Consider the following 288,358-nt stretch of genomic DNA (forward strand, 5'->3'; position numbering starts at 1 on the left):
ATAACAGAACTTGCCCTTATATGTGCTTATATGTGTAGCGTATGCCCCAAGGGCACTGTAGGTTACACACAGATTGATGTTATTGTGAGTTTGCTTTTTTAAGCCGTGCTTTTGAGCTGTGTGCTGCCCCGTCTTTAACATCTGGTCAGTGCAAACAGTGCAGTTAACCCAGGGCTATCCGCTTAGAGAATTTATTTAACTTTTTCTGTGTGGAGGTTTTGAAGACTCTTCAGGCAGGTTGGTTTTGTTCTGGAATCCCTGATTGAAAGTGTGAAGCTCTTACATGCAACCAGCCAGTCAGTTTAGCCTGTGGTCTGTATTAAAAATACCCACATTGTTGTCTACAAGAATCAGCTATCACTTACAATCTTTTAGCAATACAGTATCTTTTTCTGACTGGTCACCATGTATTGCAGGTATAGAACAAATTTTCCTCAAAACACATTGCTGTTTTAATATCTTTCCAGTTGAAAAGCATTTCTGTTTCTGGGATTATCCTAGCCTCAGCGGTTATATCCTCTGTGTTTTCAGTGAAATTGTAGAGAAACTCATTCGCAAGACGGTTGTGCAGCAGCATTTTGGCCCTGTTGTTTGTTCCATTTCCGAGCCCTTCGGCGGAGGCTTGGGGAGAGGCAGTCTTTGTTGGTCTGCGGCTGTTTCCCTGCCTTGAAAAAGAACAAAAACTGTCAGGAAGAAAGATATTCATCCTAAGGGTAGACTCCAGTTACATTGAAGAGAATAGCAGCCACTTGGAGATGGGACTGGAAGGCAGCCAAAAGGACACTGTGAAATTTTTCAATAGTCTGTCCCTATGCCCGTCTTCCAGTGATCGACAGAGAATGTAATTTCAACCTCCAAACTATTCACTGCAACCAAAGGGAACTGAATGCTGTTCCGGCTCTATTTTAAAAAGCCTTGTAACCTAGATGAGAAGATACTCTTCTCTCAAATGTGTGTGATGTTCTACTATTGCAGTAAATCATTGCAGATATTACTACTTACTGGTTTAAGTAAATTGTCCTTTTGACTGTCTTATATGTGTTTCATAGGGAAAAATACTGGCCTTGACCAGCAGATATAATTTCAGTCAGTGTTTTGATTGAGGATTTCTTAGATGGTCCTTGTTGCTTGTGACGTTAGCTGGAGGTGGTCAGCCTGGAGTTGCCAAGCAAAGTCGTGTTTTGAGGCTTTAGTGACTCGAGGAGATCAACTGGCGTTCCTTGTAATGTCTGCAAAAGGGTTTAATCATATGCTGTAACTTCTTTATGAAAATCTCTCAGATTTAGGTATGTAAAGGCAGATGGCTCGTGACTTACAGCAAGATTACAGCCTCATGAATCTCCAGCAATTTCAGGCGTGTATATTTTCAGTAATATTTATTCCTTCCTTGTGCGAGATCTCTGTAGCCTCATGTCATTGTATGTGAGGTGTAACCCATTGAACCTAGCGGTTCATCTCAGCTGAAGCGAGATCAGAACCAGGTCTGCTATCACTTGGTTTCAGGCACTTCTATTCCCTCCCCAGTGGGATCTCTACCTATGTCTTCTGAGGGAGAGGAGGAGCTGAGCCCTTTTTAATTTTAAAACCTTGCGTTTTAGTGAAAGCGGTAATATAAGGATATATGAAAAATAAAAAGTTGCATTACCTAGATGAGTCCTTAATACAAGTCTTACTCCTACTGTCAAATATTTGGGATCTTCTCTGTTAAATTATATGTATTCTAATATTTGTGCAGTGCGGTGTTTGTATTTTCTGCTGAAATGTAGAGTTGTATTTGTAACGCCATTTAAAAAAAGGCAACAGCCTAGCCCTTCTTTCTACACATAATGGTAGTGAAATAGTTGCTTCAGTAAATGGAAAGCAAAGAGGTGGGAGGTGCCTTCTGTGAATACGCTTTGGATGTAAAGAAGTAAAGACGACATTCACCTTAAGAAAGATGAGCGGTAGGATTCAGGAATTGAAAATCCTAGGTACAATAGGTATACACATGGGTTCAGTTACCATTGAATAGTGATTTCTCAAAGCTTGTAATGTACTTTATTCTCAGCTTCCCACAGAGTAACCTCTGTGTTTCAGGTAGGTTTCAAAGTTCAGGGGAGGTAAATGATCTGCCCAAAGTGCTGTAGTCCCACCCAGGCTGTGGACAATCCCTGAAAGTGCCACTGAGTATGGCATATAAGTATACATAAGATATATGTATATAAGTGTATATGAGAATATATGGGGTCTTGCACAAATGTAGAGTGTTGTCTAAAGTCCCCAGCAACCACAGCTAGTCATTATGAAGAGCAGCAGTTACTGCTGTGAGTAGTCCATCAGCTTCAACAGAACCTGTGTTGGTGCGTTCAAGAATAACACAATGTCCTTCTATTTTTTTGTTAAATGTAGGTAGGGATGCATTCTGCGGTGCTAAAAATCTGGATTTATGACATGTTGGCAGCTAAAGTGCTCTTCAGGCCAGATAGTTTTACCCAATAAAATTTTTCAATTGTTCAGCAGATGGAGGAGAAAAAGCTGCTTAATAGCCACCTTTAAATTTGGTTTTTGGTAAATGCACTAGAATCTAGCGCTCTGGCTCAGATTTCTGTCTCTCACTGTGCATGTGCAGAGTCTGTTGCTTCTAAAGGCCATGATCTATGAGGTGAAAATAATGACAGATGTTTTCTGTAATGTGGATGGCTTGGCTGGCTGGCACAGGGCTGCCGGACTTAAAATGGGCACTGCTGTTTGCCATGTCCATCCCAGGGTCCTTCGGGAAAACAGGGCATTATTCAGCCAGAGCTGCATCTTACATCTCAGTGTTACACAGGCCTGCAAGTGCTGATTTCTTCCCGATTTGTTTGTCATGAAATGTCCATAAAATTTTCTATTGTAACTCCTTTCTGAAAACATCTAGTTGGTTTTAAGTACTCTGCTTTCCTTTTTTTTTTCCCCACTCTCTGTGCAAATTATGATAAACGATGGCTGAGAAGAAAATGAATAAAAAGAGACAAACAAAAGAGAGGTAGAAGGAACAGGGGGAGTATTAGAAAGTGAATGAAAACAAAAGACGAGAAAAAAAATGAAGTTACATATGTATAAGTGTTTTGATGGCTCTAGGAAATTGAAAAGATTCAGGATTATAAACTAAGGAAAGAGGTATCACAACAGAAATTAAAGTATTTTAAATATGGAGGAAATGTTCCAAGTGTCCTACATCATAGTTAGGAGTTTTAGTTTATTCCGAAGTATTTAAGTATAGAAAATCAAATTGAAGCAAAACCAGAAAAAGTAAAACTCAACAGTGGACTGCAGAACGAAGGAGAAGGCGATCAAAGAAAGAAGAAGAGCTGAGAGGTAAGGCTGATTAATTTCACTTTGCTCAAGTCCATTTTCTGCTCCAGTTCAATACTTAGGGCCCTGGACATTTTCAGACTGCCTTTCCTGCTACTGTTTTTTAAATTTTTTTTAAAGAACACAAATGCTATCTTAAATGATTCTGGTTTTCATTCTTTTTGAGGTATGATTCAAAATATGGTAGTTAAAAAATGTATTTTGTATACATTGCTGCTGTCTTTCCTCGTTTCTTTCTCCCTTTGCTGAAACTATGCAGTTTTTTTCTAAAGAATGAGAAGTAAGACTTTTTCCTTTAAAAAGTGGGGCAGCAATTAGCATACCATAGGAAGGATGGACTAGCTGAACCTTGAAAGTTTCAGTAGCTAATTTTGCAGGTTTTTTTCAGGCACAGTGTACCATATTCAATTCTGGAGTCCTTAGTACAAGAGAGACACGGACCTGTTGGAGCAGGTCCAGAGGAGGGCCACAAAAAATGATCAGAGGGCTGGAACACCTCTCCTATGAGAAAGCCTGAGAAAGTTTGGGTTGTTCAGCCTGGAGAAGCGAAGGCTCCAGGGAGACCTTATTGCAGCCCTTCAATATATGAGGGGGGTTTACAAGAAAGATGGAGAGAGTCATTTTACCGAGGCCTGTAGTGACAGAACAAGGGCTAATGGTTTTAAACTGAAAGATGTTAGATTTAGACTGGACGTAATGAAGAACTTTTTTACGATGAAGGTGATGAGGCACTGGACCAGGTTGCCCAGAGAAGCAACCATCATTGGAAACGTTGCAGGACAGTTTGGATCGGACTTGATCTACTGAAAGATGTCTCTGCTTATGGGAGAGGATTTGGTCTAGATGATCTTTAAAGGCTCCTTCCGACCCAAATAATTCTGTGATTCTATGGTTCTATATTCCTTGTAGCCCACAGCTTCTGTCCTCTTGAACATCAAAATATTTTCTCTCTTTATTAGCGTATTAATTTATAAAACTTCACCAGTTCTATTGATATTTGATTAATCTGAATAATTTGAAAGTAATTTCTCCACTTAGAAAATTCTAAAACTGCCCTTAATATCTCTTCCATAAAGGTTATACTAGAAACGTCATTGTTACCGTTTTACCACCAGATATTGGTGCAATACAAAACCCGTTGATAGAGGAACACAAAAAATACCCGTAACAGAACTCCTGTAGCATTTCTGTTATTGTGGAGCCAGAATAATGCTCTTTGTAGGTGATTCTCTCAGGCTTGATTTTTCTAAGAAACTTTCTGTTTTTCAATTCTACATTTAACGTTACTACATTTATAACACCCTGTCGAAGATGACAGAACAATTGAAAGAAACCAGCTCTCAAGTTCTTTGTGTATCATGCTTGTTGGTTTTGACCAATAAACGCACCTGAGCATTGATCTACTTGAGTATAAAGGCAGCCCAGCTCAGGGTGATACTGCTGATCGTGAAGAAAATGATTTTGTAATTTGCCTTACAAGGAAGTTTCTTGATTGATGTTTGCGCTTTGTTTTGTTATAGGCAATAATAAGTGGATGCAATGCTTCCAAGGGTTAGAATTGCAAAGCCCGTGTCTGGGATGATGCTTACGGAGTCATCCTGCTAGATGTTTCTTCATACTGTATTATCTGATTATTATCAGGAGTTAAGGAACATCCAGAGTTGCTTAGCACTTAACAGGATAAGGCTCTCTAAAATTTCTTCTTTCTATTCCCATCTTCTGAATCCATTTCCACTGACAATTTGAATAATTTTCTACCATGGTACCTAGATAATGCTTGTCCTTGATTCAGTGAGAATGTGCTTTCCTAAAGTGAAACTTTTAAATGTATATTCTCAAAACTGTATCTGTTTTTCCTATGAACATGAGATTAATCTTCCTATTAGGTTTCTCCTGTTCTTAAATTTATCTCCTATCTGTAGCCATTTTTGCATTAAATCATAGAATCATAGAATGGTTTGGGTTGGAAGGGACCTCAAAGATCATCTAGTTCCAACCCCCCTGCCATGGGCAGGGACACCTTCGACTACACCACGTTGCTCAAAGCCTCATCGAACCTGGCCTTGAACACTTCCAGGGATGGGACATCCATAATTTCTCTGGGCAACCTGTTCCAGTGCCTGGATCTACTAATTAATATCAGCTTTACACGTTTTATGGTTCAAAGTAAGTGGTATTTTGGGTGGAATGGAACAAAAGTCCAGTGTGAATGAGCTGATTTGATAATATGCCAAAAAATAACCAGTTATTTATTAGAAGCATGTTTTCCCTATTCCTAGAGGCTGTATAATTTCAATCAGTAGTGTTAAGAGCAGAAGATAGAATTATTGTAGGTCACTTATTAGGGAAGATTTAATTTCCTATACTGAAATGGAATTAGGTAGTGTAATCTAAGTGATATTGTCTGTCATGTGATGTGGGAACATATTCTCATTAGCATATATGCTGTCTCCATGTATAGTATTCCCTTCACAGTAATTCTTTAATTTGGAGGTTTCTTACGTAGTGTTCGGGTTTTCAAAACAGTGTATCTGTCTAATCTTCCTGATCAGACTTACCTGTCTGATCAGCTCTGTGAATATCTAAAAATGCCCATCTGGTTAATAAGTGGCCTGGTTCTCGATGTCAGTTGGAGATAGCTGTCCTGTGTCTGTACAGGGAAAGTAAAGTTGTGCTGATTCTTGATGTTCACAATGTAGAAGAGGTCGATGGGAAATACAGACAATGATAAGTTTGTTTGAATCTCTAGGAAGTGGAAGAGCAGCAAAAGGATAAGGTACACAAAACAATGGATGGCAGTAGAAACGATAATTTGATGCTCATGCTACTTTTTGTATTGTAAGGCAAAACATTCATTTAGAAGAATTAAAAAGGTGATGGTTTTATGCCTACCAAAAATGTATGTATTTTTTTACCATAAAAAGTAATTAACCTGTGGAACTGATGCCAGAAGGTCTAAGGAGTTCCAGAAGGCCTCACAGTCACTCAGAAGTAAAGAAACACACAGGATGTTGTTAAGACAGGGTGATATTTTTTCTAAGGAATACCAGAAAAATCCTCAATGCTCAGGGAATGAAACTTCTGGCTGATTACAGTCTGGAGGAAGCTTTTGTTGGGTTCTGCTCATTGGTGCTGGCTGCTTGGCAATAACAGGAGCCTGTTCTCACTATGGATTTCTACACTGTTTTTTTGTGGTGTTTTAATTCTCTTTATGTGATGGGGCTAACTCAAGCTAGAAAAAATTAGGCATAAAGTGAAATATCATTCTAAAAGTGTTGTCTTCTGCCAAGGTTGCTTCTAAGGTCATGGCCAAACACAGAGGAGACTGCGGACACCACAGCTAGAGTCCACCACTCAATCCACTTCCCATTTCCGCAGTGAAGGAAAAGCTTATTAGATGAAGGTCTAATGAGTCGCATCAACTGGCATTTCATCTGCCAGAATAATGGGCCACAGTCAAAACATAATAATTAATATTTCTGTGTGCAGTGTTTCTGTACAACTGAATGAAAATTTACTCACAAAATTACGACATGTATTGCTGTTATTGTCTCTTTGTTCTAGTTTCTCTCGGGTCATAAAGAGAGTGTGCCTTTTTATTTCAGCATAGAACTACTTTGTCTAATAGAATGGTTTTTGGGTTTTTCCCTGATTATTTTGGTTTTGCCTTTATACAATAGTTACATTTGCTCCATTGTGCTGACGGAAGGCGTGAGTTCAGGTTTTCAGTGCTGAAGTGCTGCTTTATTACTGCCTACTGCATATCCATCTCCGTCATCTGTTTGTTCTTAAACTTGCCAGTTCCTTTTAATGTGTTGCTTTTACGTGTCTGAATGGATCAGTGATACCATGAGGCTGAGTGGGATTGTCCCACTCTTTCTTTCATAAAAATTACTGACTTGTACACTCTCTTTCAGAGTTTAATAATAGCCACTTTTGATACAATAGAAAAAGAGAGCCTAGACTTTTAAGAATATTCCAGAGAGGCTATAAAACAGACTATCAGACAACTGTGCATAGTGATAGAGAGTTGAAAAGAAAATTTGCATAACTTTTCAAACAGGAAGAGAAAAAAGACAAGATGGATATCATTATATCAAATGTTATGCTGAAGGGTCTTGCATTTATTTTCTTACAGTTCTCTTTGGCCTACTGGGTTAGTGGAGGATGGTAAGTCATACTGGACTCACTTCTTCCTCTAGGTTCCAATTTTCTTTTCTCATGTTGAACTTTTAAGCATAAATCATTTTCAGCTGGAGAAAGGATACATGAATCAGTCTGATTATTTGATGGTTGCAAACAATGATTTTTTGAGACTATGACTGACAGCAAAGAATTGTAATGGCACTAAATATAAGCAGTCAGAAAATTCCTGAATTAAATATAAAGATAACGTCCCATTGAAAGAGTTTAATTCCTGAAGCACTCTCGAGTCTTAAATTCACTGTGTAACAGAAAAAATTGTAACTGAGAATAGAAGGAGAAAGAAACCACTACATTTTCTCCTGTGAGCCAGCTACCAGAGAAGCTCTACAGCCTTCCTCACATTTTATAACTAAAGTATTCACGTACAAAATGTAGAAGTCATCAAATATTCCATATACAAATGTCCTGGTTTTGTCTGGGACAGAGTTAGTTTTCTTTTTAGCAGCTAGAATAGCGCTGTATTTTGGATTTAGTATGGGATTTATTATAAAAAGAGTGTTGATAATATCCTGATGTTTGTAGTTGGCACTGAGACATGAAGGACTTTTCAGCTTCCTACGTTTTGCCAATGTGCAGAAGCACAACAGGCTGGGGGGGAGCATGGCTGGGACAGAGGGTCCGCAACTCCCCTTGTGATTTGAATTTAGACTTAGGATTGAGGGCCAAATTGGACAATGGAGTGTTGCGTATCATGCAGCGTCATGCACATTATATAGGTGAGGGCTGACTGGGAAGTTCAGATTCTTGAGGTCTCTCTCTCTCTCTCTCTCTGTGTTTCTGGATCTCTTTTGGGGGCTCTCACTCTTCTGGGATTGTGAGTTTGGGACTTTTCTGTTTTGGGATCACTTGCCTGGATGCGACGAGTGTTGGTCAGTGGATGGTGAGCAATTACACTATGCAGCATTTGTTTGTATATATTATTTTATATATTATCGTATATTTTTATTTTTTGTTGTTATCATTATTACTTTTATTATTAAATTGTTTTTATCTCAACCCACAAGTCTCCTTCCCTTTTCCTCTTTGATTCTCTTCCCTCTGCCCTGGGGGTGGTGGAATGTGAGCAAGCAGCTGCCTGGTGTGTAGTTGCTGGCCAGATTAAACCATGACGAGATGATGGAATTCATATGTCTGATTTTTTTCTGAGGGACATTGCTCTTTCTATAGACCTTTAATTATGTAGAGTAATTCTCTAGAAGATACAGGAAAGAATGTGAAAAACTAATAAACTGAAGAGAATTCAAAAAAGGGATGTGAAGATGATGGATTGACAAATTACGGAGGTGATTTTGGTCCATGAGACTATAGTAACGCTTCTGAGTGGTTATACCCTGAGGAGATCAAATATATCTTTATTCCTGTTTCTCATACCTGCCCTCCCTTCACGTGCATCACCCAGTGAGTTAACAGTGGGCTTTCTGGTCATAATATTAGACTCTCGTTTATAAGTTACGTGAGCTTACTGCTAAGTTCCAGCTCTGTATGTTTTTCTGTAATACAGGACAGGGAACTCCATTCTCTGTGTAGGTGAAAGTTCATTTGAAAATTGTTTAAAATAGGAATGACTTGAGAAAAAAAAAAGCCTAATTCCCAGAAGAAGTTACTGAGACATCTAGTTTGATAAAGGAACTTTTAATTTTTCTGCATTGGATGTCGTCTTACAAAATTGCTGAGAATTTTGCTGCTGATGTTAGCAGAAGCAGATTCAATGCCTGGATGATTTCTTTATTAATTGATGTTAGTGTTAGGATTTATCTTCTTATTTTAGCTTGACTACATTCTTTCTCTTGTGTTCTTTAGCACAATTTATGATAGCAAAAAGGCTTGGAAGGGATTAAGTCTGTTCCTCTACCACTTAAAACTTGTTACCCGTGTTCCATCTTTATAATGATTGCTTAAATACCCCTTTTTGTCATGCTCATTTTCTAAAACTTTATTTCTGTATGGACATATAAAATAGTTATAGGGGAATGTACAAACATGCTTTTTTTCCTCCTCCATATCTCGCAGAAGCCAGCCCCACTTTTGGAGCAGGAGCACTATGATAATATATCACTGGCTTGTTATATTAATTACTGTACAATATATCACAAGCAACTAAGGTCTTGTTGTACAATAAGGCTACCAGTTGTAACTGCACCATGAGGAGATGTAATAGCATTCATGCAGAACTGACTTTGTCACCGCTTTATAGTATGTGAGATAACAGTTCAATAAATATTCTAGGCCAGCCTAGATGAACTGAACGTTTAATATGAAATTTCAAATACTACTTTGGTCTCTTGCCAAAGGTATTGGACACATACTGTGCGTTTGCAACTTCTGCACTATCAGAGTTTGGGTTTTGTTCCTCAGACAAATGATCGTGTTGCTACATTAATTGCAAGTTGACTTCAAATTTTTTTTGCATAATTATTGCTTTTGTTGGAGGCAGGTTTTAGACCAATGAACACATGACTCATAGAATACGATTAGAATCTTTATTAGAATCTCTGGAACATGTTACAAACTAAGCATTACAACTTCAAAAGGAATTGCACATTTAGACAATTCCATAGTATTTTCTTAAAGCCAAGCTAAGATGATTCCACATGACAGTGGTCTTAATGAGGCTCAATAAACAGTACAGTTTGTAACCTCAGGCCAGCTGCTGAGCAGAGGCGGAGTGCCCTGCTACAGCTTTAGTGAACCCATTACTGTGAAAGACGCTGGATCCTAGAGCAGCCTGAGTCACTCGTTGCACAGGAGATGAAGCTCCAATAAATACAAATGAATATCCAAGGAGACGGGTGACAACTTTGTGCATATGTGATTTTCTCTGATTTGACAGTGCCTTGATATGGTCTTAAGGCATGTGCCTTACTAGCAACCATTTACATTTTTAGCTGTTGAAACTTCTGGTTTACTTGCAGACATTAACATTTGGTGTTTAGGGTTTCATCTAAGTATGAAAAATTTCCTTTGTGTACTTTTTGGGCTTAATTCTCAGAGCTACTCAAAATGTAGAACCACCCCTATAAACCGTTAGGATAATCAACTATGCCGAAATGGGTCGTTTTTTTATGCCAAGTTATGCTTATTTTTGTTAAATTCTTCTGAACGTGAATTGATACAAGAGCTTGCATGGGTGTGAAATGTCTTCAGTCACTTGATGACTAGAAAGTAGTCTTGAGCAAACCCTGTTGCAGGCCCATTCATTCCCGTAAGTTGAAAACAAAAAGCAAACTACTCTGTCTTGATTTTTGGTTTTGCTGGTCTTAATTTTTCCTATCCATGTTTTAAAAACAATTGTTTTCAATAAATAACCCTGCATTTGTTCTTTCATGTGGACACTTTGGTACATCTGCAAGGAAACATTATAATCAGTTGCTGGAGTCAGATATAATATTACCACATGTTAAAAGAAGCTCTCCTCTAGCATTAATGTGATATGAACGGGTTAACATTCTGCAGTATTTCTGCTTTTGCAGTGTTGTGGATAGAAATTGGTAGCAATACTGAATTATCGTAAATTTACCATACAGCTGTCTATTGAGGTATGGGATAGGATTATCAAATCCTTACATTTCTTGTTTTGTCCAGATTAAAAGTTGAGTACGTTGAAACTCCCAGCCTTAAGCTACCTTGTATTTTCCAGTGAGGGAGAAAGTATTCTAGGATTTTGAGCCCAGCACAACTCGAGGCCAGTTTAAATTGCACAGTCACCTCCTGAGTCACAAGCTTCCCACAACTGTGGTTTATTTCCTACCCTTGGGGCTGATCTCAGGCTGTCTGCCCCCAGCAGCACATCTACTGGCTTGGACCCCATGAGAGTCTTCCAGAAACAAGTCTACGTCCCCCATGAACAAGGTCAGGAAATAGTGGTTTAAAGACCACTAGAGGCAATGTAACTCCTGTTCTAAGGTGATATGGCTCTCCTACCCTTTATGAAAATATTCCTAAAGGGTCTCTGGAAATACAGAATAAATGATTTAGGGACTGAAAAGAATAGGAGAGAGCAGAGCTGTGTTATTTAAGCTCGAAGTGAACCAACTTTATGGCTGGTTCTATGCATCAGAGGTATAGACCAAATGAAAACAGAAGAGAGAGTGGCACAGGATAAAAAAATCTGTATTGTACAAGAAAATAGGCAGACATTTGTTTACATTGGTGGCAACAGTACGTAACGTGCTGGACTGCTTATTCATATTTCCCTGCGATCATCTTGTCAAAACTCCTTAAATCTGAGCAGTTAACCGTGTGTGCCAAATTTGTGATTCTTAAATAAGCTTTACCTGTCAGCTTTGCAGAGTTGCTGAATCACGGTTTAAGTGGTTAACACTGAGGTACAGGCTGATAACAGGTTTACCATTTACGCTTTTGATCTTCAACCTAGTAAGATGGCAGCAAAAGATGTTAAAATAACACGGAGCTAGTGCAAAAAGATTATGCAATCAGAGGCTGTTCCCTATTTAGTGCAGTTAAATTACTGAATGGCAACAACAAAGCATAAGTTGTCATCTGCTGACATTTAATTCAGTGGAAAACAGGAAGAATGCACTGTTAGAAAGCGATACCAGACTCACTAGGGATTTGCAGAGATATAAACACAAGAAAAATCAATATGGTTAGTGTCCTGGGCTCTGTCACCACTTCACAAAATTATATAGTTTGTATTTACAGTTGGGAATGATGTCCTCAAATAGTGGTGAATTTGCAAGAAATGGTCTAGTGACCACTTAACATCATCACTCAGGCTGTGAAGGGATAAACCACAGTTTTTTTTAAAAAATCACTGGAGGAGGGGAAACGAATGATACTAGTACACTATTTTTCCTTGGAAGCTGTCAGACATGGTATGGCGCAGACTGGGATGTCTGAAACAAGTCACAAAATGCAAAATGAACTTCTCCTGACTTGGGTCAAACATTTGGAGTTCCAGTTGGCAGTGTCCATAATCTGAGATTACGCAGTGTTGCTAGTTCAGTTTTGCAAGCAGATTGATAGTTGTTATTTGAATGGTTCTGTAAGTGGCTATTGTTCATGGTTATCTTCATAGTAACGTAGTAAATGTTTCCTTCCAAAGGAGACTGGCATGAAAATAATTATTGTGTTACGCAGAAGTAGTTTTATAGTGTCGTTGCCCTTTGAGTGTCCCTGCTAGGTTAAATAAAATACACATATAGAAGGAAGGTAGTCATGGTCATCTTCCTTGCCTGTGGTAAGCCAGAGGTTTTTTTTTTTTTCTAAAGCTATTTTAAAAAAAAGAATACGTAACTAACTGATCCTAACATATTATTCAGGCAAATTTTTTCTTGGTGTAAGGCTTCATGGTTGAGGTCTCATGGTTGCTATACCATGAGTGACTTAGTAAAAATGTGTACCAGTATTGCCATGACTTTCGAAATGTCTGTGGGCATCTCTGTCACACGAATGCAATGCCATGGCTTCGTGCAGCTTGTTGCAGTGTGGCATCTGGACTAGTGCTGGGCCTGAGCTTTAAATGATCTTGTATTCTAAAGAAATTGGCACCTGACGCCTTTTCCAGTGTTGCTGTTTCTGCGCTCAGGAGTGTGTGATCGCTGACTCGGAGAAACGAACAGGGCACCTGTGCGAAACTCCAGAATTTCAGTTGTTCCACGTTACAAGTCACTGGCTTATTTGTTGAATCAGAACTTGTTGCTGTTCCCCATCCCTGTAGAAGTTTAAAAGGATAAAAAGCTTAAATGGACTATAAAATCAACATAATCTCTTAAAATGCGTACGTCTGTAGGCCCTCAGGCCAGTTTTCCTGAAGGAATCCCATGGGAAGCCAAGAATCACTCCAATTTGCCTGTTGTACGTTGTGATGTATTCCTGCCACTGTGATAATAAATCAGGAGATGAAGGAATTTGACTTTGAGTGGAGATGGACGAGGCATGTATAATAGTCCATACCAGGCCTCAGGCGTTTTCCTGTAGTGGAAGGAGAACCTTCTCTCCTCTCCATTAGTATCACCTATGTTTGTGGTGCCTGGGGCGGATTTTGGGTGGCTGAGGAAATTGTACTGGCTGGGGTCTCATCACGTTTCACATGTGACTGTGGCCACCCATGTGTGATCCCCGCTACCCTCAGCCAAACAAGGGGTGAGCCACCCTTGCTGCACTCTTTCTTGTGCAAACACGGCAGTGCAGGAGAAGACATCTCAGTAACCCAGCTGGGGCACATGGGCAGGAATGAAGGGCGAGGAGTAGGGGCTGTTGATATCCTTACTGATTCATTCTCCCTTTGCCTTGAGAGTCTCAAGCTCACTTCTGTGTACTTCAGTTATTAAAAATAATGTTCTAAGTTCCTAACTGCAGGTGAGTTTTTGTGGGTGAGTGGTGTAATTCTTGTGATCAAAGCGTGAGCTTTGTTTTTTACAAAAAATATACAAGCATCAATGAATTGTTCCCATGTCTGTTGAAGCTTCCCTCTCATTCTGAATATCTGAGAAATGATTCTCTTTCTTTTTTCTTCTCAAGTTAGATTTGCTGTTTGATATTCCTTTTGGAAGGAAATTCAGATATGAAAGCCTGGGGACAGTGATAATCTGGAAAAAGATACTTGCTATCAGTTTGTGTTGACTTTATTGTTCTGGCTAGGAGGACTTCATTTGGCCTGAATAGCCATCCTGGACTACTGCAAACTGGTAACTGGGTCAAAAATGAATAGTATTTTGTTAAATTGACACCTGAGTCATTATTGTCATCATAATTATTTTGATGACATGCTCAAAACAACTGATTGTTACGTAGTACAGCTATTGTTCTGCTGCTGTCATGATGATTTTCTAAAATAAGGTTTATTCATTTAGATCTTGATATATAAATGCAATAAATGACAGCTTTCACTCACTAGGTAAAGACAGAACTTCAGAATGAAGTCAGATACTTTAAAGTATTTTTAATGTTAGAGGTTCCTTTTTAACCATAAGGTAGGAGATGCTCACAAGGAAGGTTAGACTGCCGGAGACCTCAACTCAGAACATCATACCCAGGAGGTATAAGGCCAGAAGTGCCCAAGTAGGTCAGCAGCACCTCGTTACAAACAAGCACAACTTCAGTTTGAGCTCACTGAGAATCTTTTCTGTAGGGTTTTTGCCTTAATTTAAATTTACTTTTAGGGCACTGATGGAAAGCCTGTTTTATTCATGGATAGTAATGGCTTCATCAGAGACATTGAGTCTGATCATCAATTGTTAATTAAATTTCTAATTATTTCTAATAAGAATATAAAAAAGAAAAATGTCATAGTAAAACCCCCTGTCATATTTTATTAAGCAAGTTGACCCTCTAATTTTCGTGTTTCTGCAAGAACTGTAAAAATGTCGCTTTAAATTAGATTGCAGCTACTTGATGGAGTGCTAAGGAAAGTAACCATTCCATCCTTCTTGTTTTAGTGCCGCAATCTCAAGCTATATCGCAGCGTCTTGATGAGCATTTCTGCCGCAGCTAAAGCAACCCCTTCAGTGCTGCTCTCTGCACTGAGAGCTCCTGGATTTAGAATCCCTTACACATGAAAATTCATGACTAAATCAGTATGAGATCGATTAGCCCAAATGCTTATGTATGATGTTTCATGCCCGAAAATTTCTGGCGTGGAGCTTTGACGCGGCACTTGCTTGTTCCACCCGGGAGCTGCGATGGGAGAGGGGCTCGACAGCAGCTGAGGCGGTTGCTGCTCCTACCTCTACAAGAGGAAAAAGGTCTTTTTACCCTGCCTTGGTGAGGCAGCCCCTGCAAGGAGAGGAGAAGGAGCTGGTGCCAGAGGACGGAGGTGTGACTAGCACTGCTGGCCTGTGGGTCTGCAGGCAAAACAGTTTGTAATTGCTTTGCAGAGCTTCACCTGAGGAGTGTTGTAAGAGATGATGTTCCACAAAACTATGAAATAAAGAGCAGGGAACAAGTATGATGGTTCCTCCTTTTCTCTTCCCATCTCTTCTGAATGCGAGGTGGTTGCCAGCTAGAGGATCTGAAGAAAAAGGAAAGGAGAAAATGGCACAAAATAGCATAGCAGTTACCGTTGTCTATCCTAAAACATGTAGAACTGGACAATCCTCTGAGGTGCTTCAGTGAAGAGTTGAATTCGTTTATTTTTGAAGGAGAACTGAAGTTTTTGATACTTCTATTTGAGTTTTTACAATTAAAGTGTGGTTTATCTGAGTCCTTGCCACTGACAGGCAGCAGAGGAGAGGGCATTGTAGTGTACGGTGCGTTTGCTGCTGCTCCCGTCTCTGCCCGAGTCCACGACGCTACCGTTCGTCACGCGGAAGGGAGGGCGGGAATGCTCTGCCGATGGCGTAGCTCAGCCTCTGACATCAAGCGGCGTGGCGCAGAAAATGGCATCGAAATGACGTCGGCGTTACCTGAAGAGGTGTACACTGACATTAAAACAATGAAAGGAAATGAAGGAGTATTTATGGGTGAGGGTAGAGGTACCAATATTACTAACAGTTCTAGAGCTCTCGAGATGTGCGTCCGTTTGACGGAAGGTGGAAGGGGAAGAGGTAAGGGCAGAGGCAGAGCTGGCCCTGCAAACCCAGAAACAAGGGGGGTTACAAGGGCATCGGGTAACGAGCAGTAGCAGCCAACAGAAGTGAAGTGTAAATGGTGTGGCAGGTTTGCAGCTACAGTGCTGGTTTTGTTGCTGCCGTTTCCAAGCAGTCAGAGGCACAGTGGGTAGCTGTTCCCTTCTCCTCCCCCGGCCAAACACCAGCATCCTCCGAATTAGCAGAAGCCCAGGCTGCCTCGTTCCTGCGTGAGCATCGCTTTGACAGAAATGGGCTGAGAGGGGAAAAGCAAAACCAACTAGCTGGTAAGGTGAAACAGCGTCACTAGTAACATAAATGTAGGACATCAGCTGTCCTCAGAGCTTCTGAGTCAGATACCTGCACCGGCTCCCGTTATTAAAAACGTTGTTAGTCATATATGCAGATTTGGATTTTAGAAGATAAAAACAAGCAGTGATATAGGAGCAGCTGCAGCTGTGGCAAGAAATACAAGTAATTTCATGAATACAATATATGGTTTATGTTTTTAATAGTGTCTCTTGGTAACAGGAAGGAAAAGAGAGTTTGTGGCATTGAAGACAGTGCAGCTTAGTGTCTCCAGACACTTTTGTAAAGGATATTGGATATTCTGTTAGAGCGGATACACTTAAATATGTTACGTATAGCTATTCCATGGATATATGAAAGGACAGAGGAACTTTTCTTGGAATGGGCTCCTTTTAGTGCTTTCACTGTCAGGTTGTTTTGTTGTTGTTGTTGTTTGTTTGTTTGTTTGTTTGTTTCCCCAGCAGTACCCTAAAAATAGTTTGAACTATTTTGGGGGGCTTCAAAACGGAACACAGGAATATAATTTGAGGAGAAGCTCTGCATGTGTTCTGGCACGAATGTGTTAAGGTACTTAATGACTGTCTTTGCACACTGCTAATTTGGACTGGTATTTTTAGTTGTACTCCCAGTAGGAATGACACTGAGTTTTTGACAGCATCTCACAGACGGCTTTGATAGCTGACCCTCAGGAGAAACGGGTACCATGGAGCTGTGGTAGCCATCCCATCGTTAACGGAGATGCCTGCTTTACTCTGATAAACCCAATTTTCAATGAAATAAAATTTTCGGAAACAAAACAACCTTCTAAAACTGCACATCCTGTTCTTTCCAGTGAGACATTTGATTTTTTCCTGGCAGTTTAGGGGAAGGGATTCTGGACGTATGTTAATACTGTATTTATACAACTTCTCGTGTGTCCTACCAAGCTTAACCTGCAAATTCTTGATGGCTGTTATCTTGTTAGTTGTGTTTGAAGATCGTTTCTCCATCTCTTCTCTTCTGTTATTGAGAGAGAAGTACTTTACAGAGCTTGTAATAGACTATGTAATAGACTTTATTGAAAACCTGCAGAGATGATCAACCAAGAGTTCTTCAGATAAATTTTACAAAGAAGAAAGGGACTTAAAAGGATGATTTTTTTTTTTTATTTTTCTAGTTTATTTTACTTACTAGGACTGCACTGTGATAAGCTGCATATTTAAATACATCCCATATGGAATAATTCTGCAGACTAATAGTGAAACCAGTAATATGGGATAAAAAAATAATTTGTGACACTAGAAGTCATAACTTTGTGACACATTATGTCTGCAGGACTAAAATACCCCTATTTTTGATTTCTCTAATATTTGTAATCAGAACTACTGTTCTGTGAAGGGCTTTTAAGTGGTCCTATTGGGCATGCAATGATTCCTTGTGAGCAGTTCTCAGAGTTTCTGAGGACTGACTTTGCTCTTTTACTAGTGTTTGAGTTTTAGAGGACCAGAGCCCTTGTGATTAGTGCTGACCGGAGGTGGCAGAGAGCCTGGCTGGTACGCTGGGGAGAGGAGGACTGCTCTGATGTATTGGTAGCGGATTGCGAGTGACGTGCGAGTAGATGCCTGAATTGTTTTGAAAAGTACATGTTTTTTTTTACTGTGATTTTGTTTTTCAAGCAACCAATTTGTATTGGTAGCCCTGGAGGATACTCAATCTTTAACCATGATTTCAGGAGTAGTTTTTGCTATTGCTAGGACTTCTTTGTAATTGCATTGTTTGAGTGGGAGTGTTTAGGGAACTAAAATACCCCCAAAATTGAGCACTATATTGATTTTTCTCCAGTAGTCTTTGCCATAAAAAAACTCTTATACTACATCTCTGCTGGACACTGTGGTTTGCATACTACCCTGTTTTCAGTGTCTACTGCATCTCATGGCTTTTATTTCCAAAAAGTGCCAGCATTCGAAAGCAGGTGTGGGGTACAAAGTACCCACAGCAACATGAAATAAGGCATTCTGTGGGCTGCGGAGAGGCAGAGGGCAGAAGAAAAAGCAGCTGGATGGTGACAAATCCAAGAAAGTCAAACTCTCCCTTAGTATATAGAAGACCTGGGAGGCTTTGAGCTAGATCACAGGTAGGTCCTGAATTTCTCCATATTGCTCTTGGCTGTCCTCTAACTAAAAATATTTCTTGGAACAGAGAGTGCAGGCATCTTGCTTTGAACTTTCCAAACTCCTGCTGTGTTCAGTGCATCTTTCTGTTGTTGGAAGCAGAGCAGGTACCACTTGGTGCACAAACCAGGCTCTTTTGTGCAGGAGAACATGGAGGCACTCTTGAGTGTCAGGTGAATGTGCTGGGCAAAATGTGGGGAGCTGCTCAGATAGCGCATGTAGACTGTCACCAGAGATTGGTTATTCTCAAAGAACATGGGAGGTAAGAGGAGGGCAGCAGAGAGGGGGACTCTCCTGGGGGCTGTGTGACAGCAACGTGTGTACATTGTCTATGAAGCAAAGAATTTCCTCACTGTGAGCGCCCTTTGTCCAGATTGGTTTTTGCTTTCATTTTACATGAAGGCCAGTTTGTATCAATGCTGTGGATAATGAGAGTCACCAGACTTGGCTACACCTTTCTAATTTATTTTTCCCATCTCTAGTATAGGCAGATGTATAACAATAACACATAGCAATGCTTGATCTTAGAATAATAGAATCATAGAATGGTTTGGGTTCGAAGGGACCTTAAAGATTATCTAGTTCCAACCCCCCTGCCATGGGCAGGGACGCCTTCCACTAGACCAGGTTGCTCAAAGCCTCATCCAGCCTGGCCATGAACACTTCCAGGAATGGGGCATCCACAGCTCTTCTGGGCAACCTGTTCCAGTGTTTCACGACTCTCATTGTAAAAAATTTACTGCTTATATCTAATTGAAATCTACGCTCTTTCAGTTAAAAGCCATTGCCCCATGTCTTATCACTATATACCCTTGTAAAAAGTCCCTCTCCAGCTTTCCTGTAGGCCCCCTTTAGGTACTGGAAAGCTGCTATAAGATCATCCCGGAGCCTTCTCTTCTCCAGGCTGAACAGCCCCAACTCTCTCAGCTTGTCTTCATAGCAGAGGTGCTCCAGCCCTCGGATCATCTTCGTGGCCCTCCTCTGGACTCACTCCAGCAGCTCCATGTCCTTCTTGTGCTGGGGACTCCAGAGCTGAACACAGTATTCTAGGTGGGGTCTCACGAGAGCTGAGTAGAGGGGCAGAATCACCTCCCTCGACCTGCTGGCCACACTTCTTTTGATGCAGCCCAGGATACATTTGGCTTTCTGGGCTGCAAATGCACATTGCTGGTTCATGTTGAGCTTCTCATCCACCAGCACTCCCAAGTCCTTTTCCTCAGGGCTGCTCTCAAGCCATTCTCCGCCCAGCCTGTACTTGTGCTTGGGATTGCCTTGACACATGTGCAGGACCTTGCACTTGGCCTTGTTGAACTTCATGAGGTTCTCACAGGCCCACCTCTCCAGCCTGTCAAGGTCCGTCTGGATGGCATCCCTTCCCATCCAGTGGAATAACTGAGCACAAATCCTGTACTACCAGAGGGCACTTTGCTGGAGGGGAGAAAGGACAGGCTGTTCATGGGGACGCAGCATGGGAGCCATTTCTATGTGAGCAGGGTGGACAGGGCTGGTGATGGTAGCCAGCGTCAGCCCCGAGTCCAGCAGTCACCCCACGAGCTGATGGTGGTGGGGCTGGTCTGAGGGCAGGCTGGGAGGTTGGCTCGCAGGATGGGGTCTGGATCAGTGGGTGCAGAGGCAGGCACGGGCACAGCAGCAGTGCTGCTGCAACACTGCTCGCCCATACTGGATTTTCCTCCAATAAATTATTCCGAAGTTTGATTTTTCTTACTGTCAGGAAATATCATCTTTTTAAGGTTTTGTTCATCTAAGCTCCGTTTACAGCTATTGAATCTTATGCCTTTGTTTGCAAGACCGGAAAGTAATTTTCCTCTAAGCGTTTTTCATATGTAATCATATAAATTCAGTGAGAATTCACCTTTCATCCTTTCTCTATGAGCTGAGGAGATGGAACTTCTCTAACGTAGCATTGCAAGGCCTTTTTTTCAGCTGCAGGGTTACTTTTGTGCTCCTTCAAAGTTTCCAGGAAGTAGCTGGAAATAATAAACTTTATCATCAGAAATGTCATTCTAATCTGGTAGTGTTTTAATTCAATCATATATGAAAAGAGAAAGATTTAACTTTTTTTACCCCAGCGTTGGACCCAGACCTTCATGAGAAGGCAGGCACAGCTTTAGATAACCAAGTCTGTCTTTGAAGTGTTTCTTTCCAAGTCAAGATCTTTCATCCTTACTTGGAAACACAATATCTTAGAGAGCAAAAAAAGAACACTGAAGTGACAAAACCTTTTTCAAAAAAACATCTTGGCTGGCATTAATTAGTTTTCTTGCATCTAATTATTGATAAGTCACTATGATGACAACAGTGAAGAAAAACCTTAGAGGCCTTGAATTTTTCTGTAGGTGGTAAGGGTGCCTTTAGATAACAGTAAATACTATCAAATTTTAATGAGGAGAAAAGATTCGAACTAGCTTTTTGATCTAAATATCAAGATTTATAGTTAGTTTTAGAGTGTGCGTGGGAGAGGAGAGTGGGCCTTTTACCCTGTGTCTCTCTAAAGCAAGGTTTTGTGTTGCTGCATTGGTCGTTGGAGAAAAATGCTGGATTGGGCCTGATTGAATTCTTTTATTAGAATTACTTTACAAAAAAAGATGAGTTGTTGACTTTGACAGACTGACACAATAAAACCTACTATAAACAAGAAATCAGATTTTCTTAACACACGATGCCATTCAGTGATACATCTTCCCAGATTTGGTTTGCAGGGTGGTCCTGGGGCGCACGTCCTGCCACGTGGACCGCGAGCCGTCTTGCGGGCTGTCAGCAGACAAGGCTGATCGTCTCTGCAGGGAGCTGGTGCGAGGCCGGGTGCCGCAGGGCCATTAATTCCAAATTCTTCCACCATCTGCTTTCAGGAAGCACTGAGGGGAACGTCGCTGACCTTCGGGGTGTTTTTGCCTGTGGCTATTAGACAGTCTTCAATAGTACTGAGCCCTGGCTCTGAGCTCTGCCTGCAGTCCCTGCTCCTCACTCCAGCTCCTGCAGTGAGCCCAAAAGACCCTGACTCATTAGAAACTTTATAACACGTTTCTTCTGCGCATTACAAAACTAGTTAGAAAACCATAGAAATGCTAAATCAACTTTTTCATACCCAGTGGGTAAGGATTCAAAAACTAAGCAGAGAACTGAACCAGGTGTTTCTTGGAGCGAGCAGGTGTCCCTGCTGCCCAGCGGCTCCTGCAGACTTGGGTGGTGGTGCTTCCTTTGCTGCGGCGGCACGTCTTGCTCCGTGTTGTGAGGTAGGTCTGTGCTAAGTACAAACTCACATGGAGCTAGACAATGATGAGGAGCCCTCGCTTCTTGTCTCCTTTGTCTCAGTAGCCCTTACTCCCTGTGTGTGGGGCTGAGCTGGAGCAGTTGTCCTGCTCGCTTTGTGTCCCAAGGAGCGGTGACAGTCACTGCTAGCTCGGGCATCTGAAATTTTTATATCAGAGCCTGGTTTCTGTAGTCTGTGAGGTTGAAGACTGGGAGGAATAGCTAAAGCACTGGCACAAGAAACAATATGGAATAAACCTTAAGCTGGAAATTAGGAGGATTTGCAACTCGCAGGTTTGCAGTTTCATGAGAGTCTTTTGAACCCCCAATATCCATGCTGGAGGGGCTGATCTGCTTCGAGGTGTGGGTGGCCAACCATTTCTGCTTTCTGCCCAGACCTCCCGGCCACGCGAGTGAATTGCGATGAAAATAAAATAGCTGCATGATGTAAACCTGAATGCCCTTCCAGCTGGAGAAAAGGATGAGGCTTAATGTGATCGTTGCGGTGATCTTGGTGGCCTTTTTTTATTGGACACATAAGACTGTCAGCATGGGAAATGAAATGCATTTGAGACTCATGCACATCTGTGCTGGCCTCTTGCACTTGTAGGATTTATTTTTGACTTCTTCCATTGTGCTTGGAGTGCTTAAAGTGTCATTTGCAAAATTAATCCTTGAAATGGAGGAAGAATACTCATTGCGTTTGCAGAAATAGAGTGGGGACTAAAAGCCTCGTTCAGCAAATATTGCAGATGTCATATTGTGCTAAAAAAATTGGCAAAAATGTTAAGAATGGTTTTAGTCTAATTTTAGAGCCACATGAAAGTTAATGGCCAGTGGACATCTGAAACTTTTGAATATTTTGAAAACGAGAAGCCTTGAATTGCCCATAGTCAATTTGAATAGTAAAATAGTTTTCAATAGAAATATCATAAAGAATATTTAATGAATTTTTTTTTTCTTTTAAAGGAGAGATTAAGCAAGTAGCAGTCACATTTGAGTATTAGTTTGGTAGCATTTCCACCTAAAAAGCAGAAGAAAAGAAAAATCTGTCTGTATTTAGAGTAAATTTTCATGAAAAGTTTAGAAACCGCTAAACACAAATCTTTGTGTTTTTTAATGAAAAATTGGGAGATTTTTAAGGACATTCTAAAAAATACTTCAATCTATGAAGTTTTTTTTCTGGAAAACATATTTTTTTCATTTTCAGGTGATGTAAATTTTTTGTTGATGGTTTAGGGAACTGTTCTGTGGAGCTGTTTTGTTAGCACTGATAGCTAAATAAGACCCAAGCAAGCAGTGGCAAAAGTTAAAGCCAAACACCTTCCTATATTATTTATGACTTTTTTACTTTATATATTTATTTCCTTTTTTTTAAGTCAGATTTTTATTATGTCAGGTGATGTTCAGCATCCAAATAGTCACTGTGCTGCCATAAAACTTCTATTCAAAACTGGAAACATATTGTTATTAAAATACATAATTTCTGCTAGAATCTGCCATTAAATGATGCATTGGAAACAGTTCAGTATTTGCTGTACAATAATATTATGGAAGGGAAGTAACAAGACAGCATCCTTTTTTAGTGGACAAGTTATGAGCCTTAGAGCACATGTCTCTGTGAAGCAGTAGTTTAGTGTGGGATTTTTCTGTTGTCTTTTGTGAGGAGTGTAAGGAATAGCAAAGAAGTTGCTTGTTGCATTAGTCTTTTAACTAGTCTGTTCTGGAACAAAAAGTGCTTTCTACACGTCACACATTTATGAGTCTGATGTAAAAATACTAAGAAGAAGAACTCTCTTTAAGTCTTCTTTCAACACTTTTGTCCTCAGAGGAGTGTCAATGTGTGCAAATAAATTTACTGAGTTTCTGATCCCCCTGCCTTCTCGCAGAGGCAGACCCGCAGGAGCTGGGGCATCTGCTGCTGCTCTGCAGAAGGACAGAGCTAATCAGTATATTGGCATTCAGTCACTCCCTTGTGTAATCCTTGTCCCTTCCTGTCTTTCCATATTCCTTTTGTAAATATTAACGTGTTGTTTGAATTTTATGACTTCAGACTAATCTTCTGTAATTATTTATGCTATTAGCTATTTCTGAAAGATTTGCTTAAAAGCTATAAAATCATTTTGGGGATAGAAAACAAAATACTTTTTCTTCCTTGGCAGTGAAGACTAAGGCAAGTGAGAAATGATTGTTTATTAAAATATTCAAACTTATTTAGAATTCAGATGGCAATTCCTGTCTGTTCAGACAAACATTTGTTCCTCCTGTGAGGGCAGCTCCCAGTGCAATCTGATAGACTGGGTACTCATGCCGCTCTCACTTCATCAGTGATTTAAAAAGCAACAAAAGTGAATATTTCCAAGATCATCTTGCAAGTGAGAAGGAATCTGGAGAATACCTGAAAACTTCCACTGTTGTGGTGCTCTCCTCATGAACACCTTCAGAGAGTTGGGGATCATCATTTCTCTCCTTTCAGCCCTCATCGCAGGCAAAAGACTTCCACCCCACAAATCTCCCTTCGGTGCACTGAGAAGCCAAATACTCGAGCAGCACGCTGGCCTTGTGTGAAGCATTTAGTCTCTTCCTTCCCTGCTGGACACTGCCACAGAGCAAAGCAGGGGTCCTTTCCCCAGCTTCTCTTCCTCTCTTCTTTCTCCTCCTCCTCCTCAGCTCTTCAGGTTGCACGGCACTCGGGCTGCGTGTGCGAAATCTACTGATGTTTTAGTATTTATTCATCTTATTTCAGTCTGAGCTGTCTGGAGGCAGATGATGTAAGAACAACTCTTGCGTCCTTAGTTAAGATACTGATAATTTGGAGCAGATGCAGCACTGCCGTAACTCTTACCAGGGAATCTCAGATGTCTGCTTCTCTCAATAGGCAGATGTCTACTTTTGTCTAAAATAATGCATGATCTCTAGAAAAGATTATACAGTAATCAAACAGAATATTTATATTTTCTTTTGTTTTCACAGTATCCTTAGGGGTAAAATAGGTTGTAAATTACATTAGCTGTTTTTCTGAGTTTTGGGTTTATTTTTGTGTTTGTTGATTTTTTTTATATTTTTTCTCTGTGTTGTACTAAAAATCTCTAGGCTGTTATTAGTAAGGCACTATTTTCTGAGTGAAAAAATAAATACCACTTTACAGTTCACAAACTAGCAGAATATGCTTTTAAACAGAAGAAGCTGTTACTGCGGTAATGGGTGATGGCAGACTGGATGCTCCGGATGTAGCGTGCCCAACTTTCACATGCAAAGTGTTGGTCCAGCTGTCGTGGTTTCTTCTGTTGGTGATGGCTGGGGTCTAGCAACAGCAACATGAGCGTGAAACCCTTGTATTCAGGAGGCCCATATATCTTCTGCCTTTATGGCGTTTAAGTTCTTGCCAGGGAAAACAAAGGAAGGCCTGTTTGGAGAAGAAGAGAGTTAGAGACGAACTGGTTTCCAGTCCATTCTGCATGTGAATTGTATGACACTGCAGCAACAATAGCATGAATGGGAAATTTGTTTATTTTAAGCTGTGTTACAGCAATTCCCCGTTTGTTCATTATTTTGAATGTAAGCTTGCTAGCCTCAGGCTTCTGTATCTGCGTGGGCAGTAGGAATGCACGTAGAAAGAAAATGTGCATTAGGAGCAGAGCTAGAGAGGTTTTTAGCAAGACTGGGGAAAACTAGGGAAACTTACTTCCATGCACCGATTATATATTTCTTTGAATCTTTTCATTATTAGCCCTAATAGAGTCATCCCTGTTTGGGATGACGACAGTTGTCACCTTAGTAACTCCTTCCAATTTACATTGCTGCTGCAAGCAATTTTCTGTTGTGCTGAGGAATAAATCTCCTTATGCATCAGGTGCACTACAAATTCAGTAAGAAACAGTTATGTCATGTTCTTTCTATCTGTTGTGCTTCTCAAACCTGTAACTACATGGGAGGAACATGGAAAGCACAAATTACAGCTTCTATGATTCCTGGCAAAACTATTAGCAAAATATTACTGCATTGGGGGTGGATATTTCTGAAATTGCTACTGCTGTGGCTGGTTCTCACCAGAAAGATTCTTTCTTTTTGAAGAGTCCAATATAAGAAAAGAATATATGCAAACTTGAAATGAGTGGTGCGATGGAAATCTATTCAAAGGACATTTGCTACCAACTAGATGTCCTACTTCTTTGGACTAGCTGGATTTCTGTGATGTGCAAAACAGGGTGCCTGAGCAATGCGTTGCTCTAGAAGCCAGCTGCAGAACCTCTGCTGCTGGGCTTGGGTTTCTTTCTTTTTTTTTTTCCCCTTCTTGTCGCTGATTCTTTATGCTGGCCAAGGACACTTTGTCCAACTTTATACATGAATTCTCAGATTTGGGTGAAGTCTAACAGCTTTTTATCGCTTTGTAATTAAACTGTTTTTATGTACTGCGTCACGTGGTAGGCTTGTGACAGAAGGCTGTAACCAGCAAGAATGTTTAATTTTTTCTCTTGGGGAGACCCTTCCAACGTGAAATGCTTGCAGGAGACACATGGTAACCAGCTCTGCACGGCATCACAGCCTCCCCTGTTCTCCAGGGACATGATGGTTGGGCAAGGCAGTGAGGTACGTGTGAAATGTGGGGTTTTGTAGGAGGAGAGACACTGCCTTAGTGCAATAAAATGCATGAATCATCAGTGTCAGAGAAATGAAAGGGGAGGGCAGCAATAGAGGTTAGTTTCCTATACCTCCAATCTAACAGATCTATGTAGCACAGACATATGGTCTGGATATAGATCTCAAGATGGAAAAGAGTCCACATCCACTGCTCGATAGTGAAATGTGGAAATACAGCCTGCATTCCTACAGCATCGCTCTTAACTGTTGCCTGGGCCACATGGAAATTGTCAGAACAGCTAGAGCCTTTTAACTGACAGCCTCTGAAGGAAGGTCTACATATGTTTGCTTCTAAATTAATATGGTTTAAAAGAAGACCAAGAATCTGCTATGGTGCATGCAAATAAAGAGGTGCTTATGTCGATGTCTATATGCTTCTAGCCACACAAGTGCCACGCCAACACACATCTAGGATTTCCAAGTTGAGCTTTCTGAACAATGGCAATTTCATTTTGCAATGTGTTTCTGCTCTATGCTGGAATAGATCCAAAACCTTCAAAGCAGCATCACAAAATGAAATTGTGTGAAAGTATCCGTTTTCAAATTGGAAAGATTAATTTTTTTATTTGGCGTCTCCCTTTGGAAGTGACAAAAATGTACCATGAACTACAGAAACCTTTCCATTGAAATCGATACATCTCTGTGAAACATTTAAGCCTTGAAGAACAAGCATAATTCTGTGGAAAGAAAACCCAACACCCAAAACATTTTGTCAAGTTTTGACAAGATCTAGTCTCTTTTCAGAGAAGTCTCAGAGTAATGGATTAATTCAAGCTGTTTGCGTCTCTTTTTTTTTTCTTAATAGGACTATATTGCCATGAATATATTTTTTTGAAAATATACTGCAGCTTCCAGCCTTCTGACACAAGTGTGCAGCTAGCACTGCCTGACATAAAAAATGTCAGGCCTGGAACCAAATGTCTCATTGAAAACTAACACGAACAAAAGACGTCAGTCAGGATTACAAGTGATAGCTAGAGAAGCTGAAGGTCTCCCTAGGTGCCCTTAACATTTGTCTTTTTCTAATTGGCTATGGATGCTAGCAAAATCTGCTTCCTCATGTTCCTCAGACTACAGACCTATGTATGAAAGAATAAATTGACAAAACTGTGCTTAGTTCCAATGCACGCTGGAAAGTGATACATAACTCTTAGGTACCAGTGCTAGTGCTGATCAGCCCCCGGACCAGCGGTTTGGCACATGAAGAGTTGCAGGCAGGCTCACTTTCGAAGATGAAGAGCACAAGGAAAAAGAATTACCTGAGATGCTGTTAGTCCCTCCCACTGCAGAGGATTTTTCTCTTACATGCTTATGAGGTTTGCATCAAATTTTGAATGGCCTTGTAATCTGGAAACGTGGGTTTGAAAGTAATTATATCTGCAGTAAGTAAAGCCTGTATTTAGTATTGACCAAGAGGAAGACATTTTCAGAGTTTCAAAATCGATAGGAGTAATACGTTACTTGACGTAAGATTGCAGGTACTCGATGTAACGACGGGCCAAGGAGCCTACTCCTATGCCACATGCCTGTGAGGTTCCCCAGATGACAGAGCTGTCACCTGCCTTTGTTCAAGAGCTCCTAGAAGATTCCATTTCACTCTTCAGCAAGCGTGGGCAGCAGCAAGGATTAGGTGAAATAGTTATTGAGACTGAGAATCATCACTGGAGAATTACAATTACTGAAGAAGGAGGCACGTCCCAGTCCTACCCCTGGACATTGCCTGTGCATGAAGTGAGGAAGGCCTGGGGGCGAAGGCCCATCATCCTGTCCCTCCCAGCTATTAGGCTGTTGCATCCGAGCTCTTCCTCACTGCACACCAGTGTGACCATCCTGTAGGCCGATTACTTTTCTCATCCCTGCTGATTGACATCTCCTGCCATCAGCATGAGAGCTTGAAGGGATGCCTGAGAACATTAATCTGCAGGTCCCTGAGAAATCTGGCTGGTTTTCATTTTAAAATGCCACCATTTATTTATGGTGGAAAGATTTCAGCTTTTAAAAAATAATTATTATCATCGAATGTCATCTTTGCAAATTTCAACAGCACACTGTATCTTCACTATATACTGTTAAGGTTTCTCGCTTCATGGGATCCTGTCAAAACCATGTAAGACTTTCACTGGTGTGGAAGCAGTATCAAGTGTGATACTGCAGAAGGGACCTGGCTAGCAGAGGTGGCTTCTGAGGAACAGAAGCAAATAATCTCTGTGTGTGCAATTTTATTAGCTCTCTACCTGCAGGTAGAGGAATTTGTGATAGTCTGAACTGAATGAAGCATCTGCACACTCTTTCTCTTAGGATTTGCTTGAACGGAGCTACTTTGAGAGTTTCTAGCCATAGGTCTTAACATAGTCTGAACAAGCAGACATAGGTCAGATAAACCGAAGCCTGTGTTAGCGTGTGGATGTAATTGTATTTTCTTTATTCACTTACAGATGTTTCTGTTACAGTCTTTCTCCTACAAGAAATACATGTGAGTGGATGTTTCTAGATCCTTCTTGGGGATTCGACTTCCTTTCAGGAGTGCGCACATGAGGAGACACTGAGTGCTTGGTGATGTTTTGGGGGATCAGGTGCATTGGCATGTGCAGTCTGCTGCACGTGTTACCGTCAAAATTCTGTCACTGCCAACATGCCTTGTGTACTCACAGGAGTACTGCGTGGTGCACACGGGTCCAGCTGGTTAGGGCTTGTCAGCTGAAAAATGAACTGCTGCTGTAACGACGTTGTAGTGCCTTATTTCACACTGCTGCTTTGAAAGCACCAGGTGATGCATGCATGAAAAATAGCCACTGGAGCAGGTTGTCCAGAGAAGTTGTGGGTGCCCCATCCCTGGAAGTGTTCAGGGCCAGGCTGGATGAGGCTTTGAGCAACATGATGTAGTGGAAGGTGTCCCTGTGCAAGGCAGGGGGGTTGGAACTAGATGGTCTTTGAGGTCACCATTCTGTGATTATATTTTCTGCATTGATCACCTTATTTAAAAGAAAGAAGAAAACATTACATGGATAAACTCCAGCAAGCTGACTTGCCAAAAGCAAACAAGCAAAAATCTGGAAGGCCTATGTGTGAAAATAAAAACTTATTCCGGCTTTCATGCATAAACCCACCTCAGAGTGAAGTCCAGCTTACTATAGAGGAAAATTTGGCAGTGCTGCGCAGCGCACAGACGAGCCCGCACGCCGGGGCTCTGCTTTCCTTCGGCTGATCCTGCGCGCAGTGTCGGTGCTGCGTCACCGGCTCCTGAACACCCCCGCACCCGCCGCCGGCAGGAAAACCCGGCCGGGCGGCCGGGGCCGGGGCCGTGCCGGCCGGCAGGTGGCAGCCCCGCACCGCTGCGCGGCGGCGCCCGGCGGGCAGCGGGCCCCGCTCCCCGGCCACCCTCCCGGAGCCCCTCCGCGCCTCGGCCTTACAGCGAAAGGGTGCGGCGAGCTGGGAGAACGTTTGTGCCTCAGCTGCGGTTACCTTCCGCTTTTTTCCGGCCGCACGAAATGCTTTAAAAGCCGCACGTAGCGGTGTTCGAACAAAACCGACCCCGCAGCAGAAGCCGGCGCCCCCCGCCGCGGCGGTGCGGTCGGTGCCCCTGCCGGCCGTGCCGCGCTGCAGGCGGGCACCCGCTTCTGCTGGCAAGGCGGTGAGGGAAGGGCGCCGGTGCGGAGGCACAGAGGGAGTCCTGTCACAGGGTTATGGGAGCGTTGGCAGTGAAGCAGCACGTAAATGGCTCCTCTGGGCAGGAGCTGCGATTTGCTCCCTTGGTGCTGCCCCGGACCGCAGGCTGAGCCAAGCCCTGCCCTGGCCGCGGTCCCTGGCCACCACGTTCCTGGCTTTGGGGTAACAGATGCTCTACTGCAGCTGGGAGCAGCTCTTGTAGTGCCACGGAGGACATAATCACAGAATCACAGAATGTTAGGGATTTGAAAGGGACCTCAAAGGATCATCTAGTCCAATCCCCCTGCCAGAGCAGGACCACCTAGATCAGATCACACAAGAACGTGTCCAGGCGGGTTTTGAACATCTCCAGAGAAGGAGACTCCACAACCTCTCTGGGCAGCCTGTTCCAGTGTTCTGTTACCCTTACTGGGAAGAAGTTCTTCCTCATGTTTCAGCGGAAGCTCCTGTGTTCCAGCTTATATCCATTTCCCCTTGTCCTGTCATTGGATGCCACTGAGAAGAGCCTGGCTCCATCCTCATGACAGTCACCCTTTCCATATTTATAACCATTAATGAGGTCCCGCCTCAGTCTCCTCCTCTCCATGCTAAAGAGACCCAGCTCCCTCGGCCTTTCCTCATAAGGGAGATGCTCCACACCCTTAATCATCTTTGTGGCCTTACGCTGGACTCTCTCAAGCAGTTCCCTGCCCTTCTTGAACTGAGAGGCCCAGAACTGGACACAATATTCCAGATGCAGCCTCACCAGGGCAGAGAAGAGGGGGAGGAGAACCTCTCTCGACTTACTAACCACACCCCTTCTAATAAAGCCCAGGATGCCATTGGCCTTCTTGGCCACAAGGGCACATTGCTGGCTTATGGTCATCCTGCTGTCCACCAGGACCCCCAGGTCCCTTTCCTCTGTGCTGTTCCCCAACAGTTCAGTCCCCAACTTGTACTGGTACATGGTACATAATGATAGCATAGACAAGGGACTGGTCTGGGTGGTTCAACTTCTTGACTCTTTAGTGCTTCGGAGGCTACTGAACTGTCTACGAGTTTGCATAAATGCTGGAAAGACGAGGGGAAAGTCTGCCTTGGAACTGGAAAAAGAAGTATCTTTACTTTTGGATATGTAGCATGGATATCACAAAGGAATGTTTAATTATCACAGGCCTCTTGATAAGAAATAGTATTTCCATAGGTTACAATTAATTGAGCATATTTGTAGTTGTGTGAAAATCTTGCACATTCTCCTTTCTTAAAGCACAAATATATGCATTTGCTGAAACTGTTCTGTATATAGAAGGTGATTAACTTTTTATTAAAGTTGAAGTAGACTATTACGTATGCCCAGAGAGGTGGTGATGCCCTATCCCTAGAAACGTTCAAGGCCAGGTTGGACAGGGCTCTGAGCAACCTGATCTAGTTGAAGATCTTTGTCCCTGCTCACTGCAGAGGGTTTGGACTAGGTGGCCTTTAAAGATCCCTTCCAACCTAAGCTATTCTATGATTCTGTGACCATACTCCTAGCTTGCATGTGTGTGGAAGGGTATCTGCACCTGCAGTAGACTTTGAGAGCTTAATGAAAGGTGAATATCCTGGAGGGATCATCAGATGCTTTGACTGGGGAGTGACTTGCAGAGGGCAATTTGTCCTGTGAAACCACAGTACTTTTAATAAACCTCACAAAGTGGGTAGGACCATCCAAACCCAGACGGTGAACCGTGACAGCCCTGCAAACCTCTGCTCTCTGAAGAGCTCCTGGTTTAAACAACTGTCCAAGATGTGCTTGCTCCGCCTGGCCTGAACAGAAAAAAGAATGTTAGTAAAGGAAAAATGTTTCCCCTTCTCCTTCTGAGGTACCGTTTTTCCCATTTCTCCCTCCAAACCTCCACTTTGTGTCACAGACATCCTGTGGGGCTTTGCTCTGCTCTGGAAAATGCAGCTTTTTGCATCAAGAGAAACTATAAGGGCCTCTTGTCAGTAAAATCTCTGTCCAGTTTAGGTGCTGTGGGTGTGCCAGGTCCGTGGTTATAACTCCCGACAGTTTTCTGTCTCACAGACCTCTCTGAAGGACACATCTGAAGTCTTCAAGTAACTAAAAAGAGATGTAAATTACGTGGTTTTACAATTCTTCCATAAAGTTGTAAATAAGGTTAAGAAAACCCAGGTTTCCATGTGTTTTAAACCAAGCACTGTGCATTGGGTGTCTGTGCCCAGGCACTGGCAGGGGGCTGCAGGGGCAGAGGCTGGGGCTGTCCAGTGCCAGGCATAGCCCGTTCCAGCCAGCTCCAGCAGACCCACCGCAGCTGGAGCAACTGAGCCTTTTAGCCAAAGTGGTGGCACCTCTGTGATAACATATTTAAGGAAGGGCAGAAAACACTGGAGTAGGTTAAAGAGTCAGGAGTGAAGTTGAGCCTGGGAAGGAGGAGGGGCTGAGGAAGGTGTTTTTAGTTTTGTTTTTATTTCTCACTATCTTACTTTGTTATTAATTAGCAATAAAATTACATTAATTTCCCCAAGTGGAGCCTGTTTTGCCCGTGACGGTAATTGGTGAGTGATCTCCCTGTCCTTATTGAACCATGAGCTTTTCCATCGTATTTTTAATCCCGTCCTGCTGGGGAGGGAAAGTGAGAGCGGCTGGGTGGGCACCTTGCAGCCAGCCAAGTTCAACCCACCACACACAAACATTGCTTTACTACAGGTGCCATTAAGAAGACCAGATTTTAAACCAAAAGTTTTTGGAAGGGATCTCTGAGATTTAAATTAAACAAAAACCCATGTCTAGCATCCCTTTTTGTATCTAGACTCAACACTAAGGTTTTAACTCTTGTTTGTATAGAAAGCATTAAAGAAGTTTAATTTTCAGAATGAAGAAAAAAAGAAACAAAACCACTGTTTGCTTCATGGTGCTTGTTCTGTTTATTTTGGTAGTCCATTTAGGGCCAGCTTTAGCAACTTTTTTGTGACATTAGCTCATGGGTTGTAAGTAAGCATGGTGTTTCATGGTCCATTGCTTAACTTGCCTGAAGCACTGATAAATACATCACTAAAACCTGGCACCATGTCCAATGCAAATACAGCTTGTCAGGCCGGTGCACCAGAGCTGATCTTCGTATCAGACAATGAGAATGCACAGTCACTTTCGAGAAACAATGTTTCCATGCAGTTTGACTTGGTGTAAAATATTTGCTTTAATGAGACAGAGACTCTAATGTATCTTATACTTCCATCTTTACACAAAGAAAAATTGTGAGAAATTTCCAAGTCACTAATAATATGTTGTTGCTTTGTTTTCTCTGGCTTTAGTGTTCAGAAATTTCCCATACACCCCTTGCAGGAACTTACATAATGATTTAGTGACTGGGATGAATAAAATAAGTATCTACTCTGGTTACTTAACTAAGCATTTAGAAGAAATTATGCTGTTTAGAAAATTGCTTGTAACATCAGAGTCAGTATTTGTTTCCGCAAAAATCCTATTACATTCGAGGCATGAAAAAAAAAAAAAAAGCGCATTCATTGTTCTCCATGTGATTTTTGATTTTTTGTTGTTGTTGGTATGTGCTCTATATACAATCAGTGGAGGCATTAGGAAAACAACACATCAGCATACAGATGCACAGAGCATATGTATGCACATTAGCTCTAGACTGTTACTTTTATTAAAGGAGTTCATGCTTTGTTTCATTATGACTGCTTTCTTTTCCTGTCTGCCTTCCTCTACCCACCTTCCCTCTCCCAGAAAGCTAACTTTGACTCAGTGTTTCATTCTGGAAAAGGAAAATTGGTCGAATATATTACACTGAAAATCGAGAAGAATACAAACAGTATCATAAGCTATTTCTTCAGATACAGATGTTTGATCTTCTCACATGTCCTAATTTTAATTTTGTTGCCATTTGAGGAAAGTTTTGATTTATGAATGTTACTACAAAAGCAACTTAATCCTCAATGCACAGCATCCGCTTATATGATCTCTGTGCCTGGATCCAGAGAATAGCACAGTGCTTGGCACACAGAGTTGGGTTCATTCATGTGACATGATTTTGGGACCTCTGCTGTCAAATTTCCCTTGCCCCCTCACTCCATCAATAGAGAGATTAAATCACCTTCAGTCAGGTAAAGTCAAATTAATCAGTAGGCAGGTCCTGTGACTGTCTCTTCTTCCGTATCCCAATATTTAAACAAATTCACAGAGGATGAGCTATATACTGATGTGCTTTATAGGATATAAAAATATACATACATGACTTGATAACAAAACCCAGTTACCTCTAGAAGGATGTGAATTCCTGAAGTACATACTTGGTGCTTGGGCAGTGGAAAGTAATATGCTTTTTACAGGGAGTGAGGGGCTTTCCAACATATGTTTGCTGCAGGAATATACTAACTTGTACCCTTTTAAGACATTGAGATGAAGAATGAAAGCAAATCACTTTAGTAACAGCCTGACCCAAATTTTTCAATGATTCCTGAAGCAAAATTATTTATCTGAACCTATTTCTAAACAGAAATTAAGGTCGTTTTCCCTAAGTGACTTAAAATCGTTTCTAATCCCCTAACAACCTTAATCAACAAGTTTAAAATGTTGTTAAAAATCTATTTAAGGCTTATTACTTTGATCTTACTGCTGCTAATCCAATGGCACAAGTCTTAGTTAAATCAATGCAAAAGAACTTTTTTCACGTACTGTCACATAGGAGCATGCAAGCAGTATGAAAATGCATTGCAAGGAGTATGTATCTGTTGTCTTGTTATACGGTGTTGTATTTTTTTACACAGGAGGCCCTTTAATGCCAGCTTGAAATTCATCAGAAGAGTCCGTGCTGTAGCAGCATCCTTGAAAGGATACCCAGCCTAGAAGGTGCCCACAGGGGCCCTTCTGCATGTCCTGACCCGGATTTCGAGGAGCTGCGTGTCCCCTAGGCCATGCTGTCCTGTGCAAGCGCCTCTGAGCATTCTGCCTTTCTGCAGGCACTCTCCTGTGATTGCCCCAGCAATCTGTAACTTGTGCTGTGAGTTAGGAAGGGTGAGAGGGAGCGTTAGCTGCAGTGGGGGAAGGCAAAGGCACTGCCGTGCATCCTGCTGCCACCAGCATTAGGCAGCCCTGAACCCCGCAGAGATGCGGCTGCTGTCTAACAGGGCTTGCCATCCTCAGCCTTCTTCAAGGAACGTGAACGTGTTTCTCTTGAACGTCTTCATGATCATGCCATTCCTAGTGGCCACTTTGGTCAGAGGGCTCCCACTTGGTCAGAAGCGGTGGATGCTGGTTCTATCCCTGCAGATCTCTGCTGAGGATCTTCTCTTGGAGATGCTGTCAATAGGTAGAAGAGCACAGGTGAAGCTTCCCATGCCAAAATTGCTGTCTTCCTAGCAGATGCAGGTGGCTGTCATGCCTGATCGGGCATGATGCTGTGTTACATATGTAAGAGCAATGTGCCCTGCTGGTTTCACTGACTTCTGTTGTGGTACGCAATGTGAGAGCACCAGGGAACACAGCGTGATCACGCAAGCTGAGCTCTCTGGATGCACTTTGGCAGACTGGAAGCGATTTATACAGAGATATTATGGTTCTTGCAGCTTCTTGATGGCAGCAGCCTGAAGGGCCCTCTTTTCTTGTTTCCCTTGGGCTGTTCTGAGCAAGTCCCAGAGGCCACTACAAAAGTTAGACATGGAAGGGTGAAAGGATTAGGTCTCAGTGACACTTGGGGAGACACAGCAACAGGTTGACAACGATGTGAAACTGGTGGGCTCTCTGCTTCCAAGATCTTCCTGACGTATGTTGGTGCTTAATATTGTACTTTCCTTAGCAACTAAGTGTGATTCATGCAAACTCATCTGCAATAACAAGTGCCTGATAGATTCTGTGCACTCCTCAGAACTCCTGCCCTTTGGAAATGAATGGGTTGTTATTCCAATTTACAGTGGTCTCAGCATATTTCTAAGTTATTCCTCTTTTATTCTGGGTTCGTTTGTTTGTACTTTTTGCATACTTATTTTAAAAGGATGGGGATGAAACCACAGTGTAGCTCTATATTCCCTGTTCCCTCCTGCCTTCCCTCCAAAGATCAAAAGAGGAATGAATCTGAGGTTCCTAAGCCTCTTTATATTAACAGAATTAAATTCTCAATGTGACTGCAATTTTAGGCTGAGGCTAAATGTTGGAAGAAGTATTTGTAGAAAGATTTTATGTTGCTGAGGTGTTGATTCAAGTTTTATTTCTTTGCATTTGTGCTGTTAAAATGGCAGTTCTGACCTCTTAATATCTTGCGTCTTCCAGATCTTTTACCTGAGGACCTAGTGGTTCCCTTGCTGAGTTCATCAGGGCATTTTTAATCTCATTAATTCTCTGATAGCAGAGGTGCCTCAGGCACTGGTAGTGTCTTGCTCATTCCTGTTGTCTGTTTACCTTTTCAATTTTCTTGTTAGTATCTTACCAGGAATATTTCAATTAAGTAATATGAAGCTTAGAAGTGGAGAATTTTGATGAAAGAAAGAGGAACTTGGTCTAAATGGTCTACTAGCCTTTTGTCTAGTCACCAAAGTCTGAGCTTTCTTCCTATGAAGACAAATAATTTTGAAGGAAGAGAGGACCTTTTCTGCATGCAAGACATATTCTGCATATCTTACTTTTCTCTAAAACATGTGGATGATATTTTAAAGGCTGATTTCGTCAATTCATATCACGTTGCATCTCTTTTTGAGATCTGAGAAACTGACACTTCTCAAATGGCCAAGAATGTAAACTGACCCCAGAGATGCCTGGATGGAAGCATTGTCTATGCAGCAAAATGGAGCCTGTCCCAGGGTTTGAGTTCCTTTTTCACATTGTATTGAAATATGGGGCAATGTGTCCTTCCTACATGTGAACAGAGCTGTTTAACTGATTCTTGTCCAGAAGTGCTCAGTTTGTTTGAAAATTGATTTTTTAAACTCATGTCTGGGTCATGTATTCCTTTTGGGTAGAGTGGTGGGAAAGTCTGGCAGTGAACCTACAGAGTTCACTGAGCCCTGCATTACAAATTTTAGCCTTTATTGGCAAACTTCACGCTATGACAGCTTCTTCTAGATTGAGTGGTGCCTGTGTTCCCTTTCTGAGCTCCTCATTGTCTCAAAAGAGGACTCGAGATATACCACTATTCCTTCTTACACACATGGCTTTGTATCCTTCTCAAATAACCGAGGTCTGAGTGAGGTCATTGCTATATAGAATCATAGAATCATTTAGTTTGGAATAGACCTTTGAGATCATCAAGTCAAATTGTTAAGCTAGCACTGCAAAGTCCATCACTAAACCCTGTGCCAAAGTGCCACATCTACAGGTCTCCAGGGATGGTGACTCAACCACTCTCCTGGGCAGCCTGTTCCAATGCTCGACAACGCTTTCAGTGAAGAAATTTTACCTAATATCCAATCTAAACCTGCCCTGGCACAACTTAACATCATTTCCTCTTGTCCTGTCACTTGTTACTTGGGAGGAGAGACCAACTCCCACCTCACTACAACCTCCTTTCAGGTAGTTGTAGAGAGCGATAAGGTCTCCTCTCAGCCTCCTTTTCTCCAGGCTAAACAACCCCAGTTCCCTCAGCTGCTCCTTATAAGACTTGTGCTCTGGACCCTTCACCGGCTTCATTACCCTTCTCTGGACACGCTCCAGCACCTCAATGTCTGTCTTGTCGTGAGGGGCCCAAAACTGAACACAGTATTCGAGGTGCAGCCTCAGCAGTGCCCAGTACAGGGAGACAATCACTTCCTTAGTCCTGCTGGTCACACTATTTCTGATACAAGCCACGATGGTATTTGCCTGCTTGGCCACCTGGGCACACTGCTGGCTCATATTCAGCTGGCTGTCGACCAACACTCCCAGGTCCTTTTCCACTAGGGAGTTTTCCAGCCACTCTTCTCAAAGCCTGTAGCATTGCATGGGTTGTTGTGACCCAAGTGCAGGACCCAGCACTTAAGCTTGTTAAATCTCATACAATTGATCTTGGCTGTCAATCCAGCCTGTCTAGATCCCTCTGTAGAATTTTCCTACTGTCAAGCAGATCAACCTGATTTTGTCTCTAAACTTACTGAAGATGCACTCAATCCCCTCATCCAGATCATTGATTAAAATATTAAACAGAACTGGCCCCAACACTGAGCCCTGGGGGATACCACTTGTGAGCGGCCACCAGCTGGATTTAACTCCATTCACCACCACTCTCTGGGCCTGGCCATCCAGCCAGTTTTTTACCCAGTGAAGAGTACGCCCGTCCAAGCCATGAGCAGCCAGTTTGTCCAGAAGAATGCTGTGGGAAATGGCGTCAAAGGCTTTACTAATGTCTAGGTAGACAACATCCACAGCCTTTCCTTCATCCACTAAGTGGCTCGCCTTGTCATAGGAGATCTGGTTAGTCAAGTAGGACTTGCCTTTCATAAACCCATGCTGACTGGACCTGATCACCTGGTTGTCCTGTACACGCCATGGGATGAGACTCAAGATGATCTGCTCCATGACGTTCCCTGGCACCGAGGTCAGACTGAGAGGCTTGTAGTTCCCTGGGTTCTCCTTCTGGCCTTTCTTATAGATGAGTGTCACATTTGCTAACCTCCAGTCAACTGAGATCTCCCCAGTTAGGCAAGACTGCTGATGAATGATGGAAGGTGGCTTGGTGAGCACCTCTGCCAGTTCCCACAATACCCTTGGGTGGATCCTATCCAGCCCCATAGACTTGTGTATGTCTAAGCCTGGCACGGTCTCCAACTAGAGAGCACCATAGAGCTTCAAAGTTCTCCTTGGCTCACCTGCTTAGATGTAGTGGCAAGCTGTGTGTTAATTAGACTTCAAAAAAAGAGAGGTGCATGTTTCTTAGTGGTCTCAGAAGGGAAAGGTGGTGATGGAACTACCTTAGAGTTCACTAAAGACTTTTTCTAGTTTGCGGTGTGTTGATGGCTTGTCATACATCTCTCTGGGAGTTGTTATTTCCCTTTGTTATGCCCAGAAACACTGGGAAAAATAAGATGACTGTCTGTCAATCTACCTATACTTGGAAAATGAACAATTTAGAGAACCATTTAGCAGCTGAAGGGAAAGCAGTATACTGTGTCCTGGAAGGGACAATTCATGTGTTCTGTGGTGGAAATGGCTCTTTCAAGCAAAGAACATAAGCCTTTGGGCGCTACTACGCTGTGTGAATTCAGCTGTAGTAGTTTGTTAACCAGCAGACAGGTCTGCCCCAGGTTTCGGCTTGAGCACTGCTGAAGACTCCAGAACACCTGGTTGTTACCAGGACTGGAACTTAAAAGTCTTCATAATGATTTTTACTGTGTAACTCAGTTAACATTTTTATTTCAGATTATGCTTTCTGAAGGCAGCTTTATGTTCAAAGTAATTAATTTCTATTTCTATAATTCATCATGCTTACTTTGAATAAAGAATATCCTAAAGCTGTGTTTTCCCGTGCATGGAAAGCCACATATGGAAGTATTATAATAAATAAAGTAAAATTACTTTGACATTTTTTCTTAGCTATTTCAACTACAGCAGCAATTCAGCAAAGATAAAAACCTGAAGAGTTGGTGCACTGCCAGCTTCATCTGTCTGTACTCTTGTGGAAAACTTCCAAAGCAGTTTTTCATGTTTGCTTTGGCAGGTGTTACCAATGGGGATGGATGGTTGCTGTATGTAGCAAAATTTTGGCATTAGTAGAGTTTTGTTTGTTTAATTAGCATTTACCAGAAACAGGCAGAGAAGGGAAGCAAAGCTGCTCAGAGGTATGGTGCAGCCTCCGTACAGGGAGAGAGTAAGCAGGGATTCTTTGGTTTGAGAAAATATATGTGTATACATACATAATGTCTGTAGAGCATCCATTAAATTTAGCTGTCAATAGATTTGAAATTGTCGCGTGATGCTACAGAGACGTGCAGGTTCTTTTAGGGATCCTTGGCAGAATGAGGACTGACCACAGGACTGTAGTTATAATTGGAGCTTTATTATTATATAAAAATTTAATAATCAGCATAGGTTATTGCTATCTAAAATTCGTAGCAGTTAGAGTGTGCTTAGTGTTACGGAGCATTCTTAGTTAATTATCATAGCTTTCAGTTAACCGGAATTTCTAGTAATTAGTGTAGCTTTCTTGTACTATCTAGAGTTTTTAGTTACCTGGAGACTCTGCAGATCGGGTCAAATTCTCAGCATGTGAACAATAACCATAATTTAGACTCAGACTTTACCTAAACCAACATGAGTCACTCACTCGGTCTCGGAGGAAGCAGGCGATGGTGGGGACAGCCCAGATTCCCGGGGGATCATGGGTTTTGCCATCCAGCAAAAGTCTATGTCCCACTTAGGACTTGCAGCTATTTGACTTTTTAGACAATCTCTTATGTGCTGGTACACTTCCCTGTTCCCTAACGGGTGTCACCACATCCTGGCAACAGCGCTATGTGGGCAAATGGTCTTGTTGCAGTGCTGACAGGGGGATTGTCTGTTCCATAACGGGGGTCATCGCATCCTGGTGACAACCGCAGTGTTAAAAAGGGGAAGAGAGGAGGGGGTGATGCGTGATCAGCACGCTGACATCTGACATTACTGCTGTTTGTCTTAGAAAATGGTGTTGGTTACGCTAACCATATTGCCAGGGTCAGGAATAGGGGGTACCAGACACAGAAACAGAGGAAGTTATCTTCCACCCAAACCAGAGTAAATTGCCACAGGTTCTCATGGAGGCCAAATGCATAACTAGTTTGAAAAAGGGATCAAACCCCGTGGTCCGGATATAATCTCTTTGGTCTATTGAATAAGTTCCTAACCTACCAATTTTCAGAAGGATAAATACAGAGGGATAATATGTTTACCCTTTTCCTTATGCTCTCTCTGTAAGTTCCAGTTCTTGGCTACTCTTGGGAATAGAATTGAGGAAGAGAAGAGTTGTTTGGGCCAGCGTGGCAGTTCCCGTACTGTCACTGTTAGCACTGGGTACATAAACTGCAGGTGAAACAATATTTAAAACATAAAAAAAGAAGGGGGAAAAAAAAGAAAAATCCACTTGTTCCACTGTTACAGACATATCTGCTTAGCCAGGCTATGCCTGCCCGCCTCTTTCTAAGGCTCTGTATGAAATTAGGATGATCCATGTAATATTGATGAGCCCGTGCATTGATTGTGATGAGGAACACAGGTTTGCGCTGGCTCTCTTTGACACCAGGATTTACAGTGACTTCCTAGAGGATAAGACTGGCATTTTTGTAGCCATTATAAATGCTGTTGGAATTTTAACTGCTCAGCTGATCAAAAATATAGACGTAATAACAAATACCTATTTGCATGCTGTGGGATATGTGAATAACAAACTGCCAGTTACAGTGCTGTTCAATACTAATGTTGAATTGGAAATACCAATTCTGTTGAAGATGTCAACGTATTTAAACATTTTGCAAGTGGACAGTCTAAATTGGTTGTGCTCCTCTACCTCAGAGCAATATGTGTGCCATGTGACACAGAGTTTGCATAATTCATAGCAGCAAGGTGTGCACCTGCTGTTACGAAACTTGAATGGAAATCAGGATTTTTGCTATTCAGAAAACTGTGGGCATAGGTGGAGTATCTAAGAGCTTTTATGTGTAGTTTCTTTGTGTTTAGTTTGCAATCAAGTAAGGCATAGATCTTTTAGAATGATTTGAGATATCTTTAAGGAAATTTACAGTAGCTGTCTAATATATTTTAGATGAGGATTGATAATTATTCATGTGGTTTCGTAATGCTAGAAGTTACTTTTGTTCTGCATCTTGTTCCCTAAACATTTTCATAGAATCATAGAATTTCTAGGTTGGAAAAGACTTTAGAGATCATCCAGTCCAACCATCCCTAATCCCCCATTAAACCATGTCCCTAAGCAGTACATCCACCCTTTTCTTAAACACATCCAGGGATGGGGACTCAACCACCTCCCTGGGAAGCCTATTCCGGTGGCTGACAACCTTTTCAGAGAAGAAATTCTTTCTAACATCCAACCTGAACCTCCCCTGACTAAGCTTATACCCATTTCCTCTTGTCCTGTCACCCATCACTAATGTAAAGGGCCCTTCTCCCACCTCCCCACCATCCCTTCTCAAGTATTTGTAGGCCGTAATCAGCCTTCTCTTCTGCAGGCTAAACAGCCGCAACTCCCTCAGCTGCTCCTCTTAAGTTTTATTTTCCAGCCCCTTGACCAGTTTAGTCGCCCTTCTTTGGACTCGCTCCAGGAGCTCAATATCTCTCTTAAAGCGAGGGGCCCAAAACTGGACACAATATTCCAGGTGCGGCCTCACCAGTGCTGAGTACAGGGGCAGGATCACTTCCCTGCTCCTGCTGGTCACACTATTCTTGATACACGCCAGTATCCCATTGGCCTTTTTGGCCACCTGGGCACACTGCTGGCTCATATCAAGCCGGTAGTCAAACAACACCCCCAGGTCCTTCTCCACCAGGCAGCTCTCCAGCCACTCTTCCCCGAGCCTATAGCGATGCTTGGGGTTTTTATACCCCAAGTGAAGGACTCTGCACTTGGCCTTATTAAAGCTCATGCCATTGGCCTCAGCCCAACGATCCAGTCTGTTCAAATCCCTCTGAAGCGCCTCCCTACCCTCGAGCAGGTCGACACAGCCTCCCAGCTTGGTGTCGTCCGCAAACTTACTGAGGGTACATTCAATCCCCTCATCCAGGTCATTGATAAAGGTGTTAAACAGAACCGGACCCAGCACTGAGCCCTGGGGAACCCCACTGGTGACCGGCCTCCAGCCGGATTTAGCCCCTTTTACCACCACTCTTTGGGCCCGGCCAATTTTAATGTATTTTCTTTGAAAATTATGTCCCGCAGAGAGAGTAGCAAGCAGTAAACCAGGTATAGTGTGCTCTTGTAAATGTTTGAATTACCAGTGTTCACCATGTGCCATGTGTTGTGGGAATTGAAGGAATTACAGTTCCTAAAGTTACTAATGCCAGTTAGCCTCTGATTTAATGTGGAGAGAAGCAAAATTGCCAGTACTGAAAAGCCTCTTAAGATGTAAAAGAGCATCTTATGCTTCTAAGGGATTGTTTTTCTAGCATATTTTTACTCTTCTGTTGAGGCACTGAAAATATCACTATTCTAAACTGGTGTCTCCTCTGCTTTAAAATGTGTTTGGGTTTGTTTTTTTAATTAAAGCTTTTCCAGAATTACAGAAAACACTAAGACTGAAGAGATATTTTAAAAGATAGCATTCTTTCCAAAACAGAACTGCCCAAGACTTTGTTTGCACAACTGCAGAAGAGGGCCAAGAGAAAAGTGAGATAACTCTTATGCTTTTGATTTCCAGTGGGGCGTTTTCCTTGGTGTGTCAGAGACGATCTAACCCAAGTGGCTCTCTGGGGCAAACCATTTAAATCAACTGTGGTCAAGGGAGCTGAAGGTCAGTAGGTTTTGGATCAGACCTCTGGGGGAGATAAAGCTCAGAAATACTTAGTTGTTAAGGTTTTTGGTTTTTTTTTTTTTTTTTTCCTTTGCTGCTTTAAAGACGGTATGGGTATTGTAATTTATGTGATGACCTTTTTGTAAAATTTCACTTAGTTCATGTATCCAAACAGCTTTTGTGTTACTTTTGTTCATACACATTCAGATTACTAGAGTAAAACGAGCTTTCAGCACAATTTTTGCCTTTAATTTTCAGTTCTTACTAGTGCTGTGAACCTTTACATTTGTAGCTGATTTGCAGTGTTGGGCTATGAAAATTTCCATGACTGTCTTCCATGCTTTTCTTTATTTTAACTACATTTATTTAGAGAATGTAACTACAAGAAGAAAAGAAGGAACACTAGAATCAAAGTTGTATCTTTTTTCCTTATTCTGCTTAATTTAAGCAGAAGTAAGAAATTTAAGTAACAAATTGATTCTTGCAAGTGTAAGGGTAGATATATATTAGTGCCCAAATAAAATATTCAAAAATTGTGCTATATTTTGTCTGCATGCCTTATTTGTATATAAAGACAATTTCAAGTGCCTTTGTAGTAACAGAGACAGGTTATTATACTAATCCCAAACCTGTGCATCCAACATGAAAAAATATGAACACGTTCAGTAATTTCTCTCGAAGGAGTCACAGTCGAAATTAAACATGAAGTGGTCACTCAGTGCTTTTGATCAGGGGTGTATTCTTTGTAGAAACTCTGTACAGAAGTAGCATAGAAAATTGGTGAACTTGAAGACTCTGAGCCGTGAGGTGGAGTGAGCATTGTGCCGAATGTGGACACCCCAATAGTTTTTGATGGTTCCTATTCCTGTGTCCTCCATCCTCCAGACCTGACTCTCCATTCCAATATCAGTGTCACACATGAAGGACGTAGCTTCCCTCTCTGTGTCCAGTTGCTACTTTGTTTTCTTAGCACCATTGTTATAAAGCTCTTAAATAAGACATTACAAGTCTTGGAAAACATTAGAAAGCAAGAGCCCCACTTAGTAACTGAGAAATGGACTATGTGAACTCAACAGGTAGCTGAGCAGAAGGTGAAACAGAGCAGATAAAACAGTATTTAGGAGGTGGACACCTCTTTTATTGTTCTGGATTCATCCTTCTGGACAAAACTGACTTTACTAAATGCATGACTGTGTGAAATCAGCACAGAAGGTTAACAAGAAGGAAAACTACAGCTTGGAGACAAGAATAAATTCCCAGCTGCATTAGGAGAGTGAGCACAATGTCTTTTGTAATTTAAAACTTATAATGAGAAATTAGTTCATTTTTACTCCATGTGGTCCCTGAGATATGAAGCTCCCCAAAGCTCAGGACCTAATGCAGGCAGCACATTTTCTGAAGCCACATCTGCTTCATGGTCGCCTGACTGTGCTGTGGGACTGCTGCCTGCTTGCCGTCAGTACCTCGCAGAGCTTTTTATAGCCAGCCGTAGGCTTGTCATGGTGAATAGCATGTTGGTGTGAGACAGTCTGCTGATTGCAGACAGGGAAATATGCAAAGGGATCTACATGTCTGTGCTTTGCATAGACTGAAGCAGCATCTCAGCAAACAAAACCAAGTACAAACTTCCAGCTCTGTGCAAGAAAGGGGGTGGTAAACTTTTCCGCAGGAGCTGTGACTAAGAATTGCCTGAGTGTTTGGAAGGAGTGGAGAGGAAAGAAAGATCTTGTGATGTAGCAAGATAAAAAGGTTGAATTGTGGCAAAATGGGAGGAGTGCTTGACCCTGTGTCACCTCCTGGCTTATCCTTTTTTTTCTTTTCCACCATCTCTATTCATTTAGGCTGTTTGTGCCACTTACCTGTGCCATCAGCAGTGATGCAGCCAGGAGATGGCCTGCAAAGCAGACCCTGCCTGTCCTGTACTCTGTGTAAATGCAGTCTTCAGGAGAAATGTCTGCAAATCCCACATAGCATTCCTGCCTGTGATGTTGGAGAAAGTCTTGCCGTCCTGTCTGTTGAGTGTCTCCCATATCATGTTGTCACCACGGAAGAGTATTGCCTTTACGTTAAAAACCTGGCTGAGCAGAGGTGGTCCTGGCCAGGCTCTGTTTATTCACAGGTCTTAGGCGGAGCGGCTGAGGGAACTGGGGTTGTTTAGCCTGGAGAAAAGGAGGCCGAGGGGACACCTTATCACTCTCTACAACTGCCTGAAAGGAGGTTGTAGTGAGGTGGGAGTTGGTCTCTCCTCCCAAGTAACAAGTGATAGGACAAGAGGAAATGGTGTCAAGTTACTCTAAGGGAGGTTTAGATTGGATATTAGGAAAAAATTCTTCACCAGAAGGGTTGTCAAGAGTTGGAACAGGCTGTCCAGGGAAGTGGTTGGGTCACTATCCCTGGAGGTATTTAAGAGATGTGTAGATGAGGTGCTTAGGGACAGGGTTTAGTGGTGGACTTGGCAGTGCTAGGTTAACAGTTGAACGTGATGATCTTAAAGGTCTTTTCCAACCTAAATGAATGTATGATCTGCAGCTATGTGTGAACCGACTGCTCAGATCAGTTCCTGCTGCTCTCCTGAAGTTTGCACAGGTGCCATGCACGAGCTTGGTTGGACCTTTGTAGTTTGGATGTTAGACAGGAATGGACTCAAGCAAAGGCTTTACCCACATTGCATTTTAGGCCTAAATCTGTCTTGGGTCTCAGCTTTGAAGTGTAATGTGGGGATATTTCTTCCTTGCCTTATGGCAAAGATGATAAAAGCCTTTTCTGCTGATGAGGCTCTCTAAAAGGCAGATTAGAGCTGATTTTTACAAACTCTGATGCATATCGTGTTGAAAAAAATCTTAAGTAACAGATATGTGTGTGTTAGTTGTACTACATCTATGATAGGGCATGAACCTCCTCCATGAGTAACAGAGGAAAAATGACATGTCACTGGACTTCTTTAGTGGGAAGAGAAGTACCTGCCATAATTTATAAGAAACCTAAAGTAAGCATGGATGGAGGACGTGGCAGCTAACCTAATTAGAGAAGAGCTGACTATAATGAGGCATGCTCCACAAATTAACTAGTTTGTCCAAGCTAAAAGAGCCTCAGCTTATGGCCAGGTGTTAAGGAGAAATGCTTCTCTGCAATATTACTTAAAGCACAGTTCTGGAAAATACAGATATAAGCAAAGAATTTAATAACAGTGTCAGTATTACGTTCATACTTCTGTAACAGATAAGGCACGAGTAGATATCAACAGAAATTCAAAGACTGGGGTATTATTTCAATGTAAAATATTGCTATCCCTGCTTTATGTTTTCATTTTTAGATTAGACTTTTATTATAGATTAGATTTCATTTTGGATTAGATTTTGTCAGCTCTCCAGATTCAACTGCATTTCTGCTAGTAGCAACAGGTTGCAATTAATTGTCCCTCTTCTATCACAGATGCAAAAACCTTCCTCCATTTTTTTCTCTTTTTATCTTTCTAGCACTGCTTTTTCAGTCACCATCTGACTTAAGCTCATCTTAGCGTATACAAATCCTTTATTTTTGATAGTTGCCAATAGTACTGACAGATTAGTGTCCATTTATTAAAATGGATACTTGATTTGAAATCGCTTGTTTTCAGATGCCAGTAGATTTGTGGAATAAACAGTTCCATTTGAAAGAATGTTAGATTGAGAAATTTTGGAGTAGTAAGGCTTGCTATCAGATTCTAGGTTTGCAATGTTTTTGAACATGTGGTTTTGATCATCTTTTAAAGATTAAAAGTTTAGAATACCAAACCAAGTAGTGCATTAATACAGTGTTAGACTAGTGTATTCTATTAACGCAGAACAAGAAGTGTAATAAACCAGTTAGCGTAATAAACTAGTAAGGCAATTGTAAGGCAATTAAGGAAAAATATATGGCAAATATTTCAGGTTAGTCTTCCTAAAGGAAAACATTTATCAAACTTGCCAGTAATGTAATCATCTCTTGCTCCAAACACAGAAACAGAAGACTGTAAACTTTTAGGATATTAATTCCACTCATCTTGCTGTAGTAATGAAATACTCTGAGAAGAAAAAAAAAGAAAATCGAAAATCCCTGAGGCAATTCTGACTCCTCCTGACTGTACTATGCAACAAGCAAACACTCCCATCACAGATATTTCTTTTTTAAGAGGTAGGTATATCAGTTATCATGCAGCTTTTCAGCATACTGTCTGGAATTCAGAGCAAAGCAAAATGATTTCTGTGTGTAATTCTCCATAACTGTGAATCAGAGAAAATTCTTAACCCTGTCTCTTGATTCTAAATAAAATCGATGTTATGGGAGCATGTGCCTCTGCTATCTCCGCCTCTGGCATGGTGTTCAGGGCTAATCAATCTTGCAGATGTTCAGTTTGACCATGGGGCAGACAATTCAAGTGGCAACTCAAGGAGGTGGTGAGCTCACTGTACAGTGGGCACTATGTCATGCCCAGCTATCAACTACAACCTGGGTTGGTGTACAGCCGGGAAGTCTCCCTCTTAGAAAATTGTCTCCTTTTGAGTCAAAGTAGTTCAAGATATTGCTGTCCCCTCTTCTGAAAGACACGAGTGTTTGTGGTCTATTTCAGTGGAAAGGAAGACAAATTAGTTTAACACAGATTATGAGAGCTCTCTGGTGCGTAACAATATCTCATCAGAAGAGGATCAACCCCTTTAAATCATTGCTGCTGCTTGATAGGTAAACATTTGACCCTATCCTTATGCGTGACATAGATTGGTATGCTGAGAGTGTGCTCTTTAGACCTTTTATAAATTTAAGCAGATACATGCATTCTTGATTGCTTTGAGGTGCAGAGAACCAGAATCTGGTTTGCAGTTGCTCATCCTCCAAGATTGTTAAGTCCTGTTTAAACCAGTGGGCATACTGAGTTCAGTGTCCCAGTTCAAACTCATATATTGTGTATCCCTGTAGAAGATTTGCTCAAATTAAAGTAGCTTAAATATTCATATGACCCAGCTTTTTAGACTAATTACAGAGAAAATAAATTAAAATACATAATCAGATCCTTGCATGAAGTACTGTAAGAAAGCTTTGCAAAAATTCCCCCGAGAAGAAGTCAAGAAAGGCTTTACATAGAGCTTTCCAGTCCCTTTAATCTTGAGAAAAAGTTCTTTTACTTATAGTGACAAAATTGTGCAAATTATAGCTTAATTATCCTTGATTAGTTTGTCTTTACTCAGCTTTTATGAAGGGCAGGGGAAAGGAGATTTATCTTGGGGTGTGCTATGCATTTGCTTTGCTTTGCCGTCTTTTCTAGGGGATGGGAAGAGAAGGTTTGGAGTAAGCCTCAGCGAGACCAACCAGCGACTAAAAAAACTGTCTTACCTTCTGCGGGTAGTTGAGCCCGTGCTGAGTACAGATCAGGGACCAGGAGTAGCTGGTAGTGGATGGCCCTTGGTACCCAAGCAAGTTAAGCAGAGGAACCAAAGACATTAATGAATGTGTCCCAGTGTGTGGTAGATAAATCGTGCTTCTCTAATTATACTGATGGAACTAAGAAACAACCTTCCTCTGGGTAATTTGGGCATAATTACGTCGATCCCATAGTCCTGTCAGCCTTAGTTATGTGTCTTTGCTGTAAAATGGCAGTGCTGAGGTGCCATTTTTGAGGCTGTAATGTCAAGACAATCCGTGTCAGGTTTTCTATTTGTTTAAACAGTGCAAGTTTCTTTATAAAACTCTCTGCTTTATATTTAAAACATCTTTGTTAGCAAGTGGTGTACCCTGATAAAATGATGAAGAGAAAAGCCAAGTCACTTTGATTTTAATGCTCAACTAGCTGCTCTCAGAAATTAATACATTAGCTATGACTTCACCGCACCTTCAAAGAACAGCATTTAAACCTTCCTGACGTTTTTTCCTAACATCTTCCTTAACTGTAGGCAATTTATAAACCTCTAAACAAGTATGAGTCATCCTGCTTTTAAACTCAGTGACTCTTCTGCACTGAATAGATATTGCTAGCCAAGAAAGGAAAATTCTCTTCAAAGAGAAGCCAAAAATGTTTTTGGATTTCTGCTGTCATTCTTTGCCTCAGCAAAACAAGGCTTACGTATGTGTGTGCTCTAGATGCACTTTACATTCTCTGGTGTTTGAAGCACACGTACGTGTGAACCGGTTGTCGTAACAAAGATGCGCGTACCTTCAATAAGTAGAGCTGGGCTGAGCTCATTGTTTGATGCGGCCCTTAGCAAGTGGCTGGTGACCTTGCTGCACTCCCAGCTGGGACTTGTGGTGGAGTTGACCTCCTGGCAGAGGAAAGGTAGAGAGGAGGAGTTATCTTGGAGATAAGTCCTTAAGCCCGCTGGTGAAAAGAAGCTAGAATTCTGCCTGGTCCTGACTGGCATAACGTATCACTGAGCTCTCTGGAGACATGCACTTGTCACTACACGTGTTTTATGGCCCTGTTTGTGTCCTGACGTCGAGGTTGATCAGCACTGTGGTACTTCTACAGTGTCATTATCCTATCCGGAACAAGCACTGATGCCACTTGTTCGTGAAGTTATAACTGCATGTAAGGTGTGTATTCGTATCAACAGCTCTTCAATTTTGAAGTCCCTGACAATAGGTAATGAAACGGGCTCTGAGAGCGTGTCGCTGCACACGGCGAGAGATTGGGATCAGACCACTGTTCTTAAACATGCTGCTCAGTCCAGTTGTGCTGCAGGGTTTGTTAGGTGTGTTTGGTATCTTGTTATTAGTCGAGCCAGGCAGAGAAGGAACTGCTGATGCTGAGCAACAAGGAATTAGGAACATGCTGTAACGTATGTTGTAGCCTGACAGCATATCCCCAGTATGTCTCTGATCGGAACTTGAACCTCTCTGTTAGCTTGAAAGTTGAGTTGTCTGGTTGGACATGCAATAACAAGTGGTGGTGGATCTGCCTCTGCCTCTGTCTCCTCTCCCACAGCTGCCCTGAGGCACTCTGGCCTTTGGGAAAATGTGTAGAAAATTGTGCACTGTTGAAGCACACTTTGAGTGGAGGGATTTACTGGCTCTAAGAGCATCCCAATTTATATCCAAAATGTGTTACAGATTTGTGTTCTGCAGTAGTGTGTTATTATCACCTAATTCAGGTTTGAGATGAACTGTTAGATTTAGGGGTGTGTGGGAAAGATAAGAAACAGGCGTATTATTAAGACTTGTGTTTTATGGGAGAGACTGTTTGCAAGTTCGTGAGAATGTGAATCACCTGAAATCCTCTGGAATTTTATTGCTAGATAAAGTAGCTCTGGTTCAATACCTGAACTCTTCCATTGCCATTTTCAAACAATACTTTGGAGTGTTTTCCCATTTGCTTTCAAGCCTTTGATAGCTCACATCAAATACTGTCAAACAGAACATCTTACACAGCTTAACTGTATAAGATTTATTGGATGATTAGGCTATTGCCGGAAAAGATTCCCACAAGTTCTTTGCTTTACTTGCCATAAATATCATGAAGAGTTTCAAAATCCATGCATTCTGCCGTCTGTTGATCTTCTCCAAAACACCAGCACGTGGTGTATGCAAATACTGTGTGCGGCAGTAGCTCATGTGGGCTTTGAAGACCACAAGAAGGCAGTAAAATAAGCTGTTTGAAAGATTTACCCTGGGGAGCCTAAAGGTGTGTGGCCAATCCACCCCATGATGTGCCGAGATGTATGTAACAAAAGCTTTGTGAGGCTTTTCCCTCGCCTTCTAAGTGAGCATAGTAACTGGAAGCTGCAAGATAAAATTGGAATATGGAGGGGGGAAAAGAAGCCCTTACTGGGAAAACGTTTTTTTTTTTAGAACCTATTTCTCAAAACTTTACGATTTTCCTAAACAGATCCTCAGAATCAGATGACCAATTCCATCAACTACCTTTGTCCAGAGTTCTTTTTTCTGCTGTTAATGACGTATTAAACAAAACAAGTATAAAGATAAAGCTAAGATATCATAGAATCATAGAATCATAGAATGGTTAGGGTTGGAAGGGACCTTAAAGATCATCTAGTTCCAACCCCCCTGCCATGGGCAAGGAAACCCTCCACCACATTGCCCAAAGCCTCATCCAACCTGGCCTTGAACACTTCCAGGGATAGGGCATCTACAACTTCTCTGGGCAATCTGTTCCACTGCCTCACCACCCTCTGAGTGAAAAACTTCTTCCTTATATCTAATCTAAATCTCCCCTCTTTCAGTTTAAAGCCATTGCCCCTTGTCCTATCACTACACGCCCTTGTCAAAAGTCCCTCTCCAGCTTTCCTGTAGGCCCCCTTTAAGTACTGGAAGGCTGCAATAAGATCACCCCGGAGCCTTCTCTTCTTCAGGCTGAACAGCCCCAACTCTCTCAGCCTGTCTTCATAGCAGAGGTGTTCCAGCCCTCGGATCATCTTCATGGCCCTCCTCTGGACTCACTCCAGTAGCTCCATGTCCTTCTTGTGTTGGGGACTCCAGAGCTGAACGCAGTATTCCAGGTGGGATCTCACGAGAGCAGAGTAGAGGGGCAGAATCACCTCCCTCGACCTTTTCCTCAGGGCTGCTCTCAATCCATTCTCCGCCCAGCCTGTACTTGTGCTTGGGATTGCCCTGACCCACGTGCAGGACCGTGCACTTGGCCTTGTTGAACTTCGTGAGGTTCTCACAGGCTCACCTCTCAAATAGCACTATATAGGAATGTTTCAATGATGGGATAACAAATTATGTGACGTCTCTTTTTTTTAAAAAAAAGTTAGCACTAGAAATCCAAGAAGTGGAAAAACTTTTAAAAACCTTATTTGCAGAGAAAAATACTGATCCTTCTGCTATTAAATATCAATACAATAAGCAATTCTGAATTTGATAATGCTTTCTGAGAAATATAGATGTTTTAAGATTATACTACTCCTTTTTTGGACATATTTCTGAGTCTATTGAATGCTGAATTTTATGACTATTTTTTCTTTAAGAAGTGTGGTACTGCTAATGCAAGCTTCCCACCACTGCCATTCTTTAAATACTGAAGATCCAGGATCCAGTTTTGCTCTTTTTGAAAACAGTAGACATGTTGCCACTGACAGTAGGTGGTGGGGAATAAGGCTGTGCCAAACTGCAGGTTTGTGCATGTCTCGCATCAGTGTTTAATTTGAGAAATTGTAGGAAACGCATTTTTATCTTATTTTTCTCATTTAGCTATTTTTATTCCCTCTTATAAGAGCTTCCTGTTGCATTACTTTTGCTAAGGTAAATATTTTACATTGCTGAGAATGCAGCGTGTGTTTTAAAATGACCCTCCATGCTTCCTATTTACAATTACAAGAGCCTTATTCCAAACGTTTTAAACCATTGGACTGTTTTTTACACTTAGCAGTTGTATTGGGTGTCTGTGGCAAGGTTTGGGTAGAGGGGGGCTTCAGGGATGGCCTCTGTGAGAAGAAGCTGCCCTGTGCTCAGCAGAGCAGGTTTCAGCCACCTCTGCGATGGACCCACCGCAGGACACAGCTGAACCGATCGGCCAACTTGGTGACATCTCTGTGAAAACGTATTTAAGAAAGGGCAAAACCATGATGCATGGAGAGAAACAAGACAGAAGAACCAAAGAGAAGAATAAGGCCAGAGCAGAAGGAGGTGCTCCATAGCAAAAGAACTGTGGATCATAAATGAAGCTATGCTGGAGCAGGTGTACCCTCAAAGGGACTGTAGCCTGTGGAGGACTATGCTGGAGCAGAGGAAACAAGTAAGAAGGAACAAGCAGCAGAAGAGACGAGTGGGAAGCAGAGAGCGGCTGAGACAAACAGCGATGCTCTGACCCCCCCTGCATCGCCCATCGCCTCAAGAAGGGTCTGAGTGTAACCTGCACTGATAACAAGGGGAGTGGAGACCGGGAAAGAGGAAGGAGAGGGATCTGGAATGAAGTTGAGGCTGGGAAGAGAGAAGGGTTTCTTTTTTTCCCTAAGTGTATAAATATTTGTCTCTTTTGTTTGTTTCACAATATGTGAATTGTTAATGAAATATTTATGCATTAAGTATCCCCAAATTAAGGCTGTTTTGCCTGCAATAGTACTTGATAAGTGATTTCTCTGTCTTTATTTCTACCTACAAGTTTTCTCATTCTTCCTACTTTCTCCCATGTTCCACTGGGGACAGAGGCAGCAGGAAGCTGGGTGAGTGTTTGGCTGCCAGGTGGGATCAACTACCACAGCAACCTGCATCTTTGCGGTTCTTCACACTTGATTTCCCTGTATGTGTTACTGTTACTCTCTGCCATTACAAAAAGTCAATTAGCAGTGGATTTTTCCACATGAGTTTTCTTTATACCTATACACTCTATAATACCTGCAATTAAGATGCATTTCCTTGATAAGTTTTTTTTACTGTTACCAAGTATTTTAAACATAATAAAAATAATTTACTGATGCAACATACCAGGGTGTGTTGGTGCCTTGCTATACCTATAAGTTGTATTTCAGACTTGCAGGGAAAAAGTGACACACTACTTTTGTTTCCAGTGATGCTCCATTTGAAATCAACTTGCCTCTTTTTGCTCTTAGGAAAAGAAAATGTGACACTGACTGGAAAGGGAAATACCTAACCTAAATGTCACAAAATTAGAAAGTTTGTGTTGAAATTTGTATGATTTTTTAAAATATAAAATCTATCTTGACAGGGAATAGGCATAGAAATGAGCAATTTTTCTGTTGAAAAGCAAAACTGTGATGATTATTTTTACAGTAATAAGATTCTGACCTCAAGCTGCTTCTTTTTGCAGAGATAATTTGTCACCTTCAATTGCCAATGGTGTCTTTGCAGGTAGCCCTTTTTACTTATGCAGAATTTATTTAAAGCTTGGGTCTAAATTTGACCCTTGCTCACAGTTAGACCTTTCAGTGGTATATGAATTGCAACAAGAAGTCTAACAGGATTTTGAAGGAAGGATGTTATTTCAGCAATTGTGAATTCTTCTTTATGAAATGCATTAAGCTGGGGGTGCCTTCAACCTTTCTTGCTCATCCCAGCCAGTTCTTGTACAGGCCTAAGGATCCAGGATGAAGGCAGCAGAAAAAAACTGAGGAATTACACAAAACAGGAAAGAATTTTTCAAACTAAATAGTGCTCTAGTGTGAAATATTGGCACTGTGGGATTACACAGTGAACGCTGCACTCCCAGAAATGAAGTAGCAAGAAAACCAAAATATTACACTTATTTTTCTCTCGCAGTAGCCATATGTTTCAAGTTACTCCTAAGCTGGTATGATAGTTTCTGGAAGAGCCCAGATGTGTTGTAAAGAATGGGAAATGCTGTAAGTGCCAAATCTGCAAAGTCTTTATATTAGGATGGCTATTTTATCCACGTCCTGGAGGTAAGATATACCACACAGTCCTGATCCACTGAGATGGAAAGAAACAGCTAGACTGACTTTGAATCAGGTCATACATTCAGTAAAGAGATTATTCTCTAATGTCTGGAAATGCACTTTTTAGCTCAGTTGTTTATGAAGATGAGGCACGCTTTTTCTGAGAGGGAATGTCATGTTGCACCTTCCAAGTACTGGACTCCAAGTAGGGATTGGAGAGTCTGCTAAGCAGAAGTCTTCCACTTCTGTCAAAAAATATTCCAACTAGCTGTAGGTTGGACAATGTGATACCAACTATCACTTAGCCTTTTTTTGAGAACATTATATATCCATTGAATCAGTATCCGTTTTGAAGGCCATGTGTAAATTCATTGTAACTGTTTACTTGTGTTCCTTAAGGGCTTTTGGTTTTCTAGATTTAAATATGTTCTGTATTTTGTTGTATTTTACTATGTTTGTCACAGTAATGTATTGCTTCATATTTTTTTCAAACTGCAAAAGGAAGAGAAAGAATCTCGGGGAAGAGTGGCTGGAGAGCTGCCTGGCGGAGAAGGACCTGGGGGTGTTGGTTGACTACCGGCTTGATATGAGCCAGCAGTGTGCCCAGGTGGCCAAAAAGGCCAATGGGATACTGGCGTGTATCAAGAATAGTGTGACCAGCAGGAGCAGGGAAGTGATCCTGCCCCTGTACTCGGCACTGGTGAGGCCGCACCTGGAATATTGTGTCCAGTTTTGGGCCCCTCGCTTTAAGAGAGATATTGAGCTCCTGGAGCGAGTCCAAAGAAGGGCAACTAAACTGGTCAAGGGGCTGGAAAATAAAACTTATGAAGAGAGGCTGAGGGAGTTGCGGCTGTTTAGCCTGGAGAATAGGAGGCTGAGGGGAGACCTGATTACGGCCTATAAATACTTGAGAAAAGAGGGTGGGGAGGTAGGCGAAGGACTCTTTACATTAGTGATGGGTGATAGAACAAGAGGAAATGGGCATAAGCTTAGTCAGGGGAGATTCAGGTTGGATGTTAGGAAGTATTTCTTCTCTGAAAGGGTTGTCAGCCACTGGAATAGGCTGCCCAGGGAGGTGGTTGAGTCCCCATCCCTGGATGTGTTTAAGAATAGGGTGGATGATCTACTTGAGGATATGGTTTAATGGGGATTAGGGATGGTTGGACTCGATCTCTAAGGTCTTTTCCAACCTAGAAATCTATGAATCTATGAATCTATGAATCTTAAGGAATTAATTTAAAACTTAACTTTCTATTCATTAACAATGAAGAAACTATATTTAGACTACCTGGCTATATTTTTCTTTATTATACATTTCTCAAGAAGAGAGTTCATAGATAGGGTTAAATATGGTCACTCATAATTACTGTAAAGAGACACACTGAAGTCCATCCTGCGTAATTCTGTGCTGAGTTTCCCTATGCTCCTTTTACAGTCCCCAGAGAACGAATCATCTCCAGGGAGTGATTCAGCTCTCCTAAGATCTGAATTGCAGTCTGGACACGTCTCTTTTTTTCCATAAACGTGAGGTCTGCCCGATGACATTTCCAGCTTCAGTTAGGCAGGATGAATCCAGAACTTTTTGTGTAATACAGAGATTTATCTCTTAAGTAATTTGAGCTCATGAGATACATTTCTTTTGTGTTTCAGAAGAAATGAGGCCTGTCGGGGTTCATGGAGGGCGCACGCTGTAAGCAGAGACAGTCCTGGCTGCTGGTAAAGCAGCAGGCAAAGGAGCCTGTGTTGTACCATCTCTTTCTCCACCTGTGTTAGGGGTCTTGTCCCTTTCGGTAGCGCGAGGAGGACATTTATGCTCTGATGCACCGAAGACCATGATGGACAGTGGCATATCATCACGTTATGACACAGGGTCAGGTCAACAGAGGTCAGGGAGCAATTTGACCAGTCTACTGGCTTCCCAAGAAAGGAGAGACCCTTGTACCCGACCTGCCTGCCCCCCTGGACAGCCCGCTAAGTTGGAGGGGGGTGCCTAACCTATTCAGGGACCTCATGGGCAGAGCAATAAGCCATACCCCTTATACTCTCTGTATCAATTATGAAGTTTCTGGAAACTTATATAGGGCAATAGAGGTCAGGGAACAATTTGACCAGTCTACCAGCTTCCCAAGAAAGACGAGACCCTTGTACCCAACCCACCTGCCCCCCCTGGACAGCCCGCTAAGTTGGAGGGTGTTCTCCGGACCTATTCAGGGACCTCACGGGCAGCGCAATAAGCCAAATCCCCTATATTCTCTGTATCAATTACGGAGTTTCCAGAAACTTATATTTTAATATATATATATGAGATAAATTTTATTACATATATTCATGATAGAATACAGATTCAAAGATAGCCGGTGATAGGGACTGACTGTGATAACAGATTTGATTTGGAATAATAAAAAACTAGAACTGATCAGTGATAATAATAAATAGCTAGCAAGATGTTAGTAAGTAAATGCGTCCCGATGGGGGAGAGAAGAGAGGTCCAGCCTGTTGACTGATCCTGGATGTTTTGATGGAGGGCTTCTCCCTAACATCCCCCTTCTCCTTCACCATTTTATACTATTTCTTTACTTTTAGGTGGAGCTTGAGTGACTTTAGTCATACATACTTTTGCACAGCCTGGAGGCGGGTAGCTTTTGAGGTGGAGGTGTATTTTGGTATTACATTGATGTTATAATGAGCGAAGTTCAGCTTCAGAAGATGATTTCACCATCATTGCTGAGGCAGTAGTTGCGATCCATCTTCCTTGATAGTAAATATGTGGTTATCTTCGCCGGACATTCTTTATCCATGATAACAGGGATGAGCCATGGTACCTCCATACCAATCTGTTCCCCATGTCATGGATATTGCGCATTCTGTCCGACTAGGCCATTGCACAGGCCTTGTCCGTTCCAAGTGCGTTCTGTTCCTGGGAGCAGCAACTGTGTCTTGTCTCAAGGCTGCTCTAATATTACAGCTCATGTTAAGACATAAGCTGAACTTTGGGGGATAACATTCTCCCATTCCCCCCCAATTTCTGTTATTTTTCCACACATATTCTTACATGTCTGATCACCTATAGGTCAGCAGGATAAAGCTGCCCTTAGGGTAGTGCAATTAAGCCGATTAGACTGTAGACAGAGATCCTCCTTGCTCTTCTAGAAGGTTTCCTTAAATATTTTCCAACAGAGTTGTTTCTCTGAAAAGTCGCTGCTCCCTCCACTGCTGAATACAGCTGACATTTTAAGCTTCTGCTTGCGTGCTGTGCTAACAGGCTGCCAGGTCCAGTTCTGGTTTGTGTTACTGGTTTGTTTAGAATGAAGTAAATTGGGAGGCAAGCTGTCAATACATACTGTGGAGAGGAAGACTTTGCCATAATAATGCAGCAGAAAGAGAAGAAAAACATCTTTGTCTGGATATACTATAAATTGTTGCCCTTTCTTTTCTCTGAGCCTTCTCCAAATTTTTCTTGAAGAAATGTTCCTGTTCTGGCATTAACAATACCCTGTTTCTGTGGGAAGGTGAATTCCTGCGAGATTCTTCTAGATTGTCAGGCAGAAAAGACACGTGACGAGTGCTGTAGTGTCAGTCTGAGCCCTCCGTGCAGCCCACCGCTGCAGGCACAATTCGTCCGTGTCCACGTGATGCGCTCTGACTGCTGATTATGCAACATTCCGATGACAGGACATAAAAATGTTCCTGCACAGAGAACAGAGGTTCACAAAAAATTTCATCAGTTCTGAGTTTTTTCTTAAAGCATCCCTAAAATAGCATTAGAACGCTGTAAAACTAAAGTTCTTGCAAACTTTTTTTTGCAGTCTGCTGGAAAATGAAAATGGAAAGAGAAATAATGTGATAAAATAAATGAGATACAAGAATGGGAAGAACGAAGACTAAAGTTATGAAGAAGTAAGATGTAAGATATGTAGAAAAAAGAAAGAGACTAAAGAAATTGATAATTTGAGCCAAAATGTATTACCGTGTTGAGGACCAGTACAATACTTGTGATCACTTAGAACTTGTGTCAAAAATCAAGAGCAACTTTAAAAGGATGAAGCGAAGAAAACATTTTGTGAATGTCATTGTTTAGCTCAGCTGGCAACTAAACTAACACGAGGCAGCCACTCACTCACCCTCCCCCACACCTGGGGAATGAGGAATTAAAGGGGCTAAGGAAAGGAGGCTCATAGGTTGAGATAACAATTTAATAATTGAAATAAAATAAAATTTAAAATAATGATAATAATAATAAACTATGATATATATATACAATCATAATAATAAATACAAACAAGTGATGCACAGTATAATTGCTCAGTACTCATTGACCAACACTTGTCCCGTCCCAGCAAGCGATCCCGAAAAGTTAAGTCCTGACACTGCAATCTAAGATGAGTGAGAGGCCTGAAAAGAGAGAGAGAGAGAGGGAGAGAACTCTGAGAATCTGAGATAGTCCCTCAAAAGAGAGAATTCCAACTTCACGGTCAATCCTCATTCTGCATGATATGGAATATTCCAATGGCCAATTTGGTCCTCAATCCTAAGTCTAAATTCAAATCATAAATGACACCCCCTGCTACACCAGGTTGCCCAAAGCCTCATCCAACCTGGCCTTGAACACTTCTAGGGATGGGGTATCCACAACTTCTCTGGGCAACCTGTTCCAGTGCCTCACCACCCTCAATGTAAAAAATTTCTTCCTTGTATCTAATCTGAATCTGTCCTCTTTCAATTTAAAGCCATTACCCCTTGTCCTATCACTACACGCCCTTGTAAAAAGTCCCTCTTCAGCTTTCCTGTAGGCCCCCTTCAGGTACTGGAAGCCTTCTGTTCTCCAGGCTGAACTAGCACCAGCTGTTTTTTTGTGTGCCTACAAATCAGGAAAATGATTCTGCTTCTTTTTACACTGGTGTAAGAATTTAGCCTTAATGTATGTTGGGTCAAAATAGATTGTTTCCTGAACTAAGTGGTGGTGATCTTCATGTCATCATCCCTTACTTGCACCAAAGCAACTTCTAATGAGTTCATAGGCATACTTCTGTTTGGTTTTTTTTTTTGCCATATCAGGACCTTAGTTTCTGGGTTTTCCTAGCACTTATGGTTTCTTAAACAGCTTATTTAAGATGGGAGATGGCTGCTGTAATTTAGGACTAATTATTTTAGTCATCTTTAGAAAAAGAAATAAAAAGCTGACATTAAAAATAGTGATGCTTTTTTAATGTTTTTCCTTTTCATTAAGGGTTTGGGAAATATATCAACTGAGGTACATGACTTGAGGTATATTTAGGCCTTAACCATTGCAAGTCAAGCTTTGCTGATCTAGAGTATTTGTTGCCCTGCAAGGCAAGAGAAGATGCATAGGTACTGAAGATGTGAGGAAAGCCACTATTTACATGTAATAGATTTGTGTTGACCATTGTGGGCAGAAGGATGTGTATACTTCTGTGGTATCCCTGTCTACTCAAAGGAATGAAAGATCAGATCTGCTGGCAGGAGGAGCTGCATGGTATTTACGCTTCTGTCAGAGACTTTTGAGGATGCAGTTTTAGCAGGGTATCACCCCTGCCTTTCCTCAGGAGCAGCGATGGAAGCTCCAGAGATTTCCTAGTACCTGAATCCTCCTCCACGCTGCCATGTGTGTTCCCTTTTTGGCTGATTCCTACTTGTCCTTTTTGAGGTCAGTGTTCTGGGGATCTGGAGGTGGGAATACAGGTAACAGTTCCTGTATTGTGCACAGATATCACTTCTAATTAACAAAGAAGTGAGCTGAGTGGAAGCAATGAGCACTGGGAATGAAATATGGCCCTGAGGAAGAAGGGATCAGCTTGGGTCACACTGTAGAGTCTTCTTTTCTGGATCCATGGAGAGGACAGGCTCGAGGCTCTGAATCATAGAATCATAGAATGGTTAGGGTTGGAAGGGACCTCAAAGATCATCTAGTTCCAATAACCCTGCCATGGGCAGGGAAACCCTCCACTGCACCAGGTTGCCTAAAGCCTCATCCAACCTGGCCTTGAACACTTCCAGGGATGGGGCACCCACAACTTCTCTGGGCAACCTGTTCTAGTGCCTTTCAGCTGTGAGTGGTTCCCATGACATGAAGCTTTAGAGGACACTGTAAGGAGCTGTGGCTGTTTTGGGAAGCTGTGTGTCAAGTATGAGGCTGTGAATGCAGGGCGAGAGAAGGTTAAAGAACAGTGGCAGGAAAGACAAGCTTTGTGAAAACAGCTGTACAGGGACAGTGGCAGCTTCTCAGTAGCGGTGATTTACTAATAGACTTGTCACAACTCAGCATTGCAACAAATGTGGCTTGGCGGGGAGTGAGGAGGGGCCCGGTCTTCCAAAAGAAGCTCAGGAGCCATATGCCCGTGTACCACATGCCAGCCTCCATTTCTGCCTCCTGGACTCCCACCTCAATTTGCGTTTATTAGGTAGACCACGTGTTCCATGGCTAGAGGTCCTTATTTAATGTCACAGATTTATAGCAATGGGAACAAATTTCTTGCATCAGCCATTAGGCTTCAGTCAGAGACAGTGAGTGTTATTTGTAATTGCTGTGGGTCACTGTCCAGAACTGCTCGGTGTCCCAGCGAGCTGCCGTCACCTTGGGCAGCTGGTGGCTTCTATTTTGTCCTTCGTTTTCTCCCTTTGTGTTTGATGGTGATTATGACTGTGGAAGATGAATGGCACTGGCAGATGCCATAGGTGTGCCATGCAGGGAGGTTTTGCACAGGAGCCCTCCTGCGCTCTGGCTGGTTTATTTCTGATTTTCAGGAGCCCAGAAGCCATCCCAACACACTGCACTGCGCAGATGGAGGCCTGAGCAACTGCCCGGTAAAGATGGGGGTGAAGTCATTCACTCTGTCTATGAACAAACCAAACTCGAATCCCAAAGTTTGGAGGTTAATACTGGATTAAACATCTTGGATGCTGAAATTAGACTCCTCGTTCAATGCAAAAATTTAAAATTAATATTACTCAGCTTTGGTTCTGAGCACTAAGTAGCTCTGATTTCAGTAAGTGTTTCTGTGTTTTCAGTGCTTTTGAACATTAGGATGTTCTTCTAAAAAGGAATATGGTTATTTCACCTTGAGCTCCTATGCACAGTGCAATTCATAGTCTGAAATAATAATGCCATTTTACTGCTGAGCATCTGATTGTGTTGCCTTTCAAAGCAGAGAAATCTGCTGAGGAGGAACATTTGTGCTGCAGAGAACAGAAAAGGGAGACAACTTGAACTTTTGCAGTGGTCTGATTCTAAATGTTCCTCCTGAATACACAGGAAACATGTCAATGTAAATAATGAGAGAAGAAATATTGTACTTCACTGTTTTTCTCTACTGAAGTTGGAAAATACCTACTGAGCTGGTATTCTTGACCTTGTTTTGCTTTCCAAAGCACTGTGGATGCAGTATGCACGCTCGTTTTCCTGATAGGTCGATGCTAAAACTGTTGCTAAGACATCATGTGAAGAATATCGCAGCACATCCTTTTTCCTATTATTTGCTCATTTGTGCTTCTTAAATTGTAAAATGCTATCTAATTTCCTAGCATATCAGTTCCTGCAGCTGGAACATCTGGAATTGAGCACAGTGGGCTCGCCGCATGTTTCAGAGAAAGGTATTTCAGCCACTTGGTGGCTGTAGGGGATTAGGAAGGTGTTGTGAAGGATTAGTGGCCAAGCATGGAGAAGTGAACCTGCAGCTTTTCTGCTGGGAGGATTCTGACCAGTGATCCAACAAGTTCCATCATGGGAAGCTGAGATTAAGCACTGGCTAAATTATTGGAGAGAGGTGATTGCCGTATCAGTTTGCTGATGTGTCTGCGTTTGTCGGTGAATTTTACAGAGAATGGAAATGCTTCTGCTCCACATTTCTAGACATTAATTTCTGTCTGAGTGTATTTTTTCAGTTACGACCACGTGCTTTGATGTTTGAACCCTTCTGTACCTCTTACATTATGAGGGAACAAGAGAAATTGCAAGGAGATCTGTTTTCTGGAGATGACACCAAGCAATTTAGAGCTGAGTTTGCAGGTGATGCTGTACATATCGCTTCTTAGAAAACACCAAGTTGAAAATACTACAGCATGAGTTATCTAATCTTTTTTTCTTTTTTTTTTTTATTTTATTTCTTATTTGGGTACTTTTTTGTAAAGCCCATTGTGTAATACAAAGAAAGATGTTAGCTGCCCACTTACTTTTGGAAATGAGCCTTTCTAATCATGCACTTCTGTTTCATAAATTGCAAGATGGAGAAATTTGATTTGACGGATTTTGAGGTGGAAGTGAAAAGCAATGGACATGGCTTGTATGAGTTATAAGGCTGTCCATGTATTCTCCTTGAAAGGACAGGAAGAAAGAAACCATTAGAGAGGAACAAAACTGCATTAATAATCTTTTATAATAGCATAGATGTTAACACCATGGGCTGCATACTGTGTTTTGGTTTGTTTTGAAGGTGAACCTAATGACTAGTGCTGTTTTAGTAAATGAAAATGGTGAAACCTAAGGTCATTGGTGATATCAGTTCCTAAATTTACATTCCACCTTTTAAAAGTCTATTGAAATACTATAAATGTCCCTTAGATGCCATTTCTAGAAGGAAAATTTAGACTAGAAGTCAGCCTGTTCCCAACTGAAACCTTTGTTTCAAGATGCAGGTAAGAGACCAAAACGATTAAAATCAGCAGTGAATTTTACTGTTATGGCCTTCGGAACATTAATTTTATTACAGGAGCTGGGAATCTACTAGAAACATGAATGCTGTCTATCTTTTTTTTTTCTTTGTTTATGAAGCTTTGTTTTAAAAGTGTCACAAGGATGGATCAATCTTACATGACATTAAACCACAAGTTTCGATGTTGTCAATGATACATCATTTTATAGGGTAAATAACCAAATTAGTTCATACTTTTATATTCCCTTTTCCTGTAAATGACAGCTAAATGGGAATAAATTGCCTGTCTGTTTCCAAATGTCACTTTTAGCCACCTGCTTTCTGAACTTCAGAGACGCTCACTAACAGCCTTGGTATTGCTTTGCCTCCCTGTGCTATTTATAGTTAATGTCAATGCAAGAAGTTGTTTATTTCTCAAACTGGTTTTCTACTGGGAAATTAGAGATGCATGCCTCCTTTCAGAATTGCCCTTCAATGTTTCTAACCTACCTATGATCAGAAAAAGAGACATACTGCAGTTCCCCAGTTTCCAACAGGATTAAAACCCTGTTGTTCTCCAAAACTGCAAAGTGTGATTGGTGGAGTCTATAAGGCAGTGATCTCTTTTGCAAGATTTCCTTCAAACTACAGTTTCGGAAGCCTGTTATCTTTCATAAGTTTTGTGGCTCGCTATCTTCTTACATCCCATGTATCAAGCAGGCTGTAAGAGCTAGCTAGCACACTCAACAACTGCTGGTGAAAATGAAGAGCATGAGAAATAAAATGTGATTTGCAGAAAAGCTAAAGAATTCCTATTTATGTGATTGCCCTGGATGAGTCACTGAAGTAGCAGTGAGGTGGCTTGTTGTGAGGGAAGGCAACTGGCTCCAAGAGGTCTTATTCTAGCCTGTTCTGTGTGGCCTGTTTGGTAGGAGGGACAGAAGATGAGATGAGAGGAAGGGAAAGGCAGTTACTTAAGGAATTCCTCCTCCACAAAGTATCTAGGGGTAAAAGAAAGGTAGGGTTTCTTCATGTAGTTCCTCGATGAGCTTAACAGCTTTGATGAGGGAAGTTGGTTACGGCAGTGACAATGCGGCCTTTTTGATGGTCTTGGTTCACAGGGTAGAGGAAGGTCAAGAGACGTGCACGTGGGGAAGGAAATGTTCAGCCTTCTTTTTTATTAATTTCAGAGCTGAATTGATACCCAGTCCTAAAAGATACATTTTTATAGCAAGCAGGCATTTTAGGTTATAGCACCAGTTAAACACTCTCCTGATTTGGCAGTTGTGAAAGCATGGATAATTCTGAAGTGACAAGAGATAAACTCCGGTTACGAGAGACAGGCACTGACCTCAGAGGTGGCTGACGTCAATGTCGCAGCAAGTGGTTGCTGAGAAAGTCACTTAGAAAATAGATTGCTTTTGCTGAAGGTTCCTGGGTTTAGAGTGACTCTGGAGGACTGATTTTTGAAAGCTGCTGTCGTTTCTTAATGCAGGCCTTGTTTTGCTGAGTACAGGAATATGTTAAAAACAGCTTTTCCTTTTGGTATATGTATTTGAAAGTACCCACAGTTTCTGAATGGAGTGGGCTTTTCACTTTAAGACTGGTGACAGCATCCGGACTGACAAAGGTGCTTCTAACTTTATGCCTTGGTTTTAAAGTTCTCATTTCCCATAAGCAGGCTAACGGTAAAAAAATTCCAGTTGGCTTATAAAGATACATCCACATTATTGCATTAACAGAGGAGATACCTTCTGTTTTAAAGCCATTTATGGGGGAAAAAACCCACAACAGAAAAACAGAAAGACCCCAAATAGGCAATGATCATGTAAGATGCTACATGCAGGCATGTGTTGACCTCTTTGGGGATCTGGAGAGCCCAGGGATATGCCCGTGGTGAGGGGCTTACAGGACAGATATTTCAGTGGGCATTGGTCCAGCACCAAGCACAGCATCTTCCAAGCTGAAATCATGGGGATGTTTCTTTGGCTTCACTCTTAGGAAGTCTGGGGAGGGAGGTGGGGGGAGTGAGAATGCATTGCCTTACTAATTGTGTCTCTTGTACTCTGGTGCTGTACAAGGATCATTTACTTTTAGGATTTCGCTGTATAATTGTAAATCTTTAAAACAGCAATGAAAATTCTGTCCCATACAGACTTGTTTTCCTCTGTCCTCATTTTTCAGGTAGCCTGAATAAAGTGGTCATACACCAGAAACTAAAGCATATAGACATCAGTAATCTCTTACTTTGTGTGTGTATATAACACTTTAATCTCCAAAAAGATTTTATCCGTCCATTGGGTCCTGCTTTGCCCTTCATGCTGATGGCACCCTGTTCCTCTTTTCTTCCCATTGCTTCAGCAGAACAAAGCAGATGCCGGTGGGGATAGTTTAATACAGACTGGCAGATGTGCAACCACAAAAACCCTCCTAAAGGAAAAAGAGGAGCCCTAAATCTCAAGGGGGGCTAAATGGGTATCCATGTCCTGCAGTTCATTGCTTCCCAAGAGAGAGAATAAAAAAGGGATGGGGGAAAGGAAGAGGAGAGGGGAGGAACTGAGGATGCTGAAGGCATGGGACTCCAGGAATGGACCTTCAGGGTGGGAGAGGAGTCTGCTAGAGCAAGAGGGAGGGAAGTTGAAATGACAAGGCAGGGATGTCCCAGCTCTGTAGGGCACATCTTTCATGACAGAGCCCTGCCCTCCTGAGCAAAGGCTTCTGTTGGAGGGGTGATCATTTCAAACTGCTGCCAGGATAAAGGCCTAAGAAACAAAAATGAAGTGATTGATTTCTTATCAGAGTGTTGTGTGCAGCCAGTTTAAATTGATTTTGTAGCCATTATTTGTATTCCTGATTGAAATGCAAAGGCAATTGCATCTGCAGTAGTTCTCCTGACATTTCTGCTCTTGGAAGCTTTCCAAAATCTGATTGCTTATATTATTTCTCCATCCGTCTTTTCTTCTTTAAAAAAAAAAAAATCCCTCCCGTAGAAAAGAGTCTATGTAAAAATAGTATTGAAGTGGCTTAGCTCAGTTCCATGAATTTTCTTATCTGAGTTTTTCTTATGTTCTCCTTTAGTCCTGTAATCACAGAGGAAGTGGAGTGATATGAATGGAGGAATATCAGAGAGAAACAAGGAGATTAAGATGGGGAGGATCTTCAGAGTAGTGCCGCCCACTTGATGGGAGGAGGAGGAGGAATCAGAAGGCAGCTAAGCATGGGAAGCAGGAGACTTGCTGTGGTTTTACTGGGTTGGCCAGATGAGAGACAGCACTTACTGTCTGCTGAGCTTCATTTCAAAGCCAGAATCATGGGTCGTTTGTATGGATGTGAAGACAGGGAGATGAACAGAGCTGTAGTGAGTTAATGCTGTCTTTGTTTGGAAACTTTTTAGGCATTTAGTGACAGGAAGAAGTGCTAATCAACAGAATTGTTGAGTTGTGCAATTCTGCAGTGCTCTGACAAAGCTGGCAGCAGCACCTCGGATTTTTAGCTTTGTCACCTCTTGTGCGGCACGGTTTTATCAATGATTCTTCTCTGTGCAGTGGTGAGTGATGAATTAATGTGTTCCTCTGTGTGAGGCGTTAACTAAAGCGCTGATGGATAAACAAGAATATCAACTGTGAGAACTGTGCTGGGTTTCTGTGGTGGGGTTTGGGTAGCGGGGAAGGGGCTGCAGGTATAGCCCCTGTAAGGAGCTGCGAGAAACTTCTTCAGCTCCAAAAGTCGGACCTGTCTCTGACCAGGGCTGAGCTTATCAGCACCTCTGTGAATAACATACTTAAGAAGGGGATAAAGGAACACATGCCAGGTGGGACCTGCAGTGAAGTGGGGGCGGAGCCAGGCTGGCCCGGTGCCCAGCCTCCCATGCTGCTCCACTTGACTGGAGGTGGCCGTGGGGGCTTGGAGAGCTCCAGCTGCTGAGCAGAGTTCGTCCTGCCGGGACTGCTGAGATTCGTTGGGCCGGTCGGGCCCGGTGTGGCTACAGTAGAGAGACAACTGAGACATGAGAGAAACGGCTACACAGACACCAGGTCAGTGAAGATGGAGCGGGAGGAGGCATGCCGGAACTGAAGTTCCCCTGCAACTCGTGGTGATATGGCAGGTGGCCCCCCTGCAGCCTGTGGAGATTAATAGTGGAGCAGAGACCCACCTGCAGCCCGTGGAGAACCCCACATTGTAGTGGGTGGCTGCACCTGAAGAAGTTTGTAGAGGACTGTCTCCCGTGGGAAAGGACCCCACACTGCTGGAGATTAATGGTGGAGCAGAGATGCAGCTGCAGTCTGTGGAAGGGGACCCCACACCAGAGCGAGTGGCTGGGCCCTAAGAAGCCGTGACTGTGTGGGAAAAGCCGGTGTTGGAACAGTATGATGGGTAAGGACTGGATTCCGTGGGAAAGATTCATGTCAGGAAAGTTCATGGAGAACTGTCTCCCTTGGGAAGGGACTCCACACTGGAGCAGGGGAAGAGTGTGAGGAGTCCTTCTCTGAGGAGGAAGGAACAGCAGAAACAATGTGCGAGGAACTGACCTGCAACCCCCATTCCCCATCCCCCTGCACTGCTGAGGGAGGAGATAGAGCCGGGAAGAAGGGAGGAGTGAGGGGAAGGTATTTTTAAGATCTGGCTTTGTTTCTCCTTATTCTCTCTGACTGAACTGTTAACGAATTAAATTGATTTGTCCTCAAACCGAGTCTGTTTTGCCCAGGGCCATGGTTGGTGGGTGATCCCTTCCCACTCTCATCTTGACCCTCAGGCCTTTAGTTGTATTTTCTCCCGTGCACCTCACCTCGGGGTGGGGGGTGGGGAAGCGAGTGAGCAACCAGCCACGTGGAGCTTAGCTGCTGCCTGGGGCTAAACCATGACAAGAAGGCAGCAATATGGATAAAGTGCTTCCTGTCAGTCTCCTGCGAGAAGCCTTAAGTTGTCGATGGGGGAATGAGTCTCAAGGGACGGTCAGTCCAGCTCCACTAGTGACTAGTGCACAAAATGAGAGGAGAAAGTCACATCTTCTTAGGACCAACATGGTTGTCTACAAATCTAGCCTCAAATATCTACCATCAGTAAAAAGTTTGAAATCTTAACGTTTGACCGATGATCTCATCCAGAGTACAATTGCAAACTTCATCTTAAAGCTTTGAAAATCCCTTCTCTGAAAACCTTGGAAGCATTATTTGTGGAAAAAGCCCCTCAGGCTTATGAGGGGTCGTGTGATGCATATTGAATGCATGTGTGCAAAAAGTGTGTCTTGGCATAAAATTGATTTGTGTTATCTCATTCCCTGCAGCCGTTTAAAAAGACGTCGAATTTGCCTTCTAATGTCTTGAAGATCTCAATTATACATTTAATTGCTACCCAGAAGGCATCTTTGGCAGGAGGGTACAGTGAACATGTGACTATTTTTAAATGCAAAGGCATTTTAGTTAAGGAAGTATAGAAAGAAATCATATCATTAGATGGCAGTGGGAGCTGTTTGGGAATTCTACTTTTGATTATATCTTTCCGAGGTATTGTAACCATAGAACTTGAGTAAGAAGTTCTCAAACCTTTTTTTTTTTTTTTTTCTTTTAATTAATCTCTGCTAGAAGCTATCTTTTAAAGAAATCTGTATTGGCACTATAGCAGATTTTGAAGATCCAAGTTACAGCAAAGGAAACCCACAGAAGTAGTGATTTGCTGCATTACGATTTTCTGTTATGGCACAGCTGCAGTTTCCCAGTCATTAAAATTCTTCTGCTGCTGCTTGAGTGGTGGGAAATCCTGAAATGGCTGAACAGAATGCAGTGAACAGTTCTTTATCTTTATTCTTCTAAAATAATTAAATATATACCGGGATTAAAAAATACTCTTGTGAAAACAAGTTTAGCAGATTCCAGGTTTAGCTGGCAGCTAACCTGACCACACAAAGACTACTGGTAAATTAAAGTGCTCTTTTTTTTCCTGTAGGACAGCATTGTGCAGCTGGGACAAGTATGTGTTTCTCCAGCTTCTGTGCTTAAGAGCCTCAGCCTTGATTTTATAACAGACCGGCTGACCAAAATACTTCCAGTTTGCTGATACTGATTATTAAGCAAGAGTTTTAACCCCTGGCGTAATCCTGAATGCAAAGTTTTCCTTCCCTGGGTATGGACAGTGGTGTCTTTTGTCTCACTTTTGCTCACAGGAACTAGATCCAGGTGGGGTTCTGTGCCTAAGCATGTGAAGACCTTGGTCTAGTGAGCATCTTCATCTTAATAGACAGGCAGCAACACCTCAAAAAAAACAGTGTCTGGTACTTTCTTTTTAAAGGTCATGGGAGAGATGTAGTTTGCCCATTTATACAGCAGTTTGGTAATTCACTGGAGCCAGAGCTCAATTTTTTATGTGAACAATGCATTTAACCTTGGCCATGTTACACAGAGGCAGACATTTCTCCTCCCTCAAAAAAGCACACAGGCAGGTTTTTGATACCCAAGTCCAGAAGTGCCTCCTTGAAAGTCCTTGTAATACAGATGGCTGATCTGAACAGATTTAACTTACAGCTTCACAGGCTCCCTCTCGATTTTTCACTTTTTGGTACTTCCCTGCCCGGTTGAAATTTGCGTTGGGAGACATTTAAACTTGATAAGACCATAGAAGAGATGCAACTGATGCAACTTAGGTCCCCCCTACAAGACATGAATCTGTTAGAGTGGGTCCAGAGGAGGACCACGAAGATGATCCGAGGACTGGGGCACCTCTCCTATGAAGACAGGCTGAGAGAGTTGGGGCTGTTCAGCCTGGAGAAGAGAAGGCTCTGGGGTGATCTTATTGCAGCCTTCCAGTACCTGAAGGGGGCTTTTGTGGTTTGGCCCCACTCTGCAGGAGCTTATAAGAAATATGGAGACAGTCTTTTTATCAAGGCCTGTAGTGACAGGACAAGAGACGACAAGTTTTAAACTGGAAGAGGGTAGGTTTAGGTTGGACATAAGGATGAAATTTTTTATCATGAGGGTGGTGAGGCACTGGAACAGGTTGCCCAGAGAAGTGTGGATGCCCCATCCCTGGAAGTGTTCAAGGCCAGGTTGGATGACGCTTTGAGCAACCTGGTGTAGTGGAGGGTTTCCCTGCCCATGGCAGGGGAGTTGGAACTAGATGATCTTTGAGGTCCCTTCCAACCCTAACCATTCTATGATTCTATGATTTTATCCAGTCACTTTCTTCAGGTCAACCACTCTGAGTTCCTGATTGTGCAACGCTGTCATTTTAATTTGGCTTTGGTTCAGTGAATTCTCTTTTCATGTGCTTTGGCCATATTTTACATTTGCTCCTATTTCTTCCATTATACCTATTTTTTTAGAAAATATCTTCTTTTGCTTTCCTTCTCTAAAAGTTCACTCCAGTTGAAAATGAATCAAATGAGAATTACCAGATTTTTTTTTCCAGGTGGCCTGTGTTTAAATGGATAAAAGGTGAGATTGGTCAATGCAGGGATTAAAAAAAAGATCAATTTTTGTATATTGTAGAGATTCTTTCATGGCTCCTGAGCCAGTATCATTGTCTCTTTTGGTTTTCCTTGCTGAGATAATTAGAAAATAAAATAGATCTGTTGATTTGCCTTAACTTGCCTTCAATCAAAGATAGCTTTAATTTTTTTTTTGATAGGACTATTTTCTCTTAGAAAAGTGCAGACTGATCCAAGTAGTGTTGCTCACCAGCCTGGGCTGCGGCACCAAGGACGCTGTTGCATCTTCCACAGCCAGGAGGAAATGGCCTGCCTCTTGTAGGCAGGGTCAGTACCTTGAGTTGAGTAGTAATTAGTTCATTATCTTCAACTCAATCCAGCTGGCTAATAATGACTGGTTGCCATACAAGTAGGACTGTGTTATGTTTCCAGGTTTAAAAGTGTATACTTTCCTACAAAAGTATACAAGAATTGTTGGGCTTTCTTATCCTGATTAAGCTCCATGTTGTAAGTCACTATTGTTTTACCTGTTTACTATTTAGCATAAGCAGAATCAAAATGATGTCATCAAAATTATTTCTCTTTTTACTTCATCATAACAGCATCCTGAAACAATCTGTGATTATTCTGTTCCTTTTCTGTTTTGCCTTTCCTTCCACTTTCCTTCCCACACTCTCTTTTTCTTTAAAATTTTATGGCTCGTTCTTATTTAAAAATATACTTATAGATAGGGATATATTATGGGACAAAAATTTTGGTTCCTGAAGAGTTCTTTTTTTCCTTTTCTTTTCACATCTTGTAATTGATTTTCACACAGTGAAATTTAAAATGTCACTGGCCTTATCAGCTTTTTACTAAGTTATATAACTAACTTCTTGGTTTCTCAGCACTCTGTAAAGATGTAATGCAGTAGCTGCAGCACAGATGAAGAGGTCAGTTCTCAAACATAAAATACTGAGTCTATCCTTTCTCTACATGTATGTTACATGTCCTATTTTTTTTTTTATAGGAGCAGATGACTAATTTCTATCATATTAACATTAAAAGCTTTATATTCTCAGAATATGTGTACTTTCATGAATTACTGATTTCCAAACCATTTTTTTTTTCTGCAGTATATGCTGCAGAATAAATGCAATGGAAGGTCAAGGAATTCTGTATTTTGTTCACATAAATTGTAAGTACTACAATGTTCTAAATATATATAATTTGGGCACCCAAATGTCTTAGAAAAACTGTGGGACTGGATCTGCAGGAGGTCGCTGTAATGATGATCAGTACCAAGGCAGACACTGGACTGGTGTATGTCTTCTGCTGCAAAGTTGGAACAAGCTTTCTGTCTGATTTTAGGTATCTCCACATGAGTCTTCGTGCTGCTCTAAAATACTTCTATAAAAATACAAACCCGACATTAATCTTACAGCCAGATTAAGTCAGTTCGATCTGAATTTTGTTTACAAAATTGGGAAAGCATAAGGATTTCCCAATCCAAAGCCTGACTTCTTCTGGGTTTTGACTTTGGTGGAAAATTTATTTTTTGAGCCTAAACCATTCTGAAAGTGGAAATTTTGACTGCATGAAACACTGGAGTTTTCAAGCTCTGTTCTGAAGGAGCTAGGCGTGGGTATTTATGCTGCCAGGGTTTCAAGGAGAGGACTCGCCTGGCACACGGAGCTGGGGCAGAGCCATCCGTACACCACTGCAACGAGGTGCCTGTTGGCCCTTTCACGGCTGCACTCCGTGAATGCAGGTGCCAAACAGTGCCTGTGTCTAGTTTGGATGGGCAGGAGAGTGGGGTACTCTACTGCCTTTTCCCTTTTCTTTTGAGTTTGCTTTAAAGACTTACACAGGTTTTAACGGATGTTTTTTCCATGGCTCCTAATATGGTAAGAAGTTTAGCCCAAATTTACTGAGTACAGATAAATGCTGAGAGTTATTGAAGTGCATGGAGATAATAAGATACAGTCTCTTCAATTTTTTCTGTTGATTTATGTTAGTAAATTCTGCCTCTTTCTCATATTTTTCACATGTAAGTGAGAAGTTTTACCTTTCCTTTCAAAAGTGCAATTAGAAAGGCTTAGCAATAATATTTTGATTTCCTAATAGTTACTTTTCATAGAAGATTAGCTGAGGAAAAAACCACACATTGTGAGATTAGTTAAATACGTCTTGAAATCCTGCCAATACTTCCTGAAAAGAAAATGTGATTTACTGATTCTTATTTTACATTAGACTATTTTGCTTATATTAGACTTATTTTGCTTCTGATTTATATGGCCGGACTTCTAAAATCTTGACAGTGTTTTTTTTTGCGTGCATCTAAATGCAACTTCCATGTTTTGCTTGTATGCTGTTCTCTTACAAATTCTGATCCGGTGGCTGTTTAGCAGTTCTGCCTTGGAGCTGAGCTCTACTTAGGAAGCTAAAGACATAAATGTTTCCAAACTCACTTGCCTCATTTAACATGCTGTGGCCTCATTTGTCTTCTGGGCTCTGGTTTTGATCACTTCCAACTGTGTTTAAATCTTTCCTTGGCTTCTCTTTTTCATACTGTCAGACACTAGCTCCTCATCTCCCGTACCTCCTCTGTTCAGCCGCCTGTCAAGTCTTATGTCTGATCATGGGAATCTTAGCCTGGCAATGCCAAACCAGCCTTGAAGTGCTCTTTATTCTGGACTAAAGGGGAAAAAAGCCTCCCTGTGCTTTCGAAATCCACGGTATAGTGGGTTCTTTAAATAGTGTCATTTACTATGATGCCTATAGATTGGTAGTGTCTGGTAGTGGGTGTAGTTGCAGTGCTTGTAACAATTCTACTCTCTGGGCTTATTGATTTTAAAATAATAATAAAAAACCCTACAGGGCAGCTGTGCTCTACAATCACTTATTTCTACATTACTGCAACTCTATTTTGTGTCATTGCGAGTGGAAAAAAAATAGGAAAAGATTGTTGCTTGTCACAGGCATAAATCTAAATGGTGATTCAAGGGAAAGGTCATCCTTTTCCGCTGGTGAGGACATGTCTGTACTTCAACGTAAAACTGAATTATGGATTTAGGTTGTCTTCTTGAATTTCAGTATCATCGTGTGCTGCCTGTAAGTCCTACCTACAGAAGGAAAAAGACAAGTAAGTGACAGTGATGCTCTTCATAGTGTACCTGGGTGCGAGCTGCAGCCCGAGCAGCAGAGGCTGACAGCCATTGCTGCCACTGCAGAAGTGTGGGTGGCTGCCCGGCAGGGCTGCTACTCTTCCCCCGCCTTCCTGTTTTTCCTTTCTCTCCCCCAGTGTCTCCCCGCATCTGCCACTGCAAGGTTAAGAAGGTACCTGATCTGTGAATAAAACTCAATGATCTCTTTCATACTGTTGCAGCGTCGCTACGGCGTTCGTGAGGACTGCCCTTCTTGCTATCTTCTCTCAACTTCTTACTGGGAGCATGTTTCTCCCTGCTCGATCCACCAAGGTTGTAGTGATAACTGTCCCTAAAAGTCAAGCAGCTCATTTGTAAGTCTGAGAAGGAGAGACTAAAACACCTGTGGTTACTGTGATGTGTAGAGCCAGGAGCTGTGGTCCCAAAGACCCTCCTTATGCCCATGACAGAGAGTGCAATTACTGAAGACACAACAGCTCAAACACTGCTGACCCAAGAGAGGTTGTTCAAGCACAGGGGCATAGATGCAAGATGCATCCTGAAAGAAAGTGAGAAAAAAGCTGAGAGGGATCGTTTTGCTTTGACATTGCACAGGAATGTTTTGCTTACCAGGAGCTGAGCCTTAAGGTGAGGATCTGAACAGGCTTGTACCATCCTGGGCACTTACCTGCCTCTCAGGCATCAACTACTTTGTGTTTATTAATGCAGTTTCTTACAAAGGCTTCTACATGCTCTGCAACTTAAATAAAGAGTTTTGACATTTAAATGTTTTTATGATGTAGTGGCTTGGTAGATGGCTCTACAGAAGGATCCTAGCTGTCTCCTCTTGAATCTCAACATGTGCGTGTGCTTACTGGTCCTTTGCAAGCTGTGACCTGCCTCCACAGCTGGTTTAAAAAATATGGTTCTGCCTTACTAGGATGCTGAAAAGAGTCCAGGTACCTTAAGTCCTGCAAATCTGATATTTCTTGTTACTATTGACATTCAAACTGACAGCTAGAGATTTACATTGCATATGTAAAAAAAAAAAAAGTTGGATGATATCTGTTGATAAGCTGTGATGTGCATTAATGGTCACCTCCTTCCCAGGATAGAGGCAGCTGAGCCACCTTGCTGGTGGTCTCAGCATCAGACAGGAACCTAAGGACACCACTGAATCAGGGCCTCTGTCGGGAAGCTGGGAGAGACTCAGAAACACATAGCTGGTCTGTTAAAGACTGAGCAGCAACACACTTCATCATGCTGCTCTCTGTTTTAATTTAATTGACTGGCAACACTTGTCAGAACAAAGTTCAGCTTCTGAGAAAATACTGAGAAATATGGTAACTGCAGTACTTGATGTCCAGATGGGTTTATTAAACACACAACTTAAAAATGAAGCCTTCAGTCTGTACCTAACAAAACAATCTTTGCTGTATTTTTAAAAACTTTTTCAACATTTACTGCTATCATTGCTATGGAGAGAGTCCCTTCCTTTCTTAGGCAATTTCCTTTCCTAACGTTAAAGTTTTGCTATGTGGTGTAGAAACAGGGTATGTATTTTTATGAAAGGAAAGACTGAAAAATATCTCTTGTTATTTAAATATTAAAAAAGTATATATCTTTTTAAACATACACCTGTGTCTATATAAATCTGAATTATGTACGTACTGAACTACATATTTAGTTTGTCACAGTTGTACATCTGTCACAGTTGTAAGTGGAACTCCCACACTGTCTGCTTGAAGTTGAGGGCACAGGGACGCCTGTGCCACCCCCAGCCACCCTCAGTCCTGGCACTGTGCACGGACACGGCGTTCAGGGCGCTCCCGGCCTTGGCCAGCATGAGATCCGCTGGTGGCAACATTTTGTGAAGTCTAGAATTGCCTTTACATTCAGTAAATGGGAGAAATCAACATGAATGGTGACACTTTTATTAAAGACATATTTTAAAATAGCAGAAATCTGCTATCGAAATCTCTGGTGGCTTCCAGCAGCCAGTAATATGATTTGATCATTGGGTCATCAAAGCACAGTGACTTGAATAACGGGAGCAGAAAAGAGGATTACAGGGGAGGACTTGAAAGGACCCAGGACTAAGTCATCTTAAGAGGCAAGAGGGAATTTCATTTGTAAGGAAACTTGAAAAAAGAAATTGTCTGTCATAATTCTTACTGTAAAATGAAAGCTAAGAGGAGGAGAAAACTGCACTGATGGGAATGAAGAGAGCCTTCATGGCCCTGATGAAGATTGTAGGCATAGTCCATTGCGAGCCAATATCCAAATTAAAAATGTATACTTCGTGTAGGATAGATACCAGCAGTGCCTCCTGCTTACCGCTCTGCAGACTTAGAATTTACTGACAGTGGAGACCAGTGTCAAGCGGTGTCCCTCAGGGGTCTGTTCTGGGTCCAGTGCTGTTCAACATCTTTGTCAGCGACATGGATGACGGCACTGAGTGCACCCTCAGTAAGTCTGCCGACGACACCAAGTTGTGTGGTGCCGTAGACTCACTTGAGGGAAGAGATGCCATACAGAGAGACCTTGATAGGCTTGAGAATTGGGCCAGTGCAAACTTCATGAGCTTCAACAAGTCAAAACGCAAGGTCCTTCACCTGGGTCTGGCCAATCCTAGGCACAAATACAAACTGGGCACAGAGTGGGTTGACAGTAGCCCTGAAGAGAAGGATTTGGGGGTGTTTATAGATAAGAAGCTCAACATGAGCCGGCAGTGCGCTCATGCGGCTCAGAAGGCCAACCGCATCCTGGGATGTATCAAGAGAAGCGTGGTCAGCAGGTTGAGAGAGGTGATTCTCCCCCTCTACTCTTGTGAGACCCCCCCTCGAATACTGCGTCCAGTTCTGGTGTCCCCACCATACGAGAGACATAGATCTGTTGGAGCATGTTCAGAGGAGGGCCACAAAGATGATCCAGGGGCTGGAGCACCTCTGCTACAAGGACAGGTTGTGGGAGCTGGGATTGTTCAGCCTTGAAAAGAGAAGACTTCGGGGGGACCTAGTAGCTGCCTTCCAATACCTGAAGGGAACCTACAGGAAAGCTGGGGAGGGACTTTTTACAAGAGTGTCCACTGATAGGACAAAGGGAAATGGGTTTAAGTTGAAGGAGAACGGATTTAGATTAGATCTTAGGCAGAAATTCTTCAGTACGAGGGTGGTAAGACTTTGGAATAAATTGCCCAGAGAAGTTGTGGATGCCCCCTCCCTGGAGGTGTTCAAGGCCGGGTTAGACGGAGCCTTGAGTACCCTGATCTAGTTGAGAGGCGTCCCTGCCCATGACGGGGAGGTTGGATTAGATGATCTCTGAGGTCCCTTCCAGCCTATGCCATTCTATGATTCTATGACAGTGAGAATTTTCACTGTGATCACATCACATCACATCACATTACATCACATTTATCTTCTGTCCCCACAGTTAGGGGATCTTGAAATTACTGTTGAAATCTCAAACATTCTCATCATATAAAAAACTTTTGTGTTCTTGAAGGTTTTCTTTTTTCTTTTTCCCTTTTTTTTTTTTTACCAGTTTGTTGTGCTGTCGTGGGTTAGGCCGCTCCAGCAACCGAACCCACACAGTCGCTCACTCACCCTCCCCCACCCCCAGGAATGAGGGAGAGAATTAAAGGAGAAATGGGAAACCCGTGGGTTGAGATAAGAACAATTTAATACAGATGATTTAATACACAGTGTAGGTGCTCACCACCCCCTCTTATCCAAATCCCGTCTCGTCCCGAAGCTGCAATCCCAGACGAACGCAAGGCCCCGAAATAGAGAGGGGCAGAGAGAGAGAGAGTACTCCAAGAGTGGGAGTACTGGAACAGAGAGAAAGAAAAAAAAACCAAAAACAGTAGAGCAAAAGCGCAGCAAGCGCAAAAGAGCAAAAGCGGTGAAAGAGCCAAAGCGCAAAAGCCCTTCTGTCTGACTGACCCTCACTTTTATACTGGGCATGACGCTGCATGATATGGAATACTAATTGGCCAGTTTGGCCCTCAATCTTAAGTTCCACCACAAATCACAAGGGGAATCGTGGCCCCCTTGTCCCGGCTATGCTCCCCCCTTATCCCGCCGTGCTTCTGCACTCCAGCACACTGAAAAGTCCTTGGAGTCTCATGTCCAACCACAAACCTCAGTGCGCTATCAACATTCTTCTCAGAGCGAGCCTCTGAGTAAAACCAAAACAGGGAGCTCTTCTAGCTGCTAAAAGAAGAGCTAACTGTCCCAGCTAAAACCAGGACATGTGCTCAGAATACGTTTGCTTGGGTTCAGGTTGAACATAATCTCTGTGCTTGCCTGAGCCACATCCTCGCTCCTGCAGCTCCTGCTGCTCCTGCTGCTCTGTCCCACAGAGCTTCCCCCGGTGCACGGTCCCTTCTGCGACCAAGGCGGTGTATCAACAGTGCTTGTGGGCTGTGCTTGGAGGGTGGAGACGTGAAGAAATGTCTTTACAACCTTTACACTCTTGTGGGCACAAAGGAAAAAGTTGTTAAAAATGTTCCTCCTACTACCACAGAACTGAGAAACAAAATAGTTGTGTGGGATTTCCGTTTGTTTTTAAATAAATAGGCACTATTTCACAACCTATCTGTTCAGATGTATGTTTCTCCTTTATATATAGATTCTCTTGGTACAACCTGTTATTAATCAGCTTATCAGGTGGCATTGCTTGCTTTTTGGGATGCAAGACGTGAAAACATATATGCTCAGAATAGCATTTTTTCAATAGGTGCAATTAACAGACTTTCCATTTTCTTATTGTGTCTGATGACACCTTGACAAGGCTCTGGATCTGTGTTTACTGTGTGGCTGCAGTGAGTAGAGTATGGGCTGGCATCCCCAGCCAGCCCTCTGGGCTGTTCTTGGAGCTCAGGAGGAAATGCTGGTAACTGCTTTGCCACGTTACTGACCCCAGGTGAAAAGATAAAGCTGGTTGGGGTTAGTTGGAGCTGAATACCAAGAGCAGGAGGGTCCCCTGCCAGAAGGGTAGGAGGATAATTTTGTCTTGTTTAAGTACAAAATATTCCTGGATCTTTGAAGACGTTTCTTTCTCATCTGGTATAACCTTGGCTAACCTGGTTTATGAATCAGAAATACAAAAAGAACAAGACAAGGACTTTTTCAAAACTGTATGGTTAGTGCCCAGTGAAACTCCCTCAAGAAAAAGTAGCTTGGATAAACATGCTTTCAGTGGAGGGTGTGATGTATAATCAAATAGTAGTCAAAAAAGCCAACCAATATAAAGGTCATTTTATACAATCTATACATTTTCTGCACATTTCATTAAAATGCTAAAATTATGCTTATTATGCTTACTATTTGAAATGCTGAATGAGTGAAGTGAAAGGCAAAAACTCAATTCTCCTTTGGCTATAAGGATGAAAGATTTCTCGTTTGCCTAGTTTCTAACTTGCCTTTGAATTGCCCCCTGTACTGGGCACTGGTGAGGCCACACCTTGAATACTTCGTTCAGTTTTGGGCCCCTCACTACAAGAAAGACATTGAGGTGCTGGAGCTCATCCAAAGAAGAGCAACAAAGCTGGTGAAGGGTCCAGAGCACAATCTTATGAGGAGCGGCTGAGGGAACTGGGGTTGTTTAGCCTGGAGAAAAGGAGGCTGAGAGGAGACCTTACCACTCTACAGCTACCTGAAAGGAGGTTGTAGTGAGGTGGGGATTGGTCTCTCCTCTCGAGTAACAAGCAATAGGACAAGAGGAAATGGTGTCAAGTTGCTCCAAGGGAGGTTTAGATTTGATATTAGGAAAAATTTCTTCACTGAAGGGGTTGCCAAGCACTGGAACAGGCTGCCCAAGGAAGTGGTTGAGTCACCATCCCTGGAGATATTTAAGAGACATGTAGATGTGGTGCTTATGGCCATGGTTTAGTGGTGGATTTGGCAGTGCTAGGTTAACAGTTGGACTTCATGATCTTAAAGGTCTTTTCCAACGAAAACGATTCTATGATTCTACGATTCTAATATATGCGCTTCCACAGAGGTTTATCCCATATTAAAATGTCCTGCAGAGCACTCTGAGAACCAATTTATATTCCTAGCAAGGAGAAATGCTAGATGTTTTAGTCTCCTCAAGGAACAACTTCTGTCTCTCTCTTCACTGTAATGAATGTCTGCCCTTTGTGAGTTGGTGCTAATTGCTTCAATTTATGGCAGCTGCTTTTTGTCCTGCGAGGACTTATAGAAAAATATATTATGCACATAATGCATGTAATTTTTTTTCAGGGCTAATATGTATTGCAAAAGTATGAAGAAACTGTTTTTGTACAAATCACATAATTTAATTGCCTAAGATGAGTACCGTTTGGCTTACAGTTTAAGTTGCTAGCCTTGGTTCAGTCTTGTCATTGACCTGTATTCAATGAGGACAGGTGGGTGCTTCCAAAAACTTCTAGGTAGTAGATATTTTTCTGGTCCTAGCATCTGTGTAATGCGCTCTGCCTCTTTCTTAGAAAAGTGAAACAGCGATAATGGCTTTCACAGTGCAGCCCCATAGCCCCCAGGCCTGGTGGGAAGCAGATAGGGGGGGCACTTTGAACTTTAGTGTGAGAGTGAGTCTGTGACTCTAGGAAGAGGAGGAGAGGCTCTGTTTGGGAAGGAGCATGGCGAAGATTTGGATATATACCTATGAGGTTTGTGTCTTCTGCTGCCCTGGTTTGACTCCCTTCCCCAGATCCATGATCTGGTCACAGAGGGTCAGTCTTTAAACTCTGCAGCATGTCCTAATTTTCAGACTCAAGAGGGAGGCTCTCTTGCTTGCTGCATTTCTTCGCTGGCACTTGTGGCTGCCCAGGAGCCCTGTGGAGCATTGACAGTGGCATGTCATACTGTGACAGGGCAGGCTGCACAGCTGCAGGAGGAAGACCAGAGCAGAAGGTCTGCAGATGCCTGAAGACACTCCAGCTGATGGGCTGTTGCACAAAGAGGTGGCCCTGGCAGGATCTGACTCACTGGTTATTCGTTCTCTTTTCGCTTTTTACAAAATAGCTTTAAAACTCACTGAATTTTCAGTGATGAGATCAGAATGTCTTCTCTCATGTATGTTTTGTGGAATAAGGATAATAATGATGTATAAATCAGTTTTATATTTTGAAAGAAGTCTTTAAGTTGTCTCACTGCGTACATTTCAAGTTGTATGAGCTACTGGGCAAAGCAGAAGAACGTGCAGATTGGCATTTTCATACCTGAGGACAAGCGTATCGTAGAATCATAGAATTCCAGAATGGTCATGCTCGTCAAACCTGAGCCGCGATTGCCTGCGGTGCTGATGCTGATTTGTTGAGGTGGTAGAACTAGAACACACAAATCTGTGGTACCGTAAGAGCATTGTAACTTCCAACCTTCTCTTCCTCTTCAACCTCTGTCTCTTTGAGAAGTTAAAGGCCCTTTTGCTTCCAAATTTGACTACATAATTGTATGCATATTATGACTGCATATACTGTAGCAATCTCGGGAACGCGAAGTGCCCAGGTATATTGCAGCTGACTTGTAAACAGCTCGGAAAACAGTCAAGCCTAGGATTGCAATCAGAAATGTAAATGCAATTGCCTAAATTAAAGGCTATGGATAAACCAGCTTTGTTGATGTATGAATTACTTGCAGTTAGCACAGAAAATAATTGATATTATGACAAGTTAATTATATGGAAAAATGCTATGAGTTTATATGGCTTCACTGTAGGTGTGGTATTCCATATGTCTCAGGGTATGCCATCTAGCTCCTGCATCACTGGCTACAGCTGCCTTTGGAAACTCTGAATTCAGTGTTTGAGAGAGAGAAGGTGGTAATATAGGATGTGGTTCTTCCTAATATAGGATATGTGAAAATCTCACAGTAATTTTCAGGGGAATAGGATCTGGGTGCTGGTTGCATAGCCTATAATAAGGAGATTTCAGAAATAGCTCTATCTAATCAGGTGAAGTAAAGACCTTCCTTAGTGATACAACCTTAAAATAGATCAGACAATTTGAATCCATCCTTACAAATAAGGTTGCATTAAATATAATGCTACAGCATTAATGAGACAAATATGAATGAAACAGAAATTATCATCAATTTGAAACCATTATGCAACATTTTTCCGTGCCGAATATGATGGAGCTGGAAATTTCAAGACCCAGGCAAATTGTACTAAAGTAGATTTGCATAAAGCATTGGAAGAGCTTTTGTGAAAATGGAACTGGTGGGAGTTATTTAAATAACAGCGTAGCAGCTATTAACAAAATAGCAAGATTCAAAATAGTAATTTACTTTTCACATCTCTTCTAAAACATGTCCAGAATCATGATAACTGTCAGCAAATAGTACAGTATGGCAACCCACCCTCTCAAAATCCTGAAAGAAAAGATCAAGAAATTCTCATCCAGCCTACTTGCAGAACATATTACTTCCACCACATAAACCATCTGTAAGATATTATACAGTCATGGTGAAGCCATATGACCTTGAGCTCTTAACCCTTCTGAAAGCTTAGGCAGGAAGAAAAGAATGAATTGTACATGCTGTGACTATCTGAGTTACGTTATGTATTTAGCGTGACCGCTGCCATCTTCCTCTCCATCATCATCATCTTCACCTCTCTCCCCACTTCTGCCATGCCTCATCCTCCTGCGAATGTACATCTCCAGGCCCATCTGTGGTGTGTAGAGCGCTTTGACTCCTTTGCCCGCAGACTCACTAACGCTTCTCTCCCAGGCAGTGAGAATGCCTTGTCACACTTGAACCACAAGTGGATTCTGGATTCTCCCGCTTGGAGTTCATGGATGTAACCTGGCAGCAACCAATCTGTATGTCTTCTGTAAATGGTCCTCCAAGGGTTTACCTGTAGCAGTGCTGTCATGCTCCCAGGAATAATCACAAGGTTTGTGTTCATTTTTGTAAGTCTTTATTCTGTGATGTGCCCTTGAAACACGTGAGGCACCAGTGTTGTCTATAGAGCTTTGTTAAGAGGGTGAGGGTTGCCTATTCCACACATCACAAAACCGATTTTCAATCAGTTAGATACTTTTTGTCTTTTCCCAAGAAGCCTAGTGGAAACTTCTGGTTCGGCATTGTCTTTTCTGACAGAAGGAGGGATGGTGGCAGTTTTCCTGCATGTGCTGGGACCACTTCTATAAGGAGGATTGGGAAGTGGAGAGAGGGTGGGTTTGGTTTGCTTTCTGGTACTCTGATGATTGACAACTGTTGTGTCTTTAATTTGCACGGTGGTTTTCAGTAGTGTGCGTAAAGGAACAAAAAAGTGTGTTATATGCTTGCTCTGCATACTCAAATACATATGCTGGGGGTTATAGAGGAAAATAGGATGTTGAATTATTTTTTTGCACATAGCTCTTGCGCCTGCACCATTTTCTTTCCTGAAGCTAGGCTGAATGTTGCATTGTTGGTATCTTCCTGCCGCTTTGAATTGCTTTTTGAGCTGCGCAGGTGTGAATTCATTCCTAATCCTTTCACAACGCCACTTGTGTGAAGATCATCTTGTTCTTGTTTTCTGCCTTCAAATGATCTCATAAGCTGCTTGCATTGTCAGAAATCTCTGCTGCATGATGCACATGCAAAATAACAGTCCGAAGGGCTTTTCTGTGTTTTGTTTGTTTGTTTGTTTACTGACAGACATTGATTTTAGTGGTGGTCTGTTTTCCTACTGCTTTGTGGTGATTGGTTTTATTTCTCTCTGCAATTCATAATGACCAATTCAGGTTTGAATTGCAAGTGTGTTGCACTCGGTTGTGTGTAGTACTGACGTAGTAGTGGATATTTGGGGATAATAAGAGAGATGGAGCATGCACTGAGTGTCTCTTTTTCCCCTGTGAAACTCCTACACCTTCCAGCAGCTCTGAGTTCAAGGAATTTGTTTGCTGAAGTGCCTGCATGCTTCACGGACCCCAGTGGATGTTTTCCGCCTGACTCGTGTCATTCATTCTTGTGCCGAGCGACGCTCCTAGCCTGCACAATTTTTTCCATCATACAATTACATACTGTTCAAAGAAGTACTTTGTGTTTATTTCAAACTTGCTGCTTGCCTTCATTTGGTGCTTCTTAAATCTCCCACGGTGAAAAGCCATTTGCCACTCCCCTTTCCCATGGCTGATGGCTGTACAGGTCCCTGCGCCGGTCCCTTGCCAGCGGCTCCTTCCCGCACTCTGTTTCGTCTCTCTCCGTGAGGAACCGACGCATCGTCATCATGAGTGTTTTTTGTCTGTATCAGTCTGATCCTGCTGTCTTTGGGAGAGGACAGGTGGTACTCAAGAGCATTAAACAAAAGACCTTCCAGCAGCCCTCTGTGGCGTGGCCTCACGCTGCAAGGCTGCAGAAGGAGCCCCAGGCAGTACATGGAGCCTGACTGCAAGCCACAAGCCTTTCACCTGGTCCCTCTGAATGGTCACAGAGGCCATAAAATGCCAACCATGTGCAAACGCAGATTTGTGTGGCAGCTGGTGGCGATAGTGTGTCCACAGGGGAATAAAGTAACTGGTTTTGGGACTAGTCTGTCCAGATGCTGTGAGGTTAGGTCTTCTGTGGTTGTCAGACCTTTGCAGTGCTGTGTTGAAAACAGAAGAAGCAGCTTACTTTTTTCCAGAATCAGATAAATCCTGGCCGTCAACATTGGTTTAAACGACATTTCTTGCTACAAAGAAATCAAATTCATAACCAGCTCTTCTGGGCATTCAGAACTACTAAATGTGTCTCTGAAGAGTAAGCATCACTCTTCAAATGAATGATTTTGCTTCTCCTGTTAACTGTGTAGTAAAATCTCTGCAATAGTCACAAGGGGCACAGGGTGTTTTTTTGTATTCGGTAGATAGGAATGAGCTAGGCTTTCCTCCAAATCTTTGTTGCAGTAAGAAATTTTTACATAGAAATTCACAAAGATCGAATTGTACAGATTCCCAGCCGCTGGGATGCTTTGTATGCATGTTCGTTTCCACCATAAATGGTTTAAACACTTTTTTTTTCTTTTATTTTGGGCTGGACTGCCAGCCATGCTTGTTTTAGGTGCTTTCAAGATCTGTTTAGAGAATAATGCCTTATGTTTTTTTCCACACTGCTTTACAAAAGTTCAATTTGCAATTATAATATGAAAAAGTGCATTGATTGTATCAGGAACTGAGTTGGTTTGTGATAGTGAATGCCAGGGATAAATCCTAATGCTTAAAATCTATAGCAGACTTCCCAGTGAATTCACTAGCCCAAGGATTTCAGGACTTCCCACATGTATGGACTGCCCAGAGCACTTGGTGATTAATGCCTGGCCACCCGACCACATTTTCTTTTTGAGGGAAATGGCAAGAATCTGTTTAAAGTGACCTGTCCTGGGAGGTGCTGCTGGGGAGCGCAGGGTGCCAGCTGGTCAGGAGGAGGTAAAAGCTGGAGCCATCTGTTAGGCTGTTTCTAAAATGCAGTAAAAAACTTTGCAGTTGTATGTAGAGGATGGAAAGAGAAATAAAGCACAAGTTCAAGAGCTACTCAGTGTATCTACCTACAAGTATGTCATATCACACAGTCTGGAGATGCACATTCCTCCTGGATTAGCTAAATGAGCAAATACTCTGTGATCAGTGACTGACAGGATGCTGACAGGCAGATCTGGGCTTTGTGCCTCTGCCTGGTAGGTTAGGGGCACTGAGGAGTGACTGCATGGAAGGTCTCGGACATCTGGAGTTACTGGGATGTGTGACATCTGTTCTAGGAAAATATATCAAGAGCAAATGGAGTTTTAATGGGTTATTAGCAATAATGCAATTGAATTACACAAATAGGTGTGTGAAATGTGAGTTTGGACATGATTATCTGAAACAGAGGTGCTGCTCATCCATGTTCCAAGCAAACACAGCATTTCCAGATCCAGTCAGCAGCAGCTGAGTAACCCCACCTCTGGCCCTGCTTGAACTTTGACCCAGGATGTGTTGCCTCAATTAATTATCAGTAATTGGGCCTTCACAGTCATTCCGTGTTAGCTTCTCCTCTGAACTTACTGCTTTTGCTGTGACGGTGCCTGTTTTAACACCCAAGTGAGAGCACGACTGCGTTTCACAGAAGCCACCAGTGGCCAGAAGACAACAGCAGTGACCAGCTCAGCATTTCACACCTCCCAATGGCCACAGATTTTCCTTTTTTTTTTTTTTTTTGTTGCGTAGTTTCTCGTCTGCTGGAACTGCTATAATTTAAGGATAGCTGCAGAAAAAAATTTTTGCCTCTTCTACCTCAGATTTCAGTCAAGTTAGAACTTGGTCCTTGCTATCAAATCTGCATGTCCAAGCCTGACTAGTGCAGTGCTGACTTTGACATCCTCGCTGGCGTGCTGGCCGCTGGCTGGCTGCACCAGCGGCATTTTGGGTCACATCAGGCGATACTGCAAGATCTATGTTGCCCATGGTTGACAAGTTAGTTGAAGGTTGCTACAGAATACATGGAGTAGAAGATAAAAAAAGCCTTGCAACAGTATTTCTTGTATCTTTTATTTATTTTTCTACAAGCAGACAGCCTGAAACAAAGCAGGAACCAGGAAAGTGATGCTGAGGCATGTTGAGATTTCTTTCTGTCAGGGAATAAATCTTGTTCCAGCCTGACTGTGCAGCTTTAATATAAAAAAAACCCAAAACAAACACAACTCAAAGCTAGTAATAAAGCAGGGTGCTGGAAAATGGTCAGGCTTACAAAGAATTCCTTCTCTTGGCTTCAAAACATACACAGAACTCAGGCTGTCTTTGCAAGATGTGGTCTAGAGAAGATGCAGTTCAAGGGCTGCAGTGCATTTTCAGACTATTTGCCAGCCATGACTGTATCGATACGCAGTTCAGGTGGGCTGAAGGAAGATGCATCTGAGTAAGTTGCTTGTTTTTGTCAAGTCATTGCTATAAAGTTGTGTCCTTACTTGAACCTGTGTCCTACTCAGCTGACACTGTTATCGCAGAGTCTAAATTAATTCAGACCCTGTATCTTTCTGTCTTTCCTGGCAGCAAAAGCACTGTCACCATGGTCTCTCAAGAACAGTTGGACAATATTATGTCCACTTGCTTGCATTTCATGCTCTTGTTCTTTAATTTTAGTACTCGAGTACCTATGACTCCAGAAGTCTTACATTTAAATTATTCTGGATTGCAAGAGTAGATAACTTTTTGGATATTAATTTGCTATAGGCACTTCAACCGAGTATTGTATTAATCATAAGTCACCTGAAAAAGGCCATGTGGCATTTTTACTACTCAGATGACAGGTATTATCCCTTTATTCTTATGTGATTCTAGAAGAATAGACACAGTATATTTGTAATAACAATCTGGTATTCCCCACAGTGAAGCAAGCTATTTTATTAGCTACCTCCACACTGTAATTCACAGCTTTATTAATTGAACTGTCCTTCAGACAACCTTGGTGGTGAAGAATGTGTTCATAACATAATTGAGAATATAAATCATAATGGTATTTTTCAATTTGTACCATTTATTTCAACTCACCTGCTGTCTGTCTTGCTCTGGGGCAGAGCACAGAAATGCTTAATGCAGGACATATGTACGCTTGTTGATCCTTAGCCCTCACATGCCTTGGTTTGGGATTATGGAGGTACTGAACACTTTTTAGCTTCTTTGCCCACAACTGTTTTGCCCAACATAGAAGCAAGATGGTGTAATCACCGTGGAAGCTTTGGTCTGAGGTAGAGCATTAATTCTTGAAAATTAGTGGTTTGCTTCCCAAAAGTTATCCTTTAAATCTTCAAAGATTTCAAGTGGTAAGGAATTATAGTGACTTTTTATACGACCTGAAATATGGCATATTCAACAACATAGCAAAATTTAACATCATAGTGGAACACCATTTCATTGTTAATGAGTCAATGAAATATTCCAGCCTTCATTTTAGGTAAATACATTTGACCTGCTGTAGGTTTAAAGGTAGAACTTCTCAAAACAAGGTCTCAGTTTCTGGAGGATCATTTCAAACAACAGAGCTTTCTTTTCTTCTCACACAGTGTTTACTCAGAGAGAATGCCCTGCCCAGTCTTACTTTGATTTCTATATGTATCAGTGCTCATAGAAGTATTCAGTTATTTCATCTCAATCTGTTCGGGATGATGTCCCCACTGACTCCACATATGGGACCATCGACCAAGATCTTCAAAGTAAGGACAGTTTTATCACAGTGACAAGTTGTTCTTCCTGTATCTATAGGGCTCTTTGAAAAGCAGGAGCTAATTTAAGCAGCTGGTGTACATGGAGTAGTGTTCTTGTTCATTGTTTCTCATGACACTCTTACAAGTCATTAAAATAAGCTGTGGTGGCTATTGTTTGCTAAAATGAACACAATGCAGAATCAAACCAGAGCCCATCAAGGCAGGATGCTGCCTATATCAGAAGTTAGATGAGTTCAGGAGTAAAGAGAAACCAAGAAAAATAACTCCTAGAGCTAAAAAAGGTGCATCATCTGACTCGGGAAACCCGTAAACCAGAGTTTACTGGAAACTGGAAGGATATCCTCGGGGAGGTAGCACTGTGCACCTGCCTGTACCCTTTCCATTGAGGGAGTTGTTAGAGACAAGACACTTGTCTAGATGAACATCTGCTTTGACCCGTTGCAACCTTTCTTATATGTAGGAGGGATAAAGGTCTCTGTCATCCTGAACTGTTTGTGCAGAGGCATTGGAGCTGGGGAGCGTTGCTTCAAATGCAAGACACCTTGAACCAGTCTAAGGAAAAGGTTATAGTGGAAGTAGTTTTTCTCATAGAGAAAGTAGCTTCATAGAGAAGTTAATTTCTGTCTGCTAACTTTCTAACTGCTAGTCCTTTCCCTGGACTAACAATACTCCATATGAGTATAGCAACTTCGTCTTCATAGTGTCATTCATAAAATTCTACGTACACTTTAATATATCCTCCAGAGCTTGATCATGACCTGAAGATTTTCCAGTCTACTAATAGAAGTAATTATTATTACAATTTTAATCAGTTAATCTCTTAAACTAGCAGATTCCATTCTCAGTGCAGGAATCCATGCTGCTTAATTGCAACCAATACATAGAGAAAATATTTTAAAAATAAGGAAGCACAGAGTTAAGAGCTAGGCTGCTTAGCATTAAGTCATTACCCTAATAGAATTATCCTTTGGCATTACAGAACTTTATCATTTTACTTCACTTGCTTCAAAATTTCAGAATTATCATCTCAAATCAGTATCTCACTGCAATGCCATAAACCTCTTTTATTTCCAGAATCAAATCCTGTGGTCAACTATATACATTCATAAAGACTTAATTTAAAGAAAAGTGGTGACAACTTCCAATGTGAATGTAGTGAGCTTCATCATAACAGAACATTTGTCTCTATTCAGTAACTCTAGTAGCATAATAAACTCTATTTTATGTTGCTAGAGATAGAGGACATGCCAGAACTGCGGTGATCCAGTGGTGGGAGTGGACTCACCACTACTCTGAAGTAGGATTTGAGAGTTTTTCCCACAGAACTCTGATAAAATTACTAGATTTGGGAAGGAGTAGAGAGTGTTGATGTCATTTGCTTGGACTTTAGCAAGGCTTTTGACACTGTCTCTCACAATATACTTGTGAGAGTTACAATGTTATGTCTGGATGCGTGGACAGCTAGATGGGAAAAAAACTGGCTGATGGTCGGCCTCAGAGGATAGCGGTTAATAAGTTGTACGCTATCTTGATGGCAGTAACGAGTTGCATAACACTGATTTCTTCTGCAGGGCAGAGAATTTCTTTTCCTCTGTCCACTGCTGTTGCAGTGGACAAGATGGTACCTGGGGTTAGCGGGATTCTTCAGTTCCGGCGAGAAACACCACTTTGAAACTATGGCAGAATGAGAAATGCAGTTGTAGCATTGTGTCTGAATTCAGAAGATCATTAAGTCAGCCACTTCAGCCACTTTGTGCAAAAGATTTAATTTCTGTTTACATCCCTCATGTATGGAAACTTAAGCCAGGCAACTTAATGATAGGATAATTGTTGGCAGCTCATCTTCTCTGAAATAGATTGGGGACTGATCCTTCAAGCAGCTCAGTGAGCTGATCTGAGGGCAGTTTACCATTTGTAGCTACAAGTGAGTTGCAAGTCCTATAACTAATGTAGTAGCAGCTAAAAGGGGAAATTGATACAGGGACTAATTTATCATTGCTGTTCTGCTGCGACATGCATGAGATGTTGCACAACAAATATATTACTGTTATTCTATACATCGTCTAGGCATAGAATGATGATTAATAATACCTTACTGCCTTAAATTGCCTTTAGATTAAAGAAGAAGTCCCAGTCAGTGGATATTAGTGGGCCAGGATGCAACCCAGTGGCAGCTGAAGCGCAGACACCTCAGCCCAGTAAATCTTTACTTGCCACTAAGACAGCTGCTTCTGAGGAGGAACAGAATAACACCGCAAACACCCAAAGGCGCAATCCACGGAGGAGTGAGTTGAAGAGATATTACACCATTGGTGAGTTTTCTTTCAAAGGAAAAATCAAATATACTTATTAAAAAGGCAAGGTCTTCCTGTTTATTTGTGGTTTATTTCTTTTGGCTAATTGCAGTTGGCTGCAAAGATTACAAATGTCCACAGCGAGCATTAAAATGTTGTTATCTTAATGCTGATGTCAAACTACCCTGAAGAATTAACCTGCTTTATTTACCTTACACCGTTTACAAGAATTCTTTCTTCTGCCTTTTTTTCTTCTTAAGAACCAGTATTGAAGAAAGCATAAAAGCAATTTTGGGAGGAAGGATATAGGAAGAACGTAATTGCCTTTGACAATGGATTGCATCAGAGTTGGCAGAGATTGTTTAGGAGACTCCTGGTTAGAAAGGATTTCCAGTCTGGAGACAGAGAAGGCCTGCTGAGTGTGATGGATTATTTAGGGGGGGTTCTGGATATATTTCCCTGAATATTTTGATTTTCTGAGTATTCTTCTGGGATTTCAGCATCTCCATGATTATTATAAAACCATCTTAGACACCCTAGAAGATGCTTCATAACTTGCTTCCCCATAAATCATTTTGGGACTGGGCTGGACTGATTCCTTTGGCAACATTTTGCTTCTCACCTGATTAACACAGAGTGGAGAGTGGCCTTATAGTGTTTGTACCGGGTTCATTACCACTTTAGAGGCAGATGTGCTAATGGGAGTGGTGCAAACAAGAGGGATGAATGCTAATGCTATGCTTTGAAGAGACAAAATGTCAGTAGATTTAAGAAAAAGAAGTTATATATTTTAATTGTGGATTTGTGAGCTGTTGAATTATTGCAGTATGATGTGATCGCTCTTCTGTTCCAAAGTAACTATTTGTGTGTCTTTAACTTTAGTCTAAAAGGTAAAGAAAAAGGTGTTGCCTTTAACGTCTTGCATGGTTTTAAGTCTAAACCCTTGAAGTTGGCTGTCATCGTAAGTAATGTTGTTTTAAAAGAAGGAAAATGTGTTACCAATCTACATGTTTTAATAATGAAGGCTGTAGTTTATGTGGTGATTGTATGTGTTTGCATTTTTTGATGCCTTGCATTCAAAATGGGCTGCCCAGCTGCCTGCTGAAAGCTCACAGAAGTTTCAATTATCACTCAATCCTGTCTACCTCAAAATAAAGAAAAATGAGGCAAAATGAAGGCATTGATGGGTTCATTAGCATCTTGGACAATAGGTCTTAAATTTTACTTTAAAAATCTCAAATTGGATAATCCTTCTTTAAAGACGATTCTGTCTTCTCGTGTGTGAGAATAACACCCTGAAAACAAATATCTTATACTTAAGTATAGAATCATAGAATCATAGAATCGTTAGGGCTGGAAGGGACCTTATACTTAAGTATAAGTATATAGTTAGAAGCCGTATAGAACATGAGCCGGCAATGTGCGCTGGCAGCCCAGAAAGCCAACTGTGTTCTGGGCTGTATCAAAAGGAGCGTGGCCAGCAGGTCGAGGGAAGTGATTCTGCCCCTCTACTCTGCTCTCGTGAGACCCCACCTGGAATACTGCATTCAGCTCTGGAGTCCCCAACACAAGAAGGACATGGAGCTACTGGAATGAGTCCAGAGGAGGGCCACGAAGATGATCAGAGGGCTGGAGCACCTCTGCTATGAAGACAGGCTGAGAGAGTTGGGGCTGTTCAGCCTGGAGAAGAGAAGGCTCCGGGGTGATCTTATTGCAGCTTTCCAGTACCTAAAGGGGGCCTACAGGAAAGCTGGAGAGGGACTTTTTACAAGGGCGTGTAGTGATTGGACAAGGGGCAACGGATTTAAACTGAAAGAGAGCAGATTTAGGTTAGATATAAGAAAGAAATTCTTTACATTGAGGGTGGTGAGGTACTGGAACAGGTTGCCCAGAGAAGTTGTGGATGCCCCATCCCTGGCAGTGTTCAAGGCCAGGTTGAATGAGGCTTTGGGCAACCTGGTGTAGTGGAGGATTTCCCTGCCCATGGCAGGGGCATTGGAACTAGATGATCTTTGAGGTCCCTTCCAACCCTAACCATTCTATGATTCTATGATTCTAAGTATAGAAATGTTTTCTGACAAAGCTTAATTAAATCAGTGCACTTGAATGGCTTTTTACTTTAGAAGATGTTCTCTAAGAAATATTGCTCTATGTCCTCCTTCCTCCAAATAATCTTAAAGAAATATTAAAGATATGCCAAGATTGCTTGATACTTAGAGCAGAGCATGGAATGGGGGAGTTTTGCATAATCATAAAAAAGAAAGTAGAAACTCACCACATGGTCAAAATGAGTTCTTAATCTAACTCAGGATTAAAAAATATATTGGTAAATTGACCATAGTTCGATGTTCTTCTGTGATCACCCAAAACAGAGCCTGTGTATGGAAGCACAGAGTCAGGTTTGCATTTATCTCCTTGTTAAATTTGTCTTACCTGAATTTTCTCTTTACTAAATCCTTATAATGTGAACTCCCTAAATGTTAGTAACCTAAATGTGCTTCTAGTGGTCATAAGGTCTGAGCGTTAGTTGCTCAGGATCTAACCTCAGTACTGGAATAGCAAAATGTTGTTCAGGCATTTGATTAATTTGTTTGAATATTGTGCAGCATTTGATTTGACAGACTGGTCAACACTAGATCAGAACAGCCAAAGCTTTGTCTTGCCGAGTCTTGACAGTCTTCAGGGGTGGAGATACTCCCCCAGCACACTCTACAGCCTCTCTGCTTATCGTGCTGGAACATGGACAGCATGTCCATGGAGAACAGCATTCATGGGCAACTTGCCCATAAACAGATGCTAACATTTGTGAACAACAGTTGTAGACCCTGGGGAAATACGAGGCGAACAGACCACAGAAAGTGGCCAAGCTTACATGTTTTTCTTAAATATCATCTTAAATATCATCTTTGTACAGAATACTGGGTGAGGTGGCCTGGCTGGACTGACCCAGTATGGGAGACATATTGGTTTTATGTTCTTATGCATACAGCCTTCTTTATGACTTGTCTAAATCGCAAGTTGCTAGAGCCAGTATTGCTGCATACTACATAATGTTTGAATTTTGCTGACAGGCAAATTGAAGAAACGAGTTTCTCTGTATCTTCACAAATGTTTAACAGCACACGTTCCTGAATATTGTGAAAACAATAGATTTAATCTTGGGCAGCACAGTACTGGTACCAGATGAACATGTTTACTATACTGGCTGAATTGTTCTGATATTGAGTCTGTGGCTTTGGTAACCTTTTTGGAGAGAAACAGTAATTATCTTAGATCTCCCATCATCTTCAGAATACTTTAACTTATGACCTATATCAACCCCTTGATTTAAAAGTCATTTTCTATGACTTGTCTCAAAAATTATTTCTAATAGTCAAGTCTAATCAAATAGTTTGTTATTTTCTTAGGATGAATGTACTGCCACACCTGCAATGGGCTGGGACTCTAAAATAGAAAAATACCAGATTGTAGTGATTGGCTGCTAAGTAGCTTAAACAAGCACATTAGACCTGTTGCTGACCTAATACAATTACACAGGGGTTTACCTTGTTTGGCCCTTGTTTGCATGTTGTTCTCTACTAAAAGCAATCTGTGTCCAAGATTGAGCCACATGAACTAATCATTACTGTGATAGATGGATTAAGAAAATGTGTTGGAAAACTAATGCTCTCAGCTGGCTTTGCTTTTTTTCATTTTAAAATTAGTATTCTGTTACATTAACCTCAGACCAAATTGGCAAATGACAATGTTTATGGTAGTGACTAATGGAGCTTGAGCAAGCTAATGCCAATTGTGTTTTGTGCTGCTCTCATTTTCCTTAACGACTTATTTTCAGTAATTATCATGATTTTCAAAGTAGTTTATGAGAACTGAGTTAAAATCTGGTTAGATAAAAGAAATATGATATCTATATTTAGACATGTACCTATATACAATTTATATGTTTTAAAATGTAAATGTCAGCATCACATTGCCTATTAAAACTTTTCTTTAAGGCCTAGCTGGGTTTGTTAATGGCTGCCCATGGTATTTAATAGCCATGCAGAACGAAGAAATGCGTAACCAGCTTTACCTTATCAACTCATGGAAACAGTAAAATCAAAATGATTTTTAAAATATGGGTTTTTTATTTGGCTATGCAGAAAGCACTTCAGAGATCTTTATATAAATCTCACCCTGCTTTGCAGACCCAAAGACACGTGGGCATTTACCTTGCACCCACATGCTTTGCAGAAAAAAACGTAGCAGCTCCTGTGTGCTGGCAGCTATTGTGAGCAGATACAGGCAATTGCCTAAGAGACTATGTTCCTACATACTCTGTAGCATCAGAATATTTTTATAATTTTTCGTGTCACCTTATGTGTGCACAGATTTACCTCAGACCTTTCGAAGTTGAATTTGTAATGAGGAAGGAGAATCCTGATAATTCCAAGAGATTTTAAAATTTCATCAGCACTATTCCTACTTTGGAGAGATATCAACAAGACACTTACTTTGCATTTCATCTTTCCCTCAGACTGCATCTCAGATGCCTCCCAAACTTAATGAGTGCACTTTCACTTTTTAAAAGTGGGGAAAAAGTAGGTAAAGAGAGAGAACTGAGAGGAATAGGCAACAGGGAACAAGTTGTGTGCTCTGATGAAATGAAACAGAAAATGGAGAGTCAGTGAGGGGGAGAAATAACTCTTCCATATGGCAGGCTCAGCAGGCAGGAAGGCTCCTGCACCTCCAGTGCTGAACTGGTGTGAAGAAATTGAGTGGGAACTCCTAGATTAATAAAGCAAGTGTAGGAAAAACAGTCTGCATGGTGGGTTGGATGAAATTTTTTGGAGAACTCTAGAAACAGCACCCAAGACACTTAAAAATAAAAACCTAAAATTAGGCTTTTTAGATGCTTCAGGCACTTATAAATTCAGGCCACTTATTTCTGAAGTGCTTATTGTTGAGAAACTCCCTCGAAAGAGAAAAAGAAGGTATCTGGGTCTTCAACACTCTAAAAAGTGGGCTGGGAAATTATACAATGGAGAATTGTATGGGTAACATAAATTCAAAGCGGTAAGGCTGCATCAGCTTAATGCTGTGTCCAGGCTACGACTAACTCTTCTTAGCTGGCTTGTAGTTAGCCCAGGTGCAGAATCACAGCTGTGTTGCTTGTAGGACCCAGCTGAAGGGTTGTAGGACTGTACTTCGTGGTATGATGCCTCAGGCTATATGCTTAGCAATTTGTTAAGGTGACTGAAGTAGCTAATGCTGTTACCCTATAAAGACATGCTCTTGAGGTGTAAAGCCTGGTGTATAGTGCTTAGATTCCTCGAACAGAGTATACTCAGTAGACTATCTAGCAAGTAGCCCTGGTTTTGTAGATGTAAAAGGCCTTATTTTGTTCTATTTGCCATTAAAATAAAACTGCAGCACTAGTATAGAGTAAATACATTATTTAAAAATAAGATCTTAGGATCATAGAATGGTTTGGGTTGGAAGGGACCTTGAAGATCATCTAGTTCCAATGCCCCTGCCGTAGGCAGAGACACCTTCCCCTAGATCAGGTTGCTCAAAGCCTCATCCAGCCTGACCTTGAACACCTCCGGGGAGGGGGCATCCACAACTTCTCTGGGCAACCTGTTCCAGTGTTTCACCACCCTCATTGTAAAAAATTTCTTCCTTAGATCTAATCTAAATCTCCCCTCTTTCAGTTTAAATCCATTTCCCCTTGTCCTATCACTACATGTCCTTGCCAAAAGTCCGTCTTCAGCTTTCTTGTAATCCCCCTTTAGGTACTGGAAGACTACTATAAGGTCTCCCTGGAGCCTTCTCTTCTCCAAGATGGTTGCCTAAAAATATTTTCCTGATTTTGTGACTCAGGCAAAAGAAATCATGAAGCAGGATAGCAGTTCACACTAGAAAATGTTGTTAGAGTACAGTGTTGGTGGGGAGAGGAGGAATGCAGCAATTTTTATTGTATCTTCTAGTATCTTATTACCTTCATGCAGATGTTACTGTACAGGCTTCTGCTAGCACATCTTATTTCATTCAAAAGACAACTGTCAGCCATCTCAGGAGGCATCTTTTCTTGGTATAGTCTCTATCCTCAGTGGAAGGTATTGCTGCTGCAGCTACACACAGTAGTTTAGACAGAATGTATGAGTATGTATGTACGTACATAATATACAGCATGAGGACACTTAGAAAATACTGATTGCCAAAGTTCCTTTCACTGCAGTGGTTTCATTTTTTAAAAGTCCATTTCATATTGCACTTGTAAAAAGAAATAGGAACAAACCCTTTTCTTCTCCAGTCTCTCTTGCAAATGAGGTCAGCAGAAATCTTAACAGAGAAAATATTTTCTGCTAGTTTGACCTGGCCATATTAGTACTCTACACTTGCATATTCTTTCAATATCAACATGTTAGCTATTCAGACCAGTGGAATTAACTGATATAAAATCCGTGTGAACAAAACTTTTTGGGATAAGCAACTCTGAATAAATACATATTAATTGACTAAGTTTGCAAAACAAATGTCTACTAGCTAATGCCAAAGTGATAAATAGGAAAAGACAGACTTTCTTATTGGCTTGTCATCTTGTTTGTAGGAGAGAAAGTTTCAGTGGGTAGTCATTTTAAATTTAGTTGGGATTAGTTTAGTCACTACTAATAATTTAGTACTTCAAAATATATTATTGTGAAAAGAAGATGGATCCTCAAAAGAATTTATTGCATATAAGTGTAAGTAGTGACTGCTCACAAGAATTATTATCAATGCACAAAACAGTATAAGAGAGTGTTTAGTAATAGAGAGTATGGTAGAGAAGATTTTATGGGAAAACCTGTAAGAAAATCTTTTTTTCAAGTGATTAATAAATCTTAGTCTGTTCCTGTTGTTATGAAGGGAGAACTAAATGAAAACTGATGAGCTACTATTTAGTGGATATAACTATACCTAACCCTTGTCCTATATGCTTTCAATTGAGTCCATTTAAGTCATGATCTTTACAATTATTTGGAAGCATAAATAAATATCATATTATTTGCATCTGCAGGAGTTTCAGTTTCTTTCTGTTTACATACTTTCCAACTGCTTCCATAAAATTATTACGTGCTTTAAAATACGTCAGAGCTACCAGATTGAACGTGAATTCATCCACATGTATTACTAAATTTATATTGTGTCACACTGTCTGCTAATGTGAAATTGTTATGCGAGACTAACGTCACTTTGAGTGTGGTTATTTTGTTTGTCAGAGATCTCTTTTCCTGATGGAGCTTCGTCACTGATGGATCAGCTTAGCTGTTTTAGAGAGCTGATGTGAGAGCGCCATAGACAACTGGTCAGACGTCACAGTGAATCTGCTATTGGACTCAAAACTGGAAAAGGAGAACATCATTGCACCTGAAAATACATGTTTATTTACAATCAAGCTGAGAATCTTACGGGGTTTATCTCATGGGACTACTTGCTATTGTAGTCACCGAATAAAAACAAAGCTGGGGGGCTTCCTCTTGCCTTCTCCTCAAAAATAAGCATCAACCTTATTTGAAGGGCAGACTTTCTTTTTTAGTGCTCAAATCCCTTCCTGCTGTGAGAGATTTTATTTGGGGTGCTCTAGAAATACCATATTCCTTTTAGGGGACATGATCTGGTAATAATTGACGTATTTACTGTAGAGAGGTTTTCCTGTGCAGAATGCTCCACTTTCTTTCCAAACATGTCTTTGAAAGGTTCTGCTTATCATTTAGCAATTGAATTTATTTGCTTCTCCTCTTCTGCAGAATTGAATGTGGTTCTTTTCTATAGTAGCTCCCGAATGCCCATTTTTTCTCCTATTTGCACAATTACCTTTCTTGTTTGTTGGCAATAGTAGCAAAGCATGAAACACAGGTAGGTATATTAGAAGTTGTTGGATAAGTGGTGGAGTTTGGTGCAGTAGATGCTGTTAATTTGGGCTGTGTCCTCTCCCTTTTAGAGGAGGACAGATGGGAGCTGAAGCTGCCAACTCTCTCTCAAAGGATCCAGATGCTGTTCTCACACATTTGCAGAGTCTGACTCTGTCCTATTCTATGCACTTTCAATTTCCTTGCTGAACACTCACTGCTTTTTGAGGAACATCATTCTTACTGCTTCCTTTCAAATATGATCTCAGAAACTTTCAGAGGAGGAGGCCACAATCCTAACACCTCGTTACCTGTTTGTGAATGAGAAGGAAAAGGAAATAATTTGTGGAATGTGTGGATAATAAGGGAAGTGGCTTTCATAGCAACAGTAACTATGCAAAATTCTTACTTGTTCACCTTTCATGAAGATTTTTATTACTGATTCAGATCACATAGCTACTCTAGATGAGCAAGCAAGCATTTGTTCATGTCTTTGTTTTTCTCTTTTTCAGAATTTAAAACTTGGAGCCATTAAAAGCCAGTTTTTAGTGTTGTATTCTTTTGTCCTTTACAGATACTCTGTGTATCCTTTGAATATAAATGAGTTCTGAGCTATAGAGACAGCCTTCACCAGAAGAGTGGTGCTCATTAATATCCTTTCATCTCAGCATGCCCCTTTTCTTAGCATCTTGGTTTTGATTTTAATCATATAGATTACTATCATATCATCTGCTGAGTCATTTTGGGCAAGAAGTATTTCAGGATTTTATGAGTTCCCTGCTTTACATCATGACAAAGCTGAAATCTTCTACAGTTCTATAGGCAAACTACTCAACTCGCAAGATCATCTAACAGTATGTACACTTGGAATACTAAAATTTGAATCTCTGGGGGAGAAAAAAAGAGAAACTCATTTAAGCAGTCAACTCGAGGCTGATAGTGCATCACCTTCAGTCTGTCTCTCATTGGAGGTCTTCTGTATAAGGGGAAAAATGACTGGAAAAAATGACATGATATCGTACACCTCAAATGTGTGTCGAGCACCATTCTTTTGAGTCTTCCTTCTAACAGTAAAAGAACAAACAAGGAAAACGTGGCTTGACTGCTGAAATAGCTGGGTGATTTAGTGATAGCAGATGCAGATAAGGCTGAGGCTTTTCAGCCCGGAGACAGGATTCAGGAAGGACAATAATTACTGGTAGTGGGAATGGGCTAAGTCGGGGATCTCTCAAGAAAAATCTTGATCCATAAATGTTCTTGGGACCCGATGGGATACATACGATGAATGCTGAAGGAGCTGGCTGAAGTCATTGTGAGGCTGCTCTCTATCTAATCTTTGAAAGGTCACAGAAATCATGGGAGACCCATGATGGCTGGAAAAAGGCAAATGCTGCACCCCTTTTCATAAAGGGCAAGAAAGATTATCCAGGGAACTATAGGTTATTCAGCCTCACTTTTAGTCCCTAAGACTTTTTGAACAAGTGAGGGAGAAGGTCATTTGGAATAGCCAGTTTGGCTTTACCATGAGTAAATCATGCTTTTTGAACCTTATTGCCTTCTGGGATTAAATGATCTGTGGATGAACGGAGACTGGTAGATACCATCAACCATTACTTTAGCAAATCAAATGTTTTGTCATGGTCATTGTCTTCTAGAGCATCCCTGTGTTCATTTTGGGGCATGATGGCCTGGGTGGTTGGACTACTTGATGGCTGGAAAAACTCAAAAGGCAGTAGTCACAGGGACACTGTGCAGAGAGGCTGAGGGAGCTGGAGAAGGGATAGATTCAGGGGGACCTTACAGCAGCTTGCCACTATCTGCAAGGAGGCTATCAAGAAGGTATCTGGTAGTCTGCTCTTTGCAGTGATGTGTGGCAGGATGATGGGAGACAGTTGGCTTCAATTGAAATATAAGAGGTTTAGACTTGATATAAGGAAAAACTTTTTCCCATGGGGAAAGTCAAGGAATGCATCAGAATGTACAGAGGAGTTGTGCAGTCTCTATCCTTTGAAGTTTGCAAGACCCAACAGGTTAAAGCCCTGAACAACACGGTCTGATTTCATAGGTGACTGTGCTTTGAGCAGGTGATAAGACTTCAGACATCATGAGGTCCTTCCCAGCCCGGTTCAAATTTGAGGAAGTGAGTTTTACTGCACGGGCAGAGGGCTGTCCCTAGCTTAACTGCTTTCATTGGCAGTGAACTCTCTCCTCAGCCACTTACAAGAGCCCAAATTTTGCAGTCTTCATCATGGACTGCTAGGCTACATTGATTTTCAGTTATTTTATCTGGTAAACTTCTCTATGAGAAGAGGGAATATTATCACACCAAAGTACCTGTTGTGATTATTTGTGTTTTATTCATTCTGAAGTCAAATGTGAGGTTTCCAAACAGTTTGATAATTCTATACAGCTGAAAAAGGCACTAAAACTGATCATAAAAAATGTGATTTATTTTTTTAAATTTAAAAGAAAAAGTTGAAAGTAGCTGAATTTGTTATCTGTTCTTCTGATCCCTACTCTTCTTTTTTTAAAAAAATGGAATATTTAAAACTTCTTAAAATATCACAGAAGGCCTGGTAGTGCAAGGGGAGTCTGATATTTCTGTTTTAGGGATTGTTTCTGGTTCTGTGTAAGTATTACGAAAGCTAGTATTTTGGGATGTTAATCAGAGACTTGAGTTTATTGATGGTGTCAAATGTCTTGTGTCCTTTAACTTTCTTTAAATACATGAAAGCCTGCAGGGCTGGAGGGTGGGGATGGAAAAGGCATTTTGGAAAGAACCCAAGCACAAATACTGCAGTTAATCTCAGTTTAGAGAGTGATTTCCTTTCTCTCTGAAGCTATCATTGAGATGGTGAAGCCACCAAGTTTCCTCTGTACAATGTATGCGTGAGCACGAAATCTGAGACCACAGTCTGGTATTACCTATTCTAGAATAACTACACTAAAGCAGAAGTTGGTTTGGAATACAGTGACAGAGTGGCCAAATCCAGCTGGTGCTGTGAATGGGTAACACCGGACAACCTCCAACCCTACGCAACCCTCGGTGCAGGAGGCATGACCAGTCTCTGTCACCATGAAGAATGTTTCGAATGCTGCGGTTGTGCTGAGGCAAGGTGTCCTGCTCTGATGGGGTGGGACTATCTCCCTCCCCTACACACAGATTTGACTTCAGAATGAATAAAACACAAATTCAAACCATTCTTGCTGTACTAGGACAGACCCTACCCACTGTTTAGTATTTCTGGGTCTTGATCATGAGGGGCTACTAAATATCTCACAGCATATACTGGGCTCCTAACAAGCTGTTTGAAAATCTTCCTCTTCTGCTGCCATCTTTTTTTTTCTTTTTTTCACCTAATTTTACTTTTTCCTGCATTCAATCTTTCTTTTTGTATTGCTAGATAAATAAGGATGAGATAGAGTTTTCAGGAGACAGAGCTACTGAGTTAGGTTCATCTCCAGGACAGCTTGCTATGAAGTTCTTTTTGGATTTTAGCAAATTGGCTTGTTATTATGCTCTTCCACAAAAAAATCCTGTGGGAACTGAGTGTTGTTGCCAAACCTTGATTTTATCTTGGGCCATGAAGAGCAGTTGAATTTTATCATGGAGTTGTTGTACTGTTGAGCGTTCCACAATTACAGAGCATTAGTATGCACATAGGAGTATGCAGAGACTTTACAAGTATAAAATATTCAACATTTATGAAAGAAGCCTTTTTATAAATTTAGATACTAATTGGCCAGATATGTTCATGCAAATGAAATAGTTGCAGCAGCCCTCTATGTTTCCAATGAATCTCATTAATTAATGTGCTTGAGAGATTCTTTTATTCTTTTAATTTGCCAAAGATAGAATGACAGTCTCTTTCCTCTGCCAGAGGAAATGTGGCAAGCATGATTTGTTCTGAGTTGTTGATTTGCAGTTTCTCAGGCACCTTAGCCGTACATTTGCTTAAGAACGTGTGTGACTATTTGGGTATGTAATTAGGTGCTTTTGTGATCTACCTATAGTTTGATTTATGTTGTTCCCTTTTCATTTGTGTGTTAAGCAGTGCTGAGATTGCTCTGAATAAGTCTGAGAGAAAATAGGTCCTCCGTATAGTCATTTTTTAAAACATGCAACTTAAATGTACTAAGAAAATTAAACAGTGTTTTGAGAAATGGGCTTCATTCTACAAATTAAATGACAAATGTTCTATCTAAGAACAAGAAACTCTTGTTTTAATAAAACAGGAAACACTGATTGTTCACAAGTCAAAACTTTCCAATGTAGCTGCTAACGTTAACATCAGCTGGGTATTGAAAACTGCTGGGATGTCAGAGAGAAGCCAGTGCGAACCCTGAGAAAATACTGAATGACGCCACTGCCGATGTGGAGCTAACAAAAAGTCACCTAATGGTGTTGCCCAAACTCAAGCTTAGCAGAAGGTGGTGAATCCATGCAGGGTTGAAACTACATAATCCACAGCTGAGTTTGATTTGATAGTTTTTAGGTGAGGTAGGACATCTTTCTCATGTTATCTGATGGTGATCTAAAGCTGTACTGATTCACTGTGGGGTTTTTTATCAGTATTAAATACATACATTCCAAACCTGTCAGATAGAAGAGGATAACAGAAGAGTTTTAAAAAATAAGCCTTATTTCATATTAGCAAGGATTTCATTGTCCGCTGGAAAACAAACCAAGCCAAGTAAGACAAGTAGTTTGGCCTTTTTTACGTACGTTTCTCTTTAAGGGTTACAGATGGGATTGTAACTCACAAGTAAAAAGCATGGGAGTTAAGATGGATAATACGAGAAGTAAAGGGATCACCTCAAAGCCTACGGCAGTCTCCTGCAAGAAAGGAAGAATATGTTTTTCCATGACAAGGTTGTTCTGAAAGATTGGCTTTTTAGATGAGAATACATGCAGTGGAATAGCATATTCTTAGGAATAGCATGTCCTTATTATACTTGATTGTAACCAGCCTGCCAGAAAACACTTTTTCCAATAATCTCCATTAATAAAGGTGGATTGTGTGTGGCTCAGTGTCTCAGTATTCATTGAACTGGGTTCCTGCATTTGATGATCTTTTAGAAGCTCCATCTCCTTCACTATTTTACTGCCATAAACACCATCAAGTTGATTTTCTTATTTCATTTACCAGTCAGAAAATGCATAACAATTTTCTTTTGGATAGTTTGCCAGTTTCTTCTTCGGGGCAATAAACATTTTTCTCTGTACTGGCAAGAACAACATGCTGTAAGTAAGTTCTTTTGTAATGATTTAATTTTTGTATTTTACTGTGAAGGGTTTGCTAAATGACAGTTAGGGCAACTTGAAAACAGGATGTTTAATTTTATTTTTTAAACATTAATAGTGAGACTGTCTTATGCTGAGAGAGAACAAAAATTCTTTATTACAACTTGTGTCTATGTTACTTAGAAAAGAAAGGCTGAGAGATGATTTCGTATGGTTGAAATCACATCTGAGAGATCTATAATTCATCTGAATAAGCCATGAGTTAATAAACTCAGCTCGGGTACAGAAAGAGATATGCGATCGCAGAGGTAAAGCTATTAGAGACAAGGAGTGGGCAGCACTGCAGGTATGAATTATGTAGGGTCAGTGAAGCACCAACACAAGAAGAAAGCAGCAAAAGGGTACAAATGTAAGCAAATGAGAAAGGAACCCAGGGAGTGAGGACGAGAGGAGCTACAAAAAAGTTCATTTGGGAAAAGTGTAAATAAAGATGCAGTATACCAAAAAAAGGCCCTGTCTTATGCCATAATCCAATGTTCCATTAATAAAATCAGCCATTGAACTTCTGATTGTTGTTCTGCTGATGATATTCCTGTCGATTGCGTTTGGTATCAAGACGTTTTTAATTTTAAGAACAGGAGGAGATCTTCTAGATAATTTACTTTGTTAGTGAAAATACAGAAATCTCACTTCAAGTATACTGGTAAGAAGTGCTTTCCTTCAGTTATACTCTTGTGAAGGGGAAAAGGTGGAAACGTTTACCATGTTTTAGGTACCCACCCACGTATAGACTTGATGCTTGCCCTTTTTCTACCGTCAGGATGACTTATGTGTGAATATGATGTAAAAATAGAGAGGAAAAATACCTAAATATAATTTGATTTTTAGTTACTGGCGACTGCAGTGGGATTGTGTTTTTCTAACTAATGCACACAGTATGTATGAATTCAAAACTATGTATTGTAGCATCTGTTGCTTAACAGCAGAACTGATGTTTCGGTTTTGAATGTTCATAAGGTATCTGTAAATTAGTATACTACCTCTGTGCTCTGGAAGATAGGATATCCACATTATCTCTTCTCTGAAAGGGTTGTCAGCCACTGGAATAGGCTGCCCAGGGAGGTGGTGGAGTCCCCATCCCTGGATGTGTTTAAGAATACGGTGGATGATCTACTTGAGGATATGGTTTAATGGGGATTAGGGATGGTTGGACTCGATGATCTCTAAGGTCTTTTGCAACCTAGAAATCTATGAATTATGGTGGGCTTGTGTTTTCTTTTTTTCTAATCACAATGTATAAATTATTTTATCTTTGCTAAATGAAATAGTGGAAAAAATATTATTTCTACAGGCAGGATAGATTGTTAAGATTTGCAATTATTCTTATTTTCTGGGGGTTATATTCCATGATCTTCGTGCTCAACTGCTCAATGAAGCAAGTTGCCTTAAAACTGTCTGCAGTAATACTACAGCTTTCTTCCAATATTTATCCTGTTGAAACCTCCCAGGTCTTCAGTTACCGTGCTAGTTGTTTTTCTTAAGGCGAAAGTATCAGAAACATGGAGTGTATCTGTAAACTGCTATTATTTATACCAACATCAGCCCTGAGATGTAATGTAGATCTCTCTTCTTTCCCAAATGTCAAGCCAGCAACATGCCTGTAGAGGGCAGCTGTGTTTTGAAGTCTAAAGCGAAGCCCAATGTCCGGGTCAGTTGGCTTCCTCCACCCCAAACCTTCCTGCGGAGGCCCGGCATAACCCCAGGGTAACAACAGCACCATGTGCCTTCCCAGGAGCCACGCACTGGAAGAAGAGATTCGGAAGGCTGTATAACAGTGCCACCAGGTGATAGCATAAAATGTAGGGTTTGCTGCCAGAATAAGTCAGTTGAACAGTTATTTGCAGATTGACTCCGCTGTAAAGCGTAAATCAGGATTTTCCTCCCTACGCTAGTGTATGTAGATCTTCAGATGTAACTAACCTGTCTTTGCTATAAGGTGCATCATAAAGACGGTGTCTATGAACAGGGTTTTTATTGGTGGTTTTTTCGGGGGGAAGAGTGCGTTGCTTTTGGGATTCTTTGCAATTTTTGTGGGTTTTAGAGAGGCGTGTTCAGGTTATGGCAGAAGGATCCATCTCTCCGAGTTTGTTTACTTCTGATGTAGCACAGATGAGAGAATAATCAGGACAATAGTCTAACAAATATCAGTCTAATGTTATTTATGTGAAAGCCCAAGGCACATAGATAAATGTACTAATTGTCATTGATGCCAATTTGAATCTAGGTTATTTAGCATCAAGTAATGATATTTGAAAGTAAATTTAATAGATATGTGACATCTGTGAGGATCCTGCTAGAGTGATTTATGTAGAAAAGTTGCTAGGAATGTGATCCCATCCTAGTGGGGAAATTCACAATAATAAAAGAAGATATTTGCAACTCTGAGGAGTTTGTTAGCTAACTAGTGTTAGTTGTTTGCTAACACTGGAGACATATTAGCATAATTGGAAAGTTGTTGTCATTCAGTTTACCGTCAAGGCAAGGGAAAATTAAATAAACAGGAGTCCCTTACAAGACAGTATATTCAGGAAGTGCTGATAAAGGTCTTCAGAATGATTAAGGTTTTAAAATAATTTCCTCTTTAGCTGTATTTGTGTTTGTTAGTAAAAACAGGGTCTTCAGTTAAAGTGTAGTTGGATTTCATCACTTAAAGCAACCTGCCCCCGATGCACATCCCACTCAGGGAAATGCTGCAAGTTGCTGAATTAATGGAGAGGGGGGAAGCACCGTGTTTGTCAGTTTAATACTTGTATTCCTCTACCAGAGCTTGTGCTTTGCTAGGGTGTAAGGATGTGCAGAAACAGAGAACAACTCTTCCCACTCTTTGAAGTTAGGAGTTCAGGAGAGGGAGGGAAGGAGATGTTTGCCTTTTCTTTTTAATTGGCTTTAAATTCACGGCAAAGAACTGATGGAGAATTACTTTCTTTTTGTAAACTTCTATAAGCAGTATAATTCATGCTACGTGTCCTAAAGTTTGTGAGGGCACTTACCTGTCATTCTTTTATTTTTTGTGAATCTTGGAGCAGATCCTTCTTCACTTGAAAAAGTGGGATTGGATGCAAGATAAAGACATTCTAAACCCTCTTTCTTTTCTTAGAAAATGCAACTTGATATAAGTAGAATTTGTAAACTACTATGGTATTTGTTGGTGGGGTAGAGGATTTAAATGTATGTTTATGTGTTGTGTTTGTGTGACTTAGTCAAAGCCAGCTTCATGAGAATGTTTCGGTCTGTTTAGGCTATTATCTGACAAACAGCTGGAATCTCACTGCCATCAATTCTGCAAGAACAGGTTCAGCTCAAACTATTCAATGGAGATGGTCTGTGTTGCAACTGTCTTCCAGTTTCACGATGATCTAAATTTTGAATTGAAATATACACAAATTCCTGTTCAAATAAACTGAACTACTCTAATGAAATTCAAATTCAGTCATTATGACCACGGGCTAAAATGAATGGGTGGCTTTCTTCTCTTGTATGAATGCTAATCCCCTTCATTTTCATAATGCCAGCAGTACCAGCAGGTAAATTAGTTGCTTTGCAAGGCAGATCATCTGCTCTGGTATCTTAAAACATTCCTTGTTCCTGATTCCAGCTCATATTTCTGATTACTGTCTGTGAACAACTGTACAGATATGTGAGGACCTAATCGGAGAAGTACAGTTTCCTGGTAAATGGCTGTACTGGCAGCCTGGTGGTTTGTACGGACTGGAAATCCTAGCAGAAGTCACTGAAGTTGGGAAGAAGCCACATCAGTTTCAGAGGTTGTGCACATGCTCTGATACAGGCTACAATAGTGTCTTCATAATAAATTATGTATGACACCAGTCAAGTTATTAGTGTTTCTTAATAGCTAGTGATTGAAGAGTTTTTCAAATTCAGCAGATATTTCTATGCTGCTGTGGTTCAAGGGGAGGAGGGAATAGTTAGTGCATTGTACATCCCACAGGGAAACTAGCTGTTACCCAATTAACCACTTCAAAATATCAATGCTTACAACTCTGATTATCAAATCAGATTAAATACCTTCCGTTTAGCCGTGTAGAATTTGTGAACACAGATAATTTAAAACCAACAAGCTTCACAACACTTGGGGGCAGATACAAAGGTGTATAATTTTTTATGTACAATACAAATATAATCTACACTACTACTTTCAGTCATGATCCCTAGGTAAAGGTATAAATCTGCACAACCTGTCAGTGTTCATAAAGTTTACTCTGAGTTTACTTCATCAAAGTTTTAAGCAGAATCTGGCCCATCATTTCTGCACAATGCTATTCAGTAGGCTGTGTGGGGTGAGGGAGAAGTTGGCTTCACCTGCATAAAGGTCTTAGGAATTAATGTGATTCAGGTAGGAGTATGGAATGATGTTGGTAGCAGGAATGGCCCAACAGTACCCTCCCTTCCCAGCACGACATGTGTGTGCATAGTGCACTGCTCGAGTGGAGAGGTGTGCGGGAGAGAAGGGATTGCAACTTGCTTGTTTCTTCCTCCACTTCTTGCCTCTGTATTTGCACCGAGAGTGGAATAGTAAATTACCCCACCGAGTTCACAGCTTCAATCCAAGAACTGGATTTCCCCTTACAGCTTGCATAATTTGCTAACTTAATTGGAAATGTTGAGTTCTGCTTTCCTTAGCTGTTTACCACTGTACTGACCAAATGGTGTCCACATCTGCTTTTGGACCTGCCAAATGATGATGATTTTTAATAAACAGGTGCTTTTTAGTAATTATTTGCTTTGTGTGTTGTATTAATTCTTCTTTTAAAAAACGCTAGCCTAGAACAACACTCAGGAAAGCATTCAGCCAAACTACTTCACAATATTGAAGTTATCCTAGGGAGGAGCAGTTTGTACAGTTCGAAGAGCTAAAGTGTGGCCCTCTTGGAGACCACTGACCTCTTTTCAATTAAAAACACGCAATGAGAGCACTATCAGTGAATTTCTAATAGCTTTCTGAATCAGGACCTGATCACTCAAGTAAAACTTCTCAACGCACAAACTGGAGTGGAAATTAGGTTCTGGTTGCTGCGCAAAGTAATCAGCAGCAGCAAAGGAAATAAACCTCTTTGCTCCAGGTCTTTCTTGCACAGTTGTGGTTTCACAGCCATCCACCCAAAGCCATCTGTAGACATCTGTCTTGTGCCTATGTGTAATCTAATCAAAGAGATTTTAACTTCTACTGTAACACTAATGTGGCAGCAAAAAATACTTTTCCAAGTTGTAAGCCTAGGTTTTCTGTTACAGTTCTTGCTCTGGATTGTTGGCATTAAAGTATAGCTTGTGAGACACGAGCTCGGGGTTTGTCATGTAAATAGATGCTGTGATTTTCATAGCATTGATAAATATGAATATAAACTATTCCTGTTATCTAGAAAAGGGATGTAAATGTGGAAAAGTGGCTCATTCCAAAAGTTAAAAATTCTTCTGTATGTTATGTTCTCAAACTTTAGAAGATTTTGAATAAGAACATCCTTCTCGCTAAGTATTTTACTAATGAACACATAATGAATTAACTCCTTTCCTCATCATGCAAAGTTTCTTGAATATTGGGACACTTAACTGAAATTTGATAGGGAGGACACGTTGACATTGTTAAATGACATGTTACTTCAGTTAAAAATTTTGACTGATTCACACTAATTATAGGATTAGTTTATTAAGCAATGACGGTATCTTGAATGAACACAGCGGCTTGCCCGTAGCTATGTCATATAGTAGTTTAGAGTCATAGGAAGTGATCAAACTCTCAATTACTGTGGCAGCTAGGAACTCCATTAGTGAACCTCCAGTGCTTGATGCACTACAAACAGGATGAGAGTCCTAGTCCCTACTTCAGAGGATTTCCAGTCTGAGAGGCTGCTGAGGAAGACATGAGGATAAGCAGCACAGAGGAAACTGAGCGTGTCCATGCTGTGCTGGAGCTGGCTCTACGGGAGCAAGAACCAGCCCAGGAGGCTGATCTGAAGACACCTGCCCTGCCTGCAGATATCTGGGTTCATAAGTTCATAAACTGAGCCAAGGGAATCCAGCCGTAGTCATCGAAGTTTGCCTGCACAAAGCTTTGCCGTAGCGTGTGCATTCACCAAATCAGATTAACACCAGCTTGGAGACCTGGGCGCAGCACTGCGTTCCTTGCTAGGCCAGCAGCAACCCCAGCTTCGTCTTCCCGCGCTCAAGGTGGTTGTAGACAGTGCAGCAAGAGTCCTAAGCAGCAGCTTAGTGGAGATTTGGAAGTGTGCTTAAGAAAGTCCTTCCAAGGAGCAGTACTGGAAGGAGAACAAAAGTACTGGGGAATTAAAAGTAGTTAATTGAAGCTGGCCTAATTGACATATTCAAGGCAGAAGCCAATTTCTTCTTTTCTGGGCATACGAGAGTCAGGAGGCACTAACTTTAAGGTATTATGCAATACTCCGGACTAAGAGGAATGGGTTGTAATAGATGGTTAGAAGTTCTTAGCATATAATTTTGCTTATTTTGATTTATTGATATTTTAAAATGTCAATTAAATGAACAGAACGGATTTTGCCTTTTTACCTGCTTAAAATATGGACTCATGGAGTGTGAAGGGAGTTGCTTCTCGATATGTCAGGAATCTCTGAACCTCATTTTTTTTTTGTAGAGAAGTGAATAAGATCTTTAGTTGACTTATGAGCCGTAAGATGAGTGCTTGAACTGGTGTCCTGAAGTTGTAGATGTTGATGATTTCCTAGATTTTCTTTATTATTTATTTAATGTTCTTGTACTTCTTAGAAGGGTATTTTAAAAATCTGTTGTTAGTGGTTTATGTTTTATTCAACAGTGTTATGTTTCGTATGAGATGATCTTATTGGTGCAGCTAAGGGAGTATGTAGGGAAAATGTTCAATGACTGTCCTCCATTGTGAAAAGCCAAACAGCAACTTACAATCTCATACATTATAGCCATGCGTGTCCTCTAGCAAAACTCTTTCCTTATGAAATATTAAACTGCAGGACCTACGTCATTTTTTTTGTGTGTAAAGATTACGTAGTGTTATGATATTTTGAATTTACAAAAAGTACTTATTGTTTATTCTTGAGAGGTCAAATACTTCTCTGTGATTCTGTAGAGAATATAACTAGCTTCCGAACTAAACATTGAATGTTACTACAATAAAAACAAACAAACAAAAAAAAGAAATAAAGTGCTAGGAGAAGTAATATTGCACTTATTTGAGCTGATATGCTGCAGTTATGCTAGTAAGAGCTCATTGAATTAACAAGAGGATATTGAGCTTTTCCAGTCTGGTCACTAACCCAGAACTGATTCAGGCTGGTGGCTCTGGGTGCGATCTGTGCCTCTGGAATGAACTGGTGATATGGGAATGGTTTCTACTGGTGAAGTGTGTCATAAAAGACTATCCCAATTAATACTAATGAGCTGCTGTAGTAGCAGCCATCGCACAGAGACTGAAAGGTGGCGAATCATAAAGTAAACATTAGTCTCTCACCCATGAAGTGATCTCTCCAGAGCTGTGTTTAACCTAATTGGTAAGAAGGTGCTGAGAATAAACTCAGCTGTGGTAGCACGGTCTGCCAGTCATGCTAATAAAGCAGGGTCTCCAGTCTTCAGTGCTCTGATCTAATGTACCCATCATTACCATTACATTCAATTGCAAGTCATGAAGAAAAGGTACAAACCCAATTGTGTGTAGCACAAGAAAGCATTGTATTTACTCATGGCAACACAAAACCTACAGCTCAATTTGAAGACTGCCTAACCTGTGCTTATACCCTGCAAGGCTATCAGGCATAATTGACACTGGCACAAACTTTGAGTGTATAAGCACCTTGAAAACAGGCAAAAAATCAACACAATATGCCTTTTTGTTTCCTTTTTCTAAATATTACTGTATAGTTAAAGAGAAACATCGATTGACTTATGACTGCATGATACGTTAATTCAGAAGTAATGCCTCATTTATGAGTAGGGATTCAGGGACAAACTGCTTCCAGCTTCAGACTGGTTATATGAGGGAGAAGGTTGCTGAGGACCTTCCTTTCTTTTTTGGCCCAGAACCATCCTACTGTGATGAAGCTGGAGCAAGACCCAGTCAGGCTTATACGGAGCACACAGCTGGTGCCCAGGGAGCAGAGGGAGCGAGCTGCCGGCTCACAGCCCCAGCGCCAGTCACTCCCAAACACTGGGGTGTTTGGGTGTTCCTTAGGTAAAGTGTTTTCTCAGCACCCACAATATTTTGGTGTAGCTTTCTTCTGCCCTCAGTGCACACAGCTGGGTCTTCAGCGTTTGGTTATATATTTAAATAGCTACAAGGTCTGCAAAGACAACAGACTGGAAACTTATGTGATGACACCAAATGAGCCGAAGTGAGGTGATGAGGGATCTGCAATCTCTAAGCAAGCAGAAAGAGCTGAATAATGGAATGATGATTTAAAACAAACAACGAGAAAAAATCTGTGTTGTGTTTGTTAGACATGGCTTTGCAGCAACCACAAAGATTCTAACTGGCTGCAAAAGCGTGCAGAACCCTGTCACTCCACCTGAAAAGATTTTTAACCTTTAAAACTAACACACAAACATCTCAGGGTCTTTTTGTGAGTGATTCCTTTCTGGATATTTCAGTCCTACATTCTCTTTTAGTTTTGTGCTCCGAATGAGATCATTCCTGTTAGCCCATGGAGTTCATGTAGGACAGGCAATTGCAGCAGTGAACTGTGGAAGCAATGTGTATGGTGACTGATTCTTCCTGGAATAGAGTTTTTAAGGGCACAATGTGTTCAGCAAGCTTGCTTCTTGACATCTTATGTGGATGACTTTCTCAGACATAGGTCAGGCACAAATCCTACTCTTTCGACATGGCACAGCCCCCAAATAGCATTAATGTCGTGTCTGCAAATGCAACAGAGCCAATTTGCTAATAAAAATTGCTAGTGACATCTATCAACTAGGTTGAATTAATCAGATCACTGCTGCTGTAGTAGAGAATATAATTGTGCCGTCATGTGAATTCTCAGCCTCCAGTTACACAATCAAAATGGCACTTTCCCACAAAGATGTCTTTGGATGGGATTTGCACGCCTACATCCCTAGCACTGCCTGGTTTCACTCATTTCTTAGCAGGGCTGTTTGAATTGTGTGTCAAGCGTAGATGTGGCACTTCCAGTATGTTTTGGCGAGAGTTTATAAATACAGTGCTGTGCCTAAAATACAGTGTTGTGACAGAGCTTTTCTTTTGCCAAGTAAGTTTGTTTTACCATGTTAATCATTCAATTTAGTATGAGATGTTAGCAGTATAATAATTCTGAGGAAACAATCATTTTACAGTGTATTTTAAATAAATCTATGCCTTAGACTTCTAAAAATAGAGTAAATAACTTGTCATTGCCATTTTTATTTTAAAATCTGTATACAACAGTAGCATTTTATAACATAGCATTAATTACTGGTGATATTTATATGGCTTGAGAATCTCACAGTTTCACGATATAGAACTAGAAGTAATTTTTTCTGGTTGACAGAGAAAAACAAAATCAGGAAGAAATAATAGTTAATTTGATTTCTCTCAACAGTTTTTTTGTTCTTTTTTTTTGGGGGGGGGTGGTTGTTGTTCATTGATATATCTTCACTTGCATTCATAGACTGGGATGATTTTGAGCTTTCAGGGGACTGGTGAGTATTTTACTACTCCATGCTAGAGTAAGTCTAAGATTTTCTTTGTGGAATAATATCGGCAAAACCAGCAGGCCCTGAAAGAACAAGGAGAAAAAAAATGAACTTGACCGCATAAAAAACCTTCAGTCTGTCTGGCAAAGTCGCTACTTGAGGACTTGCCTCCAGCAGCCTGATTTTATCTCCTGGGGTGATGGGAGGGGAAGAGAGGACCTGTGGCACCTGGAGAAGGGAAGGCCTGGATGGGGAGTGTGATGCAAAGGTCTGTGAGTAGCATTGCGTGGAGCTGCTTGGGATGCAGCGGGATCTGCCTGCCACCCTTGTCTCTCATCCTTGCCCAGCACAGCCTGGATCTCAGAGAGCCATTCGGCAGCTTTGCTTCCCTTTGGCGCGCTTCTGTTTCTGGAAAGCTTCATTAGCTTGAAAAGAGATGCACCCAGCTGAGAGAAGGCTGATGAAGCCATGGGTGCGGAGAAAATTGGTACAAAATAGTGATTGTGCTGGGCCTAGCAGAGCGAAGAAAATCCCGTTGGATTTAGCTGACGATGCTGAGCCGTTTATACATCCGTGTTGGTCAGTTGTCCAGTGTGCCTGTGGGCTGCCTTGGTTTTGCAGGATGCTTGCCCTGGGTAACACCAAGTGGTCGGGTTGTCCCCAGATCCTGGAAGCAAGAGAAGCAGTGTTGTCCTTGAGTTAAGCTGTGCTGGCTCTTCGTGAATTTTTTTTAGGCAATTACAAATACAGCAGAAGTGGATATGCTGACTTCTATTCTCCCTGGATAAATGGAGAACGAATTAAACATTTTTTTCAAATAAGATAGTTGGGGATATTAAAAGTACTGCCTTACTTAGGTTTTATCATGTGTGTGATTGCCTTGGGCAGTAGCTTCTATTGTCTCGTTATCTCAGTCCATTGCAGTATTCAGCTGCTGCTTTCCTGCGGCCTGAATGAAGGCTGTTAGCATAGCCATTAAGTTTAAGAACTGTCATTGCCTAGAGACAAGATCTAATATTGTCTGGAGATCAAAGCCTTGATTGATAGCAGCCATTAACACCATCTCACATTAAGATATCTTCATGTCCACAAAGTCTATCCAGATGAACAGGTTCAATATCTTTTCAGTTAACCTATGTGGTCCTGCGTCTGTATTCACCTCCAGACTGAGAGGACAGCTGGACTGTTTCATTAGCAGTACTGAATTTGTGGTTGGCTTACTCTAGGGCTGTCATCTGGGGCTACCCCGACAGTGCCAGCATCACTTCTTCATCCTTGGTACCAATAAGGATGCTTTGAAGCCAAGCCATGGTGCCATGCTGTGGAGGAACCGGTGTCTATGGGCCTGGGACTGATTGAGAGGTTCTGCGTTGCTTTTTTTTTCAGTATTTTATAAATAAGATCAAGGGCTTCCCAGTTAAAGTTAAAGTGCGTGGATTAAGAATTATTGTAGTACCATCGTCTGGATGTCCCATGTGCCAGGATTAGGTGAATGCAACGCTAATATTGTGACATCTATTGCCACAAAAAGTTAGTTTAAAATTGGATGCTATGCCTTAATAAAGAATTATTATTACAATATATATTATAAGGAATATCTATTATGATAATGTATTATAATAATATATATTACAAGGAAGTTGCTTATTACTTTTCTGAAGGGTAGAAGAGTTATGTTTTCTGTTCTTAGCTTGTTTTCTATATGATTACAAAAGGTTAATTACAAAGATACCTTCATTTCTCCAGTGTAGTGAAAGCTCATCTTAGCCTTCCTGAGCTTAGGGGTGCAGCTTGTAACATGAGTAGGACTGGCTGGGGTGTGGTAAGGCATATAGAAAAAAAATCCCCAAGCCTCCAGAGAGATAAAAACAGACGACCAGAGGAGCAAAGAAAAAAAGGTGGAAGAAATGAATAAGAAACTGAATAGACTTCATACGCCAGGGGCTAGGATGCCTGGGATAAACTGAATCTACGTAACTTACTGTTAAAGCAGGTTTATATATATATTCTTAGATTTTTGGGTATGCTTAACCAAATAAGAACATAAATGTTTGTTTGTGAATACACAAGGTCATGACTTAAATGTCCAATATGTAAGGTCAAAGTCTTAAACATAGTTTCTTTATTAAATATGCAGATTGTGCCAGGGTTTACATGAATCCATGGGACCAGATAGGATGCATCTGAAGGTGCTGAGGGAGTTGGCCAACTGTAAGACCTCTCCCTGTCGTCTTTGAAAGGTCATGCAGATCAGGGAGGTTCCAGAGGACTGAAAATAAACAAATGTCACACCTGTCTTCAGGAAAGAGGATATAGGCCAGTCAGGCTCTCCTCAGTCCTTGCATGGAGCACATGGAAACCATGCCCAGACCCACAAATGGTAATGACTGGGAACACCCAGCATGGATTTACCAAGAGCAATTAGTGTCTGAGCAAACTGAATGCATCCTCTGATGAGATGGCTGGCTCACTGGATGAAGGGAGAACAGTGGATAATTTGGAGTGACATCCAGAGGCTACTGCTGACCTAAATTATTCTGTAGTTTTCACCTGAATTGTTCTGTGGTTTTTAGCTTATAGTCCATGGACTCTTGTGGATCCATGCAATGCTTCTAAGATATTCACACAACAATGAAGGCTTAGGTCTTAAACTATATACTTGGATCTTGTTCTTCACAAAGAATCTGGCCCTGGTCCACCAGTGAAAAAAACACTATTGTTGAATTTTGTCTTCAATTAAAAAGAAAAATATGTTGCTGCAAACTGGTTATTTTTAACACCTCACTCTTTTGTTATGTTGCCATCCTACTGCTGTGTTTAGAGAATACCTTCTTGTGAGAAAGCTGTTTGGGTCACTCTGCATGTCACTGGTGCAGACTTAAAATAGTCCTGAGTCTGCTGAGTAATCACAGCAGGGATGCAGTCCAGATCCTCTGGACTGAGGATCCTGACACCTTCTGTCTTTAATGGTGACTGTGTTTATGAGAGGCTATTGTGGTTTAACCCAGTCGGCACTGAACACCAGGCAGCCGCTCGCTTGCCCTCCCCCACCCCTGGGGAATGGGGAAGAGAATTAAAGGGGAAAAGGGAAGGAGACTCATGGGTTGAGATAAGAACAATTTAATAATTGAAATGGAAATAAAATAAAATTAAAAGTAATAGTGGTAAAATTAATAATAATAAATAATGAATATATATAAAATTATAATAATATATACAAACAAATAGTGTATAGTATAGTATATACAAAATATACACAGTATAATTGCTCAGCACTCAGTGACAAATGTCCATCCTGTCCTAGCAAGCGATCCTGAAACATCTAGATAAGTCCTGACACCACAGTCCTGAATGAGTGAGAGGCCCGAAAAGAGAGAGAGAGCAAGAGAGAGAACTCCGAGAAACTGGGAGTCTGAGAGAGTCCTTCAGAGAGGCAGTTCCAACTTCCCCATCAGCTCTCATCTATATACTGGGAAAAAAAACCCATGTCTGATGTCGCATGACATGGAATATTCCAGTGGCCAATTTGGCCCTCACTCCTAAGTCTAAGTTCAAATCACAAGGGGAGTTATGGGCCCTTTGTCCCAGCCTTGCTCCCCCCCAGCCTGTTGTGCTCCTGCACACTGGCAAGAACACAGCAAGCAGAAAAGTCCTTCATGTCTTAGCACCAGCTATGAACATCAATGTGTTAACAACACTCTTTTCATAATAAATCCCATACTAAATCCAAAACAGTGCTATTCTAGCTGCTAAAAAGAAAAACTAACTCTGTCCCAGGCAAAACCATGACAGAGACATATCCAGAGTAGCCTGAAGTAGCCATGCTGGCCACATGGCTGGGACAACATGAAACTGGTGCCTGCAGGAAGGCAAGGCCAAGAGATGAGGTACTGTGTCCGTGCTGTTCTGACTAGAGTACTCTCAGCACTTACGTGCATCAGTGACTTCAGTGTCAGCGCTGTCCCCATCAATGGAGGGGAGAATCAGAAGAGTTTTTGAGGGCTAGTAATGAAAAGAGACCTCCTCCTGAGGCTGGGAGCAGTTTGGGGGAGAGCAGCATCACACGAAGCAGCCATCCAGCAAACCACAGACTGTATTTTAGGTTTTCCTTTATGTTTCTGAATCTGGTATTATTTCATCTTGTGGTTTTAGGCGATGATTGCAGCTGGAAGATGATGCGACATAGAGAAGCTTAAACTATATAATGTGAATAAATAAAAATTAATACATGAAATGGAATAGTACAAAGCCACAATAATGTATGCTGAAGGTTTTTTTTGGGTTTTTTTTCTATAGTAAAAGTGCTTCTGACTCTTCCTTAGGTAAACGAATAACCTGGATTTTGAAGTTGGATTTTTACTTTAACACTGTCTTTTGTCATTTTGTCTACTAGTCCTGTTCACAAATCCAAAGCCATCTGAAATTTATAAGAAGACATGAAACTGGAAGGTATGCATACTCAATCTTAAATAGTCCACTTGAAAAGCAAATACTTCCCTTCTCTCTCTCTCTTTTTTCTTTTTTTTTCCCCCCCAAGATGACTCTCTAGAGGTATGTGGCACATCATTGTTTTTTATTTGGAGGAAAATGCTGACTTAGCAAACAGCAAAAATTTCTAAAAGGGAGAGGGACCAGCTCATTTCAGGAGGTTGGAGTTGTGCAAATGAGATATACGCAGCATTTAAGTATTGGCCAGTGAGTTCATTGACGTTTCTTAAATGTTGATTTAGACTTACTCTAAAGTCTACAAGATGTAATTTGAATATATAATGTAAAAACACTAGATCTTTGGGATTCTCCCTACTTACTCAATCAAATGAGAATCAGAAATACATATGGGAGATAATGTTTTGGTCTATTTATAATGCTGCTGTCTAGACAACTGGCTTTATAAAAGGAATATTTTCCTCCTTTTTTTTTTTTCCTAAACAGAAGAAGAAGTTTGCTCCTGGGGCTAGTTCTTAAACAAAGGAGCCAGAATAGCCGTATCCATGAGGATGATACCACAATATCTGTAAGTGATACTGGAGCGTAAGCAGGAAACCGATTTTGGCATCCAGCACAGGGCTACCTCTGAGTGTAGGCTGCTAACTAGGTGCACGTACGGAGTATGCAGTTTGATATGAAAAACCAATCAGACTTGTATCTCTTTCTGTAGACTTTTGCATTTTAAAATATGCCAGAAATATATGTGGCTCTGTTACTTTCTGGGGACAAGTTTGCCATTATGCGGGTGAGAGACACAAGTGCTATACAATATCAGAGTCCTTAGGCCAGATTTAAGATGGATTTAAGGCACACAGACACTGTGTTAGGCTTCTGCAAAGGAGTGAATAACTTCTGTTCTCTTCAAAGCTTCAGGTTGAAATTACGAACCCAGTAAAATGGATAGAAACATTCTGTTGATTTCAGGAAATTAGGATTTCAACTTTAGAGTTTCATCTTGTGCCTATCAAAGTGAATGAGTAATGCCATTCATTAGGGTGAGATCAAGAATGAGTCACTAACCCTCTGTAGTCACTAATGGTAAAATATAGATTATATCCTTTTAGGACCTTTTAGGATCTTTTTCACATGAACTTCAAAGAAATGATGATAAATGTCTCTATAAATAACCTTGGTAACATCAGAAGATAACAGTTTTCTGCCCTCAGGAAAGTTTATGGCAGATACGACAGATTTATTACTAAGCAGAATGCATATTTTGGGGGGCTGCTTGTTGGATTTTGTGTTCTTTTTTCTTCTTTTTTAATGAGGCGTCAGCTGTTTACTAAAGACTAATTAGAAGAAATTTGTCAGCATTTGTAGGTTTATTCCTTTCATGATTCAGGAGCTAAGCCTGCTTTGTTCTTTCTCTTTTCCTCTTTCTCTTTAATGAAGTCTTTCTTAATAAACTACTAATTAGAATCTTCTGCACCCTTATTTGATGACAATTAATTTGGGACAGAGAGCCCTTCTTGCTGAATCTGTTTCTGTCGTGAGTCCATCTTGCAAACAGATTGGCCAAAAGGGTGTGTTTAGATCCAAAGTGTACCTTTGCACATCAACGTGTGCGAGGTCAGACCAGGATGAAGGGTCAGTGTCCAACATCCAGGAGGCTCCTGAAGCCGAGTCCTGGGCACTTGCAGCCTCAGGAGGTTCCCTGCGCTGCTGTGGTCTTTGGGTGTCTGAAGGTCCCTGCTCCAAGAGCTGAGACTCTGCTGGCCTGAAACTTTTTGCTAACGTACAGAAAGGTATTTATATGATCATACCAGTGCTTGGAGTTGACTCACTGTATTTGCACCGATGCTGGAATAATGTATTTCTGCAAGGAGAAACAAATATGATTTCTAGAAAAAAGGGAGCAGGACTGGGTCTTGCTTAGGTGTCCAGTTAGTGTGGGTGGGTTTGCTTACAGCTGATTTGACTTACCCTTAGGTGGTCAAAGACAAACAGCATATTTAATATGGAAAAAAGATCTCTAGCCTTGATTGCATTAGCTGGACCATTACTTGGATTTGGAGTGTTTAGTCGTTGAAGATCTATTTTTTTTATTTTTCCTGACTTGCATTCAGGAGTAAGTCTGGTTGTGTCGGAGAGATTTGGTTCAATTAAGCGACTGAGCTTTCAGGATGTTCATCTTACTCAGATGTTGATCACCCTGAAATTTTAATACAAGAGACAGAAAGCGCGTACGCGTGACAACCCATTTATGTGAACGTACATCGGGTTTTCCTCCGTATTTAGTGCTGGAAGGCCTGATGCACTGCCAGCGCAGGGAGAACGCGGGGATTTTCCCCCTGCGATAGCTGTTTGGATGACAGGTGAGAGGAGCCTGCCTCTCACTTCGTACTTGCATGAGCCAACCCTTTTCCCCCCATTGCACGGCCACTACCCAGCAGGTGACTGAAGCGTGCAGAGGCGGGCAGCGAGGGAGGATGAGCAGCCAGTGTGGGGCTGCCCCTGCTGCCTCCCGGCCAGCAGCTCCCTGGGAGCATCTCCTCGGCTAAAAAGCGTTGCTGTGGATTATTTTCCATCAATCAGCTCTTTCGTATAAAAAAGTAGAAAGCAGGGGAAATTATTTAATTATGAAACTATGTTTTCCTGATGGGTTAGTACTATTAGAGAGCTGATTTAAAGCAGCTTTCAGTATTTTCATTGGCTGCAGCAACAAAATAAAACTCCATTATTTTTTTTTTTTACTGCATAGTGCAAGACAGCTTTAGACTTTGATTTTCAGGGTAGATAAAATCAGTTTACGCTAAGTTGGAAGTTTTATTAATACTGAATAGTTCCTCGGTATGCAAACTCGATCTTCCCTTTTCCTGCTCCACCCCAGCCTTTAACCCAGCAAATTAACACACATAATTTCAACATTTTAAAAAACAGAGAGTGAATTCGATGACTCTGCAGTGTACTGGTGGTGCACTGGGTGAGCCTACAAAAGCCATTTCTGCCTTGCTCCTCTGTTTTAGGGAGGCAGGAGCTGGACAGTGTCTGCTTTATCTTGTAAAATGGGAAAACAATCCCAATACAAACAATCAAATTACAAAGCTAGACAGCCCTCACAAAATAGTTGCAATTAAGGAAAAAATATGGTGGCTCCAATTGTGCAAACTTTACAACTCAAGTTGTAAATCTTGAGACAAGAAATCCTGTGACTCTGTAAGCCCACCTGGTAAATTCTCAGAAGAATTTCCTGTCCAAGTTCAATGAATTGAGTAAAATGTATTTGTAATACTTCTTTTTTTAAAGTAGGGACACCAAATGCACATGAAAGTGAGGATTTTCCTCGAAAGATACCTTCTTGAACTTTTTACCTTTCTTCATGCTCGCATATCACTCTCTCTTTTTTTCTTTTATGAGGTGGTCCCTGGAGCGTGTCCCTTCAGCAAGGTACCTCTTCTCACCATTGTCCTTTGGCTCTTCTTTGCCTGTACCCCTACTTGGGCTTGATCTTGAATATGCTGTGGCTACCAACCCAAATGTGAGACAGGAGGGCACCCCCTAAATTTTCCTTCGTGCCTACCCTCTATTTGTTGCAGCCTCATGTCTTGTTCTCATCCCTCCTCAGAACAAACAAGCAGGTCAGTCTGCTACAGCTCTCCTCTCTGCTTCAGCCTGCCTGCCAGGCAGCTTTCTCTGTTGGAGGGACCTTGGAAGATTAAATGTGGCTCTTGAATGTGGCTTAAGTGGGTCACTGCTCATAAAATATTATTCAGACAGACTAAGAGTGTCATACAGGTTGTCTTTATCACAGATTTAACTTCAGGGAAGTGAGGCGTGAGTGGCAGGAAAAAGTTTGGTGTTCATCAGCTGAGCGCAAACAAAATACTGTGGTTGCTGTATATTTTACAGGGAATCTTCCTTCTGCAAATATGTCCTTAGGAAAATAGGAGGAATATCCTGGGTGGCTCAATGGTAAAACCCACTGCTTTTGTGGATATACTGATTTTGGTTGGCATTTCTAAAAGGCGTGGGTGAATGAGTTTGGGATTCGCCTTCAGTGACATAGGTGGATGCGTTAGCAATACTTTGTATTATTTCAGTGCAGTTTAATTAAAGGAAAAGGTCAAGTCTGAGTTAGTGTTTAGTGCTGATCTTGTCTACCTCCTCAGGCTACAGATAGTAGATACTTCTACAGTAAATCATCTGTAGATACAGTTAACAATCAGACAGAGTCCTAGCAGGCAGCATATATAGCTTCTCAGTTTCTCAAATAATCATAGAATCATAGAATAGTTAGGGTTGGAAGGGACCTCAAAGGTCATCTAGTTCCAACCCTCCTGCCATGGGCAGGGAAACCCTCCACTACACCAGGTTGCCCGAAGCCTCATCCAACCTGGCCTTGAACACTTCCAGGGATGGGGCATCTACTACTTCTCTGGGCAACCTGTTCCAGTGCCTCACCACCCTCTGAGTGAAAAATTTCTTCCTTATATCTAATCTAAATTTGCCCTCTTACAGTTTACAGCCATTGCCCCTTGTCCTATCACTACACGCCCTTGTAAAAAGTCCCTCTCCATCTTTCCTGTAGGCCCCCTTTAGGTACTGGAAAGCTGCTATAAGATCACCCCGGAGCCTTCTCTTCTCCAGGCTGAACAGCCCCAACTCTCTCAGCCTGTCTTCATAGCAGAGGTGTTCCAGCCCTCGGATCATCTTCGTGGCCCTCCTCTGGACCCACTCCAGCAGCTCCATGTCCTTCTTGTGCTGGGGACTCCAGAGCTGAATGCAGTATTCCAGGTGGGGTCTCACGAGAGCTGAGTAGAGGGGCAGAATCCCCTCCCTCGACCTGCTGGCCACACTTCCTTTGATGCAGCCCAGGATATGGTTGGCTTTCTGGGCTGCCAGCGCACATTGCTGGCTCATGTTGAGCTTCTCATCCACCAGCACTCCCAAGTCCTTTTCCTCAGGGCTGCTCTCAATCCATTCTCCGCCCAGCCTGTACTTGTGCTTGGGATTGCCCCGACCCATGTGCAGGACCTTGCACTTGGCCTTGTTGAACTTCATGAGGTTCTCACAGGCCCACCTCTCCAGCCTGTCAGGGTCCCTCTGGATGGCATCCCTTCCCTCCAGCGTGTCCACAACACCACACAACTTGGTGTCATCTGCAAACTTGCTGAGGGTGCACTCGATCCCACTGTCCATGTCTCCAACAAAGATGTTAAATAGCACTGGCCCCAGTACTGCCCCCTGAGGAACACCACTTGTCACAGGCCTCCACGTGGACATTGAACCGTTGACCACAACTCTTTGAGTGCGACCATCCAGCCAATTCCTTATCCACTGAGTGGTCCATCCATCAAAACCATGTCTTTCCAGTTTAGAGACAAGGATGTCGTGTGGGACAGTATCAAATGCTTTGGATAAGTCCAGGTAGACGATGTCAGTTGCTCTTCCCCTATCCATCAATGCTGTAACCTCATCATAGAATGCCACCAGATTAGTCAGGCAGGCTTTGCCCTTAGTGAAGCCATGTTGGCTGTCACCAATCACCTCCTTATTTTCCGTGTGCCTTAGCATGGCTTCCAGGAGGATCTGCTCCATGATCTTGCCGGGCACAGAGGTGAGATTGACTGGCCTGTAGTTCCCTGGGTCTTCTTTTTTCCCTTTTTAAAGATGGGGGCTATGTTCCCCCTTTTCCAGTCAGTGGGAACTTCACCAAATAATGTAGACGTATTGTAAAAGAGTACCTCAGTATCTCTTCAAAACATTTTCTGCGTCACTGCTGCTAGTTGTTGGGTAGATCCCATTCCTTCCGCAGCTCCAGCCATGCAGCTCATGACTCATTTGTTACCTCACTTGCACATTGAAGTGCCTGTAGCTTCAATCACTGCTCTCTGTCTTTGGGGACATGGTGGTGTGGCAGCTCCCTCCTCACCACGTAACCTAGGAGGCATCACTGTGGATCCTCACAGCCTTGCCACTGGCTCTGTACACAGACAACTTCCCTGCTCAGCTGCTTTTTCTTGCCGTGAGCATTCCCCCTTTGAGCCTTTTGCTTTCTCTGATGTACAACCTGAAATGTAAGCTGACTGGTGTCAGTGTTGTGGCTCTCCCGAGGTGTAAGAAGGCACTTAGAGCTGGGTGATACCATCAGGAGTTCTGCTTATGGAGTGTTGGTTGTCATCCACTGCAGCTCTTCCCTGTTACGAGACACCATTGAGGCCAGATTTCTGCCTGTTTAGATGACAGCAGATCTTTTTACAATTAGTTTTTCCACTATTCCTTTGTATTTGTTAATAATGGAAGTTTGCCTGATTTAGATTAGACTGTTTTGATTTCTCACTTACCCCCAATTGTTGTAGCAACAACAGTAGTATTGACATGTGCTGTGGTTCGAGCCCTGAAGGAACATGAATGCTGAACAAGAATGTGACTTGCCCTTCACACTTCCAGGGTTTGAAGTATCTGCCCCGTCATAGCATGCTTGTTTCTCTTATGTCCCACCAGATTATTTCTGATGCTACTTCCTGACTTATCTGGTGAGCCTTAGTGTACTGCTTACTGCTTTGCTGTACTTCACTGGAGGTGTTTTTATTTTAGGAGAATCATGTCCCTTCCTATTAGTCATTTTGAATGTACTGGAGAGGCATATGTTGATATGTGTGTACATATATATATATACTGATATTTATCTTTTTAACTCTATCTTCAAAAGCCATGCAGAAAAAAACGGAAAAATAGTGTTTTGTAAAAGGCACAGAGAATGACTCATTAGAAGTTACCACCATTTTCACTCCGGAAAGTAAACAGGTACATGACAGCAAGATAACTTACCAGAAAAAGGATATGGGTCATCATATCAGGTGGTGATGATGCCTTCAGGCGAGGTTGGTTCTGATCAAAAAAACTGCTGAACACTTAAGGATTCAATAAGACCTTATTATCGTATATCATTCTTCCAAATTTCTGTATGACTCCATCTTTCCAGCTTCTACCCCTTCCTTCTGGTACTGTGTAAGTTTGTAAATCCTGGTTAGAAATGAGTGCGTTCTGGTGTCATCTGCTTCCTTTCAGAAGTGGAGTCAGTGCAGAACCAAGCCAAAGACGTGCTTACAGCAAAAATTAGTTCAGATGAACTCTGTAAGAATCTGAGCATAATTCAGTGCAAATTGGGTCAGTGTACAACAAACATGTGACTCTGTAAGTAGTACTCACGCGTCTGCATTTTGGTGAGCAAGGCATAGGTCAGAACTAGAGCATCCATGTTGTGCCCCGCTCTTCTCCTCAGGGCCTTCTCCTCTCCCAGGGTGTCATGTTCCTCTGGGCTTCTTCATCTCCCCTGCCTTGTACCTATCCCTTCCAACGAGCATCCGGGTGCCCCAGGCTGGTGGCTGGTCCCTACCCTGGGTCTGGAGGAAGGATGGGCCAGCTAGAGGATCAGTTGTCAGGGGACACCTAGTGCTTCAGTGTTGGCTCATCGTACTTTGCCTGCAGCCTGCTGCACCACGGCTGGCAGCACACCCATGATTACAAGGAAACTGCTGCACTGAAAATACTCGCACCATAAATAAGAGGTTTACTACATTATGATGGACTCGGGAAAAATCTTTTTGTTCCTCTTCGAAGGAAGAAGGAAGCAGGACAACACATTTTTTGGTGATGGTTTTATACTGCAGGATGGAAAGATTAAAAAAAAAAAGACATATTTGCTTTATTTTAGCTTAAAAAAAAACCTTCAGAGATTTGAATGTAATTTATCACTCAGTTGTAAGTGGGCAGGAGAGCTGCACGTTTCTTTTCAGTAAAATTGCAAGGAAGTGGCTGTCTTTAAAATCCAGAACCTTTTTGGCTGAAGGAAGACAATGTTATGCATCTTTCATTAAAAAGTTGAACTGCTTGTTATGACTATTTTTATGTATTACAGTCAATTTTGGTATTACAAAATGTGCCTGAGCATACTTTATCCTTAAAAAATTGGGAAATCATTCTATATGTGCCTGCAAGAGCAGTTTGGAGCCTGCCCTGCCAAAGAATCAGCAAGTCCACTGACAACAACTTAATTGTCTGTTAATAAAGATCAAGTAACATTGTGATTGATTTATTATTGCAGGGGTTTTTGATTGGTAAAGAAGACAAGACAACATCAGTTCGATACTGCTAACTCCATTCTCTGTTTTCTTTTTATTTTTTGTCTGGCTCAGCATTTGTTGTGTTTCCAAGATACAGAATAAATTCTTTACCAATAACTCTGCATATATATAAGAAAATCTGTTTTTACCTTGGTTCTTAAAGGAAGGAACACTAATTTTGCTGTTAAGTGAACTTGCTTATGAATTCCAAAACATATGGTCCTTCATCTGATTTAAAAATGTGCATGAAAGTTTTAATCCTTATAAAGAAAATAATTTAGTAGTTTAAACTCCTCATCTTAGAAAAATGCTTTTTATTTTTCATTCAAATGTACAGTCAGTTAAATGTCTAACTAACTTCAACAGGGATAATGCAAAGTCAAGTCAGTTATTTTAGTTGCAGATTTGTGTATGTGCATTCATAGCACAGTAAAAAAGTTGAATTGATTTAAGTGATGTGCTTACATAAAAGATGGAATTTTTACCTCACTGTGGAAATGAAAAGCTATTTTCTGATTAGTAATTCTCCGAAGTTTGTTCAAACTGTGGAGCGGGAATTGCTGCTGATTAATGAAATTGCAGTTGATTCACTGACATACCCAGTGCAGGAAGGTGTGGGCAGGATGCATCCTGCCTTTGGCTAGAGCAGCCAGTTACTGCATGGTGCTTGTGCAAATTACTCAGCTGTGAGGAGAGGGAATGAATCTTACATCGAGTTGCGTTCTTTCTGTGTGCATAATTTACCATCTTTCCTCATTCATGGCATTGTGACAGTGCAGATCATGACACTGCATTAGCTTTAGTGGGATTTTTCTTCTGCCAGTGGCCCGTGTGCTTGGAGTTCACTGCAGAGCGATGTGCTGGGATATTAAAACTCCACTGATTGTAGAAGATTTTCTGAAATGTGAGCTCCGCTGGAGGATACTGAGTTGTTTGCAAAACGATTTTCCTTACATAAAGCAAAGGTTGACTTTTATGGTTTCAGTTCCATTGGCACCTATATTTGGGTATAAGAGGCTCCTTTGCACAGTGCATGCAACCAGGAAATAGACGTTTGCAATGGACTAGTTTCTTGTCAAATTTGTTGCTGTTATTTCCAATCTGCACCAGACATGAAAAACAGAGAACAAGAATTAGGTTCAGAATATCAAAGAGTGAATAAGTAGCGTATATATCTCCAAAAGAACTCCTTTTAAATGTACTAAATTGATTATTTCTGATATAATTGTAAATCAGTGCTTTCAAACCCCGAAGTGTATGATGCTCGCTGGAACACAGAGCAGAGTTACAAAGCAAGAGTATTGCCTCTTTTTTGATACTTTTTTATATTGATTTTGTTGTATGTGCCCTGCCTTGTCTGAGATGAACCACGTCCATACGTTCATGTGTCACAATTTAGTATGAACTTCGGAAACATACATGACAAAAAACAAAGTTCCTACCAATCTCACATTCTACCAACCAGTCTCTTGTTCAGACCATGTATTCTGAAGCCCATGTTAGAGATCTCTTTCTCAAGTCCCTTGAGCCCACTTGGCAAGTCTGGCAGTAAAGGAAACATTTTCTTCTTTTCAAGCCCACTTCATATGCGATTCCCTGTTTTGTATGTGATTCATCACCAATATCAAGATCAGCCTCTTGTCCTCTACAGATGTCCCACCTTTCCCCCAAAGAAACTACGTGTTTCTGGCAGCAACATTTGGCTGTGAGCAGCACAGGAGCATCCAAAGAAAACCCTTCTCTGTATTTTTCCATCAGCCTTCAAATGAAGATTGAAGGGAGGGGAAGAGGAGCAGTAAGAGGAGTCCTCTGACTGGCCTCTGACTGGCTTCCAGCCCCAGTCTTTCCAAGCATGTGTGGCCAGTGCAGAACATCTGTCCCAGTTCAAAACTAGGCTCTGCTAGGGCTGGCTTTCGAGATAGTCTAACACAAGCCGAAGAAAGTCTTCTGTTTGTTTGGGACATTTCATTTTTTTCCAAGAACCTTCCTACGCATGAAAGTTTGTGAGCCCTGAGGGAGCACAGAGTAGGTGATGGTACTTTGTGGGTCGCTACATGAGAGTGACCTAAGGCACTCTCAGATGCAAATTTTTATCCCAAGTTGCCAGTGAGTATCCAATGGAGAGTGCTGCAAAGGATCAGCAGTCCTGAGGTCTTCGTCCCTTATGTCTGTTAGGACTTTCTTCTAGCACTGTTGCGAGCACTCCAAGCCTATGCATTATGTGAAAGCCCAGGGAATGTGTCCCTGAAAGTGCCTTTGGATCCCTCCCACTGAGCTGATGTGGATGAAGACTTAAGACATAAAAGAGGTCAGAATGGGAAAGCTGGGGATAACTTGGAGCCAATCAAAATAACAAGAGACAGTTTACAAAGCTAAACAAAATGCTAAGAGCAGATACTCCTAAATTAAATAATGCTATTGAGGTAGGTTTGTTGGTGGTTGGTTGTTGTGTTTGTTTTTTTTTTTTCTGAAGCAAATTGGAGGAACAGAAAAGATCAGAGCAGTAGCTACTGTGCTTTAGCTGTTCCCAGCTGGTGGCTGGCATTTGAGGGACATTCCCAGCAGGCATACTTCAGAATAGCTGTTTGGTTACTGTAGACTGAGGCTCTTGATGAACCACCCTTAGAACAGTAGTGATTCAGCAGACTGGAGATGTGGTTTAGAATTTAACCCTATTTTGTAAAGTGCCTAACACACACTTAATTTCTATAAAAGTAATTATGATAACCGTAACATGCTTTGGGACTGTGCTCAAGTGTTTCAGGAATATCTCTGGCATTTCAGAGTTTTATATAGAGATTTTATCTCTATGTAAAGCTGTGTAGCTATGACTGCAAAAAAAATAAAAGAAAAATTTGAAATAGTTATTTCCAGAATACCAGGTATTACACAAGATTAGCAAAAGAGTTTAGTGCTTAAAATATTTTATTGGTATAATTAGAAACAATCTACTGTAGGAAAAAAATATGAAATATGAATCTGTATGAGTGTATAATAACCTCACCATAAATTACTATAATATTTAGTTATAAGTGATACCTGAAATAGCAAAGAAGATCATGGGGCAAAAGGAGGCTTTACTGAATGGTTGTTTAAGTTTTTTAATTACAAGCAGCAATGTAGGAAACATTTATCTTCTCAGTCTTTTTCCTCCTTTCCCAGGAGGAAATGTTTATTTTGTTCCCTAAACAACTTTGATGTACCATATATGTTTCATTGTTTTCTTCCATTCCAGTATGTGCAAGTTTCCTTTAAAAAGGATTGTGATGTCTGTATACATTATATTTATTGGATATTTCCAATCTAAGATAGTCTGTGACAGATGATCTTAGAATCATAGAATAGTTTGGATTGGAGGGGACCTTTAAAGGTAATTTAGTCCAACCCCCTTCATCTTGGGCAATATTCAATCTCTTTGGCATCTGGCAGCAGGTCTGAGTGTGAGCTTGGTACCTTCTATTAGAAAGAACTCTTTGCAACAGCAGCATTTTCAAATGTGATATCCAACTATATGGAAGTATTAACTTGAATCTCTTCTCCTTAGTAAGACAGCAAGAGCAAGAAAGATAACCTGATTATAAAAGGTCAAGCAGGTCCAGCATTCTAACTTAAAGTTTCAACTAGAATTTTCTGTTTCTCATTCCTCTCCATTTCAAAGAGGTAAATTTTCACTGGAGAATTACTCAATTTACCTTCAATGGATTAAAATATATCTTAGGATTTATTGAGATAGCTTTTTTTAAAAAAAAACCTCACTTTTTCAATCTACTGAATCACCAAGAATGAGGATGTCAGGTTTATAAATATGAATTAAGGATTATATTGCTACTGGTAACATCACAAATAGCTGCAAGCATATAATCTCTCCAGAAAATGTAGTTTTATTGCAATGTGTAATTAAAGAAGTTGTATTTGTGGCTTTGAATTCCTCACCTCTATAGAGATTTATTCTTGCAAGTCTCTATTCTTATGGTTTGCATTTTACATCCCTAGGACATTTGGATTTAATCAGGATGTCAACAGTGCCACATTCTGCCACAGAAGGAAGACTGGGGTTGAGTTTTAACATTGGAGGCTTGGCTAGCTAATGAAATTGATGTGTTTGCTGGAACATACACTTGAGATTCCCTTGAAAGCGAGCCCAGATCTAAAATTTCCAAGGCAAGTTGTAATACTTTCAGCCAGAAGACCAAACTTACCATCTGTGAAGCTGAAATGTAGTTTTGCTGCGATTTGCAATAAACAGACCAAGGTCATATGAAAAATTTGCATATTGGCAAAAGTCTGATGAGGGGGATCTGGGGCTGAAGATGTTGGTGTTCACTTTAGCGATGAGGGTTTCTCACGCAGTTCCTCCATTGCCAGCAGCTTTTGGTCTGTATTTTCATATGGCTCCAGGGTCTGGCCACCTTGTGAGATTAAAATGTGCTTTGCTTCAACTGACTTCGTCCTGGTGGGCATCCCTTCTAGTATCAGTGTTGTGCTCACAAACAATTTGCAGTCAAAATTTACAGCTTTCATCCAGAGTACTTGAAGTCACTGAGTAACATCAGCGTCACAATCAGGCTGCTCGTACTGCTTGAGTAAAGATTCTGTTGCACTGTTTCGTGCATTAAAGGAGAAGGATTCAATTACCTTTAAATCATCTCTAATGAAAATGAGAAGTCAATTAAAATTAATACAATCTTTTCCTTCAAGGCTAACTTAAATTCAGGGTTTGGAAAGCTATCAAAAAGGTTGCTTGTTGCTTTTATTTAAGTTCATAATTGATAGAGAGGAACCACGGCTCCTGTTTTTAAATGTGCTTTCCTTATGTAGTGTTGCATATCCTTTATCCTCGATTGCTATGAAATATTTGGTTAATTACTATTTAAGGAAAAAAAAAATTGTCATAGAGAAAGTGGCTGCATTCTGTTAAATATCCTTCCTGAGAACTCTATTTAGAGGTGCTTTTCATCCTGGTAAAGCCGTTTAGTCAAGATTTGAAAAGCTCCAAACAAAGAGAAGCTGCGGACAGTTTCCATGGACTCCCAAATGTCATTTTTCAGCTACTGGCAAATATTCCCCCTCTGTAGGCATAGAGCTGCAATGAAGAAATTGAAGGGAAGTAGCATCAAAAAGATCATCTGCAGATTCAAACTGCACTAAAGAGGCTCTCTCTGGAAGGTAAAAGGGACTGGAGAATAGCTGGGAGAAATTACTACTCTTGTCAAAAGCCCCTTTGACAGTTTATGTCTTTACTTACTGACAAAATCTTTGGAAGAACATAGCAGGTACAGCTTGGGATTCCAGTTTCTTTATGCAGAACAGTAATTGTACAGCTTGGAAGACTCTGAAGTTCTGGGTGCAGTGTCTTTCTGGAAGGATCTGCCTCTGGTGGACCAAGAGTTTGTATAATAACAGACTGAAGCCAGAGTTTTTAGGGTTCAGGCTGTTGAATACAAGTTGAGTCAAAGATAATCTTCAGCTCCTGCCTGTCTGTTTGGCAGGAATATTTATCTGCACCCTTTACTAAGGAAATTACGGAGCACTCTTCCAGAAGCATGGTAAATGAGAACATTATGTCCTTAGAATACACTTACACTTTGATAAGTGATTGCTACCTTAAAGCCAAGTGGAGAACAAATATATAACTTCTGCTCTTCAAGGTGTGGTGGGGTTTTTCTGTGTACAATACTGTCTTACATACAAACAGCCTGCAAGTTTTACCCTCAGTCATGTCTGATTTTGGAACAGACAGCTCGTATAGGGCTGTCGCTTTAGAGTCTTCTCTTTTTCTTCAGATTAGAAATATGATTATAAATCTGAAGATTTTGTTCTTTTTGAAGTTGATTGCAAGCAATTTAATTTACCAGTCTTTGAGGAGGAAAAAAAGAGAAAAAAAGAGGGAGGGAAAAAAAGAGACCAGTGGTGAGGAAATGCACTTGAGGAAAACTGAAAGGACGCTATGTAAGCCTGTATTGCATACGTGACCCTGAATAAAATTGTAAGCGTTCAAAGACTTTGTGATCTATGCAGTAGGATGGGAAAGGGAAAGGGAACTACCTCCATAAAAATGAGGTTTGAGTCACTTTACCTTTTGCATGTTTTGTAGCCCACCAGCCGGACCTAATTGGAACGTCACACCAAATGAAATATTACTGGATGGAAATCATAGAATCATAGAATGGTTTGGGTTGGAAAGGACCTTAAAGATCATCTAGTTCCTATCCCCCTGCCATGGGCAGAGACATCTTTTACTAGATCCTGTTGCTCAAAGCCTCATCCAACTTGGCCTTGAACACTTTCAGGAATGGGGCATCCACAACTTCTCTGGGCAATCTCTTCCAGTATCTCACCACCCTCATCATAAAAACTTTCTTCCTTATGTCCAATCTAAATCTACTCTCATTCAGTTTATAATCGTTGCCCCTTGTCCTGTTAATACAGGTCTTGGTAAAAAGTCTCTCTCCATCTTTCTTATAAGCTCCCTTTATGTATTGAAGGTTTCTCCAGAGCCTTCTTTTCTCCAGGCTGAACAGCCCCAACTCTCTCAGCCTTTCTTCCCAGGAGAGATGTTCCAGGCCTCTGATTATCTTAATGGCCTTCCTCTGGACTCACTCCAACAGCTCCATGTCCTTCTTGTACTGGGCATCCCATAGCTGGACACATAATACTCCAGGTGAAGTCTCACAAGAGCAGAGTAGGAGAATCACCTCCCTCAACCTGCTGGCCACGCTTCTTTTGATGCTGCCCAGGATACGGTTGGCTTTCTGGGCTGCAAACGCACATCGCCAGATCATGTCCAATTTCTCATCGACCAGCATCCCCAAGTCCTTTTCCACAGGGCTGCTCTCAATCTCCTAGTCTGTACTGACACTGGGGATTGCCCCAATCCAGGTGCCGGACCTTGCACTTGACCTTGTTGAACTTCACGAGGTTTACATGGGCCTACTCCTTAAGCCTGTCAAGGCCCCTTTGGATGGCATCCCTTCCGTCGAGTGAATCAACTGTACCACTCAGCGTGATGTGACCTGCAAACTTGCTGAAGGTCCACTCATTCCTACTGTCTATGGTGTTAATGAAGATTTTAAAAGTATTGATCCCGGTATGGACACTTGAAGGACACTACTTGTTACTGCTTTCCACTTGGACATTGAACCATTGACAATATCTCTTTGGATGCAGCATCCACCTAATTCCTTGTCCATCCAACAGTCCAGCCATCAAACCAGTATCTCTCCAATTTAGTGGCAAGAATATTATGAGGAATGTAAATAATTCACTTCATCAACATAGCTTCATTAGCTGCTGCCTTTTAGGAGGTTTTGGGAAAAAAAAAAAAAAATCATGCAGAAGTTAGGGAGGCTCTATGATTTTTCTCAACCATGTAAGCATGGACTTTTCCCTATAAAATGACTGAAACTGCCTTCATTAGTTGGAAGGGAAAGAAGACTTTTCCTTCCCACTGAGATTCAGGATGTTTCAGAGAGTTTTATTTTTATTTTTATTTTTTTTTCTAAAAGCCATGGACTGGCAGTCTCCATGAGGTTGCTTAGGGTCCTAGGAATTTCCAAGAAATTACTTCAGATTTCATGCCACCAACTAAAAGAAGCTTCTAGCTGGGCTTCTGTGATCCCCACCCTTCACAGCTGGATGGGGACATCAACTACACGCCGGCTGGGACTTGATGAGACAGAACACTTCTCAAAACACATCGGCTGCTGGCCACTGTTTTCCTTAGGGCTTGTGTACTGGGGCTCTTCTCTTTGCCAGTCCATTCCTGAGCAGATAAAAGAACATCTCTTCTGAAGGCTGTAATATGTGTTCAGCATTTTTGAAGAGAAAAACTTTTCATCCAGTAAAGAACTAAACATTTCGTTTATTAAAAAAAAAAAACAATCCTCTAGAATGTCAGTTACAAAGGGAGAGCTGCATGTGTGAGCTGCTTGGAAATATAAAATTCTGGACAGTTCTTCCTGAGGGGTTCCTCATTTTGAGTTCAGAGCAAGATCTGGTCTGTCTCCAATGTGGCTGCAAGGAAAGATTCTCAGATGTGGAAATGACTCAAAGGAAAAATAGAACGTCCAGAATCCTTTGCACTTTTCCAGTTCTTCTTTCTTTCACAGAAATGATCATATATGTTTATGGATACCGGATAAATTTCTCAGTGTTTTTTTATGCATGCAGCCTTTTCAAACCCCATCCTGCTCTCTGAGGGGCCAGAGGCAGAGCTGTACTGCCTGTACAGGTTGAAGAGTTGCCCAGGAGAAGGCACTGCAGTCAGTTTAAGTTTGATGACAAAAGATAGAATAAAAATTGAGGATGATCCTTGGCTAAATATAACTGAGTCTTCACAGCTGACAATGAGAAGAGCCTGAGCCATGGCATGACTTGCAGTTTGCTAAGTTATGTTATGTACTAAGTTATGTACGAGCATTTGGGTATTTATTTTCAGGTTGTGCCATTGTTGTTGCCATGTGTGGCATCAGTTTCTCATAACCCATGTGGATGGAGGCTGGGAGCCCCTCCACAGAGCTCAACTCATCACAGTGTCTGTGCAGGGTTTCCCAAAGAGGAATGGGGGACACTGAAATGTTCGTGCTTCCTCAGCAGGAGAATGATAGTCTGGTGCCAAGGGCCAGATCAGGGGGCTTTCTAAGCATGTCTTGGGGCAGAGGAGAGGAGGGAAGAATTGCTGAAAAGAACATCTCAGTTTCTGTATCCTTCTGGGTCTTCACCTGCTATTAATACCTCATCACATTATGTTTACTACACTGAAATTGGAGTTGTGTCTTCTAGCACAGTTTGGCTGCTGCAAAGAAAGGCAATGGAAAGAATTGCTGTCATCAAAGAGTCAGCAGAAGACATCATTTCTGCTTCAAAGTATTTTTAAAATCTAAAATCTCATAACTTCAGATGCTGCGAAATTGCACCATATTATGTTTCCTCACTGCTGAGATTTTTTTCTTCTCTATTTTTCTTTCTCTCTTCATCATTTCTGTTTTCTTATCATTCACTCATTCTCATTCCGGTAGGCATGAACTGTATCACAGCAGTGCCTGAAGAGCTGTTTATACAATGTGAGCAAAAACCTACTGCAAGGAATATGTAGCTTTAAAAGTAAATCAGAAAACAGAGAGGGGAAAAATAAAGTCAGAGGTTGGACTTGGAGCTGCACTGAAATATGAAGAATCACACTTCTTAGGCTTCCTGCAGTAAGTGGTGTTATTTGTGAGGACATCCTGACCTGCTTATTACTTACTCCCTGCAAGCTGTTTCCAGGTGGTCACCTTCTCCTGCTCAGGGGGTTCCATCAAACACAGAAGTGGGGGAGAGAATGAAGTGCCATCTGCGAATCCTTCATTTGCACTAAGAAAAAACTTTTCAATAGAGCAATAAAAATTGCATGGACACACTTCCTCCCTTTTCTTCCAGTAACTGTGCCCATGCCTCCACCACCCCCTCACAGGATTATGTATGAAAAGTGCGGTATCGTGAAATTTCATGTATAATGAGGGAACTCTAATGCTGGAAGCATAGACTGCTTGAGGAAACGGTCTTTTTACTCGTTCTACTCTTTTTCCTTGAAACTCTCCATCTCTGATGTTTGTGATTTCAATGCTGTGCGGATTTTCAGATACTGAATTTCCATGCCTCAGAGACTTGTTATAGTTTCCTGCTTTTCGCCTGCTCACTGCTAGGTTTTCCTCCTTCAGTATAAATAGAAATTTGTGAGCTGTGGGTTAGAATCCATTGTGGAAAGAAATGTTCTGGAAATAAAATAGCTAACTGTACTTTTTATGCCTTTCAAGGACATAGTTTCTTATGTGCCAGAGAAGAGGAACCAGTGAGTAAACAAAAAGGAAGAAACAAAATAGTAAAACTTCTTGCACTCCAGACTATTGCAAAGATAAATGTGAACCTAAGGTCCATCGTGTGGCCTGAATACTTGCCAAAACAATCAGTCCCTTCTGTGGCCGCATACTGGTATTACGGGCTTGCAGAATCCCCATTAATAAAGGGTTTTGCATAGGAACCAACAGCAAGTTACAGTTTTGAACAGATATCTATTGGAACATTCTTTTAAACAAAGTTTGACAAAATGTACTATATTTAGACTTGTACTTTTCCACTGTCAAAACGTTACATCTCAAAACTCTGCAGAACGCCCTCAGGGAAACACACATTTTGGTATTCAGTAAGGAGGCAAGAAAAGGTGTGTCTGGCATGAACAAATCTTGGTCAAATGCTTTACTTTAATTCTACTTCATGCTGGGTTTGCTCTGAAAACAGTTAACAAGAAGAGAATGTTCCCCTTTCACTTTTCTCTTGATTAACCTTCTTCTGCTCAGGGTACTAGCCAGTTTATTAACATTTGAAATAAGATTTTGTAGTGGAATAAGGGAAGCAAAGTGCAGGACTTGGAGTAGCACCACAGGGGTTCTGCTGTTAAATCTCATGGATCCCCACTCTGTGCTTTCCAAACATCTCACTCTGTGCTCTTGACCCAAAACCAAAGCTGAGTTAAGAGTGTGACCCAAGAAGCCAGAAGAAATTGGCCCAGAGCATCTTTTCCATTTTTGACCATTCACAAGATTCATGTGCCTTGGAGTTAATTCATTACACCAGTGCCATCTACGATCCAGTACTTCTGCACTGGAGGAATGTACCAGCATGAAACTGCCCTTTGGAAAAGTTTCCAGGATATGATTTGTAAAGCTAACGCCAGAGATTGTACCTTCTTAGAGGTCAGCAATGCACAATTTGTTCCTGTACATATAAGGAATTCATTTAAGATATGTGAATCATGATACTGTGTCCTTTCTTTGGAAAATCATGTCATGATACTGTGTCCTTTCTTTGGAAAATTGTATCAGATATGGTAAATAATTGCTTCCTTCACTTATAAATTTTATCCTGCAGAACAATAGCCACAGGTTATAATGGAAGATACAACCTTAAATGTTCACGGTCTTTGTCCAACTTTTAACAGTAAAAAAATAGGGTCACAGAACTCCGTTTCTTGTGAGCAGAATGGTTCTTGGCTTCTTCCCCCCCAGTATCCCCACGAACAATCTGGTACACAATCCTTCATATTAAAAGGGATCAAGTGAGGCCAAGTGTTCAAGAAAAGCAGCCTTTAAAGTTGCTGTTTGGTACTAAGTTAATACAAACTTTGGTAAGCGTCTCCTCAATGCAACTTCAGGCACTTTATGTGTATGTGTATCATCAGCCGTATAAAACTATTATTATTAGCTTAGAGAGTGGTTATGTGGGAAAAGTGTCCGTTCTCATCAACACAGATATCAAAGATAAGGGAGGGGAAAAAATGAAGCACTTAGCATTGTAGCTCTGAAAAACAGCTGTACTTTGTTCACGACAGGTAACATAATGTCTCCTTGAGAAAACTGTGTGAGTCAGGCAGTTTATTGCTGTTTACTAGTAAAGCTGTTTCAATATACAGCCATATTTGGGGATTGTTTGTACACTTTCTTTTGAATATTTTGTTCACTGGTTATGTAAAGAATAAGATTTCCAAGTAGGCAGTCCACAGTTTCTTTGTTGTCATACATGAAAACATTTTGCCACTTAACAGTTTTCTGCTGACTCCTTGCTGTGGTAGTTTGATGAGTTATTAGAGAAATCAAATGTTCTCTCCCCAGCACTGCAAGAGCTCAGTCTCAACTTGTGTAGTAATGCTGTCTTGTCAATGAGTGCACCATATTTTCATTACAGAACCAGCCCACTGAACATCTGAAAACTTAATTTAGAGAAGTACAATGGCATGAGTTAAAATATTTAATACATTTTATGTAAGTGAAACCATGGAAGAGGGAAAAAAAAGACTTCTCAGGAATCTAAATTACTGAAGTACAACAGAATCAATCACATGCTACTTTGCTGTAAGTAAGGACGTGGCTCACAGGATCATTCAATTGCTAACTAATGGAAGGAGAATTTACTGCACTTACTGATAACTGTTCACTGAAATCACTTCTTTTCTGCCCCTCCTAAAACAATAATTGCTACCTGTAACAGGGAGTAAGTGTAAAGAGGGGTATCTCAGGTAAGTTTGGGTGTGGCTGAGTGTCTATCAGTATGAAAGAAAGGAGGAAGAGCGTCATCTGAAAATGGTTTGGAGATCATTCCGATGGATCTATTTGCACTTAACCTTAGACTAATATTTGTTTTTTCTTCTTGAAGCATGAGTTCTGGAAAACAAAAGGCAAAGACCTTACAAACAAAGCACTTTCAAACACTGGAGATCAGTCTGAAGAACCTGATATTAAAGAAATCCAACTTTCTGCATTATCTATATAGATGGCAATAAAATACTTTTTTTATGGAGTGCCTTTTGACTTACAGCAGGGCTGACTGGCCAGCAAGGTTACACTTTCATTGCCTCAGAACTTCTGCAAGATTCTATTGGGCACAAAGTCTAAAAAAGTGTTAGAAGAGCAGTTCATTTAAAGGGGAGTGACAGACAATGTAGTGGTACTAACATCTGCTTATATTAATGTTTTTGTTAAAAAAAGGGAAAAATGAATCTTGGGGGAGGAAAGGACAATATCACTTTGCAATAAAACAAACCATAGCTGCTCTTCTTTTTAATATTTATAAGAATTTTTACCCTCAAATGATGCAAAATGCCTTTGTAAAATGCAACAGGCATGACAGACCACAAAATTTAGCAACATTTTCGTATCTGCAATATGCCATGGCAATCTGCCCTCTAAGGTCTAATTACCTCTTTCAAAAGACTCGTGTGATTGTGCAAGATGCACACAAGTTCTGTTCCTTGTTCTCTTTCTTTAGGGTAACAATGCTGATACTTGAAGAAATATTTTGCTATCCAAACAAATGGAAAAGCATTTAAACAGTCAAAACACTGCTCTGGATATCAAACGTGTAATAAATTGTGTTTTCCAGCACAGAGTATCATCTAGGTTAACCACCCAGTGATGCTGGTTTATGGACTGAGACACCGTTGTCCTGAGTCAGGCCAGTTTACCAAATGGAAAGACAGCTTCCACATCCAGACCATTTTGGTCATACTGTGTCATGTGTAGCAGCACACAGTTATGGTGAACGCAGGTCATTATATTGCTCCTGAAATCCCTGTGTGTATCACCACTACAGACTTACTCCCCTCTGCTGTTTCATTCAGTAAAAATCTTTCCTATGCACCTGCCAAACAACTCATCCAGGGCCCTGGAGCACTTGCAAGCTTGTTTTGCAGGCTTACGTGCAGCCCATGTAGGAGGGGTGGGGAGTGTTTATGGTACCAGCAAGTCCTTGTGTCATCCAGTCTGAATAACCTTGGAAAGTCAATGCTCTAGCTTGTGCTCCCTGATGTCATCACGCCTATTAAAAGTAATATTAAATGTTAAGTCTGTTGAGAAATAGTGAATTGTAACGTGCTGTCTACAAGTTCTAATTGACCTCAACATTGTTGATCACAGAAGTAAACACTGCATGCATAAAAAGCATATAAAGCACACTTTATAAAATGAGACTTTTTGCTATCTTGTTTTTTACCTGCTGGCTTCAAAACGTGAAGGCAAAACACTTTATAGAAATTAAGGAAAGGCCAATAGTATTCAGTGTAAAACTTACTATGCATCTCATTTGAAAGAATATTGTTTTTCTGTGACTTATAAAACAAAATACACTTGATACTAAAAGAACAATAGTTTGAAATAAAATATTTAATGCCAGAAGTGATGTTGAGCTTGATGTCCTTATGCAGAGAATGCTGAATACAAATTACATCGTAAAAAGCCTAGAAACTTTACGGTACTGAGGCTAAAAGAATTTTTTAGAGGAGCATACTTTAACTGCTCATTACATATAAATTGAAAATGGGCTACATATGAAAACAAGTGGTGCACTTACTTAAATAAAATTACAGATTTATTTATTAAGGCTTCTGACAGTTGAATTTCATAAAAAGAGAGAAAATACCATTCTCTTAAAAATACAAGCAAAGTCAAACAGTAAAATAAGGAAGTATATACAAAACAATAATCATGTAGAATATTCTCAACCCAGAGGACATGGGAAGCATGGAGGATACTACGAATTTAAAGTATTTGTAGGTGAGTGGACGTTATGCATCTACTGAATCACCCCTGCAATGTCTGTATTCACCCTTGAAGCAAAATCGTTTCATCAGAAAGGATTTGAGCATCAGGAAGACAGGATGACTTCAGTTTGCAGGAATCTGTTTAGATTATGAATTGTCTGGGCCACTGGTTCGTTTTATATTTGTGTATTTTAAAGAGCTGCGTATGATCTTGATGCCAGACAAATCTAAATTCTCTGCCTCCCTTCACTTTTCCTAGAAGTGTTGAGAAGTCAGAATAATGATAATATTTATTAAAATACTTTATTCATTATGATAATTCAGTATCTGATTCCTCTGGTCTCCTGTAGGATCTGCAAGGGCTAGTTCTGTGCTGTCGCTCCAGTTGCTCTATGCTGCTGAGCTATCAGAAAGATGTTCTAAAAAAACTGACAGCACTCTCCACATTATCCCATACTGTCCCATCAGCAACAAGTGTGTCAAGAGAGAAAATGTAGTAGCAGAAAGAGGGGTGAGGTAAAACATAGCCTTCTACCAGTTGATACAGCTGGTAGTTGAACCAAACTCATGACAGTAAACCATAGTTCCTAGGCAATTTCTCAAAGTGCTGAGCAATCAGAACGCCTGAGTGTTGGAAGCTTAAGTCACAAGTGATCGTAACTGTTTGGCACAGTCCTCAGATTTCTCTTCGTTTGGGCATGGAACAATTTTTTCTGGAAAAAAATCGTGGTCATGCTCATAGTCTCTGTGCTTGGCCAAGGAAAGCAAAGTAGCAGCTCCTTGTGCTTCGTGCTGAGCATCAACAGTAAGAATATCTTCCCTCTGACTATGTTTTAAAATTATTTTAGCTCAATCTTGTACATTTTGCAAGTAGGTATTTTGAAGCTTATTAGAGGACTGACTCTGACACAGTTGTAAGACTTTGGCAAACAAATTGCTGCTGCTGTCTTTTGGTAAAGTATCATAAGCTGTTTGGGAAGTCTCTTAAGAGCAGACCATCATGTTTGATGATAGACTGTTTCCAGGTAAAGATGTCCAGATAAATAGTCATACTGGGTTACAGGGTTTTTTTCAGTAACAGTCTCTTCTGTAGGCCACTTAATCTCTCAATTGTAACAGTTCTTCTGTTCCTGACAATAAGTTTGCATGACAGTAAAATATTATTTTGGATTACAAAAAAAAAAAATATGATCTCTCTTCCTAAAAGTCCTGAATTCTGAGGATTCACTTCAATTTTCAGAAACCAAAGACTCACTTATCTTATGTCTGCACGTGGAGGAAGAGTGCTGTGAAACTTCTGTGCCAGCTATTTGTATTGCAGAGTGTGAAGCAGCATCCGCGGAGTCAGGGCGTGGGCAGGCTCCTCTCCCTGCCTGCCAGCAGCTTGGCACTGCAGCTGTGCCAGCACAGAGGGCTTTGTTGTGCTAAATCTAAAGCTGCTGTAGGATACATTCTCTGCCCTTTCAGAGTCACAGTTTGCTTCTCAGGCCAGTCTACAGCTGCTAGAATATACCCAGCATGTTTGGCAAAATCTGGTGGTGGTCCTCCAGTTTTCTTTTTTCCGCATTTGCTTTCCTTTGTAGAGCGCAACTTCGGAGCCCTTAATGCTTAGACATTCGTGAATTTCCTGACAATCCATTTGGATTCTTTTCCACGCAGGTTCCTGACTTTGCTACTCCATACACTTTATGTTTAAGACTCCTCTTTAAACAAAGTTATCAACACCGATTGAGATTTCCAATTTTCTGGATAAGGCAACTGAGATGGAGAAGCCACACCAACTTCTGTTCACTTCAGGCGATAAAAACAGGAAGAAAAATGAAGACAAAGTGATAATAGCTTTTCTCCCTTTGTGCTTCAAGATCTGTAGCAATCGAGGTGTCTTGTATCTCTCTGAGCCACCAGACCTATTCTTCTGAGTTTCCTCAGTCTATAGAGGTCACCCTGTTCGCATTGCAACTGACCCAAGGGAAGAACTTGTGGAGGACTTCTCCTGGTTCCAGAGCAAGGAGAGAGGGGCAGTGCCATGGCAAGTCCTAACATCAGAAAGGCCAGGTGGGATGAGGTAAAGGTAATGTTTTACTCACATCCAGCTTCGTGTACTATTTCCTACAGTGGCCAGCAGCAGGTGGTGATTAGGGAAAGAATACAGAAGACAAGTATGGAAAGACGCTTTGCTGATCTGAGCTTTAGGCAGTCTGTGGCATAGGGACTTCCAGAAACCAGAGTTTGCATCTGCGTTCTTGTGCTTAATGGATCTTGATGGACTTTCTATGAATTTTTCTGATTACTTTCTGAACCATTCATAGTTTTGGCATACACAACGTCCTGTGGTAATGCATTCTGTGATTCGGTTATGTTGTGTAACAAAATGATTCCTTTTCTTTAAATCTTAGTAATTTCATTAGGTGCCCGTACTTCTCTCATCATGAGAAACAGTGAATAGTTTTTCTGTGATCTATTTTCTACTTATCTACATTGTATTTTTTCTCTGCTTTCCTAGAAAGAAGCAGCTTGACACCTTTGTTGCTCTTCTTGGTACATTACATCTTTTTTTTTGAGGCAGGGTGACCAGCATTACAATCTATATTCATGAGAAGAATTGAAAGAGTAGTGTAACTATAGTTTTGTAATAATTTGTATTTATTTTGCCTCTCAGATGTCTGTTGACTGACATTCTCGTATATCTCTACTGGATGGTAATAGCTCATTTAAAGCTTGTCACTATGTGTACGTATAAACATGGTTAGGTACTCAGAGGAAAACTTATCTTTACTCTGCATTTGTCGACAGTGAATTTCACCTGCCATTTTGTTTATGATCTGTATTATAAAGTAATTTTAAACTTTTTTCAGTAGTTTTGACTTTCCCACATAATTTTGTATCATCAGCAAACTCCATCACCTTCTTGTTCTCTCCTCTCAGCCTAACAATCCATTAAGTTGAAAAGCATGGATCTCTGTTGCACTGCACTGATAGTCTGTCTTCCTCTGTTCTGAAATCTAGCTTCTTGCGTACTGTACTTTAAAGAATATTAAATGACGAGCCCTCTCATCCTACAACAGCTTCATTTCCTTGATGAGGGACTTTGTAAAAAAATTCCTGAAAATATAAGTACACTGCTATCAACTGATTATTCTTATCCACTGCTTATTGACTCCTTCAAAGAAAAACTATAGATTTACAAAACAAGACTTAAAAATTTTGATATTTTGCTGTTTTACTTATCCAGATGTCTTTTAATTCTATTGTTATAATTTGATTTCTTCACGAAGCCTTGAGTAACACCAGAGGTCCTTTGCTACCACAGAGTCCATCAAAGCTTTCTGTGCAAAAAAAGCAAAGTTACTGGGGATCTAAACCAAGTCTAAAATCTTAAAGGTTTTTTTCAGACTTGCTTTCAGGCTCCTAATAAAGATGATTTAATTACAGCAATTAAAAATCTGTCAGCACTACTGAACTTCAAAATGAACAGCTGTAATTTTGGTGCCTGAAGAGACAGATGAGAAAGACCACAACAGCATACTTTATGCTTCCTATTTAAGAAGAACTGAGTCTTTACAATCGACCAGTATTATGGTGAGTTACTACTAAAAATTAAGCAATTGCATTTTACACGGAGTGAGACTCACTTATATGGCCCTGGTTGCCTGCAACAGCATCAACACGTCAGCACCCAACACCACCCAACACCACTACTTTATTTCTGCACCAGTGCCTCATGTACCCAGCCCAGCTGATTAGCTGGACTAATCATTCAGGCTTCTGGAACAAAAATGAGACCCTTGCACTACACTACAGTTAGGTACTGTGCTACTGGAAAGCACACCTTTCTTCACTAACCTTGAGCTATGAGCCACACCCAATGCAGGACTTCAACATCAGATTAGCAGGAACTTGAGAGGCAAGTTCCATCATTAATCAAATATCTGATTTTTTTCCTTTCATATTTAATAAGAAAATAGATCAAGGCTAGAAAATAGTTTTTTATCCCTTCTGTTCTCAGCATTACCTTTCCATTTGCTGAGGTTTGTTGACGTTACTAAGGTTCATGGCTGAACCAGTATGCTCTATATATTTCCAACCTGGAACTAGTATAATTCATTAACATTAGGACCTGTAGTTGGGAGAAATAAGCTTTTGCCTTTTGCAAAACACAGCAACCTGTTTCCTTGATAAGAAGTACGTCACTAGCGCTTCATGCTTAAATACTGTCAGCCAAATCATTTACCAATTACAAGTCTTGATCCTGAGGCACTGGATTAAAAAACCTTGACAGATGAAAAAAAAAACATTAATTACCTATCAAAACAATATGTTTTTTGAGATTTTGTACACAGTATATGTACACAATATTTCATCCTCAGAAATTTTCAAAATTTTCATCCTCAAAATTTTCATCCTTGGATGAAATATGAGGAAGACAGAGAGATATGCCATTAGGCATTCTAAATGAAGCCTTACAGAAGAGCCCATCTACAGAAATAGAAGGAAATTAATCAATCAGAGGCAAATAGGATCTGTAAAGCTGTGTATGTGCATAGGCTCTCAATGGCGTATACAGCATTGCAGCTAAACGTGGCTGAATGCAGGAGAGACAACACACTGCAAGTCATTTCTGGGGAAAACTATGACAGTAATCAAAGATGATACTAAAACGTGAGAGAGAGGCGAGACTTAAGCTGCTAAATCTTAGGGGGACAACTAATGTGTCTGGATACAATTTCTTAATTCAGAGATAATACAGTAATGGACAGCCTTCAAATGAGTTAGCTAGCTGGAAGCAATGTACTTAATTTTTGAGGATAAATTGTAGTAATTATCCCCAAAAGGACTGAGTGAGTAACCATCCACAGGTTTTCTACATGATATTATGGGAGCAAATGAATCAGGCATATGCTTGTGATGTGGTGCCAGTGGGGGAGGGAAGGAGAGAGAGAGACCAGATGTTCCTTAAGGAGCAAGATTTAACAAGAAACGAAAAAGCAGAACTTCCTCCTAATAAGATCAACATACTCTTCCTTGGTTTTCATTCAAAAGAAAATTTCAGGAATGTCCTGCACAGATTTAGATGGCTCAGGAAAAGGTACGTACAAAAGGCTTTCATACACTTACTTTACTTAAGGAAAACAACCATAGAAATGGGTAGCAAAAAATGGAACAGAATTCACTCTTTTTTAACTAATCCTTAATCCTAAAATGCACCGCCTAAGCAGGAGCAAGTAAAATAGAAAGTCAGTAATTCTTATTACAAGAATAAAATTGCAACTAGAAGAATCAGCTGTTGCCATTAGCCTTATTCTGGCTCCTGATAAATTCTGATGATATTTTTGACCCATTTATCTAATTATCTTTTTCCAGGTATCTGAGAAGAATCATTTTGTTCAGGTTCATGAAAAGGATCTTTGTATCTTAGATATCTTCATGTCTAAAGGTTGCAACTAAAACTTATAAACTTAACCTATAAATAAAAACCATGATGTTTTCTGAACTGGAAACTGATCTGATGCCAACTGAATATTATGGGAGCATGTGACAAGCAGTCGATTATTATCTTCAAACAGACAGAACCTGTTCATTATATAGAGTCACTTCAGTGATTATTAACGCCAGCTTTTCCCCCCAAGACAGGACTATGGCTTTCTAAAGCACGTGGAGCTTGCTATAAATATGAGGAATACAGCTGGTCATGAGGTTGCAAGATATTGATCACAAAGCAGACATTTTTTGTGTTAATGATCTGAATCAATGCTTCGATTTGAAATCTCAGTTGTGTTATGATTGCTTAGTCTTCAGAAATGGTGTACAACAGAACTGAACTTCAACAACTCTGTCCTACCAGAGGGACGTTCTATTTTATTATGAACCAATCTGGCAATGTAAAAAGGTCTGCTGTGAATTGAACTCTCATTCTATTGTTTTTAAGCAAGTATCAGCAACCTCCTCACAGGGATACAGTACGTTAACAACATGATAAGCATTTAATGAGCGTTAAGGAAAGAATAGTTACAGTTGTACTGCAAAAAGTAAAAAAAAAAAAGCATTAAGACAAGACTGTTTGCCAAAGATTTACAGAGCTGATGCGTAATCAATTTTCTGATTACCTTTCATAAGCATTTATTTATCATTTGCATAATTTATGCCTTTGTGGAGGATGGGATTAGCTGGTAAATATTATGGAGTCATCAATTTTACTGTCAGTGTTTTCCACATTCAGTTTCAAAACACATGATGAAAGAACAAAACGTCAATGAGATGATGACATGAAGACAGGGAGACATCTGTATCTACTGAAAATTAACTTTGTTCAGGTAGTGTTATACCAAGTCAGCATCCTTAAACTGCATCAGTTTCTGTATATGCATGCACATGCATGCATACCCCTCAGGGTCCAAATTAATTTTCATAAAATGCCTGGAACAGATGGAATGTTCTCTTTCTAATAAGCCACTATTGACCAAATAAGTGTGAACTAAAGACATGGAGGTCATTTCATGTTTATTTGATAAGGTAGTCTAAATACAGAGCTGTGTAATTGCAGTGGAAACTAAAGTTCTGCCATAAACATGGAAAAGTCTCAATATGATATGCATTTGTCCTCAAGGCCAAAATTGAAAACTTCCATGTTGGTATCTTTGATATTCTAACAAAGGCTGACATGATATGTTATTGTAGAATGGATGATTTTGACATCTAAGCATAAATATTATGCTTTGGGAAAACAGGAAAAATACAGATTTAGTTTTAGAATATACATTCTTGTAATGCTAATTCTGTCACTGCTTTTGAAAAAAACTTCTAGCATAAATGAGAGTTGGATAGTGATTATGTGATACAGTTTTTCAGAGAAGATGAGTAACTGCAGGCAACAAAGGTTGTTATTTACCTGAATCTCTCAAAATTCAGACCATATGCAGCTGAAATTTGGTGCTTCCGAAAGTGTCAAAAATTTGTGGCATGCTTTTTAATCTTATCAGCAGGATAAAGTTAAGTGTATTTTACGGCGTAAAATACACTCACTCACTCTCCACTCACTTCTATTGAGTTTCATATGCTCAGTATGCATTTTTGTAACTATGCTATGTATGCCAGTACAGGACACTTGTGAATCAGTTAACATTATTTTTCAGTTCCAGTAATGTTCCAGATTTGATTGTACATTTTATTTGTATGGTGTTTCTATCTTTACTATCTAATTTAAATTATAGTGTGAGGATTTTTGAAATCTTGCCAGAAAGCAAAAATTGCTTTCTCCTCAGAGGTGAAAAGGACTTGTTGGGCTGTTCTAACTATAAATAGTCTGACTTAGATTAGGTGAGATACCAACCTAACAAACAAAAACATAACATTTATGTAACTACAACCTATGTTTAGATTAGATACAAGGAAGAAATTTTTCACTCAGAGGGTGGTGAGGCACTGGAACAGGTTGCCCAGAGAAGTTGTAGATGCCCCATCCCTGGAAGTGTTCGAGGCCAGGTTGGATGAGGCTTTGGGCAACGTGGTGTAGTGGAGGGTTTCCCTGCCCATGGCAGGGGGATGGAACTAGATGGTCTTTGAGGTCCCTTCCAACTCTAACCATTCTATGATTCTATGGTTCTATACCAGAAATGACAAAGCACAAACAGGTCAGATGTTGCAGTGGCATCTGATGGGAATGACTTGTCCTTTTGAAGCTTTTTAGATTTGATAAGACAAAACCTAAACACAGTGAATGTTATGATACTTAAACACTATGAAATTAAACCTAAGAAGTAGTGCTTAGGACTGCATGTTTTGATGCTTAAATGCATTGTAGGGGGAGGCTGAGGTGCCCAAGGTCCAAATGTTCTCCTCAGCCTGGAGAAACCTAATGTCTAGTTGTGGTAACTTTATTTTATACAGCTTCTACAAAAGGAAGTGAAAGTTTTATTGAGCCTGATTTGAAATACTAATAAAGTAGGAGTTTGATTCTATTTTCTACTGAGAAAGCAACTCCCCTAAAAGAGATGCTGTAATGGCTTCCTGTCTTTTTTGGTGTTATTTCAAGAATAATCAGATACAAAACAAAAACTATATTTGAAGTATCCCAGTCCAGAACCAAGGACTGCCAAATTCCCTTGTTCCCCATGTTTATTCTGTCTTGTCCCTTCAATGTGACCTTTTTTGCTGAACAGTGAACAGCATCAGTGGTCAAGGTAGAGACTGGCCCTCGTTTCATTCTAATCTTACAGGGAGGTGGTTAGCAAAAACACAATTATATCCCTACCTGCTGAGGTCTGAAATTCCACGTTTACCATTTCTGAGACCAGTATGCAGATGACAGCTTCCTTCTTGCTGAGTGCCTGATTTGAAAAGAGGATGTGGTCTTGTGAAACCTGTATGGACAGACAAACCTAACCCACAGTTCTCTGTAAAGAACCTGTTTTAAACACATCCATTTACTTAGTGTCACCTACTGGTTATCTCTCTTCAACTTCTCCCAAATTTATAGTGACACTGATTTGCCCTTTGGAACTATTTTGACCTTTTTAATGACAAAAATAGATTTGTGCAACTGTTTTACTTCTAGAACTGTGTACTTTCATACTTCATCATTCAAATTAGTGGGTTCATAGGGAAATATGCTTGAGAATGTGGGAGCTCTGCATGCCTCAGTTCCACTCCTTTGTTCAGGGACTGCATGTGCATTCTGCATTGTAATTAATTTTTACTGAAACAACATTGGAAACAGACTGCAGTCTGTTTTTCTGTGCCTTAAAGAGTTCAGCTTTTTCACTAGAAAAAAACAATTCCTGAATTATTTTACAGTACTAAAAATAGGTTTCATTAAAAAATAAGAGAGAGGTTAGGCTTTTATGGATGTTCTAATTCAAATCCCTATTTTAGCCACTCATTATAGGTTTTGCAGCCACATAAATGGTAGGGTCTTGACCAGACATGGTAATTTAGAATACTTTACAAAGGCATACAGCATCCTCATAGCATCACATGAGAGTCGGTGCCTCAAGAATGAGTAAGGAAGCTTAGATGACACATGTGGTTCAAACTCTCAAAACTACATACTGGCATATAGGTTGCTTATATACAAAGGAACACTGACTGATTGCCAGCTGACTGACATCAAGATTTTCACCTCGCAAAGCACATACAAACCTCATTTCTCACAAAATAAAATAGAGCTTTTGTGTTAGTGCCTAGTGTACTTTTGTCTGCAGCTTGATATCACTGGAAATTTGGCAAGATGAATTGTAAGAGGCCATATCCTGTACACCAGGCATGTGAGCTGGCCAAGACCTAAGGAAGCTCGCACAGCATCTGCCGGCTTTTTGCCTGTATTAGTTGCTGCAATTTGCACTTATTTTCACAAGCAGTAAGGCCGTCCCCAAAGAAACAATAGGTCACTACCACCTACTGTGTTTTTATCTTTTCTTCTCTTTTAAATACTTTTTTATATAGTGCTTGAAAATATTCTTTCCTCATTGTGTCCTTTTCTATTTGACCAAAACTGATCCCTGTTCTCTCTTCCCTACACCACCAGTTCTTTTAGGATGCAGCTCAAGCAGCTCTCTGCCTGCTCTGGTTTGGGACTTTAGAAGCTACGAGACCAGGTTGTGCCTTTATTTACAGCAACAGGTTAGCATAATATGTTACTAAGCGTTGCCTCATAAATGCAGACATATTCTGTCAGACATTTCTGTGGCCACTGAAGGTGTTTTTGTGTGCAATAGCGATACGAAGGCATCTCCACGCGTGCCACAGTTTCACTATCACTTTGAGCAAACGCATACGCACTGGAGACAAAGAGGCTGCCTTGCAACTTCCTCCCTCCCTTTCCTCTCTTCTGGCCACTTCTACTCTTCTGTGGCTTTGCAACTTGTACTTCTACAGGTGTTTACACACAATTTGACCCGATCTGGAGATTTAACTGGGGATAGTACTAATCCCATAAAAATTAAAGATACTTAGTTAGTTTTGACTAAACTAAAAGAAGCTTTTAAATGGATCAGCTGTACTGCACAGTTCATTCACCGGCCAAATGAGTGCTCATGCTCACACTGGTAGCACGGGAACAGGCACAAGCAATTAAGAGCAGGTAGGACCAGCTGCTTCTTTTTTTAAGTGACTGAGTTGCAGAGATAATGCTTTCTGCACTGATACCACAGGCCAGGAAATAAACCCAGGAGAGATCCTTGTTGAACATTCAGAGATCAAACAGAAACTTATTAGCCCCCCTCAGTGAAATCCTGGTTGTTTCTAGACATTGAGGACATAAAGGCAGTATGATCAAGTTTCCGTAAAGGTGTTTAAGATCAATATAAGTGTAAAAAAATATTATCAATATTGTAGAACATATTTATATTTGCTTTAGTTTTATGGCAAAAGGGGCACATATTGCTTATGTACATAGTGCTTATGTTGCTCCTACCAATTAAAAACTTGAGGAATGCTACAAAGCTTTTCAGACGGAAATGTGGGCTATGCTCTTAGGTCCTAGTATATTAGATTTTATAAATGACAGAGGATTAAGCCTGGTCAGTTTTCAGACTGGAGATCTTTGTCAAAAATCTTGCTGTCGTAAGTATGGCACAACTAAGTAGAAACAGCATCTTGAATCATAATAGTACCATTGGATGTCTGCGTTGAAGATGCCTACTGAAGTAGTATAGCTCTGACTATATTCTTCACAACGTAATAGTAATGTAATAATAATGATTGTATTACCTCGATGCCTTGAAATTTTATCAATAGTCAATGAATGTCACGTATCTTAAAGAGTAGTATTACCTTTTATGAGCACAGATATCTAAATCTTCTTTTTATGGTTAAGACAATTCATGAAGAATTTGTTCTTCCCAGGTAAAAATATTGCTAAATGGATGTTTTTGAGAATAGGCAATGGTTTTTAATACTATGAATATTGCATTGCAGTAATAGGTGATCATTTCATACTCCAGTTGGACTATTATTTGTGAACAAAGCAGATAAAAGCAGATAAAATGTAACAAATTCATAGTTATCAAAACATTTAGCTTAAATACTTCATCAAAATTTTGGCTGAATCTGAATCCGTAGCCTCTATCACTGCAATATAATGATAAACGCTCCATAATAGGGTCTTGGAAGAGAAAAAAAAGAACTATTTCAAACCACAGAGGAAATACATGCAATCAGTGCAATAACAGAGGTGCGTACGTGGCTAGAATACTGGTGGACATGCCAGCTCAAAGTTTCAAAAGTGCTGAGCACCACAGTTGTAAGCTCATGGTGCAAAGACGCAGGCAAACTTTGCCTAAAATATAATCAATGGGGAAAAGACCAACTCTAACTTCTTCACAGCAGAAACACTGTAATGAAATGAAAACTAATTACAGTGTTTAGGGCAAGACAGATCTGGTAGGCAGAATAGTTTATATACTAAACATCTTGTGGTACTTAGACCACGCAGTGACTCTGCAGTTTCATATTTATTCATTAGTCCTGGAACAGACAGATTACACATCCATTCCTACTGGCAGGTTTTGGGGGAAGGGAGGGAGAGCTAATTCTGCCGAAAATTTCTTGTTCTGTTTCAGTGAAAACGTTTTATTTGAAAAAAGTCTTAAACATCATTATCTCCTGAGCAGGAACTGATTTAAGTAGTAGAAAGGTTGATTTGAGTGTACTGTTTACATCAAGTAACCCTCAGAAATCAGCACTCCAAAATGCTGACGTTAAACTCTGATTTAATTGAGCAGCTGCTACAAGTGAATAGGAGTTGAGATAGCTCAGCACTTTGTTCCTCTGTTCTGCATGTACACAATAGATTTGGCTCAACAAGAGCATTTTTTATTAAACAATGCTTTCATTTGCAGCTAGATGCAGCATATAATTGCATCATACTCTGTTAAGAATATAAGCACATTAGCTTACAGCTCTGTGTTCTTAAGGGCTATGGCACAGTAGTAAATGTAATGATATGGCTGTTCTTCCAGCCTCAGTACGTGCAGAATGCACATGGTAAGGCAGATCTATAATGAGATGCAATGCCTCAGATAGTTCTTTCTCTGTTAAAATGTTGGATCATGTCCTAACTGGTTTTATTTCTCCAAACCTTTAAAGTTCCAAGAATTGTGAGGACAAAGAAGGCGAGGGTACAAATGAATGCCACAAATCAAACGTCTTTTTCAAAACAAAACAACCATTTGTACACCTAGTAGGTTCTGCTGGAAGATTAAAGTGATGTAGTCAGTTTGAAGGTTTAGTCACGTGTCAGCAAACGCTCAAAGGAGGGCAGGGGGACATGGCTGGGCTAGCGCAGCAAGGACGGTGGCATCCCAGACGGCAGGAAACTCCGGGAGTGTGAGGGATCAAAAGCAGAACAGCAAAACCACAGAGTGTCACAGCTGGTCTTGTTGTACAGTGACAGTGGTAGAACATCTTAATATCCACGACTGCGAGAAGATTTAAAAGTAAGAGATTGCCTCGATTCTTGGGTTTCCTGCTGCTCAGTGAAGGGAAGCCGAGACACAAAAGCTAAAAGTTAACTGGAAGCTTCGCGGCGCGTCGTGGTGAAGCGGTGAGCTTTGCCAAAACACGACTAAAACCCAAACTGGCCTAAGTTCATCCAGAGGTACAGGTGGCCGTGAGCTGCCTGAGATTGCCCAAAGGAAGCACCGTCCCGAGTGTCCTGGTTACGGAGGCGGTCCGGAGTCCCAGGCGTCCGCCGCCCCTGCTCGTGGCCGTCACGAAACCGCCCGCACGGCCCGTGCCCCCAGCAGCCCGCCGGGGCTGTCCCGCAGCAGAGGGAAGCCTGGGAGGCTTCCAGGTCCCGTGGAAACCGAGGAACCTCAGAAGGATGCGGAGCGGGGAGAGCTGCGGGAGGAGCGTCCCGCTGAGGAGACGCGGCCCCTCGCCCTCCGCCGGAGGGCGGCCGCGGCCGGCGCCCCCACAGCCCCGCGCACCCGGCCCCGCCGGGTCGGGGGAGGGGGGCGGCGGCCGCAGACCCCCGCGGCGCCGCGGCTTCGGCTGTCCCGGCCCGCTCCCCGCACGCTCCCCGGGTCGCGCCCGTCCGCGCCCAGCGCCAGCGGCGGCGCCGCGGCCCCTTTAAATGGAGGCGGGGCCAGGCCCCAAAGTTTGCACAAGTTGTGGAGCGGGGCCGGTGGCCGTGTGAGCTGCGTGTCCGGCCCGGCTATGGGGCCCCCCGGCCGTTAGGCGCGCCCCGCTCCGTCCCGTCCCGCCGCCATGGACTACCTCACCGCCTTCACCGGCAAGAGCGGCCGTCTCCTGCGCGGCACCGCCAGCCGTCTCTGGGGGGCCGTGCCCGGCGGCTTCCGCCAGGTTCGCGTCCAGGACGGCCGGAGCCGTGGGGCACCGGGCCCCGCCGAGCCGGCGCCAGGTACCGGCAGGGAAGGGGCCGGGGGTGCGGGGGGCGGCAGGGGCAGCGGCCGCTCAGAGGCCATTCTGGGCGCCGGGGTGGGATTGTCACCCGCTCTGAGCCTCCCTGGAGGGGAGCGAGCTCCAGGGGAAGCCAGAGGTCCGGGAGCAGAAGGGGAAGAGGGTCTGTTCCCAGCGAGGAGCGGCCCGCGGGCCCCCGCCGTGCCCCGGCTCGCAGCCTCGCCCAGCCGTGGCAGGGAGACCCGCAGCGGGCTGCCCTCCGCTGCTACCGGGGCGGCTCCGAGCGAGGAGACGGCGAAGGGAGGGCGGGGGGGGCCCGGCCCACGGCCACGGCCTGTCCCGTCCCGCCGGGCTGCCGGGGCGCCCGCCCGAGCGGAGGCTGCGCCCCGTGGGGTTCCGCCAACGGACGGGGCTAATAACAAAACCCCGACTTTGCTCTTGCCGCACGGCTTCCTGATTTCAGCGGCAGCGCTGCTGTGCTTACTTTCATTAGCTCTCCCCACCCACACACGCACTTTCCTGGTGCTTTTATTGACCGGGGTGAGGGAAGGCAACTGGAGCACAAGCTCGTTGGTTTGAGATCCCCTTTGTGTACGGGGTGGTTTCTCCCTCTCGTGTGCTTCTGAAGAACAGGCAGTAGTACTTCGGAAGTAGGTTGGTGATGGTTAGGGCAAAAGTAGCGCATCTGCCTTTCAGTGGTCAATCAGGTCAGTCAGGGGGCAGTAAGTGACTCCCTTTGTCCTGTGTCTGGGACTAAGAGGTCTGCTGTTTCTTGATAAAGTTTCTCCCTGTTTCTTGATAAAGTCGTTGGGCTGTTGAGTATGGGTATTGTAACTTACTCATCTGAAGTGAGGACTCAAATTGGCAAGAAATACCATGAAAAGTGGAGAAGTGACGGTGAATGTGCACAGACTGTGTATGCAAAAGAGGACTGGGCAATAAGGACTTGGGGGATGTAATGCTGTTGGTTGGAGATTAAAAACAAGCCATGACATAACTAGTAAAAGTGGCGTGGTCTAACGACTGCTCGGAAAGAAAAAGACGTGAAGTTAAGTTTGTGAAAATACTTTCTAAAGATCAGAAGAACAGTATACAATGAACAGTAAATGGTTTGGTGTTTTTTTTCCTGTTTCAAGAAGCTCTGTGCTGAATGACTGATTGTGTATTCTTCATTGTCGGTAGGTAAGGTTGAAGTCAGGCCTTTATTGAAAGGTAATATTAAAACCCATTAAGTTTCTTTGCTACTTTAGGTTATTTCGGAAGAGTCTTTTTTTTATCAAGAGAAACAAGGTCTGGTACTTACTGTAGGAGACAAGGCTATAAGAGTGCCCATGCAGTCTGTCAGATGTAGATGATGTCTCCTTGTATGCCTTGGATCACACTTCTTACACAGTAAAGGGTAGTAGGTAACCAGCTATATTTACAGTGCCACTATTTATTTATTCTGTGTCTCTCTCTCCCAAGGCATACAGGGAGAGAGACTGCAACTTGTGTTTCAGCAGGGAGATGAAGTACCTTGAATATGGCCTCTACAGACTGTTATAGGCTTGTTGACAAAGATTACTTGTACTCTTTTGCAGAAGCCAAATGGTAGTAAAACTGTTTAGCATCTTCTGGTCTTTTGATCAGTTACAAGGCCATGTGTTCAGCTGTTAATCTAAAGTGTCTGCTGCGATACATGTGATATCTTGGAGGGAGAAGCTCTCCATGACTATTCTTCCTCTCTTGGTCTGGTACAAAGGATTAACTTACTCTGTATTATAATGTTTTGGTTTTTCCCGTAGCTTTGAGCAGGAAGTGTATTTCCTCAAATAATTTCATAATGTAATACTTAAAATTTGTGTTAATGAAAAGTGACTGCAGTTCTGGAATGCAGGGAGTAGGTTTCTATGTATCTAGAGTTTGATGTCCCTTTTTGACAGAACCATATTTTGGGTTTTCCCTAGCTTAGGAGAAGCACACTGTGCAAGGCAATTAGATCCTGGCTCTCCCATGCTGTCTTCTCCTTCACGGGGTTTCTGTCAGTTATGGGCAGAAACAAATTCTTGTGACTGTAGAATTCTTCTCCTGGCAAGTGTTTCGCAGGCTTTCACAAACCGCCTGTGCCTTGGTAATGGGTGCTGTGGAAGCTATAACAATTATTACAATAGTTCAGTTGAAATCCAACCTCTGTTTTAATTAGAGATGGGTCCCCTGACATTAACTTAAACCTTAATGGCAAATTCTAGCTACTCCAAATGTTCAGTCTCTGTATGTGGTGTTCTGGATCTAAGCCTACCTGTTAATCTAGCTTTTTTTTCTCACTTGGGACTTTCAGAGGATCTTTTCAGTGTTCACTTTCTTTGCATGGTTCAGTTGTGACTATGCATTACTTCTTTAAAGAATAGTTCTTCCTAAATACCTTAAAACCTTGTTTTTATGTTTCTGAAACAAAAAAAAACCCTCACAACCTTTTTTATTCTTAACTTTTAATTTCACTTCTACAGTGAAGTATCTCAGTTTTATTCACGTAATATTAGTAAGTCTACGTTTACTGTTTTCTTACTTGTCTTTCCGAACAGTTGAACAGCTGCTCTATAAGGTTTCCAAGTTCAGGGAGGCAAGTCTGTTCAAATGCTGTACCTTAAATCACTGCTCTGAGCTTGTGTACATCTTTGGGTACATGCAGAACAGTTTATAGTATTTCTTAGTAGGGAGAAAGGAGGCACTGGGAGGCTGAGTAGTGCCATAGGAGGCTGTAAACCTGTTTAACCAGTTTACATTGTATGTGTCAGCAGCCAAGTCAGTGAAATAACTTTAAAAGGTATTTTGTCTTTTAATGATTGTGGTGGAGGATAAAAATGCAAGGAGAACCAGAAATTCTAGTAAAGGCGCTACCAATAATTTCAGAGTGTAAAATTGCTTTTTTTTTAAAAAAAAGAAAAAGGCTTGTGGGCTTTGAAATATAACTTCTAAAGATAGTCTTTTGATAATTTCTAGAAAGAGGTAGTATGTATGTGTTCAATGCATGAATTTCCCTAGGAGCTTTAGCTAGAACAGAATGTGGCTTTCTTGTTTGTTGGTATATATTGTAGGTGTTGGCATGTTGAAGTAGCATGCATTTTTATTTGCTGTAAAATGCAACTCAAGGCTTTAGGGAATGTGTGATTAAGGATTATCTTTACTGCAGAATTAGCTTGAACATTCAGTTTAATTCGAGTCTCATCTATACAAACCTATTACTTTGGTGAGCCAACAGCATGTCTCGTAGTTTGGTACGCTGTTTGCTTTGTCTGCTGTGCGAGGAGGAGCGTGGCTGGCAGCGGGGGACGCAGTTCTGCTTCTTCTCTGTGATACTGGTGAGGCTGTACTTCGAATATGCGTTTGGTTTGGTGCACCACTGTTAAAGAACGCTGCTGAGAAACTGTAGAGGGTCCAGCCAGTGTGTTTAGGGGTGTGGGGTGTATGACTGTGAGGAGGGACTGAGGGAGCTGGGCTTTAGCCTTGCAAAGAGGAGACGGAGGCAGCTTAGAGGCAATGTGATTGTGACCTACATCTGCCTAAAGGGGCACACTCATCTCAATAGGAAGAGATGATAAAAGAGGAGCAGCAGCTACAAGTTTTAGCTTGGAAGGTTCAAATTGGACAGCAGAAAACACTTCACAGAAAGAGTTGTCCATCACTGGGACAGGTTACAGTTTTAAGCTGACTCAATTTGATGATAACAGTGTTCCTGCTTCAGACTGGAGGCTAGAGTAGATGTACTGAAGATTTTTCTTCCAGATAGCACTTTGCTTCTGTGAGGATATGCTTCTCATGCTTCTTCCCTCCTGGACATTTTCACCTCACTTCACGGAGGAAGAACATACACTGCACGGGCAGTCTTGACTTCCTGCAGTATGTGTCTCATTAAGTACAGGAGTTAAAGAAGTGAAAATCAGTCATTCAGAACTCTCTGTTCAGAGAATCCTCTTACTCAGTCTGCCAGGGAAATTGTTCTAGCTGCCTTCTATTAAAAGATTTTTGTTGTTGTTTTTTCCCCCTCAGGCTCAACTTGATTGTTCAGCTCTGAACCATGTGGCCTGTGGGTTCATTTACGTTTTTTTCTTATCAGCTTTCAAGTTTTGATTGGTAAGATAACCATACACAGTATATCCAGTAAGCCATGTGTCCTGGCAGTCCTCTGTACTATGGTGAAGGTAGCAGCAGAGCACTAGAAAGATAAATGTGCAGGGCCAAGTTAGAATACACTTGGTAAGTCCTGCTGTAAAAGTTAGTATCTTGCTTTCTAAAAATCTATCTCAGAATAAAGCAGACAGAAGAATAAGGTAAGTTATTTCTTCACTTCATCCTTATTCAGTACATCACTTTTAAGAAATCAACTTTAACAAGTGTTTGATAAAGTATGAGAGAGGCTTCAAACTGAGGAGACACAATTCTGCAAATTTTTTTTGTACACGCTGTTCCGGATGAAGCACGTGAAATGAACCAGCACCCTTTACAAAGATGCTAATGCTTCGCTTTCATGTCTGAAAATACTTCAGTCGGTACAGGCATAAGAAGCAAATGTGATCTTGGAATGTATCAGGCTGATGACTCAGTCATCTTGTGATATGTTAATTATGCACAATCTCTTCTTCCGACTTATGCGCTACTAGTATAGAAATTCTTGACTATTCCCTGGGTGTATGTGATGTTAAATGATCTTTACTTCATGTTATGCTTTGTACTACTACATCTTGCCCTGCTGTTTTTTTCACTAGGCTTTGAGGCTACTGAATTCCTGGTGTGTCCTTTTGCCCAGCCTTTGCTGTTGATTGTCCTTCCAAGTTTGTTTGCTGATGTGCAGTTGAGCTGTTTTAGAAACTAGTCTGTTGGGAATTCGTTAATATTCCCCTCTGTTCTGCGAATTTCTATTTCACTCTTCTCTTTAGTGAGTTTTTGACATAGTTTACAATTCTTGGTCTGTTTTTTACTGTTCAATAGGATACTGATGTATTGGGTGTTTTACTGAAGTTCAGTTTGTATTTGTTTCAGTCATCTGGTAGATCAGTTCATAATCCAAGTATGGTTTATTCCAGTAATCTGGTATCCTTTGACCTTATTGCATTTTTGTTGTCATGTTGCATTTTTAATCTTATTTATTGTGTTTAGTTCCCATTTCTAACACAAAACATAAGCTTCAAAACTGTTTTGATTGAGAATGTGCATGCTCATGGTTGCCTTTCATCTTAGTGCATGTATCAATAACACCTTTCTGTTTATCAGTAAGCAGCACACCTCACTGTGTTATATGTGTAGATCTCCCTCTGGCTTGGTTTGGGGAAGCAAGGGAAGAGGTGGCCTTAAAAACAGTGGCAAAACCTATTTTGTTGGTGGACCCATGCATCTGCGTTGCCTACCAGAAAAAATGTGGGAGGAATCATAGTTACAGATAACTCAAATTGCAAGCAAAACTACTCAGTTCTGCTTAAAGTAGGGAAGACTATGACTTCAGGCAAGGTTTCTCAGTGCTTTATCCAGCTGGGCCTTGAAAATGTCCAAGGATGGAAACTGCACAACTACTTCGGGCAATTAGATTTCTACATTTTGTCCAGTCAGAAGCTGTTCTGTTTCTTCATTATATCTGTTGTCTTTTGGTCTCCCACTATACATCACTGAAGGGCCTGGCTCTGTCATCTTGACACTTGTGGGAAAGTTACTAGAAGGTACAGGAAGGCTGCTGGTACAGTCCCTCAAAACCATCTCTTCTTCAGGCTGCAGAAGATCTGTTCTCTTAGCCTCTTCTCACAGCCCTTGACTACCTTGCTGGTCTTTCAGTGAAATAGTTTTTAATGCGTTTCTTATATTGAAAAGGACTGAGGAGGGATGGATGGACCGAACAGGATGGTGACACTAGAGCTAGTATTCCAAAAGCAGTCCGAGTGCCAAGTTAAGGAGAATAGCTGCTTCTCTCTGGCACTCTGTCTGCTGGCTATGCTCCTGTTAATACAACTGAGGATGCTGTTGGCCCTCCTTGCTACCAGGGCACAGTGCTGGCTTGTGTTCCTCTTGCTGCCTACCAAGACCTCCAGGGTTTTTTCAGCAGAGCTGCTCCCTGGCCAGGCAATGCTAGCGTGTACAGCACAAGAGTCTCACACTTCTTTCCCGTGCAGAGGACTGTTGTCCAGTTGAATTTCATAAGGTTCCTGTCAGCTTTTTCTCCAGCCTCTCCAGGTCCCTCTGAATGGTGACTCTGCCCTTAAGTATGTTGACTGGTCCACGTGGTTTGATGTCATTTGCAAGCCTAATGCACTAAGCTTGTACACTATGATGTTTACTGAAGCACTGAGTCTAACTTCATGTACACAATAGATCTGTTAGCATGTGAGCAGAGCAGTTGTATTGAACAAGTCTGAAACATCTTTAGGATAGGCTGACTGATTTTGAGCTCTGAGGAAAAACTGGGTACCATTGGCTTAAGTGCAGTAAGGCAAAGAGGAAATTCTTAAAGATGTAGGAAAAGGACTTGGGAGTGCTGGTTGATGAGAAGCTCAACATGAGCCAGCAATGTGTACTTGCAGCCGAGAAAGCCAGCCATGTCCTGGGCTGCATCAAAAGGAGCGTGGCCAGCAGGTCGAAGGAGGTGATTCTGTCCCTCTACTCTGCTCTCGTGAGACCCCACTTGGAATACTGTGTTCAGCTCTGGAGTCCTCAACATAAGAAGGACATGGAGCTGCTGGAACGGGTCCAGAGGAGGGCCACAAAGATGATCCGAGGGCTGGAACACCTCTGCTATGAAGACAGGCTGAGAGAGTTGGGGCTGTTCAGCCTGGAGAAGAGAAGGCTTCGGGGTGATCTTCTAGCAGCCTTCGAGTACTTAAAGGGGGGGCCTACAGGAAAGCTGGAGAGGGACTTTTTACAAGGGCATGTAGTGATAGGACAAGGGGCAATGGCTTTAAACTGAAAGAGGGGACATTTAGATTAGATATAAGAAAGAAGTTTTTTGACTCAAGAGAGTGGTGAGGCACTGGAACAGGTTGCCCAGGGAAGTTGTAGATGCCCCATCCCTGGAAGTGTTCAAGGCCAGGTTGGATGAGGCTTTGGGCAATGTGGTGTAGTGGAGGGTGTCCCTGCCCATGGCAGGGGGGCTGGAACTAGATGATCCTTGAGGTCCCTTCCGACTCTAACCATTCTATGAGTCTATGTCTAAGGATAACTTGATACTGCTGCTTGATGGTCAAAGTGCTTATGGTGTATTGTATAGACTTGAAGATATATAACTAAATGGGCTTAAATATCTGAAAGAGAAGGACAATAATTACCAGAAAAGTTGACTTACTTTGCTGTCTCAATAGAGCAATCGTGATTTTTTTGCAAGTTTTCATTGATGTGTACGTTTGGTCTGCAGAGAGGTTGTACAATAGGTTGAAATTGTAGTTAGACGGTCTCTAATATTTTAAACTGTATACATACATGTTTTAGATGGAACAGGGAAGGAAACTTACTGTTGATAATGCATACTGTGGCATAATCTGAAAATTTGGTGAACCATTTCTGTTTACCCTGGCTGTGAAATGTTATTTTAGAAGAAAGCCCGTGTGATGCGCATACCTGGAGTCTTACGCATGGAGCTGGCTTTGTCTCCTAGCCATTTGGGAAAGTAGCCTGCCTTAAATTTGTTCCTATTGAGTTGTTTTTCTTCCTGAAATCATGCATTTAATTTTTTCTGCCTAAGTGCTATGCAGCTGACTGGAAAGCAGAAAAGAGGGTTATGTGTTAGAGGGATCACAAAATGAACTTGAATCAGTGCTGAATCTGTATTGCAGGAAAAACCTATTTTGATATGCTTGAAGTATTGATGCAGCATTAACAAGGTCTCGGATGCATTTAGTTTGGGGGTTTGCTTGAGAAGAATGAACAAAAGGATCATGTGGAGAGCAGTGATAAGGATCAAGGGTTTTGAGAACATGACTTACTAGGAAAGACTGAATCACAGAATAAGTAGCAGTTGCTTAGCAAGTGGAGACTAAAGGGGATGTTGTTTATGACACTGCCTTTGTCTGAAAAACTACCATTTTGGCTAGGAAACCACAGGCTACTAGCATCTTGGAGGCTACTGTTAGGGCCTCTTTGATTCTAGTTCCTGAGACATTAGAAGAAAACTGAAAATAATATTGCGGTAGTTAGCACAAGCGTATCTAACTGCAGGGGGAAAGATGGGTCAATGGAGACGGTTGCTCTACTGAGATGTAGCGTCTGCTGTTAGCAACCCCAAGTCACCAAGGCTTATGAAATATAAACATTTCCTACTTATGAATAGATTATAAAGATCTAATTGTTATTGAGCAGAACTAATCAAATAAAAACGTAATAATATCTGTACTTCCTCTGTTTTATCAATTAGGAAGTTGTTTCATGTGCTGCTAAATAACAAGATACTTGAGAATATTTCAAAGACAGGCTACTTTTCTTTCCTTACCTTCTTGTGATTCAGTTTTTTAAAATCTTTACCCCATATGTGCTGCATAGTTTTTTTTTAAGAACTGTGAAAAATTGTGTCCTAGACAAGCATTTAACAAGGCTGCCGCCTCTGCCTTTTTCTTAAACACATGTAAATCTAATGCATAACTCGCAGTTCTCATTGAGGGGGAATAAATCATCTTTTCCTCATCTTCTTAACCATAATAAGCTCAGGTTTTAATTGTAAACAATTAGCATTAATTATTGACTTGTCCAGGTTACTTGCTTTATATCAAAGGATACTTGTTTGGTTTATTTTTTTTTTTTTTCCTCTGGAAAAACTGATCTTTATGATTTTTGCTAACATTGAAATGGATAGAAGATCAGCAGCTGAAAAATGTTGCAAGTTATTTGAAATTTAAGCTTATGCAAAAAAATAGTCAGGTAAAGGAAAAGTTAATACGTTTTGCTCTATGCAGAGCTTGAAGATACTCCTGAGCAGTTCTTAATACGTATCATTGCGTTGTTACTCACAGTACAAATCTTCAGTTCTGTTTACCAGCTTTTATTGCCGGGAGTCCAAAGGATGTGCTAGAAGCATCAGCCAACGGAAAGCGGAAGGTCTACAATTCAGCTCAGATGGCATGCTAAGAAATGAGAAATGTCACTTTTGTCATGTCAATTTGAACTCGCAGTGCCACAAGAATATTTTCAGTCAACCAAAATTGTGGCACAGGGCCATTCAGAGGCAGTTAGTAGAACTCACCTATAAATGCTGGAATTTAACTTCAGTTGTCTTCAAATTACAGTTGCATAATGCCACTGACTATTGTATATTTTAAGGTCAAAGCTGCCTCATTGAAAGCTGTATGTTCCTAAAACCCATTTTCCTGTCTTCGATAAATGTGTTGGAATAGTAAGACCTTTTCTCTGATTGTGTTGATGATCATATGTAACTCTTCTTACGCTATAGTCATTTAATCTTAATTTTCTGTATGAGTGCATTCAGACTAAATACTGATCTGGTGTCATTTTGAACACTGCCTTCTGTATCGTTCTAGTCTTGTAAATCCTAGACAGTTGTAATATTTGCTTGAAATTTGTGGATCTGACATTTACTTTTTCACTTCATTGTTTCAAGCTGTTCTGGAGACCCAGTCCTGTGAAATGGTAGTTCGGAATTAAAGCATCAACGCTGCTGTTAGAAAAGTTCTGATCTTGTGTCTGTCTAAAACAGCACGGCTGGAGATCTGATAACCCAGCACCACAGATACTCTTGTTAAGCAAGTTACTATTGACTCTTGAGGTTCTGCGCAGCATGGTCAATGGTGTCAGGTTTTTCTTGAACCTGTGGTATGAGAACATCAGCCTCTGGTAGTCTTGCAGGCTTGCTGCTGGCAGATGAAGGAACGATTGTGTGTAACCAAACAAGATGAGCTCGTGTGCAACAGTTATCAGAAAAATAAGTAAAATGAAAGGATGAGACTGGTTCCCATTGGTGCTGAGGTCTTTTCAGACCACTGCATCCTATGCTGGCAGTTGTTTCCACTTTCACACGCTTCCTAGAACACTAGGGGCACAAGGATGGCTGAAAAATGTACTTTACTCTCAACAATGAACTGCCCGCTCATCCGGTGAGAGAGAGCGTGAGGCTTTACAGTATGCCATAGACTCATAGAATGGTTAGGGTTGGAAGGGACCTCAAAGGTCATCTAGTTCCAACCCTGCTGCCATGGGCAGGGACACCCTCCTCTACACCAGGTTGCCCAAAGCCTCATCCAACCTGGCCTTGAACAATTCCAGGGATGGGGCACCCACAACTTCTCTGGGCAACCTGTTCCAGTGCCTCACCACCCTCTGAGTGAAAAATTTCTTCCTTATATCTAATCTAAATTTGCCCTCTTTCAGTTTAAAGCCATTGCCTCTTGTCCTATCACTACATGCCCTTGTAAAAAGTCCCTCTCCAGCTTTCCCGTAGGCCCCCTTTAAGTACTGGAAGGCTGCTAGAAGATCACCGCAGAGCCTTCTCTTCTCCAGGCTGAACAGCCCCAACTCTCTCAGCCTCTCTTCATAGGAGAGGTGTTCCAGCCCTCAGATGATCTTTGTGGCCCTCCTCTGGACTTGCTCCAGTAGCTCTACATCCTTATGTTGGGGACTCCAGAGCTGAAGGTAGTATTCCAGGTGGGGTCTCATGAGAGCAGAGAGGCAGAATCACCTCCCTCGACCTGCTGGCCCCACTCCTTTTGATGCAGCCCAGGACACAGTTGGCTTTCTGGGCTGCCAGCACACATTGTCGGCTCATGTTGAGCTTCTCATCCACCAGCACCCCCAAATCCTTTTCCTTAAGGCTGCTCTCAATCCATTCTCCACCCAGCCTGTACTTGTGCTCCATCAGGGAGGCTGAATTCGTGTCTCTGCTAGTCTGATCTATTTTCACAATCAAAACGCCTCCTGGTTTTGTTTGAGGCAGTAGGTGAAACAGACGGGTTCTGTATGAACAGCCAGCTGAAGCCCTCGGCTGTGGGCAGCGGTGTGGTGTTTGGTAGCTGGGCAGTCAGTACACACGTAGCTCAGCGCTGCCTGGCTTCATCTCTTCTTGACTTGGGCGACTTAGGTCGCAGTAGGTTATGAAACACTTAAATCCTCTCTCCATGTAGTGAGGGGGAAATAAAGGCATTGTAGAGAGAAGGGATGAAAGTGGGCACTGGTGAGAAGGGTAGGAGTTACTGTCTTAGGTCTGGGAGGGGATGACATTAAAAAAAACTATGAAAAAAAAACACGGATTATAAGTTCCTGGGGAATTTATGGTAGCAAATCTCCTGGCATCTCCTTGCCTTCCACAGAGACCATATTTTCCCAGTCTTGCCCCCTACTTGCTCTTACTTTCCTGAAGTTACCAGGGTGCTCTGAAGTTTAAAGCACAGTAGGTGCTTCTGTCCTGAGGAGCAAATAACTTCGCTTTTTCATTTCTGGCATAAGGAACAGAAGTGGTTATTTGTGCAAGACTTCATTCTGCTGTTCAGTTACTGCGGAGAAGGAAGATAACTTGGCTTCTTTGAGTGGCACCTGTCTGCACACTCTTTAGATACTTACACAAATTATTAAGAAGAAAAAGGAAACTTAAATTTGAATTAGAAAAAAAAACCCAAAAAACATCACAAACAGCATTAGGCTGTATCCAAATGAAGTGTGTGTATATATATTTGTAATATGGGGCTGCTTTATTTCTATCTAAGAGCATGGGATGGACAGGGGAAGAAGATGCCTGTTCTGCAATAGGAGTGCTCCGTTTATAAATTATTAAGGCATGCATGGGATCCTGGGTGAGATCTGTCTTTCTTCAGCTGCATCCTTTGACTTTTGCTTAATAGTATTTGAACTAGACTGCTGTTGAAAGAAGGATTAAGCTGCTGGCAAACCTTTGATATGGGCTGAAAAATTTGGAATAGCTACAGTCAAGCAGCTGTTGCCCTTTTTCATGAGCTTGCTGAGGAGGCACCTGTTGTGTTGCAAGGTCAGGCAGAAACTTTGGTAACAGAGTATTTGACCTGGAAGAGGAGAATGTTTGGCTACTGTTAGTCTGTGCACAAACTTCTATATATGTTCTTTGTTACTGAGTTGGCTTAGTTTCCCCTAGAGCCATTTGTAGTGTCTTTATTCATGTAATCAGAAGTAAAGGTTTCTTTTAGTTAACTTTTTAAAAGCTGCAATTAGGAAATAAGGGAAGAAATACCTTTTTAATGTATTGAATGAAGATAGTAGGATGTAGAATCATAGTGCTTAGATTTTCAGAATTTCTGGAAAGTTTTTAAAAGTAGGCTTAAAGTCTTGACTGTCTTTCATAGGTATAAAAACTTGCTACGATTAATACCATCTATAGATCGATTTTTATCTTGTAGATATGGGAACATTCTCCCTCAGTTTTTTTTCAATATGTTAAGAAAAGTAGAATTAGTCCAATGTTTATTTCCTTATTATATAAAGAACACCCCAGGAGAGTACTTATGTTGAATCTGCTAGAAATTACTTTTATTGCCCTCTGCAGCTTGCCCAATATAGCAAATGTAAGGTATTTGCTGAGGTTTTATTTCTCTGTGTGTGTGTTTTCTTTCTTGTTTTTTGACACTGCAGAACTTCCAGTGTATTTGGTGCTGGGTTTTTTCCCCCCCTCATATCTTCATAGTTTCAGCTATCCATGTAGCAATGGGGGCGGGGAGGGTATATGAAATTTGTGCAAGTATTTGTCTAGTCTCTTTTCCAGTGTTGCAGTCAGGATGCCAATTAAAAGTAGTAATGCACAGAAGTTGGTGTCAATTTATAGCAAGTTTCCTTAGTGCCTCAGGTGAGGCTTAAACAGAAGTACAGCATGTTTTCTATTCTCAATCTAGCCATGCTAAAATATTTTAAAATAATATATTTTGTAAGGTTTGTTTCTTCCGTTCAATTTGAAATATTTGACTAAATATGTTAAGTTATGGTAACAGGAATTTTAATGTATCAACATAAGAGTGTAACTAATCCCATCGTAGCATGAAAACCTAACATCTCAGTCATGTAAGTATTTTGGGCTCCTTAATAGCAGATATTTAACTGTTGAAAGTGGAGGCCTTTTGACAGAAACCTAACTTATGAAGAGATTCATCTCAAAAAATGCATGTATGTGTATATAAATGGATATGTTAAAATTCTAGAGGTGTATTAAATGCTTTCTGTTGCATCAGGTAAGTACATTGTTGCATTGTCTTTATCATAAATACCAAGCCAATTAGTATCAGAAAGTAGAGTATACTTCAGGTACAAATTCTTGTTGATTTGGCTTATGAAATGGAGGTCATCAAAATTCAGTATCTCAATAAAAAGAACAGTTCTTAACTTGTGTTATTTGTTTAGAATCTTTATTGTTTATGCATAGGCTGTGTGTGTTTGCTACAGACAGGATAATTGCAAAGTTAAACACCAATGCTCTTTGTTTCTCACTAAAGCTTTAAATACTCTGTACTTACTAGTTTTTGTGTAGACAAGAAGTCCCAGCTGATTAGATCGAACATACAGGAGCTCTAGATCCTCTCCCCTCTAGAAAAAAGCAGACTGGGTATGATATAAAACCAATTAAGCACAGTAGTTCCAGAAATGTTGCTTGTCTCCTGGGGTCAATCTCCTATTTAGTCTCCCTTCATTAATAGCTTCCTGGATAGCAGCAAGTACTTGCGCAGTTAATTGATTCTCAGTTATCAGTGGTTTATATTGGTCAAATTCTTAAAGCATTGCAGAGGGATGAAGTCTCTGTTCTAGCAGCCGGTTGTCTGTTAGACAGAGTCACCGGGAGCGAGCTGTGTAACTGGTGAAGTAGATGTCTGCCCACGGGGCTGTAGTCAGCAGCCTGTGACAGTGCTGAGAGAGGAAAATGAATTTAACGCGCACGTTGCCTCAATTTTTTTCAGACACTGGCCAGAAGAAGACCCCAGACAAGAAAGATGGGCGACGAATGTCTTTTCAAAAGCCTAAGGGGACTATCGAATATTCTGTAAGTTACTGCTTTATTGTTAGAATGCCATTGCATAGCAAGTGCAGACTGAAAGTTCCATTACAAAATATAAGCAAAATAGTAATGTGCATAACCTTTAATCTTAGCATTCTGTGTATCTGATAGCTTATTTTGACAGGAATTAAATCTGCAATTAGCTAGTAGTACTTGAGTAATGCTTTTTATTTGGCTTTTTTCTTTAAGTTAACTTTTTCTTCAAAAACACCTCAAACTAATCAATCTGACTAGTTCACTTTTAGGTAGTTGGTTAGAAATTGTAAATAACACTAACTATAAAATAATGTGCAAGTTCCCTGCTTTCAGCATTACTAATAAACTGTTGACATCAGGAGAAATAACAGAATGAAGTTGGGGAGGGGGGGAGCTCTATCTTAGTACTGACCTTCTGGCATCCTCCTAATAATTTTCATAGATCCGTACCTTTTACTGTACGGATCTCTTTCTGCAGCAGTATCTGAAAATGGAGCCTTTCTCTGCCTGTTCTGTTCTTGAAATGACCCTCAAACTGTGCTGCAGTCAGCTTTTCACATTTGTGGTTACTAAGGGAAACTGAAGTGAGAAGTCTCTGTCTTGTGTTTTATACTGGAAATATAATTAAGCCTATAAATAATGCTTATAGCATTGACATTAAAATAGGGAAAGTCTGTCACGGTTATCTTTGAATGATTTTGAAGTTGGACATGATAAAATAGAAATGATAACTTCTGTATAAAGTCTTTACTTGACCTCTTGGTCTTCTCTTATTCCAAGAATAAGAGATACGAGGGAGACTTTTAACTCTTAATGTTACATTAAGCTAAGGTGTGATATGGATGATCTACTGAGAAGACTGTGATTTGGAGAGAGACAGTCTCCGAGTGTGTATCGGAGCGAGAAGCACTTCATTAGTGTGGCTTATATTGGGAATTTGAATTTGAATATTATTCTAGCCTGTATTAAAGACTTCCTTGAAGCTGAAATTCAGAAAATCCATTTCTGCTTAAGTTCTAGCAGCTGAAGAATGGTAGAGTAAATGTGACTGTTGTTTCTATTGAATTAACATCATTTTGTCTGAAATAATTTGAAACAAAAAAATGCTCAGGTGTAACTCTCAAGCTGGGATTCATCTTTAGTTGGTAAATCCCTTAACTTGTCTCTTGCCAGTATGTGCGTGCTTTTACCTCGGTATGTAAGATTCTAGGCATGCTCAAGCACCAAGCTTTCCTTTTTTATATTAGTATGTTTGTGTCAAGTTGTCATATACTTCTGCAGGTTTTTGTGTTCCAGTAGGTGGGGGTTTATTTGCAAAAATAACTTTCTTAATACATACTGAAGTATGTGTCATTTCCTTGTGAGTCAAAAAGACAACTCACAGGAATCAAAGACTTTTTGTCTTTAAGTTTAGTCCAGCTTCTAAAAGAGCCTGTTGTGTGCATGGAACGCAGTGCGTTTCAGCTTCACAAATGCAGTATTCTGTCTGGTCTTGCTGTACCTCTCACTCGTCAAGTACTTAAGTGACATCAGATTTTCAGAGCATTCAATTGTCATAATAAATGCCTTATTATTATTATTACACATGTCGTAATAAAATACACAGATCTAACCTTTAGGAACCAGGGTTATATTCGCTATATGTGTAAGAGAGGTCTGGTAACTATTGTGATAATTTGCTGCTGTTATTATATATGACTTTATACCACATGGAGAGGTGAATTTGTCTGGTTTCTACCTTAATCCTACTACCTCTCAAAGCAACAACACACACACACGTATTTATGTGTCTGTATGTGTTGCTGCATTGAGAAGTAATAGGACAAAGGCAGAAACTAGACTTCCCTCCAGTATTCTTGAAAAGTTAACAGTTTTTTGCTTTGTTTTTTTTTTTTAATAATAATCTAATATGTTAGTTTTTCCAGTGTCTACATGGTTTTAGGAGGGAAAAGCTTATTTATATCCCTGAAGTTTAGAGTGAGATAGGATCTCACTGATGCAAACTATGGGATTTTTAAAGTGAAATGCACTTCCCACCAGAATTTTTAAAAGAAAAATCATTATTTTGGGGGTAAATAAACAATAAAATATATTTTCTATTTAAAGATAAAGCCAAAAGGCAGTTAATGTTAAAGATTTTAGTCTAAAATTACCAAAGCATAAAAACTTGGAACTACTGTTCTGTATGTAGCACCAGTGAGATGTCATCAACAAATGTGGTACTAAGTGAAGCAAGCATGTACTAAGCTTACTCAGGCTAGTAGGTTTAAAAGAATGTCACCGAGTTAATTTTCAGTGACTGCCTCTAAAGGATGCTGAAAACTCTGGTTTATTTTCACTGTTATTGCTTAGTGAACAGATTTTTTATTTTTTAAAGTTAATGTACCTTCTTTTCTGAATGTCAGTCAACAGATTAGATGCAAATTGATATTATCTGTTATTTCAGAATTCACAGCTGGTGCTCCAAGTCAATTGTTTTCCCCTTCTGCACACGATGGATGTGAACAGGCTTTAAGGACCAACAAAGCAGAGAGTTTAGGTGAATTATTGTTACTAGCTAGAGTTTCTAGTCCTTTTTATGTTACGAAAATAGGATTCTTATGTTGTTTATTTCACATCATTATATTACTGTAGCATTAGAAGTATCATGTTGTATGTTGTACAAACACAAACGCTCTGCCTGGGAGTGTTAGAAGAGCCAACTACAGATAAAGGAGGAGAAGCAAACAGTGTCGGCCACTGATCACCAGTGGTACTAGCCTGGTAGCAGTTGCACGACTTCAGCAAAAGCCTTCTAACCCCTCTTCCTTTTGAGGAGAAAAAGGAAATGATTGTGGCTATTTACAGATAGTTTTTTCTCAAGTGCGATACACTATACAGGAAAAGCACTTTTTTGTTGAGGGGGAAAAAAAAAAAATTACAAGTGAGCAATGGAGACAGACGATCTGGTTTATCTCTGTTGGAGGCTCCACTGGAAGACTTTCCTTCCCCTGCTCCACTCCCTCCCCTTTAACTCTCTGGGAGTTGAAGGCTCTGCTCTTCTCCTGAAATAGCAGGTGGGCACCTAACACATGGAGTATGTTGTCCAGATCACGAGAAGAGCCAGATATCAATTAATGAAGGTGACACAAGCCTACAGTAAACCAGAGACTTAAGACTGAGTTTTAAGCCAGACTCCTCAGTGTTGAACTGCCAGTTTTCCTGCATGTGATCTTTTCCCAGATATTTAGTGGTAAGCCCGACATCTGCAAACTGGGTCTTGACTTTTTTTTTTCAATTTAGTTAAAAAACAGTTAGATGAGTGTACTGAGAACAAAACTACAGAGGCTTCTTCAGTCAGCTTCTTAAGTTAAAGCAAGGAGGAATTTTTGATCCTTTCTTAGCTCAAGGGGTGTGGGTGGCAAGTGGTTTTGTGATGACCATCAAACAGGTGAAAGTTTGCTAGAATTTGAGCTCATGTGAATATTTGGAATTTCTTGTTGTAATGCCTTGCTGGAAATGTTGTTTTGATAGTAGATAAATAGTGAGTATCTGCTAGTATCTTTCTAGAGTAACTGGATTTAGCTTTCAATCCCAGAGTAGCTTGGTTAGCGCTAGAAGTTCTCTCTTCTGCTGCAGCTAGTTTTTTGCCCTTGTAAGCCTTTACATGCTGTTTAGACTACTACACACTTATGAGTTTTTGCTTTTTTTCTTCGTTCTTCCCTTTCAAAGCTAGGGATTGTGTTCTTGTCTGACTGTCACTTTTCTTTGAAAATACCACAGTTGTACTCTTTTCTCCCAATTTTGGGGAATTCAGAAAATGTGGATCATAGTGGTGGCATATTACTTTATCTGTTGTATACTTTGCCTGATTTTAAAATGATTTTTGGAGTTGCTTTTAGGATATTTACAAGTTCTGTTTCCCTGATGTTGCATATTTTAGAAATTAGACCTATTAACAAGCAGCTAATATAGTCATAATCTGTTATTCATAAAGACTTGGGTACAGCACCCAAGAAAAATTCACAGCCAAATAAGAAAAGGAAGCTTATGTTTGCCGTTCTTGTGTTCATGATTTGTGAGATAAACCCTTTAGTTGCTTTGGAATCTCACCCTACAATGTGTTTTAGCAAATCTTCTGTTTAATGTAGAGCTTCTGATCTACTGTTCTTTGATTTGGTTTTCAGTTTTGTTGTCGTCTATGGGACAAATAGTACATATCTGGTCAGGTTGGGATCCTGTTTTAATTTCCGCTTTAGGACCAATTAAATGTGGTATAGAAGAATATTCTTATTTTTCACATAGCTGTGTGATCATACAGTACTGAATTACTGCAAGGTAGTACAAAACAGTCTTTCATACCTGAAATACCAGTAGAGAGATATTTGCTGCTTTGTTCAGCTTAATGCCTTCCTTGAATTGTCATAATAGAATTAGAAATTTATCTTGAAGTGAATTGCCACTTCTTTGACAATACTTGTCTTTTTTGTTTGGTGAATCTAGGCTGACAAATGCACTTTTACAAAATCATAATGAATTCTGTGTGGAAAGGAATTCTTTAACTCTTACTTCTGAAACTTAATTATGTTAGTATCCCAAACTGCCCTTTGTTTTTATCTGTTGAACTACAACAGCCTTCAAAGTACATTATATTTGTAACGCTTTTTCTTGCAGGACAATCCACTTCTCTAAATAGATATAGTTTGCTTCTCTGTATCTGTCAGTTATATATTTTTTTTTATCCTGAGCTGTCAACATGTGTTCACTAACATGTCATAACTTTGAAAAAAGGTAATGATGAGAGAGTGTTTCTCTTCCTAAATTCTTTTGAGTGTTCTGTTTGGTGTTAAGTTTTGGAACGTTTAAGTGAGAATGCATTTTCGAGGAGCAATTATTTTACTTTTTATATACTACTTTTGCTTTGCAGCCAATAGGAACTCTGCTTGCCAACTATTTTTGCAATGCAAATAAAATGTATTGAAATATTAAGTATTTAATCATCCCATGTTAACTAACACTGTAACCTGTAGATACAGATTCTTCCACTCTGGCAAAATGTTTGCTGCTTCTGTAAAGAATGAACATGCCTTGTCACATTCTACTGACAGCAAGACAAAATGCTTATTAGTTATATGGAATATGCTAATTCAAATTGAACAGTCAACAATAGAGTACGACTGGAACCATGTTAGCTCCATGTATATTTTATTACTTACCTCCACTGCAGTACATCTACTGAAGCAGAGTGGTTTAGCCTTTTGGTTCCAAACACTGCCTTTTTCTGTGTGACTGTGTCAGGTCAAGGTCTACTCTCAGAGCAAGCAGTTCGAAAAACTATTAAAACATTTATGCTCTGACACTTTCCCTACCCTCAATGTTTTTTTTTCTGCCCCAGTTCTACCATTCAAGCAGAAGTAAAAGTTACCTACCTTTAAGTCTAGCAGCAGTTGACAAGGCGTGCAAGACATGGTGCTTCTATGTTTTTGTTACGGAAGTGAACAAAGAGCAGAAGATACCTAGTGGGTGTGCAATCAGCTAATGATATCCATGGCTCTCTTAATGCAGTTGTGTGTAGAACATACACTGTGAAGAAAAATGTGGGTTTGTCTTTTACTACTTTCTCTCTTCCTTACTTTTCCCTTGAAAAATCAAATAAAGAAAAGGGAATTTAAGAGAAAGCATTCTTTTCTGTAGTTGTCAAGAAAACTTAAATGTATAGCCTGAAAATAGAAGGAAAATTAAACCTGTGAATAATTAGTCTAATATTTACTATTTATATAGAATGGAAGGTGTATATCTTCTGCAGATGTAATAAGGGGGACAAATGAGAAGACATTTAAGACTGGAGTTAGTGCTGTGCTCCATGTTTAGCAACATTGCTTGTATTGCTTCATCTTAGCTTAGCTGATAAGATTTATTTTTCCTGGTACAATGTTTATGAAGCCCTGTGCCATTATGCAATAAACTTCTTCTGGTTGTATGCTCCCTTGTCGTATGATCTTTACCATTCTTAAATGCTTGCTATGAATTCTTTATTCTGAAATCCTCTCTGTGAATAAAACTTTTTTCCCTTTGCTTTCTTCTGTTGGTTCGTATTGAATACATTCTGGGAGATGGAGGTGAAAATAAGAGCTTGAAAAATCCTTTACATACTTAGCAATCACCTGCTTAAAATGCTTATGCTCCATCTGCTGTCATACTAGTTGACCTGTTTTGCTTCAGTATTTTCATTTTTTATGTCACTGATGGATTTGACTTGAAAGTCAGGTTAACAGAAGCTTATTTCAATAGGAAGAGAGCATGTTTGCATTTATAGAGATTGCTTCAGCTTTTCTGTAAGTGAAGAATGGAGAAGAGTTGAAGAGAGAGAATGAAGGATTCTGTGAAACTAGTCAATGGTGTATTGGTCTAGTGGTACCCAGCAGTGAATTTATGGACCAGAAGGTCTGGTGCAGTAGCTGATCGTACAGCTCAGGATGTCCGATGCTACTGGCCACCTGCAGCCATAGTGAGAAGGCAGATGTCCTCATGTGGAGTTACAACAGACTAATATTTAGGGGGCAGGTATTTTTGGGGGCAGATGGGGAGGAGCAATTATAAGATATGAAGACTTAAAGTTCATCAAAATCTCGGTAAATCTACATGTGATAAAATTTGTAAGCTACTATTTGAACTAACTGCTTACAGGTTTGTTTTTCTTTTTCTTTTTTTCCCCAATTGATACAGGTGGAATCAAGAGATACTTTAAACAGTATTGCCTTGAAATTTGATACAACACCAAATGAACTGGTTCAATTAAATAAGCTTTTCTCCAGAGCAGTCGTTCCTGGACAGGTACTATTACACCATGTATTTTACTTAACCAACAAAGACCTTTTTCCCCTATTTTTCCCCTATATTTCTCATCTCTAGTTACTAGAGAAAAGTGTTAAAGTACTTTTTTATGGGTTTTCCTATTGGCTTTGTAAAAGACTTTTTCATTTTTCTCTAGTTTGTTAATTCCTTGTGCCTATTAAATAACTATCTAAAAAAGCAATATGTAATGAAACTAGCTGCCTCTTAAATAAGATCAGGAGACTTTTAAAAGTAAATATACTGAATGATATAAAAACACTTGCATACAAGCTAAATTGTTACTTTGCAAGTATAGCAGGCTGTTGACCAGCTCTAGCTCAGAAGACAAATTTAGGGTACAGCTTACAAACAAAATTCCTGACTGTGCGTTACTGCCTGCAATTCTATTTTAATGAATTGAACAATGTTTCCATTCCAACCTGCTGTCTTTACCAACAATATAGGAACTATCATTCACTTTTTATAGGTCACTGTTACTTACATCTTTTTCCTTCCCTTTTTTTTGCCTTCACTTTGAAAGCCAGGCCTGGAAACAAGTGATAGGTCAGCTATGATATTAGCCCTCTGTTTGAAAAAATCTTGTGTTTATTTCTGATTGCTGCAAAAATTTGCCTAGGTAGCTTCAATGCCTACAATGACAAAAATAATGTATTTAGAAGGTGAATAACTTCAGTTGACTATTTTATATTTTTTTTTACATTCTGGGCTAAGAGCTATGTCTATGAGCTTCTTCCTCAGCCTGTTTCTTGGATGCCCAAGAAGTAGAGTAACAGGAAGATAACTGGGCAGGTTTTTCTTGGACACTGTATTGGGTGTTTCTGGCATGGTGTATACTTTTAATGCTTTCTATCTGAACTTTTTCCTCAGTTGTTATGACTAAAGATCAATCTTATCTCAAGATAGCATTTAAAGACTTTAAAAGCTAAAATTAAGTAGTACTTTGTGTGGTATTGTTTATTCCCTCAACACATGATTTCTGTTAAAATTAGTGGGAGCAGGAATGATTTTGTATAGCTTATTGTGAGAAAGCATAGCAAATATACCTGAACTAGTGGGAAACCTAAAGTAAACCTGAAATCATAACTTCTAACTACATTATATCTTCTTTATAGATTTTGTATGTTCCTGACCCAGACTACATTTCTAGTGTGGACAGCTCCCCCTCTCTAAGTCCTATAAGTCCCCTATCACCTACATCTTCCGAAGCAGAGCTTGACAAGGCTACAGTAAATGTAGGTATACCTGTTGTCCTTGAAAATAAGTGTCCCTTACAAGATAAATGTTACAGATGCTATGCTTTCTTCTTAAACCATCCTTTTGTTTTGAGGAGAAAGTACTTTATAACACTGGGAGTTAAAAAGTGAAATAGTATATTTTTAAAGTAAATACAGTCTTTCAGTCTTTGTAAATGACAGTTTTCTGTGTGAAAACTGATTTGAAGGCAAGTTATCTGTAGCAAAATACTGTCCTTGCACATTGATATCTTAGATACTAGTTCCTGTTGCATTTCTGTATTTGTTACCTTTCAAAACGAGTTAAACATTTGTCTCTAATCTTATTGATAGTTTTCGTAGCAATGATGCATTGGCAAGAATATTCAAGTAGCTGAAAGGTAAGGGCTCCCCCGGCTCCCTGTAGAGGTGTGTGAGGGGGTTCTCTAGTTTCATTTAGCAAAACGAAGTAAGGAGGGGTTGGGGCTAATACTCTCTTTCAGTGAAGGATTAATACAGAGTTGATTTATTGAGCTCCTGGAGCGAGTCCAAAGAAGGGCAACTAAACTGGTCAAGGGGCTGGAAAATAAAACTTATGAGGAGCGGCTGAGGGAGTTGGGGCTGTTTAGCCTGGAGAAGAGGAGGCTGAGGGGAGACCTGATTACGGCCTATAAATACTTGAGAAAAGATGGTGGGGAGTTAGGGGAAGGGCTCTTTACATTAGTGATGGGAGATAGAACAAGAGGAAATGGGCATAAGCTTAGTCAGGGGAGATTCAGGTTGGATGTTAGGAAGTATTTCTTCTCTGAAAGGGTTGTCAGCCACTGGAATAGGCTGCCCAGGGAAGTGGTTGAGTCCCCATCCCTGGATGTGTTTAAGAATAGGGTGGATGAGCTACTTGAGGATATGGTTTAATGGGGATTAGGGATGGTTGGACTTGATGATCTCTAAGGTCTTTTCCAACCTAGAAATCTATGAATCTATGAATAGCTGACTTCTACTCAGTAGATCTACCTTTGTAGACTTTAAAATACAAAAATTGTGTAGCCATCAAAGCTGCTCTATAATTCAGCTTGAATGTAGATTTTTTTTTTTTTTTTTTTTTTTTTTTTTTTTTTGGGTCAGGAGCTAGATTTGTAAAAGCATGTTTTTCCAGGAATATTGGTGTGCTGTTAACAGAATGCTACGGTGAGAACTCCAGCCAAGAAGATGCAGTATTGGAGCCTGAGCTTCTCTGCAATTTATGCAATTATGACCTTATTCAGATGCTTCTTAATATGTCACTACTATTCTTTTCCCAATTATTATACTTGCTCTCAAATTATAAATTTTCTTGATAGCACTACTTGGTAGTGCTCAGTCTGGCTGTCAAGTGTCTACTCCAGGGTTCTGTGTGCTCCAAGTTTAGGAACGTTTGAGACTTTAGGCATTTCCTTATTTGTTTGCTTACATGACTTGGTCCAGAGAAGTTTAAATATAAAGGTATTTCCTTGTTGTAGAACAGGTTCCCAAGCTGCATTATAAACACTCTTCTACTGAAAATTACTATTTGGTTTTGCTGTTACACCTCTACTGTGACCTGGTATGCTTGTTGTCATGAGATGTCTGCTGTCATTTGTACTGAATAATTTGTTTTATGACAAAATGAAGGTGGTGTAGCACAGTAAATAGACTAGTCTGCAAGAATACAGTCTTCTATATTGGTCTCGGAATAACTGTAAATGCTAAGAGAGGCCTACCCATATAGCATATGTCATGAGAAGTTACTCGAGGGAAAATTTTTAGTTTTACGTACTAGAAATCAGAGCTCTTTCTACAGAGCACTAGATTCTATGTCAGAAAAATACCATATTCTTGCATTTGTGGTGTACTTTATGCTTGTTTGCATATAGTAGATAAGAAGACTTAGTAGTATAACCATTTATGTAATTTTTTTTGAAACTTTTTTATTGACTATATGCACATAGCAGAGAAAAGCTTGGAAGTGTAGAAGAAACAAAGTTGAGTAAAATACTTTAAAAGTTAAAATCCTCTTGTGCAAAAGGTTGTTTTGTTTAGTGTAGGCAGTTCAATGTTGACAACAATCTGTTAAATTTCATTTAGCTGGTACTTACTGTATTGCTGCAGGACTATTTTGTGCATCTCGTTACATGTCATAGATCACTACAAGCCATTCTTAAATGCTTCAGGGAAAGTAAAACAAATGAGCAATGTGACAATAAAATGTTTATGGAATTTTCCATTTCTGAGGTTTTTCAAAGTAAATATAAGGAGGGGAGGGATGTTCCTAGATACAGTTTGTCAAAAGAAAGCAAAGATCAGAAATCACTTGCACTTGTCAGTGTGGACTGTGTGTGTGTGTTTGGTTTTGTTTGTTGAAACAGTCCCTCCAGAAACACAAAAAGTACTCAACTTCTATTTGAGCAGTTAAAGCTGGAGGTTTTTGTTCTTCATCATAGCACCTGTTTTCCATGTTTCTTTTTCTCTCTTTGCTGTCCTTATGAACAAGAGAAATACTAGCATACTTTCACTAATGCTCTGTATTGATATCTTTTGTCTTCAGCTCTCCTCCAATTTTGATTCTATATCTGCAGTTTAAATTAAAGCACATTTCAAGGTAAAGAAGATATGTTACTCTGCCTATATAATGTAAAAGAGTTTTCTCTATATATATGGGCAGAAAACCTATAGGTTTACATTATAATGTAAAGAGTGCTACGGTCATTGAAATAGATGAGTTCTTGATAGAAATTGAATAAGATGACTAACCAACATCAACCTCAGTTGAGGCAAAACATAAACTATGATGTGCTTTGTTCTTTTGTTTCTATTTAAAGGGGGCCTACAGGAAAGCTGGAGAGGGACTTTTTACAAGGGTGTGTAGTGATAGGACAAGGGGCAATGGCTTTAAACTGAAAGAGGGGACATTTAGATTAGATATAAGGAAGAAATTTTTCACTCAGAGGGTGGTGAGGCACTGGAACAGGTTGCCCAGGGAAGTTGTAGATGCCCCATCCCTGGAAGTGTTCAAGGCCAGGTTGGATGAGGCTTTGGGCAACGTGGTGTAGTGGAGGGTTTCCCTGCCCATGGCAGGGGTGTTGGAACTAGATGATCTTTGAGGTCTCTTCCAACCCTAACCATTCTATGATTCTATTTTATCAAACATTGGAGTAGCTTAACACAACCATGTGGCTAAATGCAAACCAGCATGTGGCTAATATAAGACCTGCATAACCCTGTTAAGTTTATGTTGCTAAGATTTCAGTGTGTATTGAAATAAGTTTGTTAGTGTCAGCGTGTTTATGTAAGAACTCAGCTTAGAGCTGAGTTTAAGCCTTGTGCTGCTGGGTTTTGTTAAGGGTTTCTTCGTTCAGCAGTCAAATGCACATATTTAAGAAGATCCCATAAGCTTTACTACCTATAAAACTTAAAATCCACTTCAGAATAATGCGTAGTGACAAGGGTGTTGTCATTAAATTTGGAAATCTGCCACCAGTATTTTCCTGCTTCTGTGTCACGTGGCAAGATGAATGAGCAATAGCTGGCTTATTTGCAGTGGATTAGGCTATCAGGTGAGGACTCCTCAGCCACTTACTAAGTTATATGCACTCACAAAGGTGACCGCATAATTTTTAGGAGAAAGGCATATATAGAAGGAGAACTCATCTCCAGGAAGCTTGATTTTTACTTGTATCTTCATTAACTTTTCCAGCAAAATTCAGTTCAGTGTTCTGTAAGTTGTTTCGGTTCTTTTGTTTTCTAACTCAAATTGAAAGATGCAGGCTAAGTCTAAAGTAGTGCCAGAGAGATAATGAACTGAAAGCAATTGTGCATAATGTTCCTGGGTATGTTTAAAGGCATTTAGCTGCAATCTGTACTAGAGAACAGAACTGAAAAGAAAAGCAGAAAACCAAAGGGAACATAGAAGTTTACAGTTTTTATAAATAGTAATATTTATTAGTAACTAAAAATAGCAATTATATATGAAATAGAAGTATTTAAATGTTGACTAAGCTCCAAAACAGAGTTGCTATCACTATAAAACAGACTTTGATACTGTCTGTCTACTATATGTGTAGCTTTTATTTGAAAACAATTTTTTCACTGTCTATCCTGTCCCTGGTAGGGTTCCATGTTCACTACTCTTTTGGATGTGCTGTTAGACAGCAAGAGAGATAACTGTTCCTGTTGTCTTCCCGGGAAGGTCATGAAAGAAATCCTTTGGAAGTTAAATCCAGGCATGTGAAAAGAGCAAGATGGTTGGGAACAGCCATAGTGAATTTTCCAAGGGCGTATGTTGTGGTTTGACCCCGCTGACACCTAAACACCAGGCAGCTGTTTGCTCGACCTCTTCCACCCTCTGGGAAAGGGAAAAAGAATTAAAGAGGAAAAGAGAAGGAGACTTGTGGGTTGAGATAAAGAACAATTTAACAATTGAAATAAAATAAAAATAAAAGTAATACTGATAAAAATAATTATAAACATGATAATATACTATAGTATATTAAATGATAGTAATAAATGCAAACAAGTGATGCACAGTGTAATTGCTCACCACCTGGTGACCAATGCCTCTCTATCCCAGCAAGTGGTCCTGAAAACAGAAGAATCCTGGAAGAGAGGCACAAAAAGGGAGTGTGAGAGAGAGCGGAACCCCAACTTCCCAGCCAGCCCTCATCTATAATACTGGGCATGACGTTGCATGATATGGAATATTCCATTGGCCAATTTGGCCCTCAATCCTAAATGTAAACTCAAATCCTAAGCTAGGAGTTGAGTCCTTTTTCCCAGCCATGTTCCCTGCCCAGCCTGTTGCACACCTGCACATTGGCAAAACATGGGAAGCTGAAAAGTCTTTGATGTCTCAGCACCAGCTGCAAACATCAGTGTGTTATCAACATTCTTCTCATAACAAATCCCATACTAAATCCAAAACACAGAACTATTCTGGCTACTAAAAAGAAAACTGACTCTGTCCCAGCTGAAACCAGGGCAATATATCATACCTGACCAAAGTGATTGTTTTCTGTGATGAGATGACTGGCTCAGCAGATGAGGGAAGAGCGATGCATGTTACTTAGCTTGACTAGAGCCAGGCTCTTGACACTGTCCCGAAGCAGCCTTGTTACCTGGGGAAATATGAACTGAATGGGTGGACTACAGGATGGGCTGGAAAAAATTTGCTGGATCCTTGGACTCAAAGTGATTTAGTGGTTGTGTGTGGTTGGTTATTTTTTTGTTGTTTGTTTTCTATGGTGGTGGACAGTTCTACAAATCCTTCAGGGTCCCTCTTGGGGATGTTGTTTATAATCTGCCTGTCAGTGACCTGGATGGTGGGACAGAGGACAGAATGCACTGTCAGAAAACTTTGGGGAGAGGTGGGCAGTAAAAATTGGGGAAACTGATCAATACTCTGGAGGGAAGAGCAAGGGCTGCTCATCATAGGGACATCAAGAGTCTGGAGAGGTGAAGTAACAGAAACCTCATGAAGTTCAACAATAGTGAAGACCTGCTTGGGACAGAAAGTGTGTGTGGCAATATGGGATGAGGGTTGGCTAGCTACACAGCAGCTTTACAGAAGAACAAGGGCCAGTGAGAGGCTGAAGCTAGTGTCTGGTGGATGTGTTGAACAATGTCCACTTGTGATCGTGAAGGCTAATCACATGCTAGGTGGCAGATGAAAGAGGAATACCAACAGGTTAAGGGAAATGATTATTCCCTTCTCCGGGGAGTTTGTGAAGCTTCATTTGCAGTGCTGTGCCCACTTCTGTCACCTTCAGTACAAGACAAAGATTGACATGCTGGAGAGAGTCCAGTGGGAGGGCCATTAAGATGGTCAGGGAATGGAAACATGAGGCATGAGGATTGGCTGAGAGCTGTGGTTTTTTTTAGTCTGGAGATGTACTGATGGACAATCTGATTTTTGTGTTAGACTACCTAGTAGACGGGTTAGAGGGAGGAGAAGAGACGGGCTCTTCAGAGCTTCATAGTAAAACGATGGGCAACAACAGTTGCACAAGAGGTCCTGGTTAAATAATAGGAAAATATTTTTCATGATGGAGGTGGTTAAACACTGGAGCAAGTTTCTTGGACAGGCTGTGGAACCTCTGGCCTTGAAGACTTAAACTCAACTGGAAAGGCCATGAGCAACGTGATTGCAGGCTTAGGCCTGCTTTGAACACAGGGTTGGACTAGCTGACTTTCCAAATGTGATGTAATAGGACTACTGCTGAAGTTGAGAAGTAATCCTTTCTGCTAATTTGTGCTCAAATTTTGCATGCAACAGTTAATCAGATGATTTCCTTATGTGAGTTCTAATCATTATTTTGTTTTTGATTCCCAGGTTGACTCTGAATGTCTTTGCCCACTTGCATTTCCTATCACGGGCAGGTTAAGCCGTGCTTCATTAGTTATACGCACTGTCAGATCAAAGCAGTCCTTTAAACTGCAGTGTATTTGGAATCGTATTTTTACATTTGCTTTCATGTCAAAGAAAAAGAACAGAAATTACACAACAGAAAATCTCTTAATCTTGAAAAAGTCAGGTTGCTAAGTTTTTTTGTGTGATTTTTGTTGTTGTTCTTGTTTTTTATATTCTATCTTAGGATCCAGATGGAGTCCAACGGAAAGAGTCGACTGCTTCACCAGCACATGCATGTGTTCGTCCTACAAGAGTGGTATCCTCCACCTCCGAAGAGGAAGAAGCGTTTACAGAGAAATTTCTAAAAATTAATTGCAAGTACATCACTAATGGCAAGGTACTTAAACATTCAGATTCTACTATTAATGTATGGAATGTAAAAATCAACTGCATTTAAACCAGAAGCATACAGTAAAATTTAGTTCCTGATAGGTATATATGCATGTCTGTATAAATATATTCATTTTTTTATTCCCTGTTTCCTTTGGATTCCCAGACCACTTGTTTCTTAGACATGATGCATGCAGTTAATATGCAATTAACCTGTGACAAACTTCCCTGTAGCCACACTGATAAGTGATTCTCTTGTACTGAGGGCATGAGGTCTGATTGTTCCTTATGTTAGTATCTCTTATAAGTAATTCTCTTTACTTACAGTGGAGAAGAACGTGCCTTAAACTATAAGGAAATATGCAGTTGGGTAGCTTCACTTCAGTTTTCCTAAAGCAGAACAGTGTGAGCAGAATTAACCTCTGATTCTGTAAACAAACACTTCTGTATTGGGTATAGTACAGGAGAAATCTTTATTTTTTGTGGGTGGTTTCTTTTTCTTTGAAGCAGCAGTTACAGTTCTCTCACTAGTGTCATTACACAAATACCTCCAAGTTAGTGGCACTTAATTAACTTCAGTTCAACTCATAGGTGCACAAGTCTTCAGCAGGTTTTTAGAGACTGAGATCATGTCAACAGACTTTTCCTCAGAATGCTTTAGGAAAAAAACAAAATGTATTGCTCTCCCACACCACAGAAAAATTATTATTAAGCATTTTAATCATGAAAATTCATGTTTTTGCTCAAGCTGAATGAATGCAAAGAAACTCAAAGTATGTGTAGTAACTTCCTCCTTCACCTGAAGTTTGGGTATGTATGTACAAATACTACTGATTCTGTGTTGCTCAGCAATACGTTTGCAGATAAGTTATACTAACGATAGAGATTAGTAAGAGTCTCCTAGAACTGCATTTATTTTTTTGCTGATGGAGAGTATTGCTGATCTATGTATGTCTATATTTGAAGCTTTTTGACATGCGTATTGGCAAAAGTTATGTGTTAGAAGTTGGTGAGACAAGTACTGGAAAATCTTGGTTCCTTACTTTGTTCTACTTTGCAGTTAGTTTGCTTCACTCCTGGCACTCTAGCCCTAGGTGACTTTTCTTAGGTTGATCCTAGACAAGTCATTACTTTTTTGGTTTAAGAGCTCTGATGCAGAGGAATTGGGAGAACTATGAGCCTCTGTTAGAAATTGGCTGTACTGGAAAAATATAATCTAGGTTAAAATTTGCAGCATATTATTTATGTGCTGTAATTCCCCATCAGAATATTATGGGGAGTGTTCACAGCATATGTCTTTGACTTGCATCTTTACAGCCTATTTTCTAAGAGCTTCAAGGAGAATTCTGTTTCTAAAGAGTTGCATAATTCACCACAGTATCAGTCCATGCTTGAGGAGGTGAGTGGGGAGAGAAAATGAATGCAAACTTGCTCAAATTTGAGTGCTAGATTTCCTAAGTTTAGCACGTAATTTAGCCTTTGTGTCACATGCAGTAGGAATGTCCTCTGGCATGTCGTCTTATTCTCTCCTTGATATATTTCCTGATGATGCGGAGTGATGAATCTTCAAGGGCTTTCTGGAGAAAGCTTAAAAAATTCATCCTCCGCTTCCCACTCTGGAAGTGATTTTGAAGCTCCGTTAACTATTTTATAGGCCTTCAGATATGATCTCAGTCATCACTGTGACTGATGCTCATAAACTGAAATCTAGTGAAAGCCTCTTTTTCAGTGTGTTTACTTTCACGTGTGCGAAAGGGCTTGCTTAGGGTAAGACTGCCTCATTTCTCACTTTTCAAGACTGCTTATTCTGTACGCATTTGGAGTTGGTTTTAGTCACACCTGTAACTCCCTGGATAAGCGTGCAGGAATTCTGAGATGCAGTGGCTGGAGCCTGGAAACACTAGTTCTGTTGCAATATTTGCTGTTATCTGGTTATGGCTACTGTTAGAGGCAGGTTGTTGGGCACAGTTAGAAACAGGGTGGTGCAAATATGCTACAACCTGAGTCAGACAATAAACCAGTGTAGAGTCACCAGTGTGCTGCAGAGTCACACCTGAACTCACTGTTTATTGCCTATGTAGACATGCCCTTTCTTGCAGCTGCACAGTTTGCTTCTTTTGTAGAAGAGTGTGCTGCTCTGGTTTGTTTTTCTTTGCACGGTTTGTTGGAGGCAGAAAAGGGTATCTTAAATGTTTAAATCTGCTTGATTGAAACTACCAGCAGGAGCAGGGAAGTGATCCTGCCCCTGTACTCGGCACTGGTGAGGCCGCACCTGGAATATTGTGTCCAGTTTTGGGCCCCTCGCTTTAAGAGAGATATTGAGCTCCTGGAGCGAGTCCAAAGAAGGGCGACTAAACTGGTCAAGGGGCTGGAAAATAAAACTTATGAGGAGCGGCTGAGGGAGTTGGGGCTGTTTAGCCTGGAGGAGGCTGAGGGGAGACCTGATTACGGCCTATAAATACTTGAGAAAAGATGGTGGGGAGGTAGGGGAAGGGCTCTTTACATTAGTGATGGGTGATAGAACAAGAGGAAATGGGCATAAGCTTAGTCAGGGGAGATTCAGGTTGGATGTTAGGAAGTATTTCTTCTCTGAAAGGGTTGTCAGCCACTGGAATAGGCTGCCCAGGGAGGTGGTTGAGTCCCCATCCCTGGATGTGTTTAAGAATAGGGTGGATGAGCTACTTGAGGATATGGTTTAATGGGGATTAGGGATGGTTGGACTCGATGATCTCTAAGGTCTTTTCCAACCTAGAAAATCTATGAAACTGAAGCTGATAGAGAAGCTTTAAAATTCTTTGTTCTTTCTTATGCTTGCTAGTGTACTTGCCTTGTTCTGAAAAGCATTAGATAAAGGAAAATTACTCATACTAAGGCTTAAAAACAAACAAACAGAACAACAACCAAAACAAAGAACTTGGCAGTAAGGGCACAAAAAGCACAAACACATGGTTCATGAAGTGAAAAGGAGGACACTGATGAGGTTCAAGACTTCTACAAGAAGTGAAGAATAAAACTAAATTGTTATCTGCATGATAAAAGCTTCATAAATTATGAACTACAGTCTTTGTTCTACCTTGTGTGTTCAAGAACGTAATGGGATTACTTAGAAGTAACTTCTGTTTTAAAACTGCTTTTCAGAAGTCATCGCAAACCTTTCTAAACGTGTGTTTTATGGAACTGCCTAATCTTAATGTTTGGGCTTACCAGTATCATAAAGTTGGGTTCTAATCCTCCCTTTATCATGGTTGTTCAAATTTCTGTCTCAGAAATTGTATGGTACTTAGAGATCCCACTTCCTGAGGTTTAAGGAACTTTAATGAAAATAAGTTAAAAACAATTCAGAATTGAATATCCGCATGGAGGTGTGGTTTATCCTACTTTCAATGTGCATGTTTTTGCTTATCTGAACTAATATTTTCTGGACTAGCTTTAAGACTAAAGGGATCTATTTTTAATAGCCTACTGTGTCCACATGGCTTTCAGTAATAAGGTAGCTCAGCATTTCTCATAGGGGTTGGGCAAGATGACCTTTAAGGATCTCTTCCAACCCAAACTGTTCGATTCTATGATTAAGGCTGTTATATTTGAACTTTACCTGAACAGAGATTTACTTAATATCTTTAAAATCTCTCTTACATACAGCAATCTTGACTTCTACAAGTAGTCTTTTGAGGACTTTGTTCAGGAACTTCCTGCAACAGTTTAATTTTGAACTACTTAGTAGCTATATAAAGAGTCTTACTTTTTGCTTCAGTTTCATTGACAAGAGTTTTTGATATTTTTTTCTTGAGCAACTTATAAGAGAGAGAGAGAAAACCAAGTCACTGGCTATTTGGTGGAGGGTGTCCTAAAAAACTGTTTCCCGCAGTCCTCTATCAACTACTGAGCCGCTTATAGACTTTTTTATTTTTCTTTTTTTTTTTTTTTCCCCAGGTCTGGGAAATTAGAGCAAATGCTGGCAGTATACTGGAGTCATGTAGGAGTTTGTAGCGTGCCTGTGATTGACCAGTCTTTTTGCTTATGCTTGTGCTCTATCTGCTGATCTGTCTCTCTCTAGCTATATTATTGGTACAAATAATTTTTCAAAAATTAAATTTGTATAAAATAAAGTCAGAGATGTTTCTAAAATGTTCAATAAATAGTTGATTACCATCAAAGGGATCTGAGCTGAAGACATAGTGTGACAGAACATGACCACAAAGGAGAAGCTGGGCTCATCTCCCTGTGTTGGTATGGGCAGGTGAGGGCATAGGAAAGGCTTTACTTATTTAGTAAGTCCTGATACTATTCATTGCTCTGAAGAATATATTCACATTGAAAATATTTTCAGCAGCTCAGCCAGGCCAGAGAGGGAGCTTTGGAACTTTCTCCCTTCTCCAAAAGCAAGGAACCAAGATTTTATGGGGAGTGCTCTTTAGGCTATCAGTCATCTTCAGTGCTTGTAAGATAGCAGAGGGAGGTCAGATTATCGAAAGTAAGTCACTAAGGTTAAGTTCTCAAAAGTAAATCACTAAAGAACAGTATGCTGTACATTTTTTTTTCCTGGCATCAGTGTTGGTATACCCAGTTCTGGGTATTTTGTAGAACAACTGTGACATCTGCTGCCATGGTGTATAAATGTGTATAAGTAACCAGAAAAGTCTGTTCAGAACCTGAAGTGAGTGCATGGCACTAAAATGCTCATGAGTTCAGCCCTGGCTTACTCTGAGACAATACTTCTGCAGTGTATGTGTTGTAGGAATGCTAACATAGAAGTCTGTCTGATCCATAATGACAAACCAACAAGAGAACATGGTTTCAGGTACTCTGTTTTAAAGAGGATATGTCATATTTGTCTTTACTTATGCAAAACTGTGGTGTTAACTCTCAAAGGCTGGAGCTGCTTCAGCTTCCGTCTTTCAGGGAGAAAATGCATAATGCAATGAGCAATTTTTGACCAGTGGTTTGCTAGATGCATGTATGCTCTCACAAGTTCTGTTCAGTTGTTCTTTTTTTTCTTTCCTCACAGAGTCAATAACATTTGGTTTCTGTTCATGCTAAAAATTCCATCTGTTGAGTAAACATGTTCCACAGGTTTATAAGGAAGCTTTTCTCCTGTCTTTACCACCTTCTAACTGACTTGCAGAAGCTTTTTCTCTTGTAGAAGAGTCACAGAAATTGTTAGAGATAAGTGACAGAAACGCTGGCGTGTCTGAAAAAGAATGATTAAAACTTGGGACCAAACATTTTGTTTCTTTATCTGACTGTTACCTGAGCTTTATCTAGCTACCTAGGTTAACATTCAGTGATCCTTGGTAGTAATAATAAAAAAGTTACAGAAATGTTAATGATATTTAGTGTATTATTAGGAATCTCATTTCTGGTCTGTACATTTGAGGCAGCAGTTCTTCTCTAGAGAAGTACCCTGAAGTGTACCTGTAGTAACTGTGGACCATGCCAAATAACTTGTGAGCGAGAGATGTCGGGTTGGTCTGCCTCCTGTTGTCCTTTAATAAATAACAATGAAATAGGTCATCTCTTGTTGAGGCACTCTAAAGCCAGTGTTTTCAAGATATCTGTAGAATTTTTCAACTGCTAATAGTCATTGCAAGTGAAGTGTTTGATCAGCTTCTTAGTCAGGTACATACAAAAGCCTGATAGTTCCAAAGGTTTAATTCTCTGTTTCTCCCTCAGTGTAATAAATTTCAAATGGAATTACACTTGCAGATTAATTGTTATGCTGAATATTTACCTATGTTGAAGGTATTTACCTGTGTTGAAGGTTTCTTCTAAGACAAGATAAGCAAGCTTTTAGATTTCTGGCTATGTCTTTTGTTGAGGCTACAGAGGCAGGCTTTAGAATCTTTCATATGTGTCAAGGGCAACTGTGTGATGTACAACTTTGGGGATTTTTTTTGCCATCAGACAGGTCATTTTCAGACTGTTCTAGGAAACTTCCATTTACAATAAGAAGTCTTTTAAACTTGTTTTCCTTATGTAGTCAGTAGTCTTGCACACTTCTTTGGCTGAACACTTGCCTGCAGTAAGATCCTATCTATTGTTCCTCAGTGTCTGACATTAAACACCACAAGGTACTATACAATTTCTTTAAAAACATTCAGATTTGCCCTGGAAATACTTTTTTCCTGGATATGATGACATTTCTTTAAGATATTGACAAGTCTGGCCTGTGGGTTTGGGGAGGGGTAAGTTGGTCTTTTCTGAACTGCTAAAACTGAAGCTGAAGCAAGGTAACTAAAATGAGGAGACCATGCGCAACTGGTTCTCCATACACGTTATTCTAATGTTGACTCCAGTGTTCAGATAAGCAATGTACAATTGACTTATGAAATTTTTAACTTATTTTGCAATAAACTATTCTTTAATCAATTTTGGACCTATACCGTCAGCTGAAGTAGTCTTTTAGCTAGCTTTTGAGAGCTCAGATAAAGCATTGGATTTTTTTTGTTTAATAAAACCAGGGACCTTGTTGACATGGGTGATGTGTCAGTTGTGACAGCTCACCTCTTGACAGCAAAATGTCATCTCCTTTTATTGCCTAAAGTCCTCTGCAATCTCAAAGGCTTTAGCGCTTCCTGTGTACTTAATTTATGAAGGAAAGATTGTTTATTCATTAAATAGTAGACAAGTGAAGATAAAATCTTGGTCTGAAATATTCTTCAGTGATCTGGATTACTGATTGCTTCTACTGAGTAATATGTCATTTTAGAAGTTGGTGTTGAATATTGAAATCCTTCAACTAGAGTAATCGTACAACTTTACCTTATTTTTTCCCTCTCCAGCCTGAGTGTTCTGAAGATTCACATGCAACATGTGGGCAATGAAAGAATAGAATAGTTTATTTCAGTTGGAAGGGACCTACAACAATCATCTAGTCCAACTGCCATCAAGGCTATGGCCTTGACTTTTCTGGATCAGATCTGGAGAAAATTAATAAAATTCCACTTTCATATGTGGTCGTTAATGACAGAGATCAAACTTAGAAATTTTACTGCTTTTTTTCACTACGTACTGAATTTACAGCAGCAGAATTTGTTTGCAGAGAAGCAGTTGCTCTTCTGAGTAGAGTCACTGACTTTTGCAGTCATGTTAAATTTATTTGTAGACTACAGTGAATATAACCAAAGTTAAACTTATGTTGACAGTCATCCTCTTGGAGTTCCTTTTTGCACCTTGAAAGTGTGTTTCCACAATACAGTTCTGGGAATGAAATACCAGTGACGGTTTTGTTTCGGTGTCTTAAACACCTTAGAAGCCTGTAAATATGTTCTGCTGATGTTAAAGTCGTTAGGATTTGCTTTGTACTCTAAAAGGCACGCATAAAACCTGACTAGGCACTGAATGACTAGGAGGAATTAAATACAAATGCTTGAGCTGCTCTTGAGGCTGTTTTAATTTTTCCGTAATAGTGATACAATTGGTTATTGCTGTAGACTTTAATACTATTTTTGGTTTGCTTTTTATAACTTGTAATTTTCTGCTCGCTATATGGTATCCTTTGTCTTTCTACTATGAAGGTCGTCAACCATCACAGCGCTGGGAAGAAATTTCTGGAAATGGGAGGGAATGTAGTTGCATTTCATGCTGTGCTGATGTGTCATCTTAAAACAAAACTGAAAATGAAGAATCCCCCCAATACACAATGTTTGTAATCACTGCTAACAGTTTATCAGTGAGCTGGATATTCATTCAGTTCCTGATAAGCTTCAGCAGCACAGGAAGCAACTCTTGCACAAAAATTTTGACTGACCTTATAAATTTGTAAAGTCCTTAGGATTCAAGATCTATAACTGAAGGATCACTATCATCCTGCTTAAAGCTACATTTCTTCCAGTTCATAGTTTTAGCTTAAACTCCAATCTTCTAATAGTTTAATGAATTTCCTTAGCAAGCAATTGGTGTTGGTGTTTGCATGTATTTCTAATAATGCTTGGGGAAAAAAAAACCTTCAACATATTGTAAATTAGCTTGGTACCTGTATTGTGTAAGAACTCTACAGCTCATAGTATGAGTACCAACTTTCTTCAAATTTTTTTGTAGTAGGAGTTGAAAATCTATTTCTATTTGTGTACTGCAGAAGTATAATTGTGATTAAATCCATCTAAAGCTGTATCTTGATGGAACTGCATCTTAAAAAATCTTTAATGTTTTTAATCTAGATTCATTTTATAAATATATTTGTCCAACCATTCAACAGGTCTATTAATTTAGAATGACTTTATCGGATATGGCTATTGTTTTTGTGTAAAGAAAATGAAGATAAATTACAGTTTTTAAAGATCTTTCTTTTTTTATTCTTTTAATTAAACAGTAGAAAATGAGAAGAGTTGAGAGTCAGGTTTTAAACAAAGCTTTTGAAGTTCCTTGTGAAACTAGCAGTAAGTCCTGTGGTTATCAGGGAAGGGTGTGTCCTCACCTCAGAGGAGCTGCCTAGCATATCCTTTAGGGTGCAAGGGTTTTTCTTTTTTCACTTAACCCAGCTATTAAGTAGTTGTGAGGAACAAAACTTTTTTTTTTTGGAAAGTAGGTGGCATTAATTTGCTTCCCCAGAAAATCGGTTGTATTTCTAAATGACTACAAAACACAAGAAACTGTGTAAAGTTACTTAAATAAAGATAAATATAAAGATGCTTTAAAAACAAATTAGAAAACACTTTTTTCCTACAAAGAAATGGAGAATAAGCTGAAATATGAAGGAGAAAATTTACCACTTCTTTTCCCTCTCATTTTAGGGTACAGTCAATGGTGTGCTGCTAGTGACGCCAAATAATATAATGTTTGATCCTCATAAAATGGATCCTCTGGTCCAAGAGAACGGCTGTGAAGAGTATGGCATCATGTGTCCAATGGAAGAAGTGATGTCAGCTGCTCTGTATAAAGAAATTGTGGACAGCAAAATTAAGGAGTCATTAACCATGTAAGATAGAATAGTATTTATAAAGCTTTGAGTAAATATGAACTGTAGCCATATTGCTGACCATACAAAAGTAGCAAAGCCACATTTTCTTCTATGGTTTTCCTTTTTAAGAAGAACATCAAAGATTGGCTTGGAAAGACCCTTGAGAAAGCTTGCTTTACCTTAAGTTCTCACACTCTTATGTACTATATAGAATAAATCCTCTTCTATATACATGGATTCTAATTTCTTCCAGTAGTCTCTTTTAAAAATCAGTGCATAGGAAGAGGTACACACCACTTCCTCTGCTCCTTCCCCACTATGAGAACAGTAACAGATGCATTTGATTCTTCAGTAGTTTAAAAACTCATGTACAGAAAAGTCCAACTTTAAACAGCTTTAGGTGCAAATCATTGTTGTTTACCATTTTCCACTTGTTTATCAAGCTCTTCTTGCTCTGATAAATGGTTGTAAGACTAATTCTCTGAGGCTTCTGTATCTTTTTATGGTATTAGGAGTTTGGGTTTTTTTTCCGTTTTTGGCCGGGGAAGAAACTCCATATTTGTCTCTGGATGTAGTCTTGTTTGGGGTGAACACAGTGAATTTGGATAGATGAGATTTAATTGGTGTTTAGTGTGGTAGGCATTTAAAACTGACTTTAAACAGCATTATAAAAAAAAAAAATCTTTGTTCTATTCTGTCTGTTGCCTAATTTTTATACTGTCCTCAGAAATAGGATGAATTCTAACATTAAAACAAAAAAAAGGATTTAGGAAAAAAAAAATTTAAAAAAACATGCCACCTTTACCTGTCATGGCCCCATAAAACACAAACATTGCAGACTACCTTAACCATCTAACTGCAGGGAAGTGGACTCCTCTTTAACCAAGGTATAGTTATTTGTATGTATGAGAGAGTAAAGCTGTTTGCTTGATGTAATTCTTAAAACTATTAGCAACTATTTTATATAAGGTATAAAGATACTCAAGAGCTCTGAAAAATGCCATTTCACAGTTCTTACAGGTAGTATGCCAAGCACATCTTTCTTGATAATCTTAAATGTCTGGACATCAGAAAAATAACTTGTCTCATACCATTTTTAAGTTCAGTTTCAGCAGAGACCTAGTAGTAAACTGGTATCTTGGCACGGTCTGGTTTGTTGCCTGAAGTCATGTGTTTCTTGAAAGAGCAACTAGTGTATGTATTATTTTTAGTAGTGCTTTGGGGGCTTTTGATGTAGAATGATGGTGCCTTCAGCATGATGGCTTTCTGGAAGTTTATTTTCCAGTTTGAATTTTTAAAAGTTGCTTATAGTTCCTACTTCAATTGATGTATAGTGCATGTAATGAGATTATGAAAATCAGATGAATCTTTTAAAATCTACATGTTTGAATCATAATATTGCAGTTTACAAAACAGATCTTTTCCTAGCATGTTTAGTTTCTTACTGACTCAATGTTGACTTAGAAATTTGCCTTCCATGCCCTGTTCATTTTTGTGCTCTTGTAGCACATGCATTTTCTGTTTTGTTTTGTTTATAATATAAAGGCATGTGGAATGAAAACATGTCTAATAATAAAAGATCACACTGTGCATTCAAAGCCCTGTATGTCAAATTTGATTTATCTGTCTTGTCAACTTTATTAAATGGAACACTAACTTCTAGTGTTTTCTTCAGTCCCAGCACTTTTATGCTTTAACCTTATCAAAATTTGAGGCACATTTGTAAATTTAGGGGAAAATAAAATTCAAATTTTTTTTAAGTCTTTAACCAGAACTCCCAACAGCTACAGCTAGATCTGACAAGACCTGTATATCTTGAGGTATTTGAGATTTAAATCATGTTTTCCCACTATTTGTTTTCTTCTAAATATTCCACCGTTACAATTAACCCTCTTTTCCTCTCTCAATTTTGCCAACTGTCAAACCTGTTTAAACTTGGAAAAACAATCTGAATACTAAAAATAGGATTACTGATATAATGGAAACTGATCACAAACCCAGTGGATTCTTTGGTTCTTAATACTGCAATTTCCTGTTTTATGGTTTCTATATATAAGCCACAATCTATGCTGAAACTGGGAAAAAAAAATACAGATGTTCTACAGATTTCATGAACCTTAGGTTGTGCTTGACCAAGAGCACCTCTTACCAGCATAATCCTGAAAAATTAAGGAAATGACCCAGTCTAATAGGTGGTAAATCGTAAACTCTAATCCACGTGCTTTGTAAGCAAAATTACTACACCAGCACAAGCTTAGTGTAAGCTTCATGTTAACACTTGGGTAAGAGGGGGTTGCTTATGCTTTGCAAACATCCTGAATTTTAGCGATGTCTCAGTAATGTCACTGAATAAAAAGTCTCGTAGAAGTGTGGAGTGGATTTATCCTTCTTCAAGTTGGGAAATTAAGGTACAAGCTTCTTAAAAGCATTTGATACTAGGTAAGGGAAGATGTAACGTGCTTGTGGTAGCAAGGGAGTTGGCATTGAGAACTCTAGTCAAAAGTAAGTTTAAACATGAGAAATTTTTTATGAAGGTTATGTACTACTCAGTTTTTTGAGAACAGTAGAAACACTTGAGTCCTGTTGAGCAGTTGAGCATGTTCACAGTCCCCTTGTAGTCCTCCTCTTCTAAAACTTGTTGTAGAGTTTCTGATTAGTTTATTTTGGAAGGCAAGTTTGAGTAAGATTATTTCCTTTGGAGAAAATAAGTTCTCTTATGTCTGTTTTTTTTCTTATGCTATTTATCAACCTTTGATGTTGCTCTTTAAATTGTTCAGCTATGCCAGGTAGCTTGCCTAGTAGATTTTGCCTAACAGTGGTATCCTCCAAGTTAGATACCTGACTGGTGAAGACACTAGTTCACTGTTAGGATTTTCCTGTGGGCAGAAAGGCAAGATCTACCTTGATGGTTCCTGTTGTTCTGCATTGACTAGCTTAGATAGTGAAGGTTAGACCTGATTATTTCTGCCATTCATTTCTTAGCAGTGAGCTAAGTGTCAACTTCATAACAGAGTGGGACAGATGTATACAATTGTACTGGCCTCTTTGATAGACAAAGCTTAAAAGATTGTGGAGGATTTCTGCCTTTAGAGATTATGGTTTTGTGTAGCTGTTTGTTGTTTTTCCCCTGATTTTTATCTTATTTTTACACTTTAAGCATGTCAAACCATCTTCTTAGTTTCATAGGAGAGCTTCTCCTTGCTAGAGTAATGTCATGAAGTTGAGAAGTCCTGTTTGTGTCAACACTAGCAAAAAGTCAAGAACAAGAACATACTTTATGCTCATTTCTTACTACTGATGCTCTGGATTAAATTTATTTTAGTTTGTTGGTTTGTTGGGCTTTTGGGGTTGTTTTCTTTTTTTTTTAAGAGCACCTTTACATTTTTTTCCGCATTCTACAAAACTTAGTGAAGAAAAGAGCTTGATGTAAAAGGCACCTGCTCTAACGACATTCTTATTTGCTCAACAGAGATGTAGACCAGCTGTCTGTAAGGGAACTCTGCCATTCCAGGAAAGCTGCAAAGAGCAATACAGATGAAGTGGATTCCAGGATGCGGGATACAGGCAATGACAGTGCTAGTACTGCCCCAAGGAGCACAGAGGAGTCTCTTTCAGAAGATGTCTTCACGGAATCAGAACTCTCTCCAATACGTGAGGAACTTGTTTCCTCAGATGAGCTTCGACAAGACAAATCTTCTGGAGCATCATCAGAATCTGTCCAAACAGTGAACCAAACTAGTGCTGAATGCTTAACAATCATTTCAGACTCCAGTGAAGCTGCCAGTGACTTAAAACCCAGTGCCGAAATGGTTGTAAATGTTAAACAGTTTGGTACCCACAGCTTAGGTTCAGAAAGTGCTGAAACGCCTATAGAGGAGGGACAAGAACCTAGTGAAAGTGTTGCAGATGTCCTCCAGCAGTCTTTGCAAGGATCGCATGGTAGTGAAGAGCATGACCAAGAGGCAGACGTGGGCAATGATCAAGATTCCTCACTAAGAAAAGAACTAGGAGAGAGTAAGACAGGAGAGGAGTGTCTACGTTGTGAAGATACCACAGACCCTCAACAGAAAGAGTTGACTAGCAAAGGAAAAGTAGCAAGAGATCGAACTCACGACTCAGAGACAGAAGTTGAGGAACTCCGCAAACTCTGGAAGACCCACACTATGCAACAAACCAAACAACAAAGAGAAAACATGCAACAGGATTCACAAAAAGAAATTAGTCAGAAAACCCTGACTGCAGGAGATGGGCAATTGGAAGGTGAGTCAGTATTTATGGATACAGTGTTAGCCTTCAGATTTACAATGTATCTCCCAGCAGCTTATCAGAATTTTTGTTGTTTTTTGTTTACATCTCCACATTTATATTTCTCATTGGATTGAAGGGATACCTAAGTTACACTTTTTATAAACCAGCAGAGAAAGTATTGCTCAGGAAACTGAAAACATGGATACCTTTGTTACTGTCATTTTTCCTTGTTGAAATTGTACTTATGATCATATTAAAACATGATATCTTGGTAGGGGATATTTAAATGAGCCTCTAAAATTAGATCCATGATGCATTGGTCACCATAGATGTCAAAATTGAAAATGTTCTTTAGCACTCAGCTAGCTGTCACTTAAATTTCCATCTCAGTGTACATGTGTATGAATGAATTTCAGGGAATGAATTCATCTTATTTACAGCATATCTGTCTTGTGGTTAAGGTTTTGATGTGAGTAACAAACACCAGAGTCTTAACATTGTTTGATACTTTCAGAACTTTGTTTCACTTGCATCTTGTCATACTTTCATGCTGGCTAGAACAAGATTAAGCATACAAAAAGAATTTCTCAGGATAAAGAAAAGCTAGACAAGAATGCTGCGAATATGGGGAACAACTAGGTTTATTTCTTGAGGACCTTTTTTTCCTCTGTAAAGCTCAGGTCCTTAGGATTATTAGTTGGAAGCTATCTTGAAAGTCTGTTGAAGTCACTCAATTCGTATAAAAAAAGACTGTGTCTTTAACTTAAAGGTGTTTCTGTGTGTATTTGATTTTGCTTTTTAAAAACTTTCATAGGTCACTTTCTGATACTTTACCATCTTACTAATGGAGATAAACTAGTTGGTTTTAATTGTGCAATATTCTGGGGTCTAGAAAGAGAACATGTCTGTAGTGCCTGTAGCAAGCTAATAAATTATATGAAGTGCATTTGAAGGTCAGATTGTTCATGTCAATTATTGAGATTATATTGAATAGAGAGGTGTATTCTTCAGTTGATGTAAATTCATCTTACGCTTCAGAATCTGATATAATAGGTTTTGGTTTTGGGGGGTGTTTTCTTCCTCCTGTTAAGGAAGTGACTAAATTTTGAAACTTGAAGCAGATTAATAGTTGCATTATTCTATGATAAATTTGACTTTTATGCCTTTAGTATTAGAGGAAATCATCTGGCGAAAATGTCAGCTAGCAGTAACTGGTGGTTGTGACTTTTAAAAAATGCAAGCACCAAGTGTTCTTTGCCACAGTTGCTGCTTTTCTTACAATTGAATATTATTTGTAATTCAGTTGTATTAGATGCTTTAGTTGTATTGGTTTTCTGAAAGGATGTATTGTTGAGTGACTGCAGGTTTTCATGCACGATTTGATCTGTACAGTCACAGTATATGTAATCAAAAAAGGGTCTGCGTATGCTCAGACAGAGGAGCACTGCCTAGCAAACTTCTGCACATGGTGTTACAGCCTCGCTGATGGTTCTAAGAGTAAAATAGAAAGAAAAAAAAAAAAGCACAGGTTACTTTTGGAGATTTGTGCCAATGAGTTCAGTTGGAATTATTGTATGTTTCTTATTCTTGCATATGGTATTAGCAGAATGCAAATAAACCAGTAAATTATGAATTAATATTTCTCAGTCTAGATAGATTTGATTAAGCTTCTACTGGCTTTGTCTACAGTAAGTTTAAATAGAGCCAAGGTAAAAGCATAGATATATTGCTTATCTCTTGAAGGTCATCAAAGACTAAGTATGATGGGTCTGTTAACAGTAGGTCACTAAAAACACTAGGTCATTAAAAAGCTGAAACACTGTGTAAACACTTTCTAATATCCTGTCTATCAGACTAAAACTCTGAAGTAGTCATACTATGAGTTTTGTATCATTAAATTACTTAAATGGTCTTTTTAGTTCCAGCACATAGCAAGACGTAGTTGAGTTTCTTTGTCACTGTACAGCACTGTTGAGACGGCCATGACAGACACAGGTTCAAGCAGAATTCATCAGCGTAAGCCTTTATTGCAGGTTTTCCATACCCTTTTATACAATTTCTAGCAGTGCACGCGACATAAGCAGTTAGGGGATTGGTTAACTACAGCCATCCACGCGCCGTAGCTTAATACGTGATGGGTGAACGTTTGGTGATCACGCGTTCTGTACACTCTAAGCCAAATTCATTACAGCAGGCAGTTAGCGTAGAAACTAGTCCGAGGACTTATCTTGCAATTCCTTTTTATCTTACGGTTTCCTGACTTTCCCAGCGCCTGCAAGTTGTTTCTGTTTCTTCTGTTCAGGGAGTATCCAGCTCTCAGGGAGTATTCAGCAATTTCTCCAAGGTCAATTTCTTTCTCTTCTGTCCTGGGATCCATGGACCTGCCGTAGTTTCCCACAATCCCCCTTTTTGTATTTGTGCTACAAAAATCACTTGGACAGTTTGCTGCAGGGCCCTTTGCAACAAACTGACCAGACAGGGCAACATTAGTAACACAACTACAACAATAATTAGAATTAACAATCCTGTTTTCAGCAATGATAACAACCAACCAGACAATCCCCATCCCCTGAACAATTTATTTAACCAATCCCATCCATCATCTGTTTGCAATTTCTTAACTCCATCTTTCAGGAGCTGTATGCTTCTGTGTATTGATTCTGAGTGATTAGACAAATTCATACAGCACATTCCTTCAAAATCTTCACATCCATGTCCTTGTGCTAACAATAAAAAAATCAATCGCAGCTCTATTTTGCAGTGTAGCATGCCTTAACACTACCTACATCAGTTAATAAATTACTCAATGCTATTGATGTAGCATTGGTTTGCTCACTTAGCCAACATCCCAAGTTTAACTTCTTTAAGGCTGCTGCTGCTGCAACTCCAGGTGCTGATGCCAATGCTACTATAATTTCTCCAGGCCCCAAAAGGTGACCTGGTCATTACAGCCAGATTCAAATTGACGAATGTTTCGTTTTACCTGCTCCTTTTTATTGTGAATTATCGTGAGGCTGGGAGTTAGCAACGTAAGCTTTCCAAAGCTACATGGTCCACCAGTAGCTCTTCCAGGAATGCCCTTCCAGGCTTGGTAGCCACATAACAGAGAAATATTTCTGGGCAGCCACACAGTACTGTCCCCTAATGCCAATTGTTTTGGTAATGTTGCATTACACCAGGCTGACTGATTCCAATATATACCAACACTAGGTGACACATCAATCCCAGCCTTGTTCAAATTGCACCCACTGGTATAATTAAAAAACAAACAAAATCGAGATGGTAAACTTCCCAAAAGGTCTAACTCTTGAGGTTCCGTGGACATTGCAGGGAAATTATTCATGTCATTGAGCTTACCTCTATACCACCCTGCCTTACCGATGGAGTTTTGTCTCCGTGATTCTCGGCACCACCAAAGAGGTTACAAACGTCCTGGAGAAGTACAATTAATTGGAACTGTGGCATTATACAAGCCATCCCATTCAGCTTCAGACAAAGGCATTCCCACAAGACAGGTGGAAAAATTCTCTGGAGAAGCAGTTGATAGACACAAGGTATCCTGTCCTATTGCCTTAGCCAAGGTAATCCATACGTTTGTTCTGGGTTGCTTCGGTATTTTCCATATCTCCAGGGTGCTCTCGACATACAGTGACAGCCTCACCAGGAGACAATACAGGTCACACACATCGAGCAGGAACCCAGAGCGGACCAGCATCTGTGGAAACACAAGCATACGCTCGTCCCCGGGTTAGCAGATTACAGGGATCAGACCACTGACCTGTCTGTAGATCTCGAACCCTAACTTTGCCTCCTAGGGACATCCCGCAGGTGGTGGTTAATGAGCCAAAATGATGTATTATCGGAGGTTTCTGAGAATCATCAGAAACCTGTAAAAAATTCAAGACATACATAGCTTTGTTCAATCGAGCTTCTGGAGGATGTCCTACCATTCCCCCTTTTTGTTTTTGCAGAAGCTGTTTTAATGTGCAATGAGCACGTTTGACAATACCTTGTCTAGTGGAAGAATTGAGGGATACCAGTAACATGAGTCAAACCTCACAGCTGTAAAAATAATTAACCTTTTGAGATAAATAAGCTGGACCATTATCCATTTTTGTCTGATGCGGGACTCCAGCAGTAGAAAAAGCCCATTGCCAATGGTGAATGACATCTTTGGCAGTTTCTCCTGCCTGAGCAGTAGCAATGATGACTGAGGAGAACATATCAATAGATACATGAACAAATTTCAATCTGCCAAACTCAGCAATATGAGTAACATCTGTTTGCCAAATTTGGAGGGCCTACAACCCTCTAGGGTTGGTCCCATAGTAAAGAAGAACATGTTGGCCTTGACAGTCAGGGCACGCGGCAACAATAGCACGAGCCTCAGCATTTGACAAGTGAAATCGTCATTTCAGGGCACGATAGCTTTGATGGAAAAATTGATGAGAAGCAATAGCTTGTTGTTTAATATTTGGAGTAGGTCCCATTGTTACACCTGATACTAATGCATCTGCTCTTGCATTTCCTTCCACCAAAAAACCAGGAAGGGTTGTATGACTTTTAATATGCAATACATAATAAGGAGAGTGTCGCTTTTGAATTTCTGTCCACAATAATTTTAAAATTCCAAAAAGTTTTTCCTGGGTAACATGGCCAAGGAAAGCTTTGTCTAACCGTTGCACTAACCCAGCCACATAGGCTGAATCAGTAACAATGTTTACAGAACAAGAAAATTGCTGAAATACCATAGTCATAGCTCTCAATTCAACAATTTGAGGAGAGCCTTCTTGGTATTCCACTCTATTTTGCCATTGATGTCCATCATACCAGACGATAGGAGCCTTCCCTGTTTTTCCTGAACTGTCAGTGAACACTGTGGGACCAAGCACAGGGTCAGATTGACTTAATTGCTTTTGTGCAGATCGAATTTGACTACCCATTTTTATTAATGGATGTGAAGGCAAGTGATAACTAATTTGACCTGTATAATTTGTCTTTGCTGCTTGAAGTGCTGAACTGTTGGCAAGGCTCCATTCAAAATATTCATTTTGTACTGGTATCACAATGTTTTCAGGCTCTCTTGCCAACAATTCTACACAACGAGCTCTAGTTCTCATAATAATTTGAGTTCAAAGTTCAAAAAGTCCAGGAGCAGTTTTTTTGTTTTAAAAGGCAAAAAGGCCTATTCCAAAACATGCGAAGGATCTTGCCAATCAGAATTCCACTGTGCTAGCATTGCAAAAGGTATCATAGAATCATAGAATGATTTGGGTTGGAAGGGACCTGTAAGATCAGATCATCTATCAAAACACACACTTGCACTGATACAGTTAAATCAATTCTCCAGACATGTTTCTGTATGATTGCCTGTTCTACTTCTTCAATCACCTGTTTTGCTTCTGGAGTTAGAACTTGTGGTGCAGAAATGTCTGAGTCGCCTTTTAACAGCTCCAGAAGTGGTTGTAATTTGGAAGATGTCAATCCCAAATAAGGTTGAATACAGTTAATCATTCCTGCTAGTTTTTGCACATCATTCAGGGTTTTTACTTCAATTTGCAACTGAATTGGTTGTGGCATTACTGTCTGATCTAGCATCTTCATGCCTAAGTACAACCATGGCTGTTGACGTTGTACTTTCTCTGGAGCAATTACCACCCCATGGTATTGTAATGATTTTTGTGCTTCAGCCTCCATTTCAGTTAGCATTACCTGGGAAGGTGCAGCTAATAAGATGTCGTCATATAATGATAACAATAACCTGATGGAAATGCAGCTCGAACAGAGCTCAAGGCTTTTGCCACGAACCACTGACAAATAGTAGGTGAATTTTTCGTATCTTGCGGTAAAACTTTCCAGTGATACCTTTTGGCTAGTTCACTGTTGTTCACTGAAGGCACTGTGAATGCAAATTTCTCCATGTCCTGGTTAGCAAGAGGAATAGTAAAAAACCAGTCTTTTAAATCTGTGACTACAATTTCCTGTTGCATTGGAATCATAGTTGGTGAAGGCAACCCTGGTTGCAAAGCCCCCATTGTTGCCATCAATCACCTCCTTGATCTTTCTTAAATCATGTAGCAATTGCCATTTTCCTGATTTCTTTTTGATCACGAACACAGGTGTGTTCCAAGGACTGTGAGAGGATTCTATATGTCCTGCTGCCAATTGCTCTTTAATCAGGGGGTGCAGGGCTGTGAGTTTTTCTTGATTGAGGGGCCACTGATCCACCCAAACAGGCTTTTCTGTTAACCATGTTAAGGCCAGTGTGGGCTGTGTTACGCCCTGCAGCACAGTGACCCCTATTAAAAATCCATTGTAATTCTCACTCCCCATTGTGCAAGACAGTCCCTCCCCCACAAATTTAAGGGTGCTGTGGTCACATATGGTCTTAATAGTGGCTTTTTGTCCCTCAGGATTATTAATAAGAACAGGCTTGACAGACATAAAGCTGTTGGCAACCCCCCCAGACCCATTTCTCCGGCACTATTCGACACTAGAGGGCAGGTGGAAGGCCAGTCACGCTGTGCGATGGTAGTAACATCAGCTCCTGTGTCCAGCAAACCCGTTAGTTTTGTCTGCAATGGGGTTACATGATCCATTGTAAGTGTGCAAATCATTTCTGGTCTCGTTGGTGACAGTCAGTCTGGGACCAAAACATAGATGGTTTCCCCGTAGATCCAAATCCGTTGTTGCCGCCAACAGTCTGCTCTGTTCTAGGAACACAACTCAGAAAAGGCCCAAGTTGAGCAATTCGAGTCCTTTTAGTAATTGTTATCGGTGGTGTTGCAGTAGATACCATAGCACAGATCTGTCCTGTATAATCAGCATCAGTCACTCCTACATGCACTATTAACCCTTGCAAAGTGCCGCTTGATCATCCTATTAACAAAGCACTAAGTCTTTTACTGATTGGTCCCCATGGATCCAAAGGCACTTTGTGTATTTGTCATTTATTGTTACTGTGTCGGCGGTAGATACATCCATCCCAGCAGCTTCAGTTGTTTTCCCTGATAATTTGTCACACAAGCTTGCGGATTGATCTATGGATTGCACTGCCGATGCTGTATCGCTGCCGCAAAGGGATTGCCAAGATGGTAGGGTATTTGTGTCTGGGCGCGCCCCCTCGTGCTTTTTGCCATTTCCCTGAATTATCTGACCATTAATATGAAACTTTGATCGACATTGTTTAGCATAATGACCTGTTTTCCCACATCTATGACAAGTAACTGTTACTGAGTTATTTGTTGTCAGTTTCCGATCTTTTAGGTCTGGGCATTCTGATTTTTTATGTCCCATGTTTCCACATTTAAAACACTTCTGCTCCTTAACACGCAAGGCAGTTAAGTCGGTGGCCAGCGCAGTCATTTTATGCCCTGCAGTCCTGACTTCAGCATGCGCAGTAACCATTTCCTCTGAAGAAGGATCCCCCAGTAACGTCTCAATAACTCTTTGACAGTCAATGTTGGCATTATCTCTTGCTAGCTGTTTTGTTAACAGGCTTCGCACATTGCTGTCAAATAATTGTTTTTCTATAGCTCCTTGCAGTTTTTCCACAAATTGTAAGAAAGGTTCCCTGGCTCCTTGCTTGATTGTTGAATACTTTGCCTTAGGCTCCACCACCTCTGCCGTGCATATTAAAGCGTGCATCCCTATTTGCTTAATCTGCACAAGAATTTGAGGATGCCACTGTGCTTGAACTGTCGGATTACTAAACACTTGACCCATTTCCATCAATACGTCTGCACCCACACCATAACAAGGGTCAGTTTGGGACAATTGCATATTTTGCAATGCCTGCTGATCAGCCCGTTGTCTCCAAACGTTCATAAAAAGCGAGTGTTGTGCTGGCTGAAACGTAATTTGAATTTAATACCTCTAAATTCAATATTCGCAACAATTGCGTTACTGCTGGGGAATTCAGTCCATACTGAGTAACTGCTTTCCGCATATCCTGTATAACTCTCCACGACCACCCCACATGTTGATTGGGCTGATTAGAACCTGGGAGAGCTAGCTCCACAAGAAATGCACTAGGTTTTCCTTCAGTTTCCATCACAGGCAGATATTTATCAACCAGTGCCCCCAGCACTTCAGACAAGTCCCAGTCTCCATCCTCTATTGCTTTTTTCTTAATCTCATCCCAAAAACGTACTACATTACGCAACTGAACCATCACTGTAGCAGGTGGCAACACCCATGACCGTGGTAAGGGAGGCTGATACGGTAGACCCCCCCCTATTCTCCCATTTGCTTTGCAGGAGTAGTAGGTGTCTCAGCAACATCTTTCTCTCTGTTACTTTCCAGTAAAAGGGGATATAACTGATCCTGTGCTTGTGCGTTCTCTGTCTTCTTAATATCAGAGGAATTCAGTGGAGAAGAAGGGAGAGAGCATGTTTCAACCTTAGGAGTTGTGTACTTTTGTTTTGCCTCTTGCAGCTGTTGCCAAGGCAGTTTATAAGGAGCAAATTTCTCTGCCACTTTTAGCTGTTCTGCAGGGGACACATACATTCCTGAGGAAGCCGGCTTGACCGAGCAAGCAGATTTTTGCAGTTTTTCTTTCGACTTGACCACAGGCAGTAAACTCCCTGCTGAGCTATCATTTACTTCAGAAGTCTCTCCCACAACCTCGTTTACTGCAGAGGAGGTTATCGGAACAGAGTCTGTCTTGCGCTCTGCTTTATCGCACTCAGATTTTAAGTCTTTTAAAGCGTCCAAAAGTGATTGCCAAGTTGTTAGTAAGTCTGTAGACTCTTTTTCCCCAAGAGTAGCAGTGTCAACCTTTCCTCCTAGGGCTTGCCACATAGACACACTAAATGCTGTGGCAGAGTTCGCTTCAAACCCTTGTCGCTGCCCCCATAATAATATTTTTTGAAGGTTATTATTAGTTACTTTTAGTCCTTTCTTTTTCAATATTAACATCCACATAGAAAGAATAGCTTCCTCCTCCTTCGTAAGGTTATTCCTCATAGTCCTGTTCCCAGCGGCTCACCTCTCCAGGTGTCAAAGTTGATCTGGATCAATTCGCAGCTTTCCCGCCGCTCTCAAGCTACGCTGGGCTCCATCTCCACCGCACTTCGCCCTGTGGTCCAAAAGTTCGTGTGCTGGCAAATCACTTCGGGGTCACCAGATGTCACTGTACAGCACTGTTGAGACGGCCATGACAGACACAGGTTCAAGCAGAATTCATCAGCATAAGCCTTTATTGCAGGTTTTCCATACCCTTTTATACAATTTCTAGCAGTGCACGCGACATAAGCAGTTAGGGGATTGGTTAACTACAGCCGTCCACGCGCCGTAGCTTAATACGTGATGGGTGAACGTTTGGTGATCACGCGTTCTGTACACTCCAAGCCAAATTCATTACAGCAGGCAGTTAGCGTAGAAACTAGTCCGAGGACTTATCTTGCAATTCCTTTTTATCTTACAGTTTCCTGACTTTCCCAGCGCCTGCAAGTTGTTTCTGTTTCTTCTGTTCAGGGAGTATCCAGCTCTCAGGGAGTATTCAGCAATTTCTCCAAGGTCAATTTCTTCCTCTTCTGTCCTGGGATCCACGGACCCACTGTAGTTTCCCACGTTTCTTCTTTTTTGTGGGAATTTTGATCATCTTGGATTTTGGGAACTACCATTTCTTGATCTTGGCAGAAGTCAAATGTTTCTGAGTTTGGAATTAATGATCTATTTGTTCTGAATGTTGAGCAGGTGATGCAATGCAAGTTGGTATCTATGGGTAGACTAGAATAAGTAAAAAGGCCTCGGATTTTTTTTTTTTATTACTTAAGACTCTCTTATATTCTCTTCTGTTTTATAGGCACTTATGTTAATCACTGGACTGAAATAAAAGCTAGATGTAGTTGATACTTTGGAGAAATAGTAATGGTCTATAGTTTTGTTTGTGTATAAACAGACTGAAATCTCATTAAAGATAACATCTTGTTTTTGCTGCTTAGTTAGCTGGATATTGGCAGAGAGTGAAAGGAAGGAAAAAAAAAAAGCATGAGACTTGCAATAGCCATTACTAAAATCTTTTTTTCTGATTAACTTTGTGTCAAATATACAAAAATATATTGCAGAATGCACCCAAAAAGAACGTCTTAAATAGACCTTTTGAGATTTGGAGGCATGGCTAAATAGTTTATCTTCGTTCTCTCTGCTAGCTGGAACTATAATCATAGAATGGCATAGGCTGGAAGGGACCTCAGAGATCATCTAATCCAACCTCCCTGTCATGGGCAGGGACGCCTCTTAACTAGACCAGGCTACTCAAGGCTCCGTCCAACCTGGCCTTGAACACCTCCAGGGAGGGGGCATCCACTACTTCTCCGGGCAATTTATTCCAAAGTTTTACCACCCTCGTACTGAAGAATTTCTGCCTAAGATCTAATCTAAATTTGTTCTCCTTCGACTTAAACCCATTTCCCCTTGTCCTATCAGTGGACACTCTTGTAAAAAGTCCCTTCTCAGCCTTCCTGTAAGTTCCCTTCAGGTATTAGAAGGCAGCTATTAGGTCCCCCCGAAGTCTTCTCTTTTCAAGGCTGAACAATCCCAGCTCCCGCAACCTGTCCTTGTAGCAGAGGTGCTCCAGCCCTTGGATCATCTTTGTGGCCCTCCTCTGAACACGCTCCAACAAATCTATGTCTCTCTTATGGTGGGGACACCAGAACTGGACGCAGTATTCGAGGTGGGGTCTCACAAGAGCAGAGTAGAGGGGGAGAATCACCTCTCTTGACCTGCTGACCATGCTTCTCTTGATACATCCCAGGATGCGGTTGGCCTTCTGGGCCGCATTAGCACACTGCTGGCTCATGTTGAGCTTCTCATCTATAAACACTCCCAAATCTTTCTCTTCAGGGCTACTGTCAACCCGCTCTGTGCCCAGTTTGTATTTGTGCCTAGGATTGGCCCGACCCAGGTGAAGGACCTTGCATTTTGACTTGTTGAAGCTCATATAATCTCACTTGTTTTTTAAGGTATGGTACAAATCTCACTGCTCTGAGCTTTAGGTCAGAGAAGTTCTGAACTGCTGCATCTGAAGGACCAAAATCTCAAATATCAGATCATTTTAAGAGTACTTCTCTAAAACTGCCATGTGCCACTGTTCTGGTTCATGTGCCAGACGAGTGAAACAGTTTTCTTGTTTATTTTGGGTTCCTTTTGGTTATTTTTATCTGACAGTTTACCTTTTGACTTTACAGATTTATAAAATATTTCCAATCATGTATATTATGATTATTCTACCATAAAGTATACTGAAGGTATAATTCTAAAATATTGTCACTGAAAATTAGGAGATGCACATTTTAAATATTTACTGAAAAAATATTCATTTGTGGAACAATGCTAGTCTGAATTTTATGATGAATATCTGATTGAGAAAACATACAGTAGTGATGTTTCTAGACCAAGAAGGTGATGTTTTCTGTGCTTAGTGTATCTGTAGTCTGCATAGACACTGAAGGAGAACTTCAACTGTAAAGAAAAGATGAATGTCCTAGAAAATTAGAACATATCTATATGTACATGTAACACCAGAGGTAGGATAAATCCTTTGTTGTCATAGCTGATCATAAGAACTCTTAAATTTACATTTTTCTTCCTTGCTTTAAAAAGTCTCTTGTGACTGGAGCTCATGTTCCGGGATTTGGGCAGTTAATCTAACAATGAAACAATTTTGAGAAGGCTTCTTCCTTTACCTTGTGCTGACTTGACAATCCAGACCTTGAGGGTAATCATAATTCTATTAGTTCAATTAGATATGCTACTGGAGGGAAAAATCCCATACCACAACGTCTACTGTATTTCATCCTGAAGTGGTATTCATACCTTTTGAAGTGTTTGATGTAGCTAACAAATTAAAATTCATCTCAATCCTCTATTAGTAGTGCCAGAACTCTTCTTTTTTAAATGAAAAGTATCTAATGAGCGGCTTTGACATATGTGAATCAACAAGCTTAAGTACTTATTTAACACTGTGTCTTTTGCATGTGTATAGAATATCTTTTTAACAGTTTGTCTGGTTCAGTGTTGAGGGATATACATTGAGAATACCTTCTGAAATACTCATAAGTATGGATGAAAGACTATCATAATGTGATCTGGGATAGGAAGCAGAAATGAATGTTAGAATTATTCAGATGTGCTGCACTCTGAAGTTAATTCCAGTGATGCAATTTACATAACAAAAAAAGGACAGATAATTATTACTACCTGTGTTACCTCATCTCGTATTACTTATATATATATATATGTATGTATATATATATATGCGCATTCTATATACCTGCATTGCCTAATAGAAAATTGGCTAATAGTTTTAAGCTCTTTTGTACATTGTGGATAGCAAGCTTTTTCTTTACTAACAGGTTCTTCTCTTACGAAAGAAAAAAGACGACATCGATCTCACAAGTTTCTGCGTCTCAGGGTTGGAAAACCCATGAGAAAAACATTTGTTTCTCAAGCAAGTGCATCAATGCAACAGTATGCACAGAGGGATAAAAAACATGAGTACTGGTTTGCTGTTCCACAAGAAAGGTAAGAAGGAAGTAGACTGTAAAATCAACACTCTCCGATAGTGTTTGAGGTCTTTGAACTTTTTTTTTCTGCACCATTCAAAATTTTTCAGTGACTGTGTCTATAAAACAACACAAAAAAAGGTCAACAACTGAGGATAGTGGTGATTGGCTTGTGCTTAACACTGGAATACCTTATTGCCATGCTGAAGTGTTACTGATTTACTTGTGTTACTTCCAAGTTCAGCCAGTAGTTGTTCATGGTATAATTTAGGCTTGTGTCTGTAGTAAGTGAATAACAAAAGACTGAACTAAGTGGTGTCTGGTGAAGGAAGTGAGTTATGCAGCAAAGTTTTTGTTGTCATTATCTGTGCGTCCCCTTATTTGGAAACTTTCTAAAAATTCTCTCTACTTCTTATAGCTCTGAGTTCAGAAGAGCTAGCTGGGGTTCTTGATCTTATCTGTATAAATGGAACATGTAACTTTTCCAGGAAGCAACTTGAACATAACTGCTGGAAAAATATCTAAATTTGTTGCAGTGATTCAAGGACGTGACACGTCCATGCTCACTTACTGGTAAAGACTTGAATTCTTAAATGATCTTTAGTGCTAGGAAACTGTGACTTATTTTCAAGTTGAATGTGATTTTTGGGGATATTGGAGATTATTATATCCTTGTCAGAAGAGGGGGGTTGAAAAAGAACAACAAAAAGTTTTGTCAGCTATCATCTTGTATAAATACCTACACACAATGATCAAGTCACTTTTCCATCTTTTCTTTTGAGCTGAATGGCATAGAATGTCCAGTGGGGCACTGCAGTTGAGGACAGATATGGATCAATTGGAGAGAGTCCAGAGGAAAGCAGCAAGACTAATTAATGCCTAGAAAGTGTAACATATAACGAAAATTAGAAGTAAGTGGGGTTCTTTAATCTAAAGGAGAAAAGGTTGATTCCAAACATAAAATCATTTCATACTTAAAAGTTGGCTGCAACAAGAAAGGAAGTAGTCTTTTTTTCATGTCCACTGTGAATGAAGATGTGTAATGAACTGAAATTACATCAAAATATTTGAGTTTTCCAGCAGGGAGAATTGAGTCTATGCTAGTACATCACTAACCTGCTTTTAAACATCACTTCTGCGACCCCGAAGTGGTGGAGATTATGCAATTTCTTGAGACAAATATCTGTCACACTGATTCCAGTATCACTAATCCTGTCTGGGCCAGGTGACCTCTTGTGATTACATTAAACTCAAATTTTCTCATTCCGTTCATATCATGCTTCATTTGAAAACAGATGAATGTTTCAAATATGATGATGTCGTCTAGGTGAGCTGATTGAAGTGATTGCTGTCTCTATAGTTTGTTTTCTAATGTGGCAGAGCAAGTTTTTACCTCCAGCATAAAGCAGAATTTATCACCTATTTCAGAAGAAATAGTTCCTAGTTTACAGTCTGTATCTAATCTCCTTGGAAATGACTCCACTTATGAAGGGTTTCTCTCTCTAGCTGCATGGGGAATTAGTCATCTGTTCTTTACTCATCCAGTGTCTGTCCTATGTTTTTTGTACACAAAAAGTCACATGTGGTGATAGTGAGGTGTTAACCTTGCTGAGTGCTCCTCTGCATAGGTCAAAATATTTAGTGTCATCCCAGTTGTCTCTGTCACCTAGTGGTAAGAAAGAAAAAAGTAGCTATCTGGCAAACCTGCCTTGCCTCAGTGTTCTTAGTCTCAAATGAGCCAGTCTGGGAAGGAGTGTCTTAGAGTTCCTTAAACATGAAGTTTTATTTACTTTTTTAACTGCTCTAATTATACACAATTTCAGGTTCTTAAAAAGTTAAAATTTTTAATTTTCCTACTTATAAGACTTTTAAAAATTGGTATCTTTTTCAGTGCATGAGGAGTCAGCAGCTTCTTCTTGTGACTTTGTCATAGAACTTAGCTAGCCTTATACATCCGAAATGTTTTATTCTCTCTTACTGTCAGAGAAAGATTTGTCCTTCCTCCCCACCCTTTCATCAGTGTTATCCTGGAACCTTAATTTTAACAAGGGTGACTTTGAATAACTGACCCTGCTCAGAGACTGTTATTACATACCTGTGTGCTGCATCCTTTTAGACATGGAGGCACATGAAAATTATAGCTGCAGTTTTTGAGAGACTTTGCTGCTCTGTATCTCTTGCTGTTCTTCCAGTGTTCAGTATAGACTGACATCTATTAGGCTTGTCAATAACTTTCTTGGATTATTTGGGCATTTCGTTCTTCCAGACTGGAGAACCATGCCATTTGTGGCAGATAACTTAAAAGGAGGTAACTTTGAATCTTGGTAGTACCATCGCAGTACTGTGGTTAGAGTAGCCTGTAGTTTATGATCTAGCTATGTATATCCACACTTTCAGCCTTATTTCCTCATATCTGTAGTAATTCTCACAGTCTGTATCATTCTGGTTACATGTCTTGGGAATGTTCAGCTCTGCTTCAGGAGTAGGGAAAACAGACATGCAGACGTTTTTGAATTCCAGTTTTGTTTATGTTTTTATATAACTCTTTTTAAATAAAATAAAATCGTAGTGTTTTATTTTGGAAGTTATTCCAATTGTAAACATTGTTTCCAATGGGACTGAAGTGGTTGTAGGACTGTATTTGTATATGAAAACACAGCTAGTCAATGGCCAACTTTTTTTCCTGTTTTTCCTCTGGTGTCAGCTTCATATAATTAGGAAGGAAAAAAACAACTAACTAGCTTTTTTCAAATGTGTCTCTAATATCTAGTAAAACATGAAATAGTAAGTATTTGCATTTCAACCTTAAATAGTTCCTAATTATTAGACATAACCCAAAAGTTCATAAACTTACCTTATTTTTCTTTTCTGTGTCATTACTTGACTTCTCTAGGACAGATCACTTGTACGTCTTCTTTATCCAGTGGAGTCCAGAGATATATGCAGAAGATACTGGAGAATCTCTTCGGGAACCTGGATTCATAGTGGTAAAAAAGAAGGAAGAGCCTGAAACTACTGAAGAATCTACTACTGAAGATGCTGCTAAAGAGTGGGAGGTAAGGAAGAACAGTATCAAAGTTTTTTTCATATTCTTTTTTTTTTATAGTTCCATAGGAATATAGTTAAAATAGCATTAAATACTTTCCAGTAAGAAAAACAAAGCAGTGTGCTTTATTAGGCTGCTTACTATGATCATGACTGTTTAATTTATGCCATCCTAATGCTTTGCTCTAACATCAGTTCAGGGCAACATTTCACAATTACAAGTCATTTTTATGTGGAGCAAATTGTAACTTGAAACTCAAAGTTGAAAGGAACATGAGTACAGCAAAGAAGTTACAACTTTGATGAAGCAGACTTAGTTTTCAGTCAAGTAAACTGACAGTTTTCTGATATTTGTTATTCATGTATCTAGAATGTTGAGTACTTATTGGTAAGTCTCAAAAGAGGAGTAAGACAACAAAAAAGGAAAATTACTCTTCAAATGACCTATTTTTCCAATAATCTAGTAGTTAACTTCTCAGTTTTAACTTCTTCATACTTTAAGATGCTGTTGCATGGATTTTAGTAATATACTGTAACTGGAACTATCTCCTTATTTTTTTATAACAAACACATTTCTCCCATGTGAATCTGTGTCCACTGTGTTTCTTGGACACATCTTTACATGTCTACATGGTTTTGTTTTGTAGTGTACATACAGTTAAAGCACTTGTAGTCTTGTACATTCAAGTGTCAGTCAAAAGTCTGATGATTCTTGTCAATCCCATCAGCATCGTTTAACTTAGTCTCAGGAGAGCATCTGCAATCTCTGACTGTAAGACTGATTTTTCTCCTTTTTCTTCTGCCTCCCTGTGCCCTACCCACAATGGAGCATGTTGAAATTAAGGAAGTCTATACTTGTGTTTCACATAGAGTTTAAAAGAAAGTTTAACTGCAACAGTCTAACTATGGGTAATGGTTTTCTTCTTAGCTCCAAATTTAGAATCATAGTAGAACTCTGACTTCAAACTTCTGACTTACATCACTGAAGTATTAGGCCGTGGTTACAAAACATTATCTCTGCAGCTCAGTGATTTTGCGTGGAACATTTTTGCTTTGAGATATTGAAATATCAGTATTGTAAAAGCATGCCTTTGAATCTTCATATTTTCAGCATATATATTGCTCGAGTCGTTTCACCAGCAGTGTATTTTGGTGTTGACTATTGCTCAAAGCCTTTATAAATATTTGATGTTTTAGAACTTGGCCTTTGGGAGATGGGGATCAATGACAAATGAACAATAGTATGATCGATGTCTATTTTTTGATAAGTTCATCAGTAACTTTACACCTTAACATCATTACGGAATAATTTCCACAGAAAATAGTGGAAGCTTTTCTTCAGGATTAAATGTTGTAATTTGTTAGGAGTTATTTCTGAAGATAGTAGAGGCAGTCCTTTTTGTACATGCATTAAAATGTGTAAGTTACTTACTACAGAATGAGGTCGTGCCTTAAGCCTTTATTTAGGTCTCCTCTGGAAACAATTGTAGAAGACATATTTAAAAAATACTGTTATTTCCATATGTGCTATGGGAAAATTATGTCAAGTTTGGTTCTCTTAAGATTATCAAATAATAATTTTCTGGATTTAGAAGTTAGCGTTGTTAGTGAGATGGATAACTTCTTTCAAAAAAGATGTTATGCAAGTACAAGAAGTATGCTAATGTGGTCTTCTGTGCATTTTAACTCGGGTAATGTGACTGCTTATGACTGACTTCTAGCACAAATTTGAAAGCTGTTAAAAACTAACTTTTAAATCAGAAATGTTTGACAGTACCAGATGGTTCAACCTGTCATTACGTACAATTGCATTTTAGTGGCTTTTAACATATGTGCTAGAAAGTATCAGTACGTACAGGGAATCATAGCTGTTGTTGTCATACCCATTATTCCCACTGAATTTCAGTCATTATTTTCAATCACTATACTTCCTTCCTTTACCCCAACAAGCTTTTTCTGACAGCTCTTCATCCAGATGTAATCTAGGATAGCAAGTGAACAGTATCATTAAAACCTTTTTGTGGGTATTGGGATGAAAAATAATCTGCTTTCTTCAGAACAGTGATGGGGCGGAGGGGAAATGGAAAGCAAAATCTTGATGTACAAGTGCGTCACGAAGTACTGTTGATCTACCAAAAGAGGAAGCAAGTGGGGTAGCTTTCTTTTCCAAAAAGTCTTCTCTCTGCTATCATTGTACAATATCTTAAAACTGGAGAAATAGGGAAGAGGATTCATGGGTAACCCAGGTGTGGTGCTTTGAGACAACTTTTGCTTCTTTGATAGCCCTATGTTAACACATTCAGCTGCAGCTTCTTGTCACGAGACTCCAAAGCATATTCTGTGCTTGCAGAATGGCAAGCATGGCAAGATTTGACAGCAAGCCGACTGTTTCTGTTATGCAGTACCTCGGAAACAACTTCCATTGGTACATTATGGTCTAATTTTGTCTCCTTTTTACGTTCAAGTTGTGTATATAGTAACATGTATAGAAATTAATGATGTAGTGTTAAGGTGCTTGCTGTTAGATAGCTGCTAATGCATTAACATCATTTTGGTGACACTTGGTACCACAGATTGAGTGGATTAAGGAGTTGTCGTGTGGTCTTGGTAAAGGCATGGTACCACAGTATTTGAAAGTATGGATGGGTCCTCAAGCACTGCTAATAGGATTGGTCTTATGCTTGAAGTTTAAGATGAGTGAAAAGGAAAAACTACTTGAATTCTCCTACAGTCTCCAAATCCTGGTTGAGAAGTGAGTTTTCAAGTAACACAACTATTTTCTCTTTCTATAAAATACATGCTAATAGTTTCTTATGGCTGCATAACAGATTGGTTTTTCTGAAAGAAGTGTTGTTGACATTCCTTTTAAAGGATAAACGTTATTCCGTTGCATATACCTTGTATTTGTTTAAAAAAAAAAAAACAACAAACAAACGAACATAAAAAAAAAAAATCAAATCCCAACAGATCAGAGCACAAATGATGAACCACATTTGATCCTAGAACGACATAAAGAAAGATTATAAGAAGTGCTGCCCAGTATGCATTATTTTCTGTAGCATTTCATTCAGACTCTTTAACTTTTTTAATTTAGGAAAAAAATCTCCACACTTCTTAAGAAGGAAAAAAAATAAATGTATGTTTAGGGTGGGAAGTGGTAGCTCTGATTCATCAATTCCAGAAATTCCAATTATCCAGTTATTCTACTATTGTTTTCCTAGAACAAACTGTAAAACTTCGATGAGCTTGTTTCCATTGCTGTTGCTATATGAAGTGGCAGATGGCATTTTGAAGTCGTCTGTTGGAGGAAAAAGACATGGAAAACAAGTACTCATGTAAAATGTCATTAAACCATAGCAGGGATCTAGTATAGAGTTAAATTAGGTAAATCTACTTCCTATTGAACTTGTGTGCACGTAAAGCTTGCTGATAAGCTCAGATGATTTTGTACAGAAGTTGGCATGCACATGTAAATAATGTGCTAGAATCTTTAGAGAATCAGTCTGTCATATCTTGGTAGGAAAGACAACTGAAACTGATTTTTCCAAGCAAGGTTTATACAGTTTTAGTAACGCTAGATACAGAGGAAATTGTTTTGCTCTAACAGTTTAGCACAGGGAGGAGGGCATTAGGGGGGAGTGCATGAAGGAGAAATGACACAATTTGTGCTTTCCCATGTGAGTTTTATCATAAAAGTTTTGCACCTTCAATTTGTATCTAACTAAAGTACAAGTTGGTCTCTTGACAGGAGGAGGGGGGTGAAGAGGGAGAAGGGAAAGAAATTATAGAGATCAGAATACCGTAATTTGCTTATTTAATGGTTCATCTGTTGCTCTGTGAAGCTAATTCTCAAAGTTAATGACATTCCTTGAACAATAAAGAGACTTGGTCTGTTGTATTCTTTAAGTAGTTAACTTTTTTGATAGGGAGCTGGAAAACTGGGATGCACCATTATATTAACTGTATGTGTATAAATGCACTTTTTGTTTCTGTGCGTGATGACTACTTGACATAGACTGCTAATCTACCTTTAGATTTTGTATTTGAATCTAGAACAATCAAAACAATGTTTATGTAAGGTACTACAGCTGTTAAGTGTCTCTATCATCATGCAATATTGGAAATAGGGGATTTATGCTGATGGATGAGATCTCTGGTCATCAGACAAAGTATTGATGCAAAAAAAAATAAAATTCCTGAGTGTGACCACAGCTAAATGTTTCAGGTTTAAAGCCTGGAAGTTGTTGTGCACACAATGTGTAAAGATGCACCATGTAAACAATCCTCACAATAAGAATGTTTTTTCAATATGTTTCTTGAAAGAGTTCTCTCTTTGTGATAGTCTGTTGGATGTACGAGCTAGATGGTTGGTTGCTTTTTACGTCGTGCATTGTCTGTTAAGAAACTGGATGTGTCGCTGTGCATGTGCTGTTGTGCGTTAGCAAGTGTTTAATAGGCTTTGCTCTTGTACTGCAGGATGAGAGTCTCTTGAACTTCAGCAGTCATGTGCAATACTAGAAATGTTTCTGTTAAATTAATTTATTATGATCAAAGAGAGAGGCTCTGGTGCCCATTAGCATAATGCCGTGCCTTTTGTAGAGAGTGATAACTTTCGTTCTTGCTTTTGCAATTAACTTGAGCAAATATTGTACTTTCTCTCAACTTCATGCATGGGATATTTCTTCCTTCCATATTTATTTTATGTACTTAATCTACATGGAATCTATTTATAACTTGTAAGTGAAAATTAGGATGTTTTCGTTACTTGGAGCTGTCCTGTAGTTGAAATCATGAATGTGGAATTGTAATTGATGGTTACTTCATGTATCTAAGAGAGAGAACTGGGGCAGTCCCTCTGCTAAGAGTTGAAGCAGAATCACTCAGCCAAAAAGCTTGTGCTTTTGAGATTTAATGGCTTTCAGCATACCTTTGAAAATCCCGAGGAAAATTTATGGATGTGAAAACGCTGCTTTTTTTTCCCTCTCCCTAAGCTGTTGAAAGGAAACAAAGGACGACTTCTCAAATTAGACTTCCTTTCTTACGGAAGCATTATCAGCCAGTGAAGCAGCTGTGCCAGTCCACGTTGTACTGGATACCACAGGAGGTGCCTTTGTACTGTTTTGTGTGTTTCTTACAGCAGCAAAGGGGGAAGGGATCAGACCTCAGTTAACTCTGATACCACGTTAGCTTCACCTGCAGCAACTTTTACAAAGATCCAGTTGCTCTAGAAAACAAAGTAGTAGTTTTGCTTAGGAGCCAGTACCTGATTTTTTGTTTGTTTGGATTTATTTTTTAATTGCATTCTAACTTCATTACTTCTGAGCTTGGCATTCTGTCCTTAGTCATCTGAAATGCTTTTTGTACCAAATAGAACTTGTCTGCCTCATATTAAAGATAAAGTGGACCTTAATTCAGCTGACTTTTGTATGCCTTAGACAGTTTTGTATTTTGATGATATTTCTTTCACCTAGTGAGATTCCTTCCAAAGATGACAATTTAGGTGGTCTAAGCATCTAAGTTAGGTGTCTTCCTAATTTTGAAGTTCTTGGCAACTTTTATCCTGAAACTATAATATGAGGAGTAAATGAGCATGTACTTATCAGAGCTGTGGAATGCCATTCTAAATTTAAAAATATTTTAAGACTATAAGAGTTAATAATTCTAGAGTTGTTTTCTGTCTTACTATACTAATATGTATTAAAACGGCACTATTTTAAACACTACTCGAGGGAGCTTTCTGTTTTTTCTTTTGAGCTCTTTGGTGATGGGAGTTTTATTACAATTTGTGAAACATGGCTGTTAGACGTAATTGAACAGTAATCTCACCTCTTCAAAAATATGTTAGAACAAGTAGGCTACTGAAAGTGAAACTAATGTCATCGCTTATTGATTGGTTTGTTCCCGGGCAAACCAATACAACAGCATAAAAACAAGCTTGCTTCTCGTCAGTCAAAAATGCAAATGACTTGTGAATTGCACTGAGGCACTCGAGTTACAGAGTCTGGTTCCTGTGATTTATGTATTTTCCCTGGTTTTCAGGGCTGCTTCTGAGATTGGACTGTTAAATTCTGAGAACAATCTTACTTTATACATATGCCGTATATAATCTCAGGAGATGCTTGGGGCTGCCTGTCTTGAGTGTTTCACGTTTGTGGCTTTTCATCACAAAACTTGGTCACCCACATGGCTGCTGCATGTGGAATCAACAACAAGTTCTAAATAAACTGAATAATTATGCCGCCTTTCCCTAGTATTTCTCTGGGCTAACCTCCCTCCATTAAGAGGAAGCAGCAGGGGAAATAAATTACTTTCTACTAACGTAATATAGATCAAAAAGCATGCATGTTAAATAAAGGGATTGCAGAATTCAGCATCGCAACTTTTTTGTCACTGTGGTATCAGGGCATTGTGTTAGCTACTAGGTAAAACAGAATCGAACTGCAAGGATCTTCTTTCACACCCAGCATCTAGTCCTCCTACGCAAGTTTACGGAGTTATTGTACTTGCTTTCCTCTTTCTAGGTTGTGAGATCTTGTCAACTGATAACTTTAAACCTGCTATGGCAAAAGGTGTAAACTAGATAATTGATTTGGAGTGAAAATAAGGCATTTCATAAGTTGCACCTGTATTTGGCACTCTCCTTTTTCTCTGCTGCTATGTTTTTATTTTTTTTTTTTAAGAAGATTAGTTTATTAGAGAAAACAACATCGTGAATAACAATTACTGAAAGGACTACGCGCTTTTGCCTTGAACATTGATTGTGTGGAGATATTTAGCTTGATTACAAACTGACAATGACAATAAGATTATCATTCAGTGTAATTAGAAACGTTTGTCTTGCTCTGTTGTCTAGGTAGCAAATGGGTGCATGCTCTTAATTGTGTGCTGCTGTTCTGCACATATTGGGTCTGAGCTGGTACTTCTCTCTCGAATCTTTTAATTAAGAACTTTTATGGCAAGGCATATATTAAATATCAACGAGATATGAGGTTCTGATTCAAATTAATCAGCAATATGACTCACAAATTCACAAAAGAATAAAAGGTCAGTTTGTTGTATTTATCTTTAGGGGATGCTCCTGGGGTCAAGCTTCTTGTGTGGGCTGCTTTCTCTGGCTCATAGAAATGTATTTTCCACCAATTTGGAAACAAGACTGTTAAAGGGCTGGGGTGGAGGTCAGTCCCAAGAGAAAGCTTTTGTCACTGTTAGGACTACACTGTCTCATGATAATTCAAGCTCTCCTGACTCGCTTTCCACCCGCCCCGCCCCTCCAGCAGATGCTGCCAACTGCAGGGCAGCTCCCGGCTGGTGGGAGTTGCTGCTGCTGGAAGACTGAACATTGAAACGGACTGGCAGGAGGTCTGATAGAGTTACTAGCGCATTTATTCCCATTAAACTTTGCAGCCATAATGACGTGAAAAAGTGAGTTTTCAGATCTAACAGAGAAGTTTATTGCTCTCTTTTCTTTTGAGCAATTTTAAAAATCCTTTTGAGAAGCGCTGCAAGGAGCCAGTTTTATCTAGAGAGGAGCTGAAAACTTCCAAGTAAGTTGTTTGAATTGTTTAAGATTAAATGTTCTAGAATAAAAAGTTGTGTGGTGGCCCAGGTTCTTTTCTTCCTTAGTTTTGGAGAAATGGTGTGTTGGCTAGTGTTAGGGAGGAATTTGGTTTTTTCGGAGGAGGGGGGGAAGGGAGGGAGGGAAGACTGCTAAAATAGGCTGTGGGGGAGTTAGTTGTGTGGCTAGCTTTTGCTTTTTGGCTTAAAAGTCTCATGTCCAGAGGTAGTTTGAGTTAGTTTTTCTGCATACCCTCCATTTCTATAAGTTTGCTGGACTTGGGGGGTGGGGAGGCAGTACCTCGGGGTTTTTTTATATATTGATTGCAATTGTCTCACTTGAAACAGTTTTAAGGCTGTCCATTTTTTGTTCTTGTTTTACCTCAGTATAAGCTTGCTAATTATTTTAAAAAGAAAAGCAAATAAATGGACATATGATTTATTGTTTGAATCTTACACCATTTAACTGTGTATCTTCTGTATTATTTTACATTTGAGTTTCCTAAATCCCAGCTTTCAATGTCCCGGCAATAAAAACATTCTGAATTGCCACCTTAATAATTCTCCTAAGTTGGAACAAATTGATTTTTAGAGTTACTAGCTCCTGAGAAAAAGCTTTTACTGAAAAGAAAAACATTTTATCCATCGGTGTTACTTTGAGTTATATACTAATGCAAGGTGAGAAGTTCCAGTGCACAGTCTGCAGTACAGTTAAATACAAGTTCTGGTTTTCTCTGAACATCTTGGCTTTCAGATCACACTGCAGGAACATGAGCAAGTAATGTTTTAATGTGGTTGTGATGCTGCCTGCCACTGGCTTGGCCTATTTAATGCTTTCACCCAGGACTTGGAGCACTGGGTGTTTTTTGGAGGAAGGAGGGGAGGAAAAAAAAAAACCCTGCAAGTGCAACTACAAAGAAATTCTCAAAGGGTTGCTGTGCATATGTCTGTTGCATTTTCTTGTTTATTTAAATGTCCTTCCTTAAGAGAAAAAAAATTAAATCACGATTTGAAAAACACTTTATTGCTGAAACTAGCATTTAACCCGTACTACAAATTTAGCTTTTAGACAAAATTGTTTATTTTCTCCTTGTAGCTTACAGAACTGAAAATGCTATGAGGCTAAAAGTTCCTGTATGCTTTTAAAGCCCTCTTAAAAATAACACAAAACAACTTTTTTTTTACTTTACTGACTACTTTTTTTAACTGCTTCTGGACTCTCTAAACCCTGTCAGTTATTTCTTACATGCTTGTCAGCATAAGATAAACTATTATTTTAATACTGAGTGCAAATTTGTTACTATTAGAACTTGTTTATGACCGGTTGTAGCGTAACAGAATGCTGCCAGCAGTCCTTGTTTGTTTGTGGTTTTTTTTTTAATTTATTTTTGAGTGTTGTATAAGGAAAAAGAAGCTGTTCTGTCTCTTTAAATATTTTAGCCGTTTCAACAAACTAGTGCTCTGCAACCACACTTGAATAGAGGAAAGCTTTCTCCTTCTATACCGTCATGGTTTAGGATACATCCCCCTCCTGTACCCTCGTTCATTCGTTCCGTGCCGTGTCAGTCAAACGCGTGTGCCTGGCAAACCATCCCGTCGCGCCGTGGGGCTCGGGGCTCGGGCTGTGCCTGCAGCTGGCAGCAGGTACAGAGAATGCTTTCAAACCGCTTTGAATGTTTTTTATATTTTTTTTAAAAACAACCCTTTTCTGGTCTCATTTCATTTTTATGAAGGGAGATGTCTCGTCCGTGGTATGGGAAGAAGGGAAGAAAGCGTCAGCCAGTTAATCATAAATACGCTCTGGTAATTTTCAGTGCAGTGTGTTCATTTCTGTTATTGCATTCTTGCAGTCTTATGGTACAGAGACGCTTTCTGGAAGTTTACATTTTGATCATGTAAACAGGATGCTAAGTCACAAATTTTTATTTCTTTTATGTGCATAACCGAACTGCTGGTGTTCCATGGGCATTAGGTAAGAGAAACTACTTTGAGCATTAAGGAGTTCAGCAGTTTTAGGGTGGTTTGTGGGTTTTTTTTCCGCTTTGGAGTAATGCAGTTTTTCAACAAAAATGTGATTTATAGCTAAATACCATGAATAGTAGTTCGCATTGGCATGTGATTAGAAGAGTGTAAATCTCCTGAGTTACCATTTGATTATGCCTTTTCAGAAGTCATTCAACCCTGTGAAGGTCTGATAGTACTTCTGAATTGGAGATGAGTATGCTGTAGTCCCACTCTCACATTTGTAATGAAGGTGGGAACCAATACCACAGTTTTTACAGTTTTAGATTTGTTAAAGTAATTGTGGTGTTTTTTCAGTGTTGTTTTCCCCAAAAAAAACTTAAACTTGTAGTAGTATGTAAATAAAATTGTTCTCAGTGAGACTTACAAAACAGTAACATGTTGGGCATAGGGATGAAGTGATCTTGCCAGTATACTTGCTGTGGTTTTACCAGTTGGTAGATCTGGAAGATGTTTTTCATTCAGACTCTGCCTGTGACAGGCTTTTTACCATCTTTTTAAGAGTTACGGATCCCTGGGTTCTGATGCATACTTTTCAGAGGTTCTGTTGACTTTGGTTTTTATTTTGATCTTTATTTGTAGCCAGGTAACTTGCAGAATATGAAATTATCAAATGTCAACAACTGGCTTTGTAAATGTGTGCTCCTAACAAAATTATTTTTTAAATAGACCTTAATTTTCCTTTGTGGCAATGGAATGTAGAATGGAGATGTTATTCCTAAATTAACTCAACTGTAATTCGAGCGTACCCTGTAGCAGTGTAAGAGGTATCTGAAATTCTGAAATTTACCAAGAAATTGGGGGCGGGGGGAAGAGAGAGAGATCTTGCCCAGCTAATTTAAAGAAGAGCAGTATCCTATGTTATTATTATTTCCCTTAGGACTAACGCTTCATTTTAGCAGAGTCCAACTATGCTAATAAAAGCAATAGTTACCAACTCTTAAGGACAGGTTGAACTGAAGAAGACTGTATGAGAACTTTCTTTGCTGTGAGAAAGGTACAGAACAGGATTTTTTTAATGTACGAAACAAGTCAAATCAGAAAAAGGGGTATATAAGTATCTACAGATGGGAATATTTTTAAGATGTTGCTATGTCGACAGGACATGCTCTATTCTTGAAGACTTTTTTTTTCCTGCAATGAATGATTGTAAAGCTAATGTGCAAGTGTAACCTTCTTACAGAAAAGAGAGAAAGGATGTTGGTACCATTTGTGTTGTGAAAGACGAGATGGGAAACATATTAAAGAGACTGGCAGTATATATGAAGTACAGGTCTTTGACTAAATGTATCATTGGTAGTGTTCTGAAGTTCGCAGGAATACCCAGCTGACATGAAATAACACAGTTACTAGACCAAATGGAGTGATATAATAAACCAAAAATGCTTGCTTTGAAGTACCTAAGTCATCCTGGATGATTTTACCTGAAAGGCCTTTGTTGTTTTCACCGTGATAGAGTAAATTTGGGCTGAGCATTGTAGGAGCTTGATACTTTCCTAGGGTAAGAGATCAAAATTTTGATTACTAACCCAATGCATTATGCTTCTCCTTCAAAAAGTCAGCAGTGTTGGCTTCCCACTTTTTTTTTAGTAAATACATTTGATATTTTACTGTGTCTCTTTATTGTACTGCAAAACAAGAGATGCCACTAAGTTTCTAGAATGTCAAAAATGCAGGCAACCATTCTTTCTCTCAAAGCACTTTAAACAAAAGAGATCAGACAATGTAAGAGAACAAAAGGTGGATTGCTGCCTTTGGGAATGCTTGTCCTGCCCCAATGCTTTGCAGAGCTTTGATAGGGAGCGAAGCCAAAAGGGACAAAACCAAGGAAGACTTATCTTTGGCTTTTATATTCTTAAGATATTATACAAAGGGAATTAAAGTGGTGTTGGTTTTAATAGCTTGAATGATTTGAGACTTGGACAACTTCTGAGGTTCTTGATTTATTAGTTTACTGTAGTTGGTAACTAATGGCTGTAGTTCTTCGGCTGTTATGGAGATATAATAATAGGGGCTTACATGTGAAAGATTAGAATTTAGTACTTCATCCCTGCGGATGTCACAGCTGCAAGGTTGCCTCAATCCAATAATACTGCTGCAAAGAACTTTTTAAGTCAGCTTTCCATACTGTTTTGTTTTAGAGTGATAAAGAGTGATCATCTGACTCTCTTTAAAAATAAAAAATAAAGCAGAGTGCAATCCAGTACTTTCTTACATTGATCACTAAGCCTAGAACCTTCTCTTGATTGACAGATATTTGCTTAAATAATTAGACTTTATGCGGCATACTTGGACTAGATCTTCCATTTAATTATTAGGTGTTATATTTACATTTTTAATAACTGTGAAATATTAGGCCTCACTACAAATAGAGTCAAAGCACAATAGCAGAAGAACATTTGAAAAGACTGAATATAAGTTGAAAGAAAACAAGTGAGTAGTAGAGGCTTATAAGCATTTTCAATTTTTAATGGTCTGCAACCTGAAGGTGATCCTTGGTTGATCCTTTTTCTAATGAAAGAGACACAGGTATTTCCATACTGGGCTGTGATTCAGTTACCTACTTCTAAGCATGTATAGTGCTTTCATGTCGTACCTGAGAGGATCTCTGCATGGCAGTATCAGAACTGAGATACAGGGTTGCTCAGCCTGACTTCTCCTGAGTGGCAGCTTGAGGTCAGGCGCTAGGTGCTGTGGTTTCAACAAATGAACCTCTAGTTTCTCTGCTTGATAGTGCCAAAACTTTAAATTATTTTGCAAGATGACTCAACTGGCCCTTGACAGCTGGGCTTTATAGGTAACACTGCTATAGATCTCTTCTCTTTAGACAAAATGAGTCCAGTTGCCTGACCTGCCTCTGTAAGAAAGTAATTTTCATAAATCTAATGCTTAATTCTTTATACAAACATCCTAAACTTTGTTTAATGTTTATCCATGTTAAATTTTGTTCTCTTGCTGGCATTATCATATCTCTCGAATTAGTGATTTCTCATATCTTGAAAAAATAGCTTGTTATAAAGGTTTCCAGACTCGATGTAACACTTTGTGTGCTGCAGGCTTTGATTGCTTTCTTCTCAAGTTCATTTGTTAATTCTGGTTATTGCAGGTATTTTAATTTATCTTCAGTATATGTTAAGTACTGCTTGGTACAAAGGCTTAGAGGACTTTGAGACAGATACATCCTGCAAACCTGTGGGGACAATACTGGTCACAGGGAGAATGTTGCTGTCATGTAACCGAATTAGCTCTTCTGTCCCTGCTTGGGAAGCACCTGGGTGTGCAGAACAGTTCTGAGATGGCCAGTTTTAAAGATATTGAAAAAGAACTGCAGTGCCAGCCAGTTCAGGGGACTGCTGTGATTCTCTGGTCCCTCTCCTTTGCTTAAAATGACTTCCTCTAGTACCTTCTTTTCCTTGTCACCAGCAGAGTGACACGGGGCAGAATTGGCTGAAAACCACACGAGACAAAATGGTTAGCTTTGCAGCCACATTCATTAAAAATGAATCAAATTAAATTAGTCATAGTTTTTTTCAGAATGATACCTGCTAACTTGTTTATCTGATGTGGTAAACCTCATATATTAATGCATTATTGTAATGGAATCAATATGTCCCAAATAATCATATTTGTGATGAAGACGACTGCTTCTTCAGTATTGCTTTCTTTCAAGTACTGTCTAACAGTTCGGGAGGAAACTAAATTTGTCTGAAAAATAAAGTTAGTGTTTTCTCTTAAAATATTAATAACAGCATTAAGTTCACAAATGCGTCTTTTATTTTCATTGGAAGATATTTACAGCCTTTAGAAGAGTTTGATCATTTCTTCTCCCTTTCCATTTACTGATGGACTGATATTTTGGAGTAACTTTGTAAAAGGCCTGATAAAATTACATTGACATTTACTTTTCAGTTAAATATCCTCAAATTTTGAACGTGAAACTTTTTTTCTGACTCTAAAGAAATAACATTCATGAAGTTTACAGTTCACCTGATTTTGCACAGGTGTATTAAGATTCAAAGTAAAATTGTTCAGCTTTCATTCTCTCTCTTAATGTTTGTTTTTTATTTCATATTCACAGTTACTCGTGAGAGTATAGATAACTTACATTGAAGAGAACCACTTACACCGTTCTGCTTTCTCCATTCTTATCTTTCAGAACCTCTGCTCAGCTCTGATAAGACCCTCCCTTTCTCTAAGTAGGCAGTTTCAGCTACTTGTTAACTCTGCAAGTTTATCTGTACTTGGCTTAGGGCAGCACTTACACCACCCTGTTAGTAACCATGTGTTAGGTGCGTGTGTCTTGGTCACTCTCAGCTTTGTTAAACTGGAGGAGGAATGCCTCACTGGTGTAAGCATGTTTTCATGTTTACAGCTATGTATAGCAGATTGATATGACCAGTGGCTCAAAGGACTGATGTGTCACTGTGTGGCAAACTACTCTCATGGACATTCAAACAATTGTAACTATGTTTTCATGTGTATTCTTGAAGGACAAGAGAGTTCTATATTGGGAATTTTGATTTGTTTTGCTCACTGTGTGTGCTCGCATAGCTTTGCAAGAGTTAGGTGCTCTGACATACTTTCAGAAGAAAGAGGTTTAGAAACATGAGTTTCTCCAAAAGGAAAATCCTAAGCCTCTTGGTTGATTGAATCATTAGTGTGCAAATCTTCAATTTGACTTACTGCATTAAATAGTAAAATTGTTGTGTGTTCTGCTGAGGGGTTAACTCAAATAGATGTGGTGTAGAGAGTCAAGCCGAAAGGCATTCATGCGACAAGAGTCATGTGACTCATCTGATATTTTCTCATCAATGTTGCTGTTATGAGTAGAGCAGCTAGGATTAGATCTCTAAGGATATATGCCATGTCATTTCAAACTTGATTAGCCCTTGGAATTGTCCTGTACTAGACTGTTCGAAGTCCCTAAGCAGAAGCATTTTTGCCCTGAAGCACACTAATCTCCTGGCTATACACATTGTTTCTATCTGTTCCAGCCAGTGCCCAGGTTAACCATAAGAGGTTTAGCTGTTCTTCTCTCCTCCTGCATTCTTTTGAAGCAGAAAATAACTAGAGGAAGAACAGAGGGTCTTTCAGGAACACTTCCTGATCCTTGGAAGGTAGCTTTGGTATCAAGGAAACTGAATGCTGATATGGCATAGTGAAGAGGGCGCAGTAAATAAAGCACATAATAAACTCTTATAGGTAGACCTGCGCTTTAATCCTGGGCAGAATAGTTCAATTGCTACAAGTTTAGATGGTTTGGCAATGTCTGTGTAAGGACATGGACTGCATTGGAATTTGGAGAGCCTTGCCCTATACCTTAAGGACTTAAATGTAAGAACTTGTCCAGGTTGGTTTAGAACAAACTTTGAAAGCCTCTAAGGATGGAGATTCTGCAGCCTCCCTGGGAAGCCTGTTCCAGTCCCTAACCATTGATAACATCAACCCTTTGAGCACAGTGGTTCAGCCAGTTTTTCAGCCTTGTTCTTCACACGTTTGTTACATAACTGATTTGATTGCAAGGCTACTATAAGATAGAATCAAAAGCCTTGGTGAAATACAGATAAATGACATCCACTGCTACCTGCCCAAAAATGAAAGAATTTTATTACAAAGAATCATTCTGTACTGAAAATGACAGTCCAGTATGATGCATACAAAACTGCATTCGTCTTTCATGAATTCAAGACCTTGCTTTCCAGGTATTTCTAATACCATGGGAAAAACTAATCACATTCTGTGTTTAAGAATGAAAGTTCATATGGGGATTAGGTAGAAAGTAGCTCCTGGAATGATCAGGAAGACAGCTGACATAGAGATAGGGCGGAAGGGAAGAACATCGCTGGTTTATTTGTCTTGGTGAAATAGAATAGAGGATTAATAGGACTACAAGAAAGGAAAATTAAGAAATATTGATGGAAGACGAAACAGCATAAGCATACTATGAAGTAAACCAGGTTATAAAACAGGATAAACTTCTAACTAATAATACTGCTAACATTTCAGAATAGCCCTCAAGCCTTGCAGTGACAAAATGCTAGCTGTTTTCAAGGTACATTTCAATCAATTCCTGAATGAGGTTGTAGAAGGTAGTTGCCAGTAGGCTTAGACATACATGACTTCATGAATAATTGAGCTACAGAATCCTGAAGTACCTAATCTTGTCCACTGTAAAGCAAAATTAAAGCATGTTGACCTAAGCCATAAGTATTTTATAGAAGGTCAAATACGGTAGCTTGAACTATTGTGGTATCTTAATGTACTCATTTAAAGCCTAGTTCAATGATGAGTAGATAACCTTGAGACAGTTTGTCTTGTGGTTTACTCACAGAATTTGGTATGGACTGTATACTTAAAATAAGCACTGGGTTTGAGAGGCTGAATTCCTTGCCCTTAATTTTCCTGTTGGTAGTTGGACATTCCATGACATGTTATTTATGATGTTTGTCATTGCACACCAGTGGTCTGCCACTATGCAGGCTTTCATTCACAGAACAGTAAAGATGTAATGTGCCAAGTAAGGATGCCAAGGAGCTATTATTGTGTATGTACTCGGATAAGTACTCATGTTTCCCTCAGGTAAGAAATTTATCAAAATACCTTGTGCACACTGTTCTGAGGATGCAGGCACCCCTGTGGCATATGAAAAGGTGAGTCAGATCTTGGATCACTGAGCAAAAGGGTTGATAAGCAGTTCCCAAGAGCAGGATGGTGATAGAGTATACGTTTGACAGGTCGAAGGCATGATGGCATTGCCTATAAAATTATATACATTCTGGTATGTCAAACAGCAACTATATAATGGTGTTGAGGATGATGAGGGTGGGATTTTTTTGTTGTTGTTGGTTGTTTTTGTGGTGTTGGTTTTTATTTTTTTCTTTTTTTTCAAGAATCTCCTTAAATAACCACACATTTTAGGGCCCTTTAAATTAACTACTGCCTCTCATGTGAACAGAGGCTAGCTTACAGAAGCAACAAGACTCAAGTCTTCAAGTCCTCAAGTCCTTGTTTTTCAGGATTACATTGATAAGGTGTGAACAATGTAATTTGCAATGAACTGTCGTAGCAAATAAAAGGATAAAACTACACTGTCACTTACATGCTTGAGTGAAGTACTGTTAAAGCTTTGCATATAGCTACTTGAATCTGAGAATACACAAACCAATACAATTTACAACAATTTTCTTGACATTTTTTTAAGAAAACAGTAGAAAATAGTGGAAATAAATTGAGTGCTATTAATCACTGATTATTCAGTAATAAAACTGGATGTCACAAGTATTCCTTTTTCCTTGCCTTGCAGTTGCATGGGGTAGAGTGAACCATCGCTGCTCAGGAGCCAGTCATGCATGACTGTGGGCTCTGTACTCAGGACAGTGGCGAGTATCTGGCCAAACTCCTTGTAGTAGGGGCAGGTAGATGGGGAGCTGCTGGACTTGTGGTTATCTTCCTTTGCACTGTGGTAGGCTCTAGAAGTTTTTAATACACCCTTACTACATGGGACATCCATTTAATCTCTCCACCAGCTGTTTTAAGATGCTTTCATACAAATGATGATTTTGAGTTGTTCTCAAAATCACATTATTTGCTGTAGTTACATCAAAATGACTGTCGTAGTCCTTTAGCCAGCTTGTTGCACCAGAGCAGCATGTTCTAGAGCTTTCTGACTACAGGCTTTCTGGCTGTACACCTCCTGCCAAAGTGGAGGTGCCATTTGGAGTGAATATGTTGATAGATGAGCAGCTTCTGAAGCTTCAGAGGTGAATAGAAAGTCCAGGATAAAGATAATGTGAGGTGGTAAAGGGGAGTTACTAAACTTTAGTCCTGCTACCTTGTCTTTAACTGTATCTTCACTGCCAGATGGAAGAGTCAGAACCTACTGAGAAGCCTGAGGTTTGCTTCTAGTCTTTATCCAGGAAAGCAAACCAGGTTCACAGGATTCATTAATCTGGATATAAGGAGTGTTTGAGAGGATTTTGGGCTGAAGAGTTTTGGTTAAGGCATGCAACTCAGATTGATTTCTAATTTAGCATCCGATACTGGTAACTTTATGTGCTCCTATATCAGTTGTATGTTCATCCTACAGCAGTGAGATATATCTGACTGCTAGTGCCATTAGTGTTTGATTTGTAATTTTGCTGTGTCTACTCATGCGTCCAAAATCACTTATATGCGCATTGTCCTTGCAGAAACAAACATCTTTTAGCACTTCTTGTTTGTTTGTTATCATTGCACATTTTCCCTTCATTACTCTCCTCCACTTTTTTCTTTCTTACCTTTTTACTTTTCTTCAACTGTCAGTGGAATTATTGTCTTCCTGTCTCCATATTCAGGTAGTGTCAGTGGCTGAGTATCACCGCAGGATCGATGCTCTAAATAGCGAAGAACTGCGCACACTCTGCAGACGTCTCCAGGTGCCCTCTTCAGTAGTTTAAACCCCATCTCCAGATACTAAAACATCTTTCTTTGTAGTGCCTTTGGTCAGGGCAAGTCCCACGCTCCGTGGGTTTGTCTTGTCTACAGCACTACAAGGATCCAGCAGAAAATTCCTTTATTTTGGATGTATTTAATTATGCAGTGCTATGATGGAATCAGTAATTTTACGATGGAATTATTACTTCAGACTTTTTCAAACAGGAATTTTCTGTCAGAATTTGAAAATTTGTTTTCGGTACTGCTTGACTCGGAGTGATGTGTTTTAACATCCACTTTAGACTGGTGTGTTCTGTTAGATAGAAGCTTTCCTAAAAAGATTGCAAATCAGGTGAAGAATCCAAAATCTTGTTGCATGGGTATTTAATTTTATATAGGAATCTTTCACCAGGAATCTCACAGTGCTTGGCAAGTATGAAGCTTCACTACTTCTGTGGAATAGGTAAGTATTTTTCCCATTATGCAAGCAGGTAACTGAGGCAGTTCCACACGGCAAAGGTCATACATATGGAGCTGGTAATGGAAATCTGTCCCAAAAGCAGTACTTTAGTTCAGGTTTTGAAGGTTTACTGATACTGACTTAAACTGGTATATGCATTCTCTTTAGATGTTTCTTAGTTCTTTGACTATTGCGAAATTGTTAGCATCTGTGTACATCATACATAACTTACCAACAGAAAGCATAGCTTGGAACTCTGTGGAAGCATTGAGTGTTTTGTTTTTCCCTAGTAACTGGTAGCTGAAACTGTAAAAAGTTCCAGTGCTGTTTTTTTACTTTGATCTTGGCTTTTTGACACCTATTATGTACTTACACATAAGAAAATATTTTTTAGATCTTTTATTTCTGTTTATTTTGTGATCAGTAATTAATTACTTTAAAATATTTTGTCAGTAGTACAGTTACATAAATCAATAAGCATGAACCCAAAAGCTGCAGTTCCACTTCTGTGGGTAAATCAGAAATTTTGCAAAAAGAATTTACATTCCCAACTGAGAATAAAACAATTCTATTTCTTGCAAGTGGTCATGGAGAATCCATGTTTTAATATCCTGGAAGGGCAAGAGCTCTTTCCAAATACCTTTCACTTGAAATGCCCAAACTCCAGGGTTAGGCTGACTTGAAAAATCAATGTGATGAGCTGGAGCCTATAGACTCTCTGTGCTGTGGCCATTTAAGTGTTTGTGGAGTAGACTGCATGTCAGTTACTAACCTCAGAAGCCCCTGGAATCTGACTACAGGTCAGTCTGCTGTCAAAATTTAATGGGAAACAAATTTGCAAGTTTCGAAGCTACAATGCATTCTATCGAACAGATGCCTTTGAACAAGCTCGTACCTTTGTCCACTTCTACAAAGCAGAGTTCTTCCTAGGAGAAAGTTGCTGTACTGTAATAATAATAATTTTAAAAAGGAAAAAAATCCAAACAACAAGAAAATAAAACAAGCAAAACCCCATAACCCCACACACACCACTTCAAATTATTCATGTTTTGCAAGATGCACTTTATTCCCTTTGTAATTCTTTAATTCTGATTAAACTTTCTGCTGTACACTTGAACAATGCTGAACTCTTACGGAGTTGAAGCAGTAGTATATGATGGATGAAAGGCATTTAAGGTGGAAGAGCTGGATTACCAAATAACGTTTTCTAGATAGCACTCTATAAAGAAGTCTGTAGGTCATCTTGTACGTGAAGCTGTATAGATAAATGCATACACTTTGTTGTTGTTGTGATATGGAAATCAGTGCATAGTTTACATTAGAAATGCAAGTTACCTTCCATTGAAAAATGGAAGGCTTGAGCTTTTTGCTTGCTTGGTACTCACTTTCTTTAAGTGCACTTTTTCATGAGTTAAGAATTAATATTGTAATCAAGTTATTGTATTAATATACTTTGATACTTTGACTCTATAAGCCTATTATTAAGTAACAGGAGTTTGTGATAGTAATTTTTTTTCATAGTTCTTGAAGGAGAAGAAAGATATCCTTTTTTTTGGCTCAGGTGGCTGTATTTGTTTAAATAGTCTTATCTGTATTTCAGAATTTTCTTTGATTTGGCTCTTCTTTTGTTAGCTAAGAAAGCTCTCATAGGAAAAGCTCGGCAAAGTTTATCGTAGTGGTATGTGCAATGCCATAGTCGTCTTGTGTGTTTAGAGTATTATGTATGTGGCAAACACTGGTTACTATTCTGGAGTCAGCAGGTGTTTTTGGCAGGTACATTCTTGAAATTCTCAGGCTTCAAGCTTTAAATAACTTGGACAGTCTGACTTTCAGTGAAACCTGGCTCAGGCTGATAAATTATTCAGATGAACTCATTCTTGTTAAGATCTTTTTCTCTTTAGCAAATCTCTCAGCAGCTCAATGAGTCTTGCTGCAGCGGCTCAGGTTACTAACTTCCTTCACTTCATCCTGCTCCTGTCAAATTTCACTATCCCCATAGCAAGTTTTAACTATCCCTGCAGCAAGATTTATACAAGGAAACCTGTTGGGTCTCAGCTAGTCTACTTCTCAACACATGGCACTTTAGCTTGAAAGTGCCAATGAATGTGGACTGGGCTAAGAAGCTGTTGTGAACTGTGGTATCTGATGAGGAGTTTTGTGGCCTTCTGCTGCCTCCACTAAATGGTGGTTAGTAAGAACTCAATAGGGTAGACGTGGGGCAGTTAGTTTAAAATGCTGCAGAATCTTCATGCATAGTGCATCTTTGCCAGACCCCAAAGCTGACTATGCAGTGTAAATATTACTGCTGCTTTCTCCTCCCCACTCTCTCAGTTCTTTCTTCTTTGAGACCCAGAAGTACTCCAGCAGATCATTTATGGAGCAGCAATATTCCTAGTACTCCGTTCAGATGCTTTACTCTAAATACTTAACAGTCTTTCCACATGTCTACTGCGTATCTAGAGACAAGTACTCTAAAAAAGTATTGATTCAGAAACTGCTAAGAAATACACATGTTGAAGCTTCAGTTCCTTTTGTATCTGGATTTTTCAATTACATTTAATGTAAATGTTAGTATTAAAATGCAAGCACTGTATAAGCTGACCTCTAAAAAGCATTTGAAGTCCTTCAGCTGTGTATGAGGACTCTTTGTTTTGTGTTGTTTTGGGTTTTTTTAACATAAAACAATAGCTTTCTTCTGAGTAGGTGTCTGTGTAATTTATTGGTAGTATATAGTTGAGTACCGGCTTGCTATTGGAAGCAGTGGAAATATTGGTGAGATCAAATCTAATGGATTTCTTAACTTTTGAAGGAGTTGCATAACTGTAAATCAGTAACTGCATGATTTTAAACCTGCAAAACATATCTTCTCTGCCAATAGAATTGTGAATAGTTATTTTCTTGTTCTTCTTTTTGTAGATAACAACAAGAGAAGATATCAATTCAAAACAGGCAACAAATATCAAAACAGACCTGGAGCCTGAAGCATTCCGGCCAAATCTTAGCGATCCTAGTGAATTACTACAGCCAGAACAAATTGAAAAGGTGTTGATTTATATGTCATTTTTAATATTGTACATTAATGTATCGCAAACACTATGACCATAGTGTAAAACACACCAGTAGGAAGACCTTGTATGATACTAAATAGATAAGCACAACACAATTCATAGCTAAAATGTTGCTTTTTTTCTTGTCATAATTTTCAGTACACCATGACAACACTACCCTGTGTCTTTGTCCTGTTTTCATCCTTGAAAACAGCTTGGCTTTCACTGCAGTACTTGCTGTCCAGTCCAAAGTCACCTCATTAAATGTGTTTATTGAAAGTTTGCATCAAGGCTGACTGTGTTCAAAGGCACAGAAACCTTCTTTACCCTTCAGCTTGTTACCCTGTTGACTTGAGTGATCTAGTTCCCCAGTACTGAGTTATTCTTGCGTAACAATACTATGTCTATGTGGTTTTACGGTCTTTATGTAAACTTTTTAGAGACCTTACCGAACACATGTTCTTCAGTTGATAAATTGTTCTACTCCTGCAGTTTACTGGTTCAGCTGGGAAAAGAATCCCCTTTGAGAGACCAGGGATAGAAAATGTACATGTGAAACGTCAGGGTTGGTCTGAAGTTTTAAACTAGCTTTTAAGGCCACTTGTAGGAGTTCAGAAGAACATAATCAGCTTTCATTTATATTTAATATATGCTTAAAACCAATAAAAAATGTATTAAATAAGAGGATGGTTGTTATCTTGTTAACAGCTTACAAAGTCTCTTCCGCCACGGACCATTGGATATCCATGGACTCTTGTCTACAGTACTGCAAAGCATGGCATGAGCTTGAAGACTTTGTATCGAACTATGCTGGGATTAGACACACCTGTGCTGTTGGTTATCAAGGACAGCGATGGACAGGTAGGGAAAATGTTTTTGTGAAGGCTGGGGACCCATTGAGAAAAATGTTTGAAGAGTATAAAGGAATAGCTGACACTTCAGTCCATCATGGGAGATAAAATCATGTCTATCAAGCTGATTGTTCCCTTGGTAGTTATGTACAGGCTTTTAAAAACATGTTTAATTGTCAAGCAGTTCTCTGATACACATTTCTAGGAAATATTTTAATGGTACAAGTTCACTGTCACAATTCATGAGTCTCATAATACCCAATAACTGAATTTACTTTTAATTAATTCTTTTTTCAATGCACCTAGTGCACAAGAAATATAGTCGCTAAAACTTTCTGATTCCAGAAGATCTTGTTGAGTTGAAATGTCATTGCCAGTGGTGGCCAGTGCTTATCAGTACATTCTCTGGCTGCAGCGAACTTCTTTCTTCTGTTCAAGGGCTGTGGGATCTTTGCTGCGTAATGAATTTTTGTTTCTTGAGTCTCTGTAGTTGTGCTCTGTTCTCCTTTGACTGGGATATGAATTCCGGAAAGTATATCCTATCTCACCATTTGATTAGCAAGCATCCTCTCTTGAGTAGTCTAACAACAAGTGAACATTATGGGCAGCATGAGATTTTGATTCTTTCTTTCTGAAAGTGCTGTGCTTTCACATGGAAGCAAGTTACTGCTGTCATGAAGAATTGACAGAACCACAGTAAAATCTGTAGCATTTACTTCACTTGGATAACCACTGGTTTTGTTTTCAGGAAGCATGGGCTCATATGACCTCATATCATTCACGGGGTCTGAAAACTGTAAATGAAGGGTATGTCTTCTAATTGAAGTCACAACTTGTTTTTCCTTCTGTTTCCTGCCTCAGGGTCTCTAAAAAGAAAAATTCCTTTCTAAATCTCTGCTAGTAGAGCACTCTTTCCCAGAAGTTCTTTAAAAGGGAACTTTTCTTCATTTACATTTTAATCTTGAAGATAAAAACTATTCAGTAGACTTGAGATATCTCAACAGACCCATCAATCTCTTCAGACATACTTTGTACTCTAGTAACTTCCCTTCTCTGATTCCCTTACTAGCTTCTCAAGATTAATTTGTAAGATATTTACTTCCTATTACCTGATTATCTGGCCCAGAAAGAAAATGTCCCTTTTCTGATAAGGCTGTCTTGCCACCAGTGTGTAGTATTGTTCTTTTGCTGAAAGTATTCAGATGACCTTCCGTGTATGAATATCTCAACTTACATGTTCAAAAAGTGTCATTGTTGCCCAACCAAAAGAGGGAATTCATAGACATGTCATTTTTCTTTCTTTTTTTTTTTTTTTTTTTGTGAAATAATGACAAATCTCAACTTAAAGGCTGATACCCAGGAACATGCGTGAAAGCGTGCCTTGGACTTTTGGGTCAGGTAGCCACTGAACTTCTCTTTTGCAGTGTCTTCCAGATCTCACCTAGGTTCCACACAAGAGTGGATGAAATCCATGTTGTTGGGGTTTAGGCTCAGCTGGCAGCTAAGCACCACATAGCCGCTTGCACCTCGCCCCTGTTTGGATGGGGAGAAGAAAATACAACAAAACAAGCCCTCTGCTTTTTCTTCTCAGTTCTACCTCCTCTCCTGAGCAGCACAAGGGGATGGGGAATGGGGCTTGAGGTCAGTTCGTCACATGTTGTCTCTGCTGCTTCTTCCTCCTCACAGTCTTCCTCTGCTCCAATGTGGGGTCCCTCCCACAGGAAACAGTTCTCCATGAACTTCTCCAACATGAGTCCTTCCCACGGGCTGCAGTTCTTCACAAGCTGCTCCAGCGTGGGTCCTGTGGGGTGCAGTCCTCCAGGAAAGACCACTCCAGCATGGGCATCCCATAGAGTCAGCCTTCTTTGGACACAGCCACTTGTTCTGGTGGCTATTGGTTTTTTGAAAGAGCTTAATTTATCTTTAATATCTTGTAGCTTTCTGACAGATAGTTCTATAAAACTGCTTTCCATGATTTTAAAAAAATCTGAGTATTTTTGTTATAGGAGACTGTATCCAGAAATAGTTATCTAGCAATATGCTAAGGTAAATAGTATTTATGCCTTTCCAGAATGTATTTTAAGAGAGACCAGGTGTTTTCATATTTTATGCTCCAAGATTGCTGCCTGTTTTCTAAGCTGTCTGGTTCAGAGAAGATACCAAATGAGATTCAGCCTTTTTGAAGAATGAGAGAATTATGACCAGGTAGTTTCTTGCCATGTGCTGAGCATACCTCCTCAGTCCTTTGTGGCATTCCTTGTTCTACCCACTTCGTCGATTCTGTATATGAGAGATACTGGGTTTGTCTTATCCTTGGTTGAGGTACTTTTTCTAAAACTACAATTAATTTATTTCCTATGCTGTTTCCTCTGAGACACTCTTCTCTGTCCATGTTTATGAAGACAGCCTTTATTTGATGTTGAGTAAGGAGCATGGGAGCAAGCATATCTTGTAACTTTTCAAAACATCATTTGTGAAAGGCTGCTAAGCCTCACCCTATACTTTTCCAAAGTCTTCTCCCATCTTCATTTCTTTTAAAAATCAATTAGCAATTTTACTTAAAGGGCTGTAAAAGAACCCAGCCAGAACATCCAGCTTTCACAAACTAAAGCTTTATTTGTGTAAAAGCTGAACCTTGTCTAGTTGAAAGTTGGAATCTGAAGCCACCTAAATTACCTGCTGTAGTCAATTCTAGGAGATCATCTAACAAAGATGCCCAATAAATCTATAGATATCTACCTTATAATTGTTATGGACTGTCTGTTTGTCTACTGGCATGTGCTTCTTTTATTGAAGACACTAAGCTCTGGTGTCTACTCTGACAGCTGTTTAAAAAGAAATTAGCACCTAATTCCTGAACATGAGTCACTAAACAAGTGGTGGTCTAGAAGTGGAATTAATGCAGTTAAGGACCCCAAGGGACTGTCTAGTTTTGTAGTAAGTCATTCTTCAGATTGTATTATGTGCGCTGCAAAAGAGAGAGACACGGAGCTTAGAACTTGGGAGTTTTAGGTATCCGCTCTAACAACTAGCCACAACAATCTGATCTCATGCAGAAACCGTATAGACATCACTTCTCAAAGGACTGAAATAACTGATGGGAAACAAATTTATCTTTTGCTGTAAAGCCTGATTCTTTTAATGTTGTTTATAGCAACAATGTGATCTTTCAAGATTCAGCTTTGTTGATGGAAGCATATGGAACATGTGCATAGAGAAGTTGTGGAATCCTGGTTCCTGGAGCTACTCAAAGCTTAACTGGACAAGTCTGAGTCAAGCCAACACAGCTTCAGAATTAGTCCTCCTTTGAGTAGGGAACTGTATGAGAGATGGTCTGAGGTTCTTTATAATCAAAGTTATTTTATACTTACACATAATATACTCCTGTATCTGTACGTAAAGCAAGCTTCAAAGCCTGCTAAGTAAAGCATGTAAGGTTTCCCGTGTGGTTAGGATGTACTAGCTTGTGTTTTATTGGTATACAAAATAAGCCCTGAGATGATCTGAGACAAACACTGAAATGTGTTGTATGAAAAGTTCATACATGTGTAGAGGCTGAACTGAGATAGTTTAAGGTTGGCACAACTCTGTAAGTTGTTTTAACAGAAGGTTAGTTCCTCTCAAGGTATAGCAATTCTTAATGAAATCTCGTATTTACTTCATATTTTTAATTATATTTACTTAATAGATATAAGGTCAGCCCTGAGGGTATTGATGTGAACTAAGACATGTCTTAGCTACCCAAATGTAGCTACCAGAGCTGCTCTTCAAAGCCTAACTTGAGCCCTTCCAAGAAGTTAGAATACAGAGACTCAGATAGTTTAAAGATTGTTTGAAGCTAGATGTAAATTAAGATATGATTGGAAGTGTTCCATAACTTCCAATTGCTGTGAAGTTGCTGGAAAATATTCATGCAGTTATTTAAACATGGAATTTTCTTTATTTCAGCAGCCCATTTTGTTCTGTTCATGAATCAAACTTTCTTAATTTGAATTCAATATGGATTTTTACCCTAAAAGATACTCTATTTAAGTTGAATTACCTGCATGCAAGTAAGCGTATTTGAAGGTTGCAAAATGTTTGCAGAGGAAAGTTAACACCCAGGTTTCTGAAATCTAGCCTGTTGCCCCAGACACTTGAAATCTCAAGAAGGAAAAACATCTAACCTGTTTAGCTTTCTAGAGATTACATGTGCAAAGGTAACAAAAAAAGGAAAAAGAAAAAAAAATTGAATACTGGTTTTGGCAGAACTCCAGCAATAGACAAAATAAACTAGAGCAATTATATGTTCTGACTCTTTCATCTTTAATTTTTAACCTTAACAGATACAGTTAGTGGAAGAAAATAACTGTAAAGGTCAGGCAAAAATGAAATACTGTCTTGAAGTTCAAATTCTATTGTTTCAGAAAATATGCATGAAGTCCAGGTTGGAGGTAATTATTTTTCTGACACTTAAACAACCAAATAAAACCCTAGAACGATACTATGTTGCTAAACAACTCAATTGATAGAAACTTGAGGATTAAGGTAATCAAATATCGAGTACCTAAGGCTTTGGTATTTCATCAGTTGTCTTTGAAGGACGATGAACCAATAATTCTTAAAGTTCTGATGGAAGGCCTGATTTTATAATAATTTAAGTGATTAAAAGCCATTAGCCAAAGGTTGAGTAAAACATTCATAGAAGAATCCCTCTCCCAGCCTTTGCTCATAAAGACTTTTCAGCAATACCTGAAGTACCAGCTTAGAATGATTGACTACTATCAATCTAAAATGTCATCTTCTAGTCTGAATCACTCTGTGAAGTCGTCTTACTTAAAAGCATTTCAACTGAACAAAGTCTGTTTTTAGAAAAAAGATTTTAGAATTAGTATTCTTTCTAATAAGACAACTATAACTTCTCTGAATTTAAACCTGAAATCAAACAGCAGTTTTAACTGCCTTGTCTATTATGTGAATTTTGAGTTCCTCACAAACTGAGGGAAGAGAACACTTTGCATGTCCTCACAGCACTAGACTAAATGAGTGTGATTATGTTTAAGCTAGCTGTTTTTCCATAAGTGTTAAAAAACAATGTTCAGATCTACTTTATACTTAATTTCATTTTCCTCTTCTCCCACCTCCCTCTGTATTGTTGTTCCAATAAGCACTTCCTCACCTATCATGCCAGAATGGAGATGGACTTCTCTGATCTTTCTTTTTTCTTTTTTTTTCTGAACTATTGTTGCTGCTGTTTGACTATATGATCATTTAATATTCTGTGCATGATATGCTACAAATCCTGTGTTGGTCGTTATATTTGATTAACTCTCACTTGAACTTTCTCTGATCCACAAGGATGTTTAACTAGTAATTGGCTAGAAAAAGAAAAGTATAAAAAGCTGTAGGTCTTAGTAACACTGGGAACTCATTTCAAGCCTACTTTGAAAAAAAAAAAAAACAACCACCACAGACAGGAAAAAAACAAAAGACAAAACAAAAAAAGCCTTCTGGAAAGTAACAGGAAAACAAATATTTCTTCTTTAAAAAATTCCTTCATTTTCTTCTGATTTCCCCAGAAAGCAAAACATAGATGTAACGTTTTCTCTCTCTTAAGCTTGTTCCTGTCATTTAGACTGTGGAATAAGAGAAGTCGCTTGCCCGTGTTTGATCCTATGTGTTAAATGAAATGAATGTCTGTGTAAAAAAAAAAAAAAAAAAAAAAAAAAAAAAAAAAAAAAAAAAGAGCTGGAACAGTCTTTATTAGATGCTTGATAGCTGTATATAATCCTTGAGTTCCTAATCTGAAGTTCATACTCATCTAGTTTTGTGCTTGTTACAGCTACTATAGAGCTGAACATGGAAAGGAGTGCTTGGAAAACCTGACTACAGCCAAGGAGTTTCTTAGGATGGGCAGAAGAAAATAGTTTTTACTTTATATTCTGAACATAATCCAAGTCTTATGCAGACAAATGAGAGAGTACTAGTGGAATGCTTTGGTACTTATACCTACTCTGCTCTTGTAGATGGTGAAACAAACTTCCCACTAGCAAAAGAAATACTGATTTTTGGGAGGATTGTACTTCATGAGCTACAGTTCATTTTGTAGGGATGTTTTTTCCTAGTTATTCTAGCTCTTGAGAAATCTATACTACTTTAATCAAATTTAAAAATCCAGTAATCTCTTCTTAGATCTTTTTAACTACTTTTGTAATGTTCTTATTACTGAATATTATAACTAACTGCTACCCAGCAAAGGCTTAGTTAAAGTCTGTCTCTGTTTTAAGACAGAGTAACCAGTGCTTACTTGTTATTTGAATTGGATTGAATAAATACATGAAAAATAACAGCTTGGTTACATCTAGAAACTTGCTGAAAATAGCCTAGTTGACGTGGAAGAGGAGGTACATACGAAGCAGGAGAACCTTTTGATCTGAAATTTTAAAAATACATACATGGTTTCAGAGAATTTCCTGACTTTAGTTTTTATCCCTTTGGGGTTGTTTTTTTTTACTACGTTCACTTTTTACTGAGAAAGAGTCCTCTTCTTTTTATTGTGCCACAAAGCACCATACCATATTTCAATTAATGTACTTGGAACCATGATGCTATGTAAATGTTTTCACTGTGGTGATTTCCAAATCTGGTAACATTTACAACCTGATTTGTTTATCATTTACTATCATTTGAAGTTCTCAGGTGCTGTGTAGTTTTTAAGTATTTTCTCTTGCATATTTTTGCTTACAGATTTTTGGTGCACTAGCATCTGAACCATTCAAAGTAAGCGATGGCTTTTATGGCACTGGGGAGACCTTTATGTTCACTTTTTCTCCAGATTTTGAGGTAAGTAGGAATAACTTTGTATGCTTTTTCCTTTTTCCCCCCGTATGAATTATCTGAAAATACTTACTGAATAAGTCTAACAGTGAGTAATCTGAAAAATTCTAAGAGTTGGCCCAAAAAATATTGTCATACTAGTTTTTCCACAGAATCCGTAAGCGCACAGTAAATCGGTGGTGTTTACATAGTAAAAAACATATTCAACCTCATTCTTTCATTGTACTGAAGATTTTTCTACTCTTCTAAATTCTACCAGGTGTCTGTCTGAAAATTCACAAACGGCATCCTTTTAAAGGGCATATCATCTAACCTAAGCATATTTTCTTGGTACTTTTCATTGTGTAGAAGCTTCGGTGCTCAAAGACCTATTTTGGAATGGTCTTATTTTGAATAGTATAAAATGTAAGAGAATTTTTGTCTGCATATATCTGTTCCCTGGATTTTCTGTGCAAACTTGATAACTTCATTAGATTGGCCTTTAGCCACTCATAGTCTGTCTTTTTGGGTGGAAGGGAAACCAAACATCAGAAAGTTCAGATATTTTAACTTGCTAGTCTCTTTTGGTGCTTTTTTCATTAGGTTTTCAAATGGACAGGAGACAACATGTTCTTCATCAAAGGAGACATGGACTCCCTTGCTTTCGGTGGAGGAGGGTAAGTTATAATTTCTTTTCGTCATTGGAGTCTGTTAAAAGTGTGTATTTCTGCACACCTTTGAAAAGAAAATTTGGAATTGACTCCAGTTTGATAGCTCAGGACTCAACAGTTACCAGCCAAGAAAGATTTAGTATGTCAGATATTTAGCCTCCTATGTTCAAGAAACTTGAACAGGAGATTTGTTTTCAGAATAGTGTGGCATCAAGTTTCAGCCCTGCAGGGTTCTGATGTCTTGCATGCTCTACTTGCGTGTGTGTCTTGGTATATTCAGAATGGACACAAGATCGTATGATTCTGAAGGTATGTAAATGTGAAAATTATGTGTAACTAGAGGCTTGAATTCAAACTGTACCATCCCAAGACATGCCAGTGTCTTCAGAACTTATATGTTGTCTCAACCCTTTCCCTCCTGCTGTGCAAGTGTAGAAGCTTCTGGGATGTTTCTCTTATTTGTTATCAGCATTCTCACATGCAAAAGTACTGTTATGCCTTTTTCTTTATATAAATGAAAGGGGCTGAAAACTGAGAAGTTCTGGTGAGCTTTTTGTTTCAGAATATCTGAAAGAGGGATATTCCCAAATGAATAATAAAGAGTGAAAAAAAAAATAATAATCTTTGCAGCTTCAAATGTACCAACTGCTATGAGGTAATTATGTTGAAAAATAATTCTGTAATTCCTCCTCATTCCTGAATTCTGAATGAAAGATACATTTGTAAGTTTAATGCTCACTCCCTCAGTCTTTTGCTTTAATACGTTGTCTGTCTTGCAGAGGGGAGTTTGCTCTTTGGCTCGATGGTGACCTCTACCATGGAAGAAGTCATTCATGTAAAACATTTGGGAATCATACACTTTCTAAGCGAGAAGACTTCATTATTCAAGACATAGAAATTTGGGCTTTTGAATGAGTATTTAACTATTTCTACAGGGTATTGTCCCAAACCTGACATGAATCAGTGCAGCTCAAAAATCTGTAGGAGCAATATAATGCACCATTTTACCTTTTTGACTTTTTTGTAAGTTTTCAGCATGGCCATCTGGTTATTATTTTGAAATAGCAGACTTTCTTTTCATGCTTTCACATCTGTAATATACTGTCCTACTTTTTTCTAAGCCGTAGACTAAAAATGAACATCAGTTACTTTTTGAGTTGAATTAGTTACTTTGAGCCTTGCAGCCTACGAAATTCTCTTATCCTTATTACCGTTGCCTCCCAAGTTTCCCACACACACCTTTCTACAATCCTGTTAGGGGGCTGCTTTGTTGAATATAGCTTATTATTTTTGTATTCAAATTATGTCTATGAATGAAGTTGCCCTCTGTGAACCTATGTAAGCAGAAAGCTGCGTGTGGGTATTTGGCAACAGTACTGCAGAGATTGGTCTGGACCAACGATGGGTTAATTCATATGGTGCCACAAATAGATGAGAAGCCTAGAATTCCTTCTCAACACATACCAGTACACATATGGTCAAGTTAGAAGATATCCAAAGTCAACAGTGCCACTTGCGTTGTTTATTGTTCGTGTTTAGAAAAAAGTCAGTTAATACATGTTCTAGCTGCATGCTGATTGTATTACAGAGTGTTTTGCACATGCTGTTAATGATCTGCAGATTTGGGACAAATACTGACAATACTGAGCTGCGTGGCAGGACTTATAAAATCGCAAGGCAATGTAAGAATATGATAGTTCCACAAAATTAAAAGGCTAAAGCAAGCAAAACTCAGTGAACAATTTGTAGCTATAGCAGGGCATTAAAAGTACAGAAACAGATGCATCTTTTTTCAACATAAAGTGTCAGATATATACTGTTATACTGTTGTAGCCGTGTAGCACATCAACTCCAAGAATATAGCTTATTCCTGTCCAAAGAAAACAATAGTTGTGATGTTTTTGAGTGGGTCTATGTTGTAAACTTACAGTTAGCACCAGCTCTGATTAAAATGAGATAATGTACTATAGGTAGACAATATTGTTATTCAGTAGACTCGTGGAATATGCAAACTTACTGTCATGTGACCTCAAAAAAAAAAAAAAAATGACAGGCTAGAGTACAGTTCCAGTAGCTCTTGTCCACTTTTGTAGGAAAATTGATAAGCCGTTGTGGCAATAACAGCTCGAAAAAACTGTTTGTTTCAAAGCTTTTATTCTATGTTCTGCAGAAAAACAAAACCAACAAAAAAAAATTGCTGTTAAGTGTGACAGTGACTGACTTTGTGCTGAAATTTCAGCTATTTCAGATGAACATTGTATATTATCTTGTAAATTAATGTTTAAAGTAGTTTTGTTATTAGAGAAAAGTGTTGATTGACGGGTTGCTTATAGCACTTTAAATTATTCTAGAAATGGAATAAAAGCCAAATGGGTTGGCTTACGTAGATGTAGTTGTATATTATTTCGAAATATTTACATCTCTGGAAAGTTTTAAAAACTCATTTGAAGACAGCTTACTGCTATGGTAATGAGAAAGGGCAGATGTTTCATCGATAATATGCTAATGCTCAATATGAATAGAAATACAGGGCTTTGTTTCCTGTCTCTATGTATAGCTCTTTATCCTTATTAGAACTTAGTACAATGTGTAGACTAAATGTTTACAAAATAAGGAATTGTAAATAAATTGAAATGGCTTTTCTCCCCTTTGGTCTTCCACAGCAGTATTATTGTCTTTGTGGAGTTAAGACTGATTATTACAACAACAAAAAAATCCTGTAATGGATTTTGAGTACTATAAGGTCGCAGTGACGTATAGCAAATAAATCTAAATATATGTAAAAATAAACATGAGTTGGAGTTTATTTGGAAGTTGGAGTTTTCTTAGAAACAAAAATGCAGATTATTGCTGTTGATTTAATAACTTCACTGAATATGTAGGATGCATTTACTCATTTTTTTTGGTTTTGAAAGCCCAATGGGAAATGGTGAGAGTGAAATACATTGTCTTCAGCTGTTTTCAAGGGGAGGAGCAGGGGGAAAGGCATCTCAGATTATCCTTGCTAACAAAACCCATTAATTCAAGTGCTTAGTCTCTATTCTAAGCTCATATTACAAATAAAGCCTATTTTAGATTTTATACAATTCTTCACAGTAGCACTTAATGAATTGTACTTTGAAGAATTATATAAAAGCACAGAAAATATTCAGTAGCTGAATGTCTCTCAGTGTTGGACCAGTCTTGAAAGACACATGAGGGAAAAAAAAGAAGTGGAAATCAATAACAGTATGGTAAGCAGTACCATAGCAATCTCAAATGTATAAACAGTAAATTAGTTAAGGAACAGAAAGACATTTGAGTTAAAGTATTAATGACTGCGGTAACACTTAGTGATGTGACTAGCTGTGTAAAGGATCTACAGAAGGTACTGAAAGTCTTTTAATGAAAGACCATGAATTTTGTTAACCAAAGGTGTAGTGAACTTCTGTATGACACACATAAAAGATTGTATAGACGAGATCAAAGGCACTGTCTTGATGTACCGCCTGCCAACAATTCAATATGAATTTTCTGCAGCATAATTCCTTTCCATCTTTCCTGGCAAGGTTTGCTTCTATGATTGTAAAGAGTTGAGGTTTAACATATGCTGAAGTCTTTATGAGCAGCATTTTGAGTTTGATGCCAGAAGACTATGTCTCAACATACAGTGCTTGGATGCATTCATTGACTAACTTGATGTTTTGCTCAGATACCTGGGATTCTTACCACATCATCTTTCAGCTCTGAATCCTATTCATGTTAATTACTGCTTTTGTATAATCTGCAAAAAACATGATTTCTCATATTTGGCTTGTGCTTGTATGCTCCTACTCACCTCTATATACACACTACATTAGGTGTATTCTCTTTTCATATGAGTTAACATGTCTGCATGAAATCCAGTCTTTAAAGAGGAGTAAAAACATTTACTATTCACTCAATTTTAAATTTAAAAAGTAATCTTGATTTGGATACTCCCCAGTATTCCTCATGCAGGACTGGAATATTAAGTCTCACTTTTTTGTTCTTCCTTTGTAAATGAACACGTCATCAGAGTGTTGTGTCACAGCAATAGGGAGCGCTCAGTCAAGGGAACAAGCCTCTACTCTTTCTCCCCTTAAGAGAACATGATATTGCAGTATGAAATAGAGCTACACTCTGGTACTGGAGCAGAGTGTCCAGCTGAGTGAATGGTGAACACTTGTTCTTAGAGTAGTATGCACAAACCGAAGTGATCCTGCTGGCTGTCCCACTGCACTGTCACCAATGTCAGGTCTGTTTAAGCTCTGCTTTCTGCTGTCCTGCTTATCTGACAAGCTCTGTAATCCTTGCTGAGTTTCTGTTGTAGTTGTTACACTGCTAGTAGTACACATGCTGTTGAACACTGAACTACTTTGTGTGTCTTGTGGTGGCAGGAGTGCCTTTAGTTGAGGTGTTTGGTGTGGTGCAGTGTATACACAGCTGCTGAAGTACCTGCGGCAAGAGGGACTGCCAGTGTTTGTTCTGTGATCAATGACCATCGAACATCTCACCATGAATGTTACACTACAGCTAATTTTATTTCAGTAGCCTTCCCTTCTTTTGAAAAGGAGCTTTAATACTGAACCCTGGCTGGACAGAAAAGTTTTAAAGAAGGAATTACTGCCAAGGAGGAGGGAGTTGTTTTCCAGTGGGCGGAAAGTGGGTTCACACATCCAGTGAACCATCCACTCACTTGAAGCCACTGCAGCAACTGTTGTAAGACTTGAAAAAATACAAAGGTATGAAAGTCAAATTTATTTCTTCTGGTACAAATTCCATGCTGTCACTTAAGCATGAAAGTTACATTCAGAATATGGAAAATATACCTCACAGTTCCTACAGAAGAAGAGATTAGTTTTTCTCATACCAAGGAAGCAACTTTGCTTTCCTAGTGAACTACTCAACCCTTGCAAGAGCATCACAGGAAAATGAGGGAAATGTTACTTATCCAGTAAGTAACATTTGAGGGGTGAATACAGTATTTAGGAAAATAATATGGAACTGTAAGCTAGCATGAGAGTAACTAAAAGGTGCTAACTCTTCATCTGAAAGGGTAAGGGTTTTATTTTTGAAGGAAGTTAGAACTGGGAAAGCAGATGTTAGGTAAAATCTACAAAGACTGTGTTAATCGGATTCTGACATTTGTCATGTTACTAGTTATAAGTAGATTATTTGAATTGAGCAGAGATCATACTAGTTTCACAGGAATGTAACAGTTACAGTATAGTAGGAGAGTTAGACTGATGAATTTATGGAGTACTTTCTTCAGTTATTTTTTAATGAATTCAGATTTATTTTCCCCACCTGCTTTGCCTGGATAAATTTGGCACACACCTTTATGCGAAAAAAAGTTAAAACATTTAACCTACAGGAGACACTTCTATACATCTTAAGTTATATCAATATTTAATATTACTCGTATACAAAACCTGTAAATACTTTTCACAGTTTAGAAGGCTTTGCATGGTACTGCCTAATCAAAGCTAAATGATGGGGGACAGTGTGAGACAAATCATTAGTCATATGATGTGTGGTTTTCTTATCCAATTGGAAGTAAAATATTTTGAATGGAAAAAGTATCTTTTTTTTGTATAAAGTTTTTGACATTGCATTGGGATGACTATGAATGGGAGACTTAAGAAGTTATCTGCAGTGAGCTATAGATTTATGATGTATAGTAGTGATTACATTCTTACACATCTGATCTAAGGACTTACAGGCGAGAAGAGATTTGAAGAGGGCTGGTGAGCTTGAAGGCTAGTTTTTTTCCTGCAAATGTCAATTGATCTAATGTTATCTTTCTCTAAACCTATAATCTGTGGGTTTACCCTATATGGTAAGTATAAAATGCATATTTATCTGAGTGTTCGGATATGCAAGAAGACATCAGCTAATTGAAACATTGAGATTCAAGAAGCAGAGTGCCACTGATGTGTTCGGTTGCTGAATGTGTTTGAATGAAAGTTACAGAAGTTCAGTTCTCTGCTATGTTCCATAAAGGAGAAAATGGCAAGCTTCCCCGTTTCCTCTGTCACTGAATTACAGTTCAGCTCAGAAATTCGCTCTGTGACTTAATCTGTCCTTGGCTCTCTTGCCCCCAGTTATTAGTGTATGCATTATGTTCAAGTAGAGCCTTGTCCACAGTGACTTCTGGTGGGCGGACAGGACCCTGCAGAAAAGTCAAATGTCAGTTACCTCTTGCTCACAAACGTTGAAGTGAATGAAACGTTCATGAATCCTAGCATTAACTTACATGCAGATTTGCCTAAATTTCAGACATTAAGACTGGGTCAGGAGCAACTGTTGCCTCCAAAGTAAACGCTTAACTTGCCCTAATGAACCTGGAGGAAGATGACTGCATTTGAGAATGCCAGTAGTTTATTCAGTCCAAGTCACCACCAGACGCCAGGGAGGTGTCTGCCTCCTGCATCGTATGGGGCAAAAGCAGTAAAATGCCAGAGCTGAATCTGCTTGTGATCCGGTGAGCCCAGCCTTTTCCTGTTGATAGGCATGCAACAAGGCAGAGATGGCTCTCGTGAACAAAAATTCTTGGCAACAATTACTGCCTTCCTTTTGTGTACTGATTTCTTCTGTAGGAGCAGTGCTCAGCAAGTAGAAGATAGAGTAGAAGAGGCACTCCAGATTCCATGTTCCTATCGCACAGGTCAGAAGTGGAAAAACTTAACTTCCTCTGCAATTTCTACCGGCTAATTTGTTTACTCAAGACCTAAGCCAGGAAGGTTTTTTCCTACTTCAGTGGTACATGCCTAGTTGTGTTCCAGATGTTTCCCTGAAGGTGAAGTAGTAGATGGCATAGACTTAATTTCAAAGCATGAGCTCTCATTACATTCTGTAAACATGCATAATATTGAAATGCACCTCTTGGTGGTATACTATGGTTTGAGTGTTTCAGTACAAAAATATATTACTTGTACTGTCTCACATCACTGAATGACAGTAGGTGTTTATGATTGCTCATACAATGGTGAAGGGCTCTTGGGCTTTGTTGTCACACATGAACACAACACTGAAAAAAGAAAATCTGTGGTGAACAGTATCTGATTTATTGTGCTGTCGTAGGATGCGTGTTCTCATGAGCAGGAACACATAATTCACTTAACACTTACGCGCCTTTAGTATTTGTTCTTTGTACAGGTATTTTGTGTAAGAGCTGTTTCGTTTCCCTTTACTCTGAAATCTTGTTCTGGTGCTTTGGACAGAGAAACCTTCACAGGGAAACTGTGGGGAGTTTATAAGATACAGATACATTTAACTGCCTGTGGACAGGAGAATGCACTTATGTATGGAAACAACTTCTTGATATTTCACTTGACAGAATTTCTTCTTTGGTGTGTGAGAGGAATGACCCAAAAATAATCAGTTAAGTGTTTTATTTATAGTTCATATATTCCTTTGACAACCAACTTTTCTCAAGACAATTTAGAGAGCTGTAAAGGTCATTAAATAAAGACATAATAAGGTAAGAATATGCAGGTAAATATTCTGATATGTAAGTATTACATTTAGAGGTCAGTTTTGCAGGTCAACTTGAATAGTCTGAGAGATCTCAAGAAAACATTGTTAAATAAGTTCCACTGAATCCATCTTAAAATTAAGTTTTTTCTTCCTTAGATTCATGACATATAACTGTGCCCAAAATATTAATGATGTACATATACTTACAATAGACATAGTAATCAGTTCTTGTATCACTAACTTAAAAAATATTTGATTTATGTGTTCCTTGGAGCTTCAAACTGGAGTACCTGTACTCTCATAATAAGATAGCAATACTTATTTTATCACAGAGATAAGATGCTCATACACCTTTTCTTCTGTAAGAAGATATTTGCTCTTTCAGTTTGAAAGAATCTTATGGGGGGAAAAAAAAGCCATTTCTTTCTCATAATGCAGTTTACTTGCCCAGGCATCTTACTTCAAAATAAATGCTTTTTATGTGAAACACATTTTTACCAGGATAGCTATTTTTACAGTAGCAGTTTAGAGAAACAGTGATCTATATAATCCTGTAAGCATTATAGACCTTACAGAGATCTCAGATTTGTGCATAATACAAACACAATTTTAAGACCTAGAAGTATTATTCCATTAGCATTTCTCCTTTTCATCATCACCTGGACTGAAATATATTATCTCAGTGATATCAGAATGGTTCAAATGGAAAATGCTGTAAAATTCAGCCAGTGTTTCTGTGTAATGTGAAACACCATTTTCCTTAAAGTTAGTTGATTTTACTTATGAGTACTGTTTGTGTACCTTTTCTCAAGGAGGTACATTTCAGTGGAAGATACTGATGGTAGTCACTTTTTTACTATACACGACAGCACAAGTACCTGACTTTTTTATATTTTACATGTTATTTTCCCCCATATTTGTAAGAACAGTATTTACATAGATTATCAGGTGATACATTGCACAACGTTGCATAGGAGGTATTTTCTATGTAACTATTCTAAATTTTTGTGCATTACGTTCCATTGAGTGTTTTCTCACCAACATCCGTAACTCTAAATATGAAACTATCTAATAAATTAGTTATATAAATAAATTAAACATGAAACCTCATTTATAAAAAGAAGGATTTGTCTTAATTGGTATGTGATATGTAAGAGAAATTGCGTCTCTAGTTGCCACAAGATAATACTGCAGTAGTATTTGCGTATCCTGTTTGTAAAGGAAACAAATGTGTTAGCCTTGATTCTGTGTTCAAAAAAACTATTTTTACATGCATTTAAATAAATTAATCAGGAAATATGTGCACGAGATCACTTTCATAGATCAAAAATTTGGTCTGAGTTTATAACATCATTTGATTTCTGATCTGACATGGTTTATATTCCAGATATCTCAGTTTACATAGTTGGGAAGGTCTTAAATGTAAGAAAAAGTAAAAATTGGAATTTATAGCTATTTATATTGCTATGAGGTTTTATATTCAGCTGCTTATATACAATGTAGATTTTTTCTTTATTTTTCCATGTAGTAATTAACTGAAGTGTCCTGCAAGCTCTCCTGGTACAGAGGAAATTCCCTGTGGATGCTTACGTTATCATGCAGTAGTTCTAAAATACATATTCAAAACAATGCTCAGTGTCTTTTCTGTGTGGGAGAATGGGGGAAATGTTATATTCAAAATGTGCAAATGCTAATAGCAAGGGAGAAGTGGAGAAAAGTTTTCCAAAAATTTGCTCTTGTTGTAACATGCTTATTTTAATAAAGTAATTATGACATTATCATCCCTCCCTTGCCATAACATTTCTCCCTCGAAGTCTACCAGCCCATGTTTCCTGGCTCTCATGAGAATCCCAACAACCTTATCTGAAATACGAACGTATCTCTCGAAGAGTTCCCCAAAAGTGACTTGGATCTTGCCGTCGGGCCGTGGCTTAGCCATTGATTCGATGATGAAGCACATGTCCCTGATCTCCCGGTGGATGTGTGCCTCGGCTCTCTTGGCTCTTTCGGCAGTTTTGGTTCCTTCCTTTGGACGACCGTAGCCTTCATCTCCTTTGTGCAGGCGTGTGGACATGGCCAGCTCTTGGTCGAATTCCTCACTGAAGGGGTTCAGCTTCTGCGTTATGATGTGCTGGTCTGCCCATTCTTGCCATCTGTCCTTCAGGCTGTTGACGGGGCTGTATTTCCTGTGGGCTTTGGTGCGTGCGTCTTCGCTAAGCCTGCTTGCGCTGAAAGAAAGGAAAAGGGCATTTGAGCTTTGTGTTTCATCATTTGATTACCTGCTTCTACTACTAATCTCTTCTGTTAACGTGGTTACCACGTTTTTCCAGACGAGGAGCTCACCACCAGGTGGCACAAGTTCACTGCTGCTGAATTAGTTCTTTGGGGGCTTTTAGTCCATGTTCCTAGTTTGCATTCAAAAGCGAATTTGGTGATCACAGCTTGGTCTCATCTATGGTACCATTCTCCAGCCTACATTTGAGCCCGTTTTGACAAATTTTTGCCCAGAATGACTTACTATTTCACCCCCCTACAGCATTACATTGGTGATTACCTGCATTTTCTATACTTTTGGTCAGACATGCAGCTCCCTGATTCTGCCTGTCTGAAACCTGCCTGTCCCCTGATGTTACAGATGACAATAACTGTGACTGGGTCCTCAGCTATCCTTGGCTGAAAAGCAGAGGGTAGTGTCTATAAAAAAATCTGTCCCCCGTGATAGACATCGGTGTTTAAAACAACAACAAAACTCTAAGAGTGCAGTATCTCTGCCTACGCTATGTATTTGAAGTATGGTTCTGAACAAGTACTGAAGTCCAAAATTCACATTCCCACTGGCAGGGTACAAGCCTGAAAGAAATTTAGGTCTACTGAGATTTGCGTCAAACTCAAAGCATGAGGAAAGACCTTCAGAGGTCTTACAGATTTTGTGTGTGCGTGCAACATCATACTGCTGGATGACTCCAGGCACACAAATTGATGCTCTTTCCTCTAGTGGCTAATCTCATGTGTTGTGGGGGAGCTATGGATAGTCTGAGCTGGTCTCTGTGCTATCCACATCCTGTCATTGTGTCTGTACAGAGCTGAGCTAGGGAGTATGTTGTGCTGTGGCTGTGCCAAAGTGATTTGTTTTCTAATTTTTTACTCCCCAGAAGGCTGCTCTGAAACCTGCCCAGTAACGTCAGCTGAATATTAACAGTAACACCAGAGAACAAAATACAGTTAGTAAAACAGTACAGAGGACTGCAGACATGCAGAAAATTTTGTTTCCCGGCTGTTGGGGCATTCTTTGTTTTTTTATTAAGCTTGTTGAAGGAGAGAATAGGAATGATGGAGATGTCCCCAGTTCAGGACTGTGCACCAGAAGGATGCTGGTACTGAGCAGCACTATAGTGCTGGAGCAAGAAGTGCAGACACCCTGTGCCAGGGATAAAAGGAGTAGGAGAACAGGACCACTCTTTTAGCTGTGGATTGGCCATTAGCTTGGCTTAGCTATATTGAGAAACTATTAAAAAAGCTCCAAAATACTCTGCCCCATCAATATGGAGAAAAGCATCAGAAGAATTGAGCACATAGTGTTGCCAAGTAAAGGCACCTTTCTTCTGTGATGTGACTGCAGAACCTCCTGAGAGAAGGCAGCGTGTATGTACCTGTGCTTTTGCGTGAGTAAGTATTGACAAGAAAGCATTGAAATATATCAGTGGGGTAAAGCTAGACAGTTTTGTTCCCTAACAATAAATCAAATCATCCTGTATATAAGCTGTAGTCATACAGAGGAAGGGAAAGCTGTGATCCTTTGCCACTTGCCCTGAATTGTGGCTTCATTGCCCAGAGGAACTGCGGACACAGGGTTTGGTTACAAAGAATAATTTGTCTCCTGAAACCTGTGGATCTCCCAAAAGCCATAGAAACCCTGTGCCAGTGAGGTCCTAGCTCTAGCTGAAGCTCAGATTGATTGCTTCCCCAGCTCTTCATGTGTCAGTGAAGGGGCAAAAAATCACCCTAAGAGAATTAAAACTGCCTAGAAGTGATACCAACAGTCTCAGTGGAGCTGATGAGCACATCCCATCATGGAGGGCTCATCCCTCAGCCAGCTGCTCTCCCTTCTTTCCAAGGGCCTTGATCCCTGAGAAAGTCCTGGAGATTCAGCTCCCCAGGCTGAGGCCAAAGCTGGTGAGTGAGATAGCATAACTCTGTAAAGGCTTTGTTACCTCTTTTTATTTAAGTCAATTAAGTATCCTTTTCCTAGTGAAACTTGTAATTCTCTTTTCTAGCTGAGTACTAGTATCACCTTTCTTATCCTAATCATTTTCTCAGTGCTTGAGAAAGATACCATTTTATCTATCCTTTTGTTTTTATCATGCCCTGTGTGGGTTTGGAAAAACCCTACTGTTACTGCCTTTTTTTAAAAAAAAAAAAAAATTTATCTTTAACCATTTCTGATGGCCAAAGTGCAATTTTCCCCATTGCTTAGCTTAATGACAAGTTAACACAGTAAACTGTATACAGGTAGAAGCATTTTTTTATGTTTGTACAGTGCCTACACAATGGATTGTGGATCCAAAATGAAGGTTGTGAGTGTCAACTCACTGTAAGAAGTGCTGTACATGTTGCAATCAAATAAGTTAACCCGTTAACCAGAATGATCACCCTAAATGCCTTCTGAACTTCTAAGAAGACAATGTCCATGTTCCCTATGATCCTTTCTGTAGGGGGAAAGTATGGATCCTTTTTTTAATGTTTTGAGTTTCATCGCACTCATAGTTCCTGAGCAGGAATGAAGTAGTATTTCCTAGGCCAGTAGGCGTTAATGTGCCTTCCGCAAAGGAAGCAACCTTATTCCAGTAAATATTGCAGCTGCAAATGATGAAGGTGCTGATGCGAGGCAAAAAAAAAAAAAACCAACTGGTACTGATGTTTTTTTTTCCTGGAATATATAGAGGAAAATGGGAGATTTGCTCCAGTAACTATGTACTTCTAGCCTTTTCGAAGATGATTAAGCCACACTAACAGGTTCATAAAAGTAGCAGGCTGTACTAGCTTGTACAATAATGTACTCTGAGGCTATAAAATAAATTTTAAAAAATGAGTAGATAAAAAATCCAGTCCTGATAACAGCACTGAAGAGCAGAAAATGACTTTTGTGTCAGATTTCAGTGGAAGAGAGAGCTGTAAGTAACAGAGGGTGTCGTTTCAATCATTTGTCCCTCAGTAAATATGGCTGGTCGTTCTTTTTTGTGTAGCAGCACTAAAATTAGATCTATGTGGAAAATATATGTAAAGTTTAACAGAAAGATAGCTACTTTGTTTCTACTATGGCATTTTAAAGTAAGCAAATTGTTTTAATTGAAGTTATTGACAGATAATATCTGCTGCGAGTGTATCCTCTTTCCTCATTGTAGGTGTGAAATCTTTGGTTTGAGGTCCTGACTTCTGTGAAAGGACAGTGCACACGGTCTCTCCCAAAAGCAGGGGCCAAAAACTTTCAAGCTCCACATTACCGGAGAGCATTTTTGGTTATTAAGCATTTGCTCCTTGCAGGGGATGACTGGTCAGCTGTACAGCACAGCATCGTTCTCATCCCCGATCTGAATAGTTAGAATACCTGTGTGTTCGGATACCTGTGCTGGAAAGTACCATGTGGTTGGAATCCATGACTCTGTATGGCATAGTCTTATGGGGGTCATGGTAAACACTCGTTAGTAGTGAGGTATAAAACCTGAGCAGTGGGAACGCTGCAGCCTGCCTGCCTGTCTGCAGAGGGATGACAAGTGTTTTGGCATTTTCATCAGTGCTAGTCCCAGTTTTTCATTTCTGAAATGGCGATTAGGATACGGCATGAACGTACTGGCCCTGATCCTCCGATTCCTGCTGCTTCGCTCGTCCTTTACACATGGGCTAATTGAGTGGGTGAAAACCCTGTGTTCTTGTCTCACGTTGCCTCCTGCTCAGCTCACGCTCGCGTCACGTGCGTGTGGGTGATGGATGCAGAGTAGAAGCAGTGGAGACTCAAACTCTTTTTTACTGACAAAAGAGTGAAGAATGAGTTTGGCATCTGCCCATTGGCAAGTCTGGCCACAGCCCGATTGTTTGTAGCTGTTTTCTGGATAGGTGGTTCTGCTGGAGATCTCTGGGAAAGGAAATGAGAATTTCTACCAGCCTCTGCTGTTCCTCTCCTCTTCTGGGAGACTTCCCAAGGACTGCACGGCTACGGCTGTACTCTACTTGTTTGCTACCTGGGCTCCAAATTTAGTATGTGCCTGCTGTTGTGTAGTAATCTTCAAACACGAGCCTCTTACTGAAAGAACTATTACTCAAAACCATCTGATAATATGAATTTGCTACTTAATTCAAAATTTTAAGTAGAACCTGTAATAACTCCATCGGTAAGTAACAGAGTCTGCTTCCTTTTTCTTTACACCATTTACAGGCATAAAGAAGTCTGTATGTCAGGAACTTCTACTTGCACAACATATGCAATGAAGATACTTCCCCCTCCCTGCCCCTTATGGTATTGAACCCAAAGAGAGACCTCGAATTTGAAGAATCTATTGATGATTCGAATGCTTTTTTTTGTCAAATGATTTATAACATATAGCAGGGTTCAAATCAATCCTGCAGATGTTGAGGCAGGCTGGATGCTTTCTAATGCATATTTGGGGTCCCAACTCCTGTGAAAGTTTCCACTCTGACTTGATGAATTCCAAATCCATGGAAAGCTTCCAAAGAGAAGCAGCAAACTCAGCTTTTGCGAAGATGTACTTTAATTCCTGCAATGTCTATTTTGGACAGTGTCTGCAAATTACTCCTGAGAATATTTACAATTTTTGCTAAGCAAAATAATTAATAAGTATTTGGAAATATTATTTGTCAAGTATATTGCTTTGGACTTCACATTTGCTGAAATAAATGAATAGCTGTGGGCTTTTGATGAAGTAAAAATTGTATTCTGAAATATGGACTAAAGTATTAAGCAGTAAGTAGTGATTTTGATGAACCAGTAAATCCAGTGTGAAAATTGAATATAACTAACATTTCCCAAGTATAACTTCATGTGTCTATTATGTATATAGCACATAAAACCCATGTCTGTAGTCAAATGTTGTTGACTAACTACTTAAGCACAGAGAGATATGTGAAGGGTTTCCTGGATTGTATTTTTTTAAAAATTTTATTCAAGAGTAATTGTTTCTCTTTGACCATTTCCTACCATTTTCCACCCCTCATCTTCCTCATGGAAACCTGTACCTCTCGCAAGGTCTGATGATCATTTGTGATAATGTAATAAAGATGTTTTACTTACAAAGATGGCACAGGTCGTTTAATCCTCACAGCTGTCACCTCTCGGTCACTATCGTCTTGCTCGAGTTTGTCCTCTGCTTCCCCATAGCCACTGTCCTCTGCATCCAGGCTGTCATCATGACACTTCAGCAGCAGTTCTTCCTTAGTCCCCTCTTTGTCCTCTTGTTCCACCTGTTTCCAACCCTTCGTCAGCTCTGAGACCACATTTGAACACTTTCTCCTTATGGTTGGAGACAATTTGCCACTAAGAATTTTGTCAATATCACTTGATTCTTCTTTGAGCTTGGTCATCTCTGAGCTACTATTGCTGCTCTCATATCTTTCACTGAGGAGGCTAACATCACCTCCTCGTTCGTAGGCTTTGCTTACAACTGTTTTGGTCACCTCTTTACTTTTAATGTTGAACTTTTTGAGGGCTTCATCTGATTCCCTTGAATTTTTTTCAGCGTCTCTTATTGTCACTGATTCCTTTGCCGAGGATTTGTCATCATCTTTTCCTTGGTCCCTCTTGACAGATAAAATTGGGCTTTTTTCAAATAGTCTTTCTTGTACAGGCTGATCTGGTGAGTCTTCTGCATGGGGGACCCATCCAGAGGGCTCCTGGGCCTGCTTTACGTGGTGGTCAGACGCCCACTGCTGCCAGCCTCGCGCCAAGCTGAAGACTAGGCTGGCCATTCGGATCTTGTGGACAGCCCTTTTTGCAGGAGTAGCGCTTGACTTTTCTTCAGGAGCCATGTTGCTGTCTGCTGCCATGCTGGCTCTTCCTCTTCTTATGCTAAGCACCTTCTGAATGAGCTTCCTGAAGTGAATAATGTCCCCTGAAGAGAGCCACAGAGATTTAAATAGAAGTGGGAGCGGTTTGCACCCATGGAAAATATGTGAAACACTTCTCACGAAGATATAGTATCCTCGCTCTTACGGAGGTCTTTTTTTAAAACTCAGGATTGTATTTCATCACAGCAGATGAATGATGCATGATGTAAACAGGGTGACACAGACCTGCACTGGAAATAGTGGGAAATTAACAGCTTCTTTAGTCCCTCTTCCCTGCGACTGCTCAGTTCTCAATTTGTTGGCAAGGGTCTTGTTCTTCTGGAAGTGCAGAAATTGCATTAAAGATACTGAACAGAATGTCTGAAACTGCTAAATGTGACGTGCAGTCACTTGCTGACAACTTTGGCCAGGGTAGAGACCTCTCGTCACCACAAGTAAACAGTGGCCCTCATCATGGAGCGCAAAGCCCGAGGCAGACTATGAATGAGAAATTTGTAGATGCATTTTCTGAAAAGATGCTAGGTGATTTCTTCTTGTTGCTCATATGTCCAAGAAAGTCCAGGTTTGTTAATTTTTTAAAAGGTATTTATGTGCTCTGTTCCCAGTCATTATCTATTAATGTCCGTCTATTTAGAACGTACCTTCAGGGGGGTCTGGGAACACTATCGTGTTTGGTGTCAGTGCTAAGGGAATCACTCTCTCTAGTCTAAGGACTTATATAGTAAGTCTGACTTGATCAGATGGATGAATGATTTCCTAGTTTTAGGACTTTGAAAAAATAAAGTATAGCCTATTTAATTCTGGACTGCTTTTCAAGAAATTTGTATATAAAACTTAGTGTTTACTTGTACATTATTTACAGCATAATTACGTTTAGTGTGTACAATATAGAAAAAAATAAACTTTCCCAGGAAATTTGATGATTTCTTCATTCCAGAGGACTTCCTGGACTATGTTCATATTAGAATTTGTAAAATTGTTTAGTGAATAGATACATCAATTGTTACACGATAATAAACAGACATTTTCTGAGATGATGGAGTCCTGTGGTATCTTATTTCTTGGTATAATGTTTCCTAAATAGGAACAGAAAATGGCATTGCTTTTTCCATCTGTCATACCTTGCAGCTTACAGGATGACCTGCAGCACTTGCCATGTGGCACTCTGAGGCACACTGTGCTTCAAGGAATTCTGTTGGCTTCAGTGGTGTTACACCAGAGATAAATATGGACTCTTGGTACTCTGCTGTTTTCTCTCTATTAAAGGCTGGGCTGTTTGAAGTAGGTTAGATCATATCTAGCTCTTGTTTAATAATATAAGACTGTATCATGCCTTTGACTTCTAGGCAGAATTCCTCATTAATCTATGGGGTCATTTCCTCTTCAAAACTGATGACATAGTGTAAGTTATTGTTGCTACTTGATATTTACTCATACTTTTATTTTAGGAAGAAATGTGTCACCTCTGTATGCTTTACAATCTCAGCTATTACCAACTGCATCATAACTCTGAAATGACTTTGTGAGGTGTACTGATGCAACTTGAAGAAGCATGTGTTACTGGACATTTATTTTGGTGGCTTTTTAGGGCTAATCAGGGATGGGAGCTTCTTGTGTTTAAAAAGTACACATGTACATGCATGCATGCACACAGGGTGCTGCATGTTCCCTAATATACAAGGAAGGTGTAAGTGAAAGAAGAGAATAATGCACATGAAAAATGAGTATGACACCAGCTTGTTATATCATTCTCTATGATTTCTTGAGTATAGGGTGCTGAAAGCTTTAGGAATGAGCTGAAAGCTAAATACGGACGTAAGGGGTGAGGCCAGGGAAGGAGTGCAGTGAAACTTAAGTGAAAAGACTGCAGAAGGACAATCATGGAGTATAGGACCAATAGGGACTCATGCTCTAAGGTAGGATCAGCTCTCCCTGCATCTATTCAGGTTTGTGTTTCACCTGTTCTTAAAGCCTACCAGGAGCAGACAGTCCCTGTTCTGCCTAAGCAATCTATTCCAGGGGTTCACAGGCTTAAGTGAAACTTTTTCTGAGGTCTAACCTCCACCCCTGTCACAGCACTTCAAGCCTCTATCACTGCCGAGAATAGACAAATCCCACCCTTTCTGAGGCAGCCTTTCTTTGCAAAGACTGCTATATTCCTCCTCAGTCTTCTAAATAACGTCACTTCTTTCCAACTTTTCTTGTGTTTTTATGAGCCCTGGTCACACTTTTGCCAGCTTCTGGATTCTCTACCCTAGAGACCTAGGTCCACAGCTTTCTTCAAGTGTGATGCCCGAAATGGGGGACAGCATTCTGGTTTAGGCTTGCCCTTACTGATTAAAAGGAACAGATGTCTTGTGCCTTGTGCTCATGGTTCATATTCTGCTTGTAATCTCCAAAGTTTCCAAAGACTTTCCTGCTAAATGGCTATTCACAGAGCTGACTGCTCCTTCGTATGTACCACCTTTGTTGTTATTGTGTTCTGATTTGTTCAGTTAACTTTTTCAATTTGTCATGATTAACTTGATTTTTAATCCCTGTTCCAGTGTTCTTGCAACTCTATTTATATTTCATAAATGTAGTGTTTATTCCGCTTTTGGAATCACAAATGAAAATATCAGGTAAGTGTATAAAGTAGACCCAGTTAACAAACACATTCAGTTTGGCAGAGAGCTGTTGCTATTTATTTTCATGTGGTTTTCCAGTTAATTTTATACTATTCCAATGAAATTTGCTTATGAGCTAAAAATCAAAAACTTGACCAATATCAAGACATAGTATCTGCTGCACTTGCTCATCTTTGGGAGTTGGACCAGGTGATCTCTGGAGGTCCTTTCCAACCTCAACTATTCTGTGATCTTCCAAAAGCTGCTACTCTGCTGTAGGAAGATTTGAGATGGGTTTAATGTAATTTGTCAAATCAAAATTGCTTGTAACTGTCCTTGTTACAAAGGCCTATGCGAGGTTTATTTCTGTAACTGCTGTTGAGGTTCTTGGGCACTTTTGCTCTCATATCATCTTTGCAAGTAGTTGTATTGAAATTCATGACACTAAAAAAGAATTGCATTCCTGAAGAATGTTTGGAAATTACAGCATATTTCAAAGAACTTCTTAATACAGAGACTGCTTTTTTCTAATGGACTCGACCTTGGTGTACTGGTCATAGTCCCATAGACTTAATGCTTACATAGTTTAGAGAAATGACAACGAAAAGTTACAGATGAATGAAAAACACCAAGATTACAGTTCTAAACTACTATTAAATCCATGTTGCATGACAATATGTTAAACAAATTTTTAGTTTAAACTAGTCACTATTTTAAGCTGAAGTTACAACATCACAGACTTGTCTAAAATGCCAGTGAAACTTTAATGTAATTATTCTGAGGATAACTAAATTTATGATGCTTAATTTTAGGGTGTACAATGATGTTGCCTTGAAAGTGTTGAATGTTGTGTTATGTCATATGGTGATGCTGCCAGCAAGAAGTTAATCATAAGAAAAGTAAAAATAATGTCTGAGTCATGCAGTCAGATTCATACTTTGAGGATTGCTTACTTTACATATATTTTACTGAAGTAAGAGTAGAATTTATTGCTTCATGGTTTTAAATTTTTATTCTTAGTGGAATAACAGTCCAAAGCTACACCTAAATTTCTGTGCCTAATCTCCCTACTGGCACTTCCAAAAGCCAATAGCCAGCCCTTAGGGCACAGATATATTTTAGGTTGGCTGAGCCTGGACCACGTTTTCTGTCTTCCATAGCTCACAAGGTATACTCCAATACACAGCAAGGTTTGGTGGGGGTGACTGTCACAGACTTTCAGAAGTTCAAAACATGTGCTTGAAGACAAAGTTGAGGAATGATTTATTGGAGAAAGTATAGAGGAGGACTAGCAATTGGAGAAAGTAAATAGATGAGTGGGCTTGAAACTTATGTTGAAAGTTGTAAACTCCCTTTTCCTTGCCTCTGGCTGCATACAGTTGTGAGATTTCATCTCTTTGACATCTTGAGATGAGTCTGCTCATGTTCCTAGGACATTGATACTGCTTTCGGATTGCTGCATTTCACTTAATACATCTGATTTCCTGGATCCAAAGTTACAAAGGACAAGCTGAGAGGTTGCCAATGTCAGTATTAAAATTAGGATTTTTTTTGGGTGCATGTGGGTTTTTTTTTCCCCCTGGATGGATTGTTCTCTGTATAGTTATATACATTTAAAAATACTTTAATTTTCTCTCTTATGCTATAACAGTCTCTGAGAACAGTTTGTCGTTATTTTTTAAATTTTTTTTAGGATGCTTAATTTTAAAAGTAGAACTGTATCCTTTATCCATTGCTTTACCTTGTCAGACATTGATATAAGTTACTGAATGTTTTTGATGTCTTAAAACAAGGAATTTAATTTTCAGCCAGTTGTAAGTGGTACGAAAGATGCTGTCTTCCTCCTCAGAGTTAGTGGTGAATAATGAAAACAAGCTGTGTTTCACAGTAAAGTATAACCAGCTGCCATTATCAATAGGAACTTCAAGACTGAATTTTCTTTTCATCAAGACATTGTTAAAGTACATTTTGTAAGAACATCATACATTGCCAGTGATCACAAAAAACTTGGGCAAAGGGTTAGAGCTCTGCATTTCCTTACTTTTAGAGTTACGTCAAACATTTCACTTCTAACAATAGTAATGAGCAACTGTGTCTCATTCAGTGTGCAGTTTCGTGTGCCATCCAGGTGTCTAAGAAATGGACTAATTCTGAGCCTTTGGACTAGGTCTTCTCTAGCCATGAGCAGAAAGCAGTCTATGCATTTATTGGTGCAGTTAGAATTATAGAATGGTTTGGGTTGGAAGGGACCTTAAAGATCATCTGGTTCCAATTCCCCTGCCATGGGCAGCAACACTTTCCCCTAGATCAGGTTGCTCAAAGCCTCATCCAACCTGGCCTTGAACACTTTCAGGGATGGGGCAGTCACAACTTCTCTGGGCAACCTGTTCCACTGCCTCACCACCCTCACAGTGAAGAATTTCTTCCTTCGATCTAATCTAAATCTCCCCTCTTTCGGTTTAAAGTCATTTCCCCTGTCCTATCACTACACACACTTGTAAAAAGTCCCTCTCCAGCTTTCCTGTAGGCCCCCTATAAGTACTGGAAGACTGCTAGAAGGTCTCCCTGAAGCCTTCTCTTCTCCAGGCTGAACAACCCCAACTCTCTCAGCCTGTCTTCATAGCAGAGGTGCTCCAGCCCTTGGATCATCTTGGTGGCCCTCCTCTGGACTCGCTCCAGCAGCTCCATGTCCTTCTTGTTTTGGGGACTCCAGAGCTGCACACAGTATTCCAGGTGGGGTCTCACGCGAGCAGAGTAAAGGGAGTTCTTTGTATTTGCATCCTATATATACACAGTCTATTTTGCAGAAATTCTGTTGTACTGAGTAAACTATCCCTGATAGATTAATAAGGAATCTTGAATCTGCATTTTATTATATGTCATTTCATAATCCAACTATATGAGAGATCAGGGTTTATTCATGACCTGTCATGACAGCTCTGCTTCATGAAGAAAATATACCCAACAAACTGCCAAGAAAATCCTGGTCAGAACCAGGATTGAAAGATTCTTAGTTGTGTAAGAGTAGTGGAAGGAGAGGGAAGACCACGATCCTGTATCAGCAACTATAGCTAATGAATTGTAGACCGTAGCCCCAGAGCTCCTCTCACTTTAGGTGAGACAGACTTAAATGCAAACCAGACAAATAACAGAAAACACCTCTGTAGAATCCGAACTGGTTGAAGAATTCAGCACAATTTTTCGCCACAGTCTTGTAGGGAGATCTGGCTATTAGAGCTGAGAGAAACCCAACTCAGGATGGAGAGATGCATCCATATATCTTGAAATTCCTATACAAGCCCTGCTATTGAAGTCACAAATCTCTTTGCTGTTTTGACTGTTACTCCTCTAAAGTTATCTTCACTTTACAGAAGAAGAAACCTAAGATTAGGATATAGAGCCTTAAAGCACTTCGGTGCTGTCTTCCTACTTTTGCATATAGTGCCACTGCTTTCCTTGGGAGTTAGATGCCTGCAAGGAATCTCTGCAGTTCAATGGAATTATTACAGGAAAATAAAGTGAAGGTAAACTCAGATGCTTTTAATCCCATTGTACCTTCAAGCATGAGTACATCTTTTATCTAAATATCTGTAGGGAGTGAACAGAAACAAAGAACAAGCATTAATGAAGCAATTTTATTTAAAGTGTAAGCAAACATTTGCAGGAAATCATTTACATTAGGCTTTCACTTCTGTTTGCTATATGAGGGAATTTCTGAAGATCATGAAAACAAGATAGCCTTAAAAGATACCTACAAATATGTTGCTGTTCAAGTTTTTATTGATCATATCTCTGTCAGTGAATGATTACCTTTTTCTGATAAGAAAATTATTTAATATTATGAGCAATTTAATTTTGCAGTTCCACCTTGCTGACATATCTTGGTTTACCATTTACCAAGAAATAGTTTTACGGCTTTGAAAATATGACATTATTGGCTGTTATTGAAACCTGTCCCTGAGCAGAACATTGGATACGAGGAATTTAAAGTCTTCACATAACTTTGCAATACGAGACGGACAGGAGCCGTACCAGAATAGGAGAACCTGAAATCAGACACCTAGATGTAATATGATAGATGATAAATGTATTTTAAATATCTACGAGAAAGAATAGCAAGTAAAAAAAACCCAAAACAAACCCCACAGTTCTGTATAGAAAAAAGATGTTACAAAACTGGAGAAAAGGGGTATAATCAAATGAGCATCTTTCAGTTATTAACAAGGCAGTGTTCCCATGCATTACAGCTTTCATTTTTTTCTGTTAAAATTAACTACACTACATGTTTCTGTTTATTGGTATTTCTCAGATTTCAAGGTGAAAAATGTGAGAGGAAAAAAGAATTTTCACAATTTTCCAAAAATTTTTCCTTTAAGAGATGGTATCTTCTGGTTAGTTAGAGTAGTACAGAACAGAACTGAACAGATAACTTTGTCAGTATTTGCTTTATGATTGGTTTGCGTAGAGTGCATTTACTTCCAGGTATTACTGGGTGTGCATCACTTTGTTCTCCTGTATTATCTTTACAGTTTACCAGTTTTTTTTTAAATCTGACAATACAGAGTACAAAACATACACAATTGTGCCTTTGACGCATGTAGTTGACCTACCACAGGTTTTTGAAGAATCACTAAAAATTTGCATTAAACAGAAAACAGAGTTGCTAATTATTGTCATTATATTGTAAGTTTTGCAACTTTTTTTTTAAAAAAAGTCTTAGTTTCTGAAATCATGACTTGAGAAAGGAGAAGAAAACAGACTGGATGTTTTAGGAAACATATTCCAAGCTCTTCAAACACAGTAAAACCTACACATAGAAAGCAAACAACACAGAAAGCCAGAGTTTCTATATAAAATAAATCTAAAATTTCATTATTTGCTTTGAAGTGTTGTAATTCAGGACCAGGCTTAGAACTGAGGAAACAAGCGTATCTCAGTATATTTTCAGTATTTTACTGTGAGAGTTTTTTAATACTCACAGAGGGAAATACCCTGAATTAGGAAAATACTGTGATTATTTTTCTTTAATCTATTAATTAGCTAAAGCAATTAGCATATTTTCAATGCCTCAGTCAGTATCATGCTCATCTCTATTGTCATTCCATATCCTTAAAGGTCCTGATATAAAAGATTGCTTGAAACAAGTGACTTTATGGCCCAGATTTGGAGGCATCTGTGGTAGACAGCAGAAATCCTCCTGAGTAGTTCATCACGATGTTTCTTGTAGTACAGGGGATCTCATGTTAAAAGTCATACCGCTGTACTGGGGCTGTGATTCTTGACCTTTAGGTAACGCAAACGAAGTCTCCCGAGTGCTGTCGGCTCTGCCCGCTCCCCCCGCTATCGCATTCCACTGCAACAGGCAGGACATACCGTTATTTATTAGTTCTCACTTAAGCACCAACTGCTTTAACAGCATGCAGCTGTGTTATTGTTAGTAGAGGCAGACCCCGAACTTTGCTTGTCTTTAACCGAGCGCAGGTCCCGTGGCCGGCCTGCGAGAGGAGCGGGGCTCTCTGAAGTCACTTGCGTGAGCCCGGCTGGCATTCGGTGTCAAGAAGTGAGTGATGGGAATTGCCGGGAGACCAGGTGGTATTTACGCTGTCGTGTGGGTATTTCCGTGGCTCACGACTGGGCTTCGGTTGCCGGTGAAGTTAGAGCTGCGATTCCCAAGGCTCTTTCAGGGTTAGTTTTGACCAAAAACTTCAGAAACATGTTAGGTTAAGTTACGCGGGTACCTCATTTTTAAACTACTCTTCAGAGATCTGCCTTATTTCTTACGTTATGCAAGAGTAATTAATGGCCCATGATGAAGATGTAAAATTCTTTGCAAGAAGATGAGAGCAGAGATTGGGATCTTGAGGTCTATACCCCACGGCCATTATTTAAAGCCACCCATAGTTTGATTTCAATATTGGGAGCAAGCTATGCTTTTCTCTTGGATACAAGGATACCTAACTGCTGGTAGCAGCACCCAAACTGGAATGAACCATTCTGGGAGAGGGTCACACGCCTATCAGTTCAATTTTCTTGTCAGCTTGGTGTGCTAATTGTGTGGCTTCCTCATGCACTGCTTAAGCACACGGACAGGTAGGCTTATTAATCCAGTGAACAATTTAGTGATTTAAAACATAGATCAGTGTATTAACAGAGATTGGGAGGGGAAAATTGACTTCCCACACCCTTTTCTTGATTGAACCAAGCCAACTTCTGTCACAAGTGGCATCAGCCATTTGAGCACAGAAAATTTGAGGAGCTGGTGAATTTTCAAGAGTGGTTTTTGATTTTTGAAAATGCATGACTGGTCCGCTTGACATGTTTTGCTTCTCAGGCAGGTAAACTGTTTCTAGCTCTCACTGGAATGGACCTTTCTGGCTCACTCCTTACATCACTATTCACTGGTGACTTAATGCAGTGTTGTATCTCTCAGGAGGTGGCTGGGAGTGGGATTTGACGGAACGATAACCAATTCAGTATTATTTAACAGCCCCAGACTCCTGCCTCAACTTTTCTAGGTCTTTTCTTAAACTAAAGAGAAGCAGAAGCACATGCTTATGTTTGAAGAATGTTATGGTACTCGCATCACTTGACTGGGTATGGTAATTTTAGGGCTATTGCATTTGCCTTTTTTCCCCTCTGTGGAGCCTGTTAAGGTTTGTGGCAGAGGCCAATGGATCTGTCCCTGAGGGCTTAACAGATTTTTCAATATAAAAACAACATCAGAAACTTAAATCAGATGTAAGTAATCTATTTTTGCTCTCTTTTTAGCTAGATGATTGCCAATTTTTTTTTTTTTTTTTTTTTGCTGAAATTGCTGTACTATATCAATAATGGTCTTTATTTCTCTCTTGGTATTTCTCTTCACATAGTGATTTAGAAAGTTCCAGCCTTACACAGGAAAGAAAGAGAAAGTGATTGGGAGATTTTGAATGGTAGGAAGGAGGTAATAAAGATAAAAGAATTCTCATCATACACTTTGAAACCCACTGGGAATCACATGAGAAGCATTTCAGTGAGTGGAATCCACAGGCAAGGGCTGGCACCAGGCAGCGCGCTGAGCTGGGATACCTACTCTCGAGCTCCCTTTGAAGGGCTCTCCTATTTTGTGAGTTGAAAAATAAAAATGACAAGGCTTAGTCGAGCCCCAGAGCTCCAATATTCCACACACACATTTGGCAACCAGCTTAGGAAAAATCCTTAGCAGGAAATACATCTGCTGTGTGTACACTAGAACTACAATAAAAATAGTTGGACGTAGGAAGAACATTTCTCATTGTCATTGTTTTGGAGGTGCTGGTTATGAGCCTTCAAAGGTACTTTCTCATGAGATTCACAATGGAGATACATGAGGGAGGCCTTGTGCTGTGAGGAACGCTTAGTGCAGCTCCTACCCCTCCACTTCTGTCACCGGTTCCCCCCATGCTGTGCTCTCATGTGAGACTGGATCCATGTCAAGGCCAGCGAGGCTGGGTACTGCTGCAAGTGAGTGCCTGCGCTCAGCGCCGCGAGCAGAATTCTTGGTGCCAAGCACCAAAGGTCTTTCAAGAGCGTCATGGGAAGAGCCAGGTACCCAGAGCAGGGGTCCACAACAACTGGCCTTCTGAGGAGGTAAAAAGGAGGAAGACCTTCTGTTGATTGTTAGTGAGAAGTTTTGATTCTAAGCTGTTTACTAGGAATGGTATTTAATAATATATAAAGTAGGTCAAAGTCCTGGTTTTAGCTGGGACAGAGTTAGCTCTTCTTTTTAGCAGCTAGAAGAGCTCCGTGTTTTGGTTTTACTCAGAGGCTCGCTCTGAGAAGAATGTTGATAGCACACTGATGTTCGTAGTTGGCACTGAGGTCTCAAGGACTTTTCAGCTTTCCGTGTTCTTGCCAGTGTGCAGGAGCACAACAGGATAGGGGGGAGCATAGCCGGGACGGGGACTCCACGACTCTCCTTACAATTTGTACTTGGTCTTAGGATTGAGGCCAAACTGGCCAATTAGTATTCCATATCATGCAGCGTCATGCCCAGTATAAAAGTGAGGGTCAGCTGGAAAGAAGGGCTTTTGCCCTTCTGGGACTCTCACTTTCGGACTCTCAGAGTGCTTTCTCTCTCGCTCGCTCTCTATTTCGGGGCCTCACGTTCGTCCCGGATAGCAGGTTCAGGACAAGACGGGCTTTGGATAAGAGCGGGTGGTGAGCATCTACACTGCATATTAATTATCTGTATTAAATTGTTCTTATCTCAACCCATGGGTTTCCCATATTCTCCTTTAATTCTCTCCCTCATCTCTGGGGTGGGGGAGGGTGAGTGAGCGACTGTGTAGGGTTTGGTTGCCAGAGCGGCCTAACCCACGACAGTCAACAATACATAAGAGCTTCTAAAGGAAGATTTGATTTCTGTGAGCATAATTTTATCTAATCTTTGGTAAAAAATTGTACTGAGCCATTGCACCTTCCATGTTTGTGCTATTGCCTCTAGTTTGGGATGGTTCCTTGACATTTGTTAAAAACAGACCAGAGACTAAAGTCTAGCTGGGAAACAGCACTTTTAGGAAATCTCGGTGTTAGATGCAGATGAAAGTGCTGCAGTTCTCTTAGTTAAAAAATACTATATTTTTTCTACATACAAACAACACTGGATGTTTTACTTTATGCTTATATTAAGCATATTATTTAAGCTTATATTTTAATTGACCAGAACAGTCTGTATAGACAGTATAGACAACCACAGACAAGCCCATGTGGTTAGGACTGGAAGATATGGGCAAGCATGGACAAACCACAGGATGAAAGGCACGCGATGGAATTCATCACCCTGAAAGGTTTGTGGTAGCCCAGGCTAGAGGTGCAGAGCTAAATGATGGCAATGATGAATGCACATATCACACATTAACAAAAGGGTAAATAGCCATTGCATAATCACCCAAATAAATCTGAATATATGATCAATGTTTTCTTGCATACTGGATAGATTTTCCCTGTGGAGGACATGGTACATCTTACATCAATTTTAGGAAAGTGTTCTTCCAGTTCATTTGGAAACTGTTAACTTTAACGTGTTTGAGAATAATAATTTCAACAGTCTTAAAAGTACCTTAGTGACACTGAAAATTAGAGGAACATCAATGGTACCACAAGTTACTTTTGGAGATATCTTTGAAGGTTACATGAGTTAGCTCCTGCCCACTCCATTCTAACTAAAACTTCGTTTGTCTGGCTTTACTGTCATGAATAGCCCTGAGCGTTTGCCATAGTACGTTTAATTACATGCCTAACCCTTGGAGGACTTTATTCTTCCGTTAAAATGAAGCTCTTAATCCAAGGTTTCTCAGGTACTCCTGTAATGAAAATGTAATGGCTTCCTTTGGACAAAATTTGTAAGAAGCACATGAAGCTTTGAAGCAATAGCCAAAACACTTCTCTGCCAAATTCACCTCTGATTTTACTTTGGAAGGTTTGCATCCTCTGTGACCCTAGGACAGAGCAAGCAGTAAGGGTCCTTGTACTTGTTTTTACTTCAGCTGTGACACTAGGGATTGAAGAAGAAATAATGGCAGAATTAAGATACCAACACTGATCCAGAGCTTTCTTACTGGACAAAACCAGTCAGAAACGTTCTCCCATTAATGAGTGGTGTGAGTAACTTCTCATTAGCATGGAGCTATGACCTTCCTCTCTTCCCACACTGAATGTTGCCTATGTGTTCTCATGCTTATGTTCCCAGTACAGCTCAGCTCTTCTCTAAACTTCACCTGCCTTCTGAACAAGGGGATTTTCATTGTCAGGACTAGTTCATATAATTGCGTGACTGCAGGATGTCTCAAGTGTCACTTTCAACAGTTCTCATAGTTTTCAGGTTTTTTGCGGAAATTCCAGACAGCCAATGAATTCACAGGTTAAACTTCTTTGTACAACGCTATCTGTCCTACATCTGTATTATTAGATCATTAGAGCATCTCAGAAGAATACATAATCCTTACTCAGTGTGAGAGTCTTTAAAAAAAGATGCTGACCTCCAAGCCAATGTAAATAGATAATTTATGGAAATAAGTTACTGTTGGAGTCAGACTTGTCCCGAATTCTTCTGTGAGTGGAGAGTTGGACATAATTGAAAGATCAAGAGTCATGAGGTTAATGAGGTCACACTGCCAGGGTCTGGTCTGGGTTTACTATAACATGAAAGACTCAACTCTGATCCTGACTGGCATGTTCACTTAGCAGCAATATCATCCCGGCACGACTCTGTTCAGAAACCCGAAACCATCTTCTGTGAGCTGTCATCTTGCTGCATGACACCGTCAGAAGACACATGTTCCTCTGCACGTGAAACCACTTAGATCATCTCGCTCTGTGTTTTTTGTAAACATGTTTGCTAAGGAGAAAGAGTGACTAATGGAATTTCTTTTCAAATGTGGAGGGACTGTAGAGTCCATGCAAAAGGATTATCAAAATTGTAACAAACAGTGTTTGATAAATCATTAACTTTCCACTTAGCCATCAACGAGCTCTATTTGAACTATGTAAAACACCATATTTCACATTGCACATTAGAAAGAGCTCTTACAATCAATAGCTCTTATCTGAAAAATGGAACGACGTGCCTCCTGCTGCTGAATGTTTTATAAGAGCTGACTGGAACCAGTATAGATAGCTGCCATGAATATTTTTTTATTGATGATGTTCTCAGGATAGTGTGCGATAACAAACTTCAGATAACAAAAATAATAAAGTATAATGGCTTGTTAAAAAACACTTCCTGCCTTGTGCACTGAATAAAGAGAGGTTTATGTGGAAGGTGGACAAAGTTTTTAGCTTGAGACAGATGCCTGGGGCAGAGGGGGAGCAGAGCTGCAGAAGCACAAGATTTTTTACTTTTGTAAAGTAGTACTCCTGATACTGTGCTTCAACAAAAGCAGCTTTTTGCAGGCCACAACACATTTTTTGAAGTTTAGTAGAAAATTCTCTATGGACCACTTTCTCTATTGGAATATAAAGTTACATAAAAAACAAAAGTTTCTTCAATATGGTTCAGTTTCAACAAAATTCTGAGAGAACATAAAGAATCTTCAAAACTACATCTTTTGCTGGCACATAAGAAAGACTGTAGCCTTCACCTGCCCTCTAAAGCCCAAAGATTTTGTAAGGAAAAACTGAAAACAGTTTGTAAAAATTCAAAACATTTCCCTTTCAGAGCTTGCAAATGAAAAATATGGCATTCCATTTTTCAGTGGTTTATTTCAGAATTTACTGTATGTAATATTAAATGTAACCTTACATTGTAAACCTTACTTCTGCAATGAAACAAAAAATCAAACCCTTTTGTTTGGGTGGGGGATGGGTGGGTGGAAATTAATTACATACTTTTATTTCCTTTATTGATTATTTATTTTGGAAGGAAAGCAGAAGACTTTATTTTTGCTTCATCTGAAAAGGGAAATCACTTATTTTCTCCCTGTATCTCCCAATGTCTCACACACTAAGATTTCTTTTGTCTTTTTCCTGTCTCATTGGTTGCACAGGGTGTTTCTTCACCAGACCTGAATAAGTCTTAGGGTAATATAAACTTAATAATGCAGTGTGTATTAGTGCTGTAATAGTTAATTTGGATTTTACGAAGTGCTATGGTCATGCTTTATGTTGATTTTTAATTGTTTTATTGCACCTCACTGGCTCCCTCTTTGTTGTTCATAGGCATTTCCAATTCATATAGTATTTCTCTGGGCTGTTCTGCAGTAGTCCTTTGAACAAAGCTGGTAGCCTAAAAAGTTTATAAACAGAATCAGCATCAAAGATGAGGAAATTTTTGTTCTGTTCAAATCAAGCCGCGGGCTTAAAATTTCCAATCAAATACTTTAAATGAGATTGCAAATGTGAAACATTAACACATTGCTTCATTGCATTTTACTCCAAAAAGTAACTGGTCCTAAAGTCTTCCAAACGCAGAAAACATTTTAAAAAAAGAAACACCGTGTGCGATGTGATGAAAGAGTATCTTAATGGCATCTTGACCCAAACTTTGTGACTCTGTTCCATGATCTTTTAACTAATGTGAGAATCATGGAGAACTGCTGCCACATTCGATTAAAATAAGCACCACATCATTCAGGGAGAACTTTCCTATTCCTATTGCTAATACATCATAGCAGGGCCAACACTGAAGAAATGTCACCTCGCGCTGCTGTGGGGTGTCAAACCTCCCATTCCCCAGGAATCACAAAGAAAATCCTAAGATCGTTACAAGTTTCTCTAATTGAAGGTAACACCTTAGATCAGTCACAACATGGATTCAGGTCATGACAAGGAATGGAAATAATTTTAGAGTCAGTGATGGATGGTCCCCTGTTGGTAATAGATGCTGGGTAGGAACTGATCCTCAATTCTTAGACCTCTCTGCAGACCACAGAAAAACAGTAGGGCCTTGAGAAGTGCACTAAAATCTGATAGATTCTTCTTGGGGGTCCCCAGAAGGTTAAGAAAGGAATGTCTGCCACTAGACCTTGTCTTCTTCCTACTGCCATATTCTGTAAATCTCTTTTTTTCTCCACGAGTCTATCAAAACTTCTATGAAGCTGAGAGGGGAACAGATGAAGGCTGCGGCTGGATGTCAGCTGCTGAAGGCTGTGAAAGCCATGGCTGGTATCAGCTGTCATGTTGTCATTCCCTCTCTCCTCCCATAGCTGTTTATCACCATTTACTGGGGAAGGCAACGCCTGAAGGCTCCTTAAACAACACGAGTCCCCTTTCTCAGCCTTAATAAAACAAATTTTCTTCTGCTTGTCTTCCAACCTGATGGTTACAAAATTGTCCTCAGTTCAGCTTATATGTTTATTTGGGAGCCAGACAACATTAATGGACACACAGCAAAGCATATTTAGGAAGCTTTAGCCAGCAGCAAGCACTGCTGCACAGCTTACCAATGCCAAATGCTTTACGAGCACCTCAAATCTCTCCTGTTTCTCCACAATGACTTTCCATAGAAAAGAAGTTGAATTGGAGACCTTGCTCTTATCTTGGAATCAGTAAAATGCTTTATGAAGTGATTGAATAAAGCTGTAGGATGAAGAAAATCACTGAAAAAATCATTTCCCTAGTACAAGGAAACCTTCTATTGTAATAATGATCTGTGGGAGGCAGAGGACTTTCCTAGGGCTGTTCTGTCTGTCAAACAAATTTCCACACGAGCAAAGGACTTTGCCTTGTCACCTTCCTCTGCAGATGACTGTTTATGTATTGCTGTTCCACATACAGCACCTGCTTACCTAAACTTCTTCTCTAAGCAACTCAGAGCAGCCTTTAAAGTTCAAAATGCACAGGTCAAGGAAGCATGATCGGTTTGGTGGTGCAGTTTCAGTTGATACTTATTTGCAACTAAGGGCAGAACTTGGGCAATGAGCACCACCCAGGGCTGTTAAAAACAAAAAAAAAGAAAAGCTGTTCCATCTCCTTCCTAGAGCAGGCACCAGTGGTTGTTTTGCTGGAGGCAGAGGATGACTTCAGACCTGTAGTGATGGTGAAACTGGACCCTGGGCAGAGGTGGGCACAGTCGTGCTACCTTGATGGTAGTTGTTGCTGCTCTCTCATTATCAGCAACTGAAGCTGGTGGCTGGAACAAGCTGCTATTACTTCCCTGTTAGTGGCACATAACTCAACATTGAGATCCCTGGCTGCAGCCTCTCTGGTCCTAACATCCTGAAATCATATTAAGCCTACAGAATTGAAGACCGAGGGAGTTTCATATCAACAGCAAGGTCAAATCCTAACTGGTATCAGCTGGATGCCTTCTCAGCCACAGAAAGATCCTTAGAACTGCTCTTTTTATTTCTTTTAAAGTCTTTTTTCCATTACCTTCATTTTTCCACCATAACTAGAGCTCTGTTCTTTCTTTTCGGGGATCAGATTTGATCTCCTTCCTCTGATTTTCACAGAGGGCATGTACAGAAACAGGAACTTGTCTTGAAAGAAACTTCAAACTACCATCAACAAGAATCTTGCACCTTGTGCAGCACTCATTTCTTCCTACTGACTCCCGCTAAACATAATCAAGAAGAGATGACAATAAAGTGTCACAGCCACAGACTGTTGCGTAGGAGGTATTAGCTGCCCCTCCCCCAGCATGATCAACAACACTGGACTATTAACATGAAAATATGTAGAGCCACTTCTTCCTTGCTGTGGCAGTTTTCCTTCCTGCATTTCACCAACTGGCAGTGGTTAGCAGTTGCAGAGGAGATATTTCACCAGAAATCTGACAATTGATGTTGTCAGCCCTCAACCAGGCTACTGGAGGACACTCTATGGACAGGCAGAGACTCCCATGGCCAAGGGGGATGGCGTAATCTAGTTCACATGAAGTACGTTCGCAGTTCCCTGAGGAAAGGGGCAGTAAATATGCCAGATCACTCTAAAATCACTCTTGATGTGAAACAAGGTTAGAAAATAAGTTTAATTTACAAAAGATGGAGAGCAGCTCCTAAATCAATCTAGAGACAAATAAGCTGGAAACACAATAAATGTCTCAATAAATACCTGAGACTCCATTGCAATTTCAAATTATTTTTTTGTTGTTGTTGCTTTATTCAGCTAGCAGAGCTGAGCACTGAGGTGGACGGACACAAATCATCTCGGATGCCACAGCTGGTGCCTGATTCTTAAACAAGTAACAATCTCCCAGTGTTGTCTTCCCAGGTAATTATTAGTGGTATATGGAGGATGTGTAGATGTTGTACCACTGCTCTGCAGTAATATTCTCCTCTTGGTATAGTTCAGATGGGAGGGAAAGGTCTATTGGTTTATTCAATATAAAAAACGTGATTCTATGCAGAAAGAACTTGCTCCTACCGTTTGAACAGAAAATAGAACAGGGTTCTGATCATTTTCTTCTGGGATTTTTCACTCTCGAAAACTACAGAATAATTTCTGAAAGCTGTTAATCAGCCAGTGTTCTGTGACTTCCCAGAAATGCTTCAGCTGCACACAGATCTAGGTGTCTTCTTTTAAGAAAAGGCACCAGTGGGCACTTCCGAAGGTGGCTACCTGGCACAGCTTGTGCAGTGCTGCCTTGGCCAGCAGTGTTTAAGGAGGAAAGCATGCAGTGTTCAGCCTCTTTTGTCTCCTAGAAGAAGCCAAAACAGCTTTTGGCACCTATCACTATGTACAGCAAACAAACCAACTGGGTAATAAAAGCAGCAGCAGCAGCAACAACCAGCTTTAGAATTTTATTTCCTGCATAACATAGAAGGATGAAATATTTGATCTTTGAGGTTATTGATGTGTGACTGCTTGCCCATTCTTGTTTTTCCTTCTCACTGCAAATCCTTTTAACTAACTTTCAGGAGTAATTTTCCATTGCCATTTATTTTCTTTCCTAAACACATTACGCAGTTTAATGTCCTCTGCTGTTGCCAGGGAAACAGAATTTTGAACCTGACTTGTCAAGCAAATGAAGGAGCAATTATTTTTGAAGTATTTCTATAAACTTGGATCAAAGATAATCACTTTTTTTTTTTTCAGCTAGTGTTAGTAGCACTTTTTTGTAAGATTACTTGACATTTCCAGTGGCAATCCTCCGTATGGTAACTCCTGCTGTTCTGCATGACGTTTCCTTTGGGTGTCTTATTTGGATAGTCCCAGCAAACCTGACCCAGCTGTTTCCAAGCAGAGAGCGCGCAAAATTTTTTAGACGTGTTAAACTAATTCTCACAGCTGTCTCCTTTGTATGTAGAGCTGCCACTCTGGTGCAGCAAGGTGAAATTTTCCAGGGAAGAAACACTCTGATTGAAGCTGCAGCTGGTGGTTTTTTTCTCTCTTTAGGTGGTTTTTTCGCTTCTGCTTCTCCTTGGAAGTGAGCGTGGAAGTGCAGGCAGGCATTGGGCTCAACTGGTGATGGGCTACAGGTGTGCACTGGGAGATGCATTGTGTGGACAGACCTGAGTCCTCTCCTCCATCCTCTGGTGGCTGTGTGAGCACACAACTCCTCTCTGCTTAGAGTGGTGTCAGGCCACACCACCTTAGAGTTCAGGAAGACTCAAATGCGGTAGATGCAGGAGGGAAATGGAGGGGTGGGCCTGTAAAGCTGCCACCACGGTCAGCTGCAGCCCATGTGATGTCTCAGGGTTGTTCCCAAGACCCTCTTTTGGAATGTGCAACTCCCCGTCAGTCAGCGGATATTTTCAGTTCGTGGCTGAGCGCCTGTGGTTTGCCATACTGGCTGCACAACCTTGTCCAGAAGTAGCAGGTTGTTTCCAATATGTAATGTTGCTATCTATAGAGCCTTCAACTCTAGCATCAAAAAAAAAAAATCAAATCAGCTAACTTACACTTCATGTAGCTATCTTAAGGAAAGGATCTTAGCACACTCTGAGACAGATCTTTAAAAGAAATCAGTCTGCACTGTTTTCTCCAAGAACCTTCTTGTACTTTGTGGTATTTATGTTAACTTCATGAGGATTTTTTTTTTTTTTCATTAGGATGCTGGTTGTCAATGAAAATCATTATGCAATCAGAACTTCATCCTTCTAGTGGAGTTTTACTAAATTGTATAGGTGTTGGATTTTTACTATTTGGTAATGAAAAACGTTTCTGTAAAACTGAGAATAAGGGTAAAAAATACACACACATAGATTGTCAATAACTTACTGGTTGGTGTAAGGCAGCCGGTCTAAGGAAACACTTCTTCTTTCACAGTGCAATTACATGAGTTGTGGGACAGTTTTCACTGTGCCTTGGTTACAGGATACACATGGAGCCTGACAGCCTGACTGGCTCACCAACAACCTGGGAAGCCTAAAGAGAAGTGACATGACACCACTTGCACTCTTGAAGAGCCTTCTTGAAGAGCTGCTGGAAGATTTTATTATACCTATCCTATCTTAAAACAGAAAATTTATCTGAAAATGTCAGATCAACATATTCCAGCAAAAACAACATTTTTATTAATGTTCACAACCTGAGATTTAGTGTTACTGAAATGGTTTTGTTGTTCTTTTGTTTTCCTCACCTTTTTCTCAAGATGTGATTTTAGGCCTTCTTATGTGCTTAAAGTAACATATTTGGAGTGGTTGAGATCCAAGTTAATAATAAATTTCACTTTCTTTTTGTTCAATGTGGTTATACTGTTGCCTTTCTTTCTTCTACACTTCTGTATAGAAGAAAGAAAAGAAAAAAAAAAGGGAAAGCAAACAAAAGCTTATTAAGGATCAAAAGGCCTGACTCATTCAATTTGGAATAAGCATTTTGGAGAATAATGTGAAGGAGTTTCAGCTGTCTGATGCCCTGCTAACACACTGTAGTTGCTGGTGGGTAACATCACTGCTTTGTGGTGCTGAGGCAACACGTTGTTTTGGGACAAAAGGGATCTCTTTTGTTACTTGTTGTTAGTCGTTTCTGCCCTTGAAAGTTTGCCTATGTAAAGCATCATGTTTCGGATGGGTGTGGAATAGCGGAAACTGTGTCCTTTCTGCTTCTTCTCAATTACAGACCGTATCTATTTGGCCATTTCTAGTAATTGGTAGTCAAACACTCCAAATGAGAAACTGGTTTGTTTTAAAAGACTCTTTCTCCTCCCGTTGGGAGAATTAATTTTGAAGTAGCCTCAGTGTTGATTCTGTTCTGAAGTGTTCTTTACTTTTGGCGTTCACAGAAGCGAAAGCTTCAGTGCAGGACCCATGCAGAGGGCTGAGGGCTGACAGCTAATCTGGAAGTGCAGGAACTGTGAAGTCTCTCTAGCCAGACTCGTCAGGTTTTTCTTTTGGAAGGCAGACGTTTAAATACAGGCTTTGGCGTGCAGACAGGCTATCAAAGGACGAGGTGCCATACGCCAGCTTCTCCACGGTAATTCTCTTTGGGTGTTTTTCCGCTCTCAGGCACTCCTCAAGAGATGAGAAATAAATTAATTTTCCCATTAGTTGAGGAGGAAGTCGCTTTCAGTTAATTGTCAGACACGTGCCTCGAGGTACCCGGGCCCGGGCTGAGCGGGGCGGTAAATCGGGACCGACGGCGGGTTCGGCGCCTCATCCCTCGCCCTGTGGCTCGGCCTGGGCTTGGGTTAAAGGCGTGCTCCCCCGCAGTGCCCAGAGCCGCAGCACTCGCTCCGTCTGGCAACACCCTTCGGCTTCCCGGGAAGCTCCCCAGAGCAAAGCCGCGGCTGCCGCGGGGCAGAGGGGCCGCTCCGCGCCCCGCCCGCAGCTCCGGCTGCCGCTGCTTCCTGAGGGCACCCAGAGGAAAAGGCTCGGTGCTTTTTTTGAGCTAACCGCCCACTTAACAACTCGTTTTTTCCATCGTTAAGCGAGTCGGTTTTTTTTTTTCCCCCGCGTGGGCGGGTCCCGCCGCTGCCGGCGGCGCGCGGCTGCGCGCGGCCTGCCGTGCCCAAGCGCGTGCTGACACCTGCTGGCGCCCCGCGCGCGCGCGGATTCCCGGGGTGCCGGGGGCACGTGCGTGGGGACGGCGGGATGGCCCTGCCGGCCTCCCCTGCTGCTGCCGGTGAGTCCCTGCGCTGCTGGCTGTTCGAGCCTTAAAGGAGATTAAGATATTTGGAACAAACACTTTCTTTTAAAAAACTTTTTTTTTTTTTTTAATATTTTGGAGCAAATATTCGGGGGGAAAAAAAAAAAGTACTGTGGGCTAAGCCTACAATAGTTCATGCACACGGTGTAAGAGTGCAGGATATCTCCCCGCAGCACCTGGGAGCACGGTAAGTATGGCCCTCAGGCGCTTCAGCATTAAGCTCTTCTGAAAGAAGGACAGGCCGTGCTGGAGAGGACGGAGCAGGGATCCGCACCCTCAGCACCAGCCGCGGGGAGCCAAGAGTTTCGACAGAGCAGAGGCTGTGCAGTTCAAATTGGTTCATCGTTTTGTTTCGGAACGAACCAGTTAGGAGCGCCAGCAATTCGGCATCATTTACGGCAGGTAGTTAGAAACCATTAGTTGTTAGATGCACTGCGGAGTTTCTGACCTCAGAGAGGCGCCCGAGGCAATGCTGGGGTCAAACGGACAGTGGGCTTGATTGATAAAATTCAGTGCTTGTTTTCTAGCAAGTCTGAGTTATTCAAAGACTTAATTCTCTCTTGCCTTGCCTGAAATGCACTTATCACTTATTTAGTGTGCTAAAACAAACGCAAAATGCAAATAACTTTGCACTTCTCTGCGTGACAGTACAGCCAGGGTAGTAGGAGACATGGTCCAAAAGTTTGAGCATAGAGTTATGTGTCCTTATTGGCATGTGAATGTTCCATAATCTGAACTGAAACAAGGGTGTTTGTTTTTTCCTTTTATGCTGCAGTTTCAAACCTCAAAACCCGTGACATGTAGTACAAACCAGTTACTGTTACTTGCTGGAATTAGACAAATGGAGTATTCAGTGAAACAGTGCTGCTCCTCACAAACCATGCTGTGCTGCATGAGATGCTGTTTTGGATGTGAACAATGATCAGAGTCGCTGGGTTGGTCCCTAGTTTGGTTATTCGTGTGTTGTGGTAGCACCTGCAGTGTCAGGGTGAAAGAGAAACGCTTTTCGGTGTGCTGAGTAATAGCTGAGCAGAAGGAAAGAAGAGCTGCCATCTTGTGTGGGGAACTGAGACTGCACTGAGGGAGATTAAAATTATAACACATTAAAAAAATGATTATACCTTTGAAAACTCCTTAAGTAAAGATGATTTCCTTTGTAGTGACTAGTTCCATACTTTCTTTCTATTTGTTTTTAACTAATACAAATGAATGACTTTGTTCATAAGCTCTGTTTTTCTGGCTTCAGCAGTACCACAAACTCGTGGAGAAGATGCTGAAGCAGTGGGACCAGTGACCCATTCTTTGTCTGCAGCAGTTAGCAGAGCTGCCTGGCCATGGAGCAGGACATCTTGCGGCCAGGAACACCAGCCCTGTACACAGAAAATATTTTTCAGTAATTTTGTCTACAAAATACGGTAACCACAAACAAGGTTATGATGTGTTACACAGTTTTGATGAATCAGATGGTAGCAGACATCATTTTCCAAGACTCTTGGTAGGTTCTTTGTAGGATCTGGATTCATTGCTTTTTTGTTTTCTTGCTAGATGTGGATGCTTAGCACAACCAGGCAAAGAAGTGTCCTTGTCTCTGTACTGGAGCACAGAGATGCTTTTCCAGTTTCTGTTTTCCCATTCCTTCCTAGTTCCTAAAAGCAAGATTGAATACGGGAGCTATACTAGCAGATTATGAACAGATCCAGATGGACAAGATTGTATGCAAAACCCTCACCTGCTCTCCCTCTGGTTGCCCTGGGCAAGGAAAGTGGGATACTCTGTTTCTGGAGTCCTGCTACGGGCAGGCTGGCACTATCCATCATTGTGTCGTCCACAAAGTAATTGGTCCTGTGTGTACCAGCAATGGCTGCATTCCCTGCCTCCACCAGTGAACAAATGTGGAGTGAGATGCACAGTGACACCTAAAGTGGCTATCCCAGATGTGCTGTTGAGAATTTATTACATCCACACAGATCTCGGATGAGAATTGATAACAGCATTGCCATTGATGAGCAAGAGAAGGTATTCCCTTTTTGTTTAGCCAAGGATATTCCCCTGCTACATTACACAGAAATGAACCAGGAGTCTTCTCCAGCCACTGAGGCAGCAGCAGGAAGTACAACACCACCCTTGCTTTAGCTTTTCTCTTTTGAGAGTTCCCTATGAGGCTATGACGATAGGGTAATGGAGGCTCTGATCACGGTAAGTGGAGAGACAGAGGATGGTAATACTACCAAAAAAGTTGGATTCGTAACCCAGAAATCCAGATAAAAATAAGGGAGAGTCTGTGTTAACATCTGTATTTTTTTCCCAGATGGAAGTCTGGGAAGCCTTGCAAAGCAAAATAACACCTTAGCCAGAACATAGAGCATCTTCATGTTAGAGAGATGGGCTTTGTGTCTGAGATACTGTTGTGAGAAAACCCCTATTGGTATCTGGGAGTAAGCCCAGCCCACTGGTTTTACCATGACCTCAAGAAAGCTCAGAATCCTGAGGTGACAACACTGCAGCTGCTAACCAGGAGACAGACTGAAAGCACGTGTCCTCACCTACTTCTGCTTGTCAAGTCCTTAAAGAGTACTGAAAGGTTTATTTTGTTCTGTCAAGCTTACTTTCCTCTAAATGTCTTTGCCAGTATTAGTTCTGTTCCCTGCTATAAAGAAAATTCCCATTCAGAATCAGACAGTGCAGGCGTCCTGGAGAAGAGTTTATCTGACTTCTGCTACATCCTATTAGCAGCAGAATTAGAAGAGACGAGATATCCTTAATGTCTGCGAGCATCAGAAAAGTAGTAAACCACAAAAACTTTATTCCTGTAGGTGGGCTACACAGGGAGATCTCGAGAGACCAAGTCAACTTCTTCATGGTAACAACTGTATGGAAAATCTCGAGAGCTTTAGCAATTATTTAACAGCAGATGTTAGTACATGAGCTGGTGGACGCTGAGTTTTGAAAAACTATGTTGACAAGTAAGTGAGCTTACTGCTAATGAGATTGAGAGAGAAGCCTTCTTACTTCAATCACCAGTTAAATCCAAACCTAAAAGTTGGGCTTCTAAATCAGCTACCTCTTGTAAAATCTTATTGTGTTTTTTAATTTGGAGTTTAAGCGCAATACTTGTGGTGGTCTTAGTCCATATCCAACTGGCTGTGTGAAGCTAACGCTTTACATTAATGCAACTAAATAAACTTATTCTTGAGCTTGTGGAAACAATTCAAACTGTCTGCTGTTGAAGTGGTACTGAGAAATAAACTCAGGTGAGTTAGGAATTTAAGGTGTCTCAGCACCAGGCTTATTTATTTTTTGTTAAAGTCGACCTTTCTGAAGGGCTTACCCTGAACAATTAAGGACATGCTAGAACTTACTCAGTTGTCTCACCTCACAATGAACCATTTGAGTGTTTCTTCAAAGACCACTGAGAAAGACCAGAGAGGAGCCACTGACACTGTTTTTCTGGTCTTACTTCCATTGGTGACAATTTGGCTTTTCTGCCTTTCCTATCTAGCAACTTATAAGCAGAAGAGAGACTAGCTTCCTCCCTCTGCCTTTTCCTGTAATCCTCTGGAGACCTAGCACTGTTTCACTACAGATAACTACCGTCAGTAAAGCCCACCTGTATCAATGAGAACAGGAGACATCATCTACCTCTCCTCCATAAAACATGATCTGCTGCAATTACTTGTTACAAGGAAACTTTGTTTTGCTAGATAGACAACAGTTCATTGGAAAAGGACTCAGACTCTGCCTTACAAAGGCTCTACACAAGCTTAGCTAAAATCTATTAATTCTTTCTACTCAGGGCTTGCAGGCATTCAAACCTCCTGTCAGACACAGCTGCCCCAAGATCTCCCTTCACATCTCATTGGTACCTTATGAGACAGCACTGACACACCTTCTGTTGGAGATAATTACCTATGGACACTGTAGGTTCACATTTAGATTATAATATTTGAGCACACTTAGCCGTTTTGCTATTGCCTAACAGTGTCTCACTGTCTCTCATTTCACACTGGGAGACTGTCCCAGTTTATACCTGAAATTCGTACTAGTCTTTTTGTATATGGGCATGCACCTGGAATTTCGTCCTGTTCCTTATGTCCATCTAATGCCAGTGATCACCACTTCTTCTTGTATGCTATTTTGATCTCCCTCTGGAGTTGTTTTCCAACTGTGTGTCATTGACAAGTTGTACAAACATGCTACTTTTTGTGCCAAAATCTTTAATGAAACACCTTCCCAAACCAAGCTTTGCAGGGCTGCACTGTAGCTCCTTTCCTTCTCCCAGCCTGATACTTCACCTTTCAACACTAACCCACAGCTGTTTTCAGCCTTTCATAATTCTTTTATTGTTTCTACTTTTTATCATTTATCTGTTAACATCTCTTGCAATAGTCTAGTATATTCACTGAAGTCCAGATAGATCAGATTGCCAAGAAAATGGGCGAAGACACAGGCTCAATTTGGCACTATCTGTCCTTGGTGAACTCATACACGTTAATCCCTTTACTGGGCACCTTTGTTTCTTTTAATATTAAGCCTATCAAATGTTTTTTGGAATAAGAGAATACGTTCAGACACAAATGCGGGGAGGGAAATGAGATCTGTAGTTGTGCATACTGTTTTCGCCTTTTTAAATGTACGTAGTAGACTTGCTCTTCTGCACCATAATTTGATAAATATATTAGAATTCTTTGTTAGACTATGATTCAGTGTTATATGACTGAAGCTCATGTCTCAGTTTCCTAATTTAAACATAGAGACTATATTACCCTGAATGTGAGCGTTACATATTTCAGGCTAGAACTACAAGTAGTATCTACTGTGCCATTAGGAAACTTGAATTGCAAAAATCTGAATTGCATCTGCACATCATCCCATTTGCTAATATGCTAATGCTTATATGCATGAACCATAGAATCATAGAATGGTTTGGGTTGGAAGAGACCTTCAAGATCATCTAATTCCAACCTCTCTGTCAAGGAACACTGTAATTACAGTCCCAACCACATAACAGAACTATCCACGCTTTTAAATGTAAAGAATGCATAATCAGGTTTCAGCTATTTAAATTTAGCTCTAAAAGCAGATATAGCCAGTCTATTTTAATTTATGGAAGATCAACAACCAGTCAAGATGACTTCACTTGCATTCTCAATGAGAATAAAGGAAATTTACTTTGACTCACCTAAACGTTTTTGTCTTTTTATGGAGTTCCCTCCACAGATCAGAGAAGCTTAGAGAGCAGGAGCAACCTACGGTTATTAACTCCATCCTGAACTTCAGGTTGCTGTAATCTGTGAGAAGTTTTCAACTTCATTGTTTTCATATTATGTGCTATTTGGAAAAAAGGAGATAAGAGAAAAAAACACTGAAGTTTGCTGTACTGCAGAAACCATTATGAATAGAAATTCATATAAACAGGAAATTTTATCAAAACTTGACTGAAAAAAGTTACTATATAATATTTAAAGTAACAAATACTAAATAAAGAATGAGAGAAGGTAAAAGGATCTAATGATATCTGTCAGATTGCTAGTACAGTGACAATATCTAAGGTTGTAATTTTTTGGCCAAATCTCTCAAAGTGATTATGATCTTCCCATTTTCATCCTTCCCTTGCATTTTTTTTTTTATTTTTTTTATTTTTCCCCCCAGAAATCAGCCCTCAATGTACTTTAAAAAGCTTTTTTAAAACTGGTAGTTGGGAAAAGGGGCAGGTAGCTCAGCAGAACAATTTTACCCATGTTAAAAGTTATCCAAGTTCTTAACCACAGAGAAGTGACAGCGTATGAAGTTCACCTGTCTTGTGTTTCTATTTGTTTTGATTCTATTCTTATACATACGGTTTAGACTGATGTTGCATGGGGATCTCTGGAAAGGCTTACCACACTTTCTTCAAAGCAATTAATGCTACCTTTATGAGCTCATAACATTTCTGTGGCGTAAATCAGATTATTCATTCCTACTGTGGGTCGTATTATCTAACTCCTATCAAGCCTGGAATTTGGAAGTGTGTCCTTGTTTGGCAGTAAAAGTTCTGTTCTTAGGCTACAGCGCTGGCTCTTTGTAAGCATAGTTTTGAAAATGTAAATGCAGTGGACCGTGTTTCCCATGGAATTAAAATAACTTGCAATCCTAATTTATTGCATTCAGTGATTAAACAAATAAATTCTTCCTTACGTATTCAAATTGCCATCCATCAGCTCTTTCAAGACTGAATCTATACGATCCTTCTAGATAGCTGGAGAAAAATCTTTCATTAATTATCACATACAGTGTTATTACTGCCTGTACACTGCTGGCTACAAAAATAATTCTTTGCTTTTCTTTGTTGTAACTTATTGTTTCTATCTTGGGAGTGACTGTACTCACTTGAGGCTCATGAGCCTGACCGGCACTGCCATCACGTCCAGAGCACTGTACACACCTCAAACCTGTATGGAGAAGTTAGCAAGTTAGCAACCCTCTGAGTGGAGCATTTATCTCATCTAATGAGAGGAGCAGAGGCCATAGTTGGTAGGTAGACTAAGGAATGTTCGCGGCTGCTGTGCAGACTGCCATGGGATCCTGGGGAGACTCAGATCATAGAATCATAGAATCATAGAATGGTTAGGGTTGGAAGGGACCTCAAAAATCATCTAGTTCCAACAGCCCTGCCATGGGCAGGGAAACCCTCCACTACACCAGGTTGCCCAAAGCCTCATCCAGCCTGGCCTTGAACACTTCCAGGGATGAGGCAGCCACAACTTCTCTGGGCAACCTGTTCCAGTGCCTCACCACCCTCTTAGTGAAGAATTTTTTTCCTTATATCCAATCTAAATCTACCCTCTTTCACTTTAAATCCATTGTCCCTTGTCTTATCACTACATACCTTTGTACAAAGTCCCTCTCCAGCTTTCCTGTAGGCCCCCTTTAAGTACTGGAAGGCTGCAATAAGATCACCCCGGAGCCTTCTCTTCTCCAGGCTGAACAGCCCCAACTCTCTCAGCCTGTGTTCATAGGAGAGGTGTTCCAGCCCTCAGGTCGTCTTTGAGGATTTCTCTGACCCGGGTGTAGGACCTTGGACTTGGCCTTGTTAAACTTCATGAGGTTTACATGGGCCCACTATTCAAGCCTGCCAAGGTCTCTGTGGATGGCATCCCTTCCCTGCAGCATATCAGTGTGGTTAAATCCGCAACCACAGATGCAGTGGAGAATTATCAATTTCTTACAAGTCTGTTCACTGTATTGTATTCTGTGGTCCCAACTAGGTGTTCACAATAAGCATCTTTCCTGCTTGAGGACATTAACTGTCTTGATCTTAGAAAACTGATTTTTAAACTCTTTGTTTTGGTAGTCTTCACCATACGTGTTTATTTTAAAGTTCTTACATTTTGCTGGTAATGAATATATCTGCCCTGCTCTGGCCAGCTACTGTCATTTCCCAACCAGAGACATCCAAATTCTTGCATTTAATATGCATAGCCCTTGAAAAAATTATTTAACTTGTCTAACTTAAATTTGACAAAGCTGAAGCTGGAATATCTTTTTCTTCTAGGTCATTGTGAAATGCTTGCAAAATGCTCAATACAAAGCAATATTACATTTCATTACTGTTATGAGTTGTTGGCAGCCCAGAAAGCAAATCGTATCCTGGGTTGTATCAAAAGAAGTGTGGCCAGCAGGTCGAGGGAAGTGGTTCTGCCCCTCTACTCAGCTCTTGTGAGACCCCACCTGGAATACTGCGTTCAGCTCTGGAGTCCCCAACATAAGATGGACATGGAGCTACTGGAGTGAGTCCAGAGGAGGGCCGTGAAGATGATCTGAGGACTGGAGCACCTCTGCTATGAAAACATGCTGAGAGAGTTGGGGCTGTTCAGCCTGGAGAAGAGAAGGCTCTGGGGTGATCTTATAGCAGCTTTCCAGTACTTAAAGGGGGCCTACAGGAAAGCTGGAGAGGGACTTTTTACAAGGGCGTGTGGTGATAGGACAAGGGGCAATGGATTCAAACTGAAAGAGGGGAGATTTCGATTAGATATAAGGAAGAAATTTTTCACTAACAGGGTGGTGAGGCACTGGAACAGGTTGCCCAGAGAAGTTGTGACTGCCCCATCCCTGGAAGTGTTCAAGGCCAGGTTGGATGAGGCTTTGGGCAACCTGGTGTAGTGGAGGGTTTCCCTGCCCATGGCAGGGGAGTTGGAACTAGATGATCTTTGAGGTCCCTTCCAACCCTAACCATTCTATGATTCTATGATTCTACTATTCTTCTGAGTTACAGATTATCTCATTACACTTTTTCAGACTCTCCCCATGGTTGTTTGTGGAGGTACTTCCATATAACAGACTTTTTTCTCCAGTTGGGCTGTACAGATATGCTGTTGCAGGTTGATTAACAGCTATTCTTTCAGAAATCACTTGAACCTACAGAAGAGTGGGGAGTTCCCAGAATAAAGAGAAAAAAATTTCATCCTGCTTTAAGTGTAGAACTCAATGTCTAGTGCTACTGTCAGTACACTTGACTATTTAGAAAGCTTTACAATGTGGTGCGTATTGTCCAGGTTTTCCTATAAATAATTAATCTCTTTAATGATGGTATGGAAATGTTAAAAATAATTCTCAGTTGTTACTCATGAGGACTACAAAACAGTGAAGGATGTTTTGAAGATATGGTCCACATAGACACTCCAGAAGCTTTGTTTGCTGGCAGAAAATTGAGATGAGATGGTAATTTGTATTTAAGAACTGCATTTGGATGTTTTTCATTTTTTTCCCCATGTCAAGAAAGAGCAAGATAATACAAGGAGCTCAGTGCTGCTCCTTTCTCAAAAATAGAAAACAAAAATATGAGAGTTGCATAAGGAAACGGTTTGAGACAGGAGGTGTTGATCTTTCAAGAGGGACATCATTTAAGACATGTAGATTATTAAGAGTAAAAATAAAGAACAGGGCAAGAGTCTTGGCTTGCCAATAGACTTTTCTGGGATTGCCAAAGGCCTGGAGCTGGCCAGGTTTCTTTGGGCTGCTCAGAGGATGGCAGATGTGGGAGCTTCTGGAAAAGGAAACTGATATTTCTTAGGGTGTGAAGCCATGGAGATTGTTTATATAGATTGATAAATTTGTTTTGAAGAAATGATACCCTAAAAGCAAGATTCTTCCATACTTCTTTCTTCAAATCCATATGAGAAAGGAAGTGAAGAGCTTTGAAGCTTGGACTTGGTGCCATATACACGTTTGTCTGGCTTCTCCAAGTGCATCTCCCAGGGTATAGGCCTTGTACCTTTGCCTCCCAGGTTAGAAGCCTATGGTTCTCCTGCTCTTACATTAGGGTGAAGGCGTCGGTATTTTTGTGTTTGAATTCTGTTCATCTAGAAGAACAGGCAGATTACTCTTGCTAGTGTTTTCCTGTAGGAGCTTTTCTTGGTTTGGGAGAATGAGAAGTCACTTTAAACAAAGTGCAGTTTACTCTTACCACAACATAAAATGACAAAGTGAGATTTTTTTAAGTCTAGAATTATAAATGAGTATTTGAGTGCTTACCTGACTGGAGCTTTTCACTTCTGTGGCCTGGATGCCAGTTTATTACACAGTCATTTCTGTTGTTTAATCTGTATCTTTATAGCTAAAAAGACTTTTATTTTCATGTCTCAGCTGAGGTATATGAACGTGATTAATAATACTCAGAAAACATAAACTAAAGTAGTGATGTTAAATGCATTACTTTGATGGTTTTGCTAAGAACCTGCTATCTGGTTGTAATTTTTTTTCCCCATTCCTGCTTATATTTCCCCCCAGTTTTTCTATTGAATTAATGTAGCCTATCCCTACGGTAAATCACCTAACAGACAGATCGTGGCATTCTGGTGCCTTGTTATGGGGAAGCTGAGGTCTGTCACACAGGGAGGTGAACTGGAACTGATTTTAGGTTCCTGTTCAGTTGTGCAGGAAAAAGAAAAGCAAATGAAGGTGCAGCGGTAAGGGGAGAAAGACTTTAAATAGTATTCTTGACATTTTGAAATAATAATCATTGACACTAATGCTGAAAAGCTTATAACACACAGCCTTCTGTGGATTAAAGAAGTAGAAAGGCCAGTTCCCTCCTAGGCAGAGTACTTTGTAGTACTATCTCAGTTTTGGGGATTAAGATAGATTTCAATAGGCTTACAATGCCTGACAAGTCTATGACCACCAGTGTCCCTGAAGGCTCTCCTGGTGCACACTCTGACCACCTGCAAGTGAGAAAACTCATCTTTCTGCTTGTAAGTCAGATCCAGCACTTGCAGATAGAAACATTGCTTTTCTTGGGCTGTTACCTACTCATACCATTTACCATATGACGTAACGTGGATTGTAACAGGAATGAGGAGTAGTGGCAATATGAATCAAGGTTAGTCTGGAGCTCCTGGCAATGCAGAGGAACACAAATATGGACAAAATTGTGTCTTTCAGCCCTCTCTGCTTCTTTGCTCCAACTTTCAACACGCTTTTCTCTATGCTGTGAGATGCCCTTGCCTTCTGTGGTTTTTCAAATAGCTTTCAACAGCTTTTGAATACTACGATTACAGAGGAATTACATCTTTTCTTGGGAGCAAACTATTCCAGCGATTTTGGTGTACTTGCAGTGTCAGTCAGGCTGTCTTCCCTCCTAGCAGGCTGACTGTGCAAACGCTGGCCGGAGCGTTGTCAACCCCCAGCTTTGCAAGGACAGAAGGCTCCTTCACAACCGACTACTTCTCACCATGTGTAGGAGAGCTGTATAGACACAGGAACCAATCCCACAGGGGAGAGACAGACATCTGCAAAGTGAGAAGACGGCTAATCTGCAACAGAAGGTGGTACGTCTGTATGAAATTATAAACTCTGTTGGGGATTGGGTTCTGAATTGTCAAAGTTAGTCTCTGAAGAGCCTGTGGGGATGTTTGGCAGGTGGCAGCCTGTCATGATTTAGGCCGATCCGGCAACTAAACTCCACACAGCTGCTCTCTCACTCCTTCCCCAGTAAAGTGGAGAGGAGAAAAATGTAATAAAGGGACTGAGGGTCGAGACAGGAATGGAGGGAGCACCCACCAACTATGTTCTTGGGCAAAACAGACTCGGTTTTCTTAAAGCAAAACAATTTATTAACAACTACTTAAAAGAACAAGGACAGACAGAACCAGTTACTTGAGAGGACAGAAAGGAAGGAAGCCAGATCTTGAAAGCAACACCTCCCCTCCCTGGCCTTTCCTTTTCTTTCC

The 288,358-nt window shown here is 40.2% G+C and overlaps 2 protein-coding genes across 8 annotated transcripts; one reads left to right on the forward strand and one right to left on the reverse strand.

The window, feature by feature from the left end:
* The first annotated feature begins 82,836 nt into the window (after positions 1-82,836).
* On the forward strand, positions 82,837-241,639 carry OXR1 (oxidation resistance 1). Of its 7 annotated transcripts, XM_086608781.1 has the most exons (16): positions 82,837-82,895; positions 90,279-90,475; positions 167,122-167,204; positions 173,901-174,008; positions 175,142-175,261; positions 181,846-181,998; positions 190,724-190,908; positions 194,360-195,150; positions 207,498-207,666; positions 210,541-210,703; positions 228,602-228,682; positions 232,057-232,182; positions 232,896-233,048; positions 239,765-239,860; positions 240,437-240,510; positions 241,284-241,639. In XM_086608781.1, exons 1-16 carry the CDS (start codon positions 82,837-82,839, stop codon positions 241,417-241,419), a joined length of 2,694 nt encoding a protein of 897 aa, XP_086464907.1. In that variant the 3' UTR covers positions 241,420-241,639. The 7 variants fall into 7 exon arrangements, with proteins under 7 accessions (XP_086464907.1, XP_086464910.1, XP_086464911.1 ...); XM_086608784.1 differs by lacking the exons at positions 82,837-82,895; positions 90,279-90,475 and having other exon boundaries at positions 167,125-167,204; positions 175,142-175,255; XM_086608785.1 differs by lacking the exons at positions 82,837-82,895; positions 90,279-90,475; positions 228,602-228,682 and having other exon boundaries at positions 167,125-167,204; positions 175,142-175,255.
* An 8,094-nt stretch (positions 241,640-249,733) lies between these two features.
* Positions 249,734-257,216, reverse strand: ABRA (actin binding Rho activating protein). Its single transcript, XM_009990350.2, has 3 exons — positions 257,182-257,216; positions 255,287-256,114; positions 249,734-250,211 (listed from the first exon to the last, which is right to left on the reverse strand). The coding sequence occupies exons 1-3, from the start codon at positions 257,214-257,216 to the stop codon at positions 249,734-249,736; spliced, it is 1,341 nt and encodes a 446-aa protein (XP_009988652.2).
* Positions 257,217-288,358: the final 31,142 nt, after the last annotated feature.

Source organism: Tauraco erythrolophus, chromosome 3, assembly GCF_009769465.1.
Source record: "Tauraco erythrolophus isolate bTauEry1 chromosome 3, bTauEry1.pri, whole genome shotgun sequence".
NCBI lineage: Eukaryota > Metazoa > Chordata > Aves > Musophagiformes > Musophagidae > Tauraco > Tauraco erythrolophus.

What these genes read in the sequence shown, in the direction of transcription:
- OXR1 (XM_086608781.1), top strand. Translation starts at nt 82,837, where the DNA reads ATGGTCCTCCAAGGGTTTACCTGTAGCAGTGCTGTCATGCTCCCAGGA. An exon ending in CTCCCAGGAATAATCACAAG is followed by an intron (nt 82,896 to 90,278) that starts GTTTGTGTTCAT and finishes AATTGCCTTTAG; the next exon opens with ATTAAAGAAGAAGTCCCAGT. An exon ending in ATGCTGCTAAAGAGTGGGAG is followed by an intron (nt 210,704 to 228,601) that starts GTAAGGAAGAAC and finishes CTCCATATTCAG; the next exon opens with GTAGTGTCAGTGGCTGAGTA.
- ABRA (XM_009990350.2), bottom strand. Translation starts at nt 257,216, where the DNA reads ATGGCAAGTGCTGCAGGTCATCCTGTAAGCTGCAA. An exon ending in GGTCATCCTGTAAGCTGCAA is followed by an intron (nt 256,115 to 257,181) that starts GGTATGACAGAT and finishes TAAATCTCTGTG; the next exon opens with GCTCTCTTCAGGGGACATTA. An exon ending in AAACGACCTGTGCCATCTTT is followed by an intron (nt 250,212 to 255,286) that starts GTAAGTAAAACA and finishes CCTTTCTTTCAG; the next exon opens with CGCAAGCAGGCTTAGCGAAG.